Genomic DNA, 247422 nt, shown 5'->3' on the forward strand with positions numbered 1-247422 from the left:
CCTTCTATGGCGGCAGGGAGGGCGTCATGCCCCCTAAGTAAGACTTAAAAGATGTTTCTACCCAGCAGCACAGCTCAGTGAATACAGCTGTGTATCATATTTTTACACCAGACTCCAGCAAGCTTTGTGTAAATGTTTGAATTCTATTTTTTAGGCCTCACTCTAGAAATGTGTGTTTAAGGGGGAGAAAATTATATATATATATAATTTATATATAATTATATAAAATTATATATATAATTTTTTCCAGGGGTTAGAATAAAAGAAAACCTTCAGTTTATTGTAGCATATGCCTGAGATATATTTTTCTGATTCTGTTCTTTTAGGAACAAATGCTTTCACTGGGATCTGGGAGAACTTGCCCACAAAATTTGTGTTCTGGAGAGTCTGATACTGAAATACAGCTATAGCAGTTTCTTGCACAAGAGTTACTACAGGGGGTGCAGCACCCTGACCAAGGCATACATTCTACATACAGTTTTTAAGGGTGAGGGCATTATTATGCACAGCTTTTTCTTTTAAAGAGGGCTGTGCTGAAAGGATTCACCACTGGGGGAATTATTTCAGGAATGCTATCCAAACCTCTTTTTTTTTTGAAGGGGGGGGCAGTTTTTTTGCCAATTGGGAAAGAAAAGGTGATCTAAATTGCTAGAGCATCAAATAACCAAATTGAATGTTTGCCCATTTAATTATTTTATTCTGACACTCCTTGGTACTATTCATGAAGTGTGCCTCACATGGATCTCACGTGGACTTTCTCTCTGCAAAGTGTCACAAGCCACCTTTTAGTCAGAATTGGCATTATTAATGGTCTGTTGTTGATTTTTCGATGCACAAAATTAATACCCTAAAGTTATTTATCAAGCAAAACTGAAAGGCTCGTTCTCCCAGCTAAGGGCCATTGCCTTTTTACTTTTCCTTAAATTACTCTCCTATATTTGCTTCAGCTGCAGGTTTACAATAATATCTCGGGCAGCAATTTTCGTTTTTATTGTAAGAATTGTAAAATACACATTAACACATGAAAAGAGAGTTTGATCCCGCAATAATTACAAGGACAATAAATCTTGAGTGTTGCAGGGCCCCAGGAATTGGGGGAGGGGGGACGGAATGGCTCTCGGCTGCAAAACTGAGGGGGTTTTCTTACTGCAGACAAGCAAAATAGGTAAAAGAAATATACATATAATGCAGGAACATCAGGAAGAACGCCATCCAGCCTTCTGCAGGAGAAATAGAGAGAGCCTGTCTGCTCTCAGCTATAATGTAAGATTCTTTCTGTATGGATTACAAGGGCTGATGGAAGGAAAATCCCTGGACAGAGGCTAGATTCACATCCATCAGATTACTGGTGTGAATTACTTGATTCTGCATCTCAGTTTGCCACGTGCTAAAAATTTATATGCTTCTGCTAAGCCTTTCAGTGCAAAAACATTTGACAGGTGCATTACAGTAGTAGCTTTTATTCCCTTCTTTTAAAAAAAATAAAATCATGTGCTTTTCTCTGCATAGGACACTAGGTGAGCAAATTGAGTTCCCTTATTGATGGGAGATTTCTGGGAGCAAAATTGTGAAAGACTCCCAAGTCGCATCAAGGAACAGGATGCAGCGAGTCCAGCTGCCAACCCTCCTATTTCTACTTTTAGTCTCCAGAACGTAAGAATTTTGACTACATGGGGTCTGATTAAATCTACAAATGAAATAGTGGAGGCCACTCTAAAATGATAAAAAGCAATCCACCCACAACTTTTCCTCTATCCAACTGAGGAAAGCTGGTAATTTTTCTCTATTGGTGATGGAAATATTTTGAATAGGCTGCTCTTTCCAACTGCTCCCCAGGATGCTTCATGTTCAGAAAAACCTGCCACAAGGAAGACAACGAGTGCTCACTCTTCATACTATTGTTCACCTGTCCAAAGCCAAAACACTCCAAAGGAAAAGGCTAATATGGCATAAACTGGATTGTTGAATAACTAAAAAGTCCAGAGTATATTAAGCCAGGTTGAAAAATGGCTCCCAAACTGATCAATGCTTCGCAACATCTGTATTTTCCTGCTATTTGAAGAAATTTGCAGGGCTGCTGCTCTTTTGTTGAGCCAGCGCCTAAATCATTTCCCTTCTGTTGTGCCTTTGAACAGGAGTGTGTCTCTCACACATTTGGTCAATTTTATTTGAGCTGAAATACTGCAATGCGTCACTGTGGTTGATATATATTCCTCCATTGATTGAAAAGGGCACATTGGCCTTTGCCTCTATGGCTTTTCATCATGGAGCGTAGCTAGACAAGGACAGTATGGAAGGATTCGAGTGGATCCCAAACAACTCTCCAGCATATGAGGCCCACAGAAACCCTCATCCTTTCTTTGTTCTTAACAATTCCAATTAAGGCTGTGAACTGGGGTGGGTGGGGGGAATCTGTTGTGGTAATTCTGAAAAGCCAAGGTAAGGATCTCTCGACTTTTCGGAGAGAAAAGGAATAAACACATTCAAAATCCCTCCATCTGCTGCCCAGAAGACATATTTGCAGCTAAGCACAATGTCCTTTTCTGCATTATATCAGCACAGTACAGCATGGGGATAGATTGGGCCTACAGCACCGGGAGAAATCGGTCTGTCTTTGATTATAGTGCGATATCTCTTCTATTTCCAAGGACCTACTGCAAAGGTCCAGAAGAAGAACTTGGGTTTCTCCCTCTTCTCCCCATCATGGGCAACCAAAATAGTGAAGGAGAAACAGGGAGGTTGTCCTGTATTCTGGTAGCCTGCTGGTCCAGCTTTTCTAGACAGAATGGAAGAGGGAAGCTCATATTTCCAACAGGCTGGAGGCAAGGTAGGAGCAGTAGGAGGCTCCCAGCAACTCTTCCACATCCTTGCGCTTCACCAGCCAGCACTTGGCTTCGTGAGCCCTCTGGACTGAATCCTTCAGCACCTTGGAGACTTCAGTGAGTAGTATTTTGTTTGCATCGCTTTGCATCCAAGCAACTTTGCCCCCTTGAGATGGATCTGGGGAAAGGCTGATGTTGGTATTCTGGAACTGGCCTGGGAAAGAGAAAAACGGCAATGCAAAAGCTACTTATCTAACTACATTAATTTAACAAAGGAGTTGCAAGTCATTTGTCTCTTATTTATACCTTCAAAGACACCGGTGATCTCAAGATTTATTAAGACTACAATACCCAGAGTTACCAGCCAGCATGTCATTGTAATTATGAGTATCATCAGTGAGTTGCCTGCTCTCATAGGGAAACAAAGCATGGACTGTATTTTTAATATGTAGGACCAGCTGGCATCTTGGTTTTGTTTTTTTTAGAATTACTTGTGTGATTCTTAAGAATACATTACATTTACAGTACTCTGGCAAGGAGGGAACTCGGGGCAGAACATAAACAGATGAAAGCTTGGAACTAGAAAACATGATAGTCACTCTCTTCGTAAAACAGCTTACCTAGCAAGCCACCTGCTGATGCTGATAGGCCTTGGCCCTTGACAATATAGAAGCCAAGATGATCCAACTGCAGGACTGTGGGTTGGCTATAGTGATGAAGCAGAACAAGAAATTCAACCGTGGACCCAATCTGGACAGTGATATTGGCCTCGGGCCACATGGAAATGGCCAGAGGGGGCTTACTGATTGTGGCCCGCTGAGTTAAGGGCAAGACCAGCACTTCCTCGCCATATAGTGTCACGCCCTTCTGGGTTATATTAATCACATAGCTGGCATGTGAGTGCTCCACTACTATGGTGATGACATCCAAATAGGTGCGGGGACGTTCTTCATGGCCTGGCCTTGAAGGGGCTCCCATTAGGTGTCCATTAACAGACAAACCTGAAGGCAAAGAAAGGCAACCATCAGTCTCTTCCTTTCCCCCTTGGCCCCCTCAACAAAATGGAAGCAGATCCACTGTTGCTGTTCTTCCACCCTCTCTGCTGAACATCCTCTCTCTGCCTCTCCTGTCTCAAAAAGCTCCCCTAGGTGCCTTCAACCCAGCTGCCTTTATTTAATTCTTCCTATCATTAAAATATTTAAAGCTGCTTCATTTTACAGAAGAATAATGCTCAGAAGCACTTGGTCCTTTTAAATGGAAGTTTTCCTGACAGAACAATTAATCGGTGGAAAAACCTGCCTCCAGAAGTTATGGAGTGCCAACAATGAAAGTTTTTAAGGAAATTGGACAACCATTTATCCGAAATATTATAGAGTTGCCTCAACTTGCCTGCTTGAGCAGGGGGTTGGACCAGAAGACCTCCCAGATCCCTTCCAACTCTGTTGTTCTGTTATTTAGTTCTGTTATTCTGATACTTTTCACACTGTAATTTTGTTGTTTGACTGTTCTGTCCCAGCTATGGACCCCAAAAAATGCAGCACATACAAAGTCTGTACAAACCTTAGTTTACTAAATTAAATCAGTCTTTTTCAAACAAAGGTTGTTAATTAACTTTCTTAACAGCCTACAAGAATCCAAAGAATAAATAATTGTAATCTTACTATGGTTGGCAGAAAGCCCAGAAGCAATTTGCAGGAAACTGATAAGAGAACTAAGATCCAGACGCGAAGGAGAGTGAACAAAGTTCACTCTCCTGCAAATTGCCTCAGTTGTCATCCTTCCTTAAATAGGCTAGTGGAGTGGCCAATTAGCCCCAAGCCTTACTCTCGAGGAGACCTCCTCCTGAGGAGCCACTCCTGCCTTTTGGCAGCTCTGTGTGCCCATGCATCGAGAAGAGGCTCCTCTTCTTCTTCCTCTTCACTTATGGGAGCTTCTGGAGGTTCTGAAGGCCCTGGCTCAATCCCCGCATCTGGCACCACATCTTCTCCAGCCTCCTCATTGTCTGACTCGAGTGCACAGGCTGCTGGCGCAGCATCACACCAGCCTCCTCACTGTCGGTATCAGCTACTGATACTGGTGATCACAAGCACCAGACGTTGTTCCTGAAAACAAGCTTATGGTCCCACCTGTCTTCACCTTTAGCCCTCTGGGATTGTCTGGGGCAGGTTCTAATCACAGCTCTTACCTGTGGCAGGGTCGCTCACCAGCCGCAGGATATCTCCTGAGCGACCATCCAGGGTGAAGCATAGATTCCCCAGTGAATGTGGCAACTTTATTACAAAGTGAGGGTCTCCATCCACTGCAAGGAAGAAGCAAAGGGTGTCCATTAACAAGACGTTTAAAAACCCGGGGACCCTGTGAATTCTTCATAGCTAGGAATGGGTTGTTACCCCAAGAGGAGAAAGTGAAGAGGCCAGACTTGGGTGACGCTCCCAGGGAGTCTGAAAAGAGAGAAAGATGAAATCCACTGCACATTAGAGAAATATTTCTGTTTATGGGTACACCAAGCCCCATTCTATTACCCGCCAATCAATCTCAATTCAGTCTCAATTTCAATCTCTTCTAGTTCCAATAGGCTCTATCTTTTGAAAAGTTATCCAGTGAGTTTTAACATAAACCAGGGAGAGGGACACACACACACCTACAAATAATAATAATAGAATAACAGAGTTGGAAGGGACCTTGGAGGTCTTCTAGACTAACCCCCTGCTTAAGCAGGAGACCCTATACCAAATCTCTTAAAAACCTCCAGTGTTGAAGCACTCGCAACTTCCGGAGGCGAGTTGTTCCACTGATTATGCACTAATACGCATTGACTTACTTACTTATAGGATATGACTTTTCATTTTTTCCCCCTAACCTAACATGTTGCAAAGAAATTATGTAAAGGGATTCAAGACTGTGGCCCATCAGCAGGAAAGCTTTGTGAGAACTGAACAGAATGGGATCAAAATTGGCTTGGGAGGAAGAAGCTGGCAAAATAATTATCAACTTCAAAACTGAGTTGCATCTGGCTGAGGACTGACAGACACACCCCCACCAAAAAATCTGGAAGTTTTTCTCCAGTGCATTTGAAGGTGGGCAATGCATTTGAATAAAGCTGATTGCTCTATTCTAAGCCCCCTCCTCCTGGTCATGTGATTCAGATAAGAACATATATTCGGCTTCTCAGTACAGACACCCAGACGAGCACATGTGGAAAGAAATAAAAATATACTACTCCAGGTAATGGAGAGAGGAAATATCCTGGAAGCCATGTTCTGCATCTGTTCCCTTTCTTCATGCTTCTAAAAGCGCAAACCTCCCTCAATTCACCCACCAGGAAATTGTTTGACAAGTGCTAATTGTCCAGGAAAATACCTGATTCACTGTCCGATTCTTCAAAAAAATCTGCAGAAAAAAGAGAGTTAATTTTCAGAGTATTTTCATACTCGCAAGATTCTCTCAGAAGCAATCCTGCACTGCCCCCCCTCACCATCCCTACTTCATGGCAAATATTTCCTTTGTCTGCAAGGAGTATAAATCCTTCCATTCCCCACCATCCAGTCAGAGCTGAAGAAGCTTCTTGGATGAGAAGCGAAACATCTTCAAAGAAAAACAAGGAAGTCCAGTTGCCTCTTGATAAGGCTTCTGTATCTTTCACTGATGGACAAACAGATTGTTGTAGGCATTCAGGCAGAAAGAATAATTATTCTTTGATAGAGGTTTGTGCACATTTCTCCCATTTGAAGAATTTGTTGCCTCTGTGTGGTTCCATTGGAAAGAATATATGTGGTTTAGGATTGAACTGTTGGTTCTTAGTGTTCAGTGAGTTTGGTTAGCATCATCAATGCAAAGGAAAGTGAGCCATTTAACTGAAGAGAGTCATTGACATGTAGGTAAAGGTAAAGGGTAAAGGTTCCCCTTGCACATATGTGCTTGTCGTTCCCGACTCTAGGGGGCGGTGCTCATCTCCGTTTCAAAGCCGAAGAGCCAGCACTGTCCGAAGACGTCTCCGTGGTCATGAGGCCGGCATAACTAAAAGCCAAAGGCGCACGGAATGCTGATACCTTCCCACCAAAAGTGGTCCCTATTTTTCTACTTGCATTTTTACATGCTTTCGAACTGCTAGGTTGTCAGAAGCTGGGACAAGTAACGGGAGCACACTCTGTTACGCAGCACAAGGGATTCGAACTCCTGAACTGCCTATCTTTTGATCGACAAGCTCACCGTCTTAGCTACTGAGCCACCGCATCCCTACACATAGGTAATGCTTACTTATTCAAAGTGCTCTTCAAAAGACACCAGCTCTCATTGGCCAGACCACAAATTCTATCTGCTCTGAAAGTTAAGCTTTATTCTGTTTAAAGAATTTAGCAAAGTATGCCTTGTTTTCACTTTATCATGAGCAACTTTAGAGTTTTGTAGCAATAGTTGCTAGCAAAGAAAACTTGCATCCCCCTTCAACATATAATACTATAGTACTGTCCATCTCAATTCCATCCCATATTTACTTTTTAAAGTAACAAAACCATAGCTTCATCATGGTTGCCAATACACTTAGTCTCCCATCTTCAATGGCCATGAATCTTGCTTTATAAAGGACACTCCATTTCTCTTTTCCAAAACCTAATTAAAAAGAGGAGACCCTCCTGATTTATGGATTTGATGCAGATTGTGAATCAGCCATACATGGACTTCCTGGATTTTTTCCCCATCCTCAGTATGCTTTGCAATGAAAGTGTTAAGATGCCTTGTCCTCCATAAAGCGCTTTATGCAGACAAAGAATGGGAGGAGCATTCAGGCCCACCTTGAAAGAAGAAGGGATGAAGGTAGACAAGGCTTTGAAGTAAAGGGAATATCTTTAAACCTGGGTACCCAGAATTTGGCACTCCAGGTGTTGATAATGTCACCAGATGGTAGGGTAGCACTGGTCAGGCTGAGAAAGGCTACTGGGAGTTGTGACAGATGAGAAATTAGGTGTAGAGAATTCAGGCCTTTTCTAAATTCAGTTTCCAACTTCTACTCTCTTAGAGGACTAAATTCATGCCCGATGTAAAAATATAGATATGAATTTGTATTTCACACCGCAAGAATTTTAACATTTCCATGCCTACGTGTAGATTAGTATATGGATATTTTATGCAAATCCATGTTCTCATTTGTCCTTTGTTTTTCAGCCATTTGTTTGTTCTTTGTTCTTTTGTGATGAGTGTTAAATGAGTCACTGAACAATCAGGCATTCCACCCCTTAAGAACATTGAATGATCAGGGGTGGTTCTCTTTGTTAAAGAAAACTCATTTTCTGGACCTGAGTCCTTGTCATTGGTTTCACGTTACACACTTGGTAGGGATCAGTAGGCTCAGGGGAATTCCAGAGGCTGTAAACAATAAAGTCTTTGGGAGAGGAGAAGAAAACATTCTAAGGAGAAGACACAATACGCTATCACACAGTTAAGAATGTGGCTGGAACTAGGACCGTAGTGCACTTCTAATCATTTTATGACTACTCAGTGCCATGAAGGAAATGAAAAACCGCAAGAGAAAGGAATAGAACAAATCAGAAATCTGAACTGGAACACATTCCGTACATTGCAGCATATGTGTGGTTTAATGTGGGCTTAATAAATGTGCTCTCCAAGACGAACATCTGGGAAGATCTTTAAAGATAGGAAATAGCATGAGCTCACTAGGCCATGTCCCCAAAGTCAGTCTCTGTGATGGAAGAATTACCTGGATAGTCTCCATAATCCAAGTTTTCTGAGAAGGAGAGAAATAAGAATTGAACACATAGATAACACAACATCCAGTCATCAAAGAGGATCTAGAACAATTCCAGAGCGTTACATGCATGGCCGGGGGCATAAAATACACAGATTAATGGGAAGAAAGGGGAGAGGACAGTTGATCTTGGGAATAAGGAGGCAGGGCTGGAGTACCACACATAAAAGGGGGCATGAATTAGGCTCCCCCACATGGCTAGCAGAACTGGAGATTCGTCAAATTTACAGATTAATAACCAAGATGAGTTCTTAATCTGCTAGGCGCAATTCACCTTTGTTGCAGTTCTCTCATCGCTTGGGAGATCAGCAGCAGCAACAACAGAGATGGACTAAAACCCCATGCAGTTAAACACTCTCCTCAGATGTAAGTGAAGAGAGAGGAGGGCACATAAGTGGCTTAGGAGGAAAAGGCCCCAAACCCCAGCACTGCCCCGGGTTCCTTTGCACTTACCTCCAAGTCCGCTGGGTATCAAAAAGCTGTATAGAGCTGGAGGATTCAAGGACTCCACATATTCTGTGTTCTGGATGGTGGTTGAGTGTAATTCAGACTCCCCAGGCAGCAGGAGGAGGCTGATGTCAGAGGCAGGTGTGGCGGTGTCAGGAACCGGACTGGCTGCTCCCTTTAATTCTGCTGCCTGAGTGGTGAGGGATGTGGCCCAAGAGACTGTGCTCTTCTCCTGGGACCTATCAATGTGCAACTTTGAGGTTACCCCATCCTTGGTGTCTGTCTTGCTCCTGGGAAGTTTCCCTGTCTCCATCCTGGCAGTACTCGCTTGCCACTTGGTATACGGGTGGTACTCAGTGACTGGCCATGGGGTCATCTTGGGCTGTTCCCAATGACTGGAGTTGCTCTCTAGAATCTTTGGGCTAGCAGAAGGATACAAAGCAGTCGGTGCCTTGACCACAGTGTTGGGGACCCTTGCCACAATCTTTGTCATGGCTGTTCCTCTGGTCTCCAGTGCAGGATGTGGCTGAACAGTGGGTTTGAGTCTCGCTGCTCTGTTGGGACTGATCTTGGGGAGGGTTACAGGCAACCTGGTTGACTTAAGAGTGGTGGTAGCTCTTGGGGGTTTAGTAGATCTATTGCTCGCTAAGGGAATCCAAGAGATGGTCGTTCTCCCCAGAATCATTGTGACTTTAGCTGATTTGGGGTGGGTGGTGGCAGTAGGTACTATGGTGGGATAGACAGGTGGAGTGGTGATGGTAGACATAGTGGTAACTGATGAAGATGTGGCTCTGGCTGCTTTAAAGAGCCTAGGTGCTGTCACTGGAACAGTTCCTGTCCCCGTCATTTCCTTGAAAGCTTTTGTTATTGCAGGGGCATCAGTAACTCCAAGAACAGATTTAGCTGCCTTAGAAAGTCTGGGCAAAACAGATACAGCCAATGCTTGAGGAGAGGCTTTTAGTGCTCTAGTCACCCCTGGAGGAATTGTGGTTTTCACAGGCTGGTTTCTATCTCTGGCTTCTTCTGGCCTCACCACTACCAATGAGGTGACAGGGGTGACAAAGTTGTATTTGATTGACAAATTGGTAGCTTTTTCTGTCAGGAGACGCCGGGCAGTGGTGTCATTGGCTCGGAACCGGGCCTGTAGCAGATCTTGAATGGTGAAGTAGGCCCAGAGCCTTTGTACAAAGTGACTGATCTTGTTGATCTCACCAAGGCAGCCAAATGGAGCGGCTTCAGTGGTATTGGTTGAAATGTCATTTTCCAGGTTCAATGGGCCTTCCTGGCCTTGCCCTGTGGTGCGCACCTGCAGTTTTGGTGCTCCTGGCTTCACTCGGCCAACCACAACCAGCTCAGAACCCTGGAAATAATTGGGGAAGAGGTTCTGTGTGAGGCCTTCTGCAACCCCATCAAGATAGGACAGCTCCACATCATACAGCAGAGGGCTGGCAATTTCATCATAGAAACCCTTGAGCTGCAAAGTAGCATCAGCATCCTCGTAGATACGCCGGGCCACCCCACGGTTCTCTAGCGAGAGTCGTCTCAGCAGCCCATAATCAGCATCATCTCCAAAGGCCAGACCAAAGAGCGAGATGGTGCCCTTCAGAGCCTTCTGAGCGTTGGTCAGAATGCGACTGCCGGCTGTTACTCCTGAAGTGGGTTCACCGTCGGTCAGGAAGATGACCAGTGGGATTCTTGGCTCCTTCTCCACCTTTCCATCCACTGAAGAAGTCTGATTGAAGATGGAGGCAGCTGCAAGCAATGCTGCATTGATGTCAGTCCCTAAGAGTAGGAAATGAGAGACTCAGAAACAAAGACACCTCTGAAGAAAGGTTTTGGCCATATTAGGATGAGAACTTCCTCAGTTTCTTCAGATACCTTTGAACTGCAACTGTCAGGCAGTCTCTTATTGATCAGGCTGATAGCCCTAGCCCACAGCAATATTAGCAATATCTAGACACACACAGGTCTCCCCCCACCCCTCCCTAGACTAAATGCATGGATTGATCCAGGTAGCTATAAATAGAAGTTCCTGGGTCTGATCTTCCTGGAGAACAATCAAATTTTAGAATAACAGAATTGGAAGGGACCTTGGAGATCTTCAAGTCCAACTCCCTGCTTAGGCAGGAAATCCTAAACCATTTCAGACAAATGGTTGTCCAATTACTTTTTAAAAACTTCCAGTGTTGGAGCATTTACAACTTCTGGAGGCAAGTTGTTCCACTGATTAATTGTCCTCACTGTCAGGAAATTTCTCCTTAGTTCTAAGTTGCTTCTCTCCTTGATTAGTTTCCACCCATTGCTTCTTGTCCTACCCTCAGGTGCTTTGGAGAATAGCTTGACTTCCTCTTCTTTGTGGCAGCCCCTGAGATATTGGAACACTGCTATCATGTCTCCCTTAGAAAAGGGATTTTATAAAAGGATTTTTAGCAGCAACCTTTAATGATGAACTCAAGGTTGTAAAAAATTGATAATTTTTCCACATGCACAAATGGCTGTTCTTGCAATTATTTTTAGGATGCCTTCTACGTCACTCTCCTGCCCTGTCTCTCACAGTTCTCCAGGCCAACACTTACATCCATCTGCTTCCATTTTGCTGACATAATCTTTGGCCCTCCGGATATTTTGAATGGTGGCTTGGATGGATTGACTTGGCTTCCACACATTCACCGTGTCAGAAAAAGTAACAATGTTGAAATGGTCGTCTTGATGAAGATCACTTAGTATGACGTGCATAGCTTTCTTGATCTGTAAAACCAAGAAAAATTAGAGCTAGACTTGGATGGCCTTATTAGCAGAAATCTGACCTTTGAATCAGATCAATTGATGCCCAATATTGGCATTGAGCAAATGGAAATGTGCATTCTCCACCCTTTTTTAATTTAGGTGTTTACAAATGAAATGATATTATTCCAATTAATGTAAAATAACAAGTTATCTAAGCTTCCTAAGTATATTCTTTGTCAACTCACATCCATAGCAAGCTAAATGATGGTAATTTATACTTTCTGACATACATTTTAGCCTTTTATTAAATTAAACTCCCACCTCCCTAAATGTATATGTTTACCTGCACTTCCTTGATGCTCTCTGAGCTAGCTTGTTGTGCTTTTTTTGCAGACATTTCATTAAGGACTAGTACTGATGATGTCACCTAGTTTGGTTAATGAAACGTTGGCAAGAAAACAAGCAAGCTCATAGAGCACCAAGGACCCCTCATTTCAACCCTGAGCTACAGATATTCTCCTTTATCTACCTGCCCTTCGTAAGATCAGACCACCTTCATTCACATCCTTTCTCTTGCTCCTAGATTTACAAACATATAATATATCTAGTTTTACTTTTTTCATTTGTTAATTCATTTTCTTCACCGTTTACATGTCAAGCTACAATCTTCCCCACACCATGGGCATCGCCATTCAAGTCTGATTGGTCACTGAACAGCCAGTTGTAACTTGAGGACCCCTTGTATCTACTCCCTCTTTCTTAATTCTCTCTCTATTCTCTCCTCATCCTTCATTTGCCAGCCTCTGGGCAACTTGGGGCTGCTCACCTGTTTCAGCTTGGTGCCATACATGGAGCCACTGATGTCAATAACAAAGACCACATCCTTCTGCAAAAGGGGCATCCCCCTCGGGGCAAAGTAGTGAGCAAAGTAGCCATTGTAGATCTGCGAGAGAAATAAAAAGATACCAAAGTGTAGAAATGACAGGGAAGATGTCCTTGCTGGTGGGGTGGCACTGGACAGGACAGGCAGGATTTGCTGAAACAAAGGAACATCTTTGGCCAATAAATTAGGCAAAGTTGGGTCCTCCTGGTACATCGGAGGTTACAGGCATTGGAGATGCCATGACTGGAAAAACTGATTTAAAGGGTCATAATTTTTGTCAATCCACATTTGGCTATAAATTTATACAGCTCAAAGCAAAACATCCATTTCTATCTTATACGCCTCTCTGTTCAGTTGTTATTCATTTATTTGACTGGCCTTTCTCATATACACACACCCTCAGTTGTCCTTAGTGTGTCTTAAACATTGTTCTCAATTCTCTATAGTACTATATGCAATAACTAAATTGTAGATTTCCTTATATGCAGTTCGATATTAACCACAATATTGTACTCTGAATATCCACAACTGCAAATACACCCTTGTACATATTCAGCTATAGACTTTGGTATCCAGTAGAGCCTTTCAAGAATGTAATCTTTGGGGGGGTGGAGGGAAGAAAATCAGGTTTCTAATCCTAACAGCTAACTCATTTGATCCTTCCTCTGCCTCTCTTTGATTGTGCCAAAAAGAAATCACACCACCAATATTCAGTGATTTTTGTTGCCAGAGTTCAGTGGTTTGACATTGGTGAGTATCAGGAGAAAAAAAAAGTTTCAAAGTCTACATACAGCTCTCGGGGTCTCCATCCAGATTTATATAGAGATGATATATTTTTTCTACAGATTGCAGCTTTCCTTTTTTATTGGAAAAGAACTTTATTCTACCTACCTCTGAGCTTCCAAGTATTTGATTCAGGAACATTGGTCTAAATGGATGCAGAGTTTGCTCCAGTGGGGCAGTTCTTATGTTCCCACAACACTTTTCTTGGATTGCTCTATATCATCCTATCTTGCTTCCACTTTTTAAGACAATCTTGATACCCAGCGTGTTCCTTTTATTCTATTTATTCTATAATTCTATAATTTTCCATTTATTATATGCTCGTGTAGCCTCTCCCCTAACCTGTACGTCTCCTGCAACATCTGGCATGGCCACATCATACTGCACCACAAAATCACCCACGATTCCCAAGCTGGAGAAGGCTTCCTGTTCTCGGAGGGTTGGGGTGAAGACAATCCAAGCGCACTGCCGTCCTTTTTCGACTCGTGTTGATGGTGGCATTTCGGCTTCACCTGAGAAGACAGAACAGCAGATTTATTAGTGGGGTCAAGGGTTGCCTCAGATCATGCAGGAATTAATTGATGTAGAGGTGACTTGGCCTGCCTTGGTGTCATTTCACTTCAAGGCTTTTCACTCAAGTCACTTCAGACCTTCTACAGCTACTCATTGAATCAAGAGAGAAGTCACGCAAGACACGGGCATGTGTGGATGGTTCCCCAAGTCTTGGGGAATCATAGGACAGCAGCCAGGATTACAGATACCACCCCCCCTTCTCATGACACTTGAGCAGAACGTAGACTCTCAGGGATGCCTGTTTACTTCCTGAGATCCTTCCAAATGAGGAGATGGGGACGTAAAAACTTAAGCAACACAGATGAGGTTCAAATGTTGTAACTAAAGTGAATGCTAAAGTTATTATGAATGGAGTTAGGAGGCTTTGTAAACTGGTAGGTAATCAAATCTTTATCTAAACTTGGGTAGGTATCCATAAGAGAAGGGACTGCACTGAGCCACAGCAGAGTCATTGAAAGCAAGACATTAAGCTAAGAGAGTGCTAAACTCCTGATGACTGTATGAACAACAATCCCATGTAACTTTCTCTGTAATAATACAGAATAGCTTGCCACTCTCTTCCCTTCTTCAGGATAATTTTTAACTTTTCTTAGTTTAACCCATAAGCCTGGGATTTTCCTGATCCAAAGCTGCTTAGCTTTTGAAGGACCGCCTATTGTGAAACTTTGCTGCTCTTCAAAATTGAAATGCAAGTATATTTCTTTGTGATTCTGGACCACAGCTCCACTTATCTGAGGAGAAGGATGAACTCATACCTTGAAGAGTATTGGTCATCAGTCGAGTTATGCGAAGGGGCAAGACCTGGACATGGTCGATGCCAGTTCTCTCAGAGATGCTCACTTCTACTGTGAGGTTCTTCACCAACTGCTGGGGACGGATGCTGATAGCTTGCTGATACTTCCCCAAATGACGCTGAAGCAATTCTTCATAGGTCAGCTCAAAGGCCACCTTTCCTCCTGCTTCCACACTGGTGGACATTCTGAATTTTTCTATTTCTCGATCCCTAAGAAATAATGAAACATGTTGTTCTGTATGATGCTGTTTGCCAGCTGGTGTTCTGCCCCAGCTACGGACCCCAAAGAACGCAGCACACACAAAGTCTGTACAAACCTTAATTTCTTAAATTTAATCAGTCTTTTTCAAACAAAGGCTGTTAATTAACTTTTTTAACAGCCTACAAGAATCCAAAGAATAAATAATTGTAATCTTATTATGATTGGCAGAAAGCCCAGAAGCAATTTGCAGGAAGTTGATAAGAGAACTAAGATCAAGACGAAGGAGAGTGAACAAAGTTGTTCCCTGAAAATTGCCTCAGTCGCTGTCCTTCCTTAAATAAGCTAAGGGAGTAGCCAATTAGCCCCAAGCCTTACTCTCGAGGAGACCTCCTCCTGAGGAGCCACTCCTGCCTTTTGGCAGCTGTGCGCGCCCATGCATCGAGAAAAGGCTCCTCCTCTTCTTCCTCTTCACTTATAGGAGCTTCTGGAAGTTCTGAAGGCCCTGGCTGAATCCCCGCCTCTGGCACCACATCTTCTCCAGCCTCCTCATTGTCTCACTCAAGTGCCAGCTGCACAGGCTGCTGGCGCAGCACCACACCAGCCTCCTCGCTGTTGGAATCAGCTACTAGCTGCACAGGCCGCTGATGTGCCACAACAGCTAGCAGAGCAACTCATTCCACACCATCCCTCTGCCTGTGACAAAGCTGCCAATCTTCCCGTTCATAGAATTTTCCCTCCATCCCATCCAATTTCCACCCCATCTTAGTGGCTATCTCTGGAGGAAGGTCTGAGACAAGAAGAGGCCGAATTCTTCGTGAGGCTCTTACTTGGTGCCCACATGAGCTGCTGTCCTTCCCTGCCTGCGGGCTTCCTCATACATCTTCTTAGCTTGGTGCTTTTCCTTCACTTCAGCCACATAGATCTTCTCATTCATGGTTCTAGTGCATTGGAACAGAACAAGAAACATCTGCCATCAAATCTCCTTTCCACTTTGGCCCTGAACACAGAGAACATCACAAGAAATATTTTTTTTTAAGTTATAGCTTTTTTTATTATTATTATAACTACAACCAGGATGCCCACATTGCTGTTGCCTTCTGCCTCTGCTTGCTCTAGTTTCTTAAAAACGCCTCCCTTTGGGACCAGAGACCTGGCATCCATTTTTAGTAGCTTCCGGGACCAGCCCTGGTCTCTAATGCTTTAAAGAGCAGAGAGGTGATGCCATTTTAGATTTCAGCTTGGAAGAGGAAGCAAAGGCAGGAAGGGTTATTTTGGAAGCAGGGAAAATGAGTTTCACGGCATGTTCCTGGATATCTTCAAGATTCAACCGCAAAGCCCAAATGCATTGCTGGAGCACATGTTTTTATAATGATGAGACAAAAGTGGGTGTCCGTACAAAACCGTCACATGGACGGGGACCTGCAATAATAGGGCAGACTTACTGCTGGTAACCCTCCCCCTCCGCAAATAGCAGCACCCCAACTTTGTGAGTTTAAATGAAATGCTAAGAGGATTTTTTTTTTTTAACTTTGGAATAAAAATGACACTGAGTTTCCAATATGTTAGGATAAAGGATATGGATTTTTGGACCACAAAATGGTATTTAGCACCTCATAGTCATCTGGATTTTGTAGCCCAATCCTAGCAGCCTCCATTCCCCCTCCCACCCCCACTGCAAATCCATCTATTGTGGTTAGGAATCAGTCTTGCTTGCCAAGGTAGTGAAGGAAAACAAACTTTCCAAAGCCTCAGGAACAAGCTGTGCCTATCTTCCTAATGGGTACTCAGAAGAGTAAAAAATGGCACCAAGCAACTTTGCCATTTCTACCAAAACCTTTGCCCTTCTTGGGTTTTTTTGGTCAATTCTTTAAATATACGTATAAATATATTGTCCTCAGCCTGATTGATGCACCTACACATGAACGAATGTACATGTGCATTCCCTGCTCCTTCCAGATTCAATATGATTTTGAATTGGTGTCTAAAATAGTCTATGTACAGTAGAGAGTGTATATAATAATCACAGGAATCCATTCCTAACTACAATGAGGCTAAATGATGACATGCGTATCATGACATTATGTCCCAAAGGTGCTTTTTCAGGAGGCAACTGGACTTTCTTGTTTTTTCTTTTGAAGACATTTCGCTTCTCATCCAAGAAGCTTCTTCAGCTCTGACAAGATAGTGGGGAATGGGAGTCCCCATCCATAACCTGGATGATTGAGAATCTCTACAGATCATGACATTACAATGCAAGCTCTGCCCTTGATACTGTGTTGCGATGTTAGATTATAGGTAGTCCTCGATTTACAACCACAATCAAGTCCTGTTGCTAAGCGAGACAGTTGTTAAATGAGTTTTGCTGCATTTTACGACCTTTCTTGCCCCAGTTGTTCAGTGAATCACTGCAGTTATTAAGTTATTAACGCCATTGTTAAATGAACCTGGCTTCCACATTGACTTCCCTTGTCAGAAGGTCGCAAAAGCTGACCAGATAACCCCAGGACACTGCAACCGTCATAAATATGAGTCAGTTGCCAAGTATTCGAATTTTGATCATGTGACCATGGGGATGCCACAATGGTCATAAGCAGGGGTGGGTTCTACTTACCTTTACTACCGGTTCGCAACGGGATCACGCACGCATGCGCAGATCGCCGATGACAACATCCAGGGCGGTGGGTGGGGCTTCCCACCGGTTCTACTACCAGTTCTTGCAAACCGGTCCGAACCGGTGGCAACCCACCACCGGTCGTAAGTCCAAAAAATTGTCATAAGTCACTTTTTCAATACCATTGTAACTTTGAACAGTCACTAAATGAATGTTGGTAAGTCAACGACTATCTGTATTACCAGTGCCATCCATGGAACGGCTCAACGCCTGCAAGATAGCAGATGTAGCATTGTAATAGGAGTCCATCTCTTTCCTCTAAGCAGTGAAGTCACACCCATGTGTGACTTCACTGTATATGGAGAGCTGGGGCTTTGATCACAACACTGCATCTACCAGATTTTGATTTCTCCCCTCTAATTAACCATGCAAGTAACATGTTCAATTGTTGCCTGGCATTGTAAACTCTTACCTCTTCCAGAGGGAGAGATAAGTCACCAACTACACAGGTGGTTGCTTAAGAGCCTTGATAGTACAGGGGCTTAGTGCACCCTGTCATTAACACAGCTGCCTGCAATTTCTGCTGGTTCGAATCTCTCCAAGGCTCAAGGTTGACTCAGCCTTCCATCCTTTCTAAGGTAGGTGAAATGAGGACCCAGTTTGTGGGGGTAATAAGCTGACTTTGTATAAATATACAAAAGTATGAAGGCTATTGCTTAACACATTGTAAGCCGCCCTGAGTCTCTGGAGAAGGGAGGCATATAAATCAAATTTAAAAAAAAAAAAGAGCTGTTCCTAAACAGTCCCAGTTGTAGGACTTTGAAGCTGTTCATTTTTATTCGCATACAAACCCTTTTGGTGGAGGCTTCTGCTCAATTTGCCAAGTTTTAGCCCAGTTTCATCTGCAGATGGTAACGGGTGATACTGCTTGCTATCTTGTTGTGAACAGTAAGCTTTACTATCTGCCAATCAACTGACTGCTTATTTATACAACTATAATTGTCATGGCTCCTACTGCTACCACCGTCCCCCCTCTTCTTTTAGTTTTTAGCAATTTTTTTTGCAAGAGATTGCTCATTAGGACTGCCATGCATGAGCTGCAAAATTATGGATAATCAGTAGGTTACAAAAATATGTCTACAGAGCTCACTCTTTGCTCCCATCTATCAGAGTTTTTTTTTTAACCATCCAAATATAATAGGTTTATTCCTCACTGTAACTCCCTGAACAATAATTCATGCAAGATTCACTGGAACAGCAGTGTATTCAATGTATGTTCTATTTGCAGTAGAGGTTATTTTTTCTGCAGATTATGTTCTGTACAGAACATTAATAAAAATGTCCACTGAATGGGCCTTGGCTGAATCTATTCAACATATAAAGATCGTTCACTATTTGTTCATCTAACACAGCATTGCCTTCTTCTGAATGGTAAAAGTTGTCAAGTAATTCAAACAAAGAGCATCTCCATTCAAAGAATATACTGATGTCTTTCCCTGGCCTAGACTCACATAGTAAAGTTGGAGATGAAGGCAGAACGGGGCAGATCCAAGTCAAAGGTAGCTTCTTTGGCTTCAGGATGAGGGTTACTCATGGAAATCCACACTCGTGTGGAGGCATAACGGGACACAATCGTCGCACGCACAAAGAAACTGGAAATGATGAGCTGAGGAGAGAAACGATAAAGTTGGTCAGAAAATGGTCCAAAGCATCCATTCAGCCTTCAGCATGAAACCTGAGAGAATTCTCTAAATCATTTTGAAGACTAGGTGGAGAATCGCAGAAACTCTAAGAATGATTCAAACAAGGAAGGCCCCTCAGACTGTTTATATGTGGAGTCCCAATTCCACTGAATACAGCAGTACCCTGAAATACCAGGTTACCTGTGGAACCATCTTTCCCTAAGAACATCTACTAGTACTACCAGATTAGATAGGAATCACATTCCTAGTTCCTTCCCTTAAACATTGTCACCTTATGGAAGCTAGGAAAGGTGCCTTTTTTGTAGCTGTCCTATGCCCTACGGCAGGGGTCACCAACCTTGGCAACTTTAAGACTTGTGGACTTCAACTTCCAGAGTTCCTCAGCCAGCAAAGCTGGCTGAGGAACTCTGAGAGTTGAAGTCCACAAGTCTTAAAGTTGCCAAGGTTGGAGACCCCTGCCCAATGGAACACTCTGGCCCCTGAGCAGGCCTCTACTTTCCTAGCCTTCCAAAAAGCCCTGAAGTCCTGGTTTTAAGCCCAGATGCTAGGATAGGATGAGGTGACTGCATGTTGGAAGCGTAACTTGGTTTTTGTTTTTAATGTTTATGGTTTGAATAGTTCTATTATGGTTTTATTTATATCATTTTATTACTGATATTGGTTTAATTCTTGATTGGAAGACACCCAGAGTTTGGTATAAAATGAGCAACTATATAAATGTTACTAATAAATAAATGCATGTAGTGTGGATGAAGAAAGCACCTAGAATTGTGGTGAAAATAGACTGATTAATATATGAATTGACTACTGATGATCAAGTTCACTTTCAAAATTGGATACTCACAGATTGAACAGTTAAGTTTTCATAAACTTGGAGGGAAAGATTCCCGTAATGATTTCCTATTTTCTTCATTCTTTCATATCCTCTCGAGAAATCCACTTAAACAAAGGAACATTCACACACATATGCTCTGCTCCCACAACATGCTTAATTGGGTCAATGACAGCAATGCTTGTGCATTGTGGGATAAGCACAGAGTTAAAGTTACCCTGCTTGGTTGTATGAAGGGAATCTGTGTAATCCCAGTCAGTTAAGCCATTTTGGCCACCTAAATCCTCCAAGAAAAAGAGCCAGAGAAAGAATGGATGGAAAAAGCAAATCTCTTTTAGAACTCACTGCCCAGGCTGTGCAACATAGAACGTAACTTCTAAATCTGATTAGTTGTAGATACTAGGCCAAGCATCCTACTGCCCACCAGCCTGACCAGGGCCAAAAAAATAAGATGGAAGGAAACCTTGTGTTCTATGGCACAAGACCTGCTGAAATGCTGGACTCTTCCTTGGGGGAACGTGTACCCTGTATTCCCAGAATAACCCAGTTAGTGTGATTCTGGGTGTTGCCAAAACTGCCAAGGTGATTTGACCTGTCTAGTGGTTCTTTAATTATTTTGTGGGAGCAGCAGGTATGTATACTCTGCATATGCCCTAGGCATCTGTTTAAATAATTGAACTCAAGATAAAAAAATGTGTGGTTGAATGGTACCGCTGGTATGTGCCAATTCTATTCCCCTCACAAAAAGTCCTTGTTAATTTGGATTCTGCATAATATCCAGTTGATGTCATTCAAGTTACCAGTCTGCAGTGGATGAGGAAGATGTTTGGATCTTGTTTGGAATCCCAAACACACCTGGTATCAAACTATTTTGTAAATATATTCTGAGAGACTATATTCCCAGCTTTACTTACTGGCCAGCATGCCTCAATACAGGATCTCAACAGGACTTCGAAAGGAATATGTATAGGATTGCTCTGTAAAGCTCCAACTTTATCCTGTTTATAAGCACAGGCTAAAGGACTCTCCCTAGATTTTGATGAAACAGCAGTAAAATCCCTCCTACCTACCAGATTAGATTGTGATGAAAAATCATTAATAAAATCAACTGGTAATTCAGCAGATTGCCTACCTTGCTTTGGGGAGCTTTCACTTGACGTATAGACCTCTGTGGAAAAAAACATAATAGTGATTTTCTTTCACATAATATGGCTTTGAAATATTCCAAATGAATGGATATTCCTGAGTGATTTCCAGAGGCCAATACATCCCCTTTTGTTTCTCTTCTTAGTTCTCTCTTGATAGTTCCTACCATACCCAGCATCCATCCATCCATCCTTCCTTCCTTCTTTCCCTTTCCCCCTCTTTTTTGTTGTTTCTAGAACATAAAGACATAATTTAAAATTTTGCTGTCCTAAGCTGCCCTAACCATGTTCAGAAGCATCAGAAGCCAGTTCCAATGGCTTTTGAAAGAATGGCTGATAATTAATTATCATGAAAATGGCTGCAAAAATCCAGACAACTATAGGTGGCATCAAAGCAGTGGTGAAATCTGAACCGGTTTACTACCGGTTCACTGGCTGTGCATGCGCACTGCATGCCAAATGTGTGCTATGCGTGTGTATGCACAGTGCGCACCATGCACCAAATGCAAGGTGCGCGTGCAGTGCACACCAAAAGGAGGCATAGGGTAAGTAGAACAGCACGCGGGGGGAGATGATCAGCTATGGCGCGCTATCTTCAGAGCCTTTTTTTTTTTACTTTTAAAAGCATTTTTTTACAACCTATTCGCCAAATACCATGTTTCCCCGAAAATAAGAGCCTGTCTTATATTTTTTTGAACCCTGAAATAAGCGTTTGGCCTTATTGCCATGCGCTCAAATGCCCGATTGGGCTTATTATCAGGGGATCTCTTATTTTGTGGGAAACAGGGTAGGTTGTAAAAAAATGCTTTTAAAAGTTAAAAAAAAAAGGCTCTGACGATCGCGTGGCACAGCTGTTGGATTTAACTTGGATTTTTTTACTACCGGAGAACCAGTAGTAAAAAAATGCTAAAAAACTTTTTTAAAAAAGTTCCGAAGATCATGCGTTGCTCAGCTGATCGTCGGAACTTTTTTTAAAAATATTTTTTACTACCAGTTCGGCAAACTAGTAGCCTTTTTTACTACGGGTTCGGGTGAATCGGACTGGACCAATAGCATTTCACCCCTGCATCAAAGAGCTTGCTGTAGCTCTTTGCTAACATCTAGTGGCTCTCCAAATTCTTGCAAACAAGGTCTGTTAGCCCTAGTTAAATCCAACATGGAACAACGTGCCTGTTGTTACAAAAGAAAAAGAAAAGAAAATTTTATAAAGAGAGTAATGGATCTCGGTCGGGTTTCCATGTCTTATGTTTTTCAGCCAGAATATCATTGGCTGTTGTGAAAAACAGAATGCTAGACTGGATATGACTTTGTTCCTGTCTAGCTTTTGTTATGCTTTCATGAGAACTTCCAGATGGTGGGCTAGAAATTGGGAAAGCCAGAATTTAATCCCTCCCAAAAGAGAAAAATAAAACGAGATAAAGAAAAATGTTAGTTCTTTCCTATTACAGTCTGCCAATTTATAGTCCATGGCTTCCAGAGATAGTAATGTTATTATATAGAGATCGTTTGTATTTCTCTCACTTAACTTTTGTTTACAATGAAACTGCAACTGTCTTACACAATTCATGTCAACTGGACCATGCTGAAATATGTGTAGATTTTTGTGATAAGGACCTTTCAGTCTGGCTACGTATAGCATATATGGACTGCAGTAATCCAGTTCCCATTAGATTGCATTCAAGAGATTCAAAACCATCTAACTCTCTACTGCCAATTAGTTAGCTGTGGATTTTAGTAGAAAAGCTTTAGTAGAAAAGACAATCATAATTTGATATCTCATTATCAAGATGCTTCAGAAAGAAATAATCTATTCAGTGCAAGGGGTCTTCAGGATTCTGCTTTGTCTATGGCCTGTAGATTTTTCTGTGAAAGTAATAATTATCCTCATGTTAGATTATATTCTGTATTTCTGGCACCATTTCTGTGATGAGCTTATCTGATGAAAGTAGGAATCTGCCCTATCTTGTATCATCTTGTGCATATTTAATTTAATTTAAATTTAATAAATAATAATAATAGAACAGAACAGTATAGAATTCTTTATTGGCCAAGTGTGATTGGACACACAAGGAATTTGTCTTTGGTGCATATGCTTTCAGTGTACATAAAAGAAAAGATACATTTGTCAAGAATCATAAGGTACAACACTTAATGATAGTCATAGGGAACAAATAAGCAATCAAATCATATTAGGAAACAGTCAATATAAATCTTAAGGATACCAGCAACAAGGTTACAGTCATACAGTCATAAGTGGGAGGAGATGGGTGATAGGAACAATGAGAAGATTAATATTAATGCAGACTTAGTAACTAGTTTGACAGTGTTGAGGGAATTATTTGTTTAGCAAAGTGATGGCGTCCGTGAAAAAACTGTTCTTGTGTCTAGTTGTTCTGGTGTGCAGTGCTCTATAGCCAACACATAATAATATGGCCAACACAGTGAGGCAGCTGTTGCCCAGGAGTTCAAGAAGGACATTTTAAAATCCTACCGAGAGTTGGATGGATTTGAACTTGGGACATTCATTATGCAAGAGACGGGCTTTCTTACTGAGCTATGTCCCTGGCCCTTCTGGGTAATTCCGATAGGATTGCTCTGTAAATATTCCCATTGCATTAACATTTGCTTCGCTCATTTCATTCTTGTTTTGACTGAAATGGGGGTTTGTGTGTGGAACATATGAGATAGAACTGGATGTAAACAGGGACGTGAGGGAATTACAAATATTGAAAGCATTTAGCAGCATTAGTTTCCATTAAGGCTCAAATCAGTCTTAAAAATGAAAAAAAAAACCTCATTTAAAATGTATCCATTCATTACAAATGCAGAAATCTGGAGTGTTTTCCAGTGATGGGAACTATCTTTTTTTTTGAAAACTTTCCTATGTACATATGTGGTATGATTGTTCTGTCCTATCACTTCCTTAGAACATAGGGTCATGCAGAACATTGTGCCAAAACCATCCTTTGCCTTTAATTATTGGGGGGGAGGGGATCAATCAGAAGATCAAAAGTCGCCCAGAATCATTTGCTGAGACAGGTAGCTATAGAAATCAAATGATAGATGATAGGTAGCTAGGTAGCTAGGTAGCTAGGTAGCTAGGTAGCTAGCTAGCTAGCTAGCTAGATAGATAGATGATAGATAGATAGATAGATAGATAGATAGATAGATGATAGGTAGATAGGTAGATAGGTAGATAGGTAGATAGGTAGATAGATAGATAGATAGATAGATAGATAGATAGATAGATGATAGATAGATAGATAGGTAGGTAGATAGATAGATGATAGATAGATAGATAGATAGATAGATGATAGATAGATAGATGATAGGTAGATAGGTAGATAGGTAGATAGGTAGATAGATAGACAGATAGACAGATAGACAGATAGACAGATAGACAGATGATAGATGATAGATAGATAGATAGATAGATAGATAGATAGATAGATAGATAGATGATAGAGATACTGTGGATAATAAATTTCTTCCTTTTCCTAGACTAAGAAATCCAAAAATTTACCATGTGCTTATGTGCTTCTCACAGTTATTACACCTGTGTTGTTTTTAATGACCCATGTCAAACAAATCACAGAACAAAATTATGAATTCAGCTATAACTTATTTTCAGGGAAGCAAGTTAAGTAAATGATATGAGATGAAAGAATATTAGTACGTGATCTTTTTCAACACTATGCTATTCTGTTTCATAATATTCTTTGTTTTTCATAGTTCAAATGGTTTCACAGTAGTCCCAAATATTGCGATTCATAGACTGCACCTGCTGTGGGCTTGGGTCCTTTAAACTTTGGATGGCAGTGAGCTGCAGCTGCCATGGACCTGGAACCGAACCAAGCCATCATAGCAGTGACTGCTATGGAACTCAGCAAAATTGGGTTTTTCTTTCCTACTAGCAACAATGAAGGTCCAGTTTAATAAGGAATGATCCAAGCCAGTGATGGTTAACCTTTTCAGCACCAAGTGCTGAAACTGGAGCATGTGGGCGCATGTACGCACGCTGGAGCACCGGAACCTGAAAGAGAGCAGCTGGCCGGCGCACATGCGTGCAGCATCCAGTTGCTCTTCCGGGTTCCATCACATGCATGCGTGCCAGCCAGCTGCTCTCTTCCGGGTTCCGGCATGCACATGATAAAACGCGGAAGAGCAGCTGGTGACGGTGCGCATGCCCACAGAGAGGGCTCTGCGTGCCACTTCTAGCACGTGTACCATAGGTTTGCCATCACGGATCCAAGCAGTCCATAATAGACTGCTTCTATGGCTGGTATTGTTCCATTGAAGTTAACAGGCCACATCTTCAACAGTTCATAGCTTACCTAGAGTGTAACTTCACACAAAATATTCCTGGGTGGATTAGAGATCTAAAGTGAAAGGCTTTCCAGCAGAAGAAATAGAACAGGAGTGAAAACATCTCTGAAGCTATGGAATGGCTTTGTTAAAAGTGGCATGTTTTTGATCCTGTTAAATAAGTCAAGGATTTATTTGCTTCTGGTAGGAAAAAAAAAACAAGTTTTGAAGTAATTCAGAAGGCTCTATCCAGCTGAATGGAAAGGCTCTTATTATTATTCCTATATCATGCATAACTCCCCTCACTCTGTTGAGAGGCTGTCTGTCTTTCCCTTGTGCTCATGAAGCATTCTCTGTAACTCAAATGTTTCCTCTGTGCTTTGCCCTCTGAGTTCTGCAAAGAGACATCCACCTGCTATTTCCCATCAATGCTTTACTGTAGAATCCTTGGCAAGTTATGGTAGAACACAGCTAGATTTCTCCTTTCTCCAGCCATTCGTTCCCATCGCTTTCTACAAAGTTAGGAGCAAAACTCAGGATTTCACGGTGGTTGAAGAACCATTGAGCATTGCTGCCTCCAGTGATCTTATTCCCTTCACCACCATTTCCATTTGCTAAACATAAAAAAAAAAAAAGATAGGGGGAAAATGCTACAAAAACAACACAGCAACATCGAGGCATCCTTTGGGGCTTACATTTGTTCACCCCTTTGCCTGGACTTACCTCATGGGAAGGTACCTGTATTGGAAGAGGATGTCCCACAATGCTTAAAGGTGCTAGAATCTGAAGGAGAATGAAGAGAGATCTCCGGAGCTGGTCCATGGCTGGCAGGAAAGTTTTGCTTCGTCTTTGTGGAAGGCGCTCCGGATGAGAACGCCTCCTTGGCATCTCTTTCCTTCGTACTTTTGAACCTCAGGTTTCTTCTTGGCTTTTTTTTTCCTCAAAGGATCTATAAATGTAGCATTCATCCTGATACAAGCCTTGATTGTCCATGCATCCAAGACTGGAGGGTGGCCAGTTTCGCTTGCTACTCCATAAGATGAAATGAAAACAAAATCTTCTGAAGAGCCTGTGTCTCTCCTGTTTTCCACACTTGGTGAGGACTTCACGAATCCACAAATATGTTGCATAAATAGGCCCAGATAGGCAAGGGGACAGGAGAAGGTCATGGCAAAGTTATCAGCATTGGTCCCAAAGTGTACCTGCTGCACAGTCCTTTGACAGGAGAAGCCAAAAATATGCCAAGGACTCATTCGAGAACAGAAAATTCCCTAGTTCAGTATGTACGTGTATGTTTGTTTGTATAAACCAGAAAGGGAGAGATTTCCTGAGTTGTGGGATCTTAGTGAATTTACCCAGTTTAGCTTCTTTTGGTCCTGGTTTAATCCTCCTACTTCTCAGAAGAGACACCTCCCTCACAGTGGTAAAAGAAAAATATTTCTCTTCCTACTGCCCAAACTGTAGGATAAACAAGCACATTGGCTTGCAAGTCTCAAGGACTCAAATCCTCTCCCGGCTTACTTCTTACAAATGATTCCTTCACTTCTGTCCTGATGCCTCATTAATATTCTTCAGCCAGTGTTTGTAAAATTCTCACTGACTACTTTACACATAAAGCTAAGCCATCATGTGCTTGCTTTGTACTGTATTTGGTTTAGACTGTTTATTTATTTATTAAATTTATTGGCTGCCCATCTTGCTACAGGATAACTCTGGGCAGCTTACAATCACATTCCTTAGTTGCTTTGTAAACTATGATCTGTACTCCTGGCATTGTCATTTAGTAAACAAACTTATCTTAACTAGCAAACTCAGCCATAATATGTCATAAATTAAGCTAGAGTGCCCCCTCTCTCTTCCTCTTTTACTCTCACATTCGTTCTTTCTCCCTCTACACATACTGCATAGGTTGCTAAAAATAGATAATGGTGTTGACCCTGAGGGGGAAAAAAACCCTATTCTTTCATTAGACCAACAAAAATTGTACAGAATTGCTGCAAATATTTGTAATACATAATGGATTCTTTTGAATCTAAGATTTAAGGCAGATTTATCTTTCCTAAAGTGGAGATTTTCACATGTTTGTGTGACATTTCTTCTCAGGATCTTTTCAAAAGAACTAATAACAACCTAACTCTATTCTGTAGACCAACCTGCATGTTTGATAGTGCTCAGTCACTCCATCTTGTCATGTAAGCTGGTACAGAAATGGTTCCAGTCCAGGCATATCCTCTTGCCTCCATTTTATAACCAACTTGTAAACAGGTTTGCAGCATTTTTGTTCAATTCCCTTTGAGCAGGTTTGTTACCTTGGAAAAAAGTATTCCCATTTAATTGATCTTCGACATCTTAACTGTTTTAGAAGCAAGCCTTCTATGGTATTGTGATCCTCTTTTAGTTTTGCAGTTTCCCTCCAAACTGCAAGTTACAAAAGGTCTCCCAATTGTGTATTTATGTATTTTATTGAAAGGGAACTTTTCCAAGAAATATTTTCATACCAATGGAAAGTTCATTATGTTTGAAAATGTATGTTTCAACATACTTGTCTTGGCTACTTCAAAGCTCCCCCTCCCAAGTAATCCTTTCCTGTTTGTGCTCCTGCTGGTTGTTTTGCACACATGAATGCTTAAAAAAAAAAGAAAATAAAAATTCTGAATACCAGATCTCTTACTGAATCCTCCTCCTACATATTCCTGTATTTTCCAACAATTAAAGAAGCTGTTGTCTGCAATGAAAATTTCATAATAGGATTCAGGAGCAAAGCTCAAGTAAATAAATTAGTATAGCCATAGCAAGAGATGAGGGATTTTGTCTTCTCTACACCAGAAAGATGATGGATCATCAGGTTGCAAAAAATTTGAGGAGTTAAAGATGCCTATCACTATTTCTTTCATCTTATGATTGTCTGGACTTTGGAAGCTCAGATATGGTAGCCTTAAACTTGGAATCTTCTATATGGAAAATATGTGATCATTCATTTGGGAACAACTGCTCTGTGACCTGACTAAAGGCTGTGCAAGATAATTTCCTGCTGGATTTGGTATCATGTGAATTTTGCAGGATGCCAATTCTTTTTTCCTTTTCCAGCTAAGGATATAAAATTAGCTGACTATTCTATGAATTATACAGCAATTTTAAAAAGTATTTAATAGAACTTTCATTGCATGAAATACTTCAAGATCAAAAGTTACACCAGTAATTTCCACTCAATACACCTGGAACCCATGGGGAATTCAGGAAATCGTGGACACAGATATTTGGAGGGAAAGGAAAAGTTTATTTAGGACTAAAGCTTATTTCATATAATAGTTGACCAAGTTTTTACTCAAATGTCTGTTGTGCTTCCTTTTGAAGTAATTGTGCCAAATCTTAAAAACAGATGAGAGCCACAAACATCCCATCCCAATTGTGCACAAGCAGATTATATAAATGTCCTGTACCTTTCCAGTTCATATAATCTATAGTTTTTATTTGAAAAAAAATATATTCAGGAAGATGTGACACTTAGCTCAGAAAAAAAGACTTCCCTTCCGTTTTCCTCCCTTATGCATGTGTGCCTGTGATATAAAAAAAAATCAATTCTCTTTGATTGCCAAGGCAAGAAGGAGGACATTTATTATAGACATAGCAATAGCACTTACACTTATATTAAGGTGACCAGATTTTAACATTGGTAAAGAGGGACACCATTGACCGGGGGGGGTGGAGGGGGTGTTCTAAATTTTTTTTACTACCGGCTCTGTGGGCGTGGCTTATTTTGTGGGCATGGCTTGGAGGTCATGTGACTGGGTAGGCGTGGCTAGCTGGTCATGTGACCAGGTGGCCATGGCTATGTGTATACTATAGGGACTACTCAGAGGGCTGAAAAAAGGCATTTCTGACAGGTCCTCGCACTTTTGACTGGTCCTCACACTTATGACCATCCTCACATTTATGCCCATGCAGCATTCTTAACAACCATGTCACTCATTTCACAACTGCTTCTGTTCACCATGGTGATAAGATAGGGTAAAAAACATAAAATGTGAGGACAGTCGTAAATTCGAGGACTGGTCAAAAGTGCGAGGACCAGTCAAAAATAACTTTTTCAGCCCTCTGAGTAGTCCATGTGCACAAAAGGACTACCCAGAGGGCTGAAAAAAGTGATTTCTGACAGGTCCTCGCACTTTTGACCGGTCTTCGCACTTATGACTGGTCATCATTTATGCCCATTGTAGCATTCTTAACAACCGTGTCACTCATTTCACAACTGCTTTTCTTCACCATGGTGACAAGATAGGGCAAAAACGTAAAATGTGAGGAGAGTCGTAAGTTCGAGGACTGGTCAAAAGTGCGAGAATCAGTCAAAAATAACTTTTTCAGCCCTCTGAGTAGTCCATATGCATAAAAGGATAGAGCAATAGAGAGGGATGAAGGAAGGGAAGGGAAATTAGAGTAGGAGGGAGGGTAAGAGAAGGAGGAAGAGAGGAGGAGAAGGAGAAAGGAAGAGAAAGTAGGGAGGAGGAGAATAGGGGGGGAAGAGAAAGTAAGAAGGAAAGAAAAGAGAGAGGTGGTAGGTTTGAGGAGAAAGATTGCTGTACAATAAAAAAGATGAAAGGGAAGAAAACCAACCCCAAACAAATATAAAGATATTAAGATAAAGAATGAATTGTTAAACTTTAAAGAATAAAAGAGAACAGATATGAATAAATAGCAATAATTAGAAACACACATACAAACATACAATGTATTTTCTTTGAATAGAGTATTTGGCCGGTTCACAAATTTAAACACTGTTTAGTCATTTCAATTAAATTTACAATTTCTATATTTCCTTTTTGCCATATTTATTCCTCATCTATTTTTTAAAAAAACCAATATTACCCTTCATCCTCATCTCTAATCTTAATCAAATTCAATTTTTCCCTTCTATTCTATATTATACCCCTTCCCATTGCCTTCTATTTTTATATCCATCCTCACATTGGTTAATTATGTAATTATGTAATACAGTTGTTTAATACAAATTCAACATTTTAATATAAATCAATTAGTTATATAACTATCTTTTTTGTATATTAATCAATATGAACATGAATATTCCAATTATTTCCATGCAATCCAATTTCTTACAAATTAATTAATTATATTTACCAATAATAATAAACCAAATAATTTCCCGCATATATTCCTCCAAACCACAGCTTAACCATTTCTGCTTTCAACACAATATACAATTAATAGTATCTCAATTATTACAATTCCCTAGTTAAATAGAGCTTTTTTTCTTTTATATTTTAAAATCTTGAACCTCCTCTTTTGCCCTAAATTTCCCATTGTTTGCAGTTTTGCACCTACCTTTTTTGGTGAGGAAAAAAAAAAGAAAAAGAAATCTCTCTCTGCCTCATTTTGTCATGTTGCAGCAAAGACCCTGCTTTACTTTCAGTTTCGCTTTTTCAGCATAGCTAGGGGAAAAAAACCCTGCTCCAGCTCTCTTTGCAGCTACAGAGCCCTCCGCAAAACAGCTGAGAGCAAATCAGCTGAGAGTCCGGAGGCTGATCAAATCAACTTATGGTAATTAACCTATGCTGAAGCTGAAAGGGGATGTTTTTTCTATTTTGCAGGCACCAGTCTACTCATTTGTTTTCTTTTAACACTGATCAGCTGTAGGGCGGCCCTTTGCGGCAAGAATTTAAACAGTTTTTTTCCCTCTAGCCATCAGCTGGGACTCGGCAATAGATTGGGAATGGGCGGGATAAGTGAACGGGGACCAGCAATCCAACAGAGGCAGAGGGTGAGGCTGTGGGAAAACCGTATATTCCCTTCCTGTTCTCCCGCCGTTCCCTAGATTGTCCTGCATTCTTTCCAAAAATCGGGACTTTTTTAAAACGCCGTGGGATGCGGGACAAATTGCTAAAAATCGGGTCTGTCCCGCCAAAAGCGGGACATCTGGTCACCATAACTTATATACCGTTTCACAGTGCTTTACAGATTGTGCCTCCACCAATCTGGGTCCTCATTTTACCAACCTTGGAAGGATGGAAGGCTGAATCAACCTTGAGCCAATCAGGATCAAATTGCTGACATTATATTTTCCCGAAGGAGAAATTGAGAAAAATCTTAACAAAGGCAGAAAGCAGCCCCAACAGCCTCCAGCAGATGCCTGAAGTCTTTAGAGATGAGTATTTTGTGCCCACTAAGAAGACTGGCTGGGCCAATCTATTCATAAACAAAACACCTTCAGCTCCAGCTGATGGGATTATGAATTTACATCCCCCATCCAAATTCTAAGAACATAATGGGATTAATCCATCACCATTAGAATAGCAAAAGACACAAGGCTCACTACATTGCACAACCCCCAGAGCATCTCAGAACCCTATAAAAATCCATCCATTCCTAAACCAAGGGGTCAGCTGTCCCAGAACTGCATGCTGTTGTTGGTTCTGCAGCCTCCATTTTATTCCTGGATTGAAACTGGATCTGGATTTCTCTTCCAACAGTACCACTTGCCTTTGTGAACAGTTGAACTAGAACATCTTAATGGCTTGATTTTTATTGTAAGATTCTATTGCTTGCTTCTTTGTTCAACTTTCACTAGAAGACAATGGTACATAATTCACCCCATGGAGGTGGGATTAGCAAACTTTGATCCCTTCTAATAAAGGACTATTAGACACTTGTGCAATGACACTTGCACAACCCTGCCTGATTGGTTTCTGCATCTTTTCATATTGACGGTGTGGCACTGAGAGATATTCCCTCCAATATTCATTTTGTCTGCAATGGCATTCTGTATTTGCTGCATATGTGTCTTTTTGTGCAACTTCAATATTTTTTGGATATGTATTTGCTCTAAAAAATAACTGAGTATTATTCAATTTAGTTAGCACTCAGCATGCTTCCAGTGAATTCATGTGTCCAGTTTAGAGTAAGCATGTATGCCACTCAGTTCAGTTAGCAAAAATATAGCTTGCTGTTTATTTCTTAAACATCATAAACAGTCAACAGTCAAAATGGGGTTAAAAAGCGGGCAAAAACAGGAACAGAACAACAATCAAGAGGGGAAAAAAACTATTTGTTTAAAAGTGATTTAGAATGAAAAATGAACAGAACAACTGATTTTATCTGCTGGATACTGTAGCAATTATTACCCTTTTAAGGCTGATTGGTTGGTTTGTTAAACTGCCATTTCCTTTAAACTATTTTGGTTTCCACACCTCAAACAGTGACTTCTTTCATTCTTTTTTTTTTTTCCAGAGTCACTAGCTTCTAATCTTTCTGCCAAAGGCCACATCCTTCACTGTTCTGCCAATACTGGCCCTGGAAACCAAGTAGGACTAGGTAACATCTTAATATACAATACATAGCCTGAGGTTTTTAAATGAAAACCACATCACAGTCCACCGTGGTATGTTTCTGTGTTGTTACTAGGAACTGTCACAATATTTTCTAAATATGTGCAGAAATCGGTAGTTGAACAGTATCACGACTCTATCAACATACAAACCAGTAGTTTCTAGCTCCTACCAGGTGATGCCAAAAACCCTGCTTGAATGGGAAACTTCATACTCTGCTTATCATCCTAATGTGAGATCTGAGGAATGGTGAATTAATTCAAGAGTGAGCACTTGAATTGTACTATAAATGTTCAACTTATTTAAATACAGTGGAAAGTTACAGAGGAAGATAAGAACCTGGACATTTGATTTCAAAATGTACAGTATTTATTACTTGTGGGACTGGCAAGAGCCTTGGTAGTACAGTGGTCTAAAGCACCCTGTTATTAAGACCAGCTGCCTGCAATTATTGCAGGTTCGAATCTCGCCAGGCTCAAGGTTGACTCAGCCTTCCATCCTTTCTAAGGTAGGTAAATTGAGGACCCAGTTTGTGAGGGCAATAAGCTGACTTTGTATAAATATACAAAAAAGGATGAAGGCTATTGCTGAGCGCATTGTAAGCCGCCCTGAGTCTCCAGAGAAGGGCGGCATATAAATCAAATTAAAAAAAAAAAAAAAAAAAAAAAAAGTTGAAGGATTGCTTGAGAGTTATCTCCAGCCACAATAGCAATTTCTGCATTATTCGCAACTTAGCAATTTAGTAATAGGTTAGCAGGAGGGTTACAAAGCCAAAAAGAAGGTATTCATAAAACTCAGACTTTCCTTAGTAAAAGAAAGCCTTGCTTAAATGAAGAGAATTTGGTCCAAGTTCCAGGACACTGCTGTGGTGGAGGCAGAAGAGCAATATTGGTTGTAGGACATGGTAGTTTAAAATTTTGTGTTTTATGAAACATAAATGAAATGAAAATGAAAATCAGTCAAAGTCAAGTTTTACTTTATTTTCTTTTTTTTTTTAGAGAAACTACATAGCATGCCAATGTTTTGTGATTGGCTGATTGATTTTTTCCCCCCACCATTGGATTTTTAAGCTTGCTGACATATACCACATGTTAAGGTTGCAGTTTTATTTTTATTTTTATTTATATACAACTATTTGCAACAAGTTGCCCATTTCACGAGGTAATGGGCTATGGGAAGCTAGTGCTTTTTCTGCGGAAAATAAATTACGGTCCTTTTCCATTTATTATTTGCACAGCATCTTCCATTATTCCTGATCATGGTGCTGGGGGTATGATTGAAACAATGCTCAGTGGATCTGATAAATTTCTTGAAATCTATCAGATTTCAAGAAATTTATGCTATTTCTTGTTCATGCTATTACAAAGGTCTTTAAGATGCCCTAATGATCTCTGATGATTGGAAGAAATAGGAGCTTCTATTTTTCCTGAGCCAGCATTTCCTCTACAAAGAACTAGAACTCCCAGAATTCCCGGTCTGTAATAAAGGGGGACCGCGGACTGGGAACCCTAAATGTTGCAGTCTTTAACAAACCTAAGACAGGGCCGCCCTATTCAGGCTGCAAATATCCTGCCAACACTACGCAGCAGCAAAGATGTTGCTGTTTCTATATCTCTTTGCTGCTATCTCCGGAGTTTGGCAGCTCCGATGGCCTCCCTCCTCCGCAAGCAGCGCCGCCGGCCCCCCCCCCCCCCACTCCCATGGGAGAAGGATATACCGAACAACGCTCGCTACCCGTCAGGCGTTGCTAAGCGACGCTCAAGAAGGAGACTCCGCAAGTAGAGGAAGGGTTCACAGTGACGCGCGTGCGCCGTTGCAAAGTTCTACCGGCCGGGCGGAAAGAGAGGCGCATGTGCAGTGAGGCCGTGGACGGAACCGAGGCTAGTGGCTTTTCTAACAAGAGGAAAAAGGCGGACTGAGTAAGTGTGTTGAGAATTAACCTTCGTGCCTGGAGGTGCTGCTAGTGCGAGCAGAACCAAGTCGTCTTTCTGGGTTGGGAGGCCGCAGAGGCACTTTATAAGCACTGTCTTTTGCATTGCTAGTTGCTGTGTCTCGGCTAAAGGCGAAAGACACCTAAAAAACAGAGACTATGGGAGTCACGAGAATATGGGGACTATTTGGGCTGGCACAGAACTGTCCCTGGGTAGAAATTTAGTCCAGTGCTGGGTTTTCCCACCAGAATAAACTTGTTGGAGTTGGAGTTCAAGTGTTGGATACTGGGAAGAGACCTTCTTGAGGAACCAGAGGGGAAGATCTGCTAGTTTAGGATCTTGGAAACCTTCCTTTTATTTACAGGTAGAAGAGGCTACTTGCTGGTCACCTGTATATAGACAATTGACAAAGGTTAAGGACTTTTGCTGCACCTTCAGAGACTGGATATGAGCGGTAATAAATTTATTTTCTTGTTCCATTCAGGTCTATTTCACCATGTCTCAGCACAGGCATAGTGGCGGCAGCAGCAGAGGATCTGGCTCTTCAAAGGTATGCCAGTAAGTGTAGGATACACCTGTAGGGGAAGGCTAGCTTATAACTGAGGTTCAGAATAGGTGATGTAAAAGATGCACACATTTTTTTTTATTGTTAGATGTGATATTTCAAAAATAGCCAATTTTAATGTCATCTTTCCCATATTCGGATGTGATTAGAATAGTACAAAATATTTGTGACACCTTGAATTGCATGAATATATGTTCTTAAACCCTTATTTTATTAATATAAATAGCCATGCCTTTTTTCACATGTGGCGATAGGAATCTGTGGTCTGCCGTGCCTGTGCCTGTATCAAATGAAAATGGAGGAAATATAACAAATTCATGTTGTTGCTTGCCGTTTTTTTCGTGCAGTAAGACAAACGGTGCAGTGGTGCTTGAATGAGCTTCTGAAGGAAGTTCTTGGCAAATCTGGCTTAGTGTTTAGTACAGACTGTTTACTATTTTATTTCTTCTTATTATTTTAAGTCTCCCCTTGTGAAACAGTCTACTTCAGTGCTGCCTTGTGCATATTTATCTAGAAGTAAATTCTACTGTTTTCCATGAGATTTACTTACAGGTAAATATGCATAGGGACATGGATTTAATAATGGAAATGCAAAGGCCCAGTAACAAAACGAATCTTTCAGGGACCATCCATTTGCTTTTGTCCAGGTACGGCATATGGAAGTTGATGAAGAATTCACTTTAAGTCAGACTCAGACGCTAAGTCAGGCGCAACGTAATTTGGAGCAACACTCTGCCTCTGAAGTGGAACAAAAAGTGAGGCACTTTTTATACATTTTTGAGGGCTTCTTGTTATGACTGGCTATAACCAAAGATGCATGCTCTGTTTTAAAATAAATAAGTACACATTTTATGATTTGTAACAGTTATCTTACATTGTAGCAGCTTTCCTGACCTAGAGATTTTTTTAAAGTTACAGAACGGCAAGGGATACTGAAGACAATATTTATAGGAAACTTAGATTAATACTGTACTCATGGAACTGTAACACATGCACAAGTCTGCCTGCAATGTTTGTTATATTCTCTGTGTAGGTAAATGAACTGGTGCAATTCCTTCTGATCAAAGATCAGAAGAAAATTCCTATTAAAAGGACAGGTAAGCATGGATTTATTTTTATTTTATTTCATCAGGGGGACTTGGATTCAGTTTCCAGGGTTGGAATACAGATATCTGCATGTGCTCTGTTTTCAATAATTTCTGTTCTAAGATTGAGTTTTTCAAAGAATGGGAGCATTTTTATTATTTTGGTGAGCCTCTTTCCCCCAACTTTAATCCAGTTGTTTGTTTGTTTTTGGCAAGGTCATTTAAGAGCCATGGAGCAGGATAGTAAATATATAACAATTAGTAATGCTAAGTAAAGAACAATCTACTTTATGAGTGCTAAACTAGAAATTATTTGGTTTTTAACGTTTCTGTCAGAATGTATGCCATAAACTTCATTGTTATTTGTGTTTATTTTGAGTAGGTCCAACATTACACAGAATGTTGTACGTATAAGTAGCATTCATCAAAAGAACATAAGATTAAGTGCATCTAGTTCAAAATTTTAGTTGCCAACTAGAAGCACTTGAAACCCCAGATATGAGATCAGTCTCTTCCCATTCCAGTTCTCTAGGAACTGATAGATCAACATTATTTGTCTTTTTACAGATATTCTGAAATATGTCATCAAAGACTACAAAGATCTCTTTCCTGAGCTCCTCAGACGAGCCAATCAGACTCTTCAACAAGTGAGGAATCCATTGATGATTTGAGCATATTTGATCAATCTATAAATCTTACTTTCTGAATGAAGAAGCTAGTCTAAAAATTTAGCAATAAAAAAGTTTTCAGAGTGGGAATCCTGCAGCACAAAAAATCTTGTCCATCCTAAAGACTCACTATTGCATTGACTATGATCCATGAAAGCTTATATTTCAATTAGTTTATCAATTTTCAAGATGCTACAAGAGTATGTAGAAAAGGTCATTGTAGGATATAATAAAACCGAAATACTCCATTGACCATAAGCAATGAGAAATCTAGCCTCATAATTTGGGGAATGATTTGCCCTTGTCATCAAAATGACTGGCATTTCTGGTTTAACCTGAATGAATGGAGAAATTTCAATAGATTGTAAATGTATTATATTTCTATTTTTTAAATTTTGGTTAATCTAGGCTTACAGTTGGGGATACTAATTCAGGCTGAACTCTTTGTCAACAATCTAGAGTCTGAACACTTATCATGAACAAGATAACTTATACAACTAATGGAAATGATAGCTTTTATTAATTATTTATTAAATATATCAATTTGTTATGTTTGCATATGAGTTTGCTCTCATTTAAAAAGAAGAGACAATAATAGTGAACAAGGAAGGGAGCTCTATTCTGATTTATCTTTCCTGTTTTCTCAGGTATTTGGACTGGGACTTGTGGAAATTGACCCAAAATACCATTCCTACATCCTGATCAGTAAATTTCCTCCTTTGGAAGGAGAGATTGCGAATGAGTAAGGAAAAGGGAATGTAATGCCTCTGTGCTTCTATGTTGGCTAAATTTTGTGTAAAACCTTGTACAAAACATGTCAAAAATCTCTTCATACATTTTGAAATGAGCAATAGTATTGCTTTTTTCTGATAACATGGTTTCTATATTCCTGCATTTCAAGATACTAAGGTAGAGATCAAAACCTTTTTCTGGGCCACGTAGTCTTTTAAGTGGTATGGCAGAATCTAAATTTCATTTTGTTTATATTTAAGTATACATTGAATTAAGCGTACTAAATTAATTAAATATATGATTTTCAGTCATGTGTTTAACCATTCTCCCTTTCTGACATATTGAAAAGTGTCTCAAATTGTAATAACAGAATTTCATGGGGTGCCTTTTCAAAAGTTTTGGGAAGTGCATCCCCCAATGAGATTTCAGCTGGTGGCCCTATGCCTGAGGAGAACCCATGTATTCTCTATGCTTTGGGAAATGGAATTCCTCTGTGTTATCCCATGCTTTGTGCAGTCCACAGATCTTCTTTCATTAGTTCCTGGATTGAAATGTTAAAAGTTTGGCTGAAAAAAATTGTTTCTCACTGAGTAATTCAGGTTTCTTTTGCATTGCAATTCCTGTCTTCACTTCCAGATTAAGAAACGGAATCTTTTTTCTTTTCTTTTCTTTAGTGATGAGAACACTCCCAAGATGGGCCTTCTTATAGTAATACTTAGTCTTATCTTCATGAAAGGCAACGTGATCAAAGAATGTAGGTTTCACTTTCACTCCTACTTAATTTACCCTGTTTCTTAGATAGTTTCATATGCTTACTGTTCTCTTTTGTCTTCATGCAGCTGCTGTTTGGGAAATGCTGAGGAGATTACATATTGACTGTTCTGGGTAATATTGGCTGCTCTGAGACAGCACTGAGAGATAAATTCAAATATTTCAATGTGGTTGGATGAATCGGGGAAGAAAATCTCCTTTGTCTCCTCATCTGAGACATTCTTTTTTTTCCCCCAGGGGAAAACACAAAATATTTGGTGATGTGAAAAAGCTGGTGACAGAGGAATTTGTGAGGCAAAAGTGAGTTGGGGGTTGCAAAGTCTTTGTGCTATCTTTAGTGCTCGAAGAGAAATTGATCATATTGGTTTCAGTGAATGGCAGATGGGAATTCAGAATGTTTTGCTTGTCTTTTAATGGCTAACATCTGGATCTTTTAAGAAAGGGGATTGGGATAGGATTATTAATTAGGATACAGGCTAATGGGAAATCTCAAACTATTTTCTTCCAAAAGGCAGGAATGATATCTTTGAGCTGAATCAGTTATTCTACTAAATAATCTGTCTGGTGCTTACAAAGGTTTTCTTTCACTGATCACATAATTCTCACTTCCTAGATATCTGGAATATACACGTCTCCCACACACAGATCCTCCTGAGTTTGAGTTCAGATGGGGACCACGGGCTTTTAAAGAGACTTCCAAGAAGCAGATCCTACAGTTTGTTGCTAAGGTACTGACTAGACAGGGGAAAGGATTGGACTTTGTGACATCTGGTTTCATGGTTAAGGCACCAGACTAGAAACCGGGAGATTATGAATTCTAATCCTACTTTAGCCATGAAAATTAGCTGGCTGACCTTGGATCAGTCACTCTCTCTGTCCAATTTACTTCACAGGGTGATGGTTGTAGGAAAAATAGGAGGAAATTGTGTTGGATATGTTCACCACCTTGAGTTATTTGTAAAAAAAAATAAAGGTGGGATACAAATAAATATTCAACTTCTGCATTAAGGATAACTAAGGTTGTAGAATTAAAATATGTTGGATTAATAAATGGGTCTGAACAGTTGTACATTTTGACATGGAACTTGTCCTTTTCATCCTTTTTTAATATTTTACCAGAAACAGGATCAAAGCACTGAATGATGGGAGTTATGGATTTTGCAGGAAATTGGCAATTTTCTAAGTACTCACTTTAACATCTAAGCTTTCCTTTCTGAATATATTCAGCTTTTTGTTGGCAGTTATGCTTGCTTGAAACAAGTCTTAGGGCATTAAAATGTCCAACCGTTAACAGATCCTGTACTGTTCTGATAAGAGCCAGTGTAGTTCTGTGGTTAAAATGTGGGCCTTGGAGATCTGGACTTAAGTTCCTTCTTGATGTTATTCTCTTTCAACCTTGCTCGGCTCACACAATTCTTGCTAGGTTGGTAAAGTTAGAAGAGAACCCCCATACATACCACCTTTTGCTCTCTGAGAAAAGATTATAAATAAAACAAATAAGCAGACAGGTAGGCAGACAAAGCTGTACAGCCTAAATCATGTCCGTATGATTTCTATTTTCCTTAATAACTTCAGGGAGGGTATTGCAGAGAATCTGGTATATCTTTTTATTCTATTTTCCTAATTGGACTCCTTTGATTTTCCTTGATTAGATACAAAATCAGAATCCCAAATCTTGGATGAGCCAGTACAATGAAGCGGAAGCAGAAGCTAATGCGGTGGGAAAGTTATAAATATTGTGGTGTTGAATTATAAGGAACTGTCAAAAACTCCTCCCTGGAACTGCTAGAACCACTGCCTGTTTTCTGTTACTATTCTTGGTAGGATTACCAGAGCCCCATTTCATGCAAAGTGATCTGTGCTTAATACATTCCCTGTTTTGTGAAGGAAAGATTCCAGAATAGACTGGACCATTTTATTGGTTATGAAGATAAAATTCTTCTCTAAAACTTGGTAATTACTCAAGCATTAGCAATAGTATTTTCTGGAAATAAGATGATCGAATATCTACTGGAAATAAAAATATTTTTGCAATCATTTTTCTTTGCTATATTTTCTGTATTGCTTCCCACTTCATTTCAATTGACATATATGGTAGAGTCCTGTATTCATTCATCAGAATAAAAATAAGGTATATTATCTTGGCAAAGCTTCCATTGGATCCTCTACTGAACCTAAGTGCTTATTTAATTCTCTCTAAAGAAATGGAGCTTTAAAGGTGTTTACATTGGCCAGGATCATGCGTTTTTTTAAAAAAAGTTTATAGTTGATTTATTCTTTGTTTAAAGAATTTGATGGATGGGACTCAATTATTCATCTTAGGTTGGCAGATCTATACCTTGAGTTGCCTTTGGATGAGATCCCAGAGGTGATTTTTTTCAAGAGGCAACTGGACTTTGTGGTTTTTCTTTGAAGACGTTTTGTTTCTCATCCAAGAAGCTTCTTCAGCTCTGACTGGATGGTGGGGAATGGAAGGATTTATACTCCTTGCAAGACAGCTGGTCATCCTGTAGTCTGCAATTTTTCTGGAAATCCGTTCATACTCCTGCACCATTCGAAGAGTATTCATCCCAAAGTGCATCGCTAAAAGTCTATGGAGATTCTCAGTCATCCAGGTCATGGTTATCCCAAAGGTGCTTTTTCAAGAGGCAACTGGACTTTCTGGTTTGACTTTGAAGACGCTTCGAATGGTGCAGGAGTATAAATGCACTTCCAGAAAAATTGCAGACTACAGGATGACCAGCTGTCTGCAAGGTGTATAAATCCTTCCATTCCCCACCATCTAGTCAGAGCTGAAGAAGCTTCTTGGATGAGAAGCAAAATGTCTTCAAAGAAAAACCAGAAAGTCCAATTGCCTCTTGAAAAAGCACTTTTGGGACAACCATGATTTGAGAATCTCCAAAGACATTTTGAATGAGATATGTCTACATGTATAAAGTGATACAAAGTAGTTCAGAACTTGCATTCCAGTTATGTTTCTCTAGATGGCACTGTATATCTATATTAGTAAAAGAACCTCTTCAATAAAGTCAGTTTATTTTTGTTTTTAGTGTTTAAGTTTAATAATGGTCTGGCACGGTGTCTAGGGCTTCCGTAGGATCTCGTGACACATCAACATTCTGCAAGAAGACAAAGGAAAGAAAGACTTTAAAGTACCACTATGACCTAAAAAGGAAATACAGTGAAGAACTGAAGCCTGTCTACATCCATTTATATTAGTCATTTCAAGTATCCGGAGTGTTAGAATTATAGCCAGTGTATCTTGGCTCTGTTTCTCAACTCTGCCCTTGGGCAGAGAAGAGTAGTTCTACCACTTCTTTCAGTATAGACCCGTTGCAGAATATTGGACTAGTTCTTGTCAACTACATATGGTTTTCTTGTGAATAATTTGGCACCATGAAATTGTGTATTTGGGCTTCGAAGGAATTTCTCAAGGGCAGGTTAGTAAAAGCATCGAGATAGCACAGCAAAGCACAGCGATTAAAGTCCGATGTGGCAGAATTAGGTTAGGGAGTTAGGTGAAGAGAGGATTCTTTTACCTGAGGGTCAAACAGGCAAGAGGGAGGAGAGCGCCCCAGATCTTTCCAGCAGGGTTGTTTGGTGGGCTCAGGGCTAGCCATTGGCACAGCGCGGTAGTGCCGATACAAGGGGGCCTGGCTAGCTTTGTAGGAAAAATGCTAAGGGTGTTTTGGGGGCGGGGAGTGAAGATAAGAGGAAAATATTACATAGAGATGCAACTCTGAATACAATGATCTTTAACAGGAGCACCTGTCAAGTCAATAACCAGGAATACACGATGGGGCTGAAAAGCTTCAGGTCATACAAGCCCTTTGCCAATCACAGCTTCCTTCACAACCTCTTTCCAGAGGTTTTCATATAAAATCTCCCATGTAACAGGAATCCTCCTTACCGTGGGGCGTTCCCGGTGTGTATTCACAGCCTCAATATTGAGAAAAATGGATTCCACCTCGCAGCCTGTCCCCAAAAGAATGAACCCCCAATTACTGATGGGAGATGGGAGTTCCAAACACTCATTCACTGCCAGTGGCTTTATCGGCTTCAAGATGACATGCTAGGCCTGCACGAACTCCCTTCTCTGAAAATAGTCATGACTTGCTTTGGTTGGCATGAATACCTGATTTGGAACTGCCAGTTTTTTCCTTTTAATTGAGCAGAATTAAAATGGCTGGAACTCCAGTATGGCGGTTATTGCCAATAGGCTGCTGATTGGTCACAGAAACGCAATATTGTGCAGTGTGCAGAGATGAATATAGAAGAGATGTGTAGCTTTGTTCAGGTAGATGTTTAACGACTGTAGGTGTCAAATTCAATACGACCCACAGGGCCAGCCTGGAAATATCAAAGGACTGGCCCGTGGTGCCTCTGCTGGCCAAAACGGGCCATGTGCACTCCCCCTGTTTTTGGCCTCCACGGCCTATAGCACTCTGCCAGCCAACAACTTGTTGCGGGGGGGCCCACGTGGCTCATTTTTGGCCAGCAGATTGCTGCTGGAGGAGAACTACAATGCTGATCCGGCCCTCAAAGAAATCCAGTTTGATACCCCTGCCTTAGCTAATCTTAGAGAAGTTACGCAGGATTGGATTTGTCTAGTAAGACAGCTAAAAAGTACTAGGACTGTAGCTTACATTGGACAGAGAAGTCAAAAAAAAAATCAAGAAAGTAGCAACAACAAACTACATTAGAGTCAATAAATTGGAAAAGACTGTACAGGCCAGCAATTCTTGCTTTTTCTCCCTGCATGTTCCACAGTATTCATATAAGTAGGAAAAGTCCCTGAAGGAATGTATCAATGACTGTACATAGCCACAAAATGGGAGGAAGCTTATTAACTTTAGAGAACAATTTACTCCCAACCACTATTTGATAACTTTAGGTAGCAATATGAGTATATTATATTTTGTTTTGCAATAAATTCATCTTCAGTGCCTAATCACTGGCTATCTCTGCATGCTCCTCTAAAACAGACTTCTGATTTTTGCTGTCCAAATGGATCTTTGATCAGGAGGAAGGGACTTACCGTATGCCACAGGGGTGAGCTTGAGAACAGTGTGCAATGGGCACTTGAGGTATGGCAATTCCTCTGAAAAAGAAGAATGGCAAATGAAACAAACGTGATCTCTAAAACTACACAGAGAGACTAAGGAAAAGGAAGAACTGGTGCATAAGAACAATCCACCCAATTTGCAAAAGCAACGTCTTGCAATCTAAAAGAGAAAAGTTTAATTTTTTTCCACTGGCAAGTGTTACGGGGAAGAGAAAATGCCTTATATACAGGAAGAATCATACACTGAAGGTTTTGCCACCATCTGCTTCCCAGGCTCTTAGCTGAGAAGACTAAATCAGGAAGGGGGAGAGGAAAGTCTTGCAATGTGGAAAAATGGTTCTGGTACCTGCACTTTTGTCCAGGAAGTAGGCAAGGAGGCAGCGCATGACAGCTTGGTGGCAAATTACCAGCACATTCTCTTGTCGTTCCAGCTCCATGATGACCGGCTCCAGGCGCTGCACCAAATCTTCATAGGACTGAAGGAAGAAATTTTGAGAGGCCTCTCTGTTGGTGTTGATTTAGATTAGAATTTTTGTCCTGCTCTTCGTTAGAACCTTAAGGGTGACTTCAGTTTTAGCCGTTTTTCTTTGATTAGTGATAATACTTTCTTTGCCCATCCTCCTCTGTTCCTGGGAGTATGTTAGAGTTGCCCATTTCCCCCTTTTGTAACATGCTACCTAAATCCACCCATGTTCCAGATTGTACAGTTCTTACTTCTCCTTTAGGATAGCGGTAGCGGTATTTGTCCTGATCTCGCAGGGCAAACTCTTGTGGATAACTGGCCTGGATTGCTTCATAAGTCATCTCCTCACAGACACCCTGAAACAAATGCAGGATTTGGAATCCCTGAGTTCTGGACACTGAGAAAAAAAGTCAGCTGAAAGAAAGTTTATGAAGAAGCAAAGTATCAGGTTTCTCTCATATGCTTTCCACAGGACGAGGCTAAAGAAGGGACTCTGGTCTTGAGAGTTAGGTCTCTCGTGGTCATAGAAGGCAATTTGCGGTAAATGAGAGAGAGAGAAATGTGCAATCCTAAGGGCTACCTCCCAATTTAAGAACCAGGATGTGTTAAGGATAGCTTCTCACCGCATCAATCTCATTCAATGCTTTCCACTGTTCATAGGGCACATCCAATGCTTCTGCTGTTTGGATTGTGCGTTTCATGTGGCTTGTCCAGACCTTGAGGTCACGGATATACTGGGAACGGATGAAGTTGGCCAAAGCACAGGCATACTGACAAAGAAAGGGAGGGTGGGAAAAAATATGGAAAAAATGTTAGATATGAATCACCCAAGGGACTCGGCACATTTGCCCCAAGCCAAAAACAGGACACTCGGCTCCTGCCCTTCTCTTCTAAGAATCCACATTTTGTATTTGAAAGTAGGAACACAAACCCTATGTTCAAACTTTCTGAAGACTATGAGCTTAATATGGAGCTCCTGGATCTATTGGACACCTGGGTGGAAAATCTTATGAGGATAACCTTCTTTAAATATCACAGCTGTCATCAAATGAACAGCAGCCAACATACAGAACATCCAGTCTCCTCATGGATGGAAGTTCATAATTCTCCTCTTTAAAAAGCCGCAGCAACTTCTACAAACTCCATGGAAAACAGATAAACAGATGTAAAGGACTTTAGATTTGTGAGGAATTAGATGCTTTGAGATGAAAGCCTCCAGTTTATAATTGTCAATGATGCTTTATAACCAGGTTGATTTTAATGGTTCAGTTTATGTAAACCCAATAAAAGATCCAGTGCTTGAATTTTGGGGATATATTTATTCCAAAGATTCCTATGTGGTTGCTCTCTAAATATTTTCGGAGGGATTTAACAAACAAAATTAGCTTTAGGACATTTTATTCTGCTGAATTTTATGTGCCTTCAAGCCAGATTTGACTCCTTGCTCCTGTGGCTCAGGAGAGGTGGAGGCCGTCGGACACATACTCCTTTGATGCTCCTTTTATAGAGATAGTTGAAGAAAACATATCATCCCAATAATTGATAGGTACTCTGGCCATTCTGACACTGCTTATCTCCAGTGGCTGCTTAAGGATGAAAAGACTGTAACTACAGCACAGGTAGCTAGACTGTGCGCAGCAGCACTGGGGATTCGTCGGAAACGTGATTAATCCACCTTAACAAATTTTACACAACTAATATGGCAAAGCCTTTTGCATTACTATTTCTTCGCATTTTAGTATTTAATGACTACGGGCCTCGCAGTTTATGGATTGTTACTATCGTATAGTTAGGCCATGTGTAACTGACAGACTGGATGCCAAATTGTGATTTTAATATAGATTTTATCTGTTATTTATTACTTTTATTCTAGAATTTTTAACTGGATGTTCATTGAGTGTTTTTATTTGTTCTTGGCTCTGGTCTTTGACTGTAATAAACTTGATTTGATCTGGTTTGGTTTGATTCAACTCCAGGCAACTGCCTGGATTAGTCCTTACAGTTTTCCTGGTAAGATTTTCAGAAGTGTTTTGCTTTTGCCTCTCTCCTGGCTGGGAGAGAGTGACTGATTCAAAGTCACCCAGATGGTTTTTTATGCCTAAGGAAGAAATGGAACTCACAGGTTCTTTCTGCGAGTGCTAGCCTGGTGCTTCGATCACTACATCAAACTGCTGAATTTATCCACTGCTGATGCTTTTATGCTGCTTGGCCTGACTTGAAACAGCTAACATGCAACAACATACCAAGATATAACAATGTGATAAGCATACCTGTTTGCCACGCTCAGATAGTCCAGAGTCACCTCCAATGCACCCCCGGAGGTTAAGCTCGCTCTCCCCGTGCCGACTGAGGTAGATGGAGCGGGGTGTCACGTGGATATTCATCAGGTAATAAACAGTGCGACTCTGTACGTGGTCCTGAACCCTGTTCACTAGGTACCGACTGCCAACATTGAAGATCTTAATGTAGGACAGGGAACTAGAGTAAGAAGAATAACCAAATCACATTTGAGGAGCCATTCTTTTGGATGGATGGATCCATTTGTTAGTTATAATCAGGACTGGGAAAACCCTGGCTTTCCCAGATGTTTGAATTATGACTCTCTGCCATCTTTACCATCTATCACGGGCTTTCTGGGAGTTTAGCTCAACAGCTTTGTGGGATAACCAATTCACCACTCTCGTGGATTAAGCACTCAACGTTTCTTAGTGCCTGCTTTTCTTTAAATATTGGTTTTAAAAAATGTGGCATTTTTAACTAGCATAATTCACTTCTGATTTGTTCCTAACATCTAATATTTTACTACCAATTTTCAGTACTGGTATTAAACGTTTGCCAAAATTATACCAGCTTTCCCTAACCCTATCTCCAAATGTGTTGGGCTTAGAATTGGGAAATGTAGTCACATGGCAATAGATTGGAAAAGACTGTATTACCAGAATACAGGTAGTCCTCAATTTATGACTGTTTGCTTACTGACCGTTTGAAGTTACAATGGTACTGAAAAAGTGACTTATGACTGTTTTTCACACTTACGACCAGTAGTGGGTTCCTCCCGGTTCGGCCTGGTTCGGCCGAGCCGGTAGCAGTGACAATATGTCACCGAACCAGTTCTCTTTGTTCGGGACCTTGTCCCTCCCACCCCCCACCCCACCCCCATGTTATTCTTACCTTTTATTTGGTCCCACCCCCAATCTATTGCTGCCTCCTGAGTCCCAGCTGATTGGCTAGAAGGAAAAAAACTGTTTAAACTCTTGCCGTGGGGCTTCAAAGGGCCGCCTTACAGCTGATCAGTGTTAAAAGGCAGTGTGATGGTAGACAGGTGCCTCCAAAAACAAATGGGTATACCGGTGCCTCCAAAAACAAATGAGTAGACTGGTACAGCTCTGCAAGCAGTTAAAAGCCTGGTAGACCAGTACCTCTGATAAATCCTAAAGAATTATCACATGACCATCAACTCATGCCCACAAAATAAGCCACGCCCACAGAACCAGTAGTAAAAAATTTTAGAACCCACCCCTGCTTACGACTGTTGCAGCATCCCCATAGTCACATGATTTACATTCAGATGCTTGACAATTGGTCCATATTTATGACGGCTGCAGTGTCCTGGGGTCATGTGATCCCCTTTTGTGATCTTCAGACAAGTAAAGTCAATGGGGAAGTCAGATTCACTTAACAAAGGTGTTACTAATTTAATAACTGCAGTGATTCACTTAAGAAATGTTGCAAGAAAAATCGTAAAATGGGGCAAAACTCACTTAACAAATTTCTCACTTAGCAACATAAATTTTGGGCTCAATTGTGGTTGTAAGTTGAGAACTACCTGTAAAATACAAGATGGGGTCCATTTATCATAGAATTAAGTGTTTTTTTTAAGAACGTCTCCTATAGCATATTCTCAGAAATTTTATCTTTTGATTAAGAAGAATGGAGATAGAATATTCATCACAAAATTAAATGAGCAAAAATTACTTTTGGAATACTATATACAGTAGACCATAGCTCTGGTACATACCAGTACTAGATATACGAATAAAATAGAATTATAGAGATGAATTCTAGCCTGTGATGCAATGATTAGATAGCTAGCAAGCGCTGTGAGAATGTCAGCCTTCTTAAAAACTTCCTAACCTTTGCTAACAGATTAACAATTGGAAACATGGATATTGTTTTACTGGAAAACTCACTTGAAGATAGGTGGGTTAAATATAAAAGATAAAGTACTTGTTTTGTATTCCTTAGTAGAAAGAATGCCATCTTGAGATTCACCTCTGGCCTCTAGTGAACACATTATTGTCTCTGGTTGGGGGAACTGCATCATTTATTTCTGACTGTGGTCCGATTTATTGGAACTGTTGCAATGATAGTAACTGAATAACTACAATTTTTCTAAAAGGTTAATTTAGTTCCAGGTAGAAACACATGTCTCAACTTGCCTCCCAGCTCTTTACTCTCTGTACTTTCTCTTCCCCACCCTTTTTCCATTATTTTCTTCTCCCCACCCTTCACAGAAAGTTCCAAATCTGTTCCAAATCCTGCCTTTTCCCGTATGCATTGTTTAGAATCTAATTATTCTCTTCCTATTAACTCAGTTGCTGTTTCAACACGCAAAACACATTCATATCTGTTTTGGAAAAAGTGCTTAGTTGTAAAAATGTCAACCTGCTATCATTTCAGCTTCCTAACTCACAGTGACTTTTAAGGAGAATGGTGGCCAGATAACCTTGAGAGGATCTCAGTGTATTTGTTGTTCCATATATACTGACAATAGGAAGGTGCAAAATACTGGAAATTACTTTACTTTTTTTTCTTAGACTGGTAGGAGAAGGAACATCTGTAACTGTACAAGTGATGGTAGTTTTAAAAGCCTTTGAGGATCCCAGCTGAGCCGCGCGATCATCAGAGGCTTTTTTTTTTTAACTTTTAAAAGCATTTTTTCGGCCAAAGAGGTTGTAGAAAAAATGCTTTTAAAAGTTAAAAAAAAAAGCCTCTGATGATTGTACGGCTCAGCTGGGTATGGGGGGGGCAGGGATTTTTGCTACCAGTTCTCTGAACCATCCGCCTTCATCCGGCGATCCGGTCCAAACCGGGAGCATTTCACCCCTGGGGTGGGGGTGGGGGGGACTTTTTAAGCTTAATATCTTTTTGATGCTATGTTTTGCAAGCCACTGAAAATTCAAATGCCCTGCAATGTAGACGTCCTTAAGTGTACCTGCCCAACCCCAATAGAGTAGCGGAGACATTCCCTCCTTACCTGTCCAACTCATCATCTAATGGCTGATAGGTTTTCTGGTAACAGTCAATCCTCTTGAGGAAATCCTCCACCACTTCATCCCGGTTACAGTCCTTATAATCAGGACTGGTTAGCTTCACTTGCTGTGGGTGGTTGGTACACCAGGCAAGAAGAGAACATAGGATGGGGATAGAGAACATGATAGAGAGAGACACCCAATCAGCCTGGTGATCTTTGTTATTATCCAGATTAGTATGAGTCTAGAAAGCCAGGGGAGAAGGAGATTTCCTCAGCTTTACATCTCTACCCCAGACTGGGCAAGGAAATCTGTCAAGGTACAGATCCACTTTTGGGAAACTGTTTGGATCTGGATGGGAGGGACACTGAGACTTTGGCTCAATGCTTACAAGACTAAGTGGATCTGGCTGTCGAGTTCTCCTGGGTTGGGAACATTCACATCTTTGTCTTGGATGGGACTTGATTTCCCCATCAAGACCTGTGTACAACTTGGGAGAGTCCTCCTGGATTCACAGCTACTGCTGAAAGAGCAGATGGCAGCTGTGGCCAGGAAGGCCTTTCCAGAGGTATATTGTGTATATTGCTTTCTTCGACCAGGGGACCCTGCAGACTGGACTACTTCAATGTGTTCTATAGGGCTGCCCTTGAAGATCATTCAGAAGCAACAGCTGCTTCAAAATACAGCAGCATGAGCAGTAACTTCTCATTGTGGCCACATGTCACCACTGTATTGGCTACCAGATGGTTTCTCAGTGCAATTCAAGGTGCTGGGTGTTACCTTTAAAGCCCTTCATGTCACAGGGCTTGGTTACCGAGGAATCACCTTTCTTTCACTGTTTCTGCCTTTCCAGTACATTTGGTGCACTTTACATGGGTGCACTTCAGGTCCCTTATATTAAATGCTGCCAACCTGTGAGACCTAGGAAGTGTGCCTTCTCCCTTACAGTCACATCCTCTGGAACAGCATTCTCCCAGAGATATGGATGGTGCTCACTGTCCTAGGGTTTCCAAGGGCCCTTAAAACCTGGCTTAGGTCCCAGACCTGGGCTTAATATTTGGGGGAAGGACGATGTGGCTATTGTACTGTTTTCCAAGTCTGTTGTGTTGTTTACATTTTCAATTGTTTTATCTTGTACTTGATTTTGTCAGCCACTCAGAATCTGTTGGAGTGGGCAGCTAGGATGGATAGATGGATGGATGGATGGATGGATGGATGGATGGATGGATGGATGCAGTTATTCACTATCTAGCTTTCTCTTGTGGTGCTTCACAACTCTCTTCTTCATGCACTTATCAGCTGTTGTTTCAGGCTGCTTTTTACCACCGGTTTAACAATTTTCTGGAATACAGTACTATTATTTCACAGTAGCACTACTCCAGTAGCACTAAACCCCTGCCCCAAAGGAGCTCCATTATCAGTCGTTAATAGCTGATTGTCAGTTTACTTTTGAATACCACAAAAAACCCTTGCACCAAACCTGAATGAATTTTAAGATGGCCAACTCCCATCCCTTTGAACTATGCAAATGAATGCCCCTGAATATGGAGAGATATAGATTTTATAACTGGCTTTAGCTCTCTTCCAGACTTTAAACATTACCAAAATATCTGACAGAAGGCACAGAAAGGAGTTTTACCTTGATATTTTCCTGAACAATGTCCGGATCATCACAGATGGATTCAATAAAGAAAACCTCCAGTGACAGATGGAGGGGTCACGGAAAGAGAAAAAAAGATTATGCAGTCAGCCACCAATCAGCTATTACAACTGGTGAAAACAATTAATTTCAGAGCGGAAAGGATATGAAATCGCCGTAATTTATGATTTGATAATTTAAATTTAAAGTATGATTTGATTGCTTATTTGTATCCTATGACTATCATTAAGTGTTGTACCTTATGATTTTTGATGAATGTATCTTGTCTTTTTATTTACACTATGTAAATAATGCATATGCACCAAGACAAATTCCTTGTGTGTCCAATCGCACTTGGCCAATAAAGAATTCTATTCTACTTTATTCTATTCTATTCTATTCTAATTGCTCCTGACAAAAGCATTTTCTTCGATTATACAAATTTTGCAGTTGTTGTATTTTTATGTAAGCCTTCAAAATCTACTGGAAGTATGAGATGTGGTGGTGGTAGTGGGGAGAGAAAGGCAAGTGAATGTATATGGCAGTTAGATGCCTAATCTACTATGCAACCTGCAAATCTAGTTACGAAAAAACAACAGCCCTGCTGGGTACCTTCCAGATGTGACATCTCATATTGGCATTTTAACATAAACTGTGATTTAAAGGGTCAGGTTATCTTTGTGAATTCCAAGTGACCAGGGCAATAGGCAAACTGAAGCATCTAGGAAATGTCCCGTATTGGGGGGGAAGGATGTATTTTTGTCCTTCCTTCCCTAACTAAAAATGGGGAGCAAACTTAGTGAGTTTACATTTATTTTGGAATAAAAGAAAAAAAATAACTATAAGCTTAAGAATGTAAAGAATTTGAAATTAATGGCCAAAGCTGAAGAAGATTTTAATTTCAAATTAAATTCAATTTAATTTAATTCAAGAAAGTGATAAATGAATTAAGGGAACAGACAACTTTGAAATACTAAGGGTTTTGTTATATGATTTTGAAAATAATAATATCAATAAAGAGGACCTTCATGGGAACTAAATTATTTAGTTTACCTTAAATTATAATAAAGATTTGAGGCTTTATGTTTTCAGAAATTGGATACTAGAAGGGGCTAAATATTCTAAGCATAAAAGAAAAATGAAGAGGCAGACTTGCCTTTCATCAGCATTGAGAGAAAATGACAGATCATGGTATGCCATTTGAAATACTCCAGGAGACATTTGAAGAATCAGGACAGAAACTGGGAGCTACAGTGTCAGCAGCGATGTCTGCTTCTACGGCTAGATTATGTCCAAAATGATATTTAAAAGGAAATGACAGTTATGAAAGAGAATATCTTGGAAGATCTATAGGACAAAGAGCTAAAACAAGTCTCATCTGAAGCAGAAATATTACAATATAAAGAAGTTATTGAAATACTGGAAAATGAAAAATATATGGATTATAAAACAGAGAGGACAGTTAAAGTGGAAATACCAATGATAAGCGAAAAGATGACTTGGACAATGCCTCATTATTGGATTTACAAAAGGGATTTAAGCCTTGAAGTAGCCTTCGAGTTGGGAAAAAGAAAATCTGAAGAGAGAGCAAATCCTCTGATAACATCCGAATGAATTAAAGATCAAGATTCCTAGAAGCAAATGGAAAGAGCAGAAAGACATGTTTCTATAAAATTCTTGAAATCTTTTATGGACTTTGGCTGAGACCAGGACTGAAATGTTAATGGTTTATGGATTTGTGTCTAGGTAGAGGATGGGCAATGGGAAGAAGAGATACTTGCATGTAATTTTATAGGGGATGAAGAATAAATGGTGTTTGTAACTTATTGTAATGAAGATCAGAAGTCACTCCTTTAAATATTTCTTTTCTTTTCTTATTCTTATTTTGTTGTTCTTTCTTTTTTCTTGCACTTTTTATTCTTTCTTTCTTTTCCTTTTCCTTTCTGAGTTTAGTTTGCATTGTCTTGTTTCTTTAAAAACAACTTCGAATAAAATTATTTTAAAAAATATCATCCTCATCTAATCACAGCCAAAACTGTGACTCAAGTCTCACCTAACTGACAATTAGGACTGCTTAATTTGCTTTAAGAACTGAACTGCATTGTCTTAGTAGGTATTCTAGAATAAAAAATTACTGGTGTTACTTGTTTTTGAATATCTTAATGGCTTATAATGATAGATGAATGTAACAAAAAGGATTTTGAACTTTGCTTCTTCTGCATTGTAAATGAAAGTTAGGAAGCAAATTAAGTAAAGGTAAGTAAATAAAAGAAAAAAAAAACAAAAGCCCCAGTTTGCTTAATTCAGTCTGTATTTTCAAATCTGAATTTGCCTCGTGGCAAAAAGTGTACGTAGAATAGGGCACAGACCCAGCATTGCAACTGAACAGGGTGACAAAGTCCAGACTTCAAAACTACAAGGTGAGATCAGGACAAGAACTAACATTGATTTGATTAAACATTAATTTGATTATTTTCCAGTCATATACTTAATTTCTTCCTTCTATAGTTTTAAAAAATTACAACTTTGAGGATCTCTAAGGGTTTGGCACTCAAGGCCTTGCAAATTTGCACACAGCTCTAGGTCATCACACCCCGTTATTCTTATGGGCTCTTTATTTCCCCCACTTACTTTGTAGCCATTCTCCTTGGCAAACTGCAAGATAAGGGCACGGCGTTCCTGTGTAGTGTTAGTGGCATCGAAAACCTAGGTAATGGAGAAGACAAGGCCACTGAATTGGCATGCAGCCTGAAATAGGTGACAATAGGATTAGATCTACATGGGCTTTTGCCGTCTTACCGCCACTTGTCCCTCTTCCACGCTCAGATGGATTTGGACATCCCGAAGAGCTGCTAATGCACACTGTCTAAAAGAGATAGCAAGGAAGAGATCACACAATATAATCCATTGCTGTGGCAGCACCAAAATAAATAAATAACCAACCAACCACCACATTAACAAAAAACCAAAAAACAAATATAGAAATATGGAACAGGCAAAGTGCCTTTCTAGCTAACCAAGCTACCTCCTTGAAGTTTAAGGAGATAGGCTAGAAAGAGAATTGGTGGTACTGGAGAAGACTGCTGAAAATACTGTGGACAACCAAACAAATGGGCCATCGAATGAATCAACCCAGAATTCTCACTCAATGGCCAGGCTCAAATTATCCTACTGTAGATGTTATGTGAAGACCTAGCTCTCTGGAGAAGGTTCTTATGCTGGAAAAGGTGGAAGGAAACAGATGAAATGAACGACCATCATCGTTCAGTAGCAATGAATGCACAGTTAGAAGACCTGAAAGGTCAGGTTAGGGTCAGATTGTCATGGAGGAAACCAATCTATGTGCCCGCTAACAGTCAACACCAACTCGATGGCACATCATCAATCAATCAAATTATGTTTCACATGTTGAATCTTTGAAACATTCTTTTTGTATTAACAGCTATGTTTTTTTTTTTATTAAATTCAAGAGGTAGTGGGAATGCTGACTTTTCCTCTACGGCCTCCCCTTTTCAGCATCTTTATAATGTAATATCAACAATTAGTTTTTCAGTAGCACATTAAGATGTGTGGAAGGTTTCAGGTGCATTATTTAGAGCTGTGGTGGCGCAGTGGTTAGAATTCAATACTGCAGGCTACTTCTGCTGACTGCCGGCTGCCTGCAATTTGGCAGTTCGAATCTCACCAGGCTCAAGGTTGACTCAGCCTTCCATCCTTCCGAGATTGGTAAAATGAGGACCCAGATTGTTGGGGGCAATATGTGGATTCCGTAAACTGCTTAGAGAGGGCTGTAAAGCACTTTGAAGCAGTATATAAGTCTAAGTGCTATTGCTATTATTTCAGCCATGTTTACAAAAATCAAAAATGTGGTCTTGCCAAGACCCATATCTCCTGGTCCCCAAATGTCATGCAGGGGGCCAATGTGAGGCAACAACTCAATTGGGCACCAGATTCTATGACTGTTTTAAAGGCTTTTTTTTACGAGAACATTAAATGGGAAGATAGAATATTGGAAAATGAAATGCTACAATCAAGGATAATAGTTATTTCCAAGAATGCTCCTGGATCCCATATATGGCACAGAAATATATTTGGAAAACAAAAACTAAGGGTTGTATTTGAAAGCTCCTTATTTACTGCCCCTCTCCCCAAGTTAAATCGAACTAAGACGTCGGAGGGCATCCTGGCAGACTACGGTGGGCATTGTGGTAGGAAACAACCTCCTCTGTCTTCTCCACTATACCAATCAGATCTGAATAAGCTCCTCACCTCCGGATCTGCATAGCTTCCTCATTGTCTGGGCGGAAGAACTCATAATTCTTGTATGTCTGGACGGCTTCACGGCGATACTGTCCAACATTGAACACTAGGGAGATGGAGACTAGGATGGCTCGGTATTTTTAAGTAAGTCTTTCTCTGTTGGCTTACGAGGTTCTCCCTCTGCCCTTTGATTCCATTCACCTAGAATGAATCATTTATTCCCTTCCGTACCTTTTGTGGGGATCCCAATCCAGTTGAGGTAGCGAGTGAGCTTTTTAGAGATGTAAGTTTTTCCCCGTGCTGGCAATCCTACCATGATCACCATAGTTGGTGAATTGGTGAACTGTGGCACTGAGGCTGAAGAGAAAGGGAAAAAGAAATAGAGACTGAGCCTAATTTTGTGATGAGATTCAGGAACTCACAAAACAGAGAGAAATAGTGTTCTGTCTAATACACCCAAAACTTTTCTGGTTTAGCATTAAAACTCTGAATCCTAAAGCAACCAATAGAGTCTTTCAGTAAAACCTACAGCACAGCAGACTATTGTGGGATAGGTAACAGTTAACCCAGGACTTTTCCACCTTGGTGATCTCTGGATTCATAGTCATTAATTTGCAGGATTTTCTGGCCAGCATGACCATTATTGTGAATTCTGGAAGTTGGAAGTCCATACATGGCTGGGGAGCAAATGATTGGGAAGATTAGAGTCTCTCCCACTCAGGAAGATTGAACTCAGAGACCAAACTTGAAGATGTTCAAACCTTCTCTCATCGTAAATGCTTATTGCCTGAGCAAGTTGGGCCTTAGAGAGTCCTTGTGACTCCTTAGGGTTGCACACAGCCTTCTGGCTAATTTCCAAACTCCTCTACAAGAGATCAGGCTTCCTGCTTGGGAGAGAGAGGGAAGGAATATTAGAAAGAGAAATAAAAAGGGGGTGTCAGAGACAGAGTGATCTCCTTCCCACTTCTGGCCTTGGCACTAGCCAGTGATTGCTTTAGCCCTCATCTTCATAAAGCTCCCATATATTATCCCTGCAAAAACACGGCTTCAGAAGATTTGGTTCTGCCCTGCCTTGCCCTTCCCTTTTCAAACCTCCTGCCGCCGTCAAGAGAGCTTAGCTTTTCCTCAAGGGAAAGAGCTGACCCACTTTTTCATCCCAACTCACATCCCCTGCGTTGCTGCAGACGCCTGCTGGTGCGGGGAATCCATACTTTCTGGAGGGGAGTCTGTGTGAGCTCCCCAAACTCTCCAGACATCCTGACAACCGTCTTCCTAGCTTGCAGAACTGGACTGTCTGGCTCTTCCTGAAAGCTCAGCTATGGCTGATCTTGTGTTTGCATATGCATGAAAGATAGGTTCGGTGTTGGACAAGAGGTCGTTGAACTCCCACCTTTTTATACATTACAGATAACTTGCAGCTCACTTCTGGACAAATATGCTTTGCTATTAGGGAGAGAAAAGTCCTGATATCATTTAGAATCACCACTGCAGAGACACACAGACATTGAAAAAACCAACCTGTTTCATTTCTTAGCCTTTGTAATACAGATGTTTTTTTCCCAGCCGACATCAAGGAGGTCTTTCTTTCAACAGCAGAGACTCCGGGTCTTATTTCTTACTTCCAATTCTCTAGAGCGTTCAGCTTCTCTAAATTAAACCCTGCAGTTGAATTCAGTTATGATAATGTGTCAGTATGCACCGTTATTTATTTATTTGACATACTGTATGCATAGGTAACTCCTATATTTTAAGTAAGAAATAAGTGAATAAGAATCAGAAATAGGGACAGAGACAGAGGCTTGGATGATGTTTAATCTTAAATGAAGAAATCCAATTCTTTCCACCTATAAAGTGAAATCTTCTCAGTTTTCAATATTTTGTCATCTTTCATTATTATTATTATTATTATTATTATTATTATTATTATTATTATTATTATTATTATTTGGTATTTTGTTTTTACAACTACCTGAGCTAGAACTTTGCATTTCTAATAAATGAAAGCAGAGAAATGCAAGAATTTGCACAGGTTTGAGCTCTCTGTAACATGGTTATTACCATGGAGAGTTCCAAAGCCCCATTATTTTGTTTTCAGTGGAAAACACTGGTTCACTTTACTTTTAAATCACCATTTGTTCGTTCTCTGGCTTCAAGACCGAGTGCAGAGCTTGCCAGAGATCATGGCTGGAAGAAATGATCCTGAACTACTACTGAAATTGGTGTCAAGGGCCCAGTCTGCCCTGGGTATGGCTTTGACCCATAATAGTTCACACGCCAAACAAAATGTTGGTGTTACTGGTGTTTACTACGGAATTAGTCCACAAACTAGAATTTCTGAAGAAAACAGAGCTTCAGGCTAGCAGTGGATCTAAGATTTCTAAACTGTGATATTCAAGATTTGTGTTTTATGGGATAATTATAACTTTCAGATTACCTTCAGTAGGTCTATCACATAGTGGTAGTTTAAACTACCACTATGAGGATGTATGTTGGTTTGCTGGCATTCCCCGGGCAATACTGAAGAAGATAAACAAGCAAGAGCTGAGATAGGACATCAAAGCCCCTCATCCTCCAAGACACTCATTAATATTTAACAGTACTTAAACAGTAGGATTTTTTTTTAAAAAAAACACCCCCCCCCCCAAATAATAAAATTCAAACCCTAAAACCAACAAAAGTGCAATGATGTTATTCTTTTTCACTTTAAGAATGTGATCTGAAATGAGCCAAATTTTAAAATGTTCTTGGATTAAAGCCAACTTTTCCTCATCCTGATGCTGCTAATCCCAGGAGGGATACTGGTTCTATGGACATGAGGCCTGAGGAGGCGGAATATGGCTATCCTCACCCGTGAGCTTTCTATCAAAGTCTCCATGGATTGGCCTGGTGAGAGACGGCCACCCTGGAAACTTTCAGGGTCGAATGATATGCACCTCCTTAGCCACTGTTGTGAGAGGACAGTGGAGCTTGGCAGCCTGACCATGGACTGGAATTTTCCCTACGCTTATAACATCAGCGGTCCCCCACCCTTGGACTGTTTCCCCTGATAGCTATATGTATTCGGTGTCGGAACTCCTCGCCCTGCGAGATTCTCCCCTCTCGCAGGTTTGGCCCCCCACATTATCGAGGGCCTATCTCGATGACGGACTTTGGAGTCCGGAGAGATGGCATGGAGCAAGGAAGAATTTATGGGGCTTTTTAGGGAAATTTTTAAAGATTTTAAGGGGTTCTGGGGGGGGGTTGTAATTATTCTTTTAAAGGTACTGGGAAGACGACTATGGCGGATGGGGGGGGAATCCACCAGGGTCAGAGCCGTGCCCGGCACAGGGTAACGATCCGGGGGGCACCGGATGAGGGATTGGGAAAGGGATGGGGGACGATATCTATGAGGGCTGTACCATCGGCACGGTGAATGGGAGGGGCAGATATGGCGGGAGCAGGGGACCACATCAGGTGCTGGGGGCTCGCACTTGCTGTCTGAGAGCAATTGCTTGCCCCGGTCCCCAAGGCTCTGCTCGGATACTAGGTGGCTTAGATACTCAGGAGCTGGGCCTTCGGCTGATGCTGTGCAATGCCAGGTCCGTGGTCAATAAGGCCCCCCCCATTCACGATCTTATACAAGAGGGAGGAGCGGACCTGGCGGGTATTACGGAGACCTGGTTGGGCCCAGAGGGTGGCGTCCCTCTGGTTGAAATGTGCCCACCAGGCTTCAGAGCATTCCATCAGCCGAGGGCCCAGGGGAGGGGCGGGGGGGTGGCGGTTATTATTAATGAGGATCTGGGTCCGAGGGAGACCACTGTGCCTCAAATAGCCGGATGTGAGTCCCTCCTTGTGAAGTGGGGCCGTGGGGTTCAGATGGGCTTGTTGCTTACGTACCTGGCTCCCTGCCGCGTGGCAACAGCCTTACCTGAGCTACTCGACGTGATAGCCACGGTGGCAGTAGATACACCCAGGCTTTTAGTCATGGGTGATTTCAACTTGCCATCCGTCGGTGAAACGTCTGAGGTGGCTCGGGAGTTCATGGCTTCCATGACGGCCATGGACCTGACCCAGTTAGTTCATGGCCCTACTCACAGGGGAGGTCACACTCTGGATTTGATTTTTGTCTCTGGCCAGTGGTTGAGTGGTCTTGTTATAGGGGATATAGACATGGAACCCTTGTCATGGACGGACCACTCACTCCTTCGCCTAGATCTTCGAACCGCGACCCCTCACCGCAGGGAGGCGGATCCAATTAGATGGATCTGCCCCAGGCGCCTGATGGATCCTGATAGGTTCCAGATGGAGCTTGGGCCATTTCCTGAGGATCTAGCACATGACTCGGCCGAGGACCTGGTAGCCGCCTGGGATCGGGCGGCTGGTGGGGCCTTAGACCGAGTTGTGCCTTTGCGGCCTCTGACCCGATGCCGATCCCGTGCGGCTCCTTGGTTTACTGAGGAGCTGAGGGAAATGAAGCGCCAGAAAAGACGCCTGGAGAGCGGTTGGAGGGCCAGTCTCGCTGAATCTGATCGAACACTGGTAAGGTCGCATATTAAGGCCTACCTAGTGGCGATAAAGACGGCAAAGTCTAACTACTTTTCCGCCTCTATTGCATCATCAGGGAATCGTCCGGCCACCCTGTTTAGGGTGACCCGCGCCCTGCTCCATCTGGGAGTGCGGGAGGATCCCTTAGAAGGCAGGGCGGAGGATTTCGGACAATACCTGTATGACAAAAATCGCTCAGATCCGGGGGGATCTGGACTCTGACTGGGTAGATCAGGGCAGGGTGACGAGGAACAGTCTTGAGAATGTTATCTGGGAGGAGTTTGATGTTGTGACTCCCGATGATGTGGACAGGATTTTGGGGAGACTTAGTGCGGCCACATGTTTACTGGACCCGTGTCACTCCTGGTTGGTACTGGCTTCCCGGGAGGTTACACGAGGCTGGCTCCAGGGCGTCATTAATGCTTCGTTGAGTGAGGGTCACTTCCCCGCTGCCCTGAAAGAGGCGGTGGTGAGGCCTCTCCTCAAGAAGCCGTCCCTGGATCCAGCAATATTAGCCAACTATCGTCCTGTCTCCAACCTTCGCTTCATTGCGAAGGTTGTTGAGAGTGTGGTCACGCAACAGTTTCCGCAATTCCTGGAGGAAACATCCTATCTAGATCCGTTCCAGTTGGGTTTCAGGTCTGGGCACAGCACGGAAACGGCATTGGTCGCGTTGGTGGATGATCTCTGGAGGGCTCGGGACAGGGGCTGCTCCTCTGTTCTGGTCCTGTTAGATCTCTCAGCAGCTTTTGATACCATCGACCATGGTATCATGCTGCACCGGCTGGAAGAGTTGGGGGTGGGAGGCACTGTGTTGCGGTGGTTCTCCTCCTTTCTCTCCGACCGGTCGCAGTTTGTGTTGGCAGGGGGGCAGAGGTCGACCTCGAGGCCTCTCATCTGTGGAGTGCCGCAGGGATCGGTCCTCTCGCCCCTTCTGTTCAACATTTATGTGAAGCCGCTGGGCGAGATCATCCATGGCTTTGGGGTGAGATACCACCAGTACGCTGATGACACCCAGCTGTACATCTCCACCCCAGGCCACCCCAACGATGCCCTTGAAGTGATGTCCCAGTGCCTGGAGGCTGTGCGGATCTGGATGGGGAGGAACAGGCTCAAGCTCAACCCTTCCAAGACTGAGTGGCTGTGACTCCCGGCATCCCGATATAGTCAGTTGACTCCATCGCTGACTATTGGGGGCAAGTCTTTGGCCCCCACTGAAAGGGCTCGCAATCTGGGAGTCCTCCTGGATAGGCAGCTGTCTTTGGAGGAACATCTGACGGCTGTTACCAGGGGGACCTTTTATCAGGTTCGCCTGATTCGCCAGTTGCGGCCCTTTCTTGATTCCTTGTGCACAGTCACTCATGCCCTCGTCACCTCTCGCCTTGACTACTGCAACGCACTCTACATGGGGCTCCTCTTGAAGAGCACCCGGAGGCTCCAGCTGGTCCAGAATGCAGCAGCGCGGGTAGTGATGGGAGCAACATGGCGCTCCCATGTAACACTGCTCCTGCGCGAGCTGCACTGGCTCCCGGTGGTCTTCCGGGTGCGCTTCAAGGTGTTGGTTATCACCTTTAAAGCGCTCCATGGCATAGGGCCTAGCTATCTTCGAGACCGCCTGCTGCTACCGACGACCTCCCATCGACCCGTGCGCTCCCACAGAGAGGGCCTCCTCAGGGTGCCATCAGCCAAACAATGTAGGCTGGTGGCCCCCAGGGGGAGGGCCTTCTCTGTGGGGGCTCCCACCCTCTGGAATCAGTTGCCCCCGGAGATAAGAAGAATCCATGACCTCAATGCCTTCCGTCGTTCCCTGAAAACCCATCTTTTTCAGCAAGCCGGGCTGGCTTAGAAGAAATTTTTAAATTCTTTTAATTAGTTTGTGATTCTTAACTTCCGGGCCAAAATTTATATATATTTTTAAATGTTTTAATATTTGTATTTTATGTTTTTTATCTTGGCTGTACACCGCCCTGAGTCCTCAGGGAGAAGGGCGGTATATAAATTGGAAATTAAATTAAATTAAATTAAATCATAAACTGAGAAGGTGCTTCGGCAAATAGGTCACAAAATAATATTTCTCAAAACAAAGAAAATGGTTCAGTGGAAAGCGATGCTTTATAAATTTGATAAAAAAGACTGGAATTTGTGTATAAGACTTTCTCGGAGAATTATATCTTTAACCTGGTTGATAATTCAAATTTCTGATTCTGAACAGATATTCACCATTTCCCTGAGTTTTTTCTGCCTATGATCAGCTTGGAAACTTCTTTGCCATTATCATATGAATCAGGAAATTTAGCATTTAAAATTTTGATGGAATCCGGATACTATTATGTCCTTTCTTTGAGCATGAGGCAGTAGCTAGCACCAGTTGATCACTATCAAATGAAAACCACTTTCTTTTATTAGAATGTTTTTACATATATAAATCTTTAATAAATGGTTTGAATATACATCAGAAGAATGTTACACTGAAGTAAGCACAATGCAATGCATTTTTTAAAAAGTCAGATTTTTATATGTTGATATATTTATATTAATTCTCTGGGACTGCCCTGGGACTGAAGAAAAATAGGAGATAATGAAATAATCCACTGATTATAATACAAAATCAAAAGTTATAATTCAATACTAACTACCATACACATTTTATAAGAAGGAAAAATAACATCATGCTGCAGACCTTTCAAAAAATTATTACATTAGAAAACCAGTGACTACATTATTTATTTATTTATTTATTTATTTATTTATTTATTTATTTATTTATTTATTTATTTATTTATCAAATTTCTATACCGCCCTACTCCCGAAGGATTCAGGGCGGTGAACAGCCAAGATAAAATACAGATAATACAAATATTAAAAATCCCTTAAAATTATTAAATATTTTGGCCGAAACACAGATTAAAACACCCAATTTATAAGATCAAACGAATTAAAAATTTAAAAGAGGAGAGTTAGGCCAGGCCAGCCTGCTGAAATAAAAAAGTTTTGAGAGCACAACGAAACGTGCGCAGGTCCGGGATCCTCCGTATCTCCGGAGGAGCTCGTTCCAGATGGTAGGTGCCCCCACAGAGAAGGCTCTCCCCCTGGAGAGAGGACTCACAATGGGATAGTCTTTTAAGTTGTAGGACTGGGATCAGAAAGTCACATTCATATCCATCCAAAGTCACTGGGTGACTTTGGGCCTATCACTTTCTTTCAGCCCAAACTACCTTGTAGAGCTATTGTGGGAAAAAAAGAGGAGGGATTTTATATATACCACTGCAAAGTCCTGGAAGAAATCTGGCATATAAACCTGATGATTAAAACAAGGGGAAACATGCCAAACTAAAGTGGACTTTTACTACAGAGACATCACATGGAGGTAGAGACCAAAATTAGGTAAGTTTAGTGACATGGAATAAACTAGGTAAAGATCCTTTTAAAGATAAAAATGAATAAAACTCTATTCATCATACTGTTTGGCTATCTTTCTATGTCTTCTTATGCAAGTAGATCAGCTTTGCAGCAAGTTGCTCAATATGTACTCAGCTTCTACCCCCATTTAACATAGACGGCCCTTTCACAAACAACTTTAACCCAAGCTGTATGTCGCAGAGCAAATCCTGGCCATCAATGCCACCACCTTTCACCTGCCAACATTCTAGGCCAGGAAGTATAATACAAGCTGGGAAGGCTTTGATCGGGCTGAGCTGATGGAGGGGGAGGGGAGGAGGGGGGGAGGGGAGGAAGTGAAGGGTGCTATTCACAATCTTGGGTACTTCCCAGTATGAATCATAAACCTACACCAGACAACAAGATGACAGAAGCTATGTCATTCTGTTTCCCACAAATGGGACCCTTGAGTATTGATTCTAAGACGGCATCCTGCCTATCCGTTAACTCCTTAAAGTACAACTTCTATTGTCCCCCTAGTTTTCTAGTTACCAGCTGTATCAATTAAAAAACTCCTACCTGGGATTTTGACAGGTTTTTCCTCCATATCTGATCAATCCTGTTTGTTTTCTAAAAGCCATGGCATTGGAAGGATTGCCTTGTCACTACGGCAAGAACTTTCTTTAGGGGTCAGGTTTCCAGTCATGGTGTCATTAATAATTGTTGCTGAGCTGGAGGCAAAACAATCCAGGGAGTCTTTCCAAAAAAATCCCTTAGCAGAAAAGGTCAGTACTAATATTAGCCTTAAAGTTGGAAGAAGGAGACAGCAGCACCAGATCGTAGGGTAAAGTTGTTGTCTAACCCAGATGGACAGGAGCACAGAAGACGATCTTTTGATCCAAATCCCATTAAAATCATTACAATTTTTAGGTGAGCATGGGACACTATAACAAGAAGCAGTGTAACATTTGTGTATTTGGATTATCAGAGCCGAAAGTCCCTGGATGAGCTTCTGGTCAGACACTCTTTTCCAGCTCCACATGCTTCACAGGGTTATGGTTGTGGGGATAAAATTTTAGAAGGAAAAGTGGGATAAAAATTAAGTATGCATAATTAACAAACAGGGATTCTTTGTCCAGGTCAAATACATAGCCAACTCTGGGAAACAAGAGGCTCCCCCACCCCAAGTTAGCTCTAATGTACATATGAGATAGACAATTATAGCATAAAGACTGGATCTAGAATAACAGTTTTGAAGAAAAAGGATTTCTGATACTTTTATTCCCTACTTGAAATTTCATTCCATTTCCAAGAAGGCTGTACGTAGTCCCACTGAAGAATACATCAGATATTTTACCTCACCCGCCCCTTAATTAATAACCACCGTGGGGATTATGCATGTAACGTCTTGCATTCCTCACATCCTTGTGTGACTCTCTGCCATGAATAAAACTAATAAAACTGTCGTTTTTTTGACAAATTGCTGGATCTGCAAATTTAGCCATGTCCAAGAATTGATTTCAAATGACAAATTCACTCAAATTTGCATTTGCAAACTGCTTTAGTTTGGTCAAGACCGCCTGGGGAGATTATAACCCATAGTTTGACCTTCAAGACAATAAAGTTATTATGAAGCTTGTAAAGTGGAACTATAAAGAGCTTGAACTTTCCCTTCCAAAAACTCTCTGGCTTTTTGCAAACTCGATTTAAAAAATCACCTGGCTTTCATGGGGGTATTAACCTGGCGTCCGTCCTACCCTTCCCCTTCTAGCTCCCACATGCTTCAGATTTTGCAGCATGTAAACTTAATTTTACTGTATTGGATTTTATGTTTGCAAACCAAATTAAGAAACAATCAAGGAGATTAGATTTTCTCTCAAAGGCAGCAGACCTTAGGTTTCCAAAAGTCCACAAACAGGTAAAAAATGAAAGTCAATTTTAAAAAAATAAATGCTGGTGGTAAATCATTTTTAGCAACTATAATTGATTAGACAATAATTGATTAGACGTTTGTAAAGTGCATTCTAAATCTTGAATCCTCTTGCAGATATACCCCTTTAAAAAAAAAAGAGTGCATTATATGTTCGAAATAGCACACCCAACCTCGAACTGCTCCCCTACATCCCCTCCACTTCCGCCCCGCAGATCACTCATTCTAAATAGAACCGGAAGTGAACGCCCATTTTATTTTTAAAAAAGAAAACCCTCTTGCTTGGCGGCGGGAAGTGACGTTCGGTGGGGGGGGGGTTGCCTTCTCTGCCTGGGTTCGAGCCGCCCCGTTTAGCTGGGATGAAACTGGTGACTTGGAACGTGAACGGGCTCCGGGCAGGAGCGGGGTCGGCGGGGTTGAAGCAGCTCCTGGATTCTTTGGGAGCGGATCTTATTTGCTTGCAGGAGACTAAGATAACCCGTGAGTCCCAGCACCCCCCACGTGCATCAATGCAAGGCAACAGCTGGACAAGTGTTAAAATGCAAAACCGAGGTTGAAACTGGAAGGGGGGGGGCGGTTCCCCGTATTTTTGTTTAGGGTTTTTTATTTGCAGCTTTGACCTAGCAACCCTCCTATCTAAAATCGAAGTATATAAGAATCTGAAGAGAAGGAGAGGCTGCCCCAAATGGGTCAGCTTCAGACACCATGGTCAGTACAGGTAGTCCTCGACTTACAACAGTTTGTTTGAAGTTACAAAGGCATTGAAAAAAAAAAGTGACTTAAAGAGCATTTTTCACACTTGTGACCGTTGACAGCATCCCCGTAGTCATGTGATTTGCATTTGGATGCTTGACAACTGATTCACGTTTATGACAGTTGCAGTGTCCCGGTGGGTCTGTGTGATCCCCTTTTGCACCTTCTGATACGCAAAGTCAATGGGGAAGCCAGATTCGCTTAACAACCGTGTTACTAACTTAACAACTACAGTGATTCGTTTTACAACTGTGGCAAGAAAAGTTGTAAAATGGGGTAAAACTCACTTAACAAATTTCTCACTTAGCAACATAAATTTTGCTCAGTTGTGGTCATAACTCGAGGACTAACTAGTTGGAAATTGGAGGTGGCAGACAAAGTATCTAACTTATCAGTCCCAATCCCCAAACCTGAGATTTGTTTATTTAATTCAGATTTGGTTCTGGATCAAAACCACAGATTTGGTAATAGAAACCAGAAATTTAATGAAATTCAGGAATAATTCCTAACACTTATAAATATATTGATTGAAATGATCATTTGAGGTACAATGGGAGGGGAAAATATAACTTGCAATCTAGTAGTTTCCTAAAATTTGTTGTTTTTTCCTCTTTGTATATCAGTAGCTACTTTTCCTTTTCTATGTGATTTGTATTTACTGTTTGCATATTAATAAAAATCAATTTTAGAAAAATGAATTTGGCTAATATATCCTTCATTCCCCCTTCCTCTGATCAACTGAACACCTTTGAAAAAACCTGAAAAGAGCAAGTGTGTGGAGACCTCTTAGTACCCTGTTTCCCTCAAAATAAGACATACCCTGATAATAAGCCCAATTGGGCTTTTGAGCACATGGCAATAAGGCCAAGCGCTTATTTCAGGTTCAAAAAAATATAAGACAGGGTCTTATTTTCGGGAAAACACGGTATTCATCTTCAGTGGGTACTTTTTAAACAAGCAAAGGAGAATTTTAAAAAATGAAATGGAAACTTTATGTATGCAATGAATGAGGCTGTGTCTTTAAGGAAATATAAGATTGTAGGTCCCTGTCCACGGTGTGTACAGAAATAATTTATTGCTGTAATAATAATTGATAATGTTGCAAGTCTAGATAAACTTGGCCACTTCTGCTTGTCTTCTTCTCAAAGGGATGAACATGTTAAAAGTGCCTTGTGTACTTAACAAAAAATAAACTTAAATATACTTTCCTCATCAGGATATCTTAATCTGATTATGAGAGTAATAGAATGAATTGTTAAAAATGTCAATATTTCTGGATATATAATGTTGGGGAGGATGAAAAGAAAATTAAAAGAGGATCACTAGCAACAAAGTGGATGGATGAACTTGATTATAACATCAATGAGTGCACCACTGAAAGACACAAAAGGCCAGTGGAGGTCACATCATCTTGGAGAAAATCTATTTTGTCATTAAAAGTTAACACTGATTTGATGTACTTAATCATCATCAGGCCCCTTTTATCCATAAATGAGAATAAATGGAGTCACATATTTCAGCCTGACTATTTGGGTATATAAGGTACATTTATTGCAGTTAATTTCCCCTTGGGAAAGTGTGAAATTTGCCCTAAGACTAAAACATGAACATGAGGGCAAAATGGAGGTGCTGTTGTTTTCTCACAGTACCTCAGTGTTGACTGAACTTTTTAGGCAAAAGAAAACTGTAGCAACCACAATATTGAAATGGAATCAAGAAAATTCTAGTTTTAGTGAAGTAGCCTAAGGTACGTCTCAGCTACATGTTTGCTGAACATGAGAATGTGTGCCTGTGTTTCAGTGAGGCAAACTAGTCATTTTCAGTCCTTAAACTGTAATGGGTCCCTGGGATTTCAGACAATGAGAAATTTTGCACAATTGTACATTAGATGCTTTAAAAAATACTTTTTTCCATGTTGAGCCTTAAGCCATATGCTGGCTGACCATACACTGCATTAATCTAGGATTCTTTTTAGCATGCTGGAAATATTCCCTTTTTAAAAACTGGGAAAGAAAAGTAGTGTGATTGTGTGTGTGTGTGTGTGTGTGTGTGTATTATTGTTTGTCTCAAAAGCTTGCTGGCCTTGCTGGCTAGAGGAGAAGTTCAACCATGCTGGGAAAAGCTGCTCCAGGCTGATCTTTTTCCTCACTAAAATTCTGCTTTGTTCTCAGGTGACCTGTTGGAGGAACCATTGGCTATAGTGGAGGGCTATAGCTCCTACTTCAGTTTCAGTCGCACTCGCAGTGGCTATTCAGGTAGGGATGAGCTAGCAATCCTGACAAATCCAGTTGATTCCTGGATTAATAGTTTCTCAATTGATTCCTGTTGCTGTGTCTTAAACAGTGCCATTCTCTGAGTAAAGAAATAAATACGATTCAAAGGTATGACTGAAAATATCTCATGTTTCTAAAGCCAGCTTGAACATGTGGCATATTTTTTGTCAATGTAGTGTTCTAATCTGTGTTCTGTGTTGTTTTGTTGGCATGTGAAATTGTATTCTGGTTTGCACACTTTCTTGCATACACTGCCCTTTTTGGCATTGGAATGTAGATTGATTTCTAATCTGGTGGCCACTGTATCATTCTCCAGATTTGTTGGCATAATTTGTTTAAAAACTTCAGTTGTTTGCTATATTTTAATGGGTATTCCATCAGTTCTTGTAGTTTTCCAACTTGGAAAGGATTGGAGCGCTGAACTAACTTCATCTTCTGGTACTACAGGTTCTTTAAATAGAGCGTATCTTCTAAGCTAAAGTATCTTGGATGTTGACATCTCTACTGTACAATATTTTAGTATATTCTTACTTTCAACTTTTAGCTACTGTTTGTTCATTGACATCCTTTAGCATACCAATTAATGGTGGAAACCTAAGCTTAGAAATCTTTTGGAAGTCTTGTTTTTTCACTCTGTTTTCAATTTACCGTGTCAGGATTATAATAGGATTGTTATATGTTTGTCTTCCATTTTGGTGGGTTGATAGGAGTTGCTCATCATGACAATTAAAAGGTTGATGTAATAACTAAATAATGATGGTGCCAGAATAAATCCATGCTCTTAGCAGGAATATCCTTGGTTTAAATGTCCCTGGGGGCGGCACCTTGTCCTTATCATATAAGTAATAGATAAACAGAAGAGGCTTCTTTTTATAAAGAAGTTTGACGCTTATGCCAAAGATTATCCTGGGAAATTAAATCAAAGGCCACTCTAAAATCTGGGAAGTCTGTATTATAGCTTTGCCCATATAGGTTACTATTCAGGATTTCTGCAGTTAGTGAAAATGTTGGGCCTGTGATTAAGTTGATAGCCTTTCTGCCCTTTCATATGTAAGATGACCTTTTAAATCTCCTGCGTTTCTAGGCGTTGCAACCTTCTGTAGAGCAAGTGCCACCCCAGAAGCAGCTGAGGAGGGCTTGTCTGGGCTGTTTACCAAGCACAGTGGAGCAGTCGGTTATTATGGAAACACAGAGGACTTCACAGTTGATGAGCTCAAGGCCCTGGACAGTGAAGGCCGGGCAGTTCTAACCCGTCATCGCATACGGTAAAGATAGCAATCACAAAGGCGGGGGAAGGAATACCTGCTGTTGATGTTAAGTTAGCAAATATCCTGGAAGCTGACAACTCATCTAATATGGAGATGAACAGAGAAAGTAATTAGTAAGGCAGTGTTGTGATCTGGATTCGAAGGGGAAGAGAAGGTTTGGAGCGCGTAGGAGTGTTCCTGTGGCATCTATTGGTGACTGCTTTAAAAGGCTAACTTTTTCTGGGCTCACACAGCAAGACTATAGGGGAATATCTCCCCCTCGCCCCCCCCCCCCCAAAAAAAAAAAAAAAAGGTGTGTTTGATTTAAGGATGTGTTGACAGGAATGATAAGTATGCTCATGCATATTCTGAATCATTTTTTCAATTTGATTTGGATCACTGCATAGCCCTTAATGGTAAAGCAGGTATTTGGGAGTTAATTCTAGGCCATAAACAGCCTGCACAAATTCTGGTATGTCTGGTTAATTCAGTAGTGGGTTCCTCTTACCTTTGCTACCAGTTCGCAACCAAGAACGTGCGGCGCTTCTGCGCATGCACAGAGCATCCGTGATGATGTCCGGATAGGTGGGCAGAGCCTCCCGCCACCGCCACTACTGGTTTGCCCGAACAGGAGCGAACCGGTAGAAACTCACCACTGAGTTAATCCCAGTATTTAACAGGTTTTACAGATAAATATGGCAGCCCCACGAAATGTGAACATGAACTCAGAAACTCCTGATGCCAGTCTAAACTCAACAATACATGTGCAAAGTAAATGGCTCCCATCTCTCCAGATATGATTTGGTTAACAGTGCTGAATTCTTTTATATGGGCATTGAAGGCACAGACAAGCAAATCTGCCTTGCCAAAGCTATAATTAACCCATTGGAATGAGCCTATAGGTTGCTCATGGTAGAAGAATTAGAGATATATTTGTGGAGATTCAGGCTGTTCCAGCTACTGTAATTACTGTATAATAATATTTTACCTTCAGTTTCAAAGGCAACTTGATTTGCAATACTTTTTGCTGGGGAGCGCCAGTGGAAAGAAGTGGTTGCAATGACATCATTTATAATAATAATGATAATATTTATTTACTTAATTACTTCAACTTTCCTGCCACTTGACTTCAGGCTGACTGGGCAGCTCACAAAAAAGAATGTTAATTTGACAAAATACATAGAAATACATTACGGGAAATAAATAACAAACCCAGACAAGTACATCAACATCTATATGACAAACATGTTATTTATTTTGTTTATATCCGCCTTTATTATTTTTATAAACAACTCAGGGTAAACACACACAATATTCCTTCCCCCTCCTATTTTTCTTCCAATAACAACCCTGTGTGGTGACTTGGGCTGAGAGAGAATGACTGGCCCAAAGTCACCCATTTCATGCCTAAGGCAGGACTGGAAGTCACAGTCTCCTGGTGCCTTAACTACTAGATTAAACTGGCTGAAACCTATCTAACATTATCATCGTAATTATTCAATTGACAGGGTCACCTAATCAGAATGACTCCTGTTTATGTAATAGTGGCTTAAAACAAAAGTAAAAGAGGACCAATACAGTCATTGCAGTATGTTGGGGACATCTTTTCTGAGGACTTCCCAGTCGACCCTTTGAAAATAGAATGTCTGGGGGATTGGATCAGCAGGATGCTTGTATTTAAGATGTGAAGCTGTGTAAAGGAGGTGTATAAATGTTAAATGTTACTCTTTTTGAAATATCCTCCAGTAGCAGAAAGTGGGGTTGGAATATGGGCTGAAAATGGTTAGATTCTTCATAATAGGTGCAGTTGGCTGAGCATTATTGGATGGCATGGAGAGGGGGGAAACCACTTTCTCTGTGTTGTAGCACTTCAGAACAGCAGGAAACTATGCTGACTGTCATCAATGTGTATTGCCCTCGCGCTGACCCTGAAAAGCCAGAACGTGGAGACTTCAAGTTGCAATTCTACCGCCTCTTGCAAGCCCGGGCTGAAGCTCTTCTTAGAGCTGGAGGGTAGGTATGCTGTGAAATCCTTGATTCAGCTGTTATTATTATTGCATTGAGCTAGGCTAAGCAATATTCTTTCTACTTTCTGCAGTGAGAGGAAAACCGTTGAACTATCTTGCAGGGAAACTGTAAAGTTTGCTATAACTAAGAGTATCTAATAAACATTTGTTCCTATTTGTAAGTCCTGTAATATCCCTTTGACTTCTTTCTTTTTTAAAGTAGCATTCAAGCTGCTTTTTTTTTTTTTTTACTGAATAAATTGAGCAAAATACACATTATATGAGTATGAAATTCAAGATAAAGCCTAGTTATCCCAGATCTGTTCTGAATTTTATGCAACTCACTTAGTGGGATTCGTGCATTGCAGATTGTTCGGATTTGTAGATCCTGAGATTTCAGTGGTGTGAGCAAATCGCCTACTTTTTGAGGAAATTCTGGAGCAAAAACTATTTGTGTGTGTTGTGCACTGAGCACCATCATGTGTGTGTGAAGGAAGGTTGGTGGCTAGGTGGAACAAAATTCTGGGGAGGTTTGTTTGGAGTGTTTTGTTAAGAACTTGGGAAACATGTTGGAGCTCTTTCAGATATATTTGTTTGCTTGTTTTGGCCAGATATGTTTTTGGTCTGTGTATAGTTATTCAAGGTGAGGGAGTGGAGGTCATGGCATGCTTTGTAAATGAAAAGTTCCATGTTTAGTTTTTTATCTTCAGAAACCGAAATGCCGGGTTAAAAAATGGTAGAAAACAGATGTATTTGAAGCCTAGGAAAACCATTGCTAATCTGACCCTTTATGACACAGACCAAAGATGTCCCTTGATTTAAGTGGATGTTCAGTGTTTTACTCCAAAGTAAGCTATTTCTACTTGGAACCGAATTTCTCCTTGCTGATATTTCTCAAAGCTGCAGCTGCCTGCTTCTGAGCCATCAGCTGTGCTTTATATGTGTACTAGCACTCTCTAAAATGGAGCTGCAGTTTTTGATCTTGAAGATGGTTCACGTTTCCTCTCTTCTTCTAGCCATGTGATCATCCTGGGAGACATCAATACTGCACACAGGCCCATCGATCACTGTGATCCAGGAGACTTGGTAAGTGAAGGCTGTGAATTCTAGTCCCATCTTAGACACGAAAGCCAGCTCGGTGATTTTGGACCAGTTGCTTTCTCAGCCCAACTCACCTCAAGGGCTGGTGGTTGTGGGGAAAATAGGAAAATATTTACCAAGTTGAATTATTAAAAAAAAGTAATAGAATCGGAATGTACAGTAAATAAATAAAATAATGCTGGTCTATCGTACAAGGTTATTACAAAGCAAGGGCGGGCAACTTATAGCTCCAGGCTTGCATATGGCTTTCCGGGCCCTTTTTTGCAACCCTTGAGACTCCTGTGGCCATCATTACTGAAACCCAACAGCACAGTTTCCTGCCACATTGAGTTGGGAAGGCGATGGAAACTCTGGTCTTGTAAACCTTAAAATATGGCCACATTTGCAACCAGAGCCACCATATGTGAGATATGATTCTACCCATTTTGAAGTCCAGGTATCAAAATCTTGCACCCGTTTGGTGATACATGGAAAGCACTTTAATCTCATAAAACTACCCTGATGGTCTAGCAATGTATCCCTGATGCTTCTTTTCTGACTGCAGGAATCCTTCCAGGAGCATCCTGGGCGCTGCTGGCTGGACGGTTTCCTTTGGGAGCCTGGTAGAGATTCTGAGAACGAGAATCTCTTTGTTGATACTTTCCGCTTTCTGAACCCAAGTCAGGATGAAGCCTACACTTGCTGGTGTAACGTAACAGGATCCCGGCATTTGAACTATGGTACCCGCATTGACTATATCTTGGCTGACCGTGCTCTGGCATTGTTGGAACTGACCGATGCTCAGATCATGCCAGAGGTGCTGGGCTCTGACCACTGTCCCGTCCAGGCTGTGCTGAAAAGTACCTGCTTAGCTGCCCCACGGTGTCCCCCGCTCTGCACCCGGTTCCTGCCTGAGTTTGCTGGCATCCAACAGAAGCTCAGCCGGTTTCTGATAAAAGTGGAACAGACCCAACTGCCTGAGAAGGGGCAGAAACGGGACAAAGCAGAGAGAACTGCCTTGGGGGATTTGAAGAAAAGGCGGACCATCCCAGCACAGAAAGGGCAAGGGGATTTACGTAGCTTCTTCAAAGCTGGGAACTTGGATGCTGAGCCTGTGGATGGTGGAAGGGGCCAGTCAGTTTTGAATGTGGTCCAGAGGGCGGCAGCAGAGGATTCTGGGAAACAGCCTCCTATGAAGAGTGCTGAAAGGATAGCTGATAAATGTGGGGTGGAGGAAGTCTCAGGGGTAACCCAGACACCTGTCAAGAGTCCAAAGAAGGCACCCTCCAAGGGTGTGACCAGCAAGGCAGCTATGAATTGTGAGAAAAACACACTTCCCTCTACGCAAAATCAGTCTGTGTTGTGGAAGTCACTGCTACCTGGCCCTGCACACCCACCTTGCTGCAAGGCCCACAAGGAGCCCTGTGTGTTGCGGACAGTGAAGAAACAAGGGCCAAATTGTGGACGGCGCTTCTTTGTCTGTGCCCGGCCTCTGGGGAAGCCCTCGGATCCCCGTGCACGGTGTGACTACTTCCTGTGGGCCAGCTAGGACACTTCCTGAGTAGAGCAAGGGGAGGCTGAATCTGATTTGTGGTTTAGGTGCTATGTGCTCCATTTGAATTGCCCAGGCAGGCCACTCTGATTTGGGATGAGTAATTCCAAGTGGCTGCGTGAGGTCAAGGATGCAGATTTTTTTCTGCTCAACATGTCTCTTTTATATCTCAGGAATTTCTACAAGGACTTGGGCAACCTTTGATCTCAGTCCTCTTTTCATTGTTGCCCCATAAAAAACTTAAATCTTTGTCATTGTGGGAAAATGACTCTCCTTTGTAGAAAACACATTTTTAAAAAACATTTGTTAAAATAAAGATCTTTGGTCAAAACAAAGAAACAAACACCCTTCTGTGTTTTCTCTGTAAATTGGGGACGTTCTTCTCTGAAAAGAGAGGAGATGAGGCTAGGAAATCTCACAGCTGTAGTTGGAGCTTGTTTGAATGCTTCCAAATCCCTCTTCTGTGGCAGGAGAATTTCAAGTAGAAGGGCCAACAGGGAGTAAATCATGGTCAAAGGTCAGGAGGGTCAATTTTAGTTTTGAAAACAAAGTTCTACCCACTTTCACAGCTCACTGAAATAATTCCACTAGAATTTCCCCTTTCTGCTCTATTTTCTCCAGCGCTAGTTCTCTGCTGATTCTATGTAGGCTTTTTGTTTTGGATGTTCCTATTAATTGGCAGCCCAGTAAACAATCATGTGGAAAATAAGAGTGTAATCTGTGGGAGCCTTTCACTTAGTTCCTTGGAAAACTGAATTACAACTTAGTATGTTGTTTGTACCCAGCCAGCTATGACTTACACTCTATCGGGGCTTGATGTACTATGTGAAGTCAGTGCCACTGGCTCCTTGGGATGCAAAAGGCTGCCAGCCAGAGGAATTTCTTCGTCCCAAATTCTCACATTCTATGAAATCTGCAGAAAAGGCCATTTCAGAGCTTTATTGTATTCAGACAATCTCTTTTCTTCTGGGCAGCCTTGGTGGGAGGCATGCCCCTCTCTCTTCCCATTCCCAGGTGGCGAGCTCTGTGGCCTGAGGCGCTCTTTAGGCACAAAGGGTGACATAGCGGGGGCCCATGTTTCCAAAGTAATCCCGCTCCCATTCACTCATGAGGGCAAAATGAAGTGGGCGGTGGCAGAAGTGGCACTCGGGGGAGGTTGAGACCTGCAGCGGTAGGCCCACCTCCTGCCAAGCAGCCAGAAGTTTTTCTGGAAGAGAAGAAAACAGAGAGGTTAAAATACTATTACTAAAAGACTAAAGAACTATTAGCATTGCTGCTGAATGGGCCATTGGGAGCTAGATGATGGCCTCTGGAGCTAGTAGTAAGAAAATGAATGGCCATAGGCCTGAATTAGAAGCTAAAGATGAGAGGAAATCACTGGCCTTTTTAAAATCCATGTGAGGAAAGAGTCAAATCTCCGTATTGAAAGCTGCTGCTTGTGTTCTATTTATAGACAGAACTGTGGGCTTACCATTGTCTGCACCAGCAGAGGGTAAGTCTCGGCTCTTATTTCATCCTGCTTTTGAATTTGCTTCTAATGATTAAAAACATTGAAAAATCTATACAATTTTATTTTATAAAACATGGGTTAATATCTAAAGAGATCTTTCAGTGTCTAAGGAACTTTTTAACACTCCCCATAAATACCATCGGCTATTATCATATTTACAGTATGAGTTTGTGGAGTTAAAAATAAAAAATTCTCCACTGGCCACTTGGTGGCAGTACTTACTCACCATAGGCGGATAACTATTGGCCATATGTGTAAAGTAAAATCTCCCAAGGGAGAAATAAAGAGAATTCCAGTGATCAGAAGCTGCCTTGTACTGGATCCTATTCACTGTCAGCCTTTTACAAGACTGGACTAGAGGTACCAGTAGGATCAGTTTTGGACTTTCAGATGTACAATTTTTACAAGCCCTTTCAAAACAGTTTACTGAGGGGTGAGGAGACTTCCTTTTCTGCATTTGGTGGTTAACCATTATTGGGTGGAAAAAGCAGGTCACTAGGCACAAATGAAGCATCCCAAAAAGTATATGCATCTACTTAGAACTATAAATCAGAGAACTCCTAGCTGCCATATTTTCATAATATACACTGTTAGGTTTTCCAGAATCTAGTTTTTTCTACCATATTTTTTCTATGGTACTAGATTTGAATTTTGTTTGCTGTGAAGTTACTTTACCACAAGCCTGGTGCTAAAATTCAAAGCGGGAGATCAGAATAGTTGGCATCCATTTTCATTATTTTTCATATTCCATCCACGATGAAATGGCAGTTAATTTTAGCTACTGTTTGTGCAGAGCAGCTTCAGCTTGTAAAAGTATGTCTCAGGCTTAGGGTTCAGTTCTGTTTATGACATCCTCAGTGGTTGCTGCACTGAGCTAATAATGAAGAGAAGCAACCATAACTTAATTATCGCTTCAGTGCCTTGTTTCCACAGAGATTTCAAAAGTTCTAACCCTGCCCTTTACTAGTATTTAATTTATAGAATGAGATGATTTATGTAGGATAGAGCTGGGGCCTTAGTGCTCATGGCACTGGAGACTCACCCACAAAGTAGTCCATCATGGGTGGGGTGTGATGAGGCGAGGGGGCCAGCCGCAGCAGTTCCTCCCCCCGGGGCACAGTAGGATAATTGATGGCCTGGACGTAGATGTTGTACTCTGAGAGGAGTAGGTCACAAAGCTGGGTATTCAGGGCTGCATCTCCAACCTGAGGAAGAATGAATCGGACAACTGAGGAAGGGCATCCAGCTGTTTCATCCATCTGGAAAGTTGGCCATAGAGAGTTTAGGGTATCCAGGGTTCCCCTTGTGTGACGGGACACAATTCTGCAGCTACTCAGTCCCGTTCATTCATTTCATTTTCTTAAGTATTCTATAAAGGGCTGTGTATATTAAGGACATGGCAAAGTGGCGTCGGCGGAATCTAAGCCTTTCACCTTGAGGACTTTACCCCAGATTCTGTGTCTGTTTTGCTTCTAGAGCCCTAGATTCTCCCTTCCACCATCCCAAGGCATCCATACCCGTATGGGAATGATGTGACTTGGGCAGCTGACCACAGGCAGCCCGGCATCCATAAGCAACTGGCGCATATGCTTGACGTTCCGCTGGTGGGCACGGCGCAGCACCTGCCCCTCAGGACTCTTCAGGATCCGAACAGATTCCAGGGCCCCAGCCAATACCATGGGGGGCAGCGAAGTGGTGAAAATGAATCCGGCTGCATAGGAGCGCACTGTGTCAATGAGGGAAGTAGTGCTTGCAACATAGCCACCCACGCAGCCGAAGGCCTTTCCTGGAGGAGAAAGGGAGGAAAAGAAAGGTGTATCTTTAATGACAAGCATATCTTATGCTATTAAGTGTATTTAGCATTAAAAAACATGAATGAGCTAGTGTAGTTAAAAAATAGCACAATGACTTCTGGGAAGCTGCTGGATCTGAAAACTTGTATACAGTATGCAAGCTGGACATATTGTACGTCTTGCATTTTTTCCTCCTTATGAATGACAAGGAGAAAAAAAATCAGAGGTGGAAATCTTGCAGCAACCAGCAGAACTCACCAACTTTGGGTCTTGAGATGGTCAGCTTTTTAATGGCCAGTAGGGTTCCCTGAGAGCAGGAGTCCCCAACCCCCAGTCCGTGTACTGGCACCAGTCTGTGGCATGTCAACAGCCGGGCCACGCAAATAAGCGAAGCCCCAGCCACAGTATGCAGGCAGCATGCAAAACCACGCCCCCTCTCCTGTTCGCAGAAAAACCTTTCTCCACGGAATCAGTCCCTGTTGGCCAAAAGGTTGGGGGCCAGCCAGACACCTTATAGTATTTATGACACACTTTCTTTCTGGTTCCTCTCTGGGCCTTTGCTTTCCCAACTCACCCAGAGTGCCAGATACGATGTCTATTTTGCCCATCACTCCATCACGTTCTCCAATGCCAGCTCCCTGGGCCCCATAGAGTCCCACAGCATGGACCTCATCCACAAAAGTGATGGCCCCATAGCGGTGGGCCACATCGCACATTTCTTCTAGGGGGCAGATGGCACCTGCGAACAAAGGACTATTGAAAACACTGGATTTGGCCAATTACCTGAATGGCAAAAGCTTCCAACCCACTTTTTTGTGTGCATGCAACTCCCGGACTACCCTTTTTGCAGTCCGTTTTGAAGTATTAGTCTAGTGGCTGCCTCTAGTCCTGCAAGTCTTTTGACTGAGTCCCTGTTTATTGTTATTTATTGTTCATCTAGTCCAGAGGTCTTCAAACTTGGCAGCTTTAAGACTTGTGGACTTCAACTCCCAGAATTCTCCAGCCAGCAAAGCTGGAGAATTCTGGGAGTTGAAGTCCACAAGTCTTAAAGCTGCCAAGTTTGAAGATCTCTAATCTAGTCATTTCCATAGTGACCCATTATCTTTGCCACTTTTCCCCTGAACCTGCTGTTGGTTATCCCTTCTTCAACTGGCCAAGGAATCGGGGCTGGCTCAGGAAGAAGGACGTGCTTTTGGTCAGCTTATACCTAGAAACCCCTTTCTGATGCATGATGGTGTTTTATGAAGTCATTAGGACACCGTGTAGCAAAACCTAAAGGGTGGCAATTACCGTCCATCGAATGCACAGTTTCAAAGGCAACAATCTTTGGGGTGCTGGGTTTGGCCTTGCAAAGGAGCTCCTCCAAATGGTCTGGATCATTATGCCGAAACACATACTTTGGAACGCCACTGTTTCGGATGCCCTGGATCATGGATGCATGATTCCCAGCATCAGAGTAGATTTCACATCCTACAGGAGAGAAACCAAGCCAAGAGTAATGCCCCATCTCTCCTCTTCCCACAAATTAGAGAGAACAGAGGTCTTCACTTCAGGCTGATCCTAGGGACTCCTGTACTGTCTGGTTACCTGGCATCATGCGGGCAAGCGTGAAGAGAGTAGAGTCATTGGCCACAAAACAGGAGGTAAATAGCAGAGCGGCATCTTTGTTGTGCAAGCTGGCCAATTCCTCCTCCAGAGCCACGTGGAATCGGCTAGTCCCAGAAATGTTCCTGGTACCTCCAGCTCCTGCTCCATAACGCTGCAGAGTATCCCTGCAGGTTAGAAGAGGAGACTGAGACCTTGCTCAGAAAATAGCAAAAATCATCTACAACCAGTTCTCATACCCGGCTTTCAAGTTTCTGAGAGGAAAGCTTTTGCTAGAGACAACCTTGCTGGGTTCTGAATATAGGTAGTCCTTGACTTATGACCACAGTTGGAACCAGAATTTCTGTTGGTAAGTAAGGTAGTTAACATTGGGTAAGTCGCACCTAGTTTTACAATCTTCTTTGCCAAGATTGTTAAGCGAATCACTGCAGTTGTTAAATGAATCATGCCATCATTAAGTGAATCTGGCTTCAACCATTGACTTTCTACAACAGTGGTTCTCAACCTTCCTAATGCCGCGACCCTTTAATACAGTTCCTCATGTTGTGGTGACCCCCAACCATAAAATTATTCCTAAAACCATCGAAAATATGTGTTTTCCGATGGTCTTAGGCGACCTCTGTGAAAGGGTCGTTCGACCCCCAAAGGGGTCGCGACCCACAGGTTGAGAACCACTGTTCTAGAACTATCTGAACCCTTCCATCAATGACTTATGTCTCTGCTGACCTTATCTAAGCTAAAGCTTGAGCAAGGTATGGTTCAGGTAGTTCTAGAAAAGCTTCAAGAAATGCCCATATTTCTTTTTTCTTTCAGACCAAGGTGGTCTTTGACAGAATAAGGCTAACATAAATTGAGAAATCTACCACCCCACCCCAAATCTTATTCAATTGTCAGTGGCAAAGCAAGGGTCCCCCCCTCCACTATAGAGTTCTCTTTAGAGTGGCAAAACGAGGGTCCTCCCCTCCACTATAGAATTGCTCTCTATAGAGTGGCAAAGCGAGGGTCCTCCCCTCCACTATAGAATTCTCCATAGAGTGGCAAAACGAGGGTCCTCCCCTCCACTATAGAGTTGCTCTCTATAGAGTGGCAACGCGAGGGTCCCCCCCCCACTATAAAGTTGCTCTCTATAGAGTGGCAAAGCGAGGGTCCTCCCCTCCACTATAGAGTTCTCCATAGAGTGGCAAAGCGAGGGTCCCCGCCCTCCACTATAGAGTTGCTCTCTATAGAGTGGCAATGCGAGGGTCCCCCCCTCCACTATAGAGTTGCTCTCTATAGAGTGGCAAAGCGAGGGTCCCCCTCCACTATAGAATTGCTCTCTATAGAGTGGCAACGCGAGGATCCCCCCCCTCCACTATAGAATTGCTCTTTATAGAGTGGCAACGCGAGGGTCCCCCCCTCCATTATAGAGTTGCTCTCTATAGAGTGGCAAAGCAAGGGGTCTCCCCTCCTCTGTAGAGTTGCTCATGAATATCAAGGAAAGCCTCAGGCCCTCCTCAGGTTGGACTCAGTTTCCCCATTATCCCCATTATGCATGTCGTCTGGGAATGGTGGGAAATAGAATTCCACCAATGGGGAAAAGCTGGACAAGGGGAAAATTAGAATTGTTTGGGAGTTGTGGAAAATGGCAGTGTAGAGAGTATTGTCTGCCACTCACTGTATGGCTTGCAGCACACGAGGGTGGCGACTCATTCCGAGGTAGTCATTGCTGCACCAGACGGACACCTCTCGCGCTTCAACCTCAGAGGTAGAGAAGTCCTCAGCGAAAGGATAGGCATCTGCCCGGCGATTCACAGTCTTGAAGATCCGATAGGTATGATCTTGTTTCTTTGCTTGGATCTTTTCTTCAAAGAACGCATCATAGTCAAACACAGGGCTCTCTGTTAAGAAACCACAGGGGTTAATTTCTGCCTGCACTGACCCTCACTCATTGTCTCTCAATGGTGACTGTACAGTTAAAGAACAGCATGCAGGAAGGGGCCACCTGTTGTGACTCCGACTCCCGAGCCTGTCCTCATGGAGGAAGAGGACTCAGAAGGTGAAGGGGAGGAACTGACAAGGCCTCCCTCTCCAGGACCCTCCTCTCTGGCAATGCCTCAGGTTCCATCCAAAGGCCAGGAGGAACAGCCTGGGATGGGCCAGGAGGCAGGCATTTCAGAGCACCTATTGATAGAGAGTGATAATGATGAATCCTGGCTTGATCCCAGGCAGCCTCGGAGGGAGAAACGTGCGCAGCAAAAGAAGAGGCGTGGGAGGGCCAGGGATTGAGCTGAGTCACTGAGCCATGCCCCACAAGGGATAAAAGGGGGCGTGATTGCCCGGCAGGCTTTGTGATGGACAAAAGTTTAAACTTTAAAGAGTCACATTGTGAATCCTGCACTTCGGCTCAGATATATTTTGGACTAAACCCTTATGGATAATTTGTCGCTCTGGAAACAGACTGCAGATAAGGCCTCTCCTGCTTTTTGGGATTACTAATTGGATTTGGCAGGCGTTTTACAGTTAGCTGCCAGAACTCTCGTTTGCCAGGAATTCTGGTCTGTTTATACAATAAATTATTGGCAGGTGTGTTTGATACTGCATTTGTCTGTGTGAGGACGGGGGACAGAACACTACCAAAGTTTATTATTTATTTTATATCCAGCCTTTATTACTTTTATAAGTAACTCAAGGCAGGTGGTGAATATATCAAGTATTCCTTCCTCCTCCTATTTTACCCACAACAACAACTCTGGAGTGGAGTGTGCTGAGAGATTGGTCCAAAGTACCCAGTCCCACTTTCGTGGGTAAAATGGGACTAGAACTCAGTTTCCTGGTTCCTAGGACAGCACCTTAACCGCTACAGCAAACTGACTCTCAATGTTCTGTTTAGCCTGGGTTAACCTTCTATTATTGTGGGGTAGAACCAGGGGTGAAATGCTCCCGGTTTGGACCAGATAGCCTGATCCGGTAACAATGGCGGCGGGTGGTTCAGAGAACCTGTAGGAAAAATCCCTGCGCGCTCCCCCCCCCCATGCCCAGCTGAGCTGCGCAATCATCAGAGGCTTTTTTTTACTTTTAAAAGCATTTTTTCTACAATCTCTTCGGCAGAAAAAATGCTTTTAAAAGTAAAAAAAAAAGCCTCTGATGATCCCAGCTGAGTTGCCTGATCGTCAGAGGCTTTTAAAAGCATTTTTTCTACAACCTCTTCACCCGATTTTTCAGGCATTTTTTTTTCTACAACCTCTTCGGCCGAAAAAAATGCTTTTAAAAGCCTCTGATGATCCCAGCTGAGTTGCCTGAGTTGATGATCAGGCAACTCAGCTGAGATCGTCAGAGGCTTTTAAAAGCATTTTTTTCGGCCGAAGAGGTTGTAGAAAAAATACTTTTAAAAGTTAAAAAAAAAAAGTTGGCCATGCCCACCCAGTCACATTACCCCCCACCACTAAGCCACGCCCACAGAACCAGTAGTAACTAATTTTACATTTCACCACTGGGTGGAATCTGAATAATTAACATTTTGCAGTTCAATGGTTAAGCCCCAGTGGTGATATTCAGCCGGTTCTATCAGGTTCGAGCGAATTGGTAGTGGCGGCTGCAGGAGGCTCCGCCCACCCGCCCGGACATCATCACGTTCTGTTTTGGACACTCTGCTCATGTTCAGAAGGTCCTGCGCATGTGCAGAGGCGCACACTCACATTTGCGAACCGGTAGCGAAGGTAAGTGAATACCATGCCTGTTTAGGCCACTAGGTAAGAGGGCAGCACCTAACGTTTAATAGAGGAGATACAGGTTTGGAAGCTTTAACAATTTTCTCCTATGTGGTGCCCTCCAACTGGAATTCCCAACCGTGCAAATCCAGTAAGACGGGCGATGCTGTTTCGGGACATGAGAAATGAAGTAGGAGACAAAACTCTATTCTCTGTAAACATATGCCGAGGTCTTCTACTACTTCCTATAGTGGACCTTTATGGTGGGCCTTTGTTGGCCAGAATATCAATGGTCTGAATACAGATACTCACCAGATGGCAGCAAAGAGATACAGAAAATTCTGACAAGATTTTTGCAGCCCAGATACAATGAGCATGCAGTGTGCATCCAGAAGGTCAAAGACTTAATCCCTACCATTTCAACCTGAACATAGAACTGGTAATATAAAAACCAACCAACCAGCAAACCGTGCCTGAAACTCTGGAAACCAGCTACAAGGGAGAATAAATAATGCCAAATATTTAGACTTGCTATATAAAGCCACATAAAGCCTATTCATGCAAGGCATTTTGGATAGCTTCCACCGGGCTTTTTGATGGTAGAACAATCATTGCCAAACATCATGCTGAGCACAACTGTACAAACGTAACGGAAAAGCAATAATTAAGAAACGAAAAAGCAAAAAAGTAATTATGCGGAGGGAGGGGGTGGTTGGAAGTCCCAAATCTAGTTTAAGGCAATATGCTTGTTATTATCTGTTTATTTATTTCACATTTCTTATAGCCTGCCCAGCTCAGAATTATGGAGAAAAAAATGTGCAGGCTGTTCATTTATAAAATTGCAATAGTTTTTGTAAACTTTCAGTAAACCTAATGAAAGCCTTATTTTAATACACAGGTAGCCCTCGCTTAGTGACCACCTCGTTTAGCAATCGTACATAGTTACGACGATAATGAAAAGGTAACTCTGCAATCAGTCCTCACAGTTACGACCCTCACAGGTTTGTAAAGCAAAGAAAAGCTGAAAGGAGATCATAAGTGCAGTTTCAATTTTATTCAGTGACTGCTTTATTTGATGATCTAGTTGCCAGTCCCAGTTGTAATTGCTAAATGAAGACTACCTGTAATTACTGAATAATTAAGGGTTCTTATGCACTCAAGGAACTCAACAGAGAAGGTGCCTAATGCTTCTCTGTGTGCTTTAATCCTTGGCTTGCTATCTTCCAATCAGATCTCAGAGAAGGCCAAAGATTTGGGTCAGGGGTGTCAACTCCCAACATATAGGCTGGATGCGTCACATGCTGGTCACGCCCATGCACGGTTTAGTGAAGGGGGGAAAAGTCACGATACATCAGGGGATGACACTGTGATGATGCGAGTTTGACACCCCTGATCTAGGCAATTATTCTGCACTGTACATGGATTGTAACTGAAATGTTTAATCAACCCCAATATAGAGACAGGGTAAACATCTTTGCTCTCAGAGGCAGCTGTTGCATTTTGTTTTTGCCTGGGTAACTGTTATAGGTTTGTCTTATTCTGCTTAAATTGTGTAAGCCACTGGCAGATTAGCTGTAGAAAGGTAATGAAAAACGATGAGCTAAGTGTTTTTCCTTTAAAAAAAAAAAGGATCAACAGATCCCAACTCCTTCCTCTTTTGGGGCTTTAGTATAGATCACAGAGAAGAGAGATTGGAAATCTGGGGCTGCTGTGAAGGTTGGGGCTGGTATGACAGCCTGGTTGCTAGACGATCCTCTGGATAAGGTATGGAGAGAAGTGGATGGGAATAGTCTTAAATGCATCCTCACTTTATAAAAAGCTAAAAAGTGGTACAGTAGCAATTGCCATTTATACCTCCAGTTTTCATTTGCGGGACAGGAGGAAGCAGAGCCCAGACAGTTAAGCTTGAAACAATTAAATTCTTCAGACGGCATCAGTTAATCTGCGCTGCTGACCCTAATACCCAAGGGAAGCTGGAAGATATCATAGGCCCTCTAGGCAATTCCCCACCCCCACCCCATGGAAGAAGTTAACAGGAGCCAATTCCCCAACCTGGCATGTTGTCCTGGATGAGGTGAGACACTTTGTTAGAGTCCAGCAACTTCTTTCTGAGGCTGCAGTGCACCTCTCGGATCAAGGACGTCAGCACTCCTAGAGGGAGGGGGATGCACACAGGTCAGAGGAAGACCGGGGGTGGGGTGTCTCATCTTTCCCACCGCTGTGATCCCAAGGAGGTTGGCCTCCTTCCTTACCTGATTTGAAAGGCTTGACATCTTCCTGGAGTTCAGGTTTTGCTTCTTGCACAAAGGAGCTCTGGCCACTTTGACGCTCGGATTCCATAAAAGGACACTGGGTGGCAGGGAGAGACTGGGGTGCTGAGTGGGGAATCGAAACTAGAAGGTGCACAAAAGAAAACCCATCGTGATTTCAGCCTCCAGAGACAGGTTGATAGAGATATTCTTGAATAGGATTCCCAGGAGGCATGGCTTTTAGCAAATTTAGTGTAGGAGATGAGAAGGCTGAACTGGAAGGCTGTTTGGAATCATTGCACACTGCACAGCCACAAGAGACCCATCTCCAACCCAATTAAATACAATTAAAGGGAACATTAGGACAGGGACGGTAGGTACGCTGGTGTTCTTATGCACGCCCCTTACAGACCTCTTAGGAATGGGGTGAGGTCAACAGTAGACAGTTTTAGGTTAAAGTTTTGGGGTTTTGGGATGAGACCACAGAGTCTGGTAGTGCATTCCAGGCATTAACAACTCTGTTACTGAAGTCATATTTTCTGCAATCGAGTTTGGAGCGGTTCAATTTAAGTTTATATCTATTGTGTGCTCGTGTATTATTGTGGTTGAAGCTGAAGTAACAACAACAACAACAACAACAACAACAACAACAACAACAATAATAATAATAATAATAATCTTGAACTCAGCAAATGCTCCTGGGTCCTGCTTCCAGATTCTCCACCACTTCAACTTTTTCCAAGGACTTTGAACTTAAGTAGATTCTTTGTCCATTCAGATTACTAGGTGTCCTGTTTCTCTAAAATGAGAACCCAAGTCCCAAAATTTTTGATATTGGTCGTATTGTCAGTAAATCTGAGAAGTTCTATTCCAGGATGTCTAGTGGGTACCAGGATAGGGAAGGCTGGGGTTCTGGCATTGGATCTCCAGGGTTGCAGTCAGAGAAAGATTTTTCTTATCAGCTATTAACGATTTTTGCAATGGGAGATGAGGAATGTTACATGCGAGGTGTGTTTCATGCGAATATCCTTTACCTGTCATGAAAATATAACCAGCATGCCTGATTTCAGATCCCTCAATTGACTCAGTTGGACATTTGAACCAACTTTCAACACCTAATATTTTTAATGGTCATGAGCAAAGTTAGGACTAAATCTATGTCCCGTCAATCACATAATTAGAGATTATTCCATCCATACAAACCTGGGAGAGAATTCTTCCATAAGAATATAGGAAAACCAGGAACAAGATTCTAGTTTATATTTCTGGCAGGTTATATTCTCATTTTAATATGATTGCTTTGTCAAGGCAAAACTTTTTTTATGTATAGGGAAGAAAAGATCCAATTTCCACTTCCTTTTCTACAGACTGAAATACATATTAAATTCCTGAATGTGTCCACGTAATGCCAGCCAGGAAGTAAAAATTAGAAAAATTACAAGTTGCCTCTGAGCTAATTAGTGACTGTGAAATGATGACACCATGTCTTGAACTACAAAAGAACAATTTCAAAAGGAGCCACTCTATAAAAAGGGTTTTAGGTGTTTTCACACAGAGATTTCAACCCTTCTACATGTAATCAAATAATGCAGGGAGTACACATACTCTATACCCACAAAATATAGGTTTGTTACCAAGAGACTGGCTTGATCTAAAGAACCTTGAACACCTCTACATGAGCCCACTTGTGAGCTCCAAGCCTAAAATGTGTGGTTTGGTTTGGCATCTATGGATCTGATATGACATCGGTTTCTGTTTCCTTTCCAGTATCTTTTCTCTGAGTTCCACCCCATCATCTCACCAGTGTTTCCACAGGTGTCTTTTTCACTCTGCAGGTCAGTGACAGAACTATAGAAAGTGCGGGCCACCATCACAGGGCAACGTTGAGCACTGTTGACCAGCAATGGGCCAACTTTCCGTAGGAAGAGAGATGGATCTCGGGTCAGGAAAGGGCAGCACTGCAGGATCGAGGCCATGTTGCCAACCAGTTTTGTGCTATTCAAGAGAAAGAAAGAAAAAGATGAAATATATAAGCACTGGTAATAAGAATGCCACTCTAACTGAGCATGGTAGAGCAATGGCACCTTTCCTCAATCTGTTGCCCACCAGAGGCATCGGACTGATGCATCTAGAGCAGTGTTTCTCAACCTTGGTAACTTTTAGCTGTGTGGACCTCAATTCCCAGAATTCCTCAGCCAGCCTGGCTGGGGGATTCTGGGAGCTGAAGTCCTCACATCTTAAAGTTGTCAAGGTTGAAAAACACTGCTCTAGCAGGAACCAGACTGGAGAAGACTAAATCAAGCTGTGCTCTTTTTAACAATAGGATAAGGTCTAAACTTAAGAAGGAAGGGAGTGAAATGTCCCACTATAGAAATAGGTTAATTTCAGGCAAGTGGGATTGGTTCGTTTTTTACAAGAAGGCCATGAATCATGCTTGCTGGAACCAATGGGAGTTGTTATCTACAATAACCAGAGAACATTGGCTTGCCTACTTCTAAGTAGATAAATGGCTCTCTTAGCTTACATTTTACATCGAGCTTTTTCTCCTCCCACCCCAAATCCAGAAGCAAGATTTTTTTAAAAAAAGGATGGGAGGAGAGAAAGAGTTTAATGTAAACTGCTAGATAAGAGAGCCATTGATCTCAGAAGTAGGCAACCAATATTCTCTGGATATTGTAGACCAGGGTTGTAAAGTTTGAGTTGTCACGGCATCATCACATGACATATCGTGACTCCCCCCCCTTCGCTAAACCAGGCGTGGGCGTGGCCAGCGTGTGATGCATCTGGCCTGTGGGTGGGAGTTTGACACCCCTGTTGTAGACAATAGCTCCCATTGGTTCCAGCAAGCATGATCCATAATCAGGAATATTGGGAACAGTAATGCAAAATATCCACACAACAAATAGGTGAATGAGCTGCAGATTGCCCTAACCTAGAGGGACACTGCTTTGTCTTGGAAGTAATATTGAAGTGATTTTTTTTTCTTGCTTTCTTCATCCAGAAGGAATTAATTTTCAATTAAGGCCCAAGGAAAATTGAGAGAGGAAAGCATCAAAAGAGTCAAAGAATTGTTTTGGTCTCATGGCCACGGCTGCCATAGTTCTTTTGTTGAGCCACCCCCACTCCTGTTGGAGGTCTGTTACCAGATCTTGTACCGGTTCTAATAAAACCTATTTAAATTTAGGCTGGCATCTGGAAAATATCCATCAGAATTCAGGGAAGGGAAAAATATTAGGATCCAAGAAAATAAAAAAGTCTCTAGAAATGTACACCGTGATGATCTCATCCAGGTTTACTCAGAAATGAATGTCAGGGATAATTACTGTGTCCTACTAAAAAAAAAATCCTTAAGACATGTAATTCTAGAAAAGGAGAGGTGAGTGAGACCAACTGTTGTGTTCCAGGACAGGTTTCGTGTCCCTTTGCTAATAGTGCAGCAGGTGCAGCGTATTTTACCCTTTGGACAAATGTATAAAACAAGACATGCTGCTAAGCAGGTATGGAAGAAACTTTCCCTCCTTCAAAGAGAATAATCTTCTAACTTCCCAAGGGGGATGATCAGGAAAAAAGAAAAAGAGCAGAAAACCTTATCAGAAAAGAGAGTCAAGCTGAGTAACATTACACAATGTGAGGAATTATGGACTGGGCTTCAAAGACAAGATTGTTGCTCATACAGGTAGTCCTCGACTTACGAAGTTCATTTAATGATTGTTCAAAGTTACAACAGCACTGAAAAAAGTGACTTATGACCATTTTTCACACTTATGACCACTGCAGTATCCATGTGGTCATGTGATCAAAATTCTGCCGCTTGGCAACTTGCTCATATTTATGACGGTTGCTGTGTCCCTGGGGACACATGATTACCTTTTGCAACCTTCTGACAAGCGAAGTCAATGAGGAAGTCACTTAACAACCGTGTCACTAACTTAACAACTTCAGTGATTCGCTTAACGATGGTGGTAAGAAAGGTCGTAAAATGGGGCAAACTCGCTTAACAACTGTCTTGCTTAGCAACCGAAATGTTGGGTTCAGTTTGGTCATACGGTGAGGACTACCTGTATTTCTAAACAACTGAGGAAAAGGATAAAGGTGAAGGTAAAGGTTCCCCTCGCACATATGTGCTAGTCGTTCCTGACTCTAGGGGGCAGTGCTCATCTCCTTTTCAAAACCGAAGAGCCAGCCTGTCCGAAGACGTCTCCGTGGTCATGGGGCCGGCATGACTAAATGCCAAAGGCGCAAGGAACACTGTTACCTTCCCACCAAAGGTGGTCCCTATTTTTCTACTTGCATTTTTTACATGCTTTCGAACTGCTAGGTTGGCAGAAGCTGGGACAAGTAACAGGAGCTCATTCAGTTACGTGGCGCTAGGGATTCAAACCGCTGAACTGATGATCACAAAAACAAGTTTAATGAGACTGTCCAATAGAGCTGTCATTTCATTGTGTGGGGCTGGATAGGAGGCACCCCTTTGGAATATGTGGGTGTGGGTGTGTTTGAAAACTATCTTAAGGTCACAGAATCACAGGTGCAAATTATAGCAGTCCATTCAAAACTAGGCAGCCCGGCACATGTGCAGGTTTACAATAAACAATTCGCTAATCAATTGAAACCTTTCTCATCGATAGTTTAGTTCAATGGAATTGGTTTGATCCTGATGCCATTGATCAACAGTCGCACTTATCTGCCTGCGAGCAGAGAAAGTCAATTTAATTTGCTAACTGAGGAGGTCTGCTCAGCGGATGAACATACTCAGTTTATGACATTTACCTGGAAGGATGACTTTTCCCCCATCAAATAATTTATCCTTATGTTTATTATAATATAGTATATATTTATATATAGTAGGTTGCTAAATATAGTAAAGAAATAGAAAATAGAAAGGGGATGGCTTTATTTCAGAGGTGAAGCATTTTGAATTCAAAGTTAACTTCCTTTGGGGTATTGAACTACACTGTGCCCCAGCACATTTCACCTTATTATATGCTGAAAAATCATGGATGATCACTAGGTGGCAGCAAAGAGATACAGAGTCTTCCAACTCTTTGCTGTCATCTACTGACTCAATAGATGTGTACAGTGCAATTATGGTAGCCTAATTGTACTTAGGCTACCATAGTAAGTGGCCTAAGTAAGGAGTAAGTTCTTAAAAGAAAAATATTCTCTTAAAGTCACGTCCTCTGATAGTCCTCTGGTCAACTACACAGATATTCCTCTGGTCAGCTACACAACTGACTGGAAGCCAGTTTAGAGTTAGGAAGAGGAACAATGGTTGTTTCCATATTTTGCCACGCAGAACAACCAAAAACTCTCTTTAATCTTCCTGGAAACACACCTAAATGGCAGGGATCACTGCAGAACTGAAAGTCTGCTTAGCCCTCAGGACAAAAAGAAGTACATCAAGGTAAGAGAGGGTGTGGAGGGACCAATTTTCGAGCGGAAAGCTTTGATCTCTTCTGTGCAACACTCTGATATGTCTGTGTATCTTACAGAATTTCTGACTTTTTTTTTTTTTTGAATAACGAAAACCTAGCAAGCAACCCCATGGAATTGTGATTTTTCATATAAACAAACATGCATCTTGATGACGAACAATAGCATGAGATAGAGCAAACATTTGTATCTTTATATAAATAATATTTTTGATCCCAGTGGAAATTATGCTAAGAATATAATTTTTAGGCAGAGAACAAACATGCATAAAATTATCCTGAAAAGGAATATATATTGGTAAATAATATGTGGAAACACTGATCATGAACTACCTTGTGTGACTTACACATCTTTTGTAACCTATTTATCCTTTTGTCAAGTAAAATTTTTTGACTAACTATCTGATCTTGGCATCAGAAATCCTTTGAGAAAGAAAGATCATATAGTGGACTGCATTTCTATAATTCCAGCTTCTTTTCTTAAGTGATTCTGGATACGACTCAGGGACCCCACAGAACGTTCTTAAGAGTTCTAGTATTTCTAAGAAAAATATAGGGGAGGGTTAAGAGATAAAATTTGTGTGTATATTCCAACTATTCTTTGAATATTCAAGGATTCTTCCTTTTTAGCTCCATAACAATCTGTGGAGGTTGGACCAAAAGAGAAAAATTGGTGTAAAGCTCCATAGCAGAGTGGGAAATTGAATTTGAGTCTTGGTAGTCCCCAACATCTCCTCACTAGTGACTTACAGTGTCTTCATTGCATCATCCAATCATTATTGAAGTGATATAAAGCCTCCTCAATACTGTTATTTTAGCACAATGGTGATTGAATCATTTGAGAAGACAGTGTAAGTTATTAGTTGAGGAATGACCACTGAACTCACCACATCATGTTTGTTCTTTGTGAAGGAAAAAAAAAAGAATTGGAATGGGGAATGGGGAGTTTCTTTCTAAAATAAGTTAAAAGATAGACTTCTTAGGGGAGTAAGTAAATAATTGCAGAGATAATATGAATTAATAGTACATTTCCATCCACCAAATACTGAATGAATGAATGAATAGAATTAATGAATGAATTTAATTTAACTTATATGCCACCCTATCTCCAATGGACTCAGGGCGGCTCACAACAATAAAACCCACAATAACCACAGTACAAAGTTAAAATACCTAATTAAACCAGATAAAAGTTAAAAACCCATATTAAACCCCATCAGTCCAGGCTGGGTATTGATCGCTGCTGGATTTGGTATTGGTATTGGTATTGGTATTGGTATTGAGGCTGCTGGATTTTCTTACATTGCAGTGGAATTTGTAGGCTTCAACTAGTTCCCTGAAGTTGCTAACCTAATTGAAACATGCATGTGATTACACTATCACAATATTTTTTAAACAGTCTCAAACTCTGACACCTAACCAAATTTAAACTAACAATTACATTAAATAAATTAAAGCTCATTTTAATTTTAATCACTTAGTTTACCACAGTGATAGGCCACCTCTGCTTTTACATGTTCTTTCACAAGAACGGCACATGAATATGTTGGGCAGTGATAAGCTCCTCTCATTTTATCTGGCTTAAAGAAGACACACCCCAGCCCAGTTGTGATGATTAGAAATAAAGGACGCAACAAGAAGATCTGGAGGCTGGGCTTTTAAGACAGCACCCATCATCTGCTCCTTCCCTCCTTGATCTGGAGCCAGATCAGAAATTGCATCCCTCAAAGGAACCCCAGGATCTGGTGCCGCTTCAGATTAAAGAAACCTGTAATACTTGGTGGGAGCAGAGAAAAAAAAACTAAAACCAAAGCAAATTACTGAAATGCTTTTTCCTTTTAATACAGAACATCTGTTTGGGTTAAACAACGTCGCTAAAAAAGCTCGGATTTCTACATTCCCAGCAAAATACCACCTGCATGGAGGGGAAAAGGAGTAAACATTTCTTTTTCAAACATTTCCCTCTTCAGTTAAAACATCACTTTGCATGTCTTAATTTTTATTTATGTTTAAGAGAGATTTGCCTTTCTTTCAACTGGCTAGGGTAGCGGTGCTTTTCTCTGCCATTAAGTGTGCAGATGTCAATAGTTTACCTTCACAATGAGAAAATTTTTTACATGCATTTAATTTTGCCTACTGAAGAGCGTATCAAGATAATCGCCCTGTCTCTGTCTCGCAATCTCTTACACATTGGGCAACTCAATGCAAATATGATACCTTAACTTGCATTCTGAATTGATATAGAATGCAACCAATACAATATACCGCTGGTAAGACACCACAGCAATGTGAACGGTGCCAACTAAAAATAAACTCATAATGAATATATCATTCCTGACTCAGATTAGAAATGGAACTTGACTGATCCAAACCAATTTTAATAACGAAATAAATATTTAAAAAAATCCTTCCCTTCTGCATATCTTCCAAAACGATAGTGTACAGAGGAGACCTTACAAATAGCTTTAAAAATCCAAACTGATTGATGTATGTTAATCAGCAATTTGCTTAATGTTTTACTTATTGAATAAAGTAGAGTTGGGTTAACTATGAACAATGGTTTATAAATCACACTAGCTGAGTTCATGTAATAAATTAAACCATGAAGAAGCAAATCATATTTTTTGCATAAAATAATGTGTGAACTTACAGAGAGGCATTATGTTAAAAAAAAAAATGCGTTAGCATCAGTTAATAGTTTTACTGGTGGGCAGAAGAAGGAAGTTACTTGAATTCTAATCCCAAATATCAAGCAATTACACCAAAGCCATACATAACCCTTTCCTGAGATCCCAACTGACAAGGAAACTGCAGTCCAAAGGAATTGTGTAACTGTTCCCCATTCTCATAATTTTCCTTACCCCCCTTCTTTTCTGTTTATATAGGTGAATATGCCCGTCTTTTCTTATGTCAGGGAAAAAGGAAACTGGAAAGCAGGCGCGAAAATGGCTGGAAAAAGGATGCTGACACCTATCACTATTTTTCTGAATGGCTCCTTGGTTTGTTTTTCATTAGCAAAGACAAGAAGAGAAGACGTTGATTTATTATAACCTGCACCTATTTCATAATACTCAACTTGTTCATAAAGGGAGAAGATGCTGCGTAACTTCTTTGGTAGTAAAAATTGAATTAAAATAGGTTGGTCAATTATGTCTCTGGCAATTAGTTTTTTCAAGACAGGGGTGTTTTGTTTTGTTTTCTGCCTGAAAAAGTTCAAGACCTGTGAAGACAACACTGAATTCAACCTACTAGTTGATGCTGGAATGAGGAAGAGGAAAGGAGGGGAAAAAAGAAGAAGAGCTTCACTTAGAAAAAGAGGACAGATGAGTGAAGACAGAATGAGTTAGAGAAGAGCTTAATAGCTGTCATCCCTCCCATTTTTTCTGCCTTGCTATTCAGGAATCCATAGAAAGTAACCCCAATCTCCCCAGACCCATACAATTAACCTTTTTCCTACCTGTTGACCTGCACTGAAGTCGAACAACTTCTGAATGTTATTTTGTGCTCCAAGCCCACTTGGATTGGGAGCTGCCTTTCCCCACCCAGCAGCTGAAGGCAGAGATAAGCAAAGCGGACCATGAGTGCAGTAGTTCCCTCCTGCTCATATTCAGCTCTGTTGGGGGATTCCATATTCTAGTTTTTGAAAAGAGACGGAAAATCCTCTGCATTCTTTGCAGCGTGGATAAGTTTAGATAATGCTAGTGTATCCTTTCTAGTCATTCTTCTAAGCCAGCTTTCCTTAAGCTTCCCAATGGAGTGAACTTCAGCTTCCATAAGCCCCAACCAGCATCTGAGGTGAAGTGTGTATCAGGTAAAGGAAACTATATGAAGCCAAAGAAATGGTGTAAGTTTTTCCGTGGTTGGCCTTGCCTGCCTGTTCTCCAGCTTCACAATAACTCTTATTTAGGAACCTGTGGTGGTGCTATTGAGGGAGCTAGCTAACTCTTCCTATCCTTGTCTGCTCCTCTGCCTGAGGTCTCATATGGCCTGTGAGTGAAACTTTTGGAAAGAAGGAGCAAATCATAGGGGCCTTTCCTTACTAGGAATCCTTCCTATATTCAATGACCTGCAGGTCACCATGTTTTGAATTCACTCTTGATGCCATGACATGTTCTGTGATGATTCACAGATGATGAAGTCTGCCTTAATTATACATGTCAATCCTGGCTTGCTATCATCAACAAGTGATGACTACTAATGTGAATCAGACTCTGGTGGGACTCTTTGTAATATGTGCCTGCAGTTTTCCTTTTTAATATCAAGAATTAGTGCCTGCCTTGCCTCTTAACTATTTTTCTCCTTCCCTTCTCAACTTCATCAAATGACATCTTGGGATCTCCTCAGGCTTATATACCGGGGTGATACTAATTAGTGCCCCATATAGTCTGTCTATCTAAAGCTGTCTATCTAAAGTTGATGCTTATACAAGCCCTTTGTAAACTATAACCCAGTGTTTCTCAACCATGGCAACCTGTTGTTGAAGTCCACACATCTTCAAGTTGCCAAGTTTGGGAAATACTACTATAACTGTAGTTATAGTAATATCTGCAGTATACTGTAGTTAAACTCATGCAGGCACTCTAGTAGATATGTCTACTCACATCCCCTGTTCTAGAGGGTTAGAGGGTATGGCAGGAGGCTATCTGGCAAATGGTATATTGGGATTGGTCATGACCTCTATGGTGAAAATTTTGTGGATAGCAGGTCCTTTGCATGACCGCTGTTTTATGAAAGCTACCATCACTTGTTTCCATTTTTCCAAACGTCTTCAGTGTCATAAAAGGTTTTTCCAGCTCTGCTTTCATGAAATGAATATGGATTCCGGACTCAACGACTTAAATTCCTTTCAGTAGCAGTTTTGTTTGGTGCAAAGGATGGGAATAAACTGAATATTTTTCCCCTTTGAAAACCGATCTAATTGCCTCTTATGTCCTTATGGTTATAGAAGCAATCAGTAGGTTTATCCCATGACTCCAGATGCTATTCCTCAATCTGCTGGCCTTACCTTCAGTCCCTAAGCATGCATCTGAATAGGATGTTCTAGTTTTTGTATATGAATGTGAGCAAGAATTCCCATGAGATTTTGAAATCAGGGAAACGTACGAGAAGTTGGTTGTTTGACCTTTTTCTAACTCACCAAATTTTCTTCTGTGAATACTATTTGTAATAATTTATTTGAAATAGATCTAAAGCTGATGTGAACCTGGTTGGTACTTGGATGACAGATGACCAGGACATTTTAGACCCATTGAATAAACTGAAAAAGTGAAATAATATTTTAGAAGAAGGCTGGGACAAACTGCTTCCATACTGTTGCCAAGAGAATTAGAGGAATTTGTGTATTCAGCAGAAACTGTGCTGGTTTAGAAGGTGCCTTTATTTTTACCTTACTCATTCCATAGCTAAAAGAAAGGTAGTTGAAGACAGGGTGGGGCAGGGACAGAGGAATATTTCAGAAAAGAGTTTGTGATGAAGAATTAGCAGGCCAGATAATTTTGGTCAGTTTTTTTCTGGTCCTCCAGTTTGCTTCTAAAAATTTCCTAGTATTTTTTTTTAGGAAAAGAGGTTTTCTCCACAGCCTGTTAGAAGATGTTTAAAACCTTTCTTTATATGCTTATGACCTTTTTAAAGGCAGTCTTATAAAACATTCAGGTTTCTTCTAATTTAGCTGGGAAGAAACTCAATTCAACTCAAAACCTATATTCATCTATCCCAGGGGTCAGCAACCTGCGGCTCCGGAGCCACATGTGGCTCTTTGGGCCCTCTGCTGTGGCTCCCTGTCGGGTGATCCCACCATTGGCTGGCCCCGCCCCTTGCCCTCCCCTCTCAGTCACTCCTCTCCTGGCCTGAGAAGGTAAGGGCACCGGTGGGGGATGAAGAAGCGGCCAGGGCAGAGACAGAAAGATACAGAGAGAGAGGGGAGAGAGAGAGACATAGAGAGATAAAGTAAAGGAGTAAGGAAGAGAGAGATATGTCAAAAGGATTTTGTGGTTCCCTGTGTTTTTTAACAACTGGTTCTCTGCGCTAATGACCGGCTGGGTAGGCGTGGCTAGGGGGGTGTCATGTGACCGGTGGAAGTGAGTGACATCGAGTTGGCCACGCCCACCCAGGTTTTGTAGCTCCCGGTGTTTTCTTTTCTGTGGGAAACGGGTCCAAATGGCTCTTTGAGTGTTTAAGGTTGCAGACCCTTGATCTATCCTCTTATCCTGTGCTACAGATACCTGTACATCTTCAACAAAATGTGGTTCCACCTTAAGTGTCTAATCTTAGAGCTAGACTTTGGTATAACCCTAGTAGGCATCTTTATGGAAATCTTTTATACTGGAATGGGTAAATAAAGACCAATTTTTTATATATGGTTGTTTCTATATTATATTTATATATCCAGCTAATAATAAAGTTACAGAATGACATCATCATGCTTAAGAAAGAGTCAATCTTTGACTTGTAGGTTTTTTTTCCAGAACACTTTCTACTTCCAACTTGATCAAAATTTTGCATCCACTTATCTTATACCAAACTCATTTGAGGTTTTATTGGAGAGAATTGGCCTTTATGCAAAACTTGGGAGAGGGGGGAATCACATTTTCACCAAACTTCCTTTTCTTATAGCAATGTAAAATGGATATAAACAATCCTCAAAGACTGGACATACAGTCACTCTGCATTTTCTCTTGGCAAAAATGCTAAGAGGAAATGTATTCCTGTGGTTCTGCTTCCTTGCCCTTGAGTGTTGATGGGGGAGGTAATTTATAGTGGGATGGAAAAGAAGAAAGAGCTGGCAGACAGACTGATTAAAGTCATCTCTAAAGGGAAGAAATAAATAAGGGTGGGGTGGGGTGATCTTGTGGCTCCAAGATTGCATCCAGTATAACCCTTGCTTTTCTAATCCTGGACCCTTTTCAGATTACAAGGATCAAACACCGGAGGGGTCATTTTGAAGCAGATGAAAAGATTAACATAATATTAAAAACCAAGAGCCCATTCTCGGGAAAACTCTTCAAAACCCAGCTGTCTCTAAGTGTGCGAGACAAACTCACCATGTTGCATTATTATTTTCCTGCAACCCTCACCCCCCCCCCCAAAGATTTTTGTATGGGTTCTGCCCATCAAAAGATCATCTACCTCGGTTTAAATTGGATGGCTCTAATCAAAACAGTCTGCAAATCTTGTGTTCCGCTTTCAGGCCACTTGGCTACGAAATTAAGCTGCAAATGCTTATGGCTTTATTTGGGAGTTACTCCAATTGACGGGGTTTAAGTGGTTTTTAAAGTCTGTTTTCAATTCTCTATTGGGCTGTGGCACAGCTTCTCTCCTTTATTATAGAATTATTTCCTTGATCCTCCTCCAAGGAGTTCAGATGGCGTAAATAGTAACCTTACAACAACCCTTTGAGGCACATCAACCTCTGAGAAACACCTGCTAGGATTTGGACTCAAGTCTGCCCTGTCCAAATCTGTGACTAGTAAGAATATTTTTTGAGGTTAAGAACAGTATCAGATTATTTACCTATCCATCTATCTTGCAGAAATAAATGGGCATTTCAGCAAGTCTCTAAATTGCAATGGAACATTAAATTCCTGGTGTTTTTTAATGAAAAAAAAATATAGCATTCCTTAGCAAATCTAGGTGTGCTTCCCGTTTTAATTTTCTTTAAAATATGGGGTAGAAGCATATACTTATTTTTTTTTTCTTCAGGAGACAATTTACAGTGATAAGCTTCCAGCTGATGCTACTTTTGATAAGGAAGGGCAGACTTTACAGGACGTTTTTATGTCTCTCGGTGTGATCACAGTTGCCTGGAGATCTTTCTCACTACTTAGTAGACAACTAAGTAAACATCAAGGAGATTGGAAAATTATCTTCCCGGTATAGTGAAGAGCAATCACTCAGGTACTGTAATGTTAAGCCTCTTGGGCTGACTTTATTATCCTCTAGTTTGCAAAAGCTTATAGCAGTCAAATTGTGTCAGGACTGAACTGGGCAAGGAGAAAGAGTGTGTGTGTGTGTGTGTGAGAGAGAGAGAGAGAGAAAGCCTTTTGGGCTACTGTGTAAAGTCTGTAGACAAAGTCTCCTGGGATGTCTCCTATAGCTACGATAGAACCAAGAGGGGCTGCTTTCTTTCTCTCTTTCTTTCTTTCTTTCTTTCTTTCTTTCTTTCTTTCTTTCTTTCTTCTTTCTTTCTTTCTTTCTTCTTTCTTTTGTCTGAAGAGTAGAACTGTGGAACAGAGAAGAGGGGAAATGACAACAATTGAGAAAGAGGGAAATTGCCTCCAAGGACCTGGAGCATGATAAGAAAAAAAAAAGTGGCAGGGATGGCAGGGGAAGGAAAAAAGCGGCGTTGGTTACTTAATAAGAAGTGACAGCAGGCCCGGGGAAAAGACTGGGAAGAGTTTAAATGGATGGAAAGTGACAGCGAATGGGGAAGGGAAGCAGCCAGCTCGTTTGCTTGACAAAGACGCGCTTCGGGGCGCAGGGCGAAGGAAGCCACCTGCTTGTGCGGTCAGCCGGAGATCCGCGTTCTTGCACCCTCCTGAGGACCCGGATCCTCGTACACACATACAGTCACGCAATGCAGGTAAGCCTCCTCTGCGAGCCTCGATCATTGCGTTTGTTAGGGCCCAGGACAAACGTAGCGGGGAAGCCGGCGGGAACACAAGAGCCGAGAGCGCGCAGGGAGGGAACGATCCTGGGAGGAGGAGGTGGAGGTTGTGGTGGAGGATGGAAAGGAAGCTCGCGTAAGAGAAGGCGAAGGGGCGGGATCGGGTGGCTGGAGGCGGGGAGGGATCCGGAGACGGCGACTCCTCCCTTGGGGAAGGGAAACGCAGCCACAGCCGTAGCAGCGCCCGGGCGGCTCACCTATCCCCAGGTTTCCCCCTTGCGCCCGGGCGCTGAAGACGGCGGGATCGGGGCCATGTTCAACCGCGGATCGCGGCGCCGACGATCCACCCGAGCCGTGAGTCCCCGTCGATGGGAGAAGGGAGGGGTTGGGAATCGGACCGAAGCCATCTCGAGCAGGCGGCAGCCGCGGCCCATTCGGAGTTCGGGGGTGGGGGAGGGAAGGGAAGGGAAGGGAGGGAGGCCGGAGGACGAGATCAGAAACGGCACGAGGCGCTGTAATGGATGGGCGGGGAGAAGAGGCGGCGGGGCTGGTTTCGGCGGGGTGTAATTAACTTCATTCCCTCTTCCCAAAGGAGACGTCATGGGAGGGGGTGGCGGTGGAGAGATCAGTATTGCGAAGATACCGAACGGATTTTCTCATGCCAAGGTTTCCAGGGAATCCTCCGGATAAAAGGGATCCCCCCTCCCCCTCCAAGAGGATTAAGGTGCTCGGATTACAGGGCAAAAGAGGGCAGGTGGCTCGGCCTCAGGGCTGGCGACGTGGGGGGGACGGGACGGGACGGGACGGGACGGGACGGACGAATATCTTGTCAGCAGCTCTTAGGAGGAATGTTGGCGCTGGACTCCGGGTTCTGTTATTTCACCACAGATACCCCAGACCCTTGGAGGGAAGGGTAAGAGAATTTCAGCTACCCCACCACATCCTATTAAGAGAAGATGCTGAGTCTGGGGCCTAGAAAGGTGTCCTGTGCAAGCTCGAAAGTGGCTGATGCCAATTGCATTAAAGCACTGCCAGTACGAAAGACAGAGTTTTGTTTTGTTTTTAAATTTGATTTATATGCCGTCCTTCTCCGAAGATTCAGGGCGGCTTACAATGCGTTAAGCAATAGCCTTCATACTTTTGTATATTTATACAAAGTCAGCTTATTGTCCCCACAAACTGGGTCCTCATTTTACCTACCTTAGAAAGGATGGAAGGCTGAGTCAACCTTGAGCCTGGTGAGATTCGAACTTACAGTAATTGCAGACAGCTGGTGTTAATCACAATGCTATCAGTCTGCTGAGCCACCAGGCCTTTTCAGTGAGACACAATATCCACAGGAGGGCCACCCAAAGGGAATAAAATGCTAGTTTTTCCAAAGGCAGTTGCCATTATCTGTGGCTGTGCTGTGGAGACCCATTGTCTTGGGAGGGTGTTTTGTAAATCCGAGGTAGGTGGCATGAAAGAGATGGTTTGGGATGCCTGTTGGATCATAGGGTTTTTGCCAAACGCAGGATAGTCATCTGTTCTCAGGAGTTTTGTCAACACACACTTGAATCAACACAAAACCTATCATGGAAATCATAACCCAAAACATCTGGATTAGGTTGGCGGCTTGTAAAATCTTATGATCTTAAATCCAACCATATTAATTAAACATGCTTTATTTCGGAGGAAATAATGAGGGGGTTGAAGGAGGTGGGGGGAGGAGGAATTGTGGGAAGGCCACAATTCATCAGTATGTGGAGGACCATAGCATTCCTTATCTCCTGCTTTGAGATCCTGAACTGGACTTTCTTAATACATTAAACAAGTAGAAAAACTGTAGAAATTCTTAAGAAAAAGGTGAATGATACAAGCATGAAGTTTGCTCACATGAAAATGGTTATGCATTCTTTCTATGTAAAGGGTCCCTGCATATCCCTAACCTTTACACCTGTGAGCGATACCCAAAAGCGTCCAGTTGCCCATAACATCCATGTGCTAAGTTCATTAATAAGAGCATATGGAATCTTCCAGTGAGACTTTTCCTCTTGACAGTGGAAGGTTTTGATAAAGTGCCATGAAGGTGAGTGATGTTCCAGAGCCAGTGTTGGACTGGCACCGAAGAGCCCAAAGTTTAACCCCACTCTCAACTATAGAAACTCCTTGGTGATTTGAGATAGTCATTCTATCTCAGACCAACATGTCCACAGAACAGTGAGGAAAAATGGAAGGAAGGCGCATAATGTGCACCACCTTAAACTCCTGAAGGAAATGTGGGATGGGAATTTAATACATGAATCACAAGCAAAAAATTTCTGCATCTAGGTCTTTGCTGGAGGAGCATATACCATTAATTTTAGTATTTGTAGGAGGCACAATAAAAGGATAGGGAGAGGCAAGTTAACAGTGTAATAACATGTCTAAATTGTTATTAGAGATATTTTAGCTTCCGCTCAATGAGGACCTAGGAGTTAAGCCAAAGGCTTCATAGAAGAGGTGGAGTTTGAAAGAGGGAGAGGTAGTAACAGGTGTTCGCTGAGGCACTTCCAGGCATAAGGGGAGGCAAATGAGCATGGTCCGACCTGAATAAGAGAACAGGTAACTTTTTGATAGCTTAGAGTGGTTAGTTGACGATATGAAGATCTTTGCTGGAGAGAGCTTTCAAGCTAACATTCAGGAGTTTGTGCTGGATGGTGAAGGGCAATGGCCTTTGTAGGCTAACTTCTGGTGTTTGGTGCAAGCTCTGGTGGCTCACAATTGTCTTCCAGCATCTTGCTTTCATTCCTCATCCTTTGCATGCTTTGCTTGGGTGGTTATCTCGCTCTGCTGAATGGTGGGATGCTCCAGTGGAGAATCCTATATTTGGACACTCTTGTTTGAGCTTATTGTAGACACTTGATGGGAGAGAGTCCATCATTTGATGTATGGGCTGATATGAGGGGGGTGTAGACAGTTATTTCTGGACTTTGCCACTTTTGCTTCTTTTAGAGATAAAACTTTTAGAGATAAAACAGTTAATTCTCTCTCTGCCCTGGGTTCCCTCTTCTAGGGCAATTCAAGTTAAGTCCACACTTCTTGTTTTGTCTTGAGGACTGGGGAACAGTAGGTGCTGGGGGCAGCTGAACAAAAATGGTGAGCATCTGTGAAGTAATGTAGACAGCATTTTCTCTCTGTCATTTCTCTCTCTTGCATTATCTGTTTTTTTCTCTCCTTTACTGAAGTTTCAGTGTGAGTTTTGGAGCCTTGGAAGCGGGTAAGACCAAATTTTATGGTGTAATAGGGATGGGGGTCCAAATTGTGTCGGTAAGAAAGAAAGGATATATGAGTGAGCAATGTTTTTGTAGGACTCGAGCCAATTTTCTGAAAAGCTATAATTGGGATTTCTATATATCCAAATCCTTAGTAATAGATCAGAGGTATTTTGCCTTTCCTTCTAACAGAAAGCTTTTTGGGTTGTGTTAGGCTATTATGGAGAATATAGAAACACAAATAGTTATTTATGTGGTAAAATAAAAAGGAGTCACATAATGGTGGGGGGTGAGGGGAGATAAAGGTTTCATATTATGTCTGCCTTGGCAGATTTATCAAAGCATCATCTGATGAACTATATCCTTCCCCCTTGAAATCCCTTCTAAGCTGCAAACGTCTGGGTAGATATCAGTTAACAGATGTGAGAGGAAAGGAATTATGTTGCTTAGGGATTGTGAGCACTCCTAACACAATGGTTGCCCGTTCTGTTGAGAAATGGTGGCTGCTGTTAGTTGCTTGTTATTCTTTATAGAAAATGCAAATATTTGAGCATTTGCAGAATGCACTTCTTAAACAAGATTTGTTTTTAAGAATCTAAGGGTTGTTTTCCTTTGTGATCTGATGGAATTAACAATAATAACTATATAAGGGGCTTTGGGACGCATGCAGAATGTTCATTCTGAGGTGTACATTCTATTCAGTACAGGAAAATATAGTGTTTTTTCCTAAATCCTTATGGCAGCTTACTGTCAGGATATTTTTAAAAATTATGTTTAAATGTCATTTTCTTTCCTTCAATTTGGGCAACCGGGAGGGTGAAATGTTAGCCAGGTAGAGAGCCTAGTTTACAGATCTCTTTTCAATTATGTTTAAAACTGATAAGGTATACACTGCCATTCTACAGAAAGGTAAGAAAAGCGTAAGAGGAAGTGCCAGTAGTGAGTTAAAGCTGATAATTTGAGGCTTCAAGGGGAAAAATGGATGATGGATGGTCCAGGGATCACCTTATTTTTTTTTACCCCTTTCCTCTTGGTTTCATCATTTCTGGCATTCTCTTGGCCTAAGGGTGCGAGTAGGGAATAAAATACTCGAAACCTCTTTTTTCCTGCCCAGTTCAGGCGGGGCTTCAGTGAAGTTTGCCTGGGGGGGGATGAAGTGGGAGCGGTTCCCGGCACCTTCTCCCTCTCTCTTCCGAGCACATTGCCTCCCGCTCGCTCCCCCTTCATTCATAGCGCGTTGGCGTGATGAAATCCCTAAACGAAGGAGCCAAGATGGACGGAAAGAACCCCCCCCCCCCCAAAAAAAAAAAAAAAAAAAAAAAACCCGTCCGGGAAAATTCCCATTCCGCTCTATGCAATTTCGCAGCCGATTAAACTCTCCTTCTCGTCGCGCTCGCGTACCCGCTCCGGTCTCCGGTCTTCTCCGCCCCGCGTAAAAACTTCCCAAGACGCCTGTTGCTTTTGCTGCCGACTTTTCTCAGTCACCTGTAGTGGCAGGAAGCCAACGTCTGGCCTTTTCCTGCCTCGCTGACTACACAGAGCAGGTCGCGGCCTGTGTGGCTTGCATTTTCCCCACAATTCCCTGCTGGTTCCTTTCGGCTTCTTTAGCGTTCCCTTTTCTAGGCCTGTGCAGGAACAGAGTTTCACCCGCAAAGCTCCTTGCTTAGCAGTTTCACTGGCTTCCCACAGCTGGCATGGAAGAAAAGACACTGCCACGAATAGACATGGACACACACACACACACACACACATCAGTTTCTCAGCAACACTAGTTGATGGTTACAAGGCAAGAGGAGAGGGGGAATAGACATTGCCAGAATAGATATGGACACACAGACAGACAGACAGACACCATTTTCTCAGCAGCACTGGTTGGTGGTGACAAGGCAAGAGGAGTTGGGGGAATAGACATTGCCACAAATAGACACACACAAACACACACACACACACAGAGAGAGACACACACACACAGACACCACTTTCTCAGCAGCACTGGTTGGTGGTGACAAGGCAAGAGGAGAGGGTGCTGCTTTCGAGCCAGTCTTGACTCTGGGTGACTGTCTGAACAAGTCCTTGCAATTTTTTTGGCAAGGCTTTTTGGAAACAGTTTGCCTCTGCCAGCTTCCTAGAATTCAGAGGGTGCTTCCTAGAGTTCAGGGAGCGGGACTGGTCCAAGATCTCAAGAGCCCTTATTAAAAAATATCCTCCCTGCTTCAAACAGAGCTTGGCCAGAGGTTTTGAAGGCTGGCTTCAGACCATCCCTGTTCCTTTTTCTGGAAAGTGAGTTTTGAAAATAGAATCCTCTTATTTCTATACCCAAATTCAGTTCTACCTCCCAGGTATAGTATAGGTGGTCCTCGACTTATGACCACAATTGGCCCCCAAATTTCCATTGCTAAGCAAGTTAAGTGAATGTTGCCTCATTTTACAACCTTTCTTGCCACAGTTGTTAAGTGAGCCACTGCTTTTGTTAAGTTATTAATGTCGTTGTTAAGTAAATCTGGCTTTCTCATTGATTTTGCTTGTCATAAGGTCATAAAAGATGATCACATGACCCTGGGACACTGCAACTGTCATAAATACATGCCAGTTGCCAAGTGTCCGAATTTTGATTGTGTGACCACGAGGATGCTACAACGGTTGTTAACTCTGAAAACTGGTCATAAGTCACTTTTTTCAGTGCCTCTCTATCTTCAGTCACTAAACGAATGGTTGTAAATTGAGGACTACCTGTACATGTTCTGTAGTAAAAGCCAATCTAAAAATGTAAGCAATTCATTTCAAATGGGAATTGGTGAACAATGTTGTTGGGAACCTGCTGAGACTAGTTGTATAGGCATTTGGATTGACAGCACTGATGTATCCCCATCTGTGGTAGAGACAACTGGAATGGTTGGGGTTGGAGAGCATCAATGGGCACCACCTGGTTAGGTAGATACTGAAAAGTGGGCCTCACTCACAGTGGTCTTGCAGAAGATGCCTGCTAGTGAATGTATACTAATCACGCTGGCAGGTGGAAGCGGGCTTTGCAGTTAAATAGGAACTGTAGGGTGGAGCCATACTGGGAACATTGGGAATTGTGACATGGATGCCGTTACAGTTTTGGTGGTTGATTTCTTGCCTTTCTGTCTTACATCAGCTGCCTGAACTGGAGGACCCTGACCGGGGCCAACCGTGTCAGGCGTGTGGGGAGCAGTGCCCAGGCTTCCTAGTGCATGGATGGAGGTAGGAGAATGTATTGTCCCTCCTTTGCTCCACTAAGTCCCCCTTCCATGCTCCAAGTGGCTTTTTCATCCCGGTCCTCCCTGGTTTACTGGGCTGCCATATGTTGTTTGCATTCATTGTTTAGGTTCACTGTGCTTTTCTCACCCAGCCTTCCTAAATCTGGCATTTAGCAGTTCTCAGTATTCTCAGCTGGCACTGTCAATTATAGGCACCAAGTTGAAGAAGTCTGATTTTAGCTGCTTTAGAAAAACCCTTTTCTCTCATTTTGAAACCCATATTTAACTTGCACAAACAGTACACATTACACATTTTTGTAACGGGAAATCCTTACAAGGTTAGACTATTGCCTTCATCCTCCTATATATCTACTTATAAGACTTCTAGCCTACTATATGTAGAAGAGACCAGGCTTTGGAAGAATTGTTAAGGAATACACATATTGTGCACATGCAGTCAGAAGCTGACTTCTGAATAAAATGCTTAGGGCTGCCTGATATGGTCCCCACCCCCTTTAATTCATTCTGACATCTGCCTTTTCTGCTTGTACTATTTTCACTTTTCCTATTGTTTTATTCATTTTTATTCATTTATTCATTTTGTTTTTGGGTGTGGGGAGAGGGATTAGACTGATAAAAGCCATGGGATCCTGCAGATGTTGCTGTGATGCAATCCAAATAGAATTTCAGATAAATGAATTGAAACATTGTCTTAGCCCTGTATCTTTTCTTCTCCAGTTGTTATAGTGCCATGCTTTTTTCCCCCAGCATTTATATATAATTTTCATTTCTTTCTCATTGCTCTTTTCACATTCATCTCATTTTTCTCTTTCAAACATAACTTTTCTGGATTCAGTTCTCTCCCCCCCCCCCCAACACTGACCATTTTCTTTTCTGAATAAAAATCTTCATGGAAGCAGAAAAATAGTGCAATTGAAGAATATTTTTATTCTATCTCTCTCCATTATTCACTATACATCCCCTTCTTCAAAATAGTCTCCATGTTATAGCCCGAGTTGTCCCTCTGCATTTCTACATTCACCTCAATTATCTTGCTTCACCACTGGTTGCCTTTTCCCCCTGGCTTCTGTCAGCCGGTCTCTGGGAAGGGAAGCTTGAGAATTGCTTCACCAATCACCAATTGTGCTATAATCTCTATTGAACTGGTGATAACCCCATTGCGAAGGTTGAGCACAGGCTGTTTCATTCTTCCTATTGTCCTTGTTATAAAGTTTGGGGAACTGGACTGATCCTTATTTGTAGTCAGAGTGCAAATAAACATAATATATTAGAAAAACCATTTAGATTACATTGCTATTCAGTTGTAGAAATTTATATTGTATATAAGCTACTTTCAGAATTTAGTTTAAGGGATGGGATAGCAGTAACAATAATAATAAAATATAAGAACTTGATATTGGTTTAGAAAAGCTTAGTGTTTTTTTAAAATCAGCTATCTCTTTATTACTATATTTTGGGTTCATTTCATTTTTAGATTACTCACACTATCTTGTTTTCCACCTTAACACTGGTTGAATGTGACCTTGTGGTTTGCCAGCTAGTTATTAAGTTAATCATTCATTCTAGATTTCTGGGTCTGTAATTAAGAATGAATGTATCTAAGTAGAGGTTGATGGGACCAATTTAATATTGGTCGGGGTCCAATCAGAGGGTTTATAGGTAAAGTCTTGAGGAACTATGCTTATGCTTATTATTATTATTTTAATATTTGGTAGGTGACAGAATTCTGTGAGATCTTTTGTTTCTTGCAGCTTCTCTTGGCTCTTCCAAGACTTAGGTCACTATAAGCATTTTCCTTCCCGTGTAGGAAGATCTGCCAACACTGCAAGTGTCCCCGGGAAGAGCATGCGGTACGCATGGCCCCTGTCGACTTGGAAAGGATGATGTGCCGGCTCATTTCTGACTTCCAGCGTCACTCCATCTCGGATGATGATTCTGGCTGTGCTTCGGAAGAATACGCTTGGGTACCTCCAGGACTCAAGCCTGAACAGGTGATGCTATTAGTTCCATCTTCTGAGACTCTACCCAGCCTGCAACAAGGCAGGAGAAGGTTACATGCATTTTTGGTGCAATCTGTTTTTAGCTCCCACCCCCCACCCACCCCCACTTGTTATTTGGTTAGCCCCCAAGTTTAGTGCCAATTCAGTTGTCCTGGCTTTTTCCAAAGATTTCTGGGAATTATTCTGAGCATTTTTACACATATCCTGCCTTGTCTGTTTTGCTTGAACTACATCTCCCAGTGTTATGTGGGAGAAGACATGACCGTTTTACAACACTGCAATCAATAATATAGATTCGTAATCTTGAACATCATGGTTTACTTTCTTTGAAAGAAATGAAGGAAGAAAGAAAGTGAATAATTGAAGATAGAAGAGGTGTTTGGGGGAGGCCTTATTATTGAATCCTTCTAGGCCTTACTTGCTACATCTTTGGGCATGAAGGATTCAGTAGTAATCCTTCATGCCCAAAGATGTAGCAAGTACATCTCCCCCAAACTTACCATTTCTATCTTCTCATTCTTGCTCCTTGCTAAAATCCACAGTTATCTGCTGTCTTTCTTCCTCTACTTCTTTCAGATGATAATAATGACTTTTAAATGGCTATGTCAAATATTGCTCTCTTACTGTAGTGTTATTAACTTTTCTTGGTATAAAACTGGAGGTTTTCAAGAAGTGATTGGAAAGCCATTTGTCCAAAATGGTATAGACTAGAGTCTCCTGCTTGAGCAGGTGGTTGGACTAAAGACCTTCCAACCCTGTTATTACATTCTTCTAAAAGGGGAAGGAAATTTTAGCAAGATTTCAGTATTTTATTGGACCTGATTTCTGGGTAGCAAGGTTTTGAATCTCACTGAAATCTTCATGCAGAGGAACGCATGGATTTTTTTTTTAAAGGTATGTGGCTGTACTGATGCTGATCTTGATAAAATGGGGTGTTTTTCTAAAGACGAAGGCAGGAAGTTTAAATGGGATAGAATTAGTTTAATTACAAAGCAGTAACTACCTTTTTGGGTGTACGTGTGTGTATTGTGTCACCTAATTGTTCCAGTAAAGCCAGGCTGCTTGTAATTTGATTAGTAAACTCTTGTTTTAAACTGATTAAAGAGAATCATTTATAGTACTTTCTGCTGTTTCTTATCAGAGTTTTCATTACAGAAAGTATTTACCTTTTTATTCTGTAAATTATCCGGAGAACCCTGTAAGGCCAGTTTATTAGACCACAAGAATGTGTTTTTCTGAAAAAATCCATTGAGTGGAGAGTTGAATCTGGAAATAATATTTATTTGTTTGTTTGATGATTTTATAGTAGTGATGTTATGTAGGACTATTTCAGTCCAGTGCAGCTGAATGGATCTCACTGTTGTCTTGAAGATTCGTTTGGATAGTACTTATTAAAATAAAAATCTTCTGCCCATCATGCTGGACAGAACTGAATTTAAATTGCAAAATGGAAATTTTGTGGTGTGTGTGTGTGTTTATATCACTGGCTTATTATTATGGGTAGAGGAGATTAGTGGGGGAAGTTCCCTGTTGAATTCAGTAGATCAGATTCGGGTACCTTTATCTTTAAATGATATAATAAGAAGAAAGCTTGATCTTGTAGCAAACGGAAAGGTTTTATTGCTTGCTGTTCCTCAGGAATAAAATATTTTGATTGGTAGGGGACTCAATTTCCTGTTTCAGAGGGTACAAGGGCTGCACTGGGTAAGACGAAGATGCTTTCTGAGTTGGGCCATATAACATGTGGGATGAGCTGAGAACACTTGGGTTAACATAACCCTGTTTTAAGGCCAAATATATCTCAGAACACCAGGAAAAGTACTGATTTTGGGCAGTCATGGTTGGAAAAGTTCTGGGAATTATCAAAGAAAAAGGGGAGTGGGAATCAGGCCCCATTGGGTTGCCCATCATCTGAGGGTGTTTGTGATCTCCATGTTTTTTCTCAGCACTGCTATTTGAGCCTCATATATCTGGCAAACCTAAACATTTGAACTTGGAACGTTCTATAAACCAAACATGCCACCTGCCCCTGAGTTAATGGCCTTGATCCTGCATCCTATTCTTACAGATAGAATAATAATAATTTGTATAACTATGGAGCCCATATCTTGAAAAAGACATCTGATGTTTATAATAATATACTTGCAGGGGACACTTTTGCTTCCAGAGGATTACTGCATATGCCCAGGGCATCCTGTCAGCATTTTGAGACCTAACTGGGATGACCTAACCTGTTTGAGGAATTTAGCTTTGTGTGGGCTTCCTGGGAGATCTGTAGAGAAGATGGAGAAAATTTTTGCTAGACTCACTGAGCACTGGATGCAACCTCTGTGAGCTCTATTCTTGGCTTTCTTCTCTAATGTCCTCCTTCAAAATTCACAAATGGTGCTTTTTACCCTCAGGTCTATCAGTTCTTCAGCTGCCTCCCAGAAGACAAAGTCCCTTATGTCAACAGCCCTGGAGAACGGTACCGCATTCGTCAGCTGTTGCACCAGCTTCCACCTCATGACAGTGAGGTGAGGAGGGATTATTATTATTGAATAAGAAGGAAGGGATGAGGATGGGGAGATGATTTCCTATAGAAAGCTGTTTTCTTAAGAGTTCTATACTTGATAAATGTAGTAACCAGATGCAAAAGTTCAGGAATATTCCATTAATTGTGTGGAAGCAAGAACTTCAACAGGAATGATCTTTTTTTGCAAAAACTATAAATGTTGGGAATCCCATTTCTAAACAATGCAGGAATACTGTCCTTTGTTGTTAGTGTGCTGGTTAAGCAAAATGGGACAACTCACCACCACAAACTCACCACAGGAAACTCGCCACAGCTAACTTGCCACAGGATAACTCACCACGGGACAATTGAACAATTCAATTTATTTAAAATAAATAAAAAATATTTTAATTTTTTCATTCACATTTCATTTTGTCCCTCCTTTTGTATCCTTTCTTTAATGATTGTAGTCCACCATTTCTTTGATATTAATGTAACACTTGTCCCTCAGCGAGTTGGCCATGGCAGTTGTCCTGAGGTGAGTTGGCTGTGGCAAGTTGGCTGTGGCAAATTGTCATAGACCCCTGTTTAAGATGTTGGACTAGGATCTGGAAGATCCAGATTCAAGTTCATCCTGATTCATGAAACTCATTAGATGACTTTGCCCAAACACTGTCTCTCTGCTTAAACTGCAAATGGGATTGTAATGCTGTATAAATATGTGAAAAAGGAGCCACATTAATGGTGGTCTCCAATCAACACATTTTCCTGTTAGTAGGAAAAAAGCTTCAGAATCTTTTCTCCATTATGCTGTTCTTTGGCGTCTTCCTTCTTTTACTGTTTTTAAACTGCTTTTGGAAACATAGCCTGAGAGCATTTGATACCCATTTTTCCTACTGCTTTATTGCTGCTTGCTTTGTAATGGTGCATTGAAGTGTTTTTTAAGTAGATAAGCAGGGTAGAAATATTTTTTAATTGTGTTTGGGAGAGAAGTATGCACAAGCCTATATATCTATCATTCTGTCTCTTTCAGGTTGATCACATTATTATCCAAAGTACCAAACGCAAATAAGACAATAAACAAAAGAATAGCTAAATTTAATTTATACTGATAGTATTAAGTATATCCATATCTTTCGATCCTTCCTTCCACCATGTCCAAGATAGCATTTCATATGTTGCTTTCTTCCCCTCTCTAAATTTCTTATTTCTTGAGGATCTCATCACTTTCATCTAAGCATGATTTTTTCCGGTCTTCCTTCAACTCATTCACTTTTCCTTCATATATTTGTTTGCAATGTGATTGAAAAAGTTTTGAGAAGTATTCAGCATTCCAAATTTAGGATGCTTTTGTTATTTCTAAAGCTGCAATTTTTTCTTCTGAATCAGTATGGAAGTTTTGTTGATAGTATAGAAATTTTAGTATAGTACTCTTCCCAACCCAACCCAGGACTGGGTTGCTGAGAATACTGTAGCCAGTATCTGCAATCAGCATTCGTTTCCCATGATACCTTCACCAGGCTAGTTTTGATTGATCCATCTCATAAAAGTTTGGATACCTCACAAATGGCCTTTTTACCTGCTCTTCCACTTGGCTTGTGTTTACTATGAACCTCCAACTTTGATTTCCAATATCTACATGAGTTGTACTTTAGATAGATTTCCACTTGTTTTTTAGAAAAAAGATTACAAACTCTTTTCTAATTATCTCAGGGATCCTGTCTGTGAGGAGTTGGCTTATATTTGCACCATCCCTTTTAAAAAATATTTCTTTTGTGGCTTCTTAAAAAGTATGTATTATTGGTATTAACAGAGATAATAACTGTATGCCTTAAAATAGATAAGCAGCCCAAAGCTAGAATTTTACCACACAAGGGAATTGATTCCATTTCCCCTCCAGTGGCTTCAAATTACCTCAAAAGTAGTGATGCTATATTGGTGGTATGAATATGTGGGTGTTCTCAGTTACAAACAGTAAAAGCCTTAAGTCCTGGATTTTTCCAGTGATTGTTCTACTATAATGAATAAGTGCTTCAGGTAATATGGTGGACTCTATTTTAGGGAACTAGAGACCAGAACTGGTTTTCTACTGCTTTGCCCTTTTCCATCTCATTGTCAGCAACAAAAAAAACCCCTATCTTTTATTCTCAGTATTGGGGTGTGAGGTGAGGGAAACTGAAGCCAATCTAGAGATGCTACAAATAAGAATATATTAATGAAAAAAGAAAATAAATGGAGTAACTTCCCACTTTGATCACGTGTAAACAATTTTAATAACTTATCACCTTCTCTTAAAATACATCAAATGATCTCTTCTTTCCATATGCCATTTCTTATCTATAAACAAATCCATAAAGCAGTTCAGTCCTGCTGTCAACAAAAGTCCATAAAGGTTACCGGGGGTGACGTATCAGTTTTAACTTCAAACCAAGTAAACTAACTTTAGATATCTTCCTTTTATTTTTATTTTATTGTACAGATGTTGTGCACTAACAATAAAGATTTGAATCATTTTACCTTTAACAATTTTAAATTTTAGTTCCTTCAAATAATGCCATAAGTTTGACTATGTTTCATTTTTTCTTTTCAAAATGTTAACAAGCCTCTTTTCCAAAACAAATATAGGAAAAGTACCCAAGTCAGTTTCTTGGTTTGTTGTTTGTATGTTCCCTTTAAATATTAAGACATCAGCCAGTTTCTTTTGTGTACACAGTGTAACATCTTTTTCCATGCAAGACTTGATCTTGTCAGGCAGATCTTGTTCCTTTGCCATAACATTTTTAAAACACAGTTTATCTATAGAGGCAGATGATATTAAAATTAACTTTTAGGTCCATTGTTCAAAAATATCCTTGAATATATCCAATGTTAAAATATTTTGCTTCATTCTGTATTTGTACATTAAATTGAGGTGTTCTTCTCCTTTAACCTTAATCTTTAATTCCCTCTAGTTTTCAATTTTACCTGGACCCGTAGTGAGTTTGTAGCTTATGAAAATAAAAATTTTAATCATCCCCTTTGCTGTTTATTAAAAAAAACACCTATGTTCTTAAATTTATAATTAAAACTTCTTTTGCAAAGAATTGAACGAAATTCATCCAGTGTTATCAAACCTGTTGATTTAAAGATTTCTAAAGCAGTTCAGAAGCAATTTTTGAAAGTGATTAGAACAGGAAGTATGCAAACTCAGTGTCTTTTCAAAGGTGTTGGCTGCAGTTTGAGAACAATGGCTCTTCCCTCATCTCCCAGAGCTCTAAATCTGCCAGAGATCCCCATCACAAGAAGCAGCTGTTTGAAGCACTTGTATGCAATTTCAAAACTTCTTGTCCAGAGAGGAATTATTGAAGAACTAGTCTACTCGCTGGCTCTTCATTCCATTGCGGTCGTCCACTATTTTCTTCAGAACACTATTATGTCCTCTGGAAGTTGTTTTCTAGTCCTGCCTCCTTTAGATCCCAATCCACCTTCCCCAGGCTTCTACCAATCATCAGTTTAGAAAGGGAGTGTGCTTGCAGAGTTCTGGTTGTTCTTGGTATGCGCACACAAATGGGAAGGCTAAAGGGTTAAAACGATTGCCACCCTCTGAATCAGAAAGGAATTTCCTCAAGATCAATCTTGTGTATTTTGCTAGATTAGTTTCTTTGCCTTCTCACCTGCTGGGTTGTCAGTCACTGGCAGTTATCAGCTCTGAAGGCAGTTTACACAATCCTGTTCTCTGTTTGCAGTCTAAATAATTGGGCTTAAACTACCACAGGTGGCAGGGACAAATAATCACCCCAAAAAAGCATTCATAATTATTCTTGTAATTTGTGATCCCCATTAGGCTACCAGTGCATAACATTACCTACTATATGTGACTTTTAAAAATATTTCACCAGGAGATACTGTACTGATGTAATATTATGATTACTTGAATGAGGTTGGTATTGTTATTTATCATTGTTATTCTGCTTTTGCAGTATGTAAAGGAATGGGGAAGTTCCATTGAAACACCCCAACAACAACAACAACAACAAATCTGCAGTTTTCACTATGTTTTGATCAATGATTTAAATAAGAATTAGAAACCTGATGTTTTCAAAATTAAAAACATTAAAAGGCTGCATTTTGTTCTAAGTTTTCTGCACTTTGAATGGGTTGCAGATTGAAAGGGCCAAGCATTGTTCCCAATAATAACTGTAACTGTGAGAAATGAAATAGATAAAGTCTGTATCTTTTAAAAGATGAGATTGGGTGATTAATTGCCTGGGGCCCTTTACACGGAAGGACTCCTGAAATACAACTTGGTATCTCTTGTACTTAGGTGGATCACCATTTTTTAACCAGAGGTAGCAAAATGAATTAGTTAAAATATAATGCCAAGATCTATTTCAGGTCTTCTTCCAGCTATTGGACTGTTGACAAGTGGACAAAAGGCAGTGAAGGAAAATATGCTCACATAGAATGCAGTGAAGAAAGGGCGTGGGAGTACGGATTGTTCAAATAAACTTCTGTCCTCAGGCATCTCAGAATTTTGAAAAAAACCCTGGTAGAGGGTTGCCAGTTTCAAACTGTAAACAGATGAAGGATTTCTGTGCTAAATCTCTTTTCTCCACCCTCTTTAACTTTCAAGGAGGTAAATTAATCATTAGGCTCAGAGCTTCCTTGAGAAGGGGCCCGCTTTGATGTAGTTTTCTGATCAACCTCCAGAGTCCCAAGTCTGTGTGAGCTCTCCCTGGAAATTCCTTGCCTCCTAGGGAGTAGGAATTGATTTGTTTACACAAGGTCAGTAAGCTAATGGTTTCCCCATACTTGTGGGCAACCACCATTCTCAGTTATAGACTGATGTAAAATATAAAATTTTCCCTGGGCAAGATTTAATTGATTTCTTTTATCTTCTGGGCTACCAGATCCCTGGGGCCTGATAGGGCAGCCTGGTGCTGTCTGTTCCTATGATTTATGGCTAGTTAGTTGCTACCCTGACCTGGGCTGGTTTCGTTTGCTGGAATTGTTCATTTGCCAGCAGTGAATGTATTCCCTTGGTGTCTGCATTGTACAGATCAAAAGCTGTAAATTCTCCTCTTTTTTTTTTTGCTGAGATCTTCATTCTTTCAGAAGGAGTATGTTCGGGGCTGAATGCTTGCAATGAGTTGAAGGGGTTATCCAGTTTTCTTCTGTTTCTTGGACCATCCCCTTTTTATCCTTTCTTTCTCCCATCTCTCTGTTTCCTCTTTTCTTTGGTACATATTTCTTTAACTAATGATCTGTATAACATTATGCTAAACCTGTTGTATTTCTTGCTCTAATTCCATTGAGGATCTGTATACTGCACGAGTCAAAGAGGGCTGTGAAAATATCTAACAGACTCCTCACATCCTGGACATAAATTGTTTCAACTTCTACCCTCAAAAAGACGCTATAGGGCACTGCACACCAAAACAACTAGACACAAGGACAGTTTTTCCCCCGAATGCCATCACTCTGCTTAACAACTAATTTCCACAACAGTCAAACTATTTACTAAGACTGTATTACTATTATTCTTCTCTTCCTTACTAGTACCTATCCCTTCCCACTTATTACTATAACCATGTTTTGTTTTGTTTTTTAATTTGATTTATATGCTGCCCTTCTCTGGAGACTCAGGGCGGCTTACAATGCGTTAAGCAATAGCCTTCATACTTTTGTATATTTATACAAAGTCACCTTACTGCCCCCACAAACTGGGTCCTCAATTTACCCACCTTAAAAAGGATGGAAGGCTGAGTCGACCTTGAGCCTGGGCAGAATTGAACTCGCAGTAATTGCAGGCAGCTGGATGTTAAATGCTGCCTTAGGAGGCATTAGCCTCCTACGCCACTCAGGTTCCTTGCTTGTATCTTTCAATTATATTGTTTTTATTTGTTTCCTAGTACGATTTGATAGCTTATTAGTAACCTTGACTATGACTAAATGATGTATCTTTTTATTCTTGACGAATGTATTTTATTCTCCTTATGCACACTCAGAGCATATACACCTAAGACAAATTCCTTGTGTGTCCAATCACACTTGGCCAATAAAGAATTCTATTCTATTCTAATCTGAAGGCTGTTGTCTAACTTGGCCCAGTAAACGGATGGTTCTCTGTTTCAGCTGGGGCCTAGGTAGCCAACATACAGCTCTTCAGAAATGGATGGACTGCAGTTGCCATCATGCTTCAGAACTGACTGACTGTGTGTTGGCTGGACGTAAGGAGAATTGGAGTTCACCAGCAAGAGGAATGCTGGGATTACACTAAGTATTCATTAGCCAGCTACCCTCCCTTTGTAATTTTATTCCAGATTTTTCATTTTGAGAGCAGGTCATACTGAGTGTTCCTGGAATGGAAACCCTGCCCCAGAGTCATCAGCAGAAAAAAAGATCTTGGCCTTTCTTGACCATTTTGCCTTCCTTTTCAAATCTTTATCCAGGCTCAGTACTGCAGTTCCCTGGAAGAGGAGGAGGCAAAGGAGTTGAAATTATTCTCACAGCAGCGTAAGCGAGAGAACCTTGGCCGAGGAACAGTCCGACTCTTTCCTGTCACCATAACTGGAGCCATCTGTGAACAGGTAGTGGTGGGGGGAGGGGGCTCATTTTGTATCTTTATCAATGTAAAGCAGTTTGAGAAGAATGGTTTTTTTAAAAAAAAATTCTTGGGAGAAATAATTTGACTCAAACTAGACTTCTGGCAGTAGGGTCTTGAAATTCTGTTTTAGGCCCAGCATCCGAAAAATAGCAAGTGATTGGGGGATGAGACAAGAGAGAGAGAAAAATGAAAAAAGAAAAGAGGCTGCCACTTCTCTCCAATACCTGGTTGCTTCCACCACATTTCCCAATATGCTAAGCCCCGGAGGAAAAGAGGTCAATTCCCCTTCTGAATTTTAGCCTCCTTCCTCACTTTCAGGTATTTAGATGTGTCCAGAGGCATATTCTCAAAACATAGACTTTTCTCCCAACATTTAATGTGATAAAGTTCAGATTAAAACCATAGTAAAAACCTTTATTGACTGATCATGGCTCCTTGAGCCTTTTATGTTGAAAGTGGCATTAACCTCAGAGTGGCTGATTAAATCAGAAACCAAACTTTCTGGCAGATTCCAGAACTCTTCTGTGCTTCCCATTCCCGGTGGTTCTCAGAGCAGTCTGTATTGGAAGGATTTCTGTTCATTGCCCACTTTTGCTATTGTTGGGGTTTCATTCATATGGGATTTTGTGAACAAATTGTCATGTCGTGCGAATCTTTACAATGGCTGCAGGAGTTGGCATTTAGGGCAGTGGCTAAAAGCATGTCTGAAGAGCATCCTAGTTCCCGCTGTAGTGTTGCCATTTGCCAGTTTGCTCCTGTTTCCTCCAGTTGAAGGAGAAAAGGAAGTGAAACCATCTTTCTGGTTCCTCAGTGGAATTCAAAGAAACTGCCTATTGCTGTAGGAAGGGTGACCAAAGGAAAGAGGACACTGTGCAGGTGCCTGTAGCAGCTGTTGGAACCATTAGCTGCTTCAGTTTCCTTGAAGGCTTTTGGTGCTTCAGAGTTTCATTCAGAGACTCCTGTATATCTTGAGGCAGTATCACTAATCCCCAAATACAAGTAGTGAGTCAAGGAAGCTGCTTCGGCCTCTTTTATTATAAACTAATAAAGTATAAACCAGCCTCTTTTATTATCAACTCTTAAGTAGCATGAAAAAGAATTGTGCTTATTAAAGGGAAAGATGTACAATACAATCCTTCCCTGTAAATTACAGTCTTTGAACCTTGGGGGCCTGTTCCTTTATTTCAGAAGTATCTATCTAGCAAAAGGCCTCCTGGACCTGATTACTCTGTTTTGCTTATTTGTGGAATCCAGAAATGTTGCCTGGCTTTGTGGGGCTAAAGCCTTGGTGATCCTCAGCTTAAGTTAATTCCTGGAATTTGGGATTTTTAGACCACTTCCCCAGTAGTCATCAATAGCATCCTCACAGTATTATCCAGCTGTTGAAGTGGTGCAAAGCTTTTCACCATTATTGTTTTTGCAGAAGAATAGTTGGATAACTCTAGAACAGGCCTGTCAAAGTGGCGGCCCATAGGCCGCATGCGTCACACGCTGGCCACGCCCACCCCGACTCCACAAAGGCAAAAAAAGTCATGATACATCACGATACGTCATGTGACATGATCAAGTATGATACCCATGCTGTAGAAGATACTCTAAGTCACTAATGGGGAACCAACCTTAAAAAGGCAGATTTCCCAGTCATATGCCTAAACCTTTGAGTATCAGATTTTATCTAGGTTCTTGTTCTAGGACTACCAGACCCTAAGGATCTTTGCAGCCCAGATGTTGTAGCCCTACTTACTCAGATGTGTTTAATTAGATGTGGTTTGGTTCTAGCTGTTAATCTCACAATGAGATAATTATGTTGATGATAATTCATTTTTATTTATTTATTTATAAAATTTATTGGCTACCCATCTTACCACAAGTGTAAGTTGAGACATTAGGTGTAGTTTCTGCCTTTGGTAGAATCAAATGGTAGGGAGTTTCCTGGACTTTAGTCTTCAGGTAGCGGGAGATTTGGGATATTTTAAACCATGATTTGTGTATAAAACATTCCAGCTTTTGTAAGTCCTAACGAAAGGTTAATAGGGAGAGCAGGGCTGGGAGAAGCCTCTGGCAAAGATCAAATACACCCTTAGATGAGCAACAGTTTCTGCTCTTTTAAAGTTTGCAGATTGCCACAGTGTGGTCTGATTTTGGCTTAGTGTGACATGCAAACCCACACTATAAGCATAAACCGGACACTTTTATTCTTGTTTCTTTTTTGCCTAGCAAAAGGTTTTTGCCTGCCTGTGAATTCTATAATCACAACATCCTTGAGTGCCTTCTCCATGCTTTCTGTTTGGTGCCTTTGAGTCAGTGTTGACTCCTGGTAACTGCTGGACAAATTCCTGCAGTTTTCTTGGCAAGATTTTGGAAGTGTTGCCTCAAACCATGAGTTGAGCAGCATATAATTTTAATAAATAATAAAATAAAAATAATAAATGGTTTGCCCTTGTCTGCTTCCTGGGCTTGGTAGAAAGTGACTGGTCCAAGGTCATCCAGAAAGCTTTGTGCCTAAGGCAGGACTAGCATTGTAAGCCGCCCTGAGTCTCCGGAGAAGGGCGGCGTATAAATCAAACTAATAAATAAATAAATAAATAAATAAACTCATAATTTCCCAGTTTCTAACTTGATATCTCAATCACTACACAAAAATGTCTTTCTACAGACTATGTCTTTGCAATATTCACGTAACTGAGTTAATATTTATGAAACTGAATTAATGATTAATAAAGTTCAAAAAATCTGCCTGTGGAAATGTATCTGCTGTTGGGCAAAAACTGTTTGGACATGAGATTTTATCATTAGCGGTGAGCAAGTTCACTTTTATTTTGAAGAAAAAGGCAGCCCCAGGCCATTAACCTGGAACAAATTCTGTGTTGAATAGAATATTTCTGTGTGGTCTTCAGAACAGAATGCTTCTTAGTGCAGGCAAACACTGTTATATCTGTTATTATAAGCATGCAAATTGTAGGCAGTAGCATGGGATGGATAGCTTTGATTCAATGGGTGTAGAAATCCAGCCATTGCTTTATTGTAATAAGAGAGCACCATCACCGCTTGCAGATTAAACACAGGACACTACAGGTTGGCAAAAATCTAAGGAAAACCCTAGAACTTGCCCTGTTATAAGGTGTTAGTAGTTTTTACTGAATGAATGATTTTAGAAAAATAAAAATCTACAAAAAATAAATACAAGAGTAAAGAGCTGCACTCTGAATTAATTTTTAGATCCTGATTTCAGACTGAAAGCAGTGTTTGGAAAAGTTTAAAAGCATGAAGCTAGGCCAGGCTTCAGTCTGTCAACTACTCTAGATTCAATCAATTAGAATAGAGCTGGAAGGGACCTTGGAGATCCTCTAGTCCAACTCCCTGATCAAGCAGGAGACCATACCACTTCAGACAAGTGGCTGTCCAGTCTCTTCTTAAAAACCTCCAGTGATGAAGCACTTACAATTTCTGAAGGCAAGCTGTTCCACTGGTTAATTGTTATCACTATTAGGAAGTTTCTCCTTAATTCCAAGTTGTTCTCTCTTTGATTACTTTCCATCCATTGTTTCTTGTCTTGCCTTCTGGTGCTCTGGAAAATAAGTTGATCCCCCCTCTTCTTTGTGGCACCCCTTAAATACTGGAATACTGCAATTATGTCACTCCTAGTCCTTCTTTTCTCTAGACTGGCCATATCCAATTCCTGCAACCGTTCTTCATATGTTTTTGTCTCCAGGTTGGCTCTGCCCTGTCTCTTTCACAGATTTTTTTTTTTTAAAGAATAGGGTTATTTCAAATATCAAGTCAGGATCTGAACATGGACTGCCAAGGCAGGGTGTGCCTGGCTGGAGAATTCTTGAAGGCCACACATCTTAAAGTTGTTAAGGTTGAAAAACATTGGTGGTAGCCAGAAAAAGAAATATACTGGTGGATCAAGTCTGCCCTCTAGTGTTTCATTGGCTTCCATTAGCATATATCTCTTAATGCAGTTAAAAGAAAGAAGCTGCCCATCTATTGTTTCTAAATGATTCCGTTTACCTTTCCTTAAATTCATCTGTGAAAATTTCAGAAATATATGTATATTTTAAACTGAATTCAAATTATACATCAGAGCAGCCACAGCAAGTCAGTTCGGAATATCCTTACTTGCCTTGTTAAATTAGGACTGTCAAATTTGGGAGATGACATTTTTCAGTCGTATTCTTTATTTTCTCTTTTGCTTATAAAATCTCAAAAGCTTCCAATGAGTTGAGAAGAGCTCCTGAGATAAAATGTTTTCAAATAGAGTGAAATGTCAGAGATCACCAGCATCTTTGCAATTCCCTTCAACCAGATTATTTTTTTTTCTCTTAGTATACTAATGTGGTTAGAGTGCTTGGAAAATACATCATCCACAGAGAGCAGCTGACTTAAGGCCAGAGAAAGCCTGGATGCCTGAAAAAAATGTGTGCCAGAAATATGGTCTCACTGTGGGAAAAAGCAAAAACTGAAATGCCTTCAATATTTATAAACTGGAAAGTGTAACATTCCTCACCTAAAGGAGTGCAGGAACTGAATCCATTGTGTTTGCTTTTTTAAAGTTTTTTACTTGTTCTTCTTTTCTTGGTAGTGTGGAAAACAGATTTGTGGAGGGGACATTGCTGTCTTTGCCAGTCGAGCTGGCCATGGTGCCTGCTGGCACCCCCAGTGCTTTGTTTGTACCACGTGTCGAGAGCTCCTTGTTGACCTGATCTACTTCTACCAGGAGGGCAAAATCTACTGTGGGCGCCACCATGCTGAGCGCCTCAAGCCACGATGTGAAGCTTGTGATGAGGTGAGAAGGTCCAGCCAGACTCTATGTAGAGCGTCTGGGAGCCTCTGGAAGGCTTCCCAGAATGGAAAATATGGAAGTTGGGCAGCTGGGATCATTTGTGTTAGTTGGAAATATACATGTGTGCTTTGAAGCTGTGTTTGTCACTCCTAGCGGCTTTCAGATATGTGGACATAAACTCTCAGAAACTTTCCATATGTCCTAAAGTTGCTGAGATTGAAAAACACTACTTTAAATTGAAACTGTCCAAATGTTACTTTGGCTTGGTTTCCACAAAACAGCAGTCTGTCTTTTTTTAGTCTGTCTGTGTTTGTTTAAAGGTGCAAATTCACCTCAAGTAATACACTTGTGTTGTGTTGTCCTGCTTTATTTTTACCCTCTAACCAAATTTCATTAGTATAACCAATCTATAGAAGTATCATGCAAGAAAAATTAAGAAGTCTCTCTTAGAGACTAAAAAGAACATCACTCTGGGTAATCTAGCCTTCCTCACTCCCAACTCCCTGCACTTTTCTGGCAATCATTCTTTTAGTGCCCCTTTCTTCTGGAACAAATGGTAATGTGAAGATCTAACTTTCATATGGCAAACCATATATTTGTCCCATTAGAACATAGCAAATTATCCACCTCACAAAATCAAAATACACTCCCAGCATAAAAATGTACAGCTATCCTCATCAATCCCTCTAAAAAACATAGACAAAATATACCTCATCCAGTTCAAATTAATTTATCATAAAATGCTAACAAATGCACAGGAAAAACTTAGAAACATACACTTGCAGCCCCCACCTCAGAGTATCTCAAAGACTATACCCACAAAAAGATTCCGTAAAACCACAGATTTCCCCACTGACTCATGGGTGAAGAATGGATAATTGAATAAAAAGGGCTCATAACACCTTTAGAAATGCCTTTTAGAATAAATGCCTTTAGAATAGAAGAATAGCATCTGAGTAAGTAGCAGAGTAGTGTGAGCTATATAAGCTATGGTTATTTTGATAGTCTCAGCAATAAACCATGGTTAAAACACATCTTGGCTTTAAAATATATGGATTCAACCTCTGAACCAAGCTTTGTTTTAAGAAGCAAATGCGGACTACTTGATGAAAGATGGACCAGTAATTTTCTCCTTTAATATAACTTGCTATCATGTATGGAAGAAACAACAGGTCCAAAACTAGTTTATTGTACAGGACATATTAGTCATTAATTATCAGAATGCTTTTGTTAGTTATTTCGGTTTTCATTTAGGGACAAGTTAGACATGATGTGTTTTTGTGAGGACCTAATGGAATGTAGGCCCCATTGATTCAGATACCTGCCCTTCTTGTATGTAGGTTAAGTAGGGGTAGGGAGCTGAATCCTTTTTGATTTTAGAGCCATCCACTATCATATTCAGACTCTTCAAACCTAGTTCTGATATTAAAACAACTGAACCAGGCTAGGAGAAAATCACAAAGCATAAGAGATCTTGGCAGGAACCAAGATGCTAAATATAAACCTCTCCCAGATCATACATAAACAGGGCAATCACACAAATTTATGTAGCAGTTCTATTAGAAAGCAGCTCTTTGCGTTTCCTAGTCTGCGCTTTCCTAGGAGGGAGAGGCAAACATTTCAGGTGAACTCATTCCAACATTTTGTGTGACCTCACCTCCAAGTACCTGGAAATGTTTCCTGAAAACTTGTGAGAACATTCAATCTTGCACACGAGCAAGATTTTGGCCATTTAATTTTAAAAATTTGGAAGTCCTTGATATTGTTTTTTGTACCTTTTGCCTTTTGAATTTCTATTCCTCTATCCTTTTATCCCCACTTCCAAATTTGCCGGACAGTTTGTGAAAAACAAATCAATGAGATGAGCATAGTTTTTAGAATTCTGTCATCTACGTAACACATTTATATAGCCATCCATCTCATGTGACTCTAGGCAGCTTACATTAAAAATAACAAATTATGGTTCCAAGGGTACTTGTGAAAGGCTGTGACATTTTTGCGGTGTGTTGAAGACGGGAACAAATTTTAGTGCTGCAGGAGTTTTCTCCTTATCTTTATTATTATTATTTTTTTCCTATGGTCTCCTCCTTGGACCCATCTCCCTGCTTTCCCTGAACAGATCATCTTTGCAGATGAGTGCACAGAAGCCGAAGGCCGTCACTGGCACATGCGCCATTTCTGCTGCTTTGAGTGTGAGGAGGCCTTGGGTGGGCAACGATACATCATGCGCCAACGTCGCCCCTATTGCTGCCGTTGTTATGAAAGCCTCTATGCAGAATATTGTGATGCATGCGGCGAGCACATTGGTAAGACAACCTGGTGTCTGGAGAATGGGAGGACTGGGTTCTACCTGCATTTCTTAAAAGTGTGGTCCTAGGACCCCTAAGACTCTCTCGAAGATTGGCAAACTCAAAATTATTTGCCAGCCTATGTCAAAAAATAATATATAAGTAGTCCTCAACTTGCAAGAGTTCATTTAGTGACTGTTTGACGTTCTAATGGCACTGGGGGAAAAAAATGACATGATCATTTTTCACACAACCATTGTAGCATCCTGTAGTCACATGATCAAAATTCAAACATTTGGTATAACTGACTCATATTTATGATGGTTGCAGCATCCCTGGGTCACATGACCACTTTATGCAAGCATAGTCAATGGGGAAGCCAGATTTACTTAACAACTCTGTTACTATCAGTAACTTTACCACTGCAGTGACTTGCATAGCAACTGCGGTGAGAAGTCATAAAATGGGGCTAAATTCACTTAACAATTGTCTCGCTTAGCAACAGAAATTTGGGACTTAATTCTGGTCGTAAGTCAAGGACAATCTGTAGTATTAAAATCCCATCAAACAACCATGAGAAGCAGTAGTGGTAGTAAATGCATCAATTTTAATTTCTAATATGTTTAATATTGATAAAGTTATCATATGGTGAGTTATACATTGGTGAGTTAACATACAAGTAAAAGCTCTTTTGGGGTCCTCCATAATTTTTAAAAGGGGTAAGGGGTCCAGAAGAAAAAAAATCAAGGAACACTGGGTTATTAGGCAAGATAAGGCTCCTTCAGTCTTCTGAAAGCCCACATTTTCTTCTTCAAGATGTTTGAATTCCCAGCCTTGAAGCCGTGATGTTATGAAGATACATTTATGATCAGTACCGAAAGTAAAAACATTGGTTACCTCCAGAATCCCATATTCCACCAAGTTGTAAGATAATGTTATGTGAACTATTCTGGTTTTTATGGCATACATCGTGGTTCAATGCAGTATGAGAAACCAGGAAATAATGACTTCTTTAACAAATCATGGTTAATCAATCCACATTATAGCATGTTATGTAAAGCTCAGATGTTTATTGCTCATTTATATCACCTGGAGATTCCACAATATGGAGGGTTTTCTACAAGTCTTGCTTACTGCCATCCAGAAATTCAGTCATGGATGTGATGTAATATGAATGAACACATGCAAAACTAGCATGGGCCAGGGATTTTATTTGGGCATTAGTTATTCAGTTTTCAGACAGGTGATTTAGGATTCATTTTATTTTTGTTTGCAAGGTTAATAGACAGGCCTGAATCCAAGTAGGAGGACATGGAGGGGAGATATTCTTCCATCACTGACTTTCTAACAAGAGTGTAAAGATATCTGATTGCTGTTTCCTAAATGAATCTAAGTTCCCAGTGTTGGCTTTGGCAGTGCTTTAAATGAGGCAAGATAAAGCTTTTTCCAGAACATGGCTTCAGTGCCAGGCCTCCAGGCTTTTGACTAGAGAATGCTTTTTACCATTTAAAAAGAGCAGCTGCTTCATCCTCTTTGCAAAATCTAGATACAGGAGGATATGTCCCCAAAGCATTTTGTAGGTGGGATAGATCACCTTTGTTGGCAAGAGCAGATGACTTTCCAGCTTTTGTGGGTTTTAAACAAAGTGCTTAAACCCATCCAATGGTTTGGCCTTATTCCTTCCCTGCAGGTATTGACCAGGGTCAGATGACCTACGAAGGCCAGCACTGGCATGCCACAGATGCCTGTTTCAGCTGCTCCCGTTGCCAGCAACCCCTGCTGGGGAAGCCTTTCCTGCCCAAGCAGGGTCAGATCTTCTGCTCCCGGGCCTGCAGCCTCGGCGAAGACCCCAACGGCTCGGATTCCTGTGACTCTGCCTTGCAAAGCACCCGTCCTCAGGATGTTCGGAGGACCAGCTGGCAGCAGCGCCGAGTTCAGTCCCAGGGCACATCACCCTCCTCCATCACCCGCTCCGTTTCCTTTGCGGGGCAGACGGTACCGTCAGACTCCACCCCAAGGATCCGAAGGAGCTGGAGTGGGGTGCCTGGGGATGAGGACGAGGAGGTGCCCACGGAAATGGAAGAGCTCTCCGATCCAGACAGTAATGGTTCCGGTTACAGCCAGAGTTGTGAGGAGCCAGTGGAGCGGGCTTCCCGGGGAACGTCGACTTGCCTGCCTCCAGCCACTGACCAGGAGGAACCAGGAACAGGTGAGGTAGAGCTAAGTGGAACAAGAATGCTGCGGAAGTGCAGGGCTTGTAGGGGAAGGCGCCTGGCTTTGAGACTTAGCCCATTCCACACTAATCATCTTGTTTCTCCTCAGGGACCGAGCTCCAGCCACGTTTCCAGCGCACCTCCCCTTTGCGCCACTCTATGCCGGAGCTAGGGATGCCCTCTTCCAAAACCTCCGACTGGAGCAGCAGTTCCACTTCCAAAATTCAAGCCTCTGCCCGGCCACGGCTCAGCGAGGGCAGGGAGCCTGGGACTTTTGCTCGGGGAGGAATACCCCGAGTTAGCTTCCGGGAACCGTTAATCTCAGGAGAGCCCAGCACCCCTGAGCAAGCCTCCTTGGAGACCCCGATGGCGCAGAAGGGGGGAGCCATCCGGGGACACCCTCGCTCCACTTCAGATAACTCGCTCAACCTGGGGAGTCAAGACTGGAGGCCAAGGAAAGGTAGGGGGGAAAGGAGGGGAGCCAACCTCTCCTATTCAGCTTCAGAGAGTGCTTTTCCTGCCTGGCACCGGCGCTACCCACCCCGGGGATGGGACTTCAGCTCTTCCGAGTCTTCCGATTCATCCTCAGAGGAAGAAGGCTACTTTCTAGGGGAGCCTATACCCCTGCCGCCCCATTTGCGTGGTGGATCCAATTCCCCAGAGGTCACGCCGCCCAGTGAATCAGCTCGCAAACGGCAGCGCCGAAGATTGCGGGTGGTCCGGGACAAGAACTGTGTGGTGGCCTGAGCTGTCCTGGCTTTTGCTATTGCAGTCCAGCTGTAGTCGGGCTTCGGGGCTTGTCTGAATGGTGAAATGTCGATCATTCTGTCTGGGGGCCTCTGCAGCCAAAGGCCATTGTTTCTTCCTCCTTGACCCGTGCCTATTAACCAAGGATTCTCCTCGGAAAGTGACCTCTATCATCATGACCGCTGTTTCTGTTGAAACCTTTCCTCAGGGAGATTTGAGTTGTTTTTCCCCACGCTGACCTCTGATCTTTAGACGTGACCCGTGTGTGAAGAATCTGGAAGTGTCTCTCTCTGTGGTGCTCTTTGAACTGTGGTAGTTTATTTTCCATGGTGGCCTTTTGACCTCTCAACTGTGACCTCCTGAACGCAGCTTTAACTTTTGTCTTCTGGAAAGTTCAAATCCTGTAAACCTCTGCCCCGTGAGCGAGCGTCAAGCAGCAGCAATTTACCCGGGAACCCTTGCACTTCTGTTTTGACCTTTTTACTGTGACTTTTGAATATTTGCACCATTCCTGGGAAATCCTTTTGGCCCTTGATCCTTCGAGTTGCTATTACTAATATAAGTCTCTAGCAAGGTAGCAGTTTCATGCTTTTGGGATTCTCTTCCTTTGGTAGCAAGGTGTTTGGTGGTAATGTGTGTGTGATTGTGTGTGTACACCTCTGAGTGAAGCTGATCTGTCCTCCAGCTTTCCACGCTAGAAGTGGAACATGGGCAGAAGATGTCTTCTATGGGGTAAACCCCTCAATGTATCTTCCTAATCAAACTGGACCTGTGATTTCACCTCACCACCCCCCTATGTCTAGTCTCTCTGCACTGTGTGCATTTCTAAAGTTTGCAGTTTTTTTAAAAAATTGATTTTTTTTTCTAATTAAGATTTTTAATTTAAATGAAATTGAAATAAACTTCATGAAAAAAACATTTTTTGCATTGCATTGGATCATTACAGTGTGTTAAATATTAATAAGCAAAGTAGAAAAGATAACCTAAGGAACAAAGGGACATGGGTGTTACAATGCAGTGGGCAAAGGGGAGTGATTTTCTCATTACCGCAGCCTCTAGTGGAAGTGGACAAAATGGCACCCTCCAAATATTTTGGGTGATAACGATTATGGAACCTATTGTCTGGAAATCAATAGGGTACCTTGTTGATTATCCCTGGTTTACATAGTAGGGACTGGCAATATTTTGGCAACCAAGACTGCATCGGAAATTTTTTAAAATGGATTTTTTTTTTTTAACTTGGTACACCTAATTTAGGGCATATACCGTAGGTTTCATTGGTTTCAGATGTCAACACAACAGAAAAATAAACCCACTTTCAGCTGTCATGATTAGATTGGGTTTGGGGAGGTTGGCCAAAAAGGGAATTTGGGGACCAAAGGTTGCACATGTAGAAACACAACATAGTATTATAGCAATAGCACTTAGATTTATGTACTGCTTCATAGTGCTTTTACAACCCTCTCTAAGAGGTTTACAGTCAGCATATTGCCCCCAACAATCTGGGTCCTCATTTTATTGACCTCGGGAGGATGGAAGGCTGAGTTAACCCTGAATATTATGTTCATCTTCATGTCCTATCTTAGACAAGAGCTGGATATAGTTGTTCATTGTAACTTAAGCAAAAACAAACAACTCTGGTTACTAAGCTCTAATCCATCACTGAAAAAAATATATATATGCTATGAGTTATCCTCTCCCTAAAAAACTATAATTTGCTACTCAGAAGTAAAACATTTTGGATTTGACTCTTCTACCAAGTGTGCCAAATATACCCTTGGTGAAAAACAGCAGCTGCTTTTGGGAAGATTGGGTAGCAGAATCTGCAGAGATTTGAATTAATCAAAGTAGATGTAACAAATAGAAACTTTACTTTAAATAAATGAAAGTTGTGATTTGTGAGATGCTACTTATTTGGTAGAATTCCCAAAACATGGAAATACAGCGATTACACACTAAAGATGCAGAGAAACTTGCTTTTGATGGTATGTTTGTACTACTTAGTTGCTGACTGAAGATCTTTACTTGATCAAATTCTTGGTGATTTTGTGGATGCAGCACTTGTTGTGTACATTGACAGCCAAATCACTTCTATTTAAATGTAAGATGAGAGAAAGTCAGAGAAACACATAGTGCCATAATTTAGACTTTATACCCTAATATGGCTTCCAAAGCTGACACAGGCTCCTTTTCCTAGATCAAGGGTGTCAAACTTTATTTCATTAGGGCCGCATCAGGGTTAAATCTTGGGGGACTGGGGTGGGCGTGGCCAGGGGCATGGCCAGCTCAACGTCACTCGTGTTGGGGGCACCTGTGGTGGCCTGATCATTTTGCCAGCAAAAACAGGCTCTCAAGCTCTGTTTTTGGCTGCGATGGCCTCCTACACCCCTCTGCCAGCAAAAACGGAGGTTTGGAGGGCCACCTGCAGCCTTTGCCAGCTCCATTTTTGGCTGCAACGGCCTCCTGCAACCCTCTGCCAGTGAAAACAGAGCTCAGGAAGGCCACAAACAGCCTCCATTTTCACTGACACTGTGGGCCGGTTCTTCGCGGTTTCCAGAGTGGCCCCGCAGGCCAGATCTAAGCACCCTGCAGCCTGCATTCGGTTCCTGGGCGTTGAGTTTGACACCCCTGTCCTAGATGGAGAAGTTTCACAGATCCCTTTAATTATAAACAATTCTCTACAGATAAGATTGCACAAAAAAATTATGGTAGTGGACTTCAAGTAAACAGACTTCATACTAATTCAGATATCATTTATTTGCATTTTCAACTATTTTATTTCTCCAGCAAGCACAAAATAAAACCAAGCTGCCCAAGGTCCAACAGGAGAGAATTGGACGAGAGATGGCAGTAGACATTCTCCTTTCTCTTCTATCTTTCCTGCCAATGCAGACAAAGTGTTCTAAGCTTAAGGCAATGATATACATTCCCCAGAAGAAAATCAGGCCGCATGTGTGTCTCCTAATAGATCACTGAGGCCCTAGCCAAGGCTGTATTCTGCACTACCCCAAAATAATTATTAAAAAATACCCAGAAATCAGCACCAAGGTAAGCCAAATTCTCTTCTTTGGGAAAAAAAAATGGCCTTTAACAAGTATATGAGTGCATAACCCATACATGTCACTGGAAGGCAAAATCACAAAACTCTGTGTCACTTATTTTGGCCATGTCATGCGGTGGGTAATTCACTGGTGAAAGCAATTATGCTTGGAAAAGTTAAGTGGGGAAAGGAAAACAGACTGCTGAAGAACACAGTGGCTGGACATCATCAAAGCTGACATCAGCCAGAGCATAAAAAACCCCTCAAATAGTGCAAGATCGGAAGATGTGGAGAAACCTGGCCCACAGAATTGCCGTGAGTTGGACACAACTGAATGGATAACATCATCATCAAGTATATGAATTTGCATATTTTATATAAAAGTTTGCTATGTTTACTATTTTTATATTTAAAAAATTTTACAAAATAGGCCAGGGTAATGAATTTTGCCTGGCAGTAGAGTTTTACCTCTGAGCCCTGGAAGTCTAATTCAGTAAAGTTTTCCTTAATCTGGAAGTTTCAGTAGCTCATGACCACCCAAACTCACTTTTTCTATTTGCTCACAATGACTGAACATACACATAACCCTACTCCGTAACCTGGTGCCTTTTTTAAAGACCGAGGTTCCCCCTAAGAGAGATAAGATTAGGGGAGAAAATAAATGGTGTAGAAAAAGTTACCAATGTAGGACGCCTTTTAAGCGCTTGCTTTATTAAAAAATAATAATTTATCAAAAATGGGTATTTAAGATGGCTTAGTGAAATTTCAAACACCTTTTCATGGGGTGGAACTCAAACTCTTCAAAAGTTACAAACTTTTGAAAAAGTCCTATTTGTTAGATTTCAAAACAGTGGATTGGATCTGGATGCAAGCACCTGGAGTCTGCAAGGCAAACAGACGCCCCAAAGAGAAGGTCCGGGGGCCCCTTTGCACTTTGCTGCCATTTTCTACTAATAGGACTAAACATGTAAAGGCTTATTTTCTTTGCATCTCAACCAGAGAGTAAATGGAATTACTCTCAATCTGATGCAGTCAATAGTTACAAACCTATGAAATCCATCTTACTGGGGTCTGCAATTTCCCTGGAGGATTCCAGAACTGCCCTTCTTTTCCATTTCCTGGAACAGTTTCATAAAGTGGAAACAAGAGGAAAGGACCTGCCAATTCAGACAACAATCAGTCCTACTGGGCATCCAAAGAAAAGAGGCTGTGATGTTGCCAAATTGATACGGGGAGGTGGTCTCTTGGGGACAGATCCCACAGAAGGCAATAGGAGATGGGTCCAGTGTGGTGTTTTGTCTTGAGGTGAAAGAGGGATGGCGTCTTCAAATCCCTTCTGTAGGCTCTGTAAGAAGCAGATGAAGGACAGACAGATATTAAGCAAAGTTATTCTTGTAACTTGCTTGTTCTTGCTAGGAAAGATGAGAACTGCTGGCCAACGATTCTAATTCTAGCTAGAAGCTATTTATTGCTATTCATCACCATCCCATCCCTAGGAATAAATAAGAAGCTGTAACATTGCTCCCTGCTTTGCAACTGTCAGGAAAACAGTGAAAGTACAGGATATACATTTCACAAATAAATACAATATGAATAATATGGGCCACTGTAAGGCCCAGAGATGGGGCCACGAAGATTATTATACTGTATGTTCCTGGAAAGACACTTGAATACAGATGCCAAAGGCTGGATTGATTAAATGACTCATTTCAACCTTTGAATAGGCTGTCTCTTTGACTGGAAGACTGGACAATAGGATTCTATGCAGTTTGGGTTCTGTTCATTGTTTAAAAACTGAGCAGTAGTAATTTTTCCATTGATGTACTTAGTATTGTATCTGATTGCTGTATTTGATTTCATTTTGATTTAGCTTTTCGTCTTCATTGTTGCTAGTTCGTTTTATCTGAGTTTTTAAATGTTCTGTTTTATATGTATTCACATGTTTTGCTTTTGTTTTGTAGTTCTACAAATTAAAAAGATAATGGCAATACAATTATATTGTCTCATTAAAATATCAAGGGAGACACAAATTGAAACGCTGTCAGGCTGAGCTGACGCTAAAAATATCAGTATGCATGCATATATTTCTTTCCAATCAGTTGGAAAGCTTAGTCCTAGAGTCTAGGTGACTTAAAATATAGAAAACAAAACAAAACAAAGGATTAAAAATCAAGGAATTATAATTTTTTAAAAAAAAATAATTACAACATTTATATTCTTCAGCTGTTAAGCTATAAATTGAATTGCATTTGACTATGAGGGAATATTTTTTAATGAAAATATATTAACAATGCCTTGCATTAAAATGCACTAGCCTTAAAAGATCTATTAAAAATAAAAACATAATGCCGGTAATTTAAAATGAAATGGATTCCCTGGATTCTTCTCATTTGGGATTTTGGCTGGAGAACACTGGCATTGGCATTGGTTGGTGATCTGTGGCAGGACTGGTGTGGGAAAGTAACTTTCTTGGCCCTGCTGAATCTCCCAGCTGCCTTTAATATCTTCACTTATGATATCTTTCTGGATTGGCCATACCGTTTTCTTCCTTCCTGAATGGGTGATTCCATTTGGTGGTGCAGAGGGAGAGGTCAAACGTGTGGGGTTTGTTTTGTAGAACGCTGCAATGCTTAATCCTCTCCCCTATAGTATTTACTACATGAAATTGCTGGCGGAGGCCACCCACTTCATTGGGTGGAAGCATCATCGATATGTTAGATAGAAGAGCCGCGGTGGCACAGTGGTTAAAGTGCAGTACTGCAGCTACTTCAGCTGACTGCTAGTTCAGCAGATCAGTGGTTCAAATCTCACCGGCTCAAGGTTGACTCAGCCTTCCATCCTTCCGAGGTGGGTAAAATGAGGACCCAGATTGTTGGGGGCAATATGCTATTTAGTATACTGTCTTTGGTGTAAGCCGCCCAGAGTCCTCGGAGAGTGGGCGGCATAGAAATATGACTAATAAAATGAAATAATAAAGTGCAGTACTGCAGGCTACGTCTGTTGATCACCAGCTGCCAGCAGTTTGGCAGATCGAATCTCACCAGGCTCAAGGTCGACTCAGCCTTCCATCCTTCCGAGGTTGGTAAAATTAGGACCAAAATGAGATTGTTGGGGGAAATACGCTGACTCTGTAAACCCCTTAGAGGGCTGTAAAGCACTTATGAAGCGGTATATAAATCCAAGTGCTATTGCTATTGCTATGTTAATGATAGCCACATGTGTACATCTTTCCTGGGCTAAACAGAAGATATATTTGGGGTTCTCTTCTGCTTCCACGAGGGGAGAAACAGATTTAGACTTAACTCTAGCAAAAATAGAATGGCTGTTGATTCAGAAGCAGGGGATTTCAGCAGGAGTCCATCGTTAGCTCTGAATAGGGCTGCGCTGCCCCATGTAGAACTGGTTTGCAACCTGTGGGTCCCCTTGGACTCATGATTCCCGCTCAAGGAGCAGATAGAAGTCATGACTAAGAGAGCCTTTGTGCATCTTGCATATCAACTTCAGGCTTTTGGGGAGCAGGGCATTTTGCTGACAGTCAGACCCATTGGTTCCCATTTGGATTATTACAGTTTGGTCTACATGAGGCTGCTTTTGAAGACCATTTGGAATTGCAATTGGTCCAGTATGCAGCAGCCTGGGAATAAAAGGCACAACATTGTTCACTTGCTACTTCTATGGGAACATACCAGTGGTGAAATCCAATTTTTTTTACTACAGGTTCTGTGGGCGTGGCTTGGTGGGCGTGACAGGGGAAGGATACTGCAAAATCTCCATTCCCACCCACCCCCACTCTGGGGCCAGCCAGAGGTGGTATTTGCTGGTTCTCCGAACTACTCAAAATTTCCACTACCGGTTCTCCAGAACCTGTCAGAACCTGCTGGATTTCACCCCGGAACATACCAGTTGGGTTCCAAGTATAATTCAAGCAGCTGATTGTTTATCTTCAAAGCCCGTCATGGCTTAGGACATATTCTTATATTCAACCTATGTTCAAGACCACCAACTGCATGGAGTATAGGGTAAGAAGGAGGCAGGGCTTGAATGGATCCTGGTTTGAGGAATTGTTATGTTCTGGGATCCTTGGTAGTAGCTCCATCCATCTGGGAAAAGCCTACTTTCAGAAAGAAGAACAGCCCCATCCCTATTAGGTGTCCTGGCAGTGAAGACTTGGGTCTTCCAGAGGGCCAACAGGGATTATGTAAGATGTTAACCCCTAAGGAGGTGGCACCACACATATTGGGATGAGAATGAACATCAATAATTATTTGGTTATGATTTATCTTTTGATTTACTTTTTTTTCATTACGGAACATTATGTTTTTAACTCTAATAATGAGTTAAAAACAGATGCCACTTGCATCGCTTCCAATTTTAAGCCCCTTTTAACAATAACTTCTAATAATGAAGTTATTGTTAAAAGGGACTTAAAATTGGAAGTGATGCAAGTGGCATAAATAATTAGCAAATAGACATGATAGCTATCCTAACTGAATGCATGATGAATTCCATTGCTTCCACTGAATTCTCTAACAGAAGAATAACACTGGATGTCTGCATCTGCGGAAATTACAGGTAGTCCTTGATTTGTGACCTCAACTGTGATGAGAATTTCCATTGCTAAGCAAGGTGGTTGTTAAGTGAGTTGTGTCTGATTTTATGACTTTTTTTTACCATGATTGTTAAGTGCTGCTGTTAAGTAAATGAAGTGGTCATTAAGCGAACCCAGCTTTCCCCATTGACTGCTTGTTGGAAAATGATTGGGAAGGTTGCAAATGGCAATCATGTGAACCCAGGATGCTGCAACCATTACAATTACATGCCTACTGCAAAACACCCAAATTTTGATCAGGGGACAATGGGGATGCTGCAACAGTTGCTGTAAATTTGAGTGATTATTAAATGAATGGTGGTTCATTCAGGTACCTGAACAGTACCATTTCGTATTCTTAAAACCACTGGACTTGAAGCAGAACTCCCCAATCACCCACATTGCTCAAAGGGCACTGGGATGCAACAGAGTCATCATAAATCATGAAGATATTCTACAGCCAAGTTTAAGAAAAAGGATGGCAATTCCAAAGAAATGAATTCCTTTGGGAGGATCTCATTTTCCCTACTGGGTTTAGCAACAAGTGGAATGCCTAGTTCTGGATACAGAAATCTACAGTAGAAATCGGTATACCGGTACCATTTCCAAAAGCAAAGTTTTGTGGATCTGATTCATGCAAGAAAGAAAAGACATCTAGAAGCCACCTAGAAATGTTCACCTTCCTAATACCTTCACCCCAGAAGACCTACCGGAAGGAGCTGGTACATGGGATTTCCTGAGAGTAGGCAAGATGGTGTATGCATCGTAGCCAAAGAGGATTCCAGTCAGAATTGAAACCACCTATTGAAAAACAAGGCAAGTTTAGTTTGGGGACTCAGGATTTTTCCACCCCCAATCATATTTGGTAGGCTGAAAGTTTTTCTAGATGCATAACTCGTAGTGCTACCAATTGAATACATTGGGAGTTAATTAAGCAATGAGAAAACAATTGAGAATTATATGTAACAAATGAAGTTATCTGGACCTGACATGATAGCAGTGTTCCAATATTTCAGGGGTTGCCACAAAAAGAGGAAGTCAAGCTATTCTCCAAAGCTCCTGAAGGCAGGACAAGAAGGAATGGATGGAAACTAATCAAAGAGAGACGCAACCAAGAACTAGGGAGAAACTTCTGACAGTGAGAACAATTAATCAGTGGAACAACTTGCCTCCAGAAGTTGTAAATGCTCCAACAGTGGAAGTTTTTAAGAAGCGATTGGACAACCATTTGTCTGAAATGGTATAGGGTTTCCTGTTATAGCAGAGGGTTGGACTAGAAGACCTCCAAGGTCCCTTCCAACTCTTGTATTTGTATTTGTATTGTATTTGCATTTGTTATTGTTACTGTATTTGTTGTTGTATTGAATTGTATTGTATTTGTATTTGTATTTGTATTTGTTATTGTATTGTATTGTATTGTATTGTATTTGTTATTGTATTGTATTTGTATTATTTGTATTTGTATTTGTATTTGTATTTGTATTTGTATTTGTATTTGTATTTGTATTTGTATTTGTATTTGTATTGTATTCTTCCTATAAAATTGTAAAGCAGGCAATGCATGATAAAATCTTGAGCCAGAAACAACCTGCGGATAGAAGGGATTATTGTAGCAGCTACATTTTGTCATATACAGGTAGTCCTCAACTTACAACCCATTGTTAAGTGACAGTTCAAAGTTACAATGGCACTTAAGTAACTTCTGACCGTTTTTACCCTTGCAACCATTGCCACATTTCCATGGTTACATGATCAAAATTTGGGCACTTGGCAACTGGCATGTATGTATGACAGCTGCATCATCTCAGGCTCATGTGATCACCATTTGTAACCTTCCCAGCTGGCTTCCGACAAGCAAAGTCAATGGGGGAAGCCAGATTCACTTAACAACTGCAGCAATTTGCTTAACAACTGTGCAAAAAGGTTGTGAAATGGGGAGCAACTCACTTGACTTACTTAGCAATGGAAATTTTGGGCTCAGTTGTGGTTGCAAGTTGTGGACAACCTGTAATCTCATTTTATTTCAATGCTTTGAGTACGGGTACTCCCACCTTCTGCCATGATAGGATTTAAACAGTGTACTGTATCATGGTATGACATAATAATAACAATATACTAAAAAAGAAACTATAATAGCCTGCTTCGCTGGTAACACTGGCATAAACCTTTGTGTTCATTGTTTGGTCTTAATGCAAGATGTGAACTGATTCCTATGTCTTGCCGAATTCTGTTCTTTTTTAATTGTCCTATTTAAAAAAAAAAAGAAGCAGTGAAAATCGGTGAGCCCCCAAAAATGCTGAACTGCAATTCCCTGCAGTCTCAGCCAGCATGGGCCATGGCAACTGATTCTGGGAAATGTAGTTTTGGGAGGAATACCCCAAAGGTACTCCCACACTTGCTACTACAGCATTCTCCAGCTAATGCGATCCCAGAATAAGCAAGCCTCACCTTGTTTGATGCATGTTCTTGAATTTTCAAAATTCCTACCAGGTCACCATTCCAGCTTCCTTTCTCCACTCCCTCCACAAATTTGTCCCACCAACAGATTTGATACTTACCGCCCCAGCTATGCCTGCTCCATCTGGGCGGCTAACAAGGACAACGATGGCGGTGATGATAAAGGCCACTGCTCCAATAAGAGCCCGGATAAAAGTCTTTGGAGAAGCAAGAAAAAGATTAATCTTGGTGGACTCTAAATTAGGCTTTAAATGGATCTAGCCAGAGCACAAAACCAACCACTATACATGCCTACTCAGAATTAAATCCCCTTTGGAAACCATGGTTGAACAATATACACTTGCACCACATCTGAAACTCGGATTCCTCTTAACATCAGGTCTTTCATTACTCAGGTAGAAATTAATGCAATTCTTAAATTATGATTTATATTGGGCTGATGATTGCTATTGATATTCAAATATTATTTGGACATTAATAATGGTTGGTAGTTTATAAAATGATATAGTATATATCAGCTACTTAAACTAATTAAAAGTTCTTAGGGTGATGCCTTTTTATATTGTAGCACAATCCCTTGAGCAGAGAGGTGAATGTAAGATTGTAATCTTACATCCTAAACTGGATCTGTACAATGCTATACCCTAATGTCAATATAATTGCCTTGAGATTCTCATCTTCATATACACCAGGGGTGTCCAAACTTGGCAACTTTAAGACTTGTGGATTTCAACTCCCAGAGTCCCCCAGCAGCATAATAGAATCATTATGCCAAAAAAAAAAAAAAAAAAAAGACAATAACAAGAAAATTAATGGAAAAATGCTTCCCTATGACCACTTTACACAAATGCCAAGATATGACTGGCTTCACAGGTGGAAATTTTTACAGGCATTCACACATTCTGAGCAGTCAGTTATATCATATAATGCCTTACAAAATGTAATCTGCCCATGTAATCGAGGTATCCAGGGAGGGCCTACGGAGGGTGTTTTGCCCTCAAGGTTCATGGGATATGGACCTTCCTGAGGGTAGATCCACATTATGGATCACCTTGCTCCAGCAGGACAGATGGGACCATTCCTTCTTATTTTTTAAAGAGGTTGCTCCATAGCTTGCTTTGGGGGACTATCATGGTTGAGTGTTATTATTTTAATAATGTTGCAGAATCATTATGGATCAAGGGATGGGTGCTAGATGTATTGTTAAATAAATAATATATATATATAGAGAGAGAGACATAAGAATCCCTCCCCCACCCCAGGGCTTACCACAGAACCAAAACTTACCGTCCATCCCCAGTGAACGAAAGTCAATTGAAGGTGTAATCCTAACATGAAGATGATAAACAGGACAATGCAGTAAATCAGCATGAAGATCGCCAAACCTGTGTAGGCATATGACCAGGATGCCCCATAGCAGATCAGTATGATGATACATGCAATCTAGGAGAGGAGAAATACTTATCAAAGAGCAGAATGGGGAAGGAGAAACACTGAAAGAAAATAATGCAGCAAATGATGAAACGTGGCTGATCTTTAAAAAGCTAAACTGGGGCTCTCCATGAATGAGAGGCCATCAGAAGGTTTCAGGGCTGGGAAGTTGAAAAGCATCCTAGAAGGTTGCAATATCCAACTATTTAGATATATTGTTGGCAAAATAATTACATGTATAAATGAAAAAAAAAAAAGCTTTGAGGAGTGGAAGTTGACTTGAAGATTTTACTTAGTTACAATAAGACACATACAAAAATCTCCACCTTTAACAGATAAATATTAGGACAAAACATTAACAATTCAATGGCTGCTTAGCCTCAAAGCAATGTATATACCCACACAGGGAGGGAGGGAGGGAGAGAGAGAAAGACTTGTGCAGAAATCTTAGGCCACCATTAGTTTTTATTTTATTTTATTTATTTTATTTTTCAATTTATATACCGCTCTTCTCCCTAAGGACTCAGGGCGGTGCACAGCCAGAATTAAGAACATGAAATACAAATATTAAGAACAATTAAAATATATATAAATTTGGCCCAAAAATTTAAAAATCACAAACCAATTAAAACATTTAAAAATTTAAAAAATTTCTTCTTAAGCCAGTTTTGTTGTTGTAGCAATGGTATAATGTCCATATATAATTATGTTGTAGTCTCCTTATTAGAATATAACCAGAAAATGCAGGAAATATGTGTGCAGCATTCAAAAACAGGAAAAAGTAGAAAAAGCAGCTTCTATACGCCAAAGTGGCAAGTATTTAGTATGCCCTCCCACTACACTTGATACTGGCAGACACCTGACTCCTATAAACCTAAATGGAATGGAACCCTAAGAACAGCCATTGCCAACACCTCTGTATCCTACTACTGGTGTGCCAAAGTGACTGCAATGCAAAAAGGTCTGTTACACCAGGTTTGTGCAAGACATGCTTGAGCATTTTACATGTTGTATGAATGTTATTTCTTGGAAGCTTGCTATTAAGACCAACTTTCAATCATATCGTTCCAGTCAAAATGCCAAAGATCACAGACTTTGACAGGCATGAACTCATACTTTTGCATCAGCCAACGCCACTCTGAAAGGGAAATCAACCAACTAGATATTCAAGATGTGACATTGAATACCAAAAAATAATTATGGGTGGCCCTTAAAACATTGCTAAAATAACAAATCTAATAGCCACCTAAGACTTTTGCACAGTACTGCATGTGTGTTTGTGTGTGTGTACATACATATATACACAATTTATATATTTGGCAAGGGGAAGAGTGACCAAAAACATTTCCTAAAATGATATTAACTTTATTGTGTAGTACGAAATAAAGTTTACTAGGTCAGTAAAATACAGTTCAGATATAAATACTGTTTCCCCCTTATAGCTAAAGCATATCTTTGCTTTTGATACAGCCTAGTAGAGTACTGCAATTTAATGCACTTCTTTGCTCATGCAAATACAGAAGGAAGTGTGCAAAGATCAAATTGGCCTTGGAGTGTCATGGCAAGAGGCTCCTCTCCAATCAGGGTGGATAAAAATCAATGATTTCTTTAAAAAAATCAGATGTTTTTGATTTAAATCGGATTTTTTTGATTTTTATCGAATTTATTTTAATAAAAAACTTTTGGGATAAAAATCTATCGTAAGATAGTTTTCTATTTAAGATACATAAATAATTTAGTTTATTCAGCATGAAATGGAGCTTAGTTATGTAGCATGAGGCTGTATATTCTGCAACACTGGGACTATCAGTGAGTCAACAGTGGGTCAAAGGAATAGCAGAGATGACAGCTGCTCTTTAAAAATTATGATTTAAATCGAGTTGATGGAAATCAAGCCTTTTTACTAGTGATTTAAATCATGATTTAAATCGTGATTTAAATCAACTCGATTTAAATCAAATCCACCCTGTCTCCAATACATAAATGAAGTCAGAATAAAGAGGTGAGCAAGGAATTTGTATATTTGGTTTCGTTCAAATTACACTATTAACTAAGACATTTAATATGGTTACTTCCCATGCACGGAGTAACTTACTTCTTTGTTACACAGTACTGTGATTTTATTTATTTGCCCAGAGGATGTAATTTTCAATAGCAACCCCTTCAGTATAGAACAGCTTATATTTTGAGGATGGGTTAATTCTTGCCCTCTTATTTCTTAGAATAATAGTGAAAACAGAGTCATTTTTAATAGGACTTTTGGAAAGGAAGATATTTAATAAAGGACAGCAATTAGGTGATACAGAAATTTAATAAATAAATACTATGGGTAACTTATTATGGTTTTATGATGTAATAGTGTTGTAATGCTCCCGAGATTGTAAACTGCCTAAAGTTTGATGAATAGATGCATGCAAACTATTGTAGTACACACTTACGTACCTTAAAATCAGATGTTAATATTCCCCAAAGCATAGCTTCCACCTTTAGCTAAAATAACTTCAAAACAAAATATTAGTAAGCCACCCAGTCATCACTGAATTAGCCTATTGAAAAATATTTGGGGTGCCTTTCCAAAGGCCAGGAATGAGTGTGGTGATTTATGGCATAACACTAACAGTGATTAGAATACAGTATTGCAGACTAATGCTGCCCACTGAGAAGACCTGCTAATTGGCCTAATCTCTAGACAATTGCAGAGTAGGTAGCATCGTAACAATGATAGCTAGAATTTAGCAGCAACATATTTGGAAGGATGCTCAAAAGGCTGTTTGCACTTCTGGAGCAAGAATTTCTGCACTCATGAATATAGTGAGTAATGCAGAGATAGGTAGCATTGATCCACCCGATTATGTCTAACCAATTCCCAGCAGTTCCAGCCCACATAACTTGGAGTTGAAGTTAAATTATATCTATTGGGCTATAAGTTACCTATTCTTATTTCAGGGATGCCTAGAGTTTCCAGGATGGGCCAGTTTTGCATAGCGGTTAAAGTTTCGTGGTCAAAATTGGGAGACTGTTGAGTTCCGCCTTAGGCATGAAGCCAGCTGGGTAACCTTGGGCCAGTCCCTCTCTCTTAGCCCTGGCAAGGGCAAATCATTTCTGAAATCTTGCCAAGAAGACTGCAGGGATTTGTCCAGGTAGTCACCAGGAATCAAGGCTCAAGGGCGGGTGCACAGACATGTACCTGCACGCACGCATGCACACACACAGCGTCCAAGGGAGATATTACTACCATTTGATATGAATCTGCTTTTAATTTCTTAGAAAAGCAAATTGTCAATCCTCTCTAGTTTTATTTGTACCTACTTATCAGGGAGAAAAATAAACATACCTTAGATTGAATTAATTCATGTTTCTGTCTGTGTATGTACTACACAGGACTCCTCCCAAAATGTTCCAAAGTGATTCGGGAATTAACTGCAGGGCTGTGCCAGCTGCAGCAATTGAGAACCATGTTTGGTGGCTAAATTTGCCAAGTGGGAGCCTTGAAGACAAAAGCTCAATCCATTTCCCAGCATGCTGGCCAAAGACTAGGCAGAAGCATGCAGTCGTCCTGTCATCACTGGGGCAACTGCTAAACAAAGTGGGAATGTGCTGCCAAATATGCCAGGCCAAGAGTAAAATTTTAAAGAAACAGGAGTCAGATGAGATGCAGTAGACAATTTGGGGTAGCATAATTGCTAAAAAATATTAGCTGTTAGATAAATATCTCTATTCTACATCTTATAATAACATCATTGTCAAAGACGAATAAGCCACCCAGGTACCGAATGCATAATTTAACTGAATTTTACAAATTTGTTTGTCCTGGACTGAAAACTAGTTTGCCAATTACCTGGAACAGGCATATTCAACAGCAGTGTATGCTGTAGAAATAAGTCAATGAAACGTTCAGCACTGTTGCTTGTTCATCAAACTGTCTTTGAAGTCAAACTGATTATTAAAAAAAAACCAAGAATCCAGGCTACCTCAAGGAAAGCCAAGAACAAGTCACATTATTTTACCCACTGCCAAACCTAAACCAATATTCAGATGCACATTATAAAGAAAGAGGCAAATCTGAAAAAACTATGATTGAAAGGCTAACAAAGTGAACTTCTATTTTGGGTTAATTTTTTGCCAGAGCTGCTTCATTGCCTGGTATGAAATTTGTAAAACTCTCCCCCTTTCATCTACGGGAAGGCAACCAAGATTCTCCCCTGCTGTCTCTGGAATCAGGAGGTTGGAGTTTCCCAGTTATTTCCTTGCAACTCAACGTTGCAAGATGTGGTGATAGGGAGGAGGCCAGTGATTCATTTCTGGATTCCAAAAAGACAAAGAGAAATCAGAAAATGATGACAAGAGTCATTTCCTCTCTTCCTGTGCAACTGCAATGATTTATGGTACCACCTCGTTTTAAGTTTTTAATGGAGACTTTAATGGTTCCATCCATTATAGCTGCCCACCTAATCAAGAGCTTAAGAGTCCTGAAAACTGAGCCAAATGTAGCAGAAGAAACAGCTGTAGATAACATAGTTACATGTTTTGCAAACTGATGCAAAATATGTAACTCTATGTGACTAGCAACATTCACTAGTTGCTAGATAAAGGATCTTTAAATCTGTATAAATGAAAAGGAAAAGTGTTTACAGCCAACAAGTTGGATATATTTTCTTTAAAGTATTTAAAGGGTTTAGCCTAGACATTTAAAATCTGTCTGGATTTTAAAATATACAGTGGTAACTGTATATTTGGCAAACTAGAAGCTTTTTCTGTTCTTTTAACATTTTACTATGCTTTAAAAAAAACATAATTGGGTTCACTCAACACACATAACACCCTTCCAAAAAAAACCTGAGCAAAAATAAATGTGAAAATGCTGATGAGTTTTGGTTTTTAGTCAGACCCAACTTCTGACTAAAAACTGAGCATTGCTGGTATTTGAATTTTACACCCCTCCCAAGAGTATCACTATTATTAAAATGTATATTTTATCTGATGTTAGATAATGCATAAAAAGTGAATGTGATAAATGGTAGATCTGGGAAATTTTGATTTCATTTTTTCCACTCTTTGCAAACCTCTCCCCCCACAACTTAAATGAAATTCTGTGGTTTATGTACATCCTCTTTATCATACTGTTCTTGTTTGGAATTTTTCTAACCTTCTCTTATTTCAATATACTTTTATAGCATATATATCTATGATTTAGGAAACTATTTTTATTTCAGATTTGAATTGCAAAGAAATGCATTTGCATAAGAATTTGTGTATTTGGGAGTGGGAATGATCTTACAGAATTATTTAGGAACTGAAAGCTGCTGCTTTGCTCATCCCAAATGAACAAAATGACTAAAAAAACCCTCGATTATCTTGATTTGTACACTTTGAACTGCACAGTACAAGAGCTCATGGAATGATAAGGTGTGGTACAGGTAAGGGGGGAGGAAAGCCTTCCCCCTTTTCTTTTCTAGGTCTTGTCAAAACCTGCTATTCCCAGCTCCAGAAAAAAAAAACACCTGTCATTCCCAAACAGAAAAACCACCCAGCCCAGCAGGCATTTAGAAACACCCCATTCTTTAAGAATAAAATTCAGTTTTATTGGTCTGGTGATATTTGTGCATTTCTTCATTAACTTTCTCAAAGAGAACCACTGTAAACGGGGCAGACTTGTAGAAGACAGGTTTATATCTGCATCAAACAAAAAGGTTTAGTAATCTCGATTTCTCAGCCTAACCTACTTAATAAACTTGTTGTAAGGATAAGGCAAGCATTCTAGCTACAAATTCTTTCATAAATCATGCTAGGCTTTAGTTTGCTTTAGCAATGGTTGATTTATACATAATATTACCAAGAAAACTGCATATATGTGTCATTTGAGTCACCAAGAGCCAAATTTGACTGAAAAGAAACATTATCTTTTAAGCCATAAAGCCTGGTTTATAGAGTGCCTGGCTTGCTACATTAAGCTAAGCCAAAAGTAAACATAAGCATAAAGTAGGAATCCAGCCAGTGGATTCTGCCTCAAGCAATGGAGGAAAGCTGAGGTACACACATACAATAGGTGCTCTGAACCCTTGGAATAAAGAGAAATGCACACTTTTCAGTAGTTCTGAGGAAGCTCAATTTTTCAATAGTTATACATTGATGGCTTTGGTCAAAATAAAATTAATTGGATTAAGACCCAGGTTCCTGTTTGATACTTCTTGTTCTCATCCGGAAATCATTGGTTCAGTTAATTATTAATGAATGTAATGAAGACTATGAGGCTGACGGACAACCCAAACCAACTATTCTGACAGGTGAGGCAGAGCAAATGTTAAGTCCACACTGGAAAGTGGCACCTTGTCTGGTCCTGTTATGAGAGGCAAAGGATTCTTCCCCATTCAGCTGGATGCGCACATGTCCTTTAAGGCAAGGACAGGGATGGAGCACACAAGTATAAATACACACCCTTGCACATTGAGTATGGGGGGGTGGGGGCGGGTGGGCGGGTAGGGAAGCACCAGTCCACCAGATGTTGAGGAACCAATTCTAAGCACATCACACCATTGATCTAGCTGTTGATATTACTGGAAATTAGAATTCAGCAACATCTTGAAGGCTTCAGAATCCTCTCTCATCTATATGATGATTTAGATAATTTACCAAGTAGGATTGGCAATAAAATGTTATACTTTGGAATGCTCCAAGCAACCCACTTCTGATTTGTCATCTCTTTTTTTTCTGCCAGAGTGCACAATTTTGTCCCCACCCCAACCTGTCAATTCCTTTCCTTATGTTGGTTCATTTTTTATTGCATAATGATTCACACTCTGAGCATGGATGCAAATAATATTTATATATTGAAATTTTAGTTAGTCATTTATTGATAAACATGCAGAATCATATTTTGTTACCCTCAAAATTTCAGTCTGGTCTTAATTTATACCTCGCATCTCAGTAAGATTTGAAGTTGCAAGATATTGCAAGTACAACAATTGTACATACAATTTTCCAATTATGACCAAACTTCACTTAAGAAAATATGACCTGGTTCACGTATGTCACTACCACTATTTGATTGATTGAACTTTGACTTAGTATCAGAGGTGAAATGCTCCCGGTTTGGACCAGATTGCCTGATCCAGTAGCGATGGCAGCGGGTGGTTCGGAGAACCGGTAGCAAAAATCCCTGCGCCCCCCCCCCCCCCCATGCCCAGATGAGCTGCACGATCATCAGAGGCTTAAAAAAAAAAGCCATCGTCAGAAGCTTTTCAAAGCATTTTTTCCTGCAACCTCTTGGCCGAAGAGGTGGTAAAAAAAATGCTTTGAAAAGTCTCTGATAATCCCAGCTGAGTTGCCTGATCGGCAGAGGCTTTTCAAAGCATTAGAAAAAATGTTTTGAAAAGTTAAAAAAAAAAAAGTTGCCCATACCCACCCAGTTACATTACCCCTCCCCACCAAGCCACGCCCACAGAACTGGTAGTAACAAATTTTACATTTCACCCCTGCTTAGTATGCTATATGAATACTGAAATTTGTTAAATTTGTTAACTACAGTTATGATTTAGCATAATCAAACAATGATGGATTTGTTCAGTGCAATACATGAACCAGGTCTATAAGAGACCATGCACAAACATATTCAAGAGACTGCCAAAACGAACAAATGAACATTAACACCTGCACCATTTCACACATTCATATTAACCATTTCTTTTTTGAAAAACAACCAAAGTTCCAGATGTATGCATCTTCTTATGAACTACAGGTTGGCCCCCTTGCCAAAAAGAGAAGTTAGCTCTTTTTCCATTCTGTACAGTAAAAAAAAACAAAACCAGCAAATCTCTCCTTTTCACTGAGTCAGCGGAGTTGAATTACCATTTTTCTCCACCTCCTCCTTTGGGTAAAGAATAACCAATTTAACGTTCCCTGGAGGAAAACGTGCTTGTTTTCCACATTCCTTCTCATTCCTTTCAAATCACATCATCTACCAAAGATACAGGATCACATCTTATACTATGAAATCATAGTTATGCCTAAATTCCTCCAGGTAGTGGGGGAGGGGTTAGTTTGTGGCTCTAGTGTGGGTGGTTGGGTGTGTAGTGGTTTTTGGTTCTATTGAACCTTGATTCAGTTTTAGATGCTCTTTGTTTTTATATCATTCTGTTTTTGTTTGTTTGTTGTGCAGTTCGGTGGATGGCTACATATATTGTAATAAGTGTAAACCCACCAATTTGATACCCTACATTCCTGTAACTGCCTACCATCTGCCTTATGACTGGCTGGGTGGGCGTGGCTAGGTGATCATGTGACTGGGTGGGCATGGCCAACTTCATGTCACTCATGTCGAGGGGCGACTCACCAGCCTCTACTCATCCCTCCCCTCCCAGCCACCCCTCACCCGCCCGCCTGGGCTCCTTAAGGCCCCAACAGGAAGCAGTTGTTGGAGCTCAGCAGCCACAATGAGAAAGAGTTGGCAAAACAGCTCAGTTCAAATTGAATCTGGCCAAGAAGGAGGCTCAGTAGAAGCACCTCACTGAGGATTAGGAGCATAGGCTTTCCAAGCAGAGGGAAGACCTGTAGGAGTGCAAGGCGAGGTATAGGCACCTGGAGGCTCAGCGGGCTGAGATGGTCAGGTAGTTCCAAGCCATGATACAGTCCCACTGGAACGAGGCCCTCCACGAGTGGCGCTTCCCTCCAGCCTTCGCCCAAAGCCCAGCACCAGGAGGTTGAAGCAGACCTCAAGTTGGAATTTCTGCCCCCTTCGACTCACACAAAAAGACCCTGAGGGGGGAGACTCTCTGCAGTAACACAAGCGTTCATTGCACGTATCCGGCCCAGGGGCCATAGTTTGAGGACCCCTGATTTAGTGCAATATAAAAAATGCAAATATTTTTTCTGTAGACCACCAAAATTTTCTCGTGGACCACCAGTGGTCCACGGACCACCAGTTGGTGACCACTACTCCAAACCACAATGGCTATATGCATTGTGCCAAACATTGAACAAACCACATGAGTCAATGACTTGTGTGAACAATGTCCATAAATCTTACGTTTTTATCTCTGTATGATATTTGGAAAATGCTGGGGTTTTCATGAGCTTATACACATACAAGTTCCTCTCCTGTCATACATAAACATGACATAGATCATATTATGGATTTTGAAAAACATTATTCCAGATGAGTCCACTCGAGCAGATGGTAACAGGGGACGCTCGGGAATTCTCAGCTGCAATTCACCAGGCAATGGATAAAAGGCAATATGTAATTGGTTACTTCAGTGCCACCCAGATGTAATGGCTTTAGGTAAATAAAAAATAAGCAGCATCCATTCCCATTAGAACAGATTCAAAGCAGACATAAAGTCCACCTGGAACCTAAACCAGGCAACAAAAAGGTAAGCAGATCACTGGAAGAACTCTAGAGAAGACATCGCATTATTTTCCAGCAGGGTGGATTTGATTTAAATTGAGTTGATTTAAATCATGATTTAAATCACTAGTAAAAAGGCTTGATTTAAATCAACTCGATTTAAATCATAATTTTTAAAGAGCAACTGTCATCTCTGCTACTCCTTTGACCCACTGTTGACTCACCGATAGTCCCAGTGTTGCAGAATATACAGCCTCATGCTACATAACTAAGCTCCATTTCATGCTGAATAAACTAAATTATTTATGTATCTTAAATAGAAAACTATCTTACCATAGATTTTTACCCCAAAAGTTTTTTATTAAAATAAATTCGATAAAAATAAAAAAAAAATCCGATTTAAATAAAAAAAAAAATCCGATTTTTTTTATTTTTAAAAAAAAATCATTGATTTTTATCCACCCTGCTTTCCAGCTACTTTGCTTCTTCCAGTAGGCGCTTTTAAGCACCTGTATGGAAAGCAGAAATTCAGTACCACTTCTAAGGAGACCAATTTTGGGCGGGTGGATCAGTTCCGGGCTTATGGAAACGCGCACGCACAGCCGGCTCTGCCAGCGTGTCAAGCGGCAGGGCAACAACTCCGAAGAGCTGCCCACAAACATAGGCACATATCGCGGGTTGCCATCTATGAAGCCTTCAGTCAGGAATTTAGTTTTTCCTTAAAGGGCCGGGCGGCAGGCCGGCACCGCAGCGAAGCCAAACCGACGAGCGGCTGCCTCTCCCGCCCAATTTTAGCTCCAACAGGGCTCCGCCTGTCTGTGTCCAGGCAGGGCAGGACACAGTGACTCACGTCACACTCGTTCAGCCGAGCGCGCACATGGCGCAATATTAGGCGAGGGGAACGGGGCGGACTCGGCCGCGCCCAAAGGCCATGAGCAGAGCCGGACGGGGGGAGGGGGGGGACCAAAACCCGTCCTTAAATTGCCCGCTGCGCAGACTTCTCTCCTGCCGCACAAATTCCCCCTTTCCGAAGACTCGTCGCGAATCTAGGAAAGGCGGTCGCGCGAACGCAAACACCCCCCCCCCACACACACCACTCCTTTCCCCCCACCGGACGCTTTTCGACACGTGCTGGATTGCAACTTGCAAGCGTGAGGGGGGGGGGAGAGGCGTAATCCAACGCAGCTCGAAAGGAACCGGGCCCTCCCCGTTTGGATTGCTGGTAAATCGCATGGGAGGCATTCCCCGAGAAACGATTGCACGTACTCAAATTGAAACCGGACGACGGTGGAGGTGGGGGGGACGCGGAATTGATGGACCGACAGCGAGGGGGTGAGGAAGGAAAGGCAGAGGCCAAAATGCAGGGAACTCCCCAGGCGCGCGGGCGCGCACGGGGCTTCCGGGGGTGAGGAGAAATTGCTCTCCAGGCCCCTTCCCGGTTTTGTTTTTTTGCTTCGCTCCGGCCTGTTGCGCTCCCCCTTCCCTCTAGTTACATATCTACCCTCGACTCCGCAGGCTAACTTAACCGGATAACTTTAAGTCCTTCCTCCTCCGCTCCGCTTCCAGCACCGCCCTCTTAACTCTACCCTTCGGTAAAAGTCTTCTCTCGCGCTAGGGCGTTTCCCGCTCGGCTCCGGAGTTTTCAAAGGCCCAATTTAGCCCTCGCGGTAAACAAAACTTAACAGAGCTTGGAGGCTTCGGGGTGGGAGAGCAGCCCGAAAAGCATCCGCTTTTCCCCCTCAAGTTTTCCTCAAGAGCGGCTCCTGACCAAAAAAAAAATACGCATGCCCGGCGCAGCTGCTGTGGCTTGGTTTTTCCACCTTAATGGAAAAACTTTTTTTGGCAGGGGTGGGAGAAAAACGCAAAAGTTCCTGAACAGCAACTGAGGGCATTTTCAATTAGATTCTCTCTGGAGTCTGAATCCCTGGAAAGAAACTTCCCGCCTCCCACGTTCTGCGGACGAAGCAGAAGGGGCCACGCAACTGCTCTGACAAGCCAGCTGGGGCCTCGCGTTCTTCGTGGGGGGGAGGGTGTTCTGTGGGGGGGAGCGAATGACAGATTTCCCTTCCTCTCTAACGCTGCTTTTGCCACTTTGCTTTTAACCGCTTCCTCTTCGGTTGCCTCAGAAGCCCCGCCGCTTCTCACAAGGGGCTGGAAGGGACACATACATAGATATGTATGTTTTAGGACTGTCGCGGAGGTGGGTGGGGGTGGCTATACCGACTCTGTAAACCGCTTAGAGAAGGCTGCGAAGCACCATGAAGCGGTATATAAGTGCTATTGCTATTTTCACGTGCTAAGAGCAAAGAAATGCCACCGCCCTCCTCCCCGAAGGGAGCCAAAATCCACTCGGTTCCCCCAAACTCAGGAGCGCTCGGCCGTCGCCTTTGCCCGACCCCCCCCCCCCCCCGCAATTCCTTCTTGCCTCTCGCGGCTCGCTTCCCCACCCTTCTCCGTTTCCCTCTTACTATTTCTGCGAAGAGTAGCATTCCCCTTTGGGAGCGGATGAGGCTGGTAAATTGATCCATGCACCCCTTGGAGGAACCACCGGACGACTCCATGGCAACGGCGGGATGCCCCTCTTTCGAAGGGGGCAAAACGTCGAGTTCCGCTTCTCTCTCTTTCGCGGGCGACTCCTGCAAACCAGCCTCCCTTCAAGCGCGGGTTCGCGGAGCTGGGCGAGGGCGGGGAAGCCTGTGGGCGAGGTGTGGCTGCTGTCGAGCTGGGCACGGCTCGGGTTGTTTTTTTGTTTTTTGTTTTATACAGCCGCTGTTCCTTTAAGGACAGCCGGAGACGGGAAGGCGGGCTGGCACTTAACTGAAAAATCAAACTGATGCTGGAAAGGGGCGGCTGGGCGCGGAGTTGCTGGAAGGATCGCGATTCGAAAACGGCGATTTCTGCGGCCGCCTCTGAATCCCTTTGGGAGAGCTTCTAGCTGCGAAATCCCAGGTTTTGTAGGTGCATTTAGTTCCCTGAGGAAGCCGCTTCCAATCCCCGATCATCTTCCCACTTCAGGCGCAGGTTAACTCCACGTGCGGATGAAACGTCTAACAGAGGCGGAATACTGTGTATTGCTCAGCTTTTAACCCCAGAAAAGGGAGAGTAACAGTAAGGGGCCTTGAAGGTCATCTAGTCCAACCATGTGCAATTTATGCTGCTAACTTTTTTCTCCAAGGCAAGACATCTATGCATTTAATAGGGAGTGGCAGGCTGAAATTCCACAGATGCTGCCCCAGTTTAAGGGACACACAGACAAGGTCTCCAAGCCTTCCCCTGACCACCTAATCTCTCTATTTGTCACCCTTCTGGCCCTGATGTCCTTCCTACATGAGATGCTCTCTTCCCTTTGTTTTTCTTTTGCATTCTTTCTTCTGCATTCTTTCTTTTGTTTTCTGTAAATTCTGTGAATAAATTGGGATGTGTCTTGACAGCAGTCCTGTGGAGCATTTTGATTTCTACCAAGTTTTCAGAAGACAGTAAGACAAATTCTGCTCACATAAAATTACACTGGTTCCACATAGTTTGAATTCCACACATTCAAACTGAACCACACCACTGACCAAAACTTGTTAACTTGTTGAGGTTAACTTTGGAGAGCCTCCTGTATATGAAAGATAAGTGATTGGTGGCACTGCCTGTGTTTTCAGTTTTAATACCAGGTATTTAATACCAGACATTACCAGGTAGAAGGAAAACGTACTCTGGAAGTTGCTGCTAATAACTAGTGGTAAAATTGGTTTTATATTTGCACAGTATATTTGTTTGTGGCTTGGGATGCTGTTTGAATCAAGACTTGGACCTGTGTGTCATACAGTGGCTTAGTCAAATAAGTCAAATATTCAGCAACCTATGAGTTGTTATGTTGGGAAAACAGACCTTATAAGGCACTTCTGAATCTTCCTATGATCACTTGGGTGTGGGAGAGGAATCCCTGAGGAAAAAAAATAGACTTTTTTTTTTAACTTTAGCTATTGACTGAGTTGGATTAAGTCATTAACTAAACAAGCTACAGTTTAAGGACTCAGACTGAAAGAGTCTTTGGAATTTCTGATTTTTCTTTCTCATTTGCTACAGTTTTATGGTTTCATTTATAAAAGTCCCTAAATGAAGCCTTTCTATGTGGCTCACATAGTTCTTTTCAATTGATTAAGATAAGCTTTGTTTCTGTGTGCATTCACACCACCTATTCAAATTGGGCCCTTCTCCATCCTATCACAGGTTTGTAATGCATTTTGGTGGCCGCCTTGCCAAGTTCAGCCAACATAATTCTCCATTGGCTCTTGCCAAATGGAGCCTCTACAACTTCTCATAGCTTAAAGCCTCACAATGTTAACCGGTCCTTATGCCCTGGCAGTTTCCTCTGCTCATCTAATTAATTTCATCTTTATTCCTGTTTCAAACAGTAGCCAATACAAAGTATCAAAGATAAAAGGTCCTTTGAGATGAGCTTAGTTCCTGATAACTTCATTTTACTAGCAGCGAAATGGAAATTATTTACCTTTGCCTTTGTACTCTGCAGCCTAGTCTAACCTATTTTAGCTCTAGAATTACTTGGTGGCCTCCCATCCCAATAATATCCACATCTAGCTTTACTTTCTGAAATCAGTCAAAATTTACTAGATGTGGCCACTTGTGTTCAAAAGTTGAGAAGAAATTGGGGGGGGAAACAAGAAAGCAAATATTACTTCAAGCGATGGTCAGGAAAGGAAAATCATGGTCAGAAATCCTGTTTTTCTGATACTCCCTGAATGATCTTGGACTAATTGTTGCTACTCAACCTACCATAGTTGGCAGACAGTAACAAAGTTAATTTGTTGCCACAAAATGTCAATCTGCATTTGTGAAAATTTTCCTGCATCCCAATACAATGTTGTTAGGGAAAATCTGAACTGTCAGCTGCTCCCAAGAAATTAAATAATGTAAGCTACTGATAATAATACTGAGTTTGTTCCTTAAAAGAGAAACGACATAAATTACATTTGGAAAAGCTACATGTAAGGAATGGATAATATGGTTTATTTACATAATACAATTGAAAATAGATCCACATTGTGTGTTCTTTACGATATTAATAAATCACATTTTCCAGATCTCACTTTTGGCCTTGCTGGCTGGGGCTGATGGGGTTTTTGCTTCAACAACATCCCCCAGCCTGCATCATGTGCACCATGGGAAATGTAAGAAGAAGCAAAATTGATTCAGTGCAAGTAGATAAAGAAAAGGACATCCATGTTTGGGACAGAAGTGCCAGAATTTAATTACTTGAAGATTTCCCCTGTGTTGATGGATTGGGAAGAGAGAGAACTCTGTTAAAAGCAGGAGTGTTCAACTGTGGCAACTGTAAGACTTGTGGACTTCAACTCCCAGAATTCCCCAACCAGCCATGCTGTCTGGGGAATTCTGAGAGTTGAAGTCCAGTAATCTTAAAGTTGCCAAGCTTAGACATCCCTCATTTAAAGCATCTCCACAAAAGTGGAGCTTCTTTGAGTCTGGCTTTCAATTCTACATTCTCCATCCTAGAAACCTCACTACACTTAAGTTTGGCTGAAAGCTTTGAAAAGTGTTATTTCTGCTCAAAGGTCCAAATTCCCAATGCTCAGAAGCTACCCTATAAAGGAGAGACCGGCAGCGACTTCTCTCTTGGGTCTCATCTCTTAATAGCTCTTCCTCCACCCCACCCTTCCTTTGGTCTGCTTGCCTGCAGTGCCATTCTCCCTGGTCTGTTTCCTTTACCCTATCACAGCAAGTTTTTTTAAATCAACAAACTGATTTTTTTCTTAATATTTTCTTAAAGAGAAATTTCCAATATTCTATATTGGACATCACTCAATGATGTCTATTGGACATCATTGGCATATATTGACATCACTCAGAAGTTTAGGAAAGCACAGTGCATATTGCATATTGCAACCTGATCATTTGTAGGTTTCTTGTAGCATGCTATGGTTTTCAATATAATTAGCTTCTATAATGGTACCTTTAGCAACTGCCTGTTGGCAGATATTGATATTATTTGATGATGGGAGGATATATTTTTCTAGGTATCAAATTCTTGCTGTTTAATATAGATAACAGGTCTTGATCGAGGTCTTTTACCTGATCGTATTTAACATCCAATCTAATAAAATAGGGTGGAAAGGTTTGACAATTGCCTATCTTAATTTTCTTTCCTCGGACTGCAAACTGAAAGCCGTATGCAGCTTCTGAAAGAAGATTTTAGCATCACTCATTTGTGAAGGCTATGCAAGTTTCATTGGAGGGCAATTTCCACTGCATTGAATAAAGCTTCTCCGTTCAATCCTAGGATCCAGGAAAGGCCTAACTCGGAGCCTTGCCCCTGTTCAGCCTTTGCTCCTCAAGTTGTAGCTAGGAAGAAGGATTGCTACCCAACACAGAATTAAATGTCTTTTTAAGATGATTTGATTTCAGCATTAGACTGCAGCCAGTTTGACTAATTGTCTGTGGCAGAAGCAAAACAAACACTAGTTTGTCAGTTTGTAATTATTGTTATTTTTAAAAAAACACACACTGACAGTCAAGAGATTATAGAAGTCCCAGTGGAATTCGTCTATTGGGAAAGACTGATGTAGGCCTTTGATGTGGGTTTTGTCAAGCTTCCTCTTGCCTTATTATCCATCTGTTTCTTGGCAACTGATGGGCTATCTTTTCTAATGTGCTTTTAAAAGCCTCCTGTGACACTTACATTATACAGGCAGACTTTTCCATACAACTGTATCTTTGTTCCAGAAAAACCTCCAGCTGCTTAATCTCTGTGTATTATACCCGTAGCTGTTCTTAGGAATAATCAGATGAACAGGAACAAATAGATGGCAATTGAAGCAGATTTTTAAACTCTGAAGCACATTCTCTGAAATAAAAATAAGGGTCCTCTATTCCTTGGGAAACTGCTTGCCTGTAAGATTTATGCCAGCTTCTCTTCACCATCAAAGAGAGAACATATCTGGAATTTTGTTTGATTTTAATCCTATCTTGGACTATTGTACAGTACCAGATTTGGGCTAACAAACATTTGGATGATCACAAGATGGCAGCAAAGAATCAGGTTTTCTGTATTTCCTTTCTGCCCTCTAGTGATGTCCCAACACTGATAGTCTAGATGTGATTGTCGTACAAAGAGAAAAAGGACACGTGAGCCACAATAATTTGTGAAGTGATATGCATATGCATGTTTCTAAGGGAGTAAGCTCATGGCATAGGAATACCCAGGGGGAGAGCCTTCTCTGTGGGGGCACCTACAATCTGGAACGAGCTCCCCCCCGAGATACGGAGGATTCCGGATCTGCGTACCTTCCGTCGCATGCTTAAGACGTTCCTATTCCAACAAGCTGGCCTGACCTAAACTTTCTCCTCTTTTAAATGGGTATTTTAAATTCGGTTTTAAATTATTTGGGGTTTTAATATGGTCAGCCAAATTTATTTAATCTGTTTTATCTCTTTTTTAAATTTCGTATTTTATATGTTTTATTTTATGGCTGTTCACCGCCCTGAGTCCTTCGGGAGTAGGGCGGTATACAAATTTAATAAAATGAAAAAAAAATGAAAACATACAACGCCTGCATTAAAACTATGGATATAAGGGCTGATTGAAAAAACTGCCCAAGAAGACATATGTGCAAGAATGAAAGAATTTGTAATGTGGGAGAAAAGGCACACTATGCTTTTTAGGATGTCTTCTCCAAAGGTCATTGTGCAGATGTGCTGGACCCTCCCCCCCCCATGTTGGCTAAAACTTGTCAGAGTTGTAGTTCCATGAACCAGAAGGTTTGGGAAGACTCTTCCTTCAGAGCTGTCCCACATGAGGGAAATTAAGGTTGTTCATTCCCCTCAGTCAAAGGGACCATAACTTCTTATTTATTCACACTGGTTGGGATTCCTGTCTGGTCATTCTGGCAGATAGGCACAGAACTGCAAAAGCTGACCAGAAGGCTTCAGGCAAGGGGTTGAGGTAGGGATGAAATCTAGCAGGTTCTGACAGGTTCTGGAGAACCAGTAGCGGAAATTTTGAGCAGTTCGGAGAACCAGCAAATACCACCTCTGGCTGGCCCGAGTGGAGTGGGAATGGAGATTTTGCCATATCCTTCTCCCAGGAGTGGGGAGGGAATGGGAATTTTGCAGTATCCTTCTCCTGGAGTGGGGTGGGAATGGAGATTTTGCAGTATCCTTCCCCTGCCACACCCACCAAGCCACACCATGCCCACCAAGCTAGGCCCACAGAACCGGTAGTAAAAAAATTTGGATTTCACCACTGGGCTGAGGGGGATCTCCCTCAGTGCACACATCACATCCTGATTTTCAAACCTTCCCCCCTCCCACCCATTGCCCGCAGTAGTGAAAGACAAGTGAGTTTTGACAAGTGATAGAGGAATGTGGTCAGCTGAGGTCTGATTCAATCATGTTAATGTTAATGTTAATTTTATTTATATACCACCCTTCTCCCGAAGGACTCGGGGCGGTGTACAGCCAATTTAAAAACATAAATATACAGACATCATCATTGAAAGTAATTAAAATCAATTAAGCAGTTTCGGACAAAATTTAAAACCCCAAGTTAAAACTCCAATTTAAAAACCACTTAAATAGACAGCCCCGCCTGTCAGAACAGTAGGGTCTTGAGGGCACAGCGAAAAACCCGGAGGTCAGAGATTGTATGTATTTCCGGGGGCAGTTCGTTCCAAAGGGCAGGAGCTCCCACTGAGAAGGGTCTCCTCCTGGGTGTCGCCAGATGGCATAATTTGGCCGATGACACCCTGAGGAGTCCCTCTCTGTGGGAGCGAACTGGTCAGTGGGAGGCTATTGGTGGCAGAAGGCAGTCCTGTAAATACCCTGGTCCTATGCCATGGAGCACTTTAAAGGTGGTAACCAACACCTTGAATTGCACCCGGAAGACCACTGGGAGCCAGTGCAGCTTGCGCAGGAGGGGTGTTACATGGGCGCAACGAGTTGCACCGATAACCACCCACGTGGCCACATTCTGGACCAGTTGGAGCCTCCGAGTGCTCTTCAAGGGGAGCCCCATGTAGAGAGCATTACAGTAGTCCAGCCGGGAGGGGACAAGAGCGTGAGTGACCGTGCGTAGGGCACCCCAGTCTAGAATGGGACACAACTAGCGGATCAGGCGAACCTGATAAAAAGCCCCCCTGGCCACGGCCGTCATGTGCTCTTCTAAAGACAGCCGTGCATCCAGGAGGACACCCAGATTGCGAGCCCTCTCTGTGGGAGGCAAAGATTCACCCCCAATAGTCAGCGATGGCACCAGCTGACTATACCGGGACGCCGGAAGCCACAGCCACTCGGTCTTGGAAGGGTTGAGTCTGAGCCTGTTTCTCCCCATCATGTTCTTTACCTGTAATGTGCCAAGCCATGCAATGGGGTGGCAACATTTTATGGCCTGAGAGTTGCAGTCTCCCTTTGAGTGTGGTGCTAAGAATCACACTCCCCAAAAGTGGAAAGGACAGATGAAAAAATAAATAGAAGCAGAGCCGAGTCCAGAAATACCACTATGAAATTCAAGGCTTTCAAGGCATGCTATTATATTAAATGTCTTGTGATAGTTTGTAAAAGCATTAATATCTGGGGAAGCCATAGCATAGTGTAGCACAATATACAAACCCAGTGATTGGTTTGTGCATTACAAGCAGTCAGAGGTGGGTTTCAGCAGCTTCTGACTAGTTCTGAAGAATCAGTAGTGGAAATTTTGAGTAGTTCAGAGAACCGGTAGTAAAAATTCTGACTGGCCCCGCCCCCATCTATTCTCTGCTTCCCAAGTCCCAGCTGATTGGGAGGAAATGGGAATTTTGCAGTATCCTTCCCGTGGAGTGGGGTGAGAATGGAGGTTTTACAGTATCCTTCCCCTGCCACGCCCACCAAGGCATGCCACACCCACCAAGCCACACCCACAGAACCGATAGTAAAATTTTTTGAAACCCACCACTGCAAGCAGTATTAGTTAATGAGATACAGAGAACTTCAGAGTGGCTTACATCAAAAGCCCATTTCTTTCTGGGGCCACTGATCCACTGATTTACACATAACTGTTTCCAAATTCTGAAGAGTACTAACTTTAGTATGTTTCAATATTCTCTCCACTGCAGTTTTGGAGGGCCAATACAAAAAAAGTTCTGTGTGAGTTGAGACTGCATAAGGGACTATTGAAACTACAGCTCATGTCCTGCTATGCTGTACCCTTTATAAGGATTAAAGGACCCACCTTATCAGTCTTTTTTTTTTTATTGGATTTGTATACCGCCCTACTCCCGAAGGACTCAGGGCAGTGAACAGCCACAGAATAAAACACATAAATACAAAATTTAAAAACAGAATAAAACTGAATTAAACAATTTGGCCGAGACAAATTTAAAACACTCAATAATTTAAAAAACAAATTAAAATTTATATTTTAAAGGGGAAAGATTTAGGCCAGGCCAGCTTGATGGAATAAAAAGTCTTGAGAGCGCGACGGAAGGTGCGCAGATCCGGATCCTCCGTATCTCTGGGGGGAGCTCGTTCCAGATTGTAGGTGCCCCCACAGAGAAGGCTCTCCCCCTGGGGGCCGCCAGTCAACATTGTTTGTCCGACGGCACCCGGAGGAGCCCCTCTCTATGAGAGCATACTGGCCGTTGGGAGGCTATTGGACTAGTATTGGTGGTAGCAGGCGGTCCCGTCTTGGTAAAACAGCCGAAGATTGCGGATCTTTTGTATGTACTGTTATTATCAGTATGATTCAGTCTCCTTCAGCATAGCTAAATTTTGTTATACTTCCTGCAAAATTAGACAGACTTGGATTATTCACTGATGAATCTATCCCCAATTATATTTTATTTTCTTTTGTTCTTACTTTATTTTTAAAGTGTTTTTGTTTGCAGTTCTGGTCAGCGACTGTAATAAAAATATTCATTCACTGACTTCCTTCCTCACTTAATACACTATTGTCACTACCTGGATAGCCAGAGGCTTGTGGATACTTTGTAAAACAGAGGTAAAACCATGGGACAAAACAATATAAAACTTAAAGCAATTTAAACTTATCACAGAAGAAAATCCAGCAATCGTGGGAGACCAGAAATCATGAAAAAGCTGTTTATCAGTCACTTAAAATAGTAAAATATAGAAGCAAGCAAGCTTCTCTCTAGGGGGCATTCTACATGCTATGTATGGGATTGGCATGGATGAAGCTTTTCCTTAATAATCACCCATCTCTTCAAATTTGGGAGCAGACAGAGCCTAGAGAATAAATATGGGAAGAGATGCTGTTTCGGGGATCCAAGCTCCAAGCCACTGAGTGTATTAAAATTGCAGGTACCAGTTTGAGTTGGAGTTGTGGGTCGTAAAGTTTGCAAATAATTGCATGGCGCCTGTTCATTGCCTCAGTCTATAACCAAAGTTTTATGTAGCTTTCACACTTAACATAGTCTTGGAAAACCATGGGTCTTTTCCCCCCATGAATTGCTCTAATCCTTTTCAATAGCCAAATAAACCAGTTGTCCTGAAACTGCTCTTGTTCTCACAATGTCCAGGACCAAAAAATTACATGGATAGGATAGGAATAGAGCAGAACAGAACAGAACAACAGATCAGAATACAGTAGAATATAATACCTTTATTGTCCAAGTGTAATTAGACCACAAGGAATTTGTCTCTGGTGCAGTAGCTCTAGGTGTACATGCAAAGCAACATCATCATCCCAATGAGAGGGTGGAATAAAGAAGATACTAAGAAGGATAAGTGGTAATACTACACCCATACTATATGAGCAGCAGTGTGAGAATTCAGCAGACAGATGGCGCGACAGAAAAAACTGTCCCTGTGTCTACTTGTTTTGGCATGTGGTGCCCTGTAGCACCACCCCAAGGGAAAGAGCTGAAACAGTTTTATGTCCAGGATGTTAGGGATCTGTAGATATTTTCTCAACCCTCCTGATCCATGCAATATCCAGATGTTCTATTGTGAAGGCAAGCTGGTTGCACGTGTTCTTTCTGCAATCTTAACTGTCTGAAAGGAAATAGAAAGGAATAGAAAGGGTCCCCTCTTTCTGTTTTTTTCCCCATCCTAAAGTACTCCAGATGCTCTGGACTACTACTACTATCATTCCCAGCCGGCATGGTAACACCATAATCTAACATCTTCAGAAGGTATCAGGTTGGGCAGGACTGCTGCGTTCTGTAGCTTATTGGCAAACAAACCTGGATTCACATCCTGGGATTGCAGGTGGCTCCCAACATTCTTGCTGAGGTTCTATTGAAACAAGGGCAGAATGCAAGGCATGTTCCTGCTTGCCGATTGCAAAGGAAATGAAAGTAGAATAGCACAGAGAGAAGGTTTAAGTGTAGGAAAAGGTACTAGAGGAAACTCTTGTTTTTTTTCTCTTGAATCTTCAAGGGCTAATTTATACAGCCAAACTGGAAGGATGAAAATATGAGTATAATCAAGCTGGGCTTAGCTGTACTGTATGAAAAGACTGGCAGGTTTCTATTCTAATCAGCACCTAATTGCCAGAAGTAAATGACACACCATGTGAGCTATGATATTAGAAGCAATGTTACCATACTTTTCAGACACTTTTTTCATCCTTAAAAGAGGGTGGAAATATTGGTGCTCTTAGACACCGAATACAGCCATTTTTGGCCTCCTGAAGCCCCACCCTGTGCATCCCTTTTTGCGAACAATGGGCCCGTTTTTTGCAAAAGCAGGGCATGCAGAGGGTTTGGGAGTCCTGCAGAGTGTTCCTGTGGGCTGGGGCGGGCAAAAACGCCCCCGTTTTTGCAAAAAATGGGCTCGTTTTTGGCCTCCCAAACCCTTCACACATCGTGTTTTTGCCCTCCCCAGCCCCCAGGAGCACTTTGCAGGCCTCCCAAACCCTCGGCGCCCTGCCCCGTTTTTACAAAAAACAGGATGCACAGAGAGTTTGGGAGGCCTGCAGAGTGGGCCGGGGAAGGCAAAAACTTTTTTTTCTTGCTTACCTCTGTAGGAAGTTAGTACCCACCCACCCCTCTCCTAGAAGAATGAAATATTTTAGGAAATATTTAAAAAAGGCAGAATATTATATTTCCCTGGATGAGAAATGGAGAAACATCTTTTAAAGACAAAGCAGCTTTCTCCCTCCCCCCACCTTTGTCAAAGGGCCATTAAGGCCTCAGCCAAGCTCACTCATTCCCCCCCACCTTTGTCAATGGACCATCGTCTGCAACACAATAGGACCCATCTAGCAACAGAAACGCACCACATGGCACCTGGGAAGATTACATCAGCCAGCAAGGCTAGCTAAGACCCCCACCCCCTGGGAGTCTGACAACCAATCAGGATGCCCTTCCTGTGCCCCAGGAAGTTCAAAGCGCAGAGAGGGCATAAAACCAAGGCACACTCAGCATCTCGGCCCTTTTCTGTTCAGGAACTTAAACCTTGTGATCCTGTCCACCATTAAACCATCTTTCCAAGCAGTCTCCATGTTTCCAGTGTCTTTTTCCCCACTTGGAACTGAACCCAGAAGGATATTTCTTGCAACACCTCTTCGAAATCTTTGTGCATCTTATACACCAGTGCATTTTATAGCCCAAAAAATACAGATTTGCTTTTTGCCTGCAGATTTCAAATATAATTCCTTCCAATTTAGGTTGAATGATCTGACTCCTTTAAAGCTGCCGAATTATTTTAGCGCTGGAGGCAGAAGATCTCCCCAATATGCTAAATAACTAACTGTCCTCACTTCCAAATTTACTGCCTGGGGCAGATTACTTGCCTAATGATAAGGCTGGCCTTGCCCTGAGGTGCCCACTCTGTTCTCAGCAATCTGTGGATTTGGGGGATGGATTTAATCTAGCAACTTCTCTCTCTGATTACCATTCTCAACTGCATTTAACAGACAGCCTCCCTTTTTAAGGATTGAGTTGGAATACCTCTAAAAGACCATACAGAGATCTCTCCAATTGGAAATGAAAGAGGTTGCATTGGGATAGGACTGGAGTAGGCTTGCAAAAAAGAGGGGCAGAAGAGTTTTCATAGAATTTTCTACCCTGTTTCCCCGAAAATAAGACACAACTGGAAAATAAGTCCTAGCATGATTTTTCAGGATGCTCCTAATATAAGCCCTACTCCCAAAACAAGCCCCAGTTAAGATTGTCAGCCTAATGGGTGCATTCAGTACCATATTTTCCCCAAAATAAGACCTAACCAGAAAATAAGCCCTAATGCGTCTTTTGGAGCAAAAATTAATATAAAACCCGGTCTTATTTTTGGGGAAACACAGTATATGAAAATGTTGCTCCAAAGAGGAAAGGAAGTCACAGAGAAGTTATAGACCAGAAGTTATAGCACCAGGAGATGATGCACGTTTTCTGATGCTGCTGAACCACAACTCTAAAATCACATCTGCCTCTTGTAAAGCAGCAACCTTTAAGGGACCAAGGCTTCCCCAGCTTTGACATAAGCTGGTAAGGGAAGCTGAGAAGCCCTTGGCAGGCAGGTAGGCAGTCCCCAAAAAGTCTGCTGAGCATAGAAGAAGGGGGAAAGAGAATGACTGGCACCAGAGGGACAACAATAAAAGTCTATCACAAAGAAGATGAAGGAGGGTTGTCGAGAGAGAAATTACCCAAGGAGTAATTTAAGTAAGTTTTTTTTTCTTTTGTAATTTTTTTTCTTTTGTAAATGTACAGTTACAGGTAGTCCTCAACTTACGACTACAATTCAGCCCAAAATTTGCATTGGTAAGCAAGACAGTTGTTAAGTGAATTTTGTCCCATTTTACCACCTTTCTTGCCACAGTTTTTAAGTGAAACACTACAGCTGTTAAGTTAGCAATATGGTTGTTAAGTGAATCTGGCTTCCCCATTGACTTTATTTATTTATTTATTTATTTTATTGGTTCGATTTATATGACGCCCTTCTCTGGAGACTCAGGGTGGCTTACAATGTGTTAAACAATAGCCTTCATACTTTTGTATATACCTGCTTAGTAGGGCTTTCGCCCCCCCCCCAAAGCGGTGTTCTTTTTATACAAAGTCAGCTTATTGCCCCCACAATCCGGGTCCTCATTTTACCTACCTCAGAAGGATGGAAGGCTGAGTCAACCTTGAGCCTGGTGAGATTTGAACTTGCAGTAATTGCAGGCAGCTGGCAGCTAAGTGCCACTTAACAGCACTTCAGTCTGCTGCGCCACCAAGGCTCACCAGACTAGCTGACTTTGCGAGTCAGAAGGCCGGAAAGGGTGATCACATGACCCCCGGACACTGCAGCTGTCATAAATATGAACCAGTTGCCAAGCATCTAAATTTTGTTCACCTGAGCATGGGGATGCTGCAGTAGTCATAAGTGTTAAAAACGGTCATAAGTCACTTTTTTCAGTGCTGTTGTAACTTCGAATGGTCACTAAATGAACTGTTGTAAGTTGAGGATTACCTGTAGTTATCACTTGCAAAGTACAATTGAAAAACCATGCAGCATGTTGTGTTCTCACAGCATACTTACCCATAGTCAGCTGAAGCCAGGTTTATTCAGTGAATACCATTTCCTGGATTTCTCCAGTGTACTGAATCATAAAATGATATCACTAGCATGCTAAATTACAGTGTGGTTGGCTAGATCAGGGGTGGGCAAATGTGACTCTTTTATAACCTGTGGACTTCAACTCCCAGAATTCCTGAGACAGCCAAGCCAAGAGCCACATTTGCACACCCCTGGGCTAGATGATATTCAATGTATTGTCCAAGTAGTGGCCAAAATTGTGGAAACCTTTTGGGAAAAATGTATTTTTGAGGTTTGATGGCTAATAACACTTTTGTTTTGGAGTAGTGCCATAAAATTATATATCAATGGAAAGATAATTTAATCAAGAATGTAATGCTTTTCAATCTTTGTTTGAGAGATAAAAGTGGCTTTTTAAGTGGAATTCTAGATTTTAGGCCAAATTCCTACAGTCTGTACTGAACAGTCCTTGCACTCAACTTCACATTGCATTGCGCCATTTCATCTTGTAAATAGCCAGATGATTTTCTTCTGTCACGTAGGCACAGTCTCTTAATTCTTCTATCATCACTTGTTGTTGTGCACCTTTTCCTGCCTTTACCAGTGTTGTTTTGTAGTGACTGAGTCTCCTTATACCTCTTCAAAAACCTAGAAATGCCACCTTTGGTTAAATTTCCACCAATTTTTCTTCTAATTTCTTTATAATTGTAGCCTTGTTCAATTAATAATACTATTTTTCATCGCTTTCTGGGCGACCAGTCAACTCTGCACCATTACTTTAATTTTATTACATTTTACAAGCTCACTAAATGAAAGAACACAAAAAACCCCAACCAACTTGATAGCGATCACATAACACACTGGCAAATGTCCTCCTCTCAGCTTCAAAACATGATGCCTTGCGCACAGTCACTCACGCCCGTGGTCACTTCCCGTCTGGACTATTGTAACGCTTTCTACATGGGGCTCCCCTTGAGCAGCACCTGGAGGCTCCAACTGGTCCAGAATGTGGCCGCGCGAGTAATAATGAGGGCGACCCGTCGCTCCCATGTAACACCCCTCTTGCGCGAGCTGCACTGGCTCCCGGTGGTCTTCCGGGTGCACTTCAAGGTGTTGGTTACCACCTTTAAAGCGCTCCATGGCTTAGGACCTGGCTATCTAGAAGACCGCATTCTGCCACTGATTGCCTCCCACCGACCGGTATGCTCACACAGAGAGGGCCTCCTCAGGGTGCCGTCAGCCAAACAATGTAGACTGGTGACCCCCAGGGGGAGAGCCTTCTCTGTGGGGGCCCCTGCCCTCTGGAATGAATTACCCCCGGACATACGAAGGATCCCCGACCTCCGCGCCTTCCGTCGTGCAGTGAAGACCCTGTTATTCCAGCAAGCCGCTCTGATAGGATAAATGATTTTAATTTGGTTTTAATGAGGTTTCAAAATTGGTTTTAAAATGAGAGTTTAAATTCAGCCTATGATTTAATTATTTTAATCTGCTTTTAAATTCTATTCTGTACATTGTTTTTATTATGGCTGTTCACCGCCCTGAGTCCTTTGGGAGAAGGGCGGTATATAAATTAAATTAAATAAAAAAATAAAAAAAATAAATGACATCGATAACTGAATCCTACTGTGATCTGATTGGCTCATTGCCAAAACAAGATGACACCTGATTGGCTCTCATGCTCATTGGCTACAATCAGATGAAGGAAAGCTACCTGATATCAACCTAAGCAAGTTGTGCTTCCTTTTTCTGGTTATTTGGCTATAAATTTTCATAGAATACAGATAATTGAACAAACTTCGTTGCATTACATTCTTAATTAAATTATCTTTCCATTGATATGTAATTTTATGGTACTACTCCCCCCCAAAAAAAGCGTTATTAGCCATCAAACCTCAAAAATACACTTTTTCCAAAAGGTTTCCACAATTTTGGCCACTACTGTACAAACTCAGTTTATTAATAGGAATAGCCAACACCCTAGATCAGGGGTATCAGACTGGATTTCTTTGAGGGCCGGATCAGCATTGTAGTTGTCTTCTGTAAAATCTCCATTCCCACCCCACTCCAGGGGAAGGATACTGCAAAATCCCCATTCCCTCCCCACTCCTGGGAGAAGGATATTGCAAAATCTCTATTCCCACTCCACACTGGGGCCAGCCAGAGGTGGTATTTGCCAGTTCTCCGAACTACTCAAAATTTCTGCTACCGGTTCTCCAGAACCTGTCAGAACCTGCTGGATTTCACCCCTGGACTGGATGAAACCAGGCTTAATACCAATAGCACTAATTGTGAGAGGGATCTTGGAGTCTTAGTGGACAACCAATTAAATATGAGCCAACAAGGGAGGTACTAATACCACTCTATAAAGCCTTAGTAAGACCACACCTAGAATACTGCATTCAGTTTTGGTCATCACACTATTAAAAAAGATGTTGAGACTCTAGAAAGAGTGCAGAGAAGAGCAACCAAAATTATTAGGGGACTGGAGGCTAAAACATGATGAATGGCTGCAGGAACTGGGCATGGCTAGTCTAGTGAAGAGAAGGACCAGGGGAGACATGATAGCAGTGTTTGAGGGGCTGCCTCAGAGAGGAGGGGTTCAAGCTATATTCCAAAGCACCCAAAGGCCAGACAAGGACTAATGGATGGAAACTGAACAAGGAGGGATTCAACTTAGAAATAAGGAGAAATTTTCTGACAGTGAGAACAATCAACCAATGGAACAGAAGTTGCCTTCAGAAGTTGTGGGAGCTTCATCACTGGAAGCTTTCAAGAATAGACTGGGCTGCCATTTGCCAGAAATGGTGTGGGGTCTCCTCCTTGGGTGGGGATTGGACTAGAAGACCTACAAGGTTCCTTCCAACTCTGTTAATCAGTTAAATTGCTGCATATGCCAGTCACCACTGCCGTGAATCCTGAATAGTGATAGACCAGCTGACAAAATATTTCTCTTCCTTTGAAAGAGGATAGTGTTATTGACATGTACTGTAGTGTTTTTTGCAATATTTTCTCCAACTGCAAATGTTCAAACGGAGCATAAGGGGACAAGTGATTTCCAGGTAGCCATGCTCCCAAGAGAAGCTGGTCTGTTAATTCTATATCAGAGTCCTGTAGCTCCTGGCATTCCAGAAGTATTTATTTGCAGCTCACCCACAGCTTTCAACAGTAATTTACAGGCTTTGGACAGGATCAAAGAGATTACTGGACTGTCCTTAAAAGAGCTGTGGATTATTGCTGGAGACCAGCCAGGATGACGAGCATTTGTCAAAGCAGTCCGAGAAATGAGCGTATTTTGATGGCATCTAACTAATTTGTGGCAACCATAGCCCTAAGATAGGAAGTACATAGGAGGTACATAGATGTAGAGGACTTTTGGGAGAGGAAGTTGAGCCCTCCAACTTTTAACTTTCTGGATCTAGCCCAGCTACTAGAGAGTAGCACTAGTGGGCTAAAATGGACTCTTGGAGAAACAGAGTTTCTTTTTAACACTTTTCAAAGGACAATGAAATAATATTTGTGCTTGGCATACTTTTTTTCACTACACCATGTGTTGATTATATCCTGTCCTGGCCTGTTTTGTAATTCGCAACAGGCTGGAAATGACCTAACTTCCATGCCCATTTTTGCTTTTAAACCTGAGTTCCCAAATCAAATAGCTATGTTAATATAGCCTGGCAAGCAGCAAGGACAACCTCAATACAGCTACCTGATTCATACAGCATGTGGCAAAAAATGGCTGTATGGTACCAATACGCTGAACTATAAAATTCTAGAGCTCACTTTAGACTAGTTGGTCATGTTTTGATCAGATCAGAATCTGTTCCAACTCACTAACACAATTATATTTTGGATAAATAAACCACAGAGCTGTAGATCCATGTGACAAAAAGAAGCTATAAAGGGGATCATAATTCTTGCCTCACTAGTTAACCCATATGTCCATTTAAATGCAGCCTCTAAAGATTAATGGACCGATACTTGAACTGGTTAAAAGGTGTTAATTAAATTAATTCAATAATGTATCTTTCTTTAAAATGGGTTATATTTGTCTATTATATTTCTTCCTGTCATATTTTGTATAGAATCATTTGAAGTCCCAAGCAACAATGTTTATTTTGGAATGTTGGTTTATTATTTACAGTGTAAAATAAATTCCCCATTCACTTCAGCTCAATTCTTGGAAGTCCACAGAGTTTCTTTTGATGACCCTATCGTACTGATCGAGCATCAACTTCTGAGAAGCTTTTTTAACTTCCCAGTTTAATTTGCAGCCTTGAGAGTTCTAGACTGTACCTCCATCCCAATATTAAATAGAGCCGAAGTGTGATGGTTTGTGGGAATGACCTTGGGAGACAGGAGGAAGAGATGCAAGAGGTATCTGTCCCCAGAAGGAAAAAGAGCATGGGAAGCATTTCAGAAAGAGACCCTCTCTAGTTTTCCAGAGAGGAAAGGAGGGGAGAAATACTTTTAGACCAGCAAGATTCTGTTATAATAAGATAAGAGCTAGTATTCATTGTTGTGCTTCTTATTTGGATTTCCCACAAGGCTAATAGTAGGCAAAATCAGGTGATCAGGTCACCTGTTGAGACAATTTACTCTACAGCCTTCTTAAAAGGGCAAGTTATAATAATGAAGGCAGTAGAACTGTATCCATCAAGGATCCACATCAGCGAAGAGCCTGGAAGTGACACTCTCTTTAGCTCTCTTTCAGAAATTCTCCTGGCTTGGGTCACAGTTTCCTGAAATGTACACATTGCCCCCACCCTTCATGTAAAGCTATGCTGGACGAACCAATCTGTGATGTGGTAGGCTGAAGACTTTCCCATAACAAATCCACCAGCCGGGAGGTTCTCAGCATTGGGGCTTGAAATAACAGGTCGGCTGCTTTCATAAGAAGATTTACTGTTGGTAGAATATACCAGCTGCTGGCTAGGCAACATGAAGCTTGCGTTCCATTACATCTCAGGAACAGCAATTTGGGCAAAGCTGTTATAAAGTAACAAATTATTCAAAACTCAATCAGTGGAAACACTTCAGATTCTGAGAAGATCCTTCCAAATTATGTCTTCTCTGGAAATTGTGGTTGCTTACTTCATTGGCACCTCACATGTTGTTGACTTCATTGTAGGAGATCCGCCCACAGTATGAAGCAACTCTCAGGCTTCCACATTTTTATGAGTAACTGAAGTTAAGCAAACATCCTGGAGAAATGTTGTTTCTGTTTTGAGAGGTGCATGGAGGTACATTGGTTGCTTTTTCCTCTGGTTCAATCTTCTTCTATTCCAATGAATAAACACCCAGAGGTTTCATTCCCCCATGGACTACCCATGGCATTGGGTTCTGCAGTAAAAGGGAAGGATGCCAAGAACGCACAAGTGTTTCCCATGAGGCCAGGAAGAAAAGATAATCTGCCAACTGCTAGCCACTGAAAGCTAAGTTAATAATTGCACATGCATACTCCTAGAGGAAGGAAACTCTTTATTTGTATAGGGCAGCAAAGGAAGGAAGAACCTGCGCTAGCCCTGTGTATATATGTTGATTCTTAGACTTTGCAGCTGGGCTGTGAGGTCAGTCTCCAAAGCTGTGAGAGCAAACACGATTCCATCTCTTCCTAAAGAAAAGCATCTCAGCACTCCAGCATCTTGACTGGGCATCTTTCACTGTACAGAGATAGAGGCAAATCTTCAGGATGCATCTGTACACCAATTCTGCTGCCTAGATTTTGTGCCAAGATTTTGGAATGTGTATGTCCAGGTATAAAATAAGCCCTTTCAGGCAAATTAGTAGGTATTTTTTTATTGTGCTTGATGCATTTTGCTGCTTCTATTGAGACCAGGTGAAGAATTGTGCAGGCAGAAGCTCCATCCATTACTATTTGAAATCCTGTACATTGCTGCCCTTGTACTGTTGTCCATGTCTGTATGATGTTTAGACTCTAGGGTCCACTTTACAGTTTCAAGGGCTGAACTTCTGCACTTCTTTAAAACAGAACAGGTAGTAGCAAGATGTTGTATATGTCTACACTGCGATAGTGTAAATCTCAATATGATCACCTCAATATATAGAATGAATTCAAACTTGGTATGGGTTCATTTTCATCGAGCAGAAAAATTAACACAATAGATATCCAGATGGGACGCTTGTGTGCATAGGAGTCCCAGTCAACCTGAATCATCCAGAAATCTATGCAGCAAAACAGCTTTCTGTGAATGTAATTAATGCAGATGCACATTCCCACATGCAGCAGGATCAATTGTGCCAATATGGAAATGCCTGTTCCCATTAGTTGACTGAATACCAAAGAATTATATTTTATTTTTGTCTGTGTGGGACATCTTATCCACTTGGCCCCATCCAGCCCATGCTACAAGTTCACTAGAAGCAAGTACAGATTTTCAAACCTTAAAAAGAATGTTTGCCGATTCAGAACATGTAGCTTGTGGAAGCAAAAGTAAGCCAACAAAAGCACTTTTAAAAATCAGAATCTTTTAATGTATAATAATTATTATAAGATTTACTTTAAAAAATAATTTGCTTTCCATAACTGCCCTGCACTAAAGCTGCTTCCTCACTGTCTTTTCATCTCCAGTTAAAAAGCCAAAAAGGCACCTGCAGAGTTACTTAAAAACCCTGACCCTGTTTGACCCTGTCAAGTCACTTGTGTGTCTACAACCAGCAGAAGAACCAGCTTCAATGTTTCATTCCAGAAGAACTTCTAAGGATGGGCAACCACGCCCGTGTTGTTCATTACTCGACTCTGTGGGTGAATTTCAGACTCGTCCTTCATCAAAACAGCCAACTTCTGCAAATGCACTACAGAATCAGATCCTATTGGGGTTGAGGGATGTGGTTTCCCTCCAGATTGGTAAACTAGCATTTCTTTGCACAGGAAATGTGGGTGGCAGTATTGTATGAAAGCTAGCTTCTGAAACCTTGCATGGTGTGCCTTCTGAATGCAAATTGATTGAGTTCTTAGATGCCTCGTGGCTTTGGCATGCAAAGCAACATGGATCTGCATGTACCCATGAGTGATTCCTGAACTTTGTGAAGCACAAGCCCAGCCAAATGTTCATCTATATGCATCTTGCAGACACATGCACATTTCACATTGGATCATGTTTGCACACTACATGCAATGCACATGATATCTCCCACATCCCAAGAGAGAGAAAGAGCACAAGGCAGAATTGTATGCCTGCATGTCTAAAGCTTGGGCCAACATCTGACCTCCCCAGTACGCTGTGATGAGTCTTCTACGTCAAGGGAAAGAACCGAGTGGTGGACAGTAGATCTGATGAGAAGCAAAGGACTGTCAATCAAGTAATTTAGATCAAAGTTTTTTTTTTCTTGCTTTTACTGACACTGCACTTCCTGCTCAGGAAATGCTAGAGATGCTTTGTCTAACTTCCTCTTGCCACAATCCTTTGCCAAGAGAAACTCCACACCTGCTATGCTTTTTCAGCACGGAAACCCACAACAGACAGAAGCCAAACAAACCATGCTAACAGGGCCATGGTGCACCTGTGACTGGCTGAGGCATGCTGAAACTGCCTGCTGGACGGCAATCGAACCGGAGGGGCACAGCCTGATATGAATCCCCTCCAGCACACGAATCTTGTTTGCTTTATGCACACAGGAGGTTGCATGCTCATTCATTTGGCTATGGCTGCCTCTAGCAGAGAAGAGAACATAACTGCCTTCTGTGTGGCTGAGGAGAAAAAGGTACCCCGGCCTTTGTAGTTCTCAACTTGAGTGACCAGTGGAACAGAATGGACAAAGAGGATTGCAGGCCACCACAGCAAAAAGAGTGATTGTGCTATATTGGATGGAGAGAGGGTGGGTGGATGGCGGCGGCGGCAGCAGCAGCCCCTCTACTGCATGGTCATGAAAGATAAGAGAGGGAGGGAAAGACACTTGAACAGTGATTTTTAATGCTCCAGAGAAGCCTTCCTTTACCGGTGCCTGCTAGATATTTAAAGGTTCCTACTTTAAGAATTCCCCACCGTTAGGAGTTCTCATGTTCTGACACATTTGGAAAATACCAGGTTAGGTAAGGCTGCTCCACAGACTTCCTGAGAAATCAGGAAACGATTAATCAGTGAAAATTAATATACAGCAGCAAAATTCGTACAAAATACCCACCGACTCAGCTTCCCTCCAGAAGGCTGTTACAGGCGAATCTAGGGCATGTTTGTAGGATAGAGTAACTCTTAAACCCAGCTCCATGTAAATTCACTGAAATGGAGACTGGAATCCCCGTAGGTTGCAGAATATTCTGCAGACGTTCCAAAATCCACCTTGGGCAGAACAAAATGAGCAATAAACTGCTCCACAGGTAACTCACCTGCCAATAGTGGTCTTCTTTCTCATTGGAAAAACTCCTGATAAATCTCAGGAGCCCAGGGTTTCTACAAATGTCATTTTAAAAGCACTGGCTTTAGAAAGCTGCAGACCACAAAGGGTTGGAAATTGTAGCAATGGAAACACCATCACAGTTCTTGGGAAAAGGGAATGGCGGCCAGAGAATTGAAAAGTCTGCTGCCCAATTCCAGGAGAACTGCACGAGGTGGCTTCTGAAAGCTATCATTGCATAGTGTGGTTGTGAGGAAATGGGATGGGGAGGGCGAAATGAAAAAATGCCTTTGCATAGTGTGAGTGGAGGAGAAGACCCTGAACAAAAACAAACACTGGAAAGGAGAATATGGCCTAATCCAGCTGGAGATGGCCAGTGCCACTAACCACTGCCAGGCACTGTGTAGTTCTTAACATGATTGTACTGAGCCCAACATTGCTTGGCTTAACTCCGTCTCTTTACCTCCATGCCCTTTCCTCTCTCTGGGTTGCCCTTTTGTACTTCTTCCTCTCCTTGGCCCATACAGACCCCCCAGAGGGCCCGGGACAGTCGTTCCTTACTGGGTACTAGCCAAGGCCCAGGGACCAAGTCTGACCGCAATTTCCTGCTAGGCCGGGGAGAAAGTAGCTTGTGGCTGTCACTCTCGCTCTCCCCATTGGTTCCCTGCTTATGAGGCCTCCAACCCTGTTCTCTGTCCTCTTCTTCCTCTCCCTGAGCCTTGCTGGAGCTCTGGTGCAACTGGCCAGACTGGTGGGCTTTAGGGAGCTGCTGCCTGACGTTGCAAAGTGCTGCTTCTCTGTCATCTCCATCGCCGAGGTTCTGTCCCACATGCTGGGAGACCATGGACCGGTTTGGTTTCCTGTGCCGGTGCCTGGCTTTGTCCTCAGCCTCTAGCACCTGCTGTGTCTTGGTGGAGCTCTGGCTGAACACACGATCTAGGAAAAACAGGAGATCAGTGAGTAGAACAAAAGAGATTTGGTTTGAAGAAAGAGCTGATAGGACAGGCCCCAAAGAACCAAATGCTATTGCAAGCTCTCTACTGTGTCTAAGTATTGGTTGACATTAGATTATAGAAACAATGACATTCTAGTCAAGGCCAAATAAAAGTGGAACCAGGGTAGGGAGTTATTGGTAGAGAGCTATTGTTGGGTGAAGCCAGGGCAAAATGGATTTTACTAGATTCTTAGGTACCTCAGGATTACTTTTCTAGAAGAATAGAGTTTATTGGCTGAACAAATAGACTCAAATGTGCAATAGTTGGCAACCATATCTACAATTTACAAATCTAGACTATTCAAGATGTTGCTAAGGAATGCCTTTCCTCTGAACTTTCAGGGGGAACAACTGCTTCCTGGACTATTCCAAGAGACCACTTGCTCTCTGATTTCCAGAATACTTGTCTCTAGAAATCCCATGGGTTAATTTCTGTCAGGATAGGAATTTGATCTTTGGAAATGATTTCCCTGATCAAGATTCATTCAACTATGATAGTGGACAATATGTCAAACAATCATAGCTGCCTTTTGGCCCTTGGCACTTCAGGAGAGTAGTATACCAAATGTCTGCCTTGGGGAGCTAACACAGATCTCTTGTCTGTGATTATATTATTATATTTCCTAACATACTAATACATGGAAAATAAATAAGTGAAAAATTAAAAATTAATAATTACAAGCAACGATAGCTATGGGGCACAGTATAAAATATCTAACTTCTGCATTACAAAAGCTTAATTGATTCTATTTGTCAGGGTAATGATGATTTAATAGCTGACCAGCTGCTGTAATGTTGTAATGCTGTAATGCTGTAATACTGAAATGATGATGCAATGAGAATGAGTCAGCAGGGTTCTTTAACTGTTATCACTTTAAGAGGCTGTATATATAAGAGAGGCCCTGTGAGAGCGTCCCTCTCTGTGTGTATGCTTCTATGCTATAGTTGATGATTGATTGCCTGATTTTGCCTAGTATGTGTATGTATATATTCCTTGTAGATAAACCACTATTTCAAAGACAAACCTCTGTTTATTGTATTTTGCTACTGGGTTGTCTCAAAATAGTCACACTGTGTGCACTCTGACCACTATTGATCAATCTTTAGTGCAGGGTCCTGTTGTCCCAGGTCCTTCAAATCCTATCCTCTGTTTTTGAAGATGTTACGGTATCTACTATTGGCCCTAAACTTTAAATTTGATCTCCACAATTCTAATGTCTAGATAGCTGCTTTTAAAGAGAGCAAACACTAGAATTGATGATAAATTTATTTTAAAAATTGATTTCAGCACAGAAGCCTGGGCAATCATAGTTTTTTTACCATTGTAAATTCTAATTAATCAGCATTGCAGGTTTTGTTGCTAACATACAAAGCTGATATTTTTAAAGCTCTGTCCTGAAAGAGGGGAAATAAGTTTAATCAGACTGCAATCCATGTTTCTCCAAATAAACTCCGCTGCCTAAAAAGATCACATCTGTCTTCTCAAGTGGCTTATGTGGCTTTTGCTCCCTTTCTATTGCTATGCAGAATTGTAGAATGCACAAGCATTGGAGTAGGCTTCTTTGGGATAAAAGCTAAGGAAAGAAATCAGGGAGACTGAGGGCGGATTTTAAATGGGGGAAGGGAACAGGGGAATGAGGGTTGGCTTCAATGGGATCATCTTCCCCTACAGAAAGAGATGGGAGCTCCCTTATCACATGCTAGCTTGGATGTGATTCCCCAGGAAACCAAGGAAGAGATGGGGGAGTGGCTGAGTGGTAGGGTTGGTCCCACTGGGGGCTGGGCACCCACCATTTATGTTCGACCCGTCCCACGAGGCAGAAGCAGGGTTCCCCCCGGGGGGAGTTGGTCACGCAGAGAGCCAGGCTGGCCAGCAGCTGCCCTGTGGGGCGGAGACAGATAGAGACTTGGGGGGGTGAGGAAGTGGCAGGAAAATCACAAGGCCAGCACAGATCAGGAAGGCGGGGGAGGGGGGGTGTATGAAGCCAATCACAGACCAGAAAGGTTAAGATGAAGTTGGCACAGATTAGGTGGGAAGAGGGAATCAGACAGTATCATGTGCGGGTTGGGTTAGTGCATGGAGGGTTGGACATACGAAGGGCAACGGGGCAGGAAAGAAAAAAGAAGAGAAGAGAGGGGTGAATATTGAAGACCCAAAATCTGCTCCTGCAAAGGACCTTCAAAGGAAAAAGGCAGCTAAAGAGGCTTTTGGGGAAAATACTAATTGCATGATTTGTTGCTCTAGATTGTAACTCCTCTCTTAAATCAGAGAAGGCTAATGCCCTCTTCTCCCTCTGTTTATTTCTGGGGTAAGAGTCACCAGAATATCCTGCCATTCAATAAAGATTGAAAAAAGGACATTGTAGGTCAACCCCTCTGGACTGGAACCTATGCCTTAGCACATTTGTGGCATTAGCACAAAGATGGGGAACTATGGCCCCTTTATCATTTGTGGACTTCAACTCCCAGAATTCCTGAGCCAGCCATGCTCAGGAATTCTGGGAGTTGAAATCTACAAGTCATAAAAGGGCCACAGTTCCCCACCCCTGCATTAGAGCAGGATATTTAGCGCAAAGCAGATGATTTCTTATTTAAGGAAGGAAGGGAAGAGAGGAGAGGCCAGAAGAGACATGGACGTACCATAGTCGGGAATGAATCCATTGCCCCTCTTCAGCACCAGTCGCATTCGGCTCCCACCGCTGCGGATGTGTTCCACCGCCTGTGCATGCGTCATTCCTGCTGTGGACTCCCCGTTGATTTCCACCAGCTGGTCGCTCACCTGTCACAGTGTTTTAGCATGAAAAAGCCACCATCCCCACAAACAGGTTGCGGGTGTGTCTGAGTTTTCCCAAAGCATTTCCATGTGTTTTCAAGCTTTTAGTCACAAATGTCGAGAGCTACAGTAGAACATACAGGTAGTTGTTGTTTAGCAACCGCCTCTTTTAGCAACTGTTTGCAGTTGCGACAGTGATGGAGGGGGGGGAAAACCCCACTTTCAATCCATGCTCACATTTATGACCATCACAGGTCTGTAAAGCAGCTTTAGATCATAAGCGCAGTTGCAGTTTCACTTACTGATCGCTTTGCTTGACAACCGAGTGGCTGGTCCCAATTGTGGCCACTAAACAAGGACAACTTGTATATTTTTTGTCAGAGTCTGCAGTGGATATGAAATTCTTGGATTTGTGCATTAAATACCCAGAGTTGTATTGACAGAGAGCTCAAACTGTTTTGCTTATTGCAAAATTATTCTAGAATACGTTGGGAAGACAAATATATTACCCTTGTATTTCAGATGGAAACTTGTGGAATAATTACTTCCTTAAAATTACTTAGCAGTGATAAGTAAAGTAAGGTTAGAACTGGCTATGGCTAAGATTAGAAACTGACTTGCAAATCATATTCTTAAAATAAAACTTCAGATTATACCATTAAACATACACCTGGATTATCAAGTGAAACCATAAAACAAGAGAATCTGATCAAGTGATATCAATCATCTGATAACTCTTTTGGGGCTATTAAGCTGCTGTTGCTAGGAAGGGCCCAGAAGCCAGCTCTTGTATTTGGTGGTGAATATTGTGTTATAAGCAGTGGTGAAATCTAAAATTTGCTACTACCGGTTCTGTGGGCGTGGCTTGGTGGTGGTGGGGTAATGTGACTGGGTGGGCGTGGCCTTTTTTTTTTTTTTTTACTTTTAAAACCATTTTTTCTACAACCTCTTCGGCGAAGAGTTTGTAAAAAAATGCTTTCAAAAGGCTCTGGCGATCCCAGCTGAGTTGTCTGATTGGCAGAGACTTTTTTTCTTTTGAATGCCTCTGCCGATCAGGCAAATCAGCTTGGATCGTCAGAGGCATTTAAAAGAAAAAAAGAGTTTTTTTCTTTTAAAAGCCTTTGATGATCCCAGCTGAGCCGTGCGATCATCAGAGGCTTTTCTTTTTACTTTTAAAAGCATTTTTTCGACCGAAGAGGTTGTAGAAAAAATGCTTTTAAAAGTTAAAAAAAAAGCCTCTGATAATTGTGCGGCTCAGCTGGGCATGGGGGGAGGCAGGGATTTTTGCTACCGGTTCTCCGAACCACCCGCCTCCATCGCTACCGGATCAGGCGATCCGATCCGAACCAAGAGCATTTCACCCTGGTTATAAGTTATAATGAAAAGTGAGTGAAATGTGAATTGGGTAAATGAAGGTTATATATTTATTCATTTCTAGGTACCAGGCAGTATATATTCCATCTATTAAAAGAAAAGTATAAGTTTTTAAAAATCCAAATTAGCTTCAAGGACTTGCATGCTTTTGTGTGATATAGGGTGCCATAGTGATAATCCTCAACAAAGAATTTCTGCTCACAATCTGCATCAGAGACAGGAATTCCTATCTTTGACATCCCTTTTTGTTGGAAGAAAATTGGGAAATATGCTTGTGTACAAGCACAGAGTTATAAGGGTGCCTTAAACTGTTCCAGTGTTTCTATGAATGGGCAGATCTCTTACATCCTGAAGAAGAACAAATGGGGTCTAAAGCAGGGGTGAATCTAAAATTTGTTACTACCGGTTCTGTGGACGTGGCTTGGTGGTGGGGGTAATGTGACTGGGTGGGCGTGGCCATTTTTTTTTTTTTTTACTTTTAAAACCAAGAGGTTGTAAAAAAATGCTTTCAAAAGGCTCTGACGATCCCAGCTGAGTTGCCTGATCGGCAGAGACTTTTTTCTTCTAAATGCCTCTGACGATCAGACAACTCAGCCTGGATTGTCAGAGGCATTTAAAAGAAAAAAGTCTCTGCCAATCAGGCAACTCAGCTTGGATTGTGGGAGGCATTTAAAAGAAAAAAAGGGTTTTTTTCTTTTAAAAGCCTTTGATGATCCCAGCTGAGCCGTGCGATCATCAGAGGCTTTTCTTTTTACTTTTAAAAGCATTTTTTCAGAACCGGTAGTAAAAATTTTAGAACCCACCCCTGGATATATACATATGTTCCCTTGCCAAGTAATATAAGACTAGATGGCTGTCTGCTATGCTCGATCCAGCCTATGTTCTAGAATGCTAGATTGTACAACAGCTAAGGTTTCAGGAATGTGTGTGTGTGTGTGTGAGAGAGAGAGAGAGAGAGAGAAAGTCATTTTCATCTGCAAGTCTCAACAAGTCTCCTAAAACCGATCCACGTCTGCCTGGCCTCAGCAACTTTGCATTGGTGCTCATTTCCTGAGAACATCACATACCTGAATCTTGCCACATTGCTGGGCTGGCCCACCTTCCATAAGAGCTAAGACATAGATGTCCATATTATATTCACTTCCGCCCCTTAGACTGAATCCGAAACCGCTGGGCCCTCGTAACAGATCCACTGAATACTGGCCAGACTCCTGTGAAACAGGGAGAGATCACAATCCAGAGAAGGCTGCTGATCCAATGTCTTTTCTTAACAACAGCAACCCACAGAAAAACTATGTGAATAAGAAAATCATTTTAGGGGCCAAACTAACTTTTGCAATGGAAATCACTGAAGTATCCTGCAATCTGTACATTCACAACAAATATTCAATATAAGTAAGGAAAACATTGTCTGTAGTCAAGAAATAATCATGGAAGTCTCAATAGTTACATCTTTCAAAATTTTAAAAAAAACCATTTTTACTGCTATACTGTAAATAGGCTAAAACTGTGTTTCTCAACCTCAGTAACTTTAAGATATGTGGATTTGAACTCCCAGAATTTCCCAGCCAGTATTCTGGGGAATTCTGGGAGTTGAAGTCTACTCATCTTAAAGTTGCTGAGAAACATTAGGCTAGAACCCACACCTCACAGGAAGTGTACATCATCTGATTATTCCCAGGATTCTGAGCAGGATTTTCACATTTAGTGAAAAATACCATTTGGTATGCTTTAAAATGGAAAAGAACATCATCTGTGACAACAGAATTATATTTTTATTTTATCAATTTGTTGTTTTAAAAAAACCCTGCTCAACCTTAAAGATTCTAGATTGGTTGAGGTGCACTGCCAATCAACATTTAATGCTGGAGCCATATGTGAATGATACTAAGGCATCTGAGCTGGGTTACAATTGAACATAAATTACCATGAGTTTCCTCATTTTAAATAAAATCTGATCTGAATTACAGGATAACAACTTTAATACCCTTTATTGAATTACACCCATTTACTTTTCTGTCTCATGCAACACAAGAGGAAGACAATATTCAACCAATGTAACAAGGAAGTGGTTGAGTCCTAAAGACATATTCTGGCCCACCGCAAATAAAGGAACAAGCATTCCTTACAATTAACTGGAGACCACAAACACCAATCAGGGAAATGAATTGCGTCTGACTGACTACAGAGCCATTGCCAACTTCATGCTGCCTGACCAGCATCAGGCAGCAAGCCTCCATGTCTGTCTGTCTAGACCGGGTTGCCCCCGGTTCGGATCGGTTCGCAAGAATCAGTAGTAAAACCAGTGGGAGGCTCTGCCCATTGACCCGGATGTCATCACAGGTAATCTGCGCATGCGGGCGCGATGTGAACTGGTAGTAAAGGTAAGTAGAACCCACCCCTGGTCTAGACTCTATAAGTTATCTTAGCCTTCCCCAATGTATGCTTTCAGATGGATTGGGAATACTAAAACTCTCAGGAATAGTGGATTCAAAACATTTGAAAGGAATCAAGCTGGGGAAAGCTGAGCCAGAAATCTGGATTTCTCACTTAAAAATGTAATGGATTCCTAGAAACAAACCAAGTTAAAAATCCAAGTGTCTACACAGAATCTCAGACTCAATGGAACAGGCTAAATGTGTAACATAGGTTGTTGGAAATTTTTAACCCAACTAACAGAAAACATTTACTGGGCTTCCCATAGATTCTTAAGTTTTACTGAATCTTTAGAAGAAATTGCTGCAGGGATGGTTGGGAAGCATTTGAGAACTCTCTTCAAGGTTGTCCACAGAGGAGGATAGTGGTTGTGCAGCCCAAGGCCTTCATGCAAAAAAAGGGTGTGGTTTGGTTAAAAAAGATGAGGCCATCATCTTGATTTTGAACACCTTCTGTTACACCTCTTTTTGGCAACCCCTCTTTTGATTCCTTGCATCTCTTGAGGTTCACTTGCTATTCTACATTTTTAAGAACAACATAGAATTATTCCTTCTGACCACAAGAACACGTTTCAACACCTTGACCAATCTACTCTGCTTTTTCCCCTCACACTTACTCTACTGTTCCCTTTCTGAAGAAACTACAGGTACCATCCAACTCTTCATCATCCTCCAGGTTGACCAGTCACCCGTTCTGAATCTCCTGACTGGTTGGCAGATGGGCATCTTGTTCTACCCCTTCTCTCAGATTGTGGCAGTTATTGGCCGTGGAGGAGGAAGAGATGTGCCTGTGGCACAAGGACAGCTAATCCTGAAGTGGAAAGGCTAGTGTGGGCAGAACCAGCATGTTGCAGGAAATGAGGTAAGCCCTAGTAGAGGAAGCCTGCAGAAGAACCCTTCCAGATATCTCTAACTCAGCCTCACCTCTATTTTCCTCAGAGGAGTTTGGAAGCACCTTTTCTGACTGGCAAATTTTTATGAAAGGGCATGAGCTTTCATGAACCGTAGCTCCCTTCCTCCGATGCTGTCCTCCTAAGTTGCAGGGCAAATAAAAAGTGTCAGGCTCATAAGCACTTATATTGCAGAAAACCTGTTTTGCAAATGTTCATGAAGAGAACCATAGCTCACAAAAGTTCATACCCTTTAATGAAATGTCTTAGTCCACAGAAAATGCTAGTAGACTCCTCCTACAATCCCTATTTTCCTCCTGTCCTTTGCCAATTTAACATGCCAACCTTCCTTGGCCGCACCCTTGTCACCATGCTGGGTTCTGGCTCTCCAATACCTGAGGCTGAGTGAGGTGAGAGCTGGGACTCCATGGACATTCCCCGACTTCGATATCAGCAGAGTTTAAATCACTGGAAACTCCTAGAAGCAAACAGACTGAATCAATTTCAGGAAAGGACTCTCTGCTACCCCGTGTTTCCTTTTGTCTTTACTCCAGCCCATCAGCTCCACCAGCACCACTCCACCTCCTCTTCCTCCTTCCTTGGGCCTCGGCTTCCACTTCCCCGTCTGGTGTCCCCTTTCCCCACCACCCAATTCTTTCCCTATTCTTCCCTGGAATCACTCACCTGCCTCCTTGCGATTCCGGATTTTCATGCGTACCCGGTTCCCCGCCTGCCGGAAGACACTCCCAACCTCACTATGGGTCAGCCGAGCTAAGAGACCCGCGTCTTCCTGATGAGAGGGGCTCTCTTTGTGATGGGGCCCCAGGGAACTGGCTGAGAGGAGAGAGCAGATGGATCAGTAAGGGAGAATGGCAACACACATATTTTGTTTCCAAATGTTGATAAATGGAGGATGATCAAGGGGAAAGTAGGAAGTTAACATTTATCTTACAATGTTTTTAGTAGTTTTTTTTTTCTTTTGTATTTTTAAACAAAAAACTACTGAAGATTTGGGCACTTAGCCCAGACATTTATATTCTTAAATTACATTGTTAAAATTGTTTAATATACTTATATGCAATTTAATAATTTCTAGGATTAATTTCTAATCAAAGATAAACAGACTGTGCAATCATGCTAATTCCTCTGACCACTTAGAGATATTTTTATATAATTATTTTTTCATTTTCTTCTTTTTACTTGTTAGTTCTATTTTTTTCTTTTAAAGCAATTAATACATGAGAAAAAAAAAAGTGAAGATGGAAAAAAAATCCTGCTAAACTTTTAAAAACAGTCAACCATTTCAGATCTGGAATACTACTTTAGTCAATTCAATGATTCTTTCATACATTTGTATAGATGTACTGCTGCTGCTGGTGTGTGTTTCTACATCACATGACAATCCAGAGTTCTAGCCCATCTTCAAAAGGAATATACATCTTCCCAAAGTAAGAATTTGGTGAAACCTTTGAAATTGTATGACCTGAATTTGCTAGATTGAAAGCATGGAAAGAAATTCCCTGCAGAAATTTTTGAGATGCAGGAATGTTATCAGATTCTGAAATAAGCAGCTCAGATCTTGTCAGGGGAATCTAAATACAGGTAACCCTCGACATTCATTCCCTGACTATTTGAAGTTACAACGGCACTGAAGAAAGTGACTTACAACTCTTTTTCATGCTTACAACTGTTGCAGTATCCCCATGGTCACATGCTCAAAACTCAGATGCTTGGCAACTAGCATGTATGACGGTTGCAGTCCCCTTGATTGACAAGCAAAGTCAACAGGGAAACCAGATTCACTTAACAACTGTGATACTAACTTAAAAACTGCAGTGATTCACTTAACAGCTATGGCAAGAAAGCAGTGGTGAAATCCTCCGCGGGTTGCCACCGGTTTGCTGCCCGCACTTGCGCAGTGTGTGCCAAACGCATGCTGCCCACATGCATGCAGTGTGCGCCAACCGTGCGCTGTGCATGTATGCTCAGTGCGCACCAAACATGTGCTTCGAGTGGGAAAAGCAGCCATTTGAAGGTAAGTAGAACAGCGAGGGGAGGGAACAGCTGTGCTGCGCAATTTATATTCGCTAGAAAGCAAATATAAATTTCCTGCTTTCTAGCGAATATAAATCGCACGGCATAGCTGATCATTGGAAATACCGGTTCGGTATTTTTTTACTATTGGTTCTCCCGAACCGGTAGCATTTCACCCCTGCAAGAAAGGTTATAAAATGGGGCGAAACTTACTTAACAACCGTTTTGCCTGTTATCTAGGTAATTTGGTCTGGTTTATGTTTTGTTTTGTTTTTTGGCTTCTCCCTGAGGGGTACTATGCTGGGCCTACACCTCAGCTCTAGGCAATGTGAGCATCACATCTCCTATACCTCTTCTACTACTTGTAAACTGAAGCCTGAAGTAAAAACGCACCCTTATGAGGCAGCAAAATTGCTTTCAGTCCCCTTCTAATTAAGTGCAGATTCAGGGGTGGGACCAAGGAATAATTAGGAGTCATGTCAGCAGATGTACATTATCTGTACATTTTTACAGGTTATGTTTTGTGTTTTTGCTTTTGCTTTAAATCAGCCTGCACAGACCAAGATGTTCTCCAATCCATCTGTTTGGGATCCTTGCCTAATCCCATGCTGCCCTGTTCCTACGCTCAGATATAATTTCACAAGCAATCTCCAGCCCTGACAACATCTCCACTGCTGCCTGGATATTCTGCTCTCTGTGGTCAAGAAAAAGACTAAATAATGCCACTATGACCTGTGTATTTTTTTTAAAACCTTCCTTCCAAATATATTGAACACCAGAGTTACTCTTCAAAGGGGAATAAGTATACCTAAAATGTCATTCCTTGTGCCACATAATGAGGGAATCAGATACCTGCATAGGTGTTTATGTTTACCTGCCCAAACCTGAATATTTAACTTCACTAGGGCACTAGATGGGAGATTTCCACATCCGCATATTGCTGCTGAAATTTGCTATCTAGCAAGGAGATCACCTTAATCTATATAGTTTCATTCACTCTCCTTAGCTCGTAGTAGCCTCAGAACATGAGATCCTCCAGAGTTGTGTGAGAAGTTTTATATCCAAATATATTTTATTCTTTATACTGTTCCATCTTCCCTTAAAACATTAACAGAATCCACAATGGTCTGGAAATCAGCGTCTCCAGTAGGGAATTGACAGTCAAGCTGAAACTAAATTAATCAAGTAAAAACAGCAAACGAGGGAAAATCCTTTGCCCAAACTTCCTCAAACTCCCAAATAATTTGCCCAGACCTAATCCACATATCAAAGGATAAAGTCTGCAAACACAAATAGAGTTAATTAAGTCCCCCAGCAGAACTGCACGTTCACAAGAATTAACACCCCCCCACCCTCAAGTGTCATCCTAGAATCAGCATGTAGACCAGAGGTCTTCAAACTTGGCAGCTTTAAGACTTGTGGACTTCAACTCCCAGAATTCTCTGGCTGGAGAATTCTGGGAGTTGAAGTCCACAAGTCTTAAAGCTGCCAAGTTTGGGGACCCCTGATGTAGACACTTCCATATCCTGGACAAGCTCCTCTTATAAAGTCTACTGCCGTACCCCATTTTTCTGCAACTGCCCCTAAAGGCAAACTTTGCTTTTAGGAATAAATATTTCCTCACAGCTGTCTGGATCTCATTTCTATTTATTCTTGTGCAAACCCGGCTCGAGTTGGAACCCAAATTATTTCCTGACAATTGTTTAGAGTGACTCTGTTCCTATGTAGACAGCAGCTACCTTGGTGGTGCTTCCTGTAACCTATTTGTTTAGAATGCTCCTAAGTCTTAACTGCAGGAAAAAAAAAAAGGATAATGGTTGAATTGAACCTACAATTTATAAAACAAGGTTGGCTTGCTTTGACACATGATCAAAAGATAAGAAGAAAAACTGCAGCCCATCTGTTTCCAAAAAGATTTAAGGATTGTTCTAGATGAGGCTTTTTTTGTTGTTCGTTTATTTATTTATTTATTGGTTCAATTTATATGCCGTCCTTCTCTGGAGACTCAGGGTGGCTTACAATGAGTTAAGCAATAGCCTTCATACTTTTGTATATACCTGCTTAGTAGGGCTTTCGGCCCCTCGTAAGCGGTGTTCTTTTTTTATACAAAGTCAGCTTATTGCCCCCACAATCCGGGTCCTCATTTTACCTACCTCGGAAGGATGGAAGGCTGAGTCAACCTTGAGCCTGGTGAGATTTGAACTCGCAGTAATTGCAGGCAGCTGGCAGCCAAGTGCTACTTTAACAGCACTTTAGTCCGCTGCGCCACCAAGGCTCTTTTATGGTTTTTTTAAACAAAAGATCCACATTGTCATGTCCTCCTTTTGCAAAACCCCCACCTTTCATCATTTCCATCATTTTCCTTTCCAAAGAAAAACTGTTTAGAGGAAAAAAGATAATTGTTGCAGAATTCCTTACTTTCTTTTGATCAATAAGCTTAAGAACTCTCCACCTGAAAACCTATTCAGTGTTACCTGGGGGGGGGAATGCCTAAATCTCTTGCAGAAACACTGTGCGTCCCTCAAACAATTTGCTCCCTACAACATGCATCAGGGTGAGAAGACATCAAGCTGCAGAAACTGATTTGTTGATTCACTTGAATCTCAGAATCCACCAGCCAAAAGCAGATATAAAAAAATATATATCCAAAATGAAACACTTAGAGAACTTGAGATGTGTATGAGGGGGAGGGGCAATCAGGTGCACTTGCATTCTTACTTGTTTTCAAATTTAGAACCAAGCTCGGTTTTTTAAAAGTAAAAATCAGTTCCGGGTTTTCTTCTTTTTGGTACCTGTTTGGGGGTTTGCGGTGGGGTAAAATTAGACCTGCTATTGCTGATATTTGGCCAATTGTCCGGCAATATGCCCCAAATCCCAATGAACTTTTTTCCCTGCTACTCATTTACAGCTCAATACCCTCGGATCTTACAAAGGATCTTTACCTTCCTAAGATCTTCAGGGCATCCGAACTTTCAAACAAGCTGAATGATTTCTACGCTAATAAAATAATTGCCTTTCTGATCATTTTGATAGTCAACAACCCGATAAGGATTTTAAAACAATATGCAGTTACCAGGAAACAGATCCTCTCCCTCCTTCAATTTTAGTCTTAAGTAAGCTGGACTCCCTCAGGGTAAAAGAGAAAATAATCCCCCCCAATTTACCTTTCTATTTATCCCTTTCTCTCTCTCCTTCCCCCCCAAATCAACTACAAACAAAATGGTAGACAGTGGATATTTACGTTTATAGTCCTGGATTTGGCGTAGGAAGGTCTGAACTTGCTCAAACATTTTCAGGTAGAAAGGGTGACGAAACAATCAGGGAAGAAGTTAAAACTGGGAGCGGGTCGTCTCTCACGGCTGCGCCTCTTTGCTCTCCGTTCTTCTCTGACCCCCTCTCAGGAATTTTTCCCTTTGCCTGATAAACCAAGGACTTTCAGGGGAGGGAACGGAGTGGCTGACTCTTAACCTGTTCAGAACCAGGAGGAACAAGTTGCTCTCTGTATGTGGGTGTGGGTGTTTAAAAGAGTTGAACCCTGGTTATTTACTCTCACATGGAAACAAAATTAAGGCTTGTAATTCTCTAAACACAAGGTGAGGGACAGGTGCTTTCTCAAATGATTGCTTTCCCATTCAATTATTCAATCAAAAGACCAAGAAGATTGTTTGCAAAATTACACTGACTTCAGCCTTGATTCACCACTATGCTGGATTGCTTAGCATTCTTTTAATTCTCTTTCCTGCCCCCAATTTTGCACACACAAAATTTAGAGTAATGTACATTTTGTCATGCCACGAAGAAAGAAAATAGATTTCTCCAGCCTAAACTCAAAAATCCAAGGGATACTTCAAAATTGATACATTTATTACTAAATGTCCTCATGGACTTGAATCCTATAATCATACATGTGCAATTTTTAAAATGTCACACGACTGGTGTTTTTCTAGCAACATAGCTATTCTTCTTGAAACTGAACAATGATTGTAGTACAGATACGTCGAAAGATGTCAGCCAGAGACGCTTGATATGACAAAGTTTGGCAACCTTAGGGGTTTTTTTTAAAGGTATTATTTTGAAAATGACAAATATGACATGGCATTTTTGATTGCTTTGTGCAAAGTTGTGGAGGTTCTACAGAACTATGCAATGGGAATAAATTATAATAAAATAATTATCATACCAGATACTGAAGCAAAAGCCCTCTTTTACTTACCGTAAATACAGAATTTAACGAAGTTAAATCTATCACCAGAATATTTTCTCCCACCGAAACAGAGTCTTTGTGTTTTGAAGATTATGTTCCTTCCAGTTCCTAAATTTTTCCTCAGCAACTTTATTGATTAAATAATTTCAGCTTTTCTGATATAAAAATGGTTGCATTTCTCCTTATTTCTGTTCTCCTCTGAACTATCAGCCCCCCTCCCTATATTCTAAGGTAAAAAAAGATTGATCTGGATTCTCATTTATTTGGGGAAAGTGTGTGTGTTTAATAATTCTTTGCGTCAGAATGCCAGACATAATCTGATACCTGCAACCTACTACTAAAAAATACATTCAATGTACCAACACAATGTTAAAATAGACCTGATGATCACATTTGACCTAATTCCTTTTCTTCCTCTATTCTTTGCTTTTTTATATTACCTGTCCTCATTTGGGATTCCAGATAACCCAGAAACTTGAACTCTTTCGTAACATTATCTAACGCAAAAATTGTGCAATTGTCTATTTTGTATTTTCTTTAAGTGCCAGCTCATTTGTTTTCATTTCTAAGGCAGTTGCATCAACGACAGCAACAAACTACATACAAAGGTATGTTTCACAAATATTTGGAATTGGTTCAAAGAGCATGAGTACAATGTTTGGAATTTTGGCAGGACATGGGTGCAGACTAAAATTCCCAATATTTTCCATCCTCCTTACCAGCTCTTCCAGCTGCAATTCCATCGGTTGATAGTGCAATGCTACATCCATGTTGTTCTTTCGGACCATCCACATTTATGGGTTCCCCAGCCCCTCCTGCTGGGCGAGGCCTCCTCAGCCTCTGGGAACAACGAGCAGGACACACAAGTACATTTCGAGGTTCAGGACCCACGAAACTGGTCACAGTCAAAGTGTCACCTGGGGGACCTCCCCAAGGGTTAGAAAGATCCTGAGGACCACTTTTGTTATGAGTGGAGTTGGGCAAGAAATGTTCTTGTCTAACAGAGCAGTTTTCCTGAGGATGCCTATGGGAGTGATGACCTGTAAGAACAAGAAGGGCGAAGGGAAAATTCCGTTAGGGGTATGGCCAACTGCAGAACCAGGCGACATAACTAATATTCTCAGCAGTGATTGAAGTATTTGGCCACACTTCAACCTTGGTATACCTTATATCTAGTATTTATGTCTTCAGGTTCTGATTCTTCAAGCCAGCATGGTCTACTGTTTAAATGACTGGATTGAGACTATGACAAGTCAAATTTCTACTCAGTCATGAAGCCCACTGAGCAAATACGGACAAGCCTAACTTACTCCATATCACTGATATGAAGATAAAACTAGAGGAGGGGCAAGGGTGGGCTGCTGGGGGTTCGCAGGGGTTCGGGAGAACCTCTAGCTAAGATTCTCTGCAGTTCGGAGAACCCCCAAATCCCACTCCTGGCTGGCTCCGCCCACCCCTCCCAGGAGTCCCCACGCGGCCTGTTTTGGATGCAGGTAAGTGCAGGGCACGCATGGAGGCTCAGGGAGGGCAAAATATGGGCCAACTGGAAGTTTGGGAAGGCTGGAAATGGGCCCATTTCTGGCCTCCAGAAGGCCTCTGGAGTCTGGGGAGGGCAAAAACATCCCCCCCTGGTGGTGCAGGAGTCCAACTAGGCCACGCCCACCCAGCAACCGGGCAGAGAATCCCTTGATAAAATTTTTGAAGCCCACCCCTGAGGAGGTGGTATTATGTGTGTCCTCTGAACTCCTGAAGGAAAGGTAGAACACAAACCTAGCAAATCATTACAGGTTTTACCTTTGAGTCAATAGTTGACGTGAGTGAGAGGGTACAATTATAAATGAATTTGACAGATCTTTGCAAATGAAAACCACCATTCAAAGTAGTATTTGCTACATTTGGCTTTCATTTTGAAAGAAACAGATTTTTTCCCCCTATTAACTGGTGATATAAACTTGCACCTGACAAATCGTGAGAAAAATCTGCTCTATGTCACTGATATCCTGCCTTTCTTCAACAGAGCATAAGGTGAAATGTGTGTCTTCCATCTGGATGCTATTGGAAATACACTTCCATTTAGCGATGCTGCTGTCTTCTGCGTATGTACGTACTTACTGTATTGGTTTTATTGGTTTTATTTTGAATTGTTGTTGTATTTTAATTTTTTTTATTACATTGTGACTACTCAAAATCATTTTGACTCTGGCAGTGTATTTGCCATTTCCCCAAAAATAAGACATCTCCTGATAATAAGGCCAATCGGGCTTTTGAGCACATGGCAATAAGGCCAAGCACTTATTTCAGGGTTCAAAAAAATATAAGACAGGGTCTTATTTTCGGGGAAACATGGTACTAGTCCAGATTGGCCCCCAGCAATCTTGTCTAGTCTCTAGTCTCAGAGTTAACTGTAAATTTTTACAGTATTTAGAAGCCAACACAAAAGTGAATGCAGTAATATGGATGCATTTTACACATCGCAATTAATATTGACATGAGGCCGATTCACTTCATGAAACTAAATCTATTCTTTCCTAAAGCTTACATATTTTCCTAGTTGTCCATTAGTGCAGCTTGTTACATTTTCCAGGTCTGGCCAAACTATGATTATTAACTTTTATTTGTGGAAGCAAGTTAAAGATGCCTGTTTTCTGTACAGAAAAGTCAGTTTTCAAACAGAATAAATAATTATTATTGTTAACTTGTAATTCACTATAACACAGTTTTGGTAATCACTACTCCCTGCAGTTTTCTTGGCAAGGTCTGTCAGAAGTGGTTGCCCTTACATTCTACCTAGGGCTGAGAAGATGTTACTGGCCCAAGGTCACCCAGCTGGCTTCATGCCCAAAGCAGAATTCATGGTGTTCAGATTTTTAGCCTGGTGACTAAACACTACATCAAACCAGTTCTCTAACCACATTTAGGGATCAATAGGATCAGACAACTATTGATCTAAGCACCTACATCTGGCTAGATGGGACATCTCCAGGGAATACCAGGGCTCCAGCTGAAATGACAGATCGATTCTGCTGTCAAAAACAATTACATGGATATATCCCTAAATCCTGCAGAAATTAAGCTCATCTTGAAGAAGACTTTACTTTTTAATCCCAGAAACTTCTGATTTCCTCCTTGTGATTTCAAAAGAGAAGAAAAACATGATATCAGTGGAGTCCACAGTTAGCTTTTGAAATGCTGAAAACCATGATTTGGTATTAAATATGAATACAGGTAATCCTCAACTTACAACCATTCATTTAATGACTGTTCAAAGTTACAATAGCACTGAAAAAAGTGACTTACGACCATTACAGATTCCCAGTGATTCGGACGCTTGGCAACTAACTCATATTTATGATGGTTGTAGTGTGCCGGGGTCCTGCAATCACGTTTTGTGATTTTTTGACAAGTAAAGTCAGTGGAGAAGCCAGATTCAATTTGCAACTGTGTTATTAATTTAACAACTGCAGTGATTCACTTAAAAACTGTGGCAAGATAGGTCGTAAAAATGGGGCAAAACTTTTGCTTAGAAACAGAAATTTGGGGTTCAATTGTGGCCGTAATTTGAAGACTACCTGTACTTTTGGCTTTTTAAATGCTGATATATAAAAATTTAGTTAACTGTTTAACTAACATCATTATTTAATCCAGCTTTTTCTAATTTGGTGAACATTAGATGCAATACAGCTAGTCCTAACTTAACAGCCTCAATTGGGACTGGCAACTTAGCAACTCTAAGAGGAAAATCATGTGACCATAATTGGGCTTATGACTTTAATTCCCCTTTGGTCATTAAGTGAAGCAATACAGTCCCTAATTGAAGAATCATTTGACTGTGACTAACGCTTTTACTTCTACTTTCTATATTAAGTCTACCTGTTGCAAGCCGGTTGCAAAGTACGCAAATGGTGATCAGTGATTGAGGAATGCTGTGAAAGTCACAAATATAGGGATTGGTCGCATTTTTTTTTTCTAGCATTGTTGTAACTTTGAATGACTGGTGCACAAGGCAGTTGGTAAGCAAGAACTGCTTGTACAACTGCCCAGATTTCCAGGTTGGGGAAGCTGACTATACAATGAAGACAATCCCCCTTGAACAGGTGAAACAAAAATCATGCACACATATTCCAACAGTCCGACTGTTAAAATTCAGATGCTTGGGAAATAGGAGATCATGGAGAAGAATCAAAATCAGTATTGCACAATCTGAAATTTCATTTTTTAAAATTTTTGCATAAAAAGTTTTTCATTGCCGTCTACAATCTTCCTTCAAGAGAGTAATATAACTGGGCTACTGCCCCATTTTCTCAGATCTCAGAGTATATTTTTCTCACTCCGTGAATACAGTACTATTTATTACAACGCCCTTGTGGAATGAAGTGGTATGAAGTGTCACAGGCAAGCCATTTACCTATTTTCAACATTTATACCCCAGTCAGAAGACACATCCAGCATATAAGCATTTATGATAAAATACGGCAGCTTCCAATCCAAACCAGAACTGTTGAATATTGTGTGTGGATGAAAGCTGCATCGGGCAATATAAAAGCTTCTTTGCAAGAACCAAGACTAACGTGGTACTCTTGTTTCAAGATTTCTTCTGTTGTAAGGCACTGATTACATGATGGAGTGAACATCAGCAAAGCAGCATTAATGTGATGAAATGGGTGTCTAAGCTTACATGAATAATGGCTACTCTAAGGTCATTTGAGACCTAGTTTGGGGTAGTGGTTTAGGCACTAAACTAGAAACTGGGAGACTATGACATCTAGTTCTACCTTAGGTATGAAGCCAGTTGAGTGACTTGGGCTAGTCATTCTCTCAGCCCTAAGAAGAAAGCAAAGGCAAACAACTTCTGAAAAACCTTGCTATGAAAAATGGCAAAAAATGGCATGGAACTAGTCCACATAGTTGAGTCAACACTGACTGAAAGGCACCTCCCACATACACCAAATCATTTAGAGTTGCGCCCCCTACAGATAGCAATGGGACTTCATTTGAATCTGGGAAGACTAGACCTCATCATTGAGTAACTGAAGCAGGCAGCAGATACTGCAGGTGTTTCTAAGCTTTCTTCATTTCCCTTTGATGGGAGGACCATGTGTACACCTTTTAACTGTTCTCAGGTGTGGTGATGGACCATTGCCAGTGTTGAAATTAGAGTTGGCAGGTTTCTGCACATGGGATGGAAGAAGGCAGCTTCTCAACCTCAGCCTTAGCATCAAAGTGTCTTGGGATACAGGAATGTTTTTGGTGCCACCCGATGCAAGAATGCAATGTGAACTATACGAGATATGCATTCTTCAATAACCAGAACTATGCACCCTGGAGATTTCTATTAGGTCTCAGCTCTCCAATGTACATAAATGGATGTTTTAAGGAGCGTGTCTCCCCTTCATGCATCATTCATTGTAGGAAACGCTGTTGCATCTGTACTAAGCGTGTAGTGTTGCTGCTCTTATGAAAACTGTGGCTAAAGCAAGATTTTAATGCAGGTGTGTGGTTAAGATCAGATTCCAACTGTGACTAAAGTGAGATATGAGGGCATTGTTATTAGTAATAATGGCACGCTGCTTACAGCCATTTTGCAAATGGTTTGTATTAGCTTAATTTAATGTAATTTACATATAAATGTGAATTCCTTGTCTGAGAATTATATAGTGCTTCTTCTCTGGCAGAGAATTTGAACTCTGCTCCCTTGTCACACACCCCAAGCAGTGATCAGAGCTCTCCCTCCTGATTGCTTCCAGCTGTCAGGATCAACCCAGGCATAAAGGCAAGCGAAGCAAAATGCCAACCCAGCCTGGCAGAACTAAGCAAGAGACTTGGGGAGAAAGCCACACAGCCCGTGTTCTTGGAGCTGATGTCGCTCACCTTTCCTTTCCACCAGAAGGATCACATCTCCCGTTCGCATATGCTCCTGCAACACACTCTCCACTTCTCCAGGGCTCAGATCTCGGACGTCAGCCCCATTCACCTTGGCGATGACATCTCCTTCTTCCAGCAAAGGGCATCGCTGCCGGTCCCAGATCTTCACAACCCGAGCCCCTTGCCTGCCTCCACTGAGGGATCCTACTCCAAACCAGGGCCCAGAAGGGCTGCAGGGCAAGGGCACGGGGGTAAGGCGGCTGCAGGGTGGCCCCCGATGGAGGTGCCGCTCGGCATGTTCCTCTTCATCGCCCAGACAGGCTTTGGTGCAACAGCGGACGCTGAGTCCACGGGTCCTGCGTGATGGGGCCGGTCCAGCTTCTTGGCCACAAGCTGGGCCTCTGGGGATAATGGGACTGGGGGGTACAGCACCGTAAGTTGGTGGAGGGCGTCGGGGCAAGAGAGGCTGCCCATCAGAAAGGCAGGAACAAGGTGACTGACGATGGGTATATTGGAGGATACAGTTCCCGTCAACTACTACTACGACATTCACTGCAAGGTGGAAGGAAAACAAAGAGAGCTATCTTGGTCTATGCATGACAGGCAACAACACAGCATCCTTTGGCCAAAGGGATGGCAACTTGGGCTCCTCCAGCTGCTTGGAACCACACTTCACCCAAGATCTTGCCACCGGCCATGCTGGCAAGGGCTGGTGGAGTGGACATCTAAACCTCCACATGATACTTGGTTGCTTAATTCTGCTTTTAAGTCAAAGTGAGGACTGAATCAAAGCTAAATATCTCATCCCAATTTTTGTATCAGATATTCTCCAGACAAAATCATTTGTCAAATACAGAGCCAGTACAGCACAGTACCTGACCTATTTTATGTAATAGATTTAATAACCGACATGCAACCATTTCTAGTTTTCCATATTATTTAATAGCTTATAAGCAATGAGACTTAGTACTTGATGAAGCAAGTACTTAACTAGTGGTATATCGTAGCATTTAGTGTTTGAAAGTATTTGTACAGATATGAAATTTCATATAGGTTTATGATGGATGCATGTTATGAGCAGCTTTAGTAATCCAGTGCAGAACTGGTTTAAGTGGGGTATACATGTGAAAATAAATAAATAAGCAAATGCTTGCTAAACCACAAGATACTAAAACAGTTGAAATCTGAGGTAAAATGTCGTATTCACAGTCACATTTAAATGGGTAAAATAGGAAATTTCAATGAATTTCAAGTATCCAGATCAACTTGAGCCAAGATTAGTCATTGCTATGGAATGCGAGGCTATAAAATGATTACAAACTAGCCATTCATCTGCTTGAGTTTGAAAAGGGTAATCCTGTCCACTTCAGCTCAGAAATAAGTCTCAGTGAATTCAGTTGGGCTTCCCCTCCTCACGATTATTTATTTAGCGTATGGCATCTATAGAAGTCATGCTATCGCTGATATACAAATGTAGTTTAAATGTCATAATTTATATGTGTGTGTGTGTGTGTGTGTGTGTGTGTGTGAAAGATATGTGGACAATACAATTTAGAAGATAATATATTAAGATAAAACCATAATAAGATCACCATAATATGGAGTCATAGAATTGCAATGGGATAGATCAGGGGTGTCAAACTTGTGTCGTCACGTGACACATCACAACTTTTTCCCCCTTCGCTAAACCAGGCATGGGCGTGGCCAGCATGTGACGCATCCAGCCCATGGGCCGCAAGTTTGACAGCCCTGGGATAGATGTTATAATTTGATATCTAAGGAAGCTAACCATCTAACTGCTTCTGGTGTGGTAGAGGTGAGATCATCCCAGGTGCCTTGAAATTTCCTGAGGGGACATTCCCTCTTGATTTAATAACAGGCGTAAGATTGCAGCCTATATTTGATATCAGATCTGGATCTGAAAAATGTCTTTTGCTCCAACTGTCTTAAGTCAGTTCCTCCTTTCCTCAGGAGTACCAGAGAATATAATTAAAGCTGAGAAGATGGATAGGATGGTGTCACAGAGGCGGGACATGAAAATTATGTCTCTCAAGAGTTGTGTGCCTTAGGGACTACACGTTGGCAATAGCTAGAAATAAATCCAGTCCAGTGGTGGACACATATAAGCATGAGTAGGACATCCCTTTTCTCTTTCTGTCTCCTGATCTAACATGTTTTGCTGCCTAAGAAAGAAACAAAATTAGGTCCCTCGACTACCTACACCAAGATACAGAATTCTAAGCCCACCATGAAGGGACTGGACAACCATTTGTCTGAAATGGCATAGGGTTTCCTGCCTTAACAGGGGGTTGGACTAGAAGACCTCCAAGGTCCCTTCCAACTCTGTTATCCTATTCTGGGTTGTTTTAGTGCTGTACATAAGGCAGAAAACCCTACAATCTTATTTCTGGGAGGTAAAAATATATTGACAACAAAAGCAAATAGGTAATCCTCGGTTTATGTCCCTAATTGAGCCCAAAATTATGGTCATAAATTATGCTGGTTGTTAAGTGAGTCACCATGTGACCCCACCTGATTTTATGACCTTTTTAGCAGCAGTTGTTAAGCAAATCCACAATTGTCTGCAAAGGGTTTTTTCTTGCTGGAAATCGGAAACAAATGCCAGTTTTTGGCAAAAAAACATTACAAATCACAGTCATGTGACATAGGGAGGCTAAATATGGCCAATAAAAATAAAAATGCATATAAAAAATAAAAAATAAAAATAAAAAATGCGAAAAGGCCAGCTGTCAAGCAACCAAAACATGATCATGTGACCGTGTGGGGAGGTGGCCATCAGATTTTTGAATCTGGGTCATAAGTAGGCCTGGGAAGTTCTGTCGTAACTTTAAATAGTCACTAAGCAACCAATCATATGTCAAGGACTACCTGTACTTAATGCTTTTGCATGACACTCAAAACCTATTACTTGAAACCAGGGAGGTCCGGGGGGGGGGGGGGCAATGGCATCAAAATAGCAGTGACTGAGCTATCAGTCCCCTTTTTTATATAGACTAAAAGAGGCTTTGATCACAGGTCACTGTAGTCATTTTGGTGCTGTTCCCCCACCAGCAGCAAAGCAGCTACTTCCATCTTCCTATCAACAGGAGCTGCCCTGCTTTCTCCCTTCGTGCTCTTTCACGCACTTTCTCCTTTTACTCCAAATGAACTGCTGAGACAGAGTTCTCTTGCCAACGTTATAAACAGATCACTTTTAGTTGGGCTGCCACACCTGGGATGTCCAAAAAAAAAAAAAAGATCAGAAAGCACTAATCCTTTGTTGACATCTAGGTTTTTAATATATATTTTTTTTACTTTTAAAGCTTATATTTTGCCTTCCTCTATGAGGTCTGGATGGTTTACACGGGGAGTCTTTTCTCAGTTTAACCCATGAGGTAATTTGGGGTAGTTCTTCTTAAGCCTGCCATAAATGTTGCACTCCTTCACAAAATCTCCACTTAATTAACTGAAGAAGTACAGGCAGGGCCAAATAGTTCTCCCCTCTCAAGATTTCCATCCACTTCTGCCAAAGCTTCCGGGCAGGTGAAGAGGGAATTTAAAATATTATATATATATATATATATTAATAACAAGAAGATTAATGATTACTAATCTTAAAGACCAAAATTAAAAGTACAAACTGCAAACACAAATAAAATCTATCACAATTTTAAGGCTTTCACTTTAGGCAGGCTGGCTGACTAGCCTCAGCAGTTGTTTTTGTTCATTTTAAGAGTACTTCTACGTAACTTGGCTTATGTCCACGTGCTACTGGTTTCATAGAAACTCTAAGCCAAGGCTGCTATGCTGCCCCCTGTATAAGGCCTCTAGACAGACTACATTCATCTAATCTTTTTTTTTTCACATTTTGTTTATTAGTTTATAATACAAAATACAAAAGAAAATAGTAGGAAAATAAGAGATGGGGGAAAGAGTAAGGCAAAGGGGGAAAAAAGAAGAAAAGGCATTGACTTCCAAGGGAAGTCAAGTCATTTCTTTGATCTTGAAGAAGTTTCCAGGCAGGGATTTCTACTGACTGTTATTTCTTAAAAATATCCTCCCAAAGTATTTTGTGCTTCCATCTACACAATAAATCACACCATTAACTAAGCTTGGATAATTATTCTTTTATTTTAATAATAATATTTTTATTTTGTTTTATTATACATGTTCTTTTTTATCTCATTGTTTTTTAGAAAGAGATGTATATAACAGTTCTACTATTGGAGATTTTACTGTTTCGGGCTTTATGGCTTTAATAAACTGTGTGATCTGAGCTAAGAGGGGAAAAATCTATCTTATATTTTATACATATCAATAGTAACTAGTTTACCAATGAATTTGCTACTATAATAAGAACAGTGCAAGCAATCCTCATCTTACGACCCATTGTTTAGTGATTTTTGAAGTTACAATGGACCTCCCTGGGAGTACTCATGGCCCAGTTCCTAAGTACTGACAGCTCCGCCCCCCCTGGTGGTCATGTGACTGCATTTGGTTTGTTCAGCAACCAGCCCATATTTACAGTTGTTTGTAGTATCCAGGAGTCACATGTCCATTTTTATGATGGCTTTGCTGAAAACCGGCATTTACTTCTGGTTTGCCACAAAACTGATCATGGAGTTCACTCAACAGCCATGACAAAAAAGGTTGTAAAATCGAGTCAGTCACATAGGTGATTTGATTTATTATAGTCATGACTTACAACCATGATGGACAGGCTCCATTAATTAATTAATTAATTAATTAATTAATTATTCAAATTTCTATACCGCCCTTCTCCTTTCGGACTCAGGGCGGTGGTCATAATGGTCATAAATCAAGGACTACTTGTGTATAATACCTTATTACCATACCTGTATGTTATTGTAAACAAACCAGGGCCATAGTAACAAATATTGCTGCATGGCGGAAGATTACCTTTGCTTATTACCTGTCCTGCACAAACTCAAAGCACAACCACTGTAAGTGGAAGTATGAGAAGGCCAAGTATATAACACAAACAATTTATAGTTAGTTAAATAAAGCTGCATAAGGTCTTGCAGTTATTCACAAAAGATAGGGATAAGGTCAAATTAAATAATACTTTGCCTCTAATTTTAATTCAGTGGAAATTAAGCAGAAACAAAGTTGCTGATCCTTTGTGAGCCCCATGTTAAAAACTAATTGCCAAGCAACAGTCCACCCTATACCTCTTCAGTATCTGCCCTTTTTACACCCACAAAACTTACCCCCCGCAGCTGGGGTTGTCTCTGTGGCAGGGATGCGCGTTTCGCAAGTCACCTGGGGGCTCTGCCGTGTGCTGCAGCTTTGGGAGAAAGGGACATTAAGAAGGCATGAATATTATGTGGGCAAAAGAGCTTCTCTTCCATCTCCCCTCTCATTCAAAATCCTGTCTTTGTTCATCAGCCCACTGAGTTGGACTCACCTAATGCCACAGGGTTCAATTCGTTCGGATCTCCAGTCATGGACATGGGGGCCAGCACCCCCCATGACTGCGCCACAGTCAGCACAGCCAGGGATCTCACTTCGGGGACCCAGGTTGAGCCCCCCACATCCAGCTGGGGGGCTTCGCAGGGCCCCCAGAGGTTGCTTTACTTTGTCCTGTGAGGAGACACTGACATGATTCAAAAGATACTTAACATGAATGCTATTTTCAGATGCATTAACAGAGGCACAGAGTCCAGATGAAGGGGAATCATTGTTTATGCTCAATTCTGTCTTGGTCAGACACTATTTGGAGTACTGGGTCCAATTCTGGACACCACAGTTCCAAGACAACAACAGCCATTTGGAGCAAGTGCAGAGGATGGTGAAGAATCTGGAAGCCAAGCCTTACGAGGAATGGATTAAAGATCAGAATATGTTTGCCTATAGAACAGTTGTCTGAAATACAGTACATGCTCAGATATATTTAGAGTTTTTATAGAGGCAAGAAGGAGTTATTGCCTATTACCTCAGAGGGTAGGACCAGAACCAGTGAGTTAAAATTTGGGGACAGCAGGTTTAGCCTAGAGATCAGAAAGTTCTTCCTGACTGAATTATTTGTCCGTCAAATAATTGCCATAATTATAAAATGTGGAAATGACTGCCACAAGAAATGTTGAGTTCTTGTTTGCCAAAAGTCTTCACAAAGGAAAAACGGTCATCTGTCCAAGACGGTATAGTAGTGGATCCTGCACTAAGAAGGGCGTTGGATGATGACCTCTAAGGCCCCTTCCAACTCTATGAATGGAGACAGTGTAGTCCAAAATAGCTCATACATCCTGACCAAAAGACTCATACTTGTTAAACCTGTGCAACAGGATCCAGCATTGTGGTCTGCTGTTTGCTTGACTATCTCCTCGCCACTACTTAGCCCATGAAAACCACAAGCAAACAAACAAAAAAGAAAGAAAAAATGCTTGCTGGAAGCGCAGGGCTCTACAAATTATCCTGTCCCTCACCATAAACCTGCCCCACAGGCCTATTCCCAGTTGTCAACATTATTTGCATTTCTATGCAGTTAAAATACACCCATATGTATATACAGTATATACATGATATGCACACATATATCAGTGGACATCAGTTCCTCCACTGTTCATTGGTACACACTTAAAACCCCCGACAAGTAAAAAAGAAAACATGGGGTGTAAAGGATATCACAAGCTTGAGTGGGCAACCAAAACACCAGGAGATTCAACCGGCTCTTGCTCTGGAACTGCGTATGGTTAACAGTTGCACTGGATTATAACCACATCCTGGGATAATGCACAGCCAAAATGTTATTGACTTCTGAATGACTCAGCCTTCCATCCTTCTGAGGTGGGTAAAATGAAGACCCAGATTGTTAGGGGGCAATATGCTGACTCTGTAAACCACTTAGAGAGGGCTGTAAAGCACTACAAAGCGGTATATAAGTGCTATTGCTATTTTATTCATAATTTGAACCCAGGAGTCAACGATGTTGTGGGTGGACTGGAAGCCACCACTGACTTGGGGGTGTGTGTGTGTGAATCTCAGGACCATAATGGGTGATACAAATTAGATAGGGATGATTTTTCCCCCTTGTTTGAGGAAGAACTTTGGCACAGAGTGGCATTGTTGTTCTTTAAACTATGTTAATCCCATTGTAGGATTTACATTACAGCTTTTTTAGGATATCTGCCTGAAAATGGTGAGAAATTGGGCCACTAGGTTTCAGCAATAAGTGATCTAAAAAAGCTCCAAATATTTGCAAAGGAAAAAGACCATAAACTGGTGTTGTGCAATAAATAAGTGGTTTCAACACATCACAGTAAGTCAGGGGTGTCAAACTTGATTTCATTGAGGGCCGCATCAGGGTTGTGTTTGACTCTGAGGGCTGGGGTGGGCATGGCCAGGATGGGTGTGGCCAGCTCGATGTCACTCATCTCGGGTGCGCCTGTGGTGGCCCTAGCGCTCTGCCAACAAAAATGGACTCCCAAGCTCCATTTCTGGCTGCGACGGCCTCCTGCAACCCTCCTACGGCCCTCCAGAGCTCCATTTTCACTGGCAGAGGCACCACGGGCTGGTCCTTCACTGTTTCCAGGGTGGCCCCATGGGCCAGATCTAAGCAAACTGTGGGCCGGATCTGGCCCCTAGGCCTTGAGTTTGACACCCTTGCAAGTAAGTCATAAACAAAGGGCATTATATTTAAGCAGGCAGCCACTGTGTAGGATGGTATCTTTCTGGTATGCTCCAAATATTTAATGAAGTCCTGTCTCCAAGTTTACTTTTCAATATGCACTAGGCATAAGATACTAGAGAGAAAAGAAAGGCAGCCATTGTTGAATTCAACACATGTATATTTGGGATAAGAGTGTTATAGCATCTGAGATGTGTGTGTGTGTGTTTAAAAGCTTTGATTTTCTTATTAAAAGTTATTTTTATATGTTGCTATTGTGAGTCATCCAGGATTATATTCTATAAATTGAGAGGCCACATAAATCTAATGAATAAAAAAAATAAACACATGTTCTGAATTTACAGCTCCTCTCTTTACAGTAGTTTGATAGTACAAAAAGATAACCAAGTAACTGAATAAAAGCTATGCTGTCACAAATTAAGTACAATATAGCGTAACACAATCATTCCCTCTTCTTATTTTACCTCCTAAGGGGGAATCTGGCTGGCTGACCTTGGGTCATTCACTCAGTTCAACCCACCTCACAAGGTTGTTATTGTGGGGAAAAGAGGAAGAGGAAGGAGAATTGGGTATGTTTGCCACTTTGAGTTACTTACAAAGTAATAGAGGTGAGACAAAATCAAATAAATAAATAAATCCCTCTAAGCACAATTATGGTTTAAAAATGGCACAGAATGAAATTTCAGGTACAAGAACTTAAACCCCATCTCTAGTCCAAAGCGCTGGGAAGAACAGCTCTCGGTCTACAACAATGGAAACTTCTGTCATTCCTATAAGACAGAACCCATGATAGATATAACTATGGTTTAGCAAACAGCTTCAACTTTTGCTATTGCTAAAGATCTCTTTTTGTCTACTAAAACATATCTATTGCATTTTTTTAAGCAAAAAGTCTCCAGATCATCCTAAATTATATTGACAGTATCACTATTATGCTAAAAACTATTTTTCTCATATACAAGATATCCCTCACCTGCTTTCTATATATACTTGTCCCACATTCTGTGGTCTTCCTGTTGGATTATGGTACAGCATCCATGTCATGGCTATGCAGATAAAGGGAATTAGTTTTAAGAGTCATTATAGCACGCTGGATAGAAATCTGGAACCAGGAATGAAAAACCTGGGTTCAAATTTCCACTAGCCATTAACTTCACTACTTAGCTATAAGTCAAAGATCAACCAACTTTCAGTCAACTGTATCTTAGTCAATTATTATGAAGAAAAAAGAGAGCGTGAAGAGAACTATGTTTGTCTTAGAGTAGGCAGATGGGAAACAGAATTGCTCTATGCCAGTGGTGGAATTCAAATTTTTTTACTACCGGTTCTGTGGGGGTGGCTTGTTGGGCATGGCAGGGGAAGGATACTGCAAAATCCCCATTCCCTCTCCACTCCTGGGGGAAGAATATTGCAAAATCACCATTTCCACCCCACTCTGGGGCCAGCCAGAGGTGGCATTTGCCAGTTCTCTGAACTATTCAAAATTTCCGCTACCAATTCTCCAGAACCTGTCAGAACCTACTGAATAGCACCCCTGCCCTATGCCTACCTGAGACAGAAAGCAAAGGATATATGGGGCATTGTCTTCATTGCTCTTTCCTTTCTTCCCATTGCCAGTTATTTATACTCTCCCCAGTAGTATACGACCAAATATTTGGTACTGGTGGCAACAGCCACAGCATTTAAAATAGATGCCAAGTTCTGACTGAGCAATAGGGAATTGGACTTAGTAGCAATTAGCCCAACATTTTAAAACCACCCAATTTCCCCATCACATTATGGTGGAAGGGGGAGACTTAAAAAATGACAGAGGCCTGTGATAGAATCTATAGATCTGAAACCCAGCTACCAAGTGAGAGGCCAACTTGAATTTGGTCAGTAGATAGCAGTTGGATCCTGGACAGATGGACACACAGTATTTGCTTGGCCATCATTTCCAACTGCCTTTTGAAATATTAAGCAGGGACAGCCATAGGGGAGATATAAACTAAAAGTGTGCAATTTAATTCAGATTAGATTAAAACATCTGATTCAACTCAGAAAAGGAATCCGATTTCATTCAGACCCAATTTGATATGGATCACATCTCTAAAAAGGACCAACTTAATTTGGACCAGTTTGGAACACTAAAAATATGTGCCCATGTTGGGTAAGGAGCTGATTCAGTCCATATAGATAGAATATGCCCCCATGCTTAATCTAAGTGAAACAAATGTAAAAATATTTGGTTTAAATGCTACAAACATATGAAACACTCTGCAGTTCAAGCAACTGCTACACCATAATCGGAGAACAATTGTGGTAATTCTGTGATAATACTTTTATAAAACACTTAGGAAAATGTTTGGAGATTCTTCTTATGCCAATCAGCTGTTAACACCATTAAATGAAAAAAGATCTGCAAGAAAGAAAATTGCAGCCTGAAAAATTCAAAAGGCTTTGGGAAAGGTTATTTATGGCCACCCAATTCTAAGAGGTCACACATGAACCCTAATCTATTTTTTTGCAACTACTAGAGAAGCCCCCAAATTCAGTGTTGAGTCTTTTTAAGCAAAAGAACACTACTATGAGTGATCCCCTTCTCTAATAATAATTTAAAAAATCAGGCCTGGCATTTTTGTTCTGTTCCTTTAGGTAACATTTCTGTTTTATTGCCATGCCCTCTTGGAAGCTGAAAAACAATGTTTAAAAATGAAAATCCCTAACCCTTACTCACAGTATGTGGGAAATGATTTCTGTGATCTCCCATATATGCCTGCAGTTAGGAATTTGGGAAATTAATCAAGAAAACCTAATTTCTTGTTCTTTTAGGAGATCATTTCTGGTATTAGGTGGATATAATGGGCAGTAATATTGCATGTGCCTGACTGCCTTGCATTCACAATACATTCTTAAAGGAGCCTTCTGCATAGTTATCAACATTTAGGCCTCCCTACATATATTCAGAAGCCTTAATTTCTTTTATTTATTTACCAAATTTATATAGCCATCCATCTCACAAGTGGTAGGTTTTTTAAAAAAAATTCTTTAGATCTTGCTCTGAACACATGGAGATCAGGCAGCTGTAATCTCATTCCTTCATCTCTGCATGTTCAAATAAATCTGAAAAGGATTATACAATGTGTAGAATGAAGTGGAAAAGCTTTTTTTGGACTGGACTGCTCCAGCCTGCAGATGAAGCAGCTACATCCAAATTCTATCACTAAAAATTTGAGCTCCCGCATATTGAAAGCTGACATGTCAGGGAAAAGCTTTTTAGCTAGTCATCTTTCTGATTAATAGATTTTCTATGTGAAAGGAGCTGAAATCTTATGGAATGTAAGAAAAACTAGCTCAAGCAGATGCTCGTCTCATTCAGCAGAGTGGTTATAATTTTATGTGTGGGTTACTAAATTATCCTAAGACATATTCATTAATAACTTTAGTTAAGCCAACCTTTCTGAGACATGGTACACAGCCATGTGGCCAAGAGACAAAACAAATATTTCAGATAAATTTTATTCAAGTTTCACTATGGCCATGAATGTTTTGCTACTGCATTAAAGCAATTGCAGGAAATGCTTTCAATACTACAAAAATAATAAGTGAGTGTTATTATCACTTTCATGTTCCAAATACTTCAGTTTTGACCATATGCTGTTCCACTAGCTAACCTTGGACCACTTAGTTTTGCTCATCTACAATCCCCTAATTTAGGGGGGAATAATACATTGCAAGAATTCTTGAGAATGAATTATATATAATTTAAAAAACTGGTGAAAGATAGAATATGGGTAAATAATACAAACATAATTTAGTCCCAGGGTCCAGGCAGGCAAGTAAGCTAAGGAGAAGTAACAAACCATTTGTTTTCTATGCCTTATACCTGGAAACAAAGTGGTAATAACTTTTGGTACTAATCCCCAATTCCAAAAACCCTCTAGAGTTTGTAATAATCAGTACTGTACTGCAGTATCTTGGTTGTTATCAGTTCTAGAGCGATTCCCACATTTTTGCTTATCAGCCATGAGATCACTAGATGCATACAAGAAGATGATTTTATTTCGGCTCGCCTATTACTGTTACATAGGCTAAATTACTGTCTGAGTGGCGAACATCCCTTGCAGTCCTTTGAACTCCCTTAGATGTCATTTCCTTGAGTCATACATGCATCATTATGTGACAAAGATCAGCACCCCATTTTCAGAAACGAGGCAATAGACCAAATGTCCTGGGACCCCTGGAAAGGAAATGGGCTTTTTAAAAAAAAATCTGGGACATTAGGGGAATGCTCTGGACAACAGGAGACCTCCTATGATGTGAAGGTAGAGGAGATGAGGTTTCCTGACTCCATGTCCAGGCCTCTGTCCTGGCAATCATGACAGAGCTAAAGCCATGTTCCCAGAGGATGGCTTGTCCTGTTGATCCCGCCCCTCTCTCCACTCCAGATAACATGGTCCAAAACGTTTCAGGTAAGTAGCTGGCCCATGTGTGCTTGCATGTGATAAAAGCCGACAGAAAAGGACATTTTCCCATAGCTTCTGCGTTTACTTGGCCTCCCACCACCCGCCTCTCCCTGGCCTTGTCCCATCTTATCCATCGTTATCCCCCCCCCCCAAATCCTATCACTTTTCCAGTATGCCATAATCCATCCAGCTCTTTCTCTCTTCTTTTCCCGACATCCTCGCGAAGGGCATGCAGCCACCTCTCTCCCACTCTGTCCCCCCTATACTCCACCCGGGATCTTTCGCTTCTCGCCCTCCTCCAGCCAGGACAGCCTGGGCAATCCAGCCAGGACAGGGCATCCTCCAAGCTATGGCCATGCTGGGAAAAGAAACAGCCGAAGGAGACCGAGACGGCCTTACCTCTTTAACTGTCCCTGCCGCCAGCGCTGAAGCCGGTTTTGGATCGCCTGCCTTGCAAGATGCCCCTGTGACGGGGATGGCACCGGCAGCCGCGGCGGCGGGATCCAGGGCGGCTAGGACCAACCTCGCTGCTGAAGCTGCCCTAAATAGCAGCAGTGAGCAGGGGAGGGACCATCGGCTGTAGCCATGACGACGGCGATGGCTTTATTCTCCTTTTCTCCTCCCCGATTGAAAAGGAGGCCCGTGGAAACGGGAAGAGAAGAGAAGGACGGGTGGGCTGGCCAATGGCACATCGCAGCAGCAGATAATCCGCAAGAAAAGAGCCCCCCTCCTTTTTTTAGGAGCCTTTCGCCACCGATGTCACGCGTTTTCTGGCCCCTAGGGGCCGCTGACGCGCGTCGGGACTGCTGCCTCCCGTGGCAGCCCTTTATTATTAGTTAATTACATTATTATAATTGAGTAATTATATTATTAGCATGCCTTACGTTTCTATTTTTGAAGACCTGCTGCGTTTTCTCTTCGCCTCATTGACAGAACTGAGGCATTTGCACAGTAAATCGCAACTGCAATTATGAATTATGCCCAGGGCGTCACATCACTTAGCCTTTCCTTTCTGTGGGATACAGGTGGACCCTCGTCTTAGTCGTGGCTTAAAAGAAAAGTGAAGTGATTGCACGTGGGCACACACACACACACACACACACACACACACACACACACACACAGGACTGCAGCATTTCCAGCTTAGATCCCTTCCACCACCACCTTTCTCACTCTCCCAACCTTCAGAATCACTTTCAATTATGATGGTCCTCACCAAGACCCACCCCAGTCGAGCATCTGACCCTGAACCAAGTAGCATAATCCTGTTTGGCTATTAAAGTAAGACTAAAAACACAGCAACACTCAATCCTTTTGTGCTCCCCTCAAAGAAGGTGTCTTTGCTTGTTCATCTTGATGACCCACGACTGCTGTGCCAGATTTGCTATGAAGTATGTGGATGACACGGCAGTGGTGGGTCATATCCGGGATGACAATGAAGATGCTTATAGGAAAGAGGTGAAGGCTCTGGCAGACAGGTGCAATGAAAGTAACCTGGTTCTAAATGTTAATAAAACAAAGGAGATCATTGTAAATTTTAGAAAGAGCTGGCATAGTCATAATCCACTCAGTATCAAGGATGCAGTTGTAGAGGTGGTCAACAGTATTAAGTATCTGGGGGTGCAGCAGAGGTGGGTTTCAGCAGGTTCTGACCAGTTCTGGAGAAGCGGTAGCGGAAATTTTGAGTAGTTTGGAGAACCGGTAAATACCACCTCTGACTGGCCCCACCCCCATCTATTCTCTGCCTCCGTCGTCCCAGCTGATCGGGAGGAAATGGGGATTTTGCAGTAATCTTCCCCTGGAGTGGGGAGGGAATGGAGATTTTACAATATCCTTTCCCTGTCACACCCACCAAACCACACCCACCAAGCCATGCCACGCCCACCAAGCCACACCCACAGAACCGGTAGTAAAAAAATTTGAAACCCACCACTGGGGTGCAGATAACTAACAATCTGAACTGGTCCCTCCACACATCATCCTTAGTGAAGCATAGAAACCAGCATCTGCATTTCCTGCATCAGATGAGGAGAGCACATCTTTCTCCTTCTGTCCTGGCCACTTTTTACAGAGGCACGATTGAGAGCATTTTAACAAACTGCATCACTGTTTGGTTTGGTGGCAGCAGTGTCTCAAGATAGAAAGTCCATACAGAGAGTGGTGAGGACAGCCGAGAAGATTATAGGAAGCTCATTTCCTGTTATTTAGGATACTGCTTATAAGCGCTATGTGCTTAGAGCTCAAAGCATTGTTAGAGACCCCACACACCCACTTCACGGTCTGTTTCTGTTGCTCCCCTCTGGGAGGAGGTTTTGAAGTATTTCTAGCAGGACTACCAGATTCTGTAACAGCTTTGTTCCCTATGCCATCCATCTGGTAAACTCGTTTTTCTTGCCATGTACATGTATACATCGGAACTAGACTGTGTTGTTTCTCTGTATCATATATGTGGGTATTTATTTATTTATTTATTTATTTAGTCATATTTATGTAGTGTATATTGGAGATGGTGACCCTTTGAGAGCTGTATGCAACGAAATTTCATTTTAATGTAGGCTGATTAGTATACATTCAAAGTGACAATAAAGTTATTCTGAGTTCTAAGTTGCTGTTTTGGTGGAAATATCATCATTATGCCGACAAAAGGGTAACAGCTAGCTACCATGGAATCACCTGCTATTCACAAGTAAAAGAACAACCTTCATCTGATTGAAACAATGGCATGAAAACCGGTGTGGTTTAGTAGTTAAGGTGTTGGACTCCAGGAATTTGCACTGGGGTGCAGAGGATGAAATGTGCAAGCCACACAACTGACATACTTGCACCTGAGGTTGGAATACAAAATACAACAGATATTGCATTGGGATGTCACAACGTATGGTGTTACTTTTTTATTATCATGATTTGTGTTGAATGCCTATGGTTTAATAATTGTTCCCCTTTGTTGCAAAGTTTTGAAGCTAACAAACAGACAAGAGAGTTTTAGTAGTATATAGATAGTTACATTTTAGTGTTCTTGTTGCCATGGGCAGAAAAAAAATTGGTATACTCACATTTTATCAGGAAGGAGCATACCAGTTACAACTGATATAATAGTCGTTTTCCAGATTGCGTTTACTAACATGCTGGTAAATATATGTGCCTTGGGAGGAGACCATGTATAATCATATTTTATGATGGTTTGACACCATAAAAGATTCTGCTGATGTATTAACTATGAATATTAGTAAATCATAAACAAGGCTAACACAGTCTAAAAATCCAGCTTCATATTCATTATTGTCATTGTACGTGTTTGTTGTAAAACAAGTAAACATAGATTGCATAGGCTTGTTATAGTAAGTATGGTTTCTGGACATATATGCACAAATGACTAACATTTGCTCCGGCTGTTCTTGTTGCGTTCTGTTTTTCAGTTTTGGTTCGATGAGGTTCATCTGAGAGAACATTCTTTCAATGCTGCATTACTGAAAGGCAATGTCAGAAGTGATAATGCAAAGTAACCTATTTCAATAACGTATTAGTCATATGCTCCCCTGTTGTGTCCTTATGATTGATGACATTGACCAGAATACTTCAACATTGAAATCATCTGTGTTTGACCATGACATTGAATGAAGTTCATTCCATTGTTGTTCTAGTAATACACACCACTTTCTTTTTTTTTAGTAAACAATGACCAAAAAAAAGCTTAGAAAAATATGGTTTTTTATACTGAGAATGACGGATGGGCTCAAATCAGCTAAAGATTTGATGGAAACCTTTTCTGCATTTGCTTCAATAATTCAATCAGGTAAGTTCATCACCTTAATATCTTCTGCTGGTGTTCCATATTCATGTCTGCTAAGCATAACATGAAATTCAATCCCTAAATTAACTACACCAATCAGAAGATGATTGGCTTCATTTTTGATACCATAAGTTGGTATTGCTGCCCATGCATTAAAAGCAATTAGCTGCCTCATCATTCCATTATGACACAATATAAACCAGGGGTGAAATCTAAAAATTTTTGCTACCGGTTCTGTTGGCGTGGTTTAATTAGTGGGTGTGGCTTGTTGGTCAGGTGACTGGGTGGGCATGGCTTGTTGGTCAGGTGGGCGTGGCCAAGTTGAAGTCACTTCTTTGCCCTTTTTTAACCTACAAAACACAACACAACACAACTGGCTCACCCACGATGTAAAAAGCAGCTGTGCCAGACCCAAAATGGCCCCTGCAACAAGCAGGAATCTCACACAGCCACAAAAAGTCCAAAAAACCAACTTCCACACACAAAATTCCACATACAGCTTTGTGAGATTTTGTGTGTTTGTGTAGTTAGAGTGAAACACTACAGAAACGCACAAAATCTCAGAAAGCTACAGAAATATTATTTTATTTTATTTTAATTTAATTTTTATATAAAAGCAGCTAAATTTAAAACTTCCTAAACTTTAAATGGCTAGGTCTAAAAAAAGAACAACTAAAAAAAACCCCAATTAACTATTTTTTTTAAAGCTCCCAAAGGGGGAAAAAACTTACCCAATAGAACAGGGGTCTCCAACTTTGGCAACTTTAAGACTTGTGGACTTCAGCTCCCAGAATTCCTCAGCCAGCAAAGGTACAAGGCAGGCAGGAAGGCAGATAGAGCTGCTCACCGATGAGCTTGATTGCAGGCAGGGAGATTCAGTTGCTTGCTGATGCAATAGATTGCAGGGAATACAGCAAGCGAAGCAAGGCAGGCGTGCGAAGGTAAGCAAGCTGAAGGCTGTGGGGGGGAGGGATTTTTGCTACCGGTTCTCTGAACTGCCCGCCGCCATCGTTACCTACTCGCCCGAGCTGGTCCGAACCGGGAGCATTTCACCCCTGATATAAACCCATAGGTTCTTCAAGCAATTTAATCAAACTACCTTTTCCAAATTCAAACAGCACTCTGGACAAGTACTTTAGGATGGGTTGTAGAAATACAAGATAAGAAATACAAGATAAGATCTGATTTCTGGTGCACAGTACAGGTAGTCCTCAAGTTACAACAGTTTATTTAGTGACTCTTCAAAGTTACAACTTCACTGAAAAAAGTGAGTTATAACCATTTTCACACTTGTGACCATTTGATCATAGTCACATGATCAACATTCAGATGCTTGGCAACTGATTCATGTTTATGATGGTTGCAGTGTCCTGAGATCATGTGATCACCTTTTGCAACCTTCTGGCAAGCAAAATCAACGGGGAAGTCAGATTCACTTAACAACTGTGTGATTTGGTATTAAATATGAATACAGGTAGTCCTCAACTTACAACCATTCATTTAATGACTCTTCAAAGTTACAACAGCACTGAAAAAAGTGATGTGTCCTGGGGTCCTGCAGTCACGTTTTGTGAACTTCTGACAAGTAAAGTCAGTGGAGAAGCCAGATTCACTTTACAATCATGTTACTAACTGAACAACTGCCATGATTCACTTAACAACTCTGGCAAGAGAGGTCATAAAATGGAGCAAAATTCACTTAACAAATGTCTCATTTAGCAACAGAAATTTTGAGCTCAATTTTGGTCATAAGTCAAGGACTACATGTATATTCAAAAGAATGGTTCTGCATTGTAATTCTTTTCTGATTCTTTTACTAAGGTAGTGCTTACTTAGCAATCAATCAGAGTTACAATGGACCTTACCCATAAGCTACATGATCAATTCTGAAGTTTGGATGGCTACTCATGGTCACATGATCACATTTTGGGTGCTTGGCAATTGGCTTATCTTTACAGTTGGTTGCCATGATTTTTTATTTCTTAAATTAAGAGATAAATTATAATTGAATTGTTATGATATGACTCAATCTGTATTGTCAGACATTGTATACACCCATCTGTTGCAAGCCTTGTGCACTAATCAACTGATAGTGTCTTATCATTCAGGAATTTAATTAATGCAGTAAAAATAACCTTTGCTGTTCCAGCCTCACCAAAATCATTCCAAGAAAAGATGTCACAACTTTACACATCCTAGAACTATAGAAACAAACCATGAGTTGTTTCTCTGTTGTTAAATCAGAATTTTTTCAGAGATAAGTGAGCCTGGCATATCATTTAAACATTGTAATGAATCCTGAGTCAAAGGACCGAGCACATGCTTAATCAAAGAAGTATACTTTGTATGATAGGCTGCCAAGCCTTTTCTTGATAGCATGTATTAATTCCCACAGGTGATCCACTGTTGATATACTTGAATGGCAAGCAATGTGCAGAGTTAATTTAAGTTCAGAAGTTTTAACACTATTATTAACAACTCTCTGATAATAACCCATATAAAAAAAATTCTCATGCTAGAAAAAGATACTGCATTTCGGCAGTGCTTGTCAGTTGAGGTGTGAGATATCAAGTCATCCTATGAGCATAAATTTGGCACTGACAGTATTTGCAGTATACAGACTTAACCCAGACAAGACCGAATGGCTGTGGGTATTGCCTCCTAAAGACTATGTTGACTGTCCATCCTTGGTTCAGGGGGGGAGAAATTGTCCCCCTCAGAATGTGCTCGCAATTTGGGTGTCCTCCTAGACTCACAGCTAAGATTAGAGCAACATCTGACAGCTGTAGCTAGGGGGACCTTTGCACAGGTTCGCCTGGTGCACCAATTGCGACCCTACTTGGATTGGGAGGCTCTCCTGACGGTCACTCATGCCCTTGTCACCTCACGGTTAGATTATTGCAACACACTCTACATGGGGCTACCTTTGAAAAGTGTTCGAAGACTACAGTTGGTCCAGAACGCAGCCGCACGAGCTGTCGTGGGTGCACCTAGGTACACCCACATTACTCTCCGCGAGTAATGCACTGGCTCCCTATTGGTCTCCGGTCACAATTCAAGGTGTTGGTTATTACCTTTAAAGCCCTACATGGCTCAGAGCCAGGTTATCTTCGAGACCGCCTTCTACCGCATAGCTCCCAGCGACCGGTAAGATCTCACAGAGTTGGTCTCCTCCGGGTCCCATCAGCTAAACACTGCCAGCTGGCGGGCCCGTGGGAGAGGGCCTTCTCTGTGGCTGCCCCAGCTCTCTGGAAACGGTTACCTGCTGAGGTCCGGACCATCCCCACCCTACTGGCCTTCCAAAAAGCGGTGAAGACCTGGCTTTTCCGGCAGGCCTGGGCTGTTGATCTCGCTCTTGCCATCTGGCGAGATCTGGCCATGAATGGTATGAATGAGTATTAATGTTTTTAATTTTTAAATGTTTTTTATTAGGATTTTAAATGTATTGTGAGCCACCCTGAGTCTTCAGAGAGGGGCGGCGTATAAATTGAATTAAATTGAAATTGAAAATTTTATAACACCACCAGTCACTTTCTGGATCCATTCCTTAAAATTAACTTCTTTCTCTCCAAGCTTCACAATGATGTTTCCTATATTCTAACCGCTTACTCATGAGACTGACAAAATTTATGTTTGTTTAATAAAGAATTAACATGTAAAATTTGCACTGTTCATTGTTAGTTACTCAAATGATTTTTCAACAATGCCTACATTGTCCAGTTTGCAAAGGAGCAAAAATGGCAGCCAAACCCACTCAGCTGGCCAGCATAGCATGATTTACATTCCTGCAATGATTTTGCAATTATCATTCATGACAGTTTGATAGAGCACTCCGAACGTGTACAGTACACTCTTAAAAATAGCCCCAAACAGCCCCTAAACCCTGCAACTTGCAAATATGAAAAAAAATCTCTCACAAGTGATCTCCAAAACTAGCCCAATTGGGCATGAAAACTGCATATTTCCCCATGCAGGTGCTCTTCAAATGGCAAGGACTACACAAACCCACAGTTCACACCCAAACACACCAGAGTGTAAACGTGGGTTGCTTGCTTAAACCACCTAGAGAGAAGAGACTGCTGAGAAGAAACCCAAATCATCTCATTTGCCATCATTAGATTCTTATAGCAGGTCTACATTCTAAGATCAAACAGAAGAACTATTTGCTCTACAGTATTTGATTATTTGGTTTACTGCAGTGAAGAACGGGAACAAAGTAAATTCACTTAGGCATTTGAACTTTTTCAAACCAGAAGCACTTTTTCCACCACCCCAGAATAAAGGTGGGTAGGGAAGTTCGGCCCATATTCCAGATAAGGTTAATTCCCTATTTCCATTATTACAGCCACTTGGATTGGTCAAGAGTGAAGAGAATTGGGATCATATAACAGGGACTAAAAGATCTATGATATTTGTGTTCCACATATTTTGGATGCTATACATGCAGCCCTGCAGTAGGAGGCAGTAGCATGCTACATCCCAGGTCTGAAGTTGACACAAATGATATTGCCAACCAATAGGAGAAATATTGGATCAGTAAGCCATACATGGACCTGTTTGACAAGAGACATAAATCAAGAAAATTCAAATTGGCCATGTCATCTTTAATTAAAAGATTCATTTTCATAGCACAGGGCATTCTCTTGAATTTTCTGTGCTATTTGGCCAGTAAATCTAGCTCAGACTTGTTTGTGTAGATAAGCTATTTTCTACTATCAATCAATGGAATACTAATATAAGACATAACATAAATTACCGCCAAATGAGTATCTTTTTAAATATATAACTAAAGAACAAAAAAGCATCTGCTACTAAGAATACAGGAAACTGCGTCAGATCAAATCAACCCATTATAAGTATTCCTAAAAATATCACACTCTGTGTGTGTATTTGTCTGTGTGTTGCAGGAAGGGAATTCTTGGATGTAGCAAGAGGAGGAAAATAGGAAAGGTTTCCGCAGCTCCATTTGCATATTCCCACCCATGGGAAACCTTGGTTCCACTGACCATCGAGGCCTCCCCTCGAGAGGTTGGTTTCAGCAGGTTCTGACCAGTTCTGGAGAACCGGTAGCAGAAATTTTGAGTAGTTCAGAGAACCAGTAGTAAAAATTCTGACTGGCCCCACCTCCCTCTATTCTCTGCCTCCCGAGTCCCAGCTGATCGGGAGAAAATGGGGATTTTGCAGTAACCTTCCCCAGGAGTGGGGTGGGAATGGAGATTTTACAGTATCCTTCCCCTGCCATGCCCACCAAGCCACGCCCACCAAGCCATGCCACGCCCACCAAGCCACACTCAGAGAACCGGTAGTAAAAAAATTTGAAACCCACCACTGCTTCCCTCCCTACATGGAGAAAGCCAGTCTAAGCCTGGGATAATTTGTATGCAAAGAATGTGCTCAGTTAGTCCAGCCCGATCATTTGGCAAAGTGAACAAATGCTGGCATGTATGAGGAAGAAATGGGAAAGGGAGCAGTGGCAATTTACCCAGCCATGTCCCCAGCCACCAAGCTTTTCTCCTCTGTTGGAAGTGCCTACTAAATTAGCCTGCCCTGCAAGTTTGTATAGTGCAGAATAAAAGGGCACAATTTTCTCCTTCTACCAAGTAACTTACATTCTCCCACAAAGTTGTACCCTTCCTGTTACAGCTTTTCTTCAAGCAAAGGAACAAAATCTATTAATTATTGTGGTCCTGGATAGTATATAATATAGTTAGCTCAGCTATAAACTGATTAAAAATCAGCCACTTTAAGATTCCATTAAGGCTGTTTTCTGTTGGCTTAAGCACCACAAAGCCAAGGATCTAAGCTAAGGCTAATGTCTTAACACAACATCCAAATTTTGTATGTTGCCAGATTGTTCACAATTAGGTATCCTAGCATCTTATAATAAATATAATTTAAGTATTTCAGTTCAGTCTTCTCCAACCAATATGCTATGATCGGCTGGCAATATTGAGACACATAGTCTCTCTCTATTTGTTTGGTACATGTCTGCATTTCATGTCTTTTTTTTCCTCATTCAATCATATCTAATTCTCTAAGACTGCCTGTACAAGTCCCTGCAATTTTCTTGGCAAAATTTTTCAAAAGTGGTTTGCCATTGCCTCTTTCCTAGGGCTGAGAAAAAAGTGATGGGCCCAAGGTCACCCTTCCTTTGTGCTTAAGGTGGACTAGAACTCATGATCTCCTGGCTTCTAGCCTGATGCCACACCTAACAGGCTCTATTCATGTCATAACATTATGTAAACACAATCCTGAGAACTATTGTTAGTAGGAGTTACCAAAGTACAGTGTAGCAAGAATCCATCTGTGACTTCTTGCATTTCTCTTAAATTCCACAATATTTACAATGTTACCATAATATGACAATATGGTCCTTCATTAATGGGATAATTATGAGCTAGGCAAAAGATTCAGACGTTCATTCAGAGACTGAAAGATGAATTTAAGGCATAAGAAAGAGATAGAATATTAATTAGAATTAGAAAGCAAGTAAAAACATCCAAGCCAAAAACAATTTATAAGCATCATCCAAAGCTTCTGAATCAGGGGTGAAATGCTCCTGGTTTGGACTGGATCTCCTGATCTGATAGCAATGGAGGCGGGTGGTTCAGAGAACCGGTAGCAAAAATCCCTGCCCCCCCCCCCATTGCCCAGCTGAGCCACGCAATCATCAGAGACTTTTTTTTTAATTTTTAAAAGCATTTTTTCTACAACCTCTTTGGCCAAAGAGGTTATAGAAAAAAATGTTTTTAAAAGGGAAAAAAAGCCTCTGCCAATCAGGCAAGTCAGCTGGGATCATCAGAGGCTTTGAAAGCATTTTCTTTACAACCTCTTCAGCCGAAGAGGTTGTAGAAAAAAGTTTTAAAAGTAAAAAAAAAAAAAAGTTGGCCATGCCCACTCAGTCATATTTACCCACCACCACCACCAAGCCACGCCCACAGAACCGGTAGTAACAAATTTTACACTTCACCATTGTTCTGAATCAAACTAATATTATAGTTTGGTACCAAGAAAGAACTAGAAATTCATTCTTAAAAACTTGATCTTGTCCAGGTCCTTACTCAAAGGTAAGCATCTGATTCAGAAAATTCCAGGGAGAAAATACAGTCACAAAAAATGGAAAAACTACTGGATGTGTTCCATCAGTCTCCAAATCAGTTGCCTAAGAGAAGTAGCTTTTTATCCTGAAGTTATCTAATTATAAAACCAATCTATTTGCATAAAGATGAGCATATATAAGAAATCTCCACAGGTATGGTGATAGCTTAGGAAATTAACAGCAATCCAGAGGTTTTAAATAAATAAATTAAAAAAAAAAAAAAACAGCAATCCAGAGGTTTACCATGGAATGTGAGAGAAAATGAAAAGCAAAATCTAAAAAGCAAAAGTTGGATTCTCTCATTTCATTTTATTCCTTTAATTTAATTTATTTTACAGTCATTGTGTTTAAAATAGTAATATATTATTTGGCACATAAAAACACACACGAGTGGAGCTATGGCAACTGGAGTGTGTCTAACTCAGCCTTCCCAAATGTCAGGTTCTCTAGCTGATCCTGGAAACTGTAGTTCAACACATCAGGAGGCAGTGAGTTGCAGAATACATGTTTGAAACGAAGGCACACACCATCCCGTCACATTAGAGGAATTTCCTTGGGTCTGAGACCTCTGCAGGACTTAATAGCAGCAGAATTTTCCAGTTTCAGTCCATCCAATAAAAATATTGCAAAGTCAATGCAGCTGATCTTTAATCACATTTTTTAAAAGAGGGAGAAGACCAGGGACAATTCCTATCGGTTGCTTCATCTTATTGGGACATCCCTGCAACCATCATGGAAAAGACATCATCAATAGCTCTATCCACAACTATCAAAAGAAGAGAAACTAGATTTGATAATATTTCAGGATTCAAGAAGAATTTTAAGATGTCCGCAGCATAAATGTATACTTTTGATGATGACACAAATATATCAGAATGGAACTGTTTTAAATGTGCTTCATTTGTCTGAACAATAACATCCATCCATTATGTGTAAAGGCAATATGGGGATATTCCAGCAGTTACGATACCATTTTTGCTTTACAAAGATGTAGACAACCACTAGATGGCACTAGATGGCACTTGCCAGAGGTATTTGTATCTCTTTGCTGCCACCTAGTGGATGCCCAATTGTAGTATGATGTTTTCATTGGCATCACAATATATGAGGCCATAGCAAAAGAAATTCAGAGCATCCACCTTTTCACTCTGAAGCTAGGGAAGGAAATCTTGGAGAGGCAGATGGGCACCTTTCGGGCCTGCCACTGTATACATTGGATGGGCATGTGGCAACTAGGCTGGGAAACAGATGGAACAGCATTCCAGGCAGATCTCAAGACAGTCCGAGGAACCACAGCAATCTTGCAGCATCCCGCAACCCAAACCACAGGGGCAATTTCCACCACCTGCCTCACCACAGCAGCCTTCAGATAGTGGCTCCCCTCCTTCCACACTGCAGCAAGCCTCTAGGCAGCCCCTACAGGCCCCACATTCCAGGAAGAGAGAGCAGACGGTCATGAACTCACAAAAGAGGCAGGCCAGGGCACAGAGAGAACAAGAATCTGGAGGAAAAGGAGAGGGGAAAAAAAAAAGATTAGGAATACAAGGGAACTCTAAGATCAATTACCCACAGATTTCCACATTGCTATTATCCCTTCCTACTGTTGTCCCTGCTAACTCCCCTGCCCCTGAAGTCAGAAATCTTTTCTAGTCCATCAGTATATGATACGTACAAACTGTTCTGCTGGATCACTTCAAAGGATGGGACATTACATAAATCAGTGCAAATGAAAATCTGTATGTTTGCATGTCGGAAAATAAGGTTCTCCTTTATCCTCTTGTAGGATGATGATGCCATGGTATATGTATATAGATTCAGTGGGCCATTTATGTGTCATATAACTTTATACAGAACAATGTTCAAAACAAGTGATTAGTTTTTATCTTGTCCTTTATTGTAAATAGTCTAAACTGTAAGAAAGAAAGACAGCATATTAAAATAAAATCATTGTTCCCTTGTCTCCCCTTTCAAATTCTAAAATGTCTGTGAACTACATCACGAATACTTGGTAAGGTTTTAAAAAAATTGGCTATGCGCTCAGCCTGGGGCTCTGAATGTGCTGTTCCTTGGCTTTATTGTTAACTTGTTAATTATCTTGACTGCTGTATAAATTTATTTATATATTCAATTTCTATAGCCACCCATCTCAATCAATGGGCGGCTTACGATTCAAAAAATATAACAACAAAAACATTTTAAAACGCAATAAAAGCAATAAAAAACTAAATAAAAATATTTATCCAAAGTAAATATGCACAGCAGCCGAGATATTTGGACAGAGAACCATAAATCTAGGAAATGGGGCCCTTAGCACATTCAGCATCCCAGGTATGAAACACAGCCAGGTTTTTAGAGCTTTACAAAAGCCCCAGAGGATTGGGGCCATTCTAATCTCCAAGGGGATGATATTTCGCAGATATTTCAGCAGCTACTGCAGAAAAGGCCTACCTTCTAAACCAGGGGTGTTAAACCCAAGGCCTGTGGGCCGAATCTGGCCCGCGACATGGTTGGATCTGGCCCACGCTGCTGTCCTAGAAATTGTAAGGGGCCAGCCCACATTACTTCGGCCCAGCCCACGCCATCCGGGCAGATGTGCATGCACACAGGAGGTGACAGGCCAATGTTGCCTCATCCATCGCTCACCCCTTGGCTGCTGCCGCCACCTCCTCCTCCTCCTTGTGGATCAGGAAGGTGCAGGGAGACCATGTGAGTGACATCAAACTGGCCACATCCTGGGCCATGCCCAGTCAGCTGCGATGACCTCGGCCATGCCCCTCCCCCCACCTCTGGTCCCAGGAGGACAACCACAATGCTGATCTGTCCCTCAATGAAATCAAGTTTGACACCCTGGCAGCCAACACTCTTTGGCTGACAAGGTCTGCAGCATGTCCAATCTGCTAGATCAAGTTGGACTTGGAAAAAGACAGTTCCCTCAGGTAACCCAGCACCAAGCCATGTAGGGCTTTAAAAGTGACACCCAGCATTTTGAATTGCATCCAGAAACAGCTCACACAGGAGTGGTGTTACATATGCCATATATCTGGCACAGTGGTGAAATCCAAATTTTTTTACTACCGGTTCTGTGGGCGTGGCTTGGTGGGCGTGGCAGGGGAAGGATACTGCAAAATCCCCATTCCCATCCCACACGGGGGCCAGCCAGAAGTGGTATTTACCAGTTCTCTGAACTACTCAAAATTTCCGCTACCGGTTTTCCGAACTGCTCAAAATTTCCACTACCAGTTCTCCAGAACCTGTCAAAACCTGCTAGATTTCACCCCTGATCTGGCATGATTTACTATCAGTGCAGCAGCATGCTGTACCAGTTGAAGTTTCTGAATGCTCTCCAGGGGCAGCTCCATGTAGAGCATGTTGCAATGGTCTAAATGAGAGGTTACAAGAGCATGAATTATTGTGAGCCGAGCCTCCTGGTCCAAGAATGGGTGCAACTAGTGCACTTCCTGAATGTGTGCAAAGGCTCTCTTAACCATAGCTGCCACCTGGTCTTTGAGCAGGAGTTGTGAATCAATCCCCAAATTGACCACTGGGTTTGTCTAGAGTAGTGAAACCCATCCAGAACTAAAGATGGAAGAACCTTGTCTCTACAGAGCTAGTTAATTTCCTGATCAAAATTCTGATTCTCTGCATATCCAAATAGACCATAAAGCTAAATGCATCTCATAATTTCATTCTTATTTTCTAACGAACAAAGATCTTTTCCTCTGATTTATAAGGATAGGTTAATTGTCCATACAATTATGAATTTCATATAAAGTCCAGGTTAATTTTACCATGGCTCAAGAGCCTCCATATACAAATAGATGTATTTTTGCAATAAGATTAATTTGATCTTGCTGCTGAACTCTTGGAAATGTTTATTTCCTTACTCTCTAGCAAAATAGGTTAGGATAGAACAGAATGGAACTTGACAGAAAAACATGTTTAATTACATTTTCTGCAAAGAAACTGGTTAGAAGAAAGGTTAAAAAGAGCCCAAAGGTAAACCCATTTGGATTTTCCTTCCTTAAATAAATTATAAAAGATAAATTGTGGGCATAAAAGAGATCTAGAGAACTGGGTCCTCCATATGGTGAGTCATGGTTCTCAACATCCCACAGAGACAGCCATCTAGGCAAGGTGTTTTTAGAACAGAGGATTCCTGTCTCTCTCCCACTGATTTTGAAAAAGTTGGCCTTTGATTGAAACTTTGCAACAAAGAATTATTTTATATTTCTGACCTTCCTGGCCAGATTTCTCCATTATGGCACTCTCCAGACTGGAATTCACCTCCCTAAATGCTCAAGAATAATCATATTGGCCAGGGAATTCTGGGAATTTAATTCCACACCTCTAAGCTGCTTTAAGGAAAAGGATAATGGAAAATGCCAGGACAAACTACTTTTCATTACCTGGAGGCCTAAACTAAAGGCTGTAAAATGTGAGGTTAGGATTCTATCTATCTATCTATCTATCTATCTATCTATCTATCTATCTATCTATCATCTATCTATCTATCTATCTATCTATCTATCTATCTATCTATCTATCTATCTACTGTATCAGTGGTGGGATTCAAAAAATTTTACTACTGGTTCTATGGGTGTGGCTTGGTGGGTGTGGCATGGCTTGGTAGGCATGGCAGGGGAAGGATATTGTAAAATCTCCATTCCCACCCCACTCCAGGGGAAGGTTACTGCAAAATCCCCATTTCCTCCCAATCAGCTGGGACGACGGAGGCAGAGACTAGATGAGGGTGGGGCCAGTCAGAGATGGTATTTACTGGTTCTCCGAACTCCTCAAAATTTCCATTACCGGTTCTCCAGAACTGGTCAGAACCTGGTGAATTCCACCTCTGCTATCTACCTACCTACGGTATCTATCTATCGATCGATCTACCTACCTACCTACCTACCTATCTTTTTATCAGCTTTGATAGCCCTCTTAGCTCATACAACTTTGGACATGTTACAACTGAAAGTGCAAAATAAATCAAAATTGTAAAGAGCACAATAATGATAAGCCAATAAGGTCAAACCTCCACCAAGTTGGAAGCTAATAAAAGTTAGCCTGGTTGAAAATCCAGTGAAATAAAACTGTTTATTAAAAACTGTGGGAGATGAAGTTTCTAAACACAAGGCATTCCAAAGGATGAGATCCACTAGGGAAGCATATCATCTTGTCCATGTCCCCTCACTTCAGACAGAAGGGGGATTCCTAACAAGTCTTCCTGAGATGTTCTTACCAGATGAGCAAAACCAGTTCTGCCTTTATGCTGAGTTTTATGGGTTGCCTGCATTTGTAAACTGTGATATACCTATATTAGGGCTCACACCAGAGTTTTTAAGTTTCCCATCTTAAAAATGTTTCAGAATTGGGCCTTGGCTATACATCCCTGTTCAGGAAGTATAACAGAATTAATATCAATCTGGCCACCATGCACAGTATTATTTCCTTCTACAATATTCCAAGATATGATAATATTCTGAGAATACTGGGAACAAGGATACACAGAACTCTTAAAATAATGTCAGACTCTACTCACCTGCCATAATGATCCCTGAAGAAAAGCAGTTAGTAGGAAGCTTCCATGGTAGCCGGGTTAATCAATGATAGCACAATTCAGACACTTCTAATGCAAGTTCCAGACACTCACTACTCTGGTAGCAGAACTCCAGGGCTGATCCTTCAAGCTTACAGCAGTAACAACAGTTGGAAGGGTCAGAATACAGCCCCAGGAGCCTTGAGTGACAGGCAGACAGACAGAGCAGAAAGAGTGGGGCCCAAAAAGAAGAGGCAGGATATCAGAAAAATAGCAAAAGAGGCTAAGAGGATGGCAGCACACCTCTGTAGAAAGGAATATGACAGAGGAGAAGACAGAGGTCACATTTGCACAGTAGTAGGGTGAATTTGGCAACATCCTTATACCTTATAAATCAATTCAAGTGTAGCTTTCTTGGCAAAAATCAACATCTGAAGATACTTGCTTTGCATGCTAAGTTGAAGCTAGCAGTGACTGAACTGGCTGGTACCTCGGATATCATGAAACCCAAACCCCATTCCTGGGCCTGTTTTGTTAGGAGTAGCAGTGCTAGGCTAGAAAAATCCAGACAATCATGACACTGGACCAAAGAATTAGCACATTCAGTGTCTCTCCCTAAACTTCTGCAGCACAGATTTGATAGTTTTCTGTGTGCACACATGTGTGTATGTAATAAAAATGAATGAAACAAAGGAGGCCCATTTTAAACATACAAGAGGAGGATGGAATCAAGGTTCTGATTTGCCAGTCTGCCCATCTCATCTTTTTAATGAGCCCCTATGAGAAAGCTATCCCACATTACAGCTAATTCAGTGTTCAGTGTTACAGCTAATTCAGTGTTCTGAATTCTCCTTTTTGGTTTATGCCTGTTTCTATTTTTGCATCTCCAGCCAAAAGCCATTAGGAATGTCTGGTCTTTGGCACTTAAATTCATTAAGCGTAAAGGGGAAGATAGGTAAGAGCCACTCTACATTTTCAGGGCAGACATGTGGCACAACCCAGTTGGAAGGGTACCATTTAAGAAGTCTACAAGTGGAACAACTGCACCCTTAAATGCTCCCTGGGCTGATGGTACACAATATTCTTCAACCCTTCTCATTGTCAGCTGAGTAATGATTTAAGAGCTTTTTCTCTAGCCTCAATAAAAAAAAGTCAGCTTTGCTAATCATTCCGGAGATCTAGCCTGCAAAAAACCCACAATCACAGAAAACAGCAAAAGATATGCAAAGAACCCTCTCTCTCACTGCAAATAAAACTGTGGGCAGAATGGGACCAAACCTCCTTGTTAAGCTTTCCTTTTCCTGTCTTATACCCCCGTTAGTCATTCCTGATCCTGGCCTTAGGAGTTTTCCCAATGATTATAAAATGCACATTTCAGATTTTAAACAGTGTATCCACCAATGGAGAATGCTGATACGGCAAGGCTGCTCCAAAATGTTTCCCACCATGCGCCAAGACAAGATGGAGCCTCCCACACCACTCCTTCATGGCGCAGAAGTACAGCAGGATGAGGCCTGCAAGCTCAAACCAATTGTCTTCTTAAGCCAGCCTTGTTTTTTCACAATGGCTTACCAAAAGCATCCATGAATCCCTTAGGCAGCTTAGAAGGGAATCATCTTTCTCCCATCTTCCAGCTGTTTTCCAAGACGTGGCCCTGAAAGGCCTTCCATGTTGTTACTGGAAATAACATGCTGTAGCCCCATGACTAGCTGCCATGGAGAATTCAAGCTGCTGTTGAATCTGATTTAAAGATCTCACTGGGGTTTAATGCCTTCCGCAGTTGAACTTTCAGCAAAGTTAGTTCAGGAAGCCCGAATTGGTCTACCTGTTCTTTGCCTTCTGAGGCAGGTGCCTCAGTCTGCCTAACAGTAGAGTTGTCCTCTGTGATAGGTTTTAGGCGGGAAATGGTCCTTCCTAATTAGGAGAGTTCTCTTTATAAAGCCATCCCTATCTGTATGGAAGAAGACAGGTTTAAATATTCTTTTTGGATGGAGTGTGTGTGTCTGGGTAATCGATACCTTGCCCTGTTTTACATGAATGGGATGTATAAGACAGACATTAAAAAGGGTGTAACTTCAGTTAACTGCCATTTTGCCACTCTCAGTCCTCTGCTGGAGTATCTGCTTGCCTTGGAAAAGTTATCAGGGGCCAAATGGGAAATTCCTGACGTCCACCAGTGGTTTTGTCCTCCTCTCTCATTACTTTCCTATGGGATAGAATTCTCATTTTTGTTTTAAACCTTGACCCAGAACCCAAATTTTACTCCTTGGAGGCTGTTTCTTCTTCATTACCTGTCAGTGGTCATTCTTCAGCAGCCACTCTACCAGCCCCTCCCTCCATGAACTCACCATCCCCGGCCACCTCTTGAATCTGAGAAGCTGTTGATTTGCAGCTCTTCTTACTGCTGGTGGTACAGACGGAGGAAGTGGAGCTGATGCGCTGCTTCTTTGAGGTCTGGGGCTGCTGCTGCTTCACAGAAGCCTGAGGGGGAACCCCACAGCTATTGCTGCAGGAGGCAAGGCGGAGAGGAACCTTCCCCTGTTGGGAAGACAAGCAGGCCGTGCTGGTGGCAACTGAAGGAGGAAGCTCTGCAACAAAATTGAAAAGGGGTAGAAGTACAAGGCTGGCATCCGATCAACTTGTTATTTAGCTCAAGGAAGAATAGCAGCTCAAACAGCAATTTCCTTTCTGTGGTTAAGAATAACTTTCTTGAGAGGTGGGGGAAAAATTATATACTTCCTTCTAAGCCCTGGTTCCAATCTCTACTTCAACCACTCTGATCAAAGTGACCATTCATATTTTTAAACAAAAGTGAATTCTTTTAATTAATTCATGTCACCTGCTAATCATTACAACTCCCATAAGTTTAAATCAGCATTTTGGGGAATTTGGGTTCAACACATCACTCGTTGGGAAAGTATTTTATTTTATTTTTATTTGTAAAAATCTATTAGCTGCCCATCTTACCTCCAGGTAACTCTGGGAGGCTTACAATATTCTTTCACCAGTGATGAGTAGTTGAGCCACTGCTCCTAGAATCCATCCAGTAGTTGGTAATAAAATAGAAGCGAGAAATCCTCAAACACACACACAGGGACTAGTCATTTCAACTATGCTTCATTTAAATTTATATTAAACCAACTTTTGCAGGGCAATGCTTGCCACATCACAGAAAGGCCAAGTGGATCATCTTGACCCCAAACAACCTTGCCTTGATGCTTTATACAAGCATTCATAGAACAGCAATATAAATAGTGGTTGGAGAAGACAACTTGGAAGCATTGATGCAGATCCAAAGTAGAAACCTCTGTACCTAAGCTTGGATCAATATGTATAGATCTCCATAAATAATTGACTATCACAGTGGATTACAGACCATTACAATAGCCCAATATAACCAAGAAGTCTATTTTGGCTGACATTATTGATGTACTCCTTTTTTGCTCTTGTCCATACCATTCTCACTAGCTTTGTGAAAGAAAGAAGAACCAAATTTTCACTGGAGTTACACTCCTTAAACAAATAAATCTGGTTTTCAGGGAAAGATATATTCTCTACTGCTTTTTCATGCTCTGATCACTGAAAGCAGAATTAGCTACATCTCTCCTTCCATACAGAAGGTGGTTCCACCCCAGGCGCCTGATGGATCCTGATAGGTTCCAGATGGAGCTTGGGCCATTTCCTGAAACTCTAGCTCACGGCGGATGACCTGGTGGCCGCCTGGGATAGTGGGCTGCCGGGGCTTTGGACCGGGTCGTGCCTTTGCAGCCTCTGACCCGGCACCGAACTCACTTAGCTCCTTGGTTCTCTGAGGAGCTGAGGGAGATGAAGCGCCGGAAAAGACGCCTAGAGAGCGGTTGGAGGGCCAGCCGTTCCGAATCCGACTTGACACTGGTAAGGTCTCATATTAAGACCTACCTAGTGGCAATAAAAGCGGCGAAATCTAGCTATTTTGCCGCTCTTATCGCGTCATCAGATAACCGCCCAGCCGCCCTGTTCAGGGTGACCCGCTTCCTTCTCCATCTGGGAGCGCGGGAGGACCCCTTGCAGGGCCGAGCTGAGGACTTTGTACAGTATCTGGATGATAAAATAACTCAGATTCGGGAAGACTTGGCCGCTGACTGGGTTAGTTCAGACGAGATGACTGAGGCAGGCCTTGAGAGTGTTATCTGGGAGGAGTTCGATCCTGTGGCTCCCGAGGACGTGGACAGGATCTTGGGACGGCTGAACGCCACCACATGTTTATTGGACCCGTGTCCCTCCTGGTTGGTGCTGGCTTCCCGGGAGGTTACACGAGGCTGGCTCCAGGGAATTATCAACACTTCTTTGAGTGAGGGTGTCCTGCCGGCCATCTTGAAAGAGGCGGTCGTGAGGCCTCTCCTCAAGAAGCCATCCCTGGATCCGGCTGTTTTGGCTAACTATCGTCCAGTCTCCAACCTTCACTTTATTGCGAAGGTTGTTGAGAGTGTGGTGGAGCAACAGCTTCCCCAGTACCTGGATGAAGCTGTCTATTTGGATCCGCTCCAGTCCGGCTTCAGACCTGGGTACAGCACGGAAACGGCATTGGTCGCGTTGATGGATGATCTCTGGAGGGCCAGGGATAGGGGTTATTCCTCTATCCTGGTCCTGTTAGACCTCTCAGTGGCTTTTGATACCGTCGACCATGGTATCATGTTGCGCCGGCTGGAGGGACTGGGAGTGGGGTCACCATTTTGCGGTGGTTCTCCTCCTATCTCTCCGACCGGTCGCAATCCGTGTTGACAGGGGGGCAGTGGTCGACCCCGAGGCGCCTTGTTTGTGAGGTGCCACAAGGGTCGGTCCTCTCGCCCCTCCTGTTCAACATTTATGTGAAGCCACTGGGTGAGATCATCCATGGTTTTGGGGTGGAGTTCCATCAGTACGCTGATGATACTCAGCTGTACATCTCCACCCCAGACCATCCCAACGATGCCTTGGAAGTGATGTCCCAGTGCCTGGAGGCCGTGCGGGTCTGGATGGGGAGAAACAGGCTTCGACTCAACCCTTCCAAGACCGAGTGGCTGTGGCTGCCGGCGTCCCGGTATAGCCAGCTGACGCCATCGCTGGTTATTGGGGGTGAATCACTGGCCCCCACGGAAAGGGCCCGCAACTTGGGCGTCCTCCTGGACACACAGCTGTCTTTAGAAGGGCATATGACGGCCGTGGCCAGGGGGGCTTTTTATCAGGTTCGCCTGATACGCCAGTTGCGCCCCTTTCTGGATCGGGACTCCCTACGCACAGTCACTCAAGCACTCGTCACCTCTCGTCTGGACTATTGTAACGCTCTCTACATGGGGCTCCCCTTGGGGTACACCCGGAGGCTCCAGCTGGTGCAGAATGCGGCTGCGCGGGGGATTATGGGAGCGACGGGGCGCTCCCATGTGACTCCTCTCCTGCGCAACCTGCATTGGCTTCCGGTGGACTTCCGGGTGCGCTTCAAGGTGTTGGTGATCACCTTTAAAGCGCTCCATGGCTTAGGGCCAGGGTACTTACGGGACCGCCTTCTGCCACCAATAGCCTCCCACCGGCCAGTTCGCTCCCACAGAGAGGGCCTCCTCAGGGTGCCGTCGGCTAGACAATGCCGGCTGGCGACCCCCAGGAGGAGAGCCTTCTCTGTGGTGGCACCTACCCTTTGGAACAATCTACCCCCAGAGATACGAGTGATCTCCGACCTCCGGACTTTTTGTCGGGCCCTAAAAACTCATCTCTTTCAGTTAGCCGGTCTCTCTTGATTTTATGATTTTATGGTTGATTTTAAATTTTGATATGGATTTTAAATTGATAAATTTTAAACTATGGGCCAAATTTAATTATTTTAAATCTATTTTTAATTGTACTTTATGTATAAATGTTTTATTTTGGCTGTTCACCGCCCTGAGTCCGAAAGGAGAAGGGCGGTATAGAAATTTGAATAATAAATAAATAAATAAATAAATAAATAAATAAATAAATAAAGTGGCTTTATTTGAGGAGAGGCAGAGTTCAATAATATCTATGGTGCAGTCTTATATAAACACTTAGCAAGAAGCAAATCCTCTTGAATTAAATGAATCCTAGTTTCAAAAAGACTATGTACAGAATTATATCACATGATACACTATACCTTGTTTCAAAGTTCTGGAAGATACATAATTTAGGAGAAGAAGGACTATTTAGGACTGTGGGAAAGGAAACATTTACTGTGTATGTTAGATCATGTAATTTGATCTCAAAAGTATTTAGGTGCTTTTTATTGTAATATACCACAAGCAATCATAAAAGGTGCTCTAGAATTGCACTGCAGTTTGGTAATTTACATTAGAGACACAACTTTGAAATTTACAGGGGAAGGGAAGGGAAGGAACTCTGGGCAGTTGGTTTGTCACCTCTTACTGCTTATTTGGGCATTTTTCAATTAAAAATTATATGAAATAAAGAAACATATGGAAAGATACCAAGGCAACCTTGGCAGAGGACCTGCCATGAAGAGGACCTGCAGAGCAACTGAAATTGACTAGCCTCTGGGTCACCACTCAATGACTGAAACTGACCAATACAAGGAAGCTAGCAATAAACACAAATTCACTCCTCTTCTTCTCCAGATGAAAAGATGGAGTTCAGCTCTCCTTTCTCCATTGATGGAAACAGAGTGGTATTGAAACCAGAGAAAGGGAGAGATGAAAGTTATGATAGCAACGCAGGAAATGAAATACAAATGGCCAGGCTAAAGAATGAGAGAGAAATGTTTGAGGTAGAGGCAGAGGTGGTATTCAGCAGGTTCTGACCAGTTCTGGAGAAGTGGTAGCAGAAATTTTGAGTAGTTTGGAGAACCAGTATATACCAGCTCTGATTGGCCCCGCCCCCATCTATTCTCTGCCTCCTGAGTCCCAGCTGATCGGGAGGAAATGGGGATTTTGCAGTATCCCCTGGAGTGGGGAGGGAATGGAGATTTTACAATATCCTTCCCCTGGAGTGTAGTGGGAATGGAGATTTTACAGTATCCTTCTCCTGCCATGCCCACCAAGCCATGCCACACCCACCAAGCCATAGAACTAGTAGTAAAAATTTTTGAATCCCACCACTGGGTAGAGGTTAGGTAATTCCCAGAAGGGAATCGGTATGCACAATATTCCTCTGAACACACTACTATTGTCCACCTGAATTCATAGTTAAGGCAATGGTTGGCAAAGCATTATGGATTTTATGAACCTTGACAATGTGGTAAGACAGTATCAACTTAAGGGAGAAAATGCTAAATGTCTGAAGCCAGTCTCACGTATGGGCTGGGAATGGAAGTGAAGCGATTGTGATGAAATTAAGGTAGAGATTGAGGCGGATAACTTGCTGTGTCATGCCTGAGCTTTGCTAAGGTGCAAGTGGGGACAGGCCAGGGCACAAGCTCTCAGGAGAAAGTATATGCATTTTCTCCAAAGCAATATCACAAGGGGTTATGCCTCACACAACCTATAGAAGCATTTGGATATAACCTTGAAGAAGGAATGCAAGGGTGGCTACATAAATATTAGCTCAGCTCTGGAAATTAAGGAGTGAGAAAGAAATTCAAAAGTGCCCTGCCTTGATTCTCTTTGTATAACAGGAGGAAAAGGGAAGCTCTATCAGGCTGTCAAGAGGCTGTTATTATACCTCGCAGCAACAAGATAGAGTTCTACTCGTCCTTATAAAGTATTTTTCCTGGCCTGGTATATCTCAAGGGACTGACTCAACCTCTACTATCTCATGCACAACAAGGCTGAGATAGATCTCAAGCTGTTGCTAACCCTTAGAAGGACTAATATGTTCTTCTAGCATAGTTTAGCCAGAGAATGCAAGCCTCTTGGTCTTTATTTCTACAGAAACTAAGGGACTCTGAAATAAATTTTAAAAAATGATGGAGGGAATGAGTTCTGTTAATTGCAGCTAAGCTAGGGCAAAGCAACACTGATGCTTAGTCATGCAATTAATAATATTTTTGAAAGATAAGAAGAAAAGAGAGGAGTGATCACTGGAATGGCACTGTGACAGGACAAATGTTTAAGCCAGTGTACCAATAAAGGAGAATATTTATAGCTCAGGGTTGAAATGAGGGGTCCTTGGTGCTCTCTGAGCTTGGTTGTTTTGTTGCAGACATTTCATTACCAAAACTAGGCAACATCATCAGTGCTAATAAGGAGTGGGGTTTATTCTCTGAGAGCAAACACTCCTTACTAGCGCTGACGATGTTATTTAGTTTGGGTAATAAAACATCTTGCAAGAAAACACCCAAACTCAGAGAGCATCAAGGACCCCCCATTAAGTCACTGTTTCTTAACCATGGAGACTTTAACACGTATGGACTTCAACTTCCAGAATTGCTCAGCCAACTCCCCCGCCCAAAACTTGTATTTCTCCATTTTAGCAGAAATGTGCTAGATCAGTGGTGGGTTGCCCCCGGTTCGCACTCGTTCTATAGAACCGGTAGTAAAACCGGCGGGAGGCTCCGCCCACCGACCCCGACATCATCAGAACACTTCTGCACATTCGCAGAAGCTTCTGTGCATGCGCGCGGCCCCGTTGCGAACCGGTAGTAAAGGTAAGTAGAACCCACCCCTGTGCTAGATGTCTCCAAGAACAGCAGCTTGTGGAAAAAGACTGGTAAATTCTGAGAACAACATGAGGTTCCAGAACCTCTAATAATGGGGTGAAAAACTGACATTTGTTTGTCAGTTTTCAGCTCCTCCATATCACCCTGGGCATTTTTAGGTGAATTTCATTTGCATTTCCTTCAGAAGGGCTGTGATAATGGAAAAAAACCAGAACAAAAAAGATGACATGATGTCCCTCAGGCCTGCCATTTCTGATTTTGTAAACGGGCTTTGGAAGTCCTTGTTTGTCCAGTCCTACATGTCCCTGCCCTGAGGCCCAGCATAGACCATATCTTTATGCAGCAGCATTTCCTTTTCCAAGTGAGAGATATCAGGAATGAAGCCTGCCAGGAAGTCATGTCGTCTGAAGCAAAGCCAACTGATGCCAGCCACGTGTAAATCTTTTGTGTGAGCGACAGCCCAGTCTGGCTTATGGGGGACAGTAGATCAAGATGCACAATTGGATGGTTTGCTTTGATATTCGATGAGAGGAATGCATATGAGATTTTCACCTTCAGAGAGGGATTTGCTTTGATATCCCAGCCAATCCAACCATCCTACCATCTAATTTGAAAAGTACAACTCAGTCTGAAGCATTTCCATACAAGGGGGTTGAATTATTCCTAGACTGGATTGGCGCATACATATTCCTAAATCATTGTACCTCTTTGGCAGTTGCGCTATTTTCTTCTCAACTACAATGCAGAAGACTTTCTGAAGCCACTTTTCTGGACCTTGTGGGGGCTGGGGGGAGGCTCTTTTGATATTGGAGGGAATGCTTGTCTCACTCCTCCTCCTGATTCCTGAATTTTAACTGCGCTACCTGGGCCTCAAAGGGGAATCCTGGCTCAACAGCATTGCATCTCCTCAGTAGCCCTGGGTAAGCGAGCAGATGTGAAATTGACAAGATTCTATACTGTATTCTGTCCTCTTTTAGCTGCTATAGACCAGAGATTTTAGCTCCTTGTTCTTTTGTGAGACAGGGAGGTATAAAGCATGTTCATGTGGGAGTTCCTTTATTTGTACTCTCTAGCTAGCAACTATCCTTGGGAATATTTTTCTGGCATATACTATTTATTTAGGAAAACCTGGCCTATCAGAAGCATTGCCTAAACACCAAAATTATCATTTGTGAAGAATAATGTAAATCAGCGCATACATGTCATAATAAAAGCTGCATTAACAAAAATAATAAATTAAAAATTAAAAGTCATTTAAGGGACATTTAGCAAACATTTTAATTCATCTTAATTAAGACTGCAGGGTTCTTTATAGAGAATAATGTCCTTGTAAAAATCTCATCGTGACAAATAATTACTTTAAATCTCCAAATCACTTATCATAAATCAGACTCAATGGATTCTGTAATCTCTAAGAAATGTATAGTTAAAAAATGGCTGTGTAATGTAGGCACAATATTCTTCACAGCAAATTAACAACAGATCCCACCTCCCTCTAATTGTGCTTCTGACCTCCCCATCTTTTAATTGGCGGTGTGTAGTATTTTATTTATGTTTTTCTTTGTACAGTTTTTATTTTTTATGATTGCAAACTGCCCAGAGTTACAGTGAGGTATGATGGGCAGCCAATATATTTTATAAATAAATAATAAATAAATAGTCTCAGTGGACCAATGTAGATGTCAGACTGATTCCAATTCATGTGTTCTGTACAGCAATAAAACTGTTTCTTGAAAAACCGATTCATTTTAGAACACCCATGTTCACTGGGGATTATGGGAGCTGTAAATCAGTGCATCAGGACTATCATTGTTACCTTTAATCCATGAGCATATCTCTCAATATCTGCCAACTTGATCTACTGTGATCTTTTGATAACATAGTTCTCAATGTCCTACAGTTATCAGTTAAAGATCAGCTAAAGCACACAGGCACTAGATAGCAGCACCTATCCAACCTTAGCCAATGTCAAATAAAGCTAAGCAGAGTCAGATCTGGTTACTATTTGAATGGGACACCAACCCTGGAATTGTTAGCTAAGCTGAAAAAAACCAGCCTGGAAGAGACAGTGACCAACCATTTCCATATTATGAATTCAACTGAAGAGAATTTTTATTTTTTTATAAGCATGTATATTTGAACAATATGAAAAACAACTGAGTAACATGTAAGGTAGAACTCTGGGGTATTATTTATAAAGGCAATAAATCTGACATAAAAGTCCCAGTAACAGAAGAAGCAAATAAAATCTTATGTTTTAAAAAAACACCAGCATGATTGCCAAAATGTCCAGAGAAATACAGATGTCTTTACTTGGTGTCAAAAGGACTGTGGTGCCAGGCAGTGGTGAAATCCCAATTTTTTTTACTACCGGTTCTATGGACATGGCTTGGTGGGCGTGGCGTGGCTTAGTGGGTGTTGCTTGGTGGGCGTGGCATGTCAGTGGGTGTGGCTTGGTGGGCGTGGCATGTCTTAGTAGGTGTGGCTTAGTGGACGTGGCATGGCTTAGTGGGCGTGGCATGGCTTGTGGGCGTGGCAGGGGAAAGATACTGCAAAATTTCCATTCCCACCCCACACTGGGGCCAGCCAGAGGTGGTATTTGTCGGTTCTCCGAACTACTCAAAATTTCCACTACCGGCTCTCCAGAACCTGTCAGAACCTGCTGGATTTCACCCCTGGTACCAGGTAAGCCTTTTTGGGAAGGGTGCTTTGTGTGATACCCTCCACCCCCGCCATCCAGAGCATCACAAATTTATCTGCCCAGCCATGCCAACTGAAAAGCTCCACCTACAGTGAGTTCCTTCCCTCCCCCGACCTTTTTTTTTTTTTTTTTTTGTGCCTTTAAGTCAATCTTGACTCCTGGCAACTGCCTGGACAAGTCCCTGCATTTTGCTTGTCAAGATTTTAGAAGTGGCTTGCCATTGCCTGCTTCCCAGGACTGAGAGACAGTGTCTGGCCCAAGGTCATCCACTTGTTTTTGTGCCTAAGTAAAGTGGGACTACACCAGTGGTGGGTTCCTCCCGGTTTGGCCCGGTTCTCCTGAGCCGGTAGCGGTGATGATATGACGTCACCAAACCGGTTCTGCCCCCCCGCCCCCACCCCCTGCCCCCCATCCCCCGCGTTATTCTTTCTTTTTATTTGGCCCCACCCCCAATCTATTGCTGCCTCCTGAGTCCCAGCTGATGGCTAGAGGGAAAAAACCTGTTTAAACTCTTCCCAAGGGGCTTCAAAGGGCCGCCCTACAGCTGATCAGTGTTAAAAGAAAACAAATGAGTAGACCAGTGCCTGCAAAAATACATGAGTAGATCAGTGCCTGCAAAAATAAATGGGTAAATCGGTACAGCTCTGCAAGCAGTTAAAAGCCTGTTAGACCAGTACCTCTGATAAATCCTAAATAATTGTCACATGACCATCAAACCACACCCACAAAATAAGCCACGCCCACAGAACCAGTAGTAAAAAATGTTAGAACCCACCCCTGGACTACACACTCTTCCTTTTTGTAGCCTGATGTCTTACTTTACCTCACTCCACCAACCTGGCCCCAACATTTTAGCAGTAACGTTTTTCTATGAGGGAGTATTAAACATTTGCCTGTGGAGAAGATGACGAGAAAGAGGAATCTACCCTGTTTCCCCCAAAATAAGACATCCCCTGATAGTAAGCCAATCGGGCTTTTGAGTATATGGCAATAAGGCCAAGCGCTTATTTCAGGGTTCAAAAAAATATAAGACAGGGTCTTATTTTCGGGGAAACACAGTAGTACTTGGGCAATCCAGACAATTTTTGTGCAATCCAGAAGGCTGTTATTGCTTAGCATTGCCAGATCACTCACCTGAATCAGGAGTGACTTGAATGGCATCCACTGTGTCCTTTATGGGTTCTGCATGGGTTCCATCAATCCTATCCAATGCAAGGGAGTTCATGGCTGACATCTGGAAAATAAATATGTGGAGCAGAAGAGAAGAACATGTTGCATTACATTTAAGTTTGAACCATCCTGGGAGTGGGAATGGATCACAAAGTAAAAATTCTCTTTTTGCAAAACGAATCTGCTTGTCTGCCAGGGGAATATTAGTTGTTCCTGAAAGTAGTGGGAGGCAAAGGAAATAAAGGTGGTCTTTTTTTTCTGGCCAGAATGTCAAATCTGACCCAAGATCAGAAAAGAAGACAGTGTATTTATACAACCATTGAGTGGTAATTTAGACTGCAACCTACAAAGGAGCTCTCTGCTGGATTCAAATGCATGACCTACTTCGCCAACAAAATGGACTATAACATTTGACAGTTGTGTGCAACTGGACCTGGTGCAAATTAAAGGATCAAGGGTCCCCAACGTGAAGCGGCTGCTGGGTTGCTGCCGTTTCCTGAGTTTTCATCATACTCCTAACCAGCCCTGTCAGTTCAAAGCCCTTGGTGGGAGGGGGAAACAGGAAACAACAGGGCCATTAACCTCCCACCCTGCTGGGGATAAAATAACAGGAGGAGGCAAAACAGCAGGAACAAAAGCACTGAGAGGGCTGGAGCCCTGGGTTTGGGGCAGAGAGAACCACCTAGCTTTAGCAGGCTGGAGCAGAGAATGGTAGCAAGAACGAGGCCATTTGTAATGCCATCACTTTTTCTTTCTCAAGTGGCAGGTCTGGGTCTTAAAAATAGATGTCTGACAGGTGGAAATTCAGTGCCAGCATTTTCTGCAATATTACAGGGATAGGAAAAGCATCTGTGCTAAATGTTTGCTTACCGTTTTCATTTTAAAATCCAGTGAATTTAGAGGGAAGAGGCAGAATAAAGTTAAGTGTTTCTATCTAGATAAGCCCATCATGGTTAGTTCTCCCCCAAACTCTTGTTTCTTAAATGTGTTTATTTTTTATTGTTTAGGACTAATATTTCCAGATGATGCCTAATTAATACTTCCATTGTTATCTTGAAAAGCATTGCTTTTTAAAGACCAACTATAAAATAGCTTGTCTTCACGTAGTGAAAGAGCCATTCACTTTCTGAATTGTACTAAGAGGCAACTAAATTAGATGTAAAACAAGTGTTGTTTGCTGAATGTTTGTGTCCCATACCTTGACATATTTGTATTATAGGAAACAAAGTATTACTGCTTCAATCAAAGACTAGTATACAGTGACATAACCCTGTTGATACAAGGATTACAGCAGGGTTGGGTTCTACTTACCTTTACTACTGGTTCGCAATGGGGCTGTGCGTGCGCGCGAGCAAAGCGAGCATGTGTATGCGCTCTTCTGCACATGCGCAGAAGCATTTTCATGACATCAGGGTCAGCGGGTGGGGCCTCCTGCCGGTTTTACTACCGGTTCTATAGAACCGTTGCGAACCGGGGGCAACCCACCACTGGATTACAGATGTTTCAAGAGTAAATGAAACATAATATTACAAACATAATGATTAAAACATTGCAGCTCTTAATTTATAAGCAAAACGATTGCAGCATTACTAAGCTAGGTAAAATGCAGTCTGTAAATTATAATGATGTAAAACGGTTAATTATGACAAGAATAAAAGTTGTTAAACTGTCTAAGGCATCTCAGAAATTCAACATCAGTGTAATTCTAAATAATATAATCATTAATTCTAATCATTATATTCTAACGCATATAATGAAAAGAAATGTATAGTCCTCTTTTGCTTTTAGTCTGGCTTATTCCTATTACTCAGTTTCTGTTCACTTATGACCCAAATTCACCACGCTAATCACCATGGAATTAGGAGAGGCGGATCTACCAAGTTAGTGAGGGCAGGGATAACATCTAACAATTAGTCAATGCCCTCTAAATCTGCAACTTTGTGGATTCTCATTGATTATATTTAGATAGTCTTGGAGCCATTTAGACTAAAACACAAAGTAAATCTCTAAATTTAGGAAGATATATGCAAAAATAAGAACAAAATGAGCAAAAAACTACAGAAGTGCTCCTCATTTATCAAAGACTGAGTCTAAAGTTTCAGCCTTTCTTCTAGTCTAGAGCTGCATACCACACATCCTGCATATATATTTTTTTCTTGTTCCACTAGGAATCTTTTAAAGGGGTAATCATATATTAGCATCCACTTCTCAGCAAATGTGAAATAGAAGTGCATAACTGTGCGCCACTACAACATGCAAACTTTCCAACTTGTATCAAAATAACATTTCTTTTTTAAATAGCTGCTGGATGAACGTTGCATATGAAGGGCAGGATGCAGTTATTTTCAAAAATGGGCAACAGGCATTGCATATGTGTGTGTATATACGCATACACACATACACTCCCACCTCCCACAAGTCTCTGTCCTAGTGAGATCCCGATGTACCTGTTAAGGCAAGCAATTCACAGCTGTGGTTTCTCTTCAGAATTCCAGGATGCTTTGACCGGGCTCCCTGATTTACAAACTGTGCACACTTGCTGTTTGGGATAGATTCTGCTCAATCTGCTTCGTCCATCAGAGTCTGGCTCATGCTCCAACTTCTCTGTCGTCATCACATCCTAATTGTAGCTCAGCATGGTGGTTGGGGAGGAAAAACAAATATCAGATCATAAAAAGTAGCCACTCCCATCCCCCTGCCTTACTATTGGGCTGGGCAGAGGTCCAGGGAATGGGCAGGAAAGGTTCAGTTCATGCCAAACCTTTCTATCTCTGCAAAATTCCACCAGGCTGGAAATTGTTCCCCCTCCTCACCAAGATGTATAGTTCTTCATGTTATAGAATAGTTGCATCTTGTTCCAAAACGAACATTTTACAGGCAGTCCTCAACTTACAATCACAATTGAGGCCAAAAATTATGTTGCTAAGTGAGAGACTTAAGTGAATTTTGCCCCATTTTATGACCTTTCTTGCCCCAGTTGTCAAGGGAATCCCTGCAGTTGTTAAATCAGTAACATGGTTGTTAAGTGAATCTGACTTCCCCATTGACTTTGCTTGTAAAAAGACCACAAAAGGAGATCACATGACCCCGGGACACTGCAAGAGTCATAAATATGAGTCAGTTGCCAAGCCTCTGAATTTTGATCACAAGACCATGGGAATTCTGCTATGGTTGTAAGTGTGAAAAACAGTCATAAGTCACTTTTTTGTGATGTTGCAACTTTGAATGGTCACTAAGTAACTGTTGTAAGTCTTGGACTACCTTTGTTGTCTTAAATTGATTGTTGTCCCAAGCCCAATTCTTTTGCATGACTTCATTGTATGAAGTAGGGAAATTGTTCTTTCTTCTCATTATTTCTTGCCCCACATCACATTCAGATCATTTTAACTTGGAACTGGAACAGGTACTGGAACAGGAACTGGGCATGGCTAGTCTAGCGAAGAGGAGGACCAGGGGAGACATGATAGCAGTGTTCCAATATTTGAGAGGCTGCCACAGAGAGGAGGGGGTCAAGCTATTTTCTAAAGCACCTGAAGGCCAGACAAGGAATAATGGATGGAAATTGATCAAGGAAAGATTTAACCTGGAAATAAGGAGAAATTTTCTGACAGTGAGAACAATCAACCAATGGAACAGAAGTTGCCTTTGGAAGTTGTGGGAGCTTCATCACTTGAGACTTTCAAGAAGAGATTGGACTGCCATTTGTCAGAAATGGTGTAGGGTCTCCTGCTTGGACTGGAGGGTGGGGGTTAGGACTAGATGACCTACAAGGTCCCTTCCAATTCTTAATCTATAAGTAAGTCAACTTCTTAATGTTTTATTAGATGTCTTTTTTTTCACAGCTTTCATCCAAATTGAAATCCTATTGAAATCCTATGGCTTATGCAAACTACTTTGCACAATGGGAGTTTCTCACCCCACCTCTAACCTTTCCTTCATGTAACAAACCAGAGCCAATAAGATTGTCAGATGGACCTCACGTGGGCAATGCCAATAAGATGCCACCCTCCACTGAATACAGGATATCATGGCCTCATCTGAGGACAACTCTTCAAAGGATGAAGGCTACACTCTACACTGATTGAGCCAGGTCTTAGCACAAGACTTGGCTCATAATTGTTCCCCACAAGGAGGGCAACAACACAACTGCTGGGCTGAATATAAGGGTTGGGTTTTTTTTGTGGGGGGGATTTAGTTCTATTGAAGTGAACCAAGGTATTAAGTGATTCTGCAGTTAAATGAAGCTTAAGGAGACCAGCTAAATAAGGATATGGCTGCACTTTCTAGTGTAAAACTTTCTGAGAGTTTTTCATTGCTGGAAGTTATACCTGTTGGTTATATTTGAAGTTTGATCTTCAAAAAGGGAAGGATCTTTTGTTACCGAATCTTTCCTCACTTCTTCACTTTCAACAGACTTACAGAGTTGAAGGCCAACTTAGAAGGAAATGCAATAAGGTAACTCATAAATGTTGTCATTTAAAGTACAATAGATACATTATAAATATTATTTCTTGTTTATTATTTCAAAGTTTATTAATAACTTTGATATAATAATTCCTTAGTTCTAGGTTGGAGAAATTTCCTGACAGTGAGAACAATAAACCAGTGGAACAGCTTTATTTATTTATTTTATTTATTTATTTATTTTTCAATTTATATACCGCCCTTCTCCCTGAGGACTCAGGGCGGTGCACAGCCAGAATTAAAAACATGAAATACAAATATTAAAAACAATTAAAATATATATAAATTTGGCCCCAAAATTTAAAAAACCACAAACCAATTAAACATTTAAAAAATTTAAAAAATTTCTTCCTAGGCCAGCCCGGCTTGCTGGAAAAAGCTTGCCTCCAGAAGTTGTGGGTGCTTTAAAAGTGGAGGCTTTTAAAAAGAGACTAGATTTTGCCTGAAAAGGTATATGGCTGTGATGGCGAACCTATGGCACGCATGCCACAGGTGGCACGCGAAGCATATCTGTGGGCACGCGAGCGTTGCCCTACCTCAGCTTCAGCATGCATGTGTGCGCCAGACAGCTGATTTTTGGGCCTTTTAGGCCCACCGGAAGTCGGAAAACGGGCCATTTGCGGCCTTTGGAAGGCCTCGGGGGGAGGGGCGAGACTGTTTTCACCCTCCCCAGGCTCCTAGAAAGCCTCTGGAGCCTGGGGAGGGTGAAAAGCAGCCCTACTGCACCCACTGTGCCATTGCGTGCCAAAAGTGGGAGGAGCACAGAGGGGTCATGCATGCATGCACGGGGGTGGGGCGCATTAAATTATGAGTGTGGGCACGCACGCACGCGACCCTTCCGCGCCTCCCCCCCCACTTTTGGCACGCGACGGCAAAAAGGTTAGCCATCACTGGTATATGGTCTCCTGCTTGAGTATGCGGTTGGACTAGAAGATCTCCAAGGTCCCTCCAAACCCTGTTATTCTGTTCAGTTAATCACAAATCGAAAGAATTTCTTTTAAAAAAAGAAGAAAAACAAAATTTAGAAAAGAAAAAACCAAGTTAATAAATATATAAACTTCCTTCTTTTCAATAGTTACATTACTGTCTGTCCCCTCATCTTTCTTAATCTTCAAATCCATAAACCATTAAATCATATTTTTCTTTAAGAAACCCAATTTCAGCACCATCATGACAACATGGAACTAAAACTTCCTATTTCAATAAGATCTGTATAAGAATAAATGAAAATGTTTGTGGGTTAGTTTGAATGACCTAATGAGGTATATTTTCCTCTTCATTCCCCATACATTTGTTTTTCTTGTACTGTATCAACCTTGAGACTAATCCTCTGAAATCTGACCAAATTTGCATACTACTCAGAATATGGTAGGCACTTCACAAACGGTGATGAGTCAGACATGCTGATTATTATTTATTATCTACAACAGCCTCGTCTTTAGAATATGTTCTAACATTGTGCTAAGTCAGAATAGCCATTAGGTCTGTTAAATGATCTGATGGAGCATGTCTGATCCAGGCAGCAAAAGATTAATGGAAGGGACATAATTATGCAATGAAGTAAAGCAGAGTTAACAGAATAATAACAGAATAACCAAGCTGGAAGGGACTGTGGAGGTCTTTTAATCCAACATCCTGCTTGGGCAGAAAATTCTATACCATTTCAGACAAATGGTTATCCAATCTCTTCTTAAAAGCTTCGTGTCGGAGCATTCACAACTTCTGCAGGCAAGTTGTTCCAATTGTTCTCAGGAAATTTCTTCTTAGTTCTAGGTTGCTTCTCTCCTTGAATAATTTCCATCCATTCCTTCTTGTCCTGCCTTCAGGTGCTTTGGAGAATGACTTGACTCCCTCTTAGTAGTGGCAACCTCTGAGATATTGAAACACTGCTATCATGTCACCCGTAGTCCTTCTTTTTATTAAACTAGACATACCCAATTCCAGCAACCGTTCTTTATATGTTTTAGCCTCCCGTCCCCTAATTATCTTTGCTGCTCTTCTCTGCACTCTTTCTAGAGTCTCAACATCTGTTTTATATTGTGGCGACTAAAACTGGATGCAGGATTCAAGCATATGCATTTAATGCAAAATATTTAATTTCTAATATATTCCCAGGTAGGACTCAGTATCTGTTACATTTGTAATCCAGTTATGTGCTGCAAGATTGTGTAATAATAACATTAGTATAGTAAGCCAAAGGTCCTCTTTAGCAGATTCCGAGGCTTTCAATATTTTCCATTGCTGAATCGAAATTTTCTCCACCTTTTATGAAGTCCACACATCTTAAAGTTGCCAAGATTGAGAAATACCGATTCCCAAGGTGTTCCCAACAGTCTCTGACTTCCACCCAGTGGTGGGTTGTTCCCGGTTTGCACCGGTTCTATAGAACCGGTAATAAAACTGGCGGGAGGCTCTGTCCACTGACCCTGACGTCATCAGAACGTTTCTGCGCCAGTGGTGGGTTGCCCCCGGTTCGCACCGGTTCTATAGAACCGGTAGTAAACCAGCGCCCACCGACCCCGACGTCATCAAAACACTTCTGCGCATGCAGAAACGCTTCTGCATGCGCAGAAGAGCGCCCCCCCCCGCTGCGAACCGGTAGTAAAGGTAAGTAGAACCCACCCCTGTTCTGCGCATTTACTACAGTTGCAAACTGGTAATAAAGGTAAGTAGAACCCACCCCTGCTTCCACCCCAGACCCGGTCTTCTGAATCATATTTTGCCCTTTGAGAATATGGTTCTCTGTACAGCCTTCAACATTATGCTGGCATTTGGTGTTCGCATTACCAATCCCTATCCTGCCTCGGTTCCCCCCATCACTGTAGTTCCCTGATTTCTCTCCAAGGCAATGAGAGACAGGCATACATATTTCATACACCTCAAGAGTACCCTTGTATGCTGTCCAAAATAAGTTAGAAATACTACTTTAACACTGGAACAGCCGAGGAGGACTTACTGCGATAAAGGCAATGTCGAGGGGAAGGACAAAGCAAGGAAAATGATGTTTTCAGGGCACAGGGAAAGACTCTCACAAAGCCATTGAAGCTGATCCAAATCATCAGCTACATGCCACCATTGGGCCATACTCTTTCAGTATATATTAAAAAGCACACACTTCTGTGCTCAGTGGGTTCCCACTTCCTCCCCCCCTCCCAATGGTAAAACTGCTTTTTTTTTTTTTTTTTGAGGGACAGGCTACGGGGAATTGAAGCTGGGAAGAAAGGCAGCCACATGGGAAAGACGGTTCAGGTAATGGACTGAACCTTAAGTAATTCATCCCATTTAGAAGGGTGGAAGAGGTGGCTTCCCAGGAGGGGTGGGCTGGATTTCCCAGAGCTCCAGAGCAGGCCAGGCTAGGATTACTTACAGATCTCTAAATGCCATTAGCTCTGGTAGAATGGGAACCAGGCCAAGAAAACTTAGCATCCTCTTGTTTGATAGCTGTCAGCTGGAGAGTATTGGGGGATGTACATGAGGTTCTGGGGGAAGTCAGTGCTTGGAAAAGTGGGAGAGATGGGGTGTCCTGTTTGTAGGCTGCCCCTGAGGGTTTGAGCCTGGGCTTGGAGAAACAAAAGCCCCTGGGTAGAGTCATAGAGCATCAGGAGAAGCCTCATAGTTACTTCTCTTGGGGTCCCCGAAGCATTGCCAGGAGCGCAGTGAGAGAATGTCAACTCCACTGCGAGCGAGTCTAGGACACTCCCATCATGCACCGTTCCTCTCCTGCCATTGTCCTCCCTCGATTGTAAATGACTCATTTTGTCTCCATGGCGATAGATGCTGCAGAAAGCAAGATTGCAATAAGCGCATGGGAAAACGAGTGGGGGAAGGACAAAGAAAGCACCAGGCTCAAGGGCGTATGCTTGAGATGATGATGATGACAAAGCGAGTTCCCGTCTCCAGGTTTTCAAGAGTCCAACTTCAGCCTCCCCCCCACCTCCGTACCATCTGTCGCCACGCTTCAATACTATAGTGCGGCGTTTTCACTTTATAAAAGAAGCAATTAATGAGGTTGGAGACTAATACTTTTTAAAGCAGATTTTAAAATATATGTTTAGTAAAAAAAAAAATCTATGGGCCTTTTCACACTGGGTTTTAGTATGGAGTTGGCAAAATACAACCCTGGCATTGAACTTACTGTCCCCACTCACCTGGGCTGGCTGGCCATCCCTCTCCTGCCCCAGTCACCACAGTTTCCCTATTACCCTCCAAGGTCATGGGTCAGGGGTGGGTTCTACTTACCTTTACTTCCGGTTTGCAGTGGGGCTGTGCACATGCGTGTGCTCTTCTGCGCATGTGCAGAAGTGTTTTGATGATGTCGGTGGGCGGAGCCTCCCGCCGGTTTTACTACCGGTTCTATAGAACCAGTGCGAACCGGGGGCAACTCACCACTGTCATGGGTGACCAAACCTAACAGATGTGAGACATCTGGAGGCTGCCCTTGGACAGTATCAGCAGCAGCCTGAGGGAGAAAATGCAACTTTAACATTGATAGAGCTGAGGATAACTGAAGGCCGTTCCAGCATGAGACTGACAAAGGCAACATTATGAGTACCTGGCAAGAAAAATATGTTGCTAGGACATGTCTGTGGCCTGGTGAGGTGCAAGTGGGCAATGTGGATTGCATTTAAATATTGATCCACCTTTCCAGCTTCTTCTTAATCAAAAGAGACATATTCTTGTTATAGAGATAGAATAGTAGGGTAGAGGTTAAGATGATGGACAGCAAAGGGGATTCAAACGAAGGAATCCATCCCCAGCCACAAATGCTCTTTGGGTGGCTTTGGGATAGTTCTTCTTTGTCAGCCCAGCTTACTGTACTTCACAAGGTTGTTGCTGGGGAAAATAGGAGACCGGATGAAACTGGAGCCCTTGAATGAAAGGGAGGATATAAATCTGATAAACCACTCAACAGATTGATTTGCAAGGTTCCAGTTCAAATATGATTACAGTCAAGCTGGTCTAGAAATAACAAATCTTTATAAGATGCAACTTTATCACGGATGATCTTTACTTCAGCTGTATCTTTACCAGAAAATAAGTTTACTAGAAATTTAATATATTTATTATAGTGTATACAGTATATATAAATACACTCTGGCTCTCACTGTAATCTACCTTTAATCCTTTCCTATCTGCAAGCTTTCTGCGATTTTGTTTCAGGGCTCTCTCTTCAATCCAGGAATTTATCTGCATTAAGGTACAAATAGCTATCTGCAATGAGCTGTACCTCGACTTTTTCATCACAGCAAGCACACAAAACTAAGCAGTTTCTGGAGATTTAAATGATATTTGCAGGCAGAAATAATCAATTTCTTTGTAGGAACAGCACCCCACTCCCAGCCGTCTACATGCCCCCCCCCACGCACACCTTTAGAATCTTACAAATTGGGGTTTTCTCTGGAGTAGGAGCTAGCTGCTTTGGGATCCCCTTCTTGGTGCAAGGGACCTTGAAATACTGTATGTTTCCCCCGATTCCATATGGATATTTTATATTATGTTTTGTATTGTTTTATGGATAAAGTTGTTAATCTTATGAAGTCATTCATTCTGAAGCTGGACTAACTAGAAATTTGCCAGATAAATAAATATAAAGCAACTAAAGCAAAACCTTACAAGAACAAGACAACTGTATTTCTTCAGAGAAACACTAAGCTATTTTTATCTAGTCAAGGGTTCAATCAATTCTACATGCCAATAAGAGCCAAATCCCAAGTCACAATGGGGCTAGGATATTTGCTAACCAAATTATGGACCAAAATGCTGCAACCCTGAATTTCACATTTGTGATCTGAACAGATTGGCACACAAGCTTCTCTCCAAGACAGCATCCTGCATATACCTGTGGCCAGCAGATTATTATTATTTTTTTTAATTTGATTTATATGCCGCCCTTCTCCGGAGACTCAGGGCGGCTTACAATGCGTTAAGCAATAGCCTTCATACTTTTGTATATTTATACAAAGTCAGCTTATTGCCCCCACAAACTGGGTCCTCATTTCACCTACCTTAGAAAGGATGGAAGGCTGAGTCAACCTTGAGCCTGGTGAGATTCGAACCAGCAGTGAATTGCAGGCAGCTGTGTTAATAACAGGGTGCATAGACCACTGTACTATCAAGGCTCTTAATATAGAGAATGGGAGAAAATATAGTGTCAAGTATCTAGCACACACTAGTCTGCCCTTTCCAACTCATCTCATCTTCTGATTTATCAACATTTGTATGTACAGGTCGTCCTCAATGTACGACCACAATTGAGCCCAAAATTTCTGTTGTTAAGAGAGACATTTGTTAAGTGACCATTTGCCCCTACGACTTTTCTTGCCACAGTTGTTAAATGAATCACTGCAATTGATAAGTTAGTAACCTGGTTGTTGAGTGAATCTGGCTTCCCCATTGACTTTGCTTGCCAGAAAATTGCAAAAGGTGATTGCGTGACCTTGGGACACAGCAACGGTCCTAAGTACGAACCAGTTGCCAAGCATCTGAATTTTGAATACGTGGCCATGGGGATGCTACTATGGTTGTAACTGTGAAAAATGGACGTCGTCAGTCTTTTTTTTGTTTGTGCTGTCATAACTTTGAATGGTCACTAAATGAACTGTTATAAGTCAAGGAGTACCTGTATTCATTTGTAAATCATTAATACATAAATGTTACCAAAATAATTACATGCTATATGCTATATTTTATAAACGAAACTGCTTCAATCTGAGATTTTTCTGCTTGGTGCTTAATTCCTGGGTTGGCCTCACATGAAAGCTTGTACATCCTGGTAAAATAAGGAGCAAAGCCTTATATTTCTTTTTCCAAAGCAGGAGGTGATCCTGCTTTCATTTTGTATTGAAATTGGGTGATTCAGGCAGAATGAATAGGTTGTCAATTACTGTCTCCTATTTCTTGTTTTCTCTGTGATCCATACAGCAACATCCATTTACAGCAATCAGAAAACTAACCACAAATGGAAATGAAATCAGCAGATTCAAAGATTACTTTTTATGGCAAACCGAGCAGTGGTTTAAACATGAATGCTTTGATATTTCAATCCAGTTTTCTCGAGCTGATGCCCTTCAGATGTGCTAGAGTATAGGTTGCATCAATTCTGGCCAACGTCACCAGTATTACCGGGAGATTATGGTTACCGATGCTTATCACATCTGAAGGGCAGCACAATTGTATTGGCTACAATTCTTAGTGAAATAAAGGCAGAATTAGGGGAATATATTTGGAAGGCACTGATCTACATTAAGACTAAGCACCTTTGATGTAATCAAGTAAGTGATCTTAATTTAGAAACCGAAAATCTATAAGCTGCTCACTTTTCGGTTATTAGGCGTTCATTTATAAATATTCTTTATTTAGCAACATATTGAGAGGAGAGATTATCATCAGGCTTGCCTATGGAACAACATAAGAAATAACTGTAGCGTGAACTGAATCCCCCCCCCTCAATATGGGGAATTGCAAGAGCCTCTGAACCAACGTATAAAATGGGGAACCAATTAATACCAATATTAATGGAATAATTACAACATTCTGTGTTTAGAAATACTGTAGGACACAGGATGGGAGAGTCAGTTTTCTTTCATGCTCTGTTTCTCTTTTTTTTATGTAGGTGGAAAAAGATTTTCCAAATTAAAAAACAAAACAAAACAAGCCCTACCTATCATCAAGAGAGATGGAGAGAATTTTGGATCCATCCTATGTCGGTAAAATAGAGTGCGCCCTAACACAATGTGAAATAAAAGTCATTTCCTGGATCTTTGATGACATAGGGCCTGCTTTAGGAGGGACCTCCTGTCTCCCATAGTATATGCCCACCCAATTTGAACTGGGTTCCTTTGATTAAACAATGCTATCAAAGAAGACAACGGAAGTGTGTCTTTTTTTGTTGCAGTGCCTGCCTTATGGAATGAGGTTGCCCCCAAGATCAGGGTGGATCACACCCTTCCAGAGGGCTTTGAAGACCTTTGGTGAAAATAATTAAAATCCCTTTGAGTTGTGTGTGTGTTCCTTTTTCATTCTGGTCAGTGTTGTCATATTTACCATCCTTTACTCCATCATTTATTATATCTTTTCTCTAGTTTTCCATTCTTTTTACTTGTCCAATTTTGAACTGTCCAATTTTTGGTACCCAAGGGGTAGAATGAATGAATGAATGAACAAACGAATGAATGAACTAACCTAGCTCAATCACAGAAAGATACCATTGGCTGAACAGTTTAAGGTGGAAAGTGGAAGCAGGACTTATATGTATGTGACTTACATTTTAGTGCCATGGCTTAAATCCAAATAGGGACTGGATGATCTTCAACCTATTGCTAAACAACAATTCAAATTCCTATTTCTCAAGGGAGCTGAAGCTGCTGGGAATGTTGATTCAGCCATATCTGGAGTTCACAAGTTCCCCATTTGAGATGCACGGCAATCATTTAACTTCTTGAGAAGGAAGAAGGCAGGGCCTGGTTTCAAAACCCGTCGCTACCAGTTTGCTCGTGGGCGCGCATGCACTCACGCACATGTGCGACGTTTCTATGCATGCGCAGAAGCGTCTGGGCGGGTGGGCGGAGCCTACTGCCACTGCTGCTACCAGTTCGCCTGATCCAGTGCGAACCGGTAGCAACCCACCACTGGAAGAAGGCACGAAAATGTGCTTTTATAGGTTAAATTTCAACCTTATGATTACAACCACTGGCTTTTAATAGTGTCATGGTTAGAGTACAAGGATGGAGGAGAATTAGGAACACAGATTCAAGCCTCCTCTCCTTTATAATAGGGGTCTCCAACCTTGGCAACTTTTAAGACTTGTGGACTTCAATTCCCAGAATTCCTCAGCCAGCTTTGCTGAGGAATTCTGGGAGTTGAAGTCCACAAGTCTTAAAGTTGCCAAGGTTGGAGACCCCTGATTTATAAAGTTCATTGGGTAGTCTTGGTCTGTCTTAATTTCTTAGCTTAAGATGAGTGTGGATTGGGAGAGAACTCTGCATTTCCTCAACTTTTTTTTTGCAGAATATATTACCGTTGTTATAAGTGCAATAAATAATAGCAACCAAATGGTTACTCAGTAGAATTTCTCTTTAGAAATTTCCTAAAATTAAAATTAAAAATTAAAAAATATATATATCCCTTTCCTTTGTGAAGAAGCCAAAAGAAATACTACTTTGCAGAAACAGTCTTTCATACTTCAAAGAATATCATTTTAATTTTTCTGGTCCATCCCACCCAACCAGGCAAATGTCAATGTAGGAAGTTAGCACCCACCCCTTTCCTAGAAGAATGAAATATTTTAGGAAATATTAAAAAGGCAGAATATTGTGTTTCCCTGGATGAGAAATGGAGAAGCATGTTTTAAAGACGAAGCAGTTCCCATCTTCCTGCCCCCACCCTTTTGTTAATGGGCCAGAGGCAGAAACTCAATCTTTGTCAATGGACCATCATCTGCAACACAATGGGACCCATCTAGCGACAGAAACTCACCACGTGGCACCTGGGAAGATTGCATCAGCCAGCAAGGCTAGCTAAGACCCCCACCCCCTGGGAGTCTGACAACCAATCAGGATACTCTTTCGGGGCCCCAGGAAGTTCAAAAGCCAGAGAGAGCATATAACCCTGGGACTCACTGTATCTCGCCCCTTTTCTGTTCAGGAACTCAAACCATGTGATCCTGTCCACCATTAAACCATCTTTCCAAGCAGTCTCCATGTTTCCAGTGTCTTTTTCCACACTTGGAGCTGAACCCAGAAAGATATTTCTTCCTACATCAGGATCAAAACTGAAATACAGAAAGTGCAACATATTCCACATTTTTTCAGAATTTTTCCCACTTCTGAATGAAAGTGCGATCCAACCATCTCTTGTAACCTGTAATTTTTCTCTGGCCTCTTCATTTCTCTCCCAATTCCCTGACTTTTTTCTAAGGCAATGAGCGATGAGATCAACATATTTTTTAAAACACACCTTGGTGCTACCCTTACATGGTGCCAGAAGAAAATGCTATTTTAACTCCAGCAGAGCTAAGGACCACTTCAGCCTTTCTCATCCATGAGTTGGGGATGAGATGAAGCGGTGAATAACTGCATGGGGACAAAAAACTCACATTGTCAGGACTTGCCTGTAGTAGCGAGCAGGGAAAAGGCCTCAAGCAGCCACCCACGCCAGACTGTTCAGTAGGAAAGG

The 247422-nt window shown here is 41.6% G+C and overlaps 8 protein-coding genes across 16 annotated transcripts; 2 read left to right on the forward strand and 6 right to left on the reverse strand.

The window, feature by feature from the left end:
- Positions 1 to 966: 966 nt before the first annotated feature.
- Positions 967 to 26490, reverse strand: ITIH6 (inter-alpha-trypsin inhibitor heavy chain family member 6). The gene is made up of 15 exons (XM_034434102.2): positions 26311 to 26490; positions 21270 to 21305; positions 19114 to 19268; positions 15819 to 15929; positions 14752 to 14999; positions 13766 to 13935; positions 12584 to 12700; positions 11607 to 11778; positions 9037 to 10812; positions 8536 to 8562; positions 6183 to 6212; positions 5213 to 5263; positions 5008 to 5121; positions 3443 to 3823; positions 967 to 3036 (listed from the first exon to the last, which is right to left on the reverse strand). Exons 1-15 carry the CDS (start codon positions 26473 to 26475, stop codon positions 2801 to 2803), a joined length of 3789 nt encoding a protein of 1262 aa, XP_034289993.2. The 5' UTR covers positions 26476 to 26490; the 3' UTR covers positions 967 to 2800.
- Positions 26491 to 34677: 8187 nt separating this feature from the next.
- On the forward strand, positions 34678 to 40713 carry LOC117675457 (non-structural maintenance of chromosomes element 3 homolog). Its single transcript, XM_034434101.3, has 11 exons — positions 34678 to 34843; positions 35340 to 35405; positions 36068 to 36175; positions 36454 to 36517; positions 37073 to 37152; positions 37821 to 37915; positions 38580 to 38659; positions 38745 to 38790; positions 38914 to 38976; positions 39290 to 39404; positions 40329 to 40713. The coding sequence occupies exons 2-11, from the start codon at positions 35352 to 35354 to the stop codon at positions 40407 to 40409; spliced, it is 786 nt and encodes a 261-aa protein (XP_034289992.2). The 5' UTR covers positions 34678 to 34843; positions 35340 to 35351; the 3' UTR covers positions 40410 to 40713.
- Positions 40714 to 41695: 982 nt separating this feature from the next.
- PFKFB1 (6-phosphofructo-2-kinase/fructose-2,6-biphosphatase 1) lies at positions 41696 to 64047 on the reverse strand. 4 transcript variants are annotated; one of them, XM_034434098.3, is made up of 17 exons: positions 63837 to 63901; positions 62986 to 63103; positions 56874 to 57014; positions 55587 to 55712; positions 55365 to 55461; positions 53895 to 53961; positions 53727 to 53801; positions 51096 to 51152; positions 49462 to 49583; positions 46475 to 46682; positions 44828 to 44974; positions 44456 to 44560; positions 44088 to 44217; positions 43715 to 43777; positions 42587 to 42651; positions 42216 to 42353; positions 41696 to 41795 (listed from the first exon to the last, which is right to left on the reverse strand). In XM_034434098.3, exons 3-17 carry the CDS (start codon positions 56923 to 56925, stop codon positions 41736 to 41738), a joined length of 1512 nt encoding a protein of 503 aa, XP_034289989.2. In that variant the 5' UTR covers positions 56926 to 57014; positions 62986 to 63103; positions 63837 to 63901; the 3' UTR covers positions 41696 to 41735. The 4 variants fall into 4 exon arrangements, with proteins under 4 accessions (XP_034289989.2, XP_034289988.2, XP_034289987.2 ...); XM_034434097.3 differs by lacking the exon at positions 62986 to 63103 and having other exon boundaries at positions 63837 to 64047; XM_034434096.3 differs by lacking the exons at positions 56874 to 57014; positions 62986 to 63103; positions 63837 to 63901 and adding an exon at positions 56521 to 56650.
- A 1427-nt stretch (positions 64048 to 65474) lies between these two features.
- APEX2 (apurinic/apyrimidinic endodeoxyribonuclease 2) lies at positions 65475 to 128259 on the forward strand. 3 transcript variants are annotated; one of them, XM_087888687.1, is made up of 13 exons: positions 65475 to 65667; positions 68112 to 68195; positions 69298 to 69478; positions 71327 to 71473; positions 72483 to 72552; positions 105348 to 105433; positions 107258 to 107441; positions 109853 to 109966; positions 116376 to 116513; positions 121116 to 121319; positions 123436 to 123622; positions 125295 to 125813; positions 125927 to 128259. In XM_087888687.1, exons 1-13 carry the CDS (start codon positions 65547 to 65549, stop codon positions 126562 to 126564), a joined length of 2673 nt encoding a protein of 890 aa, XP_087744813.1. In that variant the 5' UTR covers positions 65475 to 65546; the 3' UTR covers positions 126565 to 128259. The 3 variants fall into 3 exon arrangements, with proteins under 3 accessions (XP_087744813.1, XP_034289986.2, XP_034289980.2); XM_034434089.3 differs by lacking the exons at positions 65475 to 65667; positions 68112 to 68195; positions 69298 to 69478; positions 71327 to 71473; positions 72483 to 72552 and adding an exon at positions 99152 to 99329; XM_034434095.2 differs by lacking the exons at positions 105348 to 105433; positions 107258 to 107441; positions 109853 to 109966; ... (3 more) ...; positions 125295 to 125813; positions 125927 to 128259 and adding an exon at positions 73112 to 74441.
- ALAS2 (5'-aminolevulinate synthase 2) lies at positions 75023 to 99350 on the reverse strand. Of its 2 annotated transcripts, none has more exons than XM_087888688.1 (11): positions 99233 to 99350; positions 86743 to 86936; positions 84945 to 85085; positions 84745 to 84843; positions 80661 to 80883; positions 78989 to 79173; positions 78692 to 78871; positions 77976 to 78140; positions 77126 to 77394; positions 76651 to 76813; positions 75023 to 75305 (listed from the first exon to the last, which is right to left on the reverse strand). In XM_087888688.1, the coding sequence occupies exons 2-11, from the start codon at positions 86915 to 86917 to the stop codon at positions 75142 to 75144; spliced, it is 1764 nt and encodes a 587-aa protein (XP_087744814.1). In that variant the 5' UTR covers positions 86918 to 86936; positions 99233 to 99350; the 3' UTR covers positions 75023 to 75141. The 2 variants fall into 2 exon arrangements, with proteins under 2 accessions (XP_087744814.1, XP_060539467.2); XM_060683484.2 differs by lacking the exon at positions 99233 to 99350 and adding an exon at positions 93831 to 93967.
- Positions 128260 to 129302: 1043 nt separating the features above from the next.
- PLP2 (proteolipid protein 2) lies at positions 129303 to 150491 on the reverse strand. Its single transcript, XM_034434088.3, has 5 exons — positions 149892 to 150491; positions 137937 to 138092; positions 136751 to 136846; positions 134903 to 134993; positions 129303 to 130949 (listed from the first exon to the last, which is right to left on the reverse strand). Exons 1-5 carry the CDS (start codon positions 149982 to 149984, stop codon positions 130930 to 130932), a joined length of 456 nt encoding a protein of 151 aa, XP_034289979.2. The 5' UTR covers positions 149985 to 150491; the 3' UTR covers positions 129303 to 130929.
- An 18878-nt stretch (positions 150492 to 169369) lies between these two features.
- MAGIX (MAGI family member, X-linked) lies at positions 169370 to 204546 on the reverse strand. 2 transcript variants are annotated; one of them, XM_034434085.2, is made up of 11 exons: positions 204311 to 204435; positions 197247 to 197422; positions 197050 to 197126; positions 191825 to 192370; positions 186676 to 186996; positions 180403 to 180552; positions 180114 to 180196; positions 177461 to 177604; positions 174887 to 175025; positions 174038 to 174152; positions 172053 to 172188 (listed from the first exon to the last, which is right to left on the reverse strand). In XM_034434085.2, coding segments are annotated over exons 2-11 (1641 nt in total). In that variant the 5' UTR covers positions 197312 to 197422; positions 204311 to 204435; the 3' UTR covers positions 172053 to 172187. The 2 variants fall into 2 exon arrangements, with proteins under 2 accessions (XP_034289974.2, XP_034289976.2); XM_034434083.2 differs by lacking the exon at positions 174038 to 174152 and having other exon boundaries at positions 169370 to 172188; positions 204311 to 204546.
- Positions 204547 to 215089: 10543 nt separating this feature from the next.
- On the reverse strand, positions 215090 to 236239 carry LOC117675449 (myoD family inhibitor domain-containing protein-like). 2 transcript variants are annotated; one of them, XM_087888690.1, is made up of 5 exons: positions 235233 to 236239; positions 232750 to 232849; positions 222685 to 222924; positions 216155 to 216301; positions 215090 to 215566 (listed from the first exon to the last, which is right to left on the reverse strand). In XM_087888690.1, the coding sequence occupies exons 2-5, from the start codon at positions 232847 to 232849 to the stop codon at positions 215508 to 215510; spliced, it is 546 nt and encodes a 181-aa protein (XP_087744816.1). In that variant the 5' UTR covers positions 235233 to 236239; the 3' UTR covers positions 215090 to 215507. The 2 variants fall into 2 exon arrangements, with proteins under 2 accessions (XP_087744816.1, XP_087744815.1); XM_087888689.1 differs by having other exon boundaries at positions 215090 to 216301.
- Between the last annotated feature and the right edge of the window lie 11183 nt (positions 236240 to 247422).

The sequence above is a fragment of the Pantherophis guttatus genome, chromosome 2 (genome assembly GCF_059756535.1).
Source record: "Pantherophis guttatus breed Tessera chromosome 2, ASM5975653v1, whole genome shotgun sequence".
Lineage (NCBI taxonomy): Eukaryota > Metazoa > Chordata > Lepidosauria > Squamata > Colubridae > Pantherophis > Pantherophis guttatus.

Coding starts and splice junctions, on each gene's coding strand:
- MAGIX (XM_034434083.2), bottom strand. CDS start 197,311: ATGGGGGGTGCTGGCCCCCATGTCCATGACTGGAGATCCGAACGAATT. Junction 180,197..180,402: donor CCGGAATCGCAAGGAGGCAG/GTGAGTGATTCC, acceptor GTTTGCTTCTAG/GAGTTTCCAGTGATTTAAAC. Junction 177,605..180,113: donor CTCACCTCACTCAGCCTCAG/GTATTGGAGAGC, acceptor CCTGTTTCACAG/GAGTCTGGCCAGTATTCAGT.
- ALAS2 (XM_060683484.2), bottom strand. CDS start 93,952: ATGGTCCGCTTTGCTTATCTCTGCCTTCAGCTGCTGGGTGGGGAAAGG. Junction 84,844..84,944: donor TGTCAAGCCTTTCAAATCAG/GTAAGGAAGGAG, acceptor CCCTCCCTCTAG/GAGTGCTGACGTCCTTGATC. Junction 75,306..76,650: donor CATGATGGACTACTTTGTGG/GTGAGTCTCCAG, acceptor CTTCTCTTCCAG/AAAAACTTCTGGCTGCTTGG.
- LOC117675457 (XM_034434101.3), top strand. CDS start 35,352: ATGTCTCAGCACAGGCATAGTGGCGGCAGCAGCAGAGGATCTGGCTCT. Junction 38,791..38,913: donor TTACATATTGACTGTTCTGG/GTAATATTGGCT, acceptor TTTTTCCCCCAG/GGGAAAACACAAAATATTTG. Junction 39,405..40,328: donor TCCTACAGTTTGTTGCTAAG/GTACTGACTAGA, acceptor TTCCTTGATTAG/ATACAAAATCAGAATCCCAA.
- PFKFB1 (XM_034434096.3), bottom strand. CDS start 56,611: ATGTCTGGAGAGTTTGGGGAGCTCACACAGACTCCCCTCCAGAAAGTA. Junction 55,713..56,520: donor TCTGCAGCAACGCAGGGGAT/GTGAGTTGGGAT, acceptor CTTTCTCTTCAG/CCTCAGTGCCACAGTTCACC. Junction 44,218..44,455: donor ACCGCTATCCTAAAGGAGAA/GTAAGAACTGTA, acceptor TTCTTCCTTCAG/TCCTATGAAGATTTGGTGCA.
- ITIH6 (XM_034434102.2), bottom strand. CDS start 26,475: ATGCCAAGGAGGCGTTCTCATCCGGAGCGCCTTCCACAAAGACGAAGC. Junction 21,306..26,310: donor TACAGGTACCTTCCCATGAG/GTAAGTCCAGGC, acceptor TTTTTTCCACAG/AGGTCTATACGTCAAGTGAA. Junction 8,563..9,036: donor GATACCCAGCGGACTTGGAG/GTAAGTGCAAAG, acceptor TCTCCTTCTCAG/AAAACTTGGATTATGGAGAC.
- LOC117675449 (XM_087888689.1), bottom strand. CDS start 232,849: ATGTCAGCCATGAACTCCCTTGCATTGGATAGGATTGATGGAACCCAT. Junction 222,925..232,749: donor TCAAGTCACTCCTGATTCAG/GTGAGTGATCTG, acceptor ATTTTGTTGCAG/AGCTTCCTCCTTCAGTTGCC. Junction 216,302..222,684: donor TCAAGAGGTGGCCGGGGATG/GTGAGTTCATGG, acceptor CTTTTCCTCCAG/ATTCTTGTTCTCTCTGTGCC.
- PLP2 (XM_034434088.3), bottom strand. CDS start 149,984: ATGGAGTCGTCCGGTGGTTCCTCCAAGGGGTGCATGGATCAATTTACC. Junction 138,093..149,891: donor TGCTACTCTTCGCAGAAATA/GTAAGAGGGAAA, acceptor CTCCTCTCCTAG/ATTGCATGTATCATCATACT. Junction 136,847..137,936: donor TCGTTCACTGGGGATGGACG/GTAAGTTTTGGT, acceptor GCTTCTCCAAAG/ACTTTTATCCGGGCTCTTAT.
- APEX2 (XM_087888687.1), top strand. CDS start 65,547: ATGAAACTGGTGACTTGGAACGTGAACGGGCTCCGGGCAGGAGCGGGG. Junction 65,668..68,111: donor GCAGGAGACTAAGATAACCC/GTGAGTCCCAGC, acceptor CTTTGTTCTCAG/GTGACCTGTTGGAGGAACCA. Junction 68,196..69,297: donor CACTCGCAGTGGCTATTCAG/GTAGGGATGAGC, acceptor CTGCGTTTCTAG/GCGTTGCAACCTTCTGTAGA.